Consider the following 285,272-nt stretch of genomic DNA (forward strand, 5'->3'; position numbering starts at 1 on the left):
CTCCAGGCTCCGAGCCATCATCAGCCCAGAGCCCGACTCGGGGCTCGAACTCCCGGACCGCGAGATCGTGACCTGGCTGAAGTCGGACGCTTAACCGACTGTGCCACCCAGGCACCCCTGGAATCTGCATTTTTAACAGGTGCCTCAGATTTTTTTTGTGTGTGTGTGTCTTTTCTGGCCACTCTGGATCCCACCTCTAGGACACAGGCTTTAAAACAGTCTCTCCAGACGGGTAGGGGAAACATCCGTGTGCTTGCTCAGCTGGGCTCGGCGTTTGTGGCCTTGCCGGTCAGTGAAACACCAGAACGCCCCCTCCCCTCCACCACGTCCCTTGGCCACCACACTCCCAACCACATGACGCTGTAAGGGCCAATATTCGGGCCCTATACCCTATGCTTCCATATAGAACTCGAGACCCTTGAGCAACCTACTAATTCCCCGTTCCACTCTGCTCCCCCCTCACTGCACGCCCCTTCTGATCCCGGGGGCCAGGCTCAGACCTTGCTTGTCGCCTGACCACTAGGCTCGAGGTCCCCGCCAGCTTGTGGGATTATTCCAACAGGACTACCACACCCTCCCACGGGGACCAGGGCCGTGTGGTGCTCCTGTTCCTAAAATGCCTGGAGGCTCACTGCAGGCACCGTTTATATCCACCATTATTGCATTCTGCACACCCCCCCCCCTTTATTTTTTATTTCTTTATTTTTTAAGTTTGCTTATTCATTTCGGAAGAGAGAGAGAGAGAGATTGAGCATCAGCAGGGGAGGGGCAGACAGCAAGGGAGGGAGAGAGAGAATCCCAAGCAGTCTCCGCACCCCGTGCTTAGCCTGAGGCCAGACTCGATCTCAAGAACCGTGACAGCATGACCTGAGCTGAAATCGAGAGTCAGTCGCTTAGCCGACTGAGCCACCCAGGGGCCCCCCTCCCCACCCCCGACTTTAAAACAAGGAAAACTGTAAACACAGTCCGGAGATCTTAGGGTTATCATGAGGTCCTCGCACTGCGCACGGGGCACCTGCGGGAGGGCATGGCCGCGGGACAACCACACGGGAGCCCCGTTCTGCCTCACCGTCTTCCCACAGAGGGTTTCAGCCTTGGGCTTGTGCCTTCCTCTTCGGGCTCAGATCAACCCACCTGCAAGCGGTGGGGCCCGCGGCTCCTCGAACGGACAGGAATCTCTAGACCACGCTGTAGCAGGCCAGCCAGTGGCCGGGCCCGCGTCCCTGCAGCAGCCGTGAGCGTGCATCGTCACACGGCACAGGGGACTCTGCAGACGTCACTTAGCTATGCACCTGAAAATAGGCAGGTAATCCTAGATTAACCTGCTCAGACCGTTCTAATCCCGCGAGCCCTCAAAAGCAGACAACCTTGTCCAGCTGGAGGCACAGAGATACGGCAGAGGGCAAGGGGCACGCATTGCAAGAAGAGGGGTCTGGGGGACACCCGCCGGGGCCAGAGAGGGGCCTCCAGGAGCCCAGGGTTGCCCCCTGCCGACGGCCCCCGAGAGCTCGTGCTCATCCTTGTCCGGGGGATGCCCGCAGGGACCCAGTGGGTGGACGCCCCAGTTTGGACCCCGGGAGACCTTGAGTGGAACCAGTGTCTCGTTTCGAGCAGTTGCATTTGGGGTGATTTATTGCAAGTGTGATAAAAACCAGACTGAAGAAGCATCTGTGTCTTCCAGATCAGGAAGGTGACTTGGGGGGGGTGGTCCCCTAAAAGCACTGCAGGAAGCATCTGGGACAAGGTCTCAGCTATCAGGATCCCCTTCCCCAGCTCACGGCTGCAGAAACCTCACGATATGGCACTTAGGGGAGACTGGACAAGAGTAGAGGAGGGGACCACATGCCTGTCCTGGCTGCTTTTGCACAAACGCTGAGAAATCCCGCGGCTCACTGGTGAACCCCGGGTTCCACACCCTCGTTTTCACGCTGTGAGCCACAAACGGCCCACCCCACACGGCAGGGGCTGCTGTGGGGAACAGGGCACAGGTGACAGGTACGGTGACTCTCCCCGATGGTCTATGCTGGGTGCACCTGGCCGAGCAGGGCAGGCCCATGTACTCTGGTCCCACAGGGCATCCTGGGAAGGCTTCTTGGCCTCAGTTTCCTGATCTGCAGCACAGAAGGTTGCAAAGGCCAAAAGAAACCTTCCGAACCTGGCTGGGGGTTGCAGGAAGCAGCTGTGTGTGCCTGGCATCTTAGATTCGCATGGGAAGCCAGTCCAGGTGGCCAGGAGTGAAAGGGTGCAGCCTGCAGTCAGGCCTGGGGGGGGCGGGGTTCACCTCCTAGGGGAGGGAGTCCTGGGAGATCCCGGGTCCTGGTGGGGGTCTGGGATCCGGGGGGTTATGGACAGGTGTGGGATCCGGTGGTCTCTCCTAGTGTGTGTGTGTGTGTGTAAGAGATTCTAATCTGCATTCAGGTGGCTGTTGGCATTAAGGGCAATATGAGTGGGGGTCTTGGGTTCTGGTAGGTATTGAGGTCCTTGTGGGGTAGCCAGGTTTAGGTGTCCATCGTGGTGGGGGGGTTCTGGGTAGGGGGTCTGTGGGGGAGACTCAGTGAAACTCCAGTGATCCCAACAGGGGTCGGGGGGGTGGTGCTCAGGGGGGTCCAGGCAGGACTGTGACCAGAAGCAGCATAGGGAGTCCCCAGCCACGATGTGTGGGGATGTGTGATTCCAGTGGGGTCTGCTGGGGGTCCCTGCGGGAGTCTGGGTGGGGGCCTGCGGGGGTCCTCATAGGACTTTTGTGGTCTGGTAGGGGTCTGGGTGAGGGTCCCTGACTTGAGTGGGGGTCTGGATGGGGGAGTGCGAGGTCTGGGCAGGGATTCATTCATGTGGATGTCCATGTAGAGTTTTGCACTGTGCAGGAGTGTTGGGTGCGGGCAGGGTCCTGGGGTCTGGAAGGGGTGCCTGGGCAGGACTTCCAGGTTCTGGGAGAGGTCTCTGGTCTGGGCAGGGGCCCAGGCTGGGGTAGGGTGGGTGGTGCTGTCTGGGTGGGGTCTCTAATCCTACCTCTGGGCAGGGTCCCTAGGTGGGTGACCCGGGTCCAGGCGGGATCTGGAAGGAAGTCCCGGGCAGGGGTCCTAATCCCGGATCTGGGTTTCAGGCGGGGGCCCTGTGCAAGGCTCCACCCAGGGTTCCTGGGCCAGGGTCTGGTGTGTGGGGAACCTGGTCCGGGAGAGGTCCATGGGTGCGGTCCCCTCGTGGGGTTCTGGCATCTGGGTGGGGTTCGGGTCGGGGGTCTTGGGCCTGCTAGGCAGTCACTGGGTAGGGGTTGGGGGTCCGGATGGGGATCTCTGGTCCAGCATCCGGGTTGGGTCCCTAGCAAGTGACAGACGCAGGGCCCCTGGGCAGAGTCGGGCAAGGCCAGGAAGGGGTCCCCGGCTGGGGTCCGGGATCTGGTCGGGGTCGCAGGATCAAGGGAGGGGTCGGGGTAGCGGTGGAGTTTCCGGGGAAGGGGTCCAGGGTCCGGGCAGCGTCAGGCAGGGTGTTTGGGGAGGGGGTCCGGAGGCGGAGGCGGGGAGGCACCGGGCGGGGATCCAGGGTGTGGTCCGGGTGAGGGAGGAGTCTCGGAAGGGGGGCAAGAGTCTGGGGAGGGGTCCAGGATTGGGGCGGAGTCCGGGCAGGGGTCCAGGGTCCGGATCTGGTTCCGGGCAGGGGTCCATGGTCAGGCAGGACTCTCGGGCCGGGGTCCAGGGTTGGGTTGGGGTCAGGGAGGGGTTCCCAGGCGGGGGTCTGGGGTGTGGGCAGGTCCCCAGGCGGGGTTCCGGGGTCATGGCGGGGTCCCCGGGGCGGGGTGCCGGGGGGGTGTTCGGACGGGGGTCCAGGGTCGGGCAGGGTCCGTGGGCGGGGGTCTGGGGTCGATGTGGGGGTCCGGGGTCAGGGCCTCTGGCCGGGGCCCCGGGCGGGATTCGGGGTTCGTGGGTGGGGGCCCCAGGCGGGGGATGCGCGGCGGGGGCCCGGGGTGGGGGCCCCGGGCGGGGGTCCGGAATCGGGGGTCGGGTCGGGGTCAGGGAGGGGGCCCGGGGTCGGGTCGGGGTCAGGGAGGGGGCCCGGGGTCGGGGCGGGGTCAGGGCGGGGGCCCCGGGGGGGTCGGGGGTCAGGTCCGGGTCAGGGCGGGGGTTGGGGGTCGGGTCGGGGTCAGGGCGGGGGTGCCTCGGCGGGGGTCGGGGGTTGGGGTGGGGTCCCTGGCGGGGTTAGGGGTTCGCGTTGGGGTCAGGGCAGGGGTCGGGGGTAGGGTCGGGGTCATGGCAGGGGCCCGGGGCCGGGGCGGGGGCCCCGAGAGGGGTTTGGGGGTCAGGTCGGGTGCCCGGGGTCGGGCGGGGGCCCCTGGAGGGGGTCGGGGGGGTTGGGGAGGGGTCCCGGGCGGGGTTCGGGGGTCGCGTCGGGGTCAGGGAGGGGGTCAGGGAGGGGGGTCGGGGCGGGGGCCCCTAGCGAGGGTCGGAGGTCTGGGGTCTGGGGTCGGGTCGGGGTCAAGGCGGGGTTCCGGGGTGGGGGTTCGGGGGTCGGGTCGGGGTCATGGCGGGGATCGGGGGTAAGGTCGGGGTCATGGCAGGGCTCGGGGCCGGGGCGGGGGCTTCGAACGAGGGTCGGGGTCTGGGGTCTGGGGTCTGGGGTCGGGGGTCGGGTCAGGGCAGGGTCCCGGGCGGGGTTCGGGGGTCGGGTCCGGGTCAGGGCAGGGGCCCTGGGTCGGGTGGGAGCCCCGGGAGGGGTGCGGGGGTGTTGGGGCGGGGTCCCGGGCGGGGTTCGGGGGTCGCGTCGGGGTCAGGGAGGGGGGTCGGGTCGAGGGCCCCGGGCGGGGTTCGGGGGGCGGGGGGGTTGGGGCGGGGTCCCGGGCGGGGTTCGGGGGTCGCGTCGGGGTCAGGGAGGGGGGTCAGGGAGGGGGGTCGGGGCGGGGGCCCCTAGCGAGGGTCGGAGGTCTGGGGTCTGGGGTCTGGGGTCGGGTCGGGGTCAGGGCGGGGTTCCGGGGTGGGGGTTCGGGGGTCGGGTCGGGGTCAGGGCGGGGATCGGGGGTAAGGTCGGGGTCATGGCGGGGCTCAGGGCCGGGGCCGGGGCGGGGGCTTCGAACGAGGGTCGGGGGTCTGGGGTCTGGGGTCTGGGTTCGGGGGTCGGGTCAGGGCAGGGTCCCGGGCGGGGTTCGGGGGTCGGGTCCGGGTCAGGGCAGGGGCCCGGGGTCGGGTGGGGGCCCCGGGAGGGGTGCGGGGGTGTTGGGGCGGGGTCCCGGGCGGGGTTCGGGGGTCGCGTCGGGGTCAGGGAGGGGGGTCGGGGCGGGGGCCCCGGGCGGGGTTCGGGGGGCGGGGGGGTTGGGGCGGGGTCCCGGGCGGGGTTCGGGGGTCGCGTCGGGGTCAGGGAGGGGGCTCGGGCGGGGGCCTCGGGCGGGGGTCGGGGGGGGGGGGGGGAGGTCGGGGCGGGGTCCCGGCTCCCGGGCCGGGGCGGGCTTGGAGGGCGGGCCGCGCGGGCGCGTTTCCGCCGGCCGGTGTCGCGCCGGGTCCCGGGGGCGGGCGGCGGCGGCGGGCGGCGCGGAAGCGGCGGCCGGGCAGCCATGTCGCCTTTGTCTGCGGCGCGGGCGGCCCTGCGGGTCTACGCGGTAGGCGCGGCGGTGGTGTTGGCGCAGCTGCTGCGGCGCTGCCTCGGGGGCTTCGCGGAGCCAGGTCAGCGGGGCTGGGGGGGAGGGGGCGGCGCGCTCGTCGCTCAGCGGGGCTGGGGGGGGCGGGGGGGGAGGCGCGGGCGGGCCGGCTGCAGGGGGGAGGCGCGCGCGGCGGGCCGGGGCGGGGCGGGGGTCGAGGGAGCCCCGAAGCTCCTCGCTGCCGCCGGGCCGGGGCCGGGGTCTCCCGGAAGCCCCCCCCCTCCCGCTCCCCGGCCCTGGGGCTGCCGTGCGCGCCGCCGGGGGTCCCCGCGGGGACGGCGCGCGCGGGGCCGCCCCGGAGGTGCCCCCTTCCCCTCCCCCAGCCCCGGGCGCGGCGGCGGCGGCCTCTTCCCGGAAGGCCTGGCCGGGGCCCGCTCGGTGCCCGCGCCCGGAACAGCGCCCCGCTGCGCCCGGAGCTCCGGGTCGGGACCCGCCGGCGCGCAGGGCAGCGTTGGGGACCCGCCGCGTGGCCGCGGACCCCGCCGCCGGGAGGCCCCGGTGCGCGCGCGGCCTCACGGGGACCCGGGCCCCCCCCCCCCCCCCCCCCCTCCAGCGGGTGCGCAGGGGCCGCGGGTTATTTTTAGGCCACAGAGGAGTCCTTTCCCAAACACGGCACTCGCCGGGAGCTGGGCTAGTGCGCTACCTTGCAGTCCATACCCCCGGCTCTGCTGCCGCCTGCGGACGGGGTCCCAGGGAGCTGTGCCAGTCCCTGGAGCACCCCGCAGGACCCCCAGCCCCCCGCCCCACACCCCGAGACGCGCCACACGGAGAGCATGTGTTGTCGCCAAAATACAGCTGAGCCTTGAACGACTCCGGCCTCAAGCGTGCAGTTTCACCCACATGCGAGTTTTCTGGGTTTTTGTGTTTGTGTTTGTGTTTGTGTTTGTTTTGCACAATGACACCACACCACTCCGAGTGCGTTTTCTCTCCCTTCCCATTTTCTTAATCACCTTTCCTTTTCTGTAGCTTCCTTCATCTTCTACTTGATACACAAAGTAGGGGCCAGCGCGCCGTGCCTGGGACCCGTGAGGCTCTGGGTCCACACTCACGAACTGTGTGCGAAGCCGCAAGTTCAAGCCGGCTTTCCAGGCTGGGGGCACTTGGTCCCCGCTCACCCCCACGTTGTTCAAGATCCAACTGTACTTTTCAGTTCCGCCCTCTAGCCGCTAACGGAGGGGGGTGGGGGGGTGGGGCTCTGGGTCAGACCCTGAGAGCCTCAGCTGTGAGTAGGAAGAAGAGATTATTGTTTTTGGGGAGCCCCACCCTCCCCAACCTCCACTCAGGGAAGTGAATCTTTGATTTTTACCTGAGTTTTGCGTCGTCTGATACACTGGAGTTTGGTATTTTCTAACACATTTATAGGCAGTAGAAGCCAAGGCAGCGGAGGTGGGGGGTGACGAGCCAGCCAGTACTGGGAAGTCAACTGGTGCCTTTTAAATCAGCTTGGGCACAGTGACGAGCTATGGGCAAGGCGCCCCAAGTTGTAGGACGTGGTGGCTTCTGTGTTTCCATGTGATTTCGCTTTTAGACGGGCCCCTTAGATGGGCTCTGTCGCCTGTGTAGGAGCCCGTCCATGGGGTTCCCAGAAAAGACAGGTTCAATCTGGCAACGGGATTTGAACTTGCGTGTTTCAAGAACTTGTTTCTGTGTGTCAGAGCTGACGGCTTGGTCTGGTCTTTCCACTTGTTGATTAAAAAAAAAACAAACAAACCAAAAAAAAAAAACAAAAAAAACAAAAAAAACGGTGAAAATACAAGCCAGTCCTGAAGTCACGTGTCCGCCAGAGGAGTCCTTATCTGTGCCCCAGAACTGGATCGTTACATATAAAGATGAACTTTTTCCTGGCTGGCCCCAGGCGAACCCCCCGCCTGTCTGTCGCGTTAGAGACAATTTTAGATACTGTGGGAAGAGGGGGTCTCCTCTGAGGTCTGCTGGTTGCCGGTTGCCCACGCCTTGCTGTGCCTTTTAAACCTTTTGTGATCTTCTCCTCCCCAGACCGCACCTTTGAAGGAGAGCCATTGAACTTTGTCCTGGGGGCCTCGAGCTAAACAGTAAAAAGCTGAGTGTTTTTGTGTGAACTCAGACCAGGAGATGGCTCTTGTACCTTTTGTTTATTTGTTTTATTTTTTAATGCTTATTTATTTATTTGTTATTTTTGGGGACAGACAGAAAGAGCACGAGCAGGGAAACGGCAGAGAGAGAGAGAGAGTATTATAGAATCGGAAGCAGGCTCCAGGCTCTGAGCTGTCAGCACAGAGCCCAACGTGGGGCTCGAACCCACGAACCGTGAGATCATGCCCTGAGCCGAAGTCGGACGCTTAAGCGATGGAGCCAGCCAGGTGCTTGTCTCTTGCACGTTTTATAAAAGGGGTTACACGTGGCAGGCATGATGTCTGATGTCATTCAGACTGTATGCAGGTAAGAAATAAAGAGCTAAGAGGTGAGCGGTCCTGCCTGCTAAAATTTCTCAATTTCTTAAAATTGATCCACAAACAAGATCGTTACAGACTCAGGAATGAATGTTGGTCATGTCTTTTTAGAGACGGCATATCAGCAAACCGAGTTCCGATGAGATAGTCTCATTTCCAGATTTTTTGTGTGGGCAACCCTGGCCAGATGGCCCATCACACGCTGAGGTGTATCTATCCGTCAGATCTTAAAAATACACGATTATTATTATTATTATTATTATTATCTTACCGCATTTAATATCCCAATGTCATCCCAACGCCCAAGCACTGGCCTCAAACCTTCCGGAAATTGCCGTGTTGTCTGGGGACACCTGCTCACGCTGGCACCATCAACGGAGGGTTTGTCTGTTGGAAATTACACGTCTCAATGCATCAGTGAGTTTTGAAAAGGAGAGAAAATCGACTTGATGTGTTTCAGGGCGCCGTTCTGATATTGCAGAAAATTCTTAAAAATTCTGTTTGGGGGGCATCTGTGTGGTTCAGTCGGTTGAGCGTCTGATTTCAGCTCAGGGCATGATCTCACAGTCTGTGGGTTTGAGCCCTGCGTTGGGCCGGATTCTGTGTCTCCCTCTCTGTCTGTCCCTCCACCACTCATGCTCTGTCTTTCTGTCTCTCTCTCAAAAGTAAATAAACGTTAAAAAATGCATACATAAAATAACAGAAGCCAATGATCTGTTATTAGCAGTGACACAGTTTTTTCAGTTGAAAAAAAATAAGGACATTTTTCCAGGAGGCAAAGTAGGCTAGCGACTGTCGTGGCCCTGTTTTTGGTGTTCGCCATTCACTGGTCTCTTGAGTGCCGGGACTTCTGGAAGGTGGTAGGCTCCGTGTCCACTGCCCTCCCCCCCCCACCTCGGGATGCGCTGTTTGGGAAGGATACCGACCGCTCTCTGAAAAAGGCAAGAGTGGGGTGCCTGGGTGGCTCAGTCGGTTAAGCGGCCGACTTCAGCTCAGGTCACGATCTCGCGGTCCGTGAGTTCTAGCCCCGCATCAGGCTCTGTGCTGACAGCTCGGAGCCTGGAGCCTGTTTCGGATTCTGTGTCTCCCTCTCTCTGACCTTCCCCCGTTCATGCTCTGTCTCTCTCTGTCTCAAAAATAAATAAACGTTAAAAAAAAAAATTGAAAAAGGCAAGAGCTTGCAGTCCCCCCGGGGGGGGGGTTCTTGGGGACGGTCCCCCAGAGGCCCTTGGAGCACCCGCCAGTATGAGCTGTGAAAGGTGGCCTTGAAGAAACCTTTAGAGGTGGCCGTGTCGGCACGGACCTGATAGACCGCGGAAGGCAGCCCTGCCCGGTGGCCTTCCAGGGGCTCACGGGAAACCGTCACCTGCTGTCCTGAGCCGTGGGCGGGGGGGAGGGGGAGGGAGGCTGAGTTTCTGACTTAACTCTGTGCACCAAGGGGAAGAAAGCAACTAGAAGACCCGCCCGCCCACAGGCCCTGCTTGGGATGCCGCCGGGGGTCGGGGTCTCCTGACCTCATTCCGCTAAATTAAAGACACGTATTCTAATGATGATGACGTGGTAGGGAGACTGGACACCTGGGACACCCACATGGTGTTCCTCGGGTCCGACGTTCCCCTTCCGGAACCAGGGTGCCGCACTGTTCGCGGATCCTTGACTGTCCACCTGACCTGGAGACTCCGCGCCCCGTATCTTAGCTCCTTACCTGGAGCGGGTCACAGCTGTGGTGCCCTCTGTGCCGCCCGGGGACCATAATGCCCCGTCAGGGGTATTGTGACATCTTCCTGAAAAACCTCAGGCAGGCCAGCGTGGAGGGGCGTGCCTGCCTGTGAGGATGCGGGGGCCTTTGCGGCATGGTGTTGACACTCAGTATCTTTTAAAGTTTCACCTTTGTCCTAGGACTGCTCTGGGTCACCCTTACCTAAGTGCCACTGAGATCCAGGCAGGACAGGGACCCTGAGATCCAGGGGGGGCAGGACCACTGAGATCCAGGCCAGTCTGAGCCCACTCCCTCCAGAGGCTCCAGGGGAGGGTCCTTCCTGCCTCTTCCACTTCTGGGGGCTCCTGGCGTCCCTGGACTTGAGGCTGTGTCCCTCCCACGACCTCTTCTTGACATCCTTCACCTAATCACAGTGGGGTCCTATTTCAAATGTGGTTCCATTTCCAGGTTCTGGGAGTACCTGCATTTCAGTGGGAGGTCTAGTCTTCGGTTTCCTGTGCACCCTGAGATTTTGTTCTGACCACGTCTCCAATACTCAGAAAATGCCTGGTTGGTGTAGTTTGCCTTGTGACGCCCTGAGCACTTTATGGCGGGTTAAAACGTTGCAGACCTAACAGAGACCTTTCGACAGAACCCAGCTGCCCTTTTGGGCATCTGCGCCCTGACTGGCGGCTCCAAGAGGCCAGACTCTGGGGCTTCAGGGACGGTGGGCACCCTGGGGCCTGTCTCCTAGGCCATGAAAACCTCCCCCCCAAGAGCCTGGCGTTGCTGGACCCGTGCACAGCAAATGCATATTTCTGCGCACAGGGGGGCATTTTGAGAAGCTCCCGGAATCACGATGTCCGTTCCTGCCCCCACGACGTTCCCGATCACGGACGTGCCCAAGCTCAAAAGGGAGCGTGCCATGTTCCCAAAGGCGTCGCTTTAAACTGTCAAATTTGGAGGACAAAAAAACAAAAAAAAATTGCTATGCCTGTTAGGCAACGTAAAGGCTCTCCTGTCGAAAGTGAAATCCTGTGTTTGCTTCCTGGACGCCGTGCACCTCTCGTCCTCGGTCCCAAAACGAGGCTTGAGCAGGCGGCGGTGGTGGGTCCTCCGGGGTCCTTGGGGACGTGGGCTTCCGCACGCAGCGAGCAGTGTCCCCGAGAGTGACCCCTCCCGGCAGGTGCCCGGTTGGCGGATGCGGTAGCACAGGAAACCATAAACAGCCAACGTGAGGAAGGAGCTATGAGGACAGAGAAACCCACAGACGTGCATGTTCTCAGACGCACGGAGGCGTCCCCGCACGTGGGACTGAGCTGCAGGAAGAGAGCACTCAGCCCAGCTGCGCGAGCGAGCCCCCTCCGCTTTGCCAAAGCCACGCACGCCCCGGTCGGGTCCCCGTGCCCCGCGGCCTGCAGACCGCGTGCTCGCTCCCTCTTCGCCCGTGCCTGGGTCCCTTCTCACGCTGTGTTTGTCTTCCCGGCTCCCAGCAGGTGCGCAGGAATGAGTGGAGGCCCCACAGGCGGGCCGCGGCACAGAAGCCATGGAGGCGAAGGGCCTGGACCCGTCCCAGACGGACCTCAAGTTAGTGGCCCACCCGCGCGCCAAAAGCAAAGTGTGGAAGTACTTCGGCTTTGACACGAACGCCGAGGGATGCATCCTGCAGTGGAAAAAGATATACTGTCGCATCTGCATGGCTCAGATTGCCTACTCTGGGAACACCTCCAACCTGTCCTACCACCTGGAGAAGAACCACCCCGACGAGTTCTGCGAGTTCGTCAAGAGCAACACGGAGCAGATGCGCGAGGCCTTCGCCACCGCCTTCTCCAAGCTGAAGCCTGAGGCCTCCCAGCTGGCCCCGCCGGACACACTGGCCGCCAAGGCCGGCCACGGCCACGAGAGCAAGCGGCAGCAGGAGCTCACGGCCGCCGTGCTCGGCCTCATCTGCGAGGGCCTGTACCCCGCCTCCATCGTGGACGAGCCCACCTTCAAGGTGCTGCTGAAGACGGCCGACCCCAGGTACGAGCTGCCCAGCAGGAAGTTCGTGTGCAGCAAGGCCATCCCCGAGAAGTACGGCGCCGTGCGCGAGGCTGTCCTCAAGGAGCTGGGCGACGCCTCCTGGTGCGGCATTTCCACCGACATGTGGAGGAGTGAGAACCAGAACCGGGCGTACGTGACGCTGGCCGCCCACTTCCTGGGCGGTGGGGCCCCCGGCTGCCTGTCCGTGGGCTCCCGCTGCCTGAAGACGTTCGAGGTCCCCGAGGACAACGCGGCCGAGTGCATCACCCGGGTCCTGTATGAGGCCTTCATCGAGTGGGGCATCAGCAGCAAGGTGTTCGGGGCTACCACGGACGGCGGCAAGGACATCGCCAAGGCGTGCTCCCTGCTGGACATCTCGGTCCAGATGCCCTGCCTGGGCCACACGTTCAACGCGGGCATCCAGCGCGCCCTGCAGCTGCCCAAGCTGGCCGGGCTGCTCGGCCGCTGCTGCAAGCTGGTCGAGTACTTCCAGCAGTCCGCGGTGGCCATGTACATGCTCTACGAGAAGCAGAAGCAGCAGAACGTGGCTCCCTGCATGCTGGTCAGCAACCGCGTGTCCTGGTGGGGCAGCACGCTGGCCATGCTCCAGCGCCTGAGGGAGCAGCAGTTCGTCATCGCCGGCGTGCTGGTGGAGGACAGCAACAACCACCACCTGATGCTGGAGGCGGCCGAGTGGGCCACCATCGAGGGCCTGGTGGACCTGCTGCAGCCCTTCAAGCAGGTGGCCGAGATGCTGTCCGCCTCCAAGTACCCCACCATCAGCATGGTGAAGCCCCTGCTGCACATGCTGCTGAACACCACCCTCAACATCAAGGAGACCGACTGCAAGGAGGTCAGCATGGCCAAGGAGGTGATCGCCAAGGAGCTGTCCAAGACCTACCAGGAGACGCCGGAGATCGACATGTTCCTCAACGTGGCCACCTTCCTGGACCCCCGCTACAAGCGTCTGCCCTTCCTGTCTGCCTTCGAGAGGCAGCAGGTGGAGAACAGGGTGGTGGAGGAGGCCAAGGGGCTACTGGACAAGGTCAAGGAGGGCGGCTACCAGCCGGCAGAGGACAAGATGTTTGCGCTGCCTGAGGAGCCCCCGGTCAAGAAGCTGGTGCTGGCGTCCACGCCGCCGCCCACGAGCGTCATCAACAGCATGCTGGCCGAGATCTTCTGCCAGACGGGGGGCGCGGAGGACCAGGAAGAGTGGCATGCGCAGGTGGTCGAGGAGCTGAGCAACTTCAAGTCGCAGAAGGTGCTGGGTCTCAACGAGGACCCGCTCAAGTGGTGGTCCGACCGCCTGGCCCTGTTCCCCGTGCTGCCCAAGGTGCTGCAGAAATATTGGTGCGTGGCGGCTACCCGCGTCTTCCCAGAGCGGCTCTTCGGCTCGTCTGCCAACGTGGTCAGCGCCAAGAGGAACCGCCTGGCCCCCGCACACGTGGACGAGCAGGTCTTCCTGTACGAGAATGCGCGCAGCGGCGCAGAGGCCGAGCCCGAGGACGAGGACGAGGGCGAGTGGGGCCTGAACCATGAGCACATGTTCCCCTTGGGCGACGCCGTGCACGCCGGCTTCTTTGGCATCAGGGACAGCGGCTTTGTGTAGATGCCGCGGTGGGGGCGGGGGGGGGGGGGGCGTCACCACGAAGCTGACCCTTGATGTGTGGTCCGCTGTAAATACCCACGGTGCGCACCTGCGCGCATGCGCGTGCGCAGCCGGTGCCGTCACCAACGCAGGCGCAGGACGCAAACGCGCGGCTGTGCGCATCCAGGAGCAGCCACTCCGCGCGTTTCCTGGGAGAGCCTCCATGCGCCCCAGCGGAAGGGCACAAATCAACTAGGAAACTTCTGGAAGCCCCTTTACTCACCCGCTGGCTGGATGCTGATTGCAACTGTAAAGCCCCAGAGATCCCCAGCCAGGAGGGGAAGGGGGGAGGCTCCTTTCTCTTGCCACCCCCCAAGGACGGAGTACTCCCGACCCAGAGGGGTTGGGATAATCCCCAGGCATGGGGAAAAAGAAAAAAAGAAAGAAAAAAATCAAAGCTCCCATGTCCTTCCGTCGCCAGACGCCGTCATACAAGGACTTTACGCATCTGGGGCACTGATGCACTCACGTTTACTCTCGAATTGACCTTGGCACCTTGCGTGTGGGCTGGAAGGATGCGCGCGCTCCTTCAGCCCAAGCGCCTCTTGTTTGCAAGACAGACCGGCTCTAGGTTTCGTGCGATGCGTTCCAAAGGCGCGTGGGCGGCAGCCGCGTCCCCAACAGCAGGGAGAGAGGTGTTTTGTGCCTTTCCCACGGGCGTCTCTGCCCCCTTGTGCCCCCATGCGCTTTGTGGGCGTGGTTCTTTCTGAGCCCTGCACCGCCGGCAGCTTTAGCCCTGCGGGTGGCTGTTTGTGTGTGTGTCTGAGCGATGCTTCCAAGGGCTGGTTTCTCCACCGTGTTTCTCAGGATGCGAATAAGGCCCCCGCACCCTTCCAAGCCCTGCTTGTACAGAATACCAGGGGCCTGCATGTACCCAGAGTGATTTAATGGGAATCCGGGGCAAGGAACCCTTACGTTCTGTCTTTTAAACTCGGCACCGTGAGCCCCCCCCCCCCCCCCCATTTAAAAACAAAACAAAACAAAACAAAACAAAACAAAACAAAAAAACTACCACTGGGTACTTATGGGTCGCTGTGGCTCAACAGGCAAGCTGCTGGCGACATTGTGCAGGGCCCCGGCTTCTGAGAGCGTCACGGTCGATCACCAACCGGGATTGGTCCGTGTCCTCTGGGAGGTGACTTCCCCCCCCCCCCCCCCCCAGTGTCTACAGGCCCAGGCTTGTATCTTGACGCCAACAACTGACTATGAGCCTTCCCCACGGGATTTCTTTCTTTCCTTTCTTTCCTTTTTCTTATTTAACGCTTTGGAATTTGACTCTTGTTGAATAAACCGGAGAAAGAAATGAGCTGCTAATGAACTTGTCTGATGTGTGTTCGTCGCGAAAGAAGCAGTCGAACCACAAGGGAGGCGTTGGTTGGTTTGTTTAAGGGATTTGCTGGCCCTCCAAGAATGAGTTCACTGTGCTTTGTTCTGAGGTCCTTGGAGATGAGAAAAGGTGTGGTCCCCTCTGGATATTTGTGCATCCCAATTATGTGTGTGAATAAAGCCGCCCCTGGTGACGTGATACCAGGAGGAGCAGGCATTTGCCTTTTCCTTCACTGGGTTGGCTTAGGAGGCAAATGGTTTTGTTTATTTATTTTTGAGAGAGAGAGAGACAGACAGAGCATGAGCAGACGAGGGGCAAACAGAGAGGGAGACACAGAGTCCAAAGCAGGCTCCAGTCTCTGAGCTGTCAGCACAGAGCCCGTCCTGGGGCTCGAATTTGTGAACTGTGAGATCATGACCTGAGCCGAAGTTGGTTGCTTGACCAACTGAGCCACCCAAGCGACAGACAACAACAAAAAAATTTTTTTTGCACACACACGTATTGAGTTGAGGCCCCTTTTTAGTCTTGTGAACCTGCCCACTGCATCGTGTTCCCTGGGATGCACATCTGTCTCTGTGTGTCCCCGGTGGGCACTGTGGGGGTCCGTGAGCACTGCTTATGCGCACACAGCCCCCAGCCTATCTGCACTCTCTTGTCTGGGTCTACACAGCACATCTGGGTTTATGCTCGCATCTTCTAAAGCCCTAAGTCTGACCTGGGTTTGTTTTTTTGTTTTTTTTTTTTTTAATCTTTGGTTCTTTTTTTTTTCTTTTTTTTCTTTTTCTTTTTCTTTTTGTTTCTTTTCCTTTCCTTCCCTTCCCTTCCCTTCCCTTTCCTTTCCTTTCTCTTTTCTTTTCTCTTCACTTTTCTCTTTTTCCTTGTTCGTCTTCTGCAGGAGGGCGTCATTTTAACTCTGTTTTATAACAGCCCCAAGAAGGCTGAGAAAAGGAGCCAGAGTGACCCCTGTGCACCTGTGACCCTGTGTGTGCACAGATGGTGTGCGCAAGTCTCCCATCCATTGTGCGTCTCTTGTGTGAAACAGTCTGGCCCTTCTGACTGGGTTAGTACTGCTTGCAAACGTGACAGCCACGTATGAGCACAGACACCATCCTTACTGTGCTCATGCTGGGCAGGGACAGGGGTCTAACAAGGAATGGGCTGCCCACCCTTTGCCCGAGGGCTGTAGTGGGCTCGTCCTCGATGCTGGGCCCCCAGAGCTCACCACCTGTGCGTCCTCTGCTGGGGTCAAGGCACAGGGAAGCTTTTCTTCCCTGTGTGGTGATGATGTGCAAGACTGCTTATCTGTGGTCAGGTCCAAGTGTGTCCATCCATCCATCCACCCATGCAGGCATGTATCCAGCCAGCCAGCCAGCCAGCCATGTATCTATCCATCCATCCATCCATCCATCCATCCACCCACCCATCCACTCACCCATTTATGTATCCATCCATCCATCCATCCATCCATCCATCCATCCATCCATCCATTCGTCTGGGTCTGCAGTGTTTCTGTGTCTTCCTGGCCAGGTCATTCTTGGGTTCCCTCATGCCGTTGCGCACCTGATCCTCAAGGCAGCCCCTCCCGGTGTCTGTGAAGTGAGGCCCTGCAATGTGGCCCAGCTGTTCTTGTGACATTTCAGAGCTCAGGCTGCGGCTTGTGGCCTCACTCAGCTTCGCCAGGGTGGCCCCCTTGGCCACGTTTTTCTGACCATTGGCGGCTTCCTTTCTCTGTCCGTGCAGGTGGAAGGTCACGTTTCCTTGGGCTGCTGCAACAGTCCTGGTGAAGCCTCCTGTCCTCTGCGGGGTCCCGAGGGATGCACACCGGCCCCATGCTCTGAGCACACAGGCACCTCGGCCGTTTGAGACAATCCTGTGCCCAGAACTCGGTTCCCAAGACACAGCCTGCAGCCACCGTGTAGACATTCCCTGCTTGCCAGACACATAGACCCAGGGTCCCTCCTGGACCAGTGACTCCCAGCCTTCCTCGTCCCTGGGTTCTTCGGGTGCTGGTGCATGTCAGGGCCCTGTAGGCTGTTTCTGCAAGGCTGGGGGTCTCCATGCGGCCCCTCTGTTCATGCTGTCCACATTCCTTTCTCTGGGCACATTCTCAGACTCTCCACTCAGCTCTCAGACCTCTGGCCACAGACAAGGTCCGTCCCACCTCCTGCATCCAGTGGCTTCTCCGTTGTCCCAGACATGCTGCATTCTCCCGGTGACAGGAGACAAGGCGTGCATTTCGCAGGGGACCGACAGCAGATGGGGGGGGCACATTCCTCAGGAGCAGCTTGCTTGGGGATGTGGGCCGTCACATTCTCGGTTAGGATGATGGAGCCCTGTGGCCTCTGCACCTGTCTCTGAAGTGCGTTTCATCTCAGAGTTTGGGGTGGGGGGACGTTTTTCCTAAGAAGCTCATGGCTGGGTTTTCCCAGAAAGGACCTGGTGACTGTACAGCAGGCAGGAAGGACGATGTCTCATGCACAATGTTGGGGACATCGGCACTGCTCTTTATGGGCAGATGGCAACCTCACCGTAATTACGTCCATCTTAATTTGTTATGTACATAGTAAGCTTTGTGATTCTGTGTCTGCATGGGATGGATTCTGTGTTTATATATATCCTATTTATATCTGTTTATGTCTATAGTCTATTGCATATTCTACCTGCCTATCAATTCCCTATCTATTATGTATGTATTACTTGTCTCTCAGTGTATCCATCCATCCATCACCCACCCATCCATCCTTCCATTTATCCCTCCCCTGCATCCATTCATCCATCCATCCGTCTATCCATCTATCCATCTATCTGTCCATCCGTCCGTCCATCCATCCCTCCATCCATCCATCCAACCACCCACCCACCCACCCATTCAACCATCCATTCATCCGTCCATCCATGATGCATCCATCCATCCCCTATATTCATCCTTCCATCCATGCATCCCTCCCCTCCATGTATCCACCTATCCATCCATCCAGCCAGCCAGCCAGCCAGCCATCACCCACCCATCCATCCTTCCATTCATCCCTCCCCTGCATCCATTTATACATCCATCCGTCCGTCCGTCCGTCCATCCATCCATCCAGCCAGCCAGCCCTATATTCATCCCTCCCTCCATCCATCCCTCCCCTCCATTCATCCACCCATCCATTCATCCATTAACTGTCCACTTGTCTATCCATCTATCCATCCATCCATCCATCCATCCATCCCCTATATTCATCCCTCCATCCATGCATCCCTCCCCTCCATGTATCCACCTATCCAGCCAGCCAGCCAGCCGTCATCCACCCATCCATCCTTCCATTCATCCCTCCCCTGCATCCATTTATACATCCATCCATCCGTCCGTCCGTCCATCCATCCATCCATCCAGCCAGCCCTATATTCATCCCTCCATCCATCCATCCCTCCCCTCCATTCATCCACCCATCCATTCATCCATTAATTGTCCACTTGTCTATCCATCTATCCATCCATCCATCCATCCCCTATATTCATCCCTGCATCCATGCATCCCTCCCCTCCATGTATCCACCTATCCAGCCAGCCAGCCAGCCAGCCAGCCATCACCCACCCATCCATCCTTCCATTCATCCCTCCCCTGCATCCATTTATCCATCCATCCATCCATCCATCCATCCATCCAGCCAGCCAGCCATGCGTCCATCCATCCAGCCATTCATCCATCCAGCCAGCCCTATATTCATCCCTCCATCCATCCATCCCTTCCCTCCTTCCATCCATCCATCCCTCCATCCATCATTCCCCTATATCCATCCCTCCACCCATCCACCTATCCAGCCAGCCAGCCAGCTATCTATCCATCCATCCACCCACCCATCCATCCTTCCATTCATCCCTCCCCTGCATCCATCTATCTGTCCATCCATCCATCGATCCATCCATCCGTCTATCCATCCTTCCCCTATATTCATCCCTCAGTCCACTCATGCGTCTCCTGCATCCATTCATCCATCCATCCATCCATCCATGTATCTCCTATGTCCTGTATAGAGCTGTCCTGTTGGTTTTGTTGTTCTGGAGAACTCTGACCACCACACAGCCACGCATCTGAATCTGGATCTATTTATTTTTTATGAGGGATTGACACATGCACTTAGGAGACCATGAAGTGTCATGATCTGGCTGCCGTGTGATTCATGGTGAGTCTGAAGGTCTGAGAACCAGGGACACTGATGTCCAAGGGCAGGAGGAGATGGATGAGTCACCTCCAGCAGAGACAGACATTATCGCTCCCTCCACGTGTTTGGTGCTACTCCTGCCGTTCACTGATTAGACCAGGCCCACCCAGAGTGCAGAAAACCCTCGGTTTGACCCAATCCTCCGAATCAAATGTTGATCCCTTCCAGAAACACCCTCACAGACACTCCCAGGAGGAATGAATGGTTCCCCAGCTCTCTGAGCTTCTGTCAACACAGTCAAGTTGGCATGTATGATTCACCATCACACGGGCCGGTTGACGAGAGCACTTGAGTGAATTCAGCTGGGCCAGACGCCCCGACTGTCATGCCCAAGCGACTCTCCCCTTCAACCACATTGCTCAGGGCTTGCTCCCAGCCCATGGGAGGGGAGGAGCTTATATTCACTTGCAAAAGCAGTGCTACTTAGAAATACCCAGCACATGCCCAGGATACGGCCTCTGTGTCTTGCACAGGGAGCATATTTTTTCTACTTATTCTTCCTCCCGGGACAGATATTTCCTTGGCGGTTGGCTCTTCCTGAACACCACATCTAGCATAGCCTTGTATTTCTTTTCCTTTTTCTTTTCTTTTCTTTCCTTTCCTTTTTTTTTTTTTAATTAACAGATTTTATTTTATTTTTTAGAGCAGTTTTAGGTGCACACACAGCAAAGTTGAGGGGAAAATACAGAAATGTCCCCGGTTTCCCTGCATAGTTGGATTTACGTGAGACTTTACGCCTGGCGTTGTACGGACTGTGGATTTGCACACACGTACGGTGATGCGTGTCCATCATTAGAGCGACGTACAGACCCACGGCACGGCCCTAAACATTGTCTGTGCTTGCCCTCCTCGTCCCTCCCTCCCCAGCCCCTGCCGGCAGCCCATCTTTCTTCTGTCCCCATGGCTTTGCCTTTTCCAGAATGTCTTATAGCTGGAATCACACAGGATGAAGCCTTTTCAGACTTTTTGGTTTTTTTCCACTTAGTAATGTGCATTGAAGGTAATTTCATGTCTTGTCATGGCTGGAGAGCTCAGTTCTATTTGACACTGAATAATATTCCCTTGCCTGCGTGGGCCCCGGTGTATGCATCCATCCACCTGCCCAAGGACAGTTTGGTCCCTTGTGAAATAAATCAGGACAGATGGGTTAGGACCACACAAGGATGCAGCTTCCTCTGGTCACAAGATGAGATGTCCTCCGGGCACTTGGGTCATCTGGGTGCCTTATCCACGGCCCCTTGGCCCCGCTGGCCGTCTGCTGCCCAAGTCCCTGTCATGTCTGTTGCTGACTTCTTGTTTCTTCCACCCGTACGTTCACCCTGCTTTTCCAGGGAACCAGCCATATGAAGGGAATGTGTGCAGAGCCCTGTGGGTCTTGGGTTCGTACTGGCATATTTCTTGGGATTGCCCCTCTGATCCCTTGTTGTCCTCACTCAGGGCAGTGGCTTCTCACACGAAGGAGCTCACTCCCTTACCTGGGTCCGATCTTCCAGGCGGTGGCCGGGGGCGCCTGTTGTACGACACGGCGTCTATTTTCTGATGGTCAATTTTATGCGTCCTCTTGGCTGCACCGTGCAGTGCGGGCATGTGGTCAAACACCGGTTTGCACGTTGCTAGGAAGATATTTCTCGAGGAGGTGAACATTGCAATCAGCAGACGACCCTCTATACTGTGGGTGGGCCTCGTCCGATCAGTTGAAGGCCTCACAAGAAAGGACACTGAGCTCCCCAGAGGGAGAAGGAATTCTGTCTCCAGGCAGCCTTTGGACTCTGGCCGCAGCCTTAGCTTGTCCCTGGGTCTCAGCCTCCTGACCGGCCCTGCAGAATGGAGACAGACACCCTCAAATGCATACAATTGGCACGAACCAATTCCTTACGTCAAATCTCTCTCTCTGTCTCTGTCTCTCTCTCCTCGTCTCCACTGGTGTCTGCTGGTCTGTTCTCGGGAGAACCCTGGCGAGTACATACTTCCTGCCTAAGAGACGCGGGGTCCCAGGAATATAAGGGCCAGACTAGTTCCTGAGTGAACTGATTTATTTGGAGAGAGAGAGAAATATTTAGTTAGCTAATTAGTTACTGAACGGATTTATTTGGAGAGAGAGAGAGAGAGGGAGAGAGAGAGGGTGAGCAGGGGAGGAGCACAGACACAGAGAGAGAATCCCAAGCAGACTCTGTGCAGGTACCACGAGGCGCGAACCCACTCCCCGCGAGATCATAACCTGAGCCGAAATCAAATGCCCAAGCGACTGAGCCCCCCCAGGCGCCCCGGTGTTCACGTTCTTTTGCAAGACGTCTTTGCGCACAAAAGCACGTTCCCGTCATTCCCGAGACCCTTCCGGTGCCAGAGTTAAACGGTTTCTGGACGCGGTCGCCGTGACCCTGCTTTTCCCTGCAGGACTTCTGCACACCCGGGTGTGCGCACAGCTATCCTGTGACCCCTTCCCCAGCCGCTGGCGCTCGCCGGCACGAGGTCGACCCCCCGCGTTCAGGTTCCAGACAAAGAAGAGGGCCCCGCGGGACCTGCCTCTCGCGGTGCCTGCGAACGTGACGCCCTCGCCAAGCTCACGGGCGTGGGGGGGATTGGTTACTTTTCTTCTTCTCGTGCGTGTTGTGTGCTTAACCCGGAGCCGCTAAGCCCCGCGGTTTTGGTTTCCGGAGCAAAGCGGCGGGCGTGAGTGCTGCCCCCCGCCGGCGGCCTCAGCCAACCCGGGTACAGCGCAGGCTGCGCCACGCTCCCTCCGCTACCCGCCGGACACGAGCTGCTGTGTGGGGATTCATCCTTTGTGACTTTGCCCCGGCTTTTCAGGGAAGGACCCGAGGCACGTGGGGTCGACCCGGGCACCGTCGGGGAGGAAACGGGGCGGGAAGGGTGCCCGGCTCAGCCCCTCCAGCCAGGCTGCCGCGACCCGGGACGGACGCGTGTCCCGCACGGACCTGTGCACGCGTGCACACCGGTCACGAGGGTTTGAATTGGGCTCCCCCCACACCACCAGAGACACCCTGAGGTCTTAGCCCCCGGTACCTGCCAGGGGGTCGTCTTTGGAAGTGGGGTCTCTGCAGATGGTCAGGTAGGATGCGGTCACTAGGGCTGTGGTCCTTAGGGGAGAGGAGATCAGGACACAGACACGTCGGGAGGGACGACCACCTGGGGACCATCTGTGCACCCAGAGGAGAGGCCTCGGGACAAACCAGCCTCGGTGGGGCCTGGACCTCAGACCCCCAGCCTCCACCCTGCCTGGACCTCAGACCCCCAGCCTCAGCCCTCCTGGACCTCAAACCCCAAGCCTCCACCCTGCCTGGAACTCAGACCTCCAGCCTCAGCCCTGCCTGGACCTCAGACCCCCAGCCTCCGCCCTGCCTGGACCTCAGACCCCCAGCCTCCGCCCTGCCTGGACCTCAGACCCCCAGCCTCAGCCCTCCTGGACCTCAAACCCCAAGCCTCCACCCTGCCTGGACCTCAGACCCCCAGACTCAGCCCTGCCTGGACCTCAGACCCCCAGCCTCCGCGCTGCCTGGACCTCAGACCCCCAGCCTCAGCTCTCCTGGACCTCAAACCCCAAGTTTCCACCCTGCCTGGACCTCAGACCCCCAGCCTCAGCCCCGCCTGGACCTAGGACCCCCAGCCTCAGCCTTCCTGGACCTCAAACCCCAAGCCTCCACCCTGCCTGGACCTCAGACTGCCAGCCTCAGCCCTGCCTGGACCTCAGACCCCCAGCCTCAGCCCTGCCTGGATCTCCAACTCCCAGCCTCAGCCCCTCCTGGACCTCAGACCCCCAGCCTCCACCCTGCCTGTATCTCTGACTCCCAGCCTTGGCCCTGCCTGGACCTCAGACCCCCAGCCTCCACCCTGCCTGGACCTCAGACCCCCAGCCTCACCCCTCCTGGACCTCAGACCCCCAACGTCCACCCTGCCTGGATCTCAGACCCCCAGCCTCGCCCCTGCCTGGACCTCAGACCCCCAGCCTCAGCCCTGCCTGGATCTCAGCCTCCCAGCCTCACCCCTGCCTGGACCTCAGACCCCCAGCCTCCACCCTGCCTGGACCTCAGACCCCCAGCCTCAGCCCTGCCTGGATCTCAGAGTCCCAGCCTCACCCCTCCTGGATCTCAGACTCCAAAACCCAGCCCTGCCTGGACCTCAGACCCCCATACTCAGCCCCGCCTAAATCTCAGACTTCTAGCCTCAGCCCTGCCTGGATCTCAGACTCCCAGCCTCTGGTCCTGCCTGGATCTCAGAGTCCCAGCCTCAGCCCTGCCTGGACCTCAGACCCCCAGACTCAGCCCCACCTGGACCTCAGACTCCCCGCTTCAGTCCTGCCTGGATCTCAGCCTCCCAGCCTCGGCCCTGCCTGGATCTCAGCCTCCCAGGCTTGGCCCCACCTAGATCTCAGACTCCCAGCCTCCAGGACTGGGAGACAACAGATGTGTGTTGTTGAAGCCCCCAGGTCAGTGGGACATCTTTGGGGAGACCTTCTGTTGCCCTAGACGTAGACAGACAGGCATCATCTTGTACAGAATGAAGGTGAGCTTGGGAACGTGGCAGGTGCGTCTGGTGAGGTCTCAGACAGGAACTGGGAACAGGTTCTTGGACACTGTGGAGACGAGGTGGTCCTTGCAATCGAGTGATGGAGGCCTTGGCTGAGTTGTGTGCTAGTGTTGGGCGGAAGGTAGACCTCACCCGTGGGGGACTTGCACGTTTCAGGGAGTAGATTTCTGAGCAAAGTCTGCTTGGTGTGGGCTGGCTGCTTGCTGCTTACAGGAGAATGCGACACCTGAGGCACACTCCCGTAGGCGGTAGTGAAGCTCCGTGGGGCCAGAACTTGAAGGTTGGGGAGAGCTCTGACCTTGTCCACGTTGCCCAAGATGAGACCGTGTGCTCTGGACACAATAGCAAGGATGTGGCTGGACCACCGTCTGCTAAAGAGATATGTGTGCGATGTGTGAATGCAGTTGGCCAGTCCGCAGAATATTGCACGGGATATGCTTATGCTGAAATTGGTCGTGTATCTGAGATTCAATACATATATGTATTTATTTATTTAAAAAAAATTTTGTTAACGTTTATTTATTTTTGAGACAGAGAGAGACAGAGCATGAATGGGGGAGGGTCAGAGAGAGAGAGGGAGACACAGAATCTGAAACAGGCTCCAGCCTCTGAGCTGTCAGCACAGAGCCCAATGGCGGGGCTCGAACTCACGGACCGTGAGATCATGACCTGAGCTGAAGTCAGACGCTCAACCGACTGAGCCACCCAGGCGCCCCTACATATATGTATTTAAACATCCATCCATCTGTTATCTGTGTACCTATGTGTCTACCTAACTACCTATCAATTCTTTCTTTCTATCTATCTATCTATCTATCTATCTATCTATCTATCTATCATCTATCTATATATCCATCAAATCTATCTATCTATCTATCTATCTATCTATCTATCTATCTATCTATCCATTCACCCATCCATTCTATCTATCTATCTATCTATCTATCTATCTATCTATCTATCCATCCATCAAATCTATCTATCTATCTATCTATCTATCATCTATCTATCATCTATCTATATATCCATCAAATCTATCTATCCATCCATCCATCCATCCATCAAATTTATCTATCTATCTATCTATCTATCTATCTATCTATCTATCTATGATCTATCTGTCCATCCAATCTATCATCTATGTATCTATGTATCCATCCATCCATCCATCCATCCATCCATCCATCCATCATATGTGTGTATCTACCTAATGTGTCTGTCTATCTATCTATCTATCTATCTATCTATCTATCTATCTATCCATCCATCATCTGTCTCTCTCTACATATGTATTTCTTATCATCTTAAGGAATTGGCTCATGGAGTGATGGAGGTAGCTAAATCCAAAATCTGCAGGGTGGATCAGTAGGCTGGAAACCCAGGGCAGATTTACAGTTTGAATCTGAAGAGTATCTCCTGGGGGAATGCCGTCTTGCTCAGGGAATGTCAGTCTGTTACATTAATGCCATTAACTGCTTAGAAAAGGCCCACCCACATTAGGGAGGAAAATTTGCTTTTCTCACACTCTACTGATTTCTGTGTTAATGTTATCCAAAACAAACAAATAAACAAACAAACAGACAAGTTCACAGAAACACCCAGAATGCTGTTTGACCCCATATCTGGGCACCGCGGCCCAGCTAAATCAGCTATCCTGAAAGCCATGATGCTCATGCCTGTGATATCGTTGTCCGGGGCTCAGCCAGAGGGATCGGGGGCTCTAAGGTCAGGGCGTGGGGATTTCACAGCCTGACTCCTGGACCATCTCGGGTGTGGTGGTGTTAGCCTCTTGCTCTGGAAGTCCGCTCTCTGGGCACGGCGGCGGTTGGCCCACGGCCAGCATCTGTGCTGGAAACCAGGGCGTTAGGCTCGTCCTTGGCACGGGGGGGACTCGGGGAACTGAGTCCCTTGACCTCAAATCCAGTGCCTTTCTGTGGGCACCTCCTCCCCCCACTTTCCATGGGGCGTGCCTCCTCATTTCCTCCTTTGGGTTGGGCCTCGCTGGCTTGTTCAGACTTTTGCGTGTGTGGGAAACTGCAGGTCGAACCGCCTTGCTCTGATTGTACCAATATCTGCCCCTCGCTTTCCCCTTCACATTCTGGTGACGGTCGGGGGCGGTGGGGGGGCCTCATTTCAACACAATGAGGACCTTTGTTCTTCTAGAAGAAAAAGGCTCCTTGAGCTTGGCTTGGGGTAAAAGATCATCAGCGGACAAACCCTTCCTGGCATCGGCACAAAAACGCGTGAACAGAACGTGTGACACCTGCATTTTGATGCACGGGCGTGTAAGCGTGTATCAGTCAGTGCCTGTAAATCTGAGCAGCTGCTGGCAGGTGGCCAGTCAGCACGGCTGCTGAGGGCGGCTTGGGGGAGGGTGTGTGTGCCCAGGGGTGCAGCCTGTGGAGTCAGTGGGGCCCGTCTCTCCCGCCCGTTGGGCTAAGTGGCCCTCAAATCTGGTTTTCCAAATGCTCCCTCAGAAGTCCCTCCTGCTGGACCTGCTTTGCACTGTCCCTTCTGCCTCAAGGATGCTCGCTGGTCCTTGTCTGCGACATGCAGCTCACACCCCCGCCCCCTGCCCGTGGAAGTGAGCTCAGTCTCCCCGGGACCCCCTCTCAGTCGTGTGTCACAGGGACGCATCAGGGGGCCGCCTCTCAGTGTTGCACTGTCGCCCTCATTCCGTGCAGCCTTCCTGGGGCTCACACACGCACCCCTGGTGCCGCGAGACAAAAATCTTGTCTGTTCCTCTGTTTGAAGACTGTTCCCGTCGCTCCTTCTGTGTCTTCAAAAGATGCCCCCGATGGAAGATGCGAGGAAGCCTTTGATGTGTGGTGCTGATTTAACACCCGTCCATTGAAAAGGTGGCGAGAGAGCCGTCTCTGGCATGTTTGCCCTTTTCTCTTTGGCTGCCAGGAAGCTCGAGGCGGAAATTGCTCTTGGAGCTCCGTGGGAGGGGGGGGGTCTTAGGATCGGCATAGATGCAGATGATTTTTAATCTTCTCAGGTGGTTCAGATCTAGCTCTGGAACTGAGTTTGAGGATTTGATTTACTCCCCCCACCCTCCCCCACACTCGTTATTAACATGCATCGTATAAGCAACTTCCATAAATTATATTTGCACACCTTGAACACGGAGCCTGAAGTTTTTATCGTTTCAAATCGTTTGTGTTCATTTGGCTTAATCCCGGGAAGCTTTACAGCTCAGGATCTGTGTCTTTAACTTTGAAGTTGGGAAAATAGAAGGTGTTATTTTTCCAAAGGGCACATACTACGCACAAAGGGCAGAGGTAGTAACAGACGGAGACTTTTAAACATGTCTTGCAGCGTAACAGCTCCTGGGTGGCTCAGTGGGTTCAGCGTCCGACTTCTGCTCAGGTCACGATCTCCCGGCTCGTGAGTTCGAGCCCCATGTCGGGCTCTGCACCGACAGCCTGCTTGGGATTCTCTCTGTCTCCCCCTCTGTGCCCCTCCCTGGCTCACGCTCTCGTGAAATAAGTAAATAAACTTAAAAAAAAAAAAAGATGTCTTGCAAAATTAAGTTTTGCATCGTAACTTTATATCCGGAAACAACACTCACGACCTTGAGCCACCTGGTACCTTCTATCACGCTTTTGGGGATTCTGGTATCTCGAAAATCACAGTCGGGTGTTAAGTGAAGATTCGTTTGTGTATTTCCGTGGAAGCCTGGAAACTTGTCTCCCAACACAGCAGGGGTGCGTTTTCCCTGTAAACCCGTCTCCTTGAGTCTTTATGAATCAGGGCATTTGTTTCGTTAGTGTTTCTGTGTTGGGCTGGTGATCGCTGTTCTGATGGGATCCTCAACCCAAAGGCCACCCCCGGGGCCATATGTTTGAGACAAAGTCTGGAATGGGAATGGCGTCCATATTGCACAGGGATCCTTCCCACCAGGAGACGGGCGTGGGCAGGACGCGTGTGATTAAGCTACGTTAAGGTTAATGCTGTGCTCGCTCAGGAAATGATTGATTTCAGAACAAAAGGAATTCATGTTCACGTCCATTCCGGAAACACGCAAAGCCACGAGGAAGGAAATTAAGTCAAGGTCGGTATTCTTACGACCTCTCTCCCGTGCGAAATTCTCAGTCACCGTTTCTTTCTTTCTTTTTTTTTTTTAAGTTTATTTTTTTGAGAGCCAGTGGGGGAGGGGCAGAGAGAGAGGGACACAGAGAATCCCAAACAGGCTCGGAATCATTCTTCGTTTCTTAAAATACTTCTCTCTCTTCCTCCGATTCCACTCACATGCCTACTAGACCGTTTCATATTGGCCGTACCCTTGGGAGCTCTGTTTTTGTTTTTATTTTTTTTTCCACTTAAAAAAAATATTCCCTTTGTATTTTAGCTTAAATAATGTTTCTTCATGGTTATTATTTTTTTTAACGTTTATTTATTTTTGAGACAGAGAGAGACAGAGCATGAACGGGGGAGGGGCAGAGAGAGAGGGAGACACAGAATCGGAAACAGGCTCCAGGCTCTGAGCCATCAGCCCAGAGCCCGACGCGGGGCTCGAACTCACGGACCGCGAGATTGTGACCTGAGCTGAAGTTGGACGCTTAACCGACTGCGCCACCCAGGCGCCCCTCTTCATGGTTATTTTTGAAAGAGAGACAGACAGAATGAGAGCAGGGGAGGGGCAGAGGGAGATGGAAACACAGAATCAGGCTCCAGCCTCCGAGATGTCAGCACAGAGCCTGATGCAAGGGTTGAACTCATGAACCGTGAGATCATGACCTGAGCCGCAGTTGGATGCTTAACCAACTGAGCCACCTGGGGGGCCCCGACTTAACATACACATCTCATGTGTGTATATATTATATATGGATATATATCCTGCTTTCTGTTTTTTTCTCCTTAAGCAGCATGGCGTAGCCATTTCTGGGAAGGAAGTGTGTGTAAATTAGGAGGGTCTGGGGGCCTCGCCTGTTATGATTTAAGTGTTAAGCACTGCCCGTCAATCTCGCTTTGGGATGAAAGGTTAGGACTGCTTACAAAGACCTTGCTGTCTGCCTTTTGCTGGTGACCCTGAGCGCCGTGAGAAGTCCTGTCCGGGTAAATACAAGGGTGTGCGTGTCCCCGCGTATGGACACCAGGCTCCCTCCTCTCTTGGACCTTGGGTCCTCACCTCTGTCACCTGCGAAAGGAACGTGAGACTGGACCGTCGCTCATGCTTTTTCCTGCAGAACCACTATGCGATCCTGCTCTGCGATCCTGCTGTCCTCCCATCAGTAGCCCACGAGAACAGCCTGGTTATAAAGAGCGTGCATCCTGCTGGGACCTAAACCCACCTGAGGGGAGGGCTCCCTGGTTGTTGAGTGGAGCCTGGGTGTCTGCAGACTTGCTGTGTAGCCTGAAGGAGTCGCATGGAGTGAGGTCCTTTAGAGAAGTTGCCCCAGCCAGAGACACTCTTCCTGGTGGAGACTGTGTTTTCAAATGTTTCAATGTCCGTAGGGCGGGGAAGATATCCAGATGGCCTGCTCAGGCTTTCCTCTGTAGGCTTAGTTCTTCATTTTAGGGACGAGAATGCCTGACTGTGGCGGCATGTGCCCGTGGAAGGAAAGTGGATTCCTGGAAGGATCTCCTAACACGGGGACCAAAGCTGGTCCTTGCCCAGCAGGTGCAATTCTTCACCTGCACTTGGGCCACGCTCGCAGGGCTGCTGACTGTTTGTTCCCTGCGTGATCGTGCAGACAGAGGGCGAGGAGACCCCATGGTGTGGACGTGGGGCAGGCTGTACATCCCTACGCACAGAGACGCAGGCTGCGGTGACGATCCTTGGTTTCACCTTGGAAGTGTGCGCTGTATCTCCAAGGGAGATTTTTAGAAGTGATTTTGCGGGACTACACGATGAGTGCCTTTCATGTTGCACAATGTATTGGTCAGTGCCCCCACCCACATAGGGACTGTCCCATTTCAAATTCCTACCCACAATGCCAGACACGTGTGCCATCCAAGTGGATGCACTTTTGCTACTCGGATGGTACCTCAGGGGCTTTTCACAAGTATTTTTCTTATTCGGTACAAACCCAAAGGCCGTTATAAAGACCATGCCATATGTTTTCATATACATGGCGATCTTTGCCCCTTTTTCGTTATAGACTGTTTTTCTCCTTGATTTTTAACAACTCTTACAAACAAGGAAATACCTCTTTGCATGTGATAGGAGTTGCAATTTTTTTTTCCAGTTTATCATTTTTTTTTCTAACTTTGCTTTCGGTGTCTTTTTTTTTTCCACCAGTGAAATTTGTTTACTTAATTTTTCTCACGTTTGACTTATAATTAGGGATGGCTTTTTGTACTCTGAGATTAAAGATAAACGTATTCATGCTTTTTTTGTAATATCTTCATTGTGTGACTTCTTCTTCTTGGTTGTTTGATGTGTACTATGAGGTATGGGTCTAATTTTTCTTTTTTTGCCCCAATGTCTATTTAGATGACCCAACACTGTCCCCTCCATGTCTATTTACGTGACTCAACACCGGTCCCCCCAATGTCTATTTAGATGACCCAACACTGACCCCCCCATGTCTATTTAGATGACCCAAAATCATCTCCCCCCATGTCTATTTAGATGAGACAACACTGACCCCTCCCCCAATGTCTATTTAGGTGACCCAACACCATTTATTAAAACGTTCATCTTGGTCACCTTTATCGTACGCTGAAGCTCTCCTCGCTGTCCAGTTCCTGGAGGAGGAGCACCAACCCATCCACAGCCCTCACCCCACTGCCTCCAAGACCCCACTCTGGGCCACGATCCACACTACCCCCCCAGTCACTGCAGGGCCAGGGACCCACAACTAGGACAGCCCCTACCACCTGGAGAGTGCTGAAATCGCCCACACTAGCCCATGCGAAACCAGCTTAGCCTGATTACCTCACCCATTTCTTTGCACGATAAAGGCTCGAGTCCACGTTTCCTTGTCTGTCTGCCTCCTGACCCACCTGCTGCTTCCCCGTGGGGCCCCGCCACGTGGCGTGCCCCCTCCTCTTGGGCACTGTGATCAGGAAACTTCTTTTTCAGTGGCAAGCAGTCACCCCCCAATCTGCTGCCCTCCTCCGTCCTTGGCCAACAGTAAAGCCTACACTTCCGACCCAAATACGCCCTGCCTGGTGTTTGCCCTGGACTCCCGTCTGCGGTTGTGAACACGACACCCGCGTCTGCTCAGGACCTTCCTGCCTGTCGCTGTGCTGCTATTCCAGTCGGTTCCTGCCACAGCCTCCCAGGGGTCGAGGGAGACGTTACAGGTGTCTCTCCCCAGGCTGTAATCGCTCATGACTGCCCCCCCCCCCACAACGGTTCCGAGCCTGCGGGGAACCCACGAGGAACCAAACCACACGCACCGCACCACGCCTCCCCTGGCCCGTCCACGTTCTCCCGTGGCGGGGTTCTGATGCACGCGCACTCTGCCTGTCAGCCTCACGTTGATGTTTTTGTCTCTGGTCTGTTTCTCCTGCAGTTTTTCCCCCACAACCCGACCGTGTGGCCATAGTGACCGGAGGCACGGATGGCATCGGCTATGCCACGGCGAAGCAGCTGGCGAGGCTCGGCATGCACGTGATCATAGGTGACGATTGCATTTTTGGCTAACGCCAGGGAGCCAGTAGCTCGCGCGTGTCTGCATGCAGACAGTCGTTTGCTCGTGGGTGTGACGGTCCTTTGCGCAAAACACCTACGCGTGTCCTCTTTGCATCCCCAGTCCTACTGCATTAGGACCCACCTTAGTGACCTCATGTTACCTTAATCCCCTCTTTAAAGACCCACCCCCAAACACAACCACATTCTGAGGACCTAGGGCTCAGGGCTTCAGCGTATGAACCTGGGGAAGACACAACGTAGTCTGTACCACACTCTCAGCCGGTGTTCACAACGCTGGCTTCCTCTGCTGCCAGATCCTATAGACACTGTATTTTCCCTTCTCCTATTCCAACTCTCTCTGTTCCTTATCCCGGCTTCTAACTCCTCTTTGAAAATGAAGGGATTTTCCTTGCCTGGAAAGAGAGAGAGTTCCAAGGACCCATTTTGCTTTTGTTTAATAGTTCCAGGGAACTGGGGGTAGAATTTGTAATCAGCTGGCAAAAATGCTATGTGCACATCAGCTTTGGGGAAAAAAAAAAACAAGCACCCAATGCTAATTATGTTCTGTCTCTTTTTTTTTTTTTTTTGAGAGAGAACGAGAGTGCCTATGCCAGCAGGGGACGGGCAGAGGGAGAGACAGAGAGAGAGAGAGAATCTTAAGCAGGCACGGACCCTGACTTGGGGCTCGAGGTCACAACCGCGAGATCACGACCTGAGCCACAATCAAGAGTCAGATGTTTAACTGCTGACCCAGGTGTCCCACTAACTACGTCCCCTACTGACATCATCTGCATTTAATTACTACCTTTTATGGTGTCTGTTTATATATAAATCGTATTACACGTCTCGTTTTAGCTGTTAAGGATTGCTTTCCACTTAAGACTTTCTAAATAACATTACGCATGGTCGTTTACTGAGCCATTAGTGATTTATTTCTTCCTTTCTCCCATTTTTTCCTGTATCTTTTGCCCGCTACCATCTATCGAAGGGTGGTTTTGGATCAGAAGCTCTAGTCGAGGCTGGGTATTTCAACATGAATGTGTTTTGTTCCTTCCTGGCTCTTCTGAGCTCAGGACACAGTCACGTTTCCCCTTTCCCAGTCCTTGGACACTGTTGGCATCCAGTTCTGCTTAAATGCATTAATATTAAAAATATGAATCCATTACGAACATCCATTAATCCACTAAAATCCATTAATATTATAAACCAAAGGATACTGAGGTACACATATAAAAATATGTAAGAACACAAACTCCTCACGTAATGGCGTACATTAACTGACCTCCTGGGGGGTTTAGTGACACCTACGATTGGCCCCTGTGAGGATCTTAAGCTTTATTTTGAGCCAGCTTCAACACGTGAACCCTGTTATGAAAGTGTATCTGGTTTCTGGCGGTGGCCAGGTCATAGACCCTGCCCGGACTTCTGTGTCTTGTCCACATTCTTAGGGGTTGGCCACCATGGTATGGGTGATTGCTGATGTTGAAACTCACAGTCCTGAGTTCCATGGAGGATGTCTGGGGTGGGGGGCTCTTGACCCACATGGGGAACCCCAGGTCCAGCCAGCGTGGCCTTCTGTTTTCTTTGGCCCACGTGGGTGTACGCAGTGATTCCTTCCGTCCCATAACCAAATAGACTCACACTCCTCAATGTGAATCTTTTCTTATGCTTTTGCAAAACATGACTCCGCAGTTTAAAATTTTGTGTGTGTGTGTGTCACATGGCCCTTCCCACATTTCACTTTTTGAAAACCTATGGTTTCTTACAGTGATTCCTTCCTCACGGACCCACGTAGGCACCTCCCTGTCATGAACAATCGGGTCTGTTGAACGGAACACATTTCTCAGGCTTTGGGACGGGTGGATGACTTCTTGGTCTACCTCACCGTTTTCTTTCCTCGTCAGAGTGTTGTTTTTCCTTCAGGGATGTGTCCAAGTGCCCGTTGTCTGCATAGATGGGGAAACGTTTGAACAGTTTTTTTTTTTTTAATTTTTTTTTTCAACGTTTATTTATTTTTGGGACAGAGAGAGACAGAGCATGAACGGGGGAGGGGCAGAGAGAGAGGGAGACACAGAATCGGAAACAGGCTCCAGGCTCTGAGCCATCAGCCCAGAGCCTGACGCGGGGCTCGAACTCACGGACCGCGAGATCGTAACCTGGCTGAAGTCGGACGCTTTAACCGACTGCGCCACCCAGGCGCCCCATGTTTGAACAGTTTTTGACAAGTCCTTGCATGGGCTGTCTTTACCAATGTCCGCATCTTCCCTCACAGATGGACAGGGGTTGTTTGCAGATGTGGGGGTCTTACAGGAGAGAGGGCCTGTCTGAGTGTGCATTTCTAGACGTCTTCTTCAGTTTTAGTACCTCTGTGATGTGTTTATGTCTCCCTGGGACCTGAGCAAATCAGGGGACAGGGCATGTGGGCAGACAGACTGGGTCCTCTAGGAGACTCCTGCTGTATCTGGGATTTCTGCCGCCATGTGGAATGACTTGATCAAAGTGACATCAGCTCTTGAACACAAGGAGAAATAGGTGCCCTCTGAGGGCCTGCTGAATTTAGGCTAGTGGCAGAAGGAAGCTGGTGGAGCAGGACAGGGAGGGAACGTCTGGTCTGAGAAAAGACAGAGGCTGTCATCCAGCCCTCGTTATCTCTGCCCCTGTGACTTCTCCAGTGCACTTGTCTGTTTCATCTTCTTAATTCCTTATGAAACTAGGCAATGTTGCAATGCGAAAAGAAATCATTCCATTCCTGTGCTGTTTGCTGCAGTGTGGTGGTTTAGGTCATGATGACATCTAGTTGATTAGGAGATCATGAGGTCTAGTTGGGTTGGGTCATGATAAAGTCTAGTCGGGTTAAGTGATGATGAGGTCTAGTTGACTTATATCATGATGAGGTCTGCTTGGGTTATATCATGATGAGGTCTAGTTGACTTATATCATGATGAAGTCTAGATGGGTTACGTCATGATGAGGTCTAGTTGGGTTAAGTGATGATGAGGTCTAGTTGACTTATATCATGATGAGGTCTGGTTGGGTTATATCATGATGAGGTCTAGTTGACTTATATCATGATGAAGTCTATATGGATTACATCATGATGAGGTCTAGTTGGGTTAAGTGATGATGAGGTCTAGTTGACTTATATCATGATGAGGTCTGGTTGGGTTATATCATGATGAGGTCTAGTTGACTTATATCATGATGAAGTCTATATGGATTACATCATGATGAGGTCTAGTTGGGTTAAGTGATGATGAGGTCTAGTTGACTTATATCATGATGAGGTCTGGTTGGGTTATATCATGATGAGGTCTAGTTGACTTATATCATGATGAAGTCTAGATGGGTTACGTCATGATGAGGTCTAGTTGGGTTGGGTGATGATGAGGTCTAGTTGGGTTAGGTGGTGATGAGGTCTAGTTGACTTATATCATGATGAGGTCTGCTTGGGTTATATCATGATGAGGTCTAGTTGACTTATATAATGATGAAGTCTAGATGGGTTACGTCACGATGAGGTCTAGTTGGGTTAAGTGATGATGAGGTCTAGTTGACTTATATCATGATGAGGTCTGGTTGGGTTATATCATGATGAGGTCTAGTTGACTTATATCATGATGAAGTCTATATGGATTACATCATGATGAGGTCTAGTTGGGTTAAGTGATGATGAGGTCTAGTTGACTTATATCATGATGAGGTCTGGTTGTGTTATATCATGATGAGGTCTAGTTGACTTATATCATGATGAAGTCTATATGGATTACATCATGATGAGGTCTAGTTGGGTTAAGTGATGATGAGGTCTAGTTGACTTATATCATGATGAGGTCTGGTTGGGTTATATCATGATGAGGTCTAGTTGACTTATATCATGATGAAGTCTAGATGGGTTACGTCATGATGAGGTCTAGTTGGGTTGGGTGATGATGAGGTCTAGTTGGGTTAGGTGGTGATGAGGTCTAGTTGACTTATATCATGATGAGGTCTGGTTGGGTTATATCATGATGAGGTCTAGTTGACTTATATCATGATGAGGTCTAGTTGGGTTGGGTGATGATGAGGTCTAGTTGACTTATATCATGATGAGGTCTGCTTGGGTTATATCATGATGAGGTTTAGTTGACTTATATCATGATGAAGTCTAGATGGGTTAAGTCATGATGAGGTCTAGTTGGGTTGGGTGATGATGAGGTCTAGTTGACTTATATCATGATGAGGCTTAGTTGACTTATATCATGATGAAGTCTAGATGGGTTATGTCATGATGAGGTCTAGTTGGTTAGGTGATGATGAGGTCTAGTTGACTTATATCATGATGAGGTCTGGTTGGGTTATATCATGATGAGGTCTAGTTGACTTATATCATGATGAAGTCTAGATGGGTTACGTCATGATGAGGTCTAGTTGGGTTGGGTGATGATGAGGTCTAGTTGGGTTAGGTGGTGATGAGGTCTAGTTGACTTATATCATGATGAGGTTTAGTTGACTTATATCATGATGAAGTCTAGATGGGTTATGTCATGATGAGGTCTAGTTGGTTAGGTGATGATGAGGTCTAGTTGACTTATATCATGATGAAGTCTGTATGGGTTATGTCATGATGAGGTCTAGTTGGGTTGGGTGATGATGAGGTCTCCTTGGGTTATGTCATGATGACCTTCCTTGGGTTGGGTCCTGATGAGGTGGAGTTGGGTTACTTTATGGGGAGGTCACATTGGTGTAGGTCATGCTGAACTCTAGTTGAGTGAGCAGTATGTCGTACAGACACAATGCAGTGACAGCATGTGAGCAAGCATGTGGCACCCATGCATGCAAGGACTGGAAACCTGATTGTTATCACCTCCTCATTTAGGTGATGTTTGCTGAGCACCAGGAACATCCCTGCCGGCAGCAAAGTTCTCATTTTCTTGAGCAAAGCAGAGTAAGCTCCACCTGTGCTCTTTTCCACAGAGCTTCTGATGTCTGCGTTTACACCTTCACCACGGGTCACAGTGTGACCCTCTCCGTCAGTCCCATCGAGTGTGGAATCTTCCCTGCTTCCCGAGTCTTTCAGGGCGTAATTGCCTGCATTCTGAGAGTGGCAATTTGTCATTTTGTGTGACAGTTGGATACAAGGCCACTTAATGAAATACCGTCGTCGGACACTTTAACACAAATGTATTAAGTAAAAAAGAAGACATGTGTATATTCAGAAATTTCAAATTTGCTAATCCTGCGTCTGCTAATGTTTAGAGAATAATCAATTACTTGCTAAAAAACTGAAAACAGAACTTGGGTTTAAGTCAAGCACGTTAATATTGCTGTACATCCATCAATTAGTTTCTTCCCTGCTCACAATATCTTAGTTATTATTGTTTCAGAACACTATTTTGGCGGAAGATGTTTGTTCCTAAGTCTTCATGACCAGCCATCTAAGGCGGAGACCAAGGGCCAGTAAATATTCTTTCTGTGATGGGCCAGATAACAAATATTTCCGTAGGTGTGTTTCTCCCTGATCAGTTCCACCTTCATAGCAACAAAGTGGTCACTGCCAGTATTTAAAGCTACAGGCATAGCTGTTGTTCCACTATTTTTTTTTTTCCTTTTTACAACAAGGGGACCTTCAGATTTGGCCCTAGGCTCATAGTCTGCTGACCTTGGTTTAGGCTCAACATCTTACAAAAACCCCACACAAACAGATGGAAGTTACATTGCGTCTTGTAGACTCTCGAAATCCGGTGGATAGGATGCCGTCCAAAGAGAGGGAAGTGACTCAGTGCCTTGTCGACATTATGGGTAGGACGTCTGTGGGACGCGTGGCACGTGGAAAACTTAGCCCTTCAGAGGAAGGACTTGTAGACGGCAGACCCACAGTGTCTGTGCCCAGTAGCAATCTGGTCGAATTCTATCTGTTTTGCGATGTGTGCTCAGTAAACATAGGAAAGACCTTTACCAAAAACGTGCCTGAGAAAGCGAGGCACGACCAGTCATGACCAGTTACCCCTGCTGGTCGACGGCCCTCGCTTTCTGTGGCCCTTTCTGTCTTTTTCGGGAACGTAGATGTTCTATCCCACTTCCTGCGAGCTTCCACTGGACCACCCCTTGATGCCAAGATGGCAAATGCCAGAAGTTTGGGCCCAGCAGCAGGTGGCTATTTAATATTTAAAAATCGCATGGGATTTCACAAGTGAGCTCCCGCACACATGTGTGCAAACAGCATGCAGAAATGCCTCTGAAAAGGATGGCTTGGTAATCTATTCTCATTGCGATTTTCAAGATGGTTCTAGCCCGGAGCACACCCAGCCGGCAGGGGCAGGCCCCGGGTGAGAAGGTGGTAGGAGCCAGCTCCCTCCCTTGGGACATGCTGGACCCGGGCCACCTGGCCGTGCTCAAGGCTCTAGAAGCTTCACGCCCACACCTGTGTTCCTCAGATGTCAGGTCTAATCCCCTTCTGTGGAAGCGCTCCCATGACTCACCCCTGCAGGGACTTTCTGGGTTAGCTCATCCCTCCAAGGAGCTGAAAATCTGTCTCCGGTCCAGTTGCTTGTGAGCGTTGGTGTGTAGGCAGGCAGGGTCTCCCGAGCGTCTCCCCCACAACAGCAGCCCCATCGGGCACCCCTTAATAGCAGGACTCTGTGCTTAGGGACATTCGGAAAATAGTAGTACCCCAGCCTGCAACTGTCAGTGCACATTTACTTAGGAAGACAGTGAAGAAACCTTATTCACTATTTTAATCCCAAATTTCATAGTCTGTAATTAAAAAAATTGTTTTTTATTTTTATTTTTAATTTATTTTTAGTTTTCTTAATTTATTTATTTTTGAGAGAGAGAGAGAGACAGAGGGTGAGCAGGGGAGAGGCAGAGAGAGAGGGAGACACAGAATCCGAAGCAGGCTCCGGGCTCCGAGCTGTCAGCACAGAGCCCGACGCGGGGCTCGAACTCACGGACTGGGAGATCATGACCTGAGCCAAAGTCGCATGCTCAACCGACTGAGCCACCCAGGCGCCCCTCAGTTATTTTTTAAGTAGGCTCCCCCGGGGACTTGAACTCACAACCCTGAGATTAAGAGTGGCACGGTCCACGGATGAGCTGGCCGTGGCCCCGTGTCGTCCATATTTCAGCCATGACACCCCTCACACACAAAATACGTGCCACAACCCTTCTCCACTCACGTTCGGGAAAACCACACCTGCTGAGTTTTCACGGAGTCACCGATAAGGAAATGGGAAATCCCACGTACGTATCGGGCACATCCCATGATCGGTTTTACAGATCACACCACCAATGAGTGGACGGCCGCTGGGGTGGCTCAGTCGGTTGAGCGTCTGACTCTTGATTTCGGCTCTAGGTCAAGATCTCGCAGTTCATGAGTTCGACCGCCAAGTTGGGCTCTGCACTGACCACGGAGCCTGCTTGGGATTCTCTCTCTCTCTCTCTCTCTCTCTGCTCCTCTCCCTGGCTCTCCCCGCCCACCCCCTGCCCACCCCGGCAAAAAAAAAAAAGTTTCTTAGAAAGTTGTATTTCTGATTTCTGCTCTGTCCTTCCCGTCAACATTTCTATGCCTACGTGATTCTTGGCCTGCCCCCAACCCCTGACGGCATGCGTTGAACCACCAGGCACCCCACGCCCCTGTAATCACCATTAAGGAAGATGTCAAACAAACGCGTGCACCTTGTCCATCCAGGGTGAAGGAGAGGCTTCCTCAGTTGGTAGGTTGACTTGGCGGGAAGGGATCCACAAGCCCATTTGGCACCAGGGCAAGAAGAGAAGCCATAAAGAGCCCACCCCAGGGCTGAGTTTCGCATCTCAAGACAACATTATCTCGTGCTCGGTTGCACCTGGACAGCCTTCCCACTGCTTATATCTTCTCTTTTCCTTTTAGCCGGAAACAATGACAGCAAAGCCCAAGACGTTGTGCGGAGACTAAAGGAGGAGACGTCGAATGACAAAGGTACTTCTTGTAGCCCAGCGGCTCTTTGCCTTGGTCCGAGTTGGTGTTTGTGGCTGAGCTGCAGACCCGGGCATGGGATCGGGGGTGCAGGGGGTGGAGGTGACTCGGGGCTGGGGGATGTCTCTCCCTCCTGCGCGTTTCCTTTGGGGATTTCCGGTCGCCACTGGAGAGTGACGAAGGACAGCAAACGTTTCGCCCGTGGTCGCGTTGCTCTGTGTAGGCAGCTCCTGCGGATGCGTTGGAAGGTGCTGGTCGGTTGCATCCTTGTGACATGGGGACCTTGTTGTCATTCTGCGTCCGTCTTCTCTGCACATGTCTTCACGTGGGAACCGTGGGAGGCACCTGACTCTTGATTTTGGCTCAGGGTCTGATCTCATGGTTCATGAGTTTGAGCCCCACGTTGGGCTCCACATTGAAAGTGCGGAGCCTGCTTGGGATTCTCTCTCTCCCTCTCTCTCTCTGCCCCTCCCTCGCTTGCACATTCTGTCAAAGTAAATAAACTTAAAAATTTTTTTAAAAAGGATAGCTTAATTTGCTGATGTTACAACCTTACCAAGGAAGGAGCAAAGGTTTGTTCATAAAGTTTAAGAGCTTAACTCATTCTAACAAAGCTGGAACCAGTACCCCTGATTTGTCGGAGGAAAGAAGGTTCTAGAAGCCCGTTCTAAAATTACTTGATGGCTCCCGTGCTGTATGTTGAGATTCGGGTGTGGATGTGGAAAGCCAGAGTGTTCGGGGGACGGCACTTGGTCAGCTCCTCTGTGCTGGAAGGGAGGCCGCCCAGGGTGTTGGGATGGGCGAGGCAATGATTCCAAATCACCCAGGATGGTGCGGTCACTTCCAAGAGCAGGCGCAACCCTGCCCTCAAAGCTGATGCGTACTCCAAGTGGGAACTGATTCATAGTGTTTGTGGTCTCCGCGATGACGGAATGTGTCTGTAGGGTGGGCGGTGGAGGAAAGTGGTCTGAGCCAGACACACACACACACTCAGAAACACACACACACACACACACACACACACACACACTTTATGCGTTAATCTTGTTGTGTTGAATCAGATAAGAAAGCAACACCATATGAGTTTTATAACATACGTAGCTGGACCCTTGGAAGGAGTCGGTCAGTGGAGGGCATCCCAACATGTCAGGGGGAGGATGCTGGGGCTTGGCCATGTGGGGGCAGTTGGGTGGTAGTCCTTGAACAGACTTTCACTTTGGCTGGATCTGCATCCAGTCTCAGAGGCCCCCAGAGATGCTGTCCATGCAACCCGGGGCCATTCCCTGCCCTGTAGGTCAGCAGGTACACAAGCAGCTCCCGCCAGTGGCTGGCTAGGGGTAACTGCACTTCCCTATCCCTGGGTGGCCATCCATCCACCATGTACCATCCATCCATCCCCCATCCATCCCCCATCCATCCATGCATCCATGCATCCATGCATCCATGCATCCATCCATCCATCCACCCACCTATCCATCCATCCATCCATCCATCCACCCATTTTCCTTCCTTCCATCCATCCATCCATCCATCCATCCATCTATCTACCCATCCATCCATCCATCCACACATCCATTCACTCATCCATCCACCCATCCATCCATCCATCCCCCTATTCATCCATCCATCCCCCCATCCATCCATCCATCCATCCATCCGTCTTCCTGCAATCACAGAACACTCTGTCTAGCTCAGGATGCTCTCCAGCACTGAGCTCAGATGGAGACACTTCTCTCCAGACCAGCCTGCACCCACTGGAGCCTGCGAAATTCTTGCCCACACACTGCCAGTAACACGAGTTGGCACGAGGCCCATGGGAACCACACTTACTCATGGCTTATGGCTCTTCCTTGACTTCCTGCATTGGGTAATTGTGTCTCTGGCAATTTTTTTTTTTTTTTTTTGAGCAAGCAAGCACACATCTTAACAACATTGCACAGATTACTGTCTAGAGCACAGTGATTTCTCAATACCTAGTTTCTCTCCAGCATACTTCCACCCCTTCTCTGGACTTAATCTAGGAAAAGAAAAATCTAAGTTCTTGGTTGCATGCTTCATCCTCCTTACTCTCCCATACTTTCTGCTTTTGAAGTCAAGGTCAGTTGAGATCCTACTTTGTGTTGATATGGGAGGCTATCCACATCCCAACCTTCAACTAGCTGAGCTCTTGGAAGGATAAGTTAATGACTGTTTTGAGGAACTGAGATAATAGGGCTCATTTCTCCACCAAGAGATTTTCCAGGGACAAGAGTTTCAATACGTGATTATCATGTAGCCATGGTGCCAATATCTTTATTGCTCTTGAGTAATACCCTGCTGACCAAAGCTGTCTCATTTGGAGCAAATACTCTTGCTCTGTGACCAAAAAAAAAGCAAATAAATGGAATAACATCAAATGGCATAAAATGAAATAAGACAAAAAATAAAAATACAAAACCCAACACCACCACACAAGCAAACAACAGGAAGTCATAACAGCATCCCAGTGAATCCAAGTGGGACTAGAGAATTTAAATCCTCTTAAAAAGACTGCAAGAATGTAATTGTGTTTTGGACATTTGCCGTAGGCTCACACAAGCCGCGATGGAATCCTAAACCTTCAGCGTAATCCCACTGGAGATACGGTGTCTGTGATCTTTTCCCTAAAAGGCTTTACTTTGTGTTCTTCAGAAATGTCTTCCTGACCAGTTTCCACCTTTCCTAATGCCATTCTGCCAGCATAAATCTCTCTCTGTCTTTAGTGGGAAGAGGGGCCAGCTGTTGGATTCACGGGATACTTAGGTATTACATCCTGTTTGCTTTCCTTAAGAGAAAACAGCACTCAGTTTTTTTTTTTTTTTTTTTTTATAAGCCTCACCTGTGCCAGGAAAAGTCAGTTGGGTCCGCTTCCCGGCGAGATGGCAATATATCTTTGTGAACGTCTGGGTCATCCAACTCACTATAAAATGCTTAAATTGGTCATGGAAGCAAAAGATACCATGACATCAGTTCGGTATTCGTTACTGCAACAGGAAATGGCGTCTCTGGGTAGGAATCTACTACCCTGTCATCCAAGAGAGATTCATATCTTGAACGTAGACCTATCTTGAGGCGAGTAGACACCTACCGTGTTTCTTCTACTCATAGACTCTCTGATTTTCCGGAAGGATCCTTCTGGAGCTTGGTCCATTGCGAAAAACTTGACTGAGTGTTGATTGCATGGGTTTTGTTTTTCTCCCCACCACGTGTGGGTTTTCTTTATAGCGTAGAGTTCTCGACACCTAATACCTATAGCGTGAAGTGCTTGACGCGCGTTGGCTGGCCGACACTCCGTGTATCGCCAAGAGTAGTTTAAACAATGTTCCGCGTGTATATTTAGGTCTGGTGTACGTTCAAGACCACCTGTCTTCCCTACATACCATGAAATGGCCCTTATTGTCATGAATTTTTCAAACTAGAGTCCTATTTTTTTTTTTTTTACCTTTCAATTTTAATTTAGCGTCCTGAGCTAGTCAAGGAGCACGTATGCTAGCTAGCCAGCAACAGCCAGGCAGACAGACAGACTGCTGGTTTCCTGTGGGTAATTAGAAGGCTTTAGAAGGTCACTGTGTCTTTCCTGAAGGCACAGAAGGAGACGCTCAGCACGTTCTGAAAATTTAATCGGCTATTATAGCTGTCATCTTGTTCCTTACATTAAAGGCTCTTCATTTCCCGGAGTTTGCAACGATCAATTCTAACCTTTTGAACCACTAGCAAGGTGAGTTCTATGAGAGAGGGCGATTGTCTGCCTGATTGCCTTAGCGCCTCTATAAATAACGGCAGGATTTTTTAAAAAATCCCGCAAGGAAGAATTTTCCTCCTCACCTTGCCTGCCACATTCTGTGTCTGCCACCAGTAATTTATGGGATACTTTCACTCCCCACAGTGTCATTGGCCATTTAATTTCCACGTTTGCTTTGGACACATCTTAGATGGTTCCTTTGAACACAGCTCAGGATGCTCCGTGCATCCAAGGTCAGTGATGGGACATCACCCACATGAAACCGTTTCAAAAAAAAAAAATTCTAGAAATGTTACTTCTATGTTTTTCCCTCTGGGGGAAATCAAGTGGATTCTAGGGGATATAGAAAATATAGTCAGAAAGGGCTTTATTTATTTATTTTTTAAAGTGTGCAGTGTTCTCTAAAAAGAACAGCCACATGATTTCCATGATGCGTCAGTAGGCAGAAGCCATTGTGTTAGCGAGGTACAAGTCCATCAGATGCCCTGTAGATGCTGTAACGCCTTACTGCCAGGAGAGTCCCGGGAAGGTGCTGGAGTGCCTTGGAGATAAGTATTTGTATTTCCTCTATTTTCCGGTTTTGTCTTAAAGGCTTTTCTCATGCACCCCCGTGGCGCTGTCTCCAGAGAGACCATTAACCACGTGTTCTGCTCATCACAAACTTCCGTACCTTTCCTGTGTCGGAAAGTCTCGCCACTTGGCCTGCGTGTTTCGAAAGCTATTTTCGGTGGATGCAGAATTCCAGGTTGAAAACATCCTGCGACGCCCCCAGGATGTTAAAGGTGTTCTGACACGGACCTTTGTCACTTGGGATGAGAAGCCAGCTATAATCATTGTCAATATTTCATGAATATAAGTGTCTTGTCCAGTCTTTTCTGTTGTCTTCTTCATTTACTTTCTGTTTTCAGAAGTTTGCGAATATGCCTAGGTGGGTCCCTTTTTCTCTCTGTGTTTAGCCTGTTTGGGGTTAGAAAGCTTTCTCTATCTGTGTAGTTGGCTGTGATAAAATTTAGAGAATTTTCAGCTATTTTTTTTTCCAAAAAAACTTTCTTCTTTCCATCGTGTCCTTATGGGTCTACAATTCCACATACGTTAGGTCGCATCATGCTGTCTGGCCGTTGTATCATTGAGCACAGTTCGTGTTACCCCAGCTTTCAAAAATTTTGCTCTGTGCGTCAGTTTGGATGGTTTCTACGGACCTACCTCAAGTTCACCAAATTGTTTTTTCAGCCGTGTGTGTTATACTGTTACCCCCATGATTGGATTTGTGATTTGAGCCAAACAAACTGTATTTCTCAGCTTTTGGGTTTCCAGTTGGTTGTTTTTAGTCTACGTATTTTTCCTGGTGTTTCTTGTATCTTCATCCTTGATGTCCTTCTGTACTTGTAGGCTCCTTAATACATAGTAGTTAAAGTTCTCTTCTGAGACTTCTAACATCTGTATCATCTCTGGGTCTGTTTCTATTGATTTTCCCCCTCTTGATGGCAGGTTGACTACAAGTTTCTTTGTTTTGTTTTGTTTTTTTAATTTTTTAATGTTTATTTTATTTTTGAGAGAGAGAGAGAAAGAGAGAGACTGAGCAGGGGAGGGGCAGAGAGAGAGGGAGACACAGAATCCGAAGCAGGCTCCAGGCTTTGAGCTGTCAGCATAGAGCCCGATGTGGGGCTCGAACTCACAAACTGGGAGATCATGCCCTGAGCCGAAGTCAGACGCTCAACCGACTGAGCCACCTAGGCGCCCCTCATTTTCTTGTTTCTTTGTACGTGAGTGATTTTTATTGTGTATTAGTCACCGTGAATGATCCCTAGTACGGATTTTGGATTCTGTTATCTTCCTCTGAAGAATGTTGAGATTTGTAGCAAGCAATGATATGATTTGCAGGATACCTAGATCTTGTGGGAGCTCAACTAAAGGTCTCGTTAATCACAAGTCTATTTCAATGTTGCCCTTGGGCCTTGGATGGAGCTCTTAATCTTGAGACACAGCCCTTTCTTCAAAGATCTGGACCATCTCAGGTTTCAGGTGAGAGTCCAATGTGTTCACTAAGTCCTTCCAACTTGGCAGGACTTAAATGTCATCTTGTCTCCCCATCACCAGGCAGCAGCTGAAACTTCTCTCCTCATCTTTCAACCTGCTAGCTGTTGTTTGCTTCCGAGTTCCCTGATGTCTCAAGTTGGAGCCTTTGAACTTAATTGCTCAGCCGAGGGTTCTGCGGGAGTTTCTACCCACATTTTGATTCTCTGCCCACCCCCCCTCCCCCGCCCCGTGGCCTTTCAGTGCCGTCGATTCCAGCTGCGTTAACAGCCCCAAACTCTGCCCTTTGAGTCCTCAGCTCGTCTGTCTACGACTTTCTGAGTAAGCTCCGCACCTGTGCACCTTGCAACCTGAGAAGTATCCCCGGGGTGGGCAGTGGGGGGAGGTGGGAAGGAGAAATGAGAACTGTCTTTGGCATACCAGGACCTGTGGCGATTCTCTACTAAGCTACAGAGGTGAGGAGCCTGAACAAAAGAAAACATTAATCTGCTTTATGTTGGCAATTTCCATAGTGAGGGAAACAGCCAACATCGTGTTGGATACTCGCTGTCTACCGAGTAATGTAAAAAGCTCGTTATATGTATTGACTCACATGTCCTGTCCTTTGAAGTAAGTATGACCACTAGATGCGTTTTCCAAATGAGGAAAGTGGGGCCGTAAAGCGTTTAGGGTAGTGGCTGTCCTTCACGTACTTAGTAAGTGGAGGTGTTGGGATTTGAACTCGACGTCCAGGAATGAACTCAGAAATAAGTGAGATCCTTGGGGGTGGGGAGATGGGGCGGGGTGGAGAGTGGCAGGGAGGAGGAAGAGAAAGAAACAGCTGAAGCATCTTGGCAGATGGGAGTTGCGTTGGGTGCCCACCGGCCGGGGTCTTCTAGGAACGCTGGTTGGTGTACTGTAATCTGTTCTGTCCCCCGGAAGACCTGTTACATACCCACCTGGCTTGTAGGTGAGTGTGTGCTGTGGGTTCACATGTGTGTGAGGACAAAGGTAGCATTCCGTGCTTCCGTCAATGGGACAAAATGATGGCCAGAAAGACACAGTGGCATGACCACCCTTTCCCTCTTCTTGTCCGGAGAAACTCAGCAGGGTAGACCACCCGCCCCCCCCCCCCCCCCAAGAGCCCTGAAAGTGCCCCAAGAGCTGGGGAGGGCTCTAGCGGGTCCGCACAGCTCACGACGAGGGCTCGGATCCTTCAAATCCGGAACGTCACCCCAGGAGGAAGCGTGAGCCAGCTGCCGTTGGGTTCTGTGTATGTGTCATCGACCCGCACGGCGTTGGGTTTTCCCTTATCCCTTCTGCCTAGCGTCTTGCTGTCCCCCGTTTTATCCTGTTGGACGTCTTGCTCTGTTAACAAATAGAAGTGCTTATTTTCGTGGCCATCTACCCTTCCATTGTGGAGACGCACCAAACCCTTTGCCTAATTTCTTATCAACGCATCTTTTTAGAAGTTTTCGTTACCGTTCATGCTTGACGGCCTTGTATCTTTGCACGCTTTTTCACATTCCGTGTGTTTTCCTACGGAACTGCTCATCTGGGTGATGATTGGCCACTCGGCGGAGCCACGTTGGAAGAGGGCGGAATGTGCCCAGTGACATGGGGTCTTTGCAACAGCTTGCTGTGGGAGCCCGAGGTAGGGATGCCTCTGCGCCCGGGTTATTGGGCTGCCCGTCTCCGCGTGCCCTGAGTAGCCTTCTTATGTGGAGCTCACCTACACGGACTGGGCAGCTGGGTCTTGGGGCTGCTTCAGCATTTTTCTGCTTCCCTAACATAGGTGTCATCGCTCCCCAGCCCAGAACCTGCCGATAAGCCCGGGCGTGGACGGGGAAGGTTTCCCCTGGGGTTGAAGTGCTTGGCATACCTGTCCCTCGGTCACTTACCTCATCGCCATCCCAGGCGTGGGCTTTGCCTGTCACACACCTGCCCTGACTCGTCCTTTGAGTGTTCCAAGTATTAACTGATGATGTGTTTTCACCCGTCCATGCTGGAGAGACAATGAAAGGGTTGATGTGGTTGCCCGGGATGGCAAGGATTTCCTAACTGTGCCGTCTTATAGCTGGCTTCCCGTCTCCAGTTTTCCAGGGGTGCACCTGTGTGTAGGAATCTCATGTTACAGACTGACCCTTCCCAGTCAGAGCAAATTCCATACCTAATCTGCTTATAAGATGAAAGATCAGAATGCATTTTAAAAACTTCCTTTTGGGAAACAAGTCACAAAAAGCCCTGTTACCTGAAACGCACCTCGAATCTCTGGTTTTATTATAAAAAAAAATGATCAGACTTTAATTGTGGAGGTTGAAGGTTTATAGAAAATTGAGCACGAAATGCAGAGAATGGCCGTCCACCGGCCGCCATAGTTTGGATGATGATTAACACCTTGCACGTAGAGGGCCCATCTGCTAGAGTCAGTGGGTGAGTACAGACACGGTATTGTTCCTGGAAGTCTGTGGTTTGCATTGAGATCAGTCTTGCTGTTGTGCATTCTGTGGGTTTGGACAAATCTACGGTGGCATGGACCCATTGTTGTGTGTCCTATGGAGTGGATTCACTGCCCTAAAAATCCCGTGCTCCACCCACTCACCCCTCGCCTCCTCCAACCCCCAGTGACCACCGAACTTCTTACTTTCTGCATGCTTTCGCCTTCTCCAGAATGTTCTAGAGCTGGGATCATAGAGGACCCAGCATTTACAGACCAGCTTACTCATGAGCGTTAATGGTTCCTTCATATCCTTTCATGCCTGCAAAGCTCTGTTCTTTCTAGAGCTGCATCAATATTTTTATGAAGGACTATCAGCCCTCCATGCAGGACTCTAAATGCCCACGAAGAAGCACATCCCCGTGCAGAGCTGGGGGTGGGGTGTTTACGCTGAGGATGATGAGTGCCCGTGTGCAATGTCCTCACTTGTTCAAAATCCAGCTCTCATGTCACAAAGGACAGCTGGGATCAGCGTCCGGGTGTGGTTTTAGGGTCAGGGTCAGGGTTAAGTCAAGGTTGGGTCTGTGTTGGGGTTGGGGTCAGTTTTACGGTGAGGGTTATGGTTAGCTTTAGGGTTATGGTTAGGGTTTCATTAAGGTCAAGGTTAGGTGTATGGTCAGTCTTATGAACAGGTGTTTCGGGTTAGGATTATGGTGAAGGGTAGAGTGACTATCACGGTTATGCTCCGAGTAGGGTGTAGGGTTAGGGTCAGGGTTACAGGTTAGGATTAGGGTTAGAGGATAGGGTTATGGTTAGGGTTATGGTGGAGGTCAGGCTTAGTGTCAGGGTTATGCTCAGAGCACGGTTAGGGGTTAGGGTTAGGGTTAGGGCCAGCTTTAAGGGTAGGATGAGGTTTCACATTGGGTTTTGCAGTTAGGGTTATGCTCAGAGCAGAGTATAGGTTTAGGGTGATGGTGAGAGTTTGGTTTATGCTTAGACTTGGAATTGGTTTAGGGTGAGGGTTGAATAATGGATAAGGTCAGGGATTGGTTATGATCAGGGTTCCAGGTAATGTTAGTCCAGGTTGAGGATAATGCTTAGGGCGGGTCTGTGTCGCGCATTGGCATTAAGATGCAGTTTGAGGCCATAGGATCATTTTCAGGTTCATCATTGTGGTCAAAGCTAATGTGAGTCAGAAGTCAGAAGTTGGGCATCAATCTTAGTGTTAATGGCTTTTTTCATGTTCACATCACGGTGTGCATCTAATCAGAGTCCAAATGCAGGTTCGGCTGACATTGGGGGTTCGGGTTCAGGTTCGGGTTAGGTTTTAGGGTTAGGGTTAGGGTTAGGGTTAGGATTAGGGTTAGTGTTAATGTTAGAGTTTTAGGGTGAGTGTTAGGGCTACGTTTAGGCTAAGATTAAGGTTATGGATTATGGTTACGGTTGGGTTTGGGTAGGTTAGTTGTCCTTTAATATCAATTTTTTTTGACTCATAAGGTTAGAGGTTCACAGTTTCTGGTGCTGCACATTGAGTGTGAAAGTCTGATCCCACTGCGGGCTGAATGTCTGCAAGGAGTGTGATCGCATGATGTTTGTTACATCATTTCCGGGTATTAGCCTATCTGTCATTATTGAGCAAACGCTGTTCTCCTTTATTTTATGGGATGCCTTCTTTGCTTGAAGGTGTTTTCTTCTCCATCCATCCTCACCGGGGTCTGGAGTCAGGCCGTGCTGTTCCCTCCAGCCCGTACCCAAGGGTCATGATTAGAAGGGGCTGGTAGTCGATTTCCTGATCTGGTATCATCTTCTGTGCCAATAGTACATGTCAGGAACACCTCTCAATGTCACCGAACGGGATTGTTTTACAAGTTAATTTCCCACAAGGTTATCGCGGGCTTTTCGCGGTGACTATTGTATGAGCTATTTCACAGATAAGAAATAATGAGTGTTGTGGAAACAGTCACAAGGTGCTTTTTCGGCTCAGCTGCTTGAGAGAGCCTTATCCTGGCTGCCTTCTGGCGTGGTGACTGTGACACTGAAGTCACCTTGTGGACTGTGGGGGCCCTCTGATGGCCACACCAAGAACGTCCTGGTGAGGTTAGGGTTAGGGTTGGGTTAGCGTTTGAGTTAGGCTTGGGTTTGCGTCAGGGTTGGAGTTTTAGGTTTAGGTTTAGGGTTAGGGTTAGGTTTAGGGGTTAAGGGTTAGGATTAGGGTTAGGGGCCCCCCACCATCCACAACGTGACTTCTGTGTCACAGACACCACGCTAGAAAGCAGTCAGGATAAGGTTCTCTCAAGCAGCCAAGCTGAAGAAGAAGAAACGTTCGTGACTGTTTCAGCAACACTCATTATGGATGCTTTTTTGGTCTGGTTGATGGCCCCCCAGGAAGACACCATTGATGGAGGATGGAAACAAAGATAGTGTTCCATGCACACGATAGAATATGACTCAGCCTTGAAAAGTAAGGACATGTTGCCCCTGCTACAATGTACATGAACCTGGGGGACATGATTGTCAGTTACTTGAGCCAGACACGGAAAGACAGTCCTGTGTGATCGCACGTATATGGTGTCCCTAGTGGGGACTCACCCATAGGGCTCACTGACCTCTATAGACCACAGACCTATTGCTGTCACAAACCAGGGGCTTCCTCCGCAGTGAGCCAGGCACCTGTGCTCTCTCTGCCCTGGCAGGTAACGAGTTTCAGGTTCTGGGCATCCCTGGGGGGTTCCTTCCCTTCCTTGCAGGGGTGAATGGGGGTCCACAGCAGGCAACCGCTTTCTCTGGATGATTCTTTTCTAGGAATTCATCCTTCCCCCAACTCAATACTGGATGCTTTGCACATCTTTGGTCTGGCTGAGTTCTCAGATTTGGGGGACCCACCTCACCCCCACATATTTACTTTTAATAATTAAAAAATACAAAGTTCCATATACCCAAACACACGTTAATTTTTGCAAGCTGGCCTTGTAAAGCACATACACAGAGAAACTCACAGCCAGTGAGACAATATTGTATAAACAATAAAAATGGAATCTATTGCATTTCTATTCTGTGCCACCCTCTAAGGAATATAGCCAAACATATGAAGATAATTTATACAGCTCTAAGTTGTCGAACTAGAAAGAAATGGTGGCGGGCGGGGGGAGAGGGGGTCAGGCGGGCGGTGAAAATGTGTCTGGGCACCCAGGAACTGAAGTACAAATTAGGGATTAGGGAAATGGAAGTATTTATGTAGAAATAAATCATCAGTGGGAACAGAGAAGCCACAAACAAAGTTAATAATCATTTCCTTAAAAAATGAGAGTAATAATTCACCGACCAATTATGAATCCTCTGCCCTACAAGACAAGCAAGAATAAGTTAAGTAGGGCTTGGAACAAGAAAGAGGAAATAACATCTAATAAAATGTGATTTAAATTTGTGCGAAGAGTAATTTATTCTTGACTCTGGGCTAATATCTTTGATTACCAGTTAGAAAAGGATGTCTCATTCCAAAAAAAAAAAAAAAAAAAAAAAAAAGAAAGAAAAAGAAAAAAATGGAATTTTCCCAAGTTGATGCAGATAGAAATAGAAATCACAAACAGATTAGCAATCTGTTGAAATAGCAAATGTCAGCTCTCCACCAAAAAGCCTCTTGCTTGGGATGGATTTCCTTTGTAGTTTCCCTAAGCCTCCAAGATGGTGTAGACCAAGGACTGCAGGCCACCATCCCGGGCTAAAGCTGGCCCTCCACCTGTTTATACCAATAAAGTTTTATCGACACACGGGCTGCACACGTTCATTCACTGGTTGTCTGTGGCTGTCCGTTCTAGGACCAGAGCTGAAGCGTTCAGCCCACGAAGCCTCGTTACTCCCTGGCCCCTAATGACGAAAGTCTGCCAGCCCTTGGTTTATGCCATTCCAGGGGACCAGACCCACCAGGGTTACTCCAAGTGTTAAATAGAAGAAACTCTGTGTTTTCTTCCCAAAAGGGCAAGGGAACTGCGTTCCCGAAGCCAAGTCACAGAGCAACCCTGCTGACCAACGTAGAGATAGAGTGTGTAGTTTAACGTTAACTACTGAGTAGACTTCCAGGTGGAAGTATGTGCCTTGATGCATTGGTAAAGCACCCTGGATAACCCCGTATCCCTTAGTGAGTAAACCTCTAAAGACATTAATTTGGGCACAGCACCTGGGAGGCAGATGGTGGTTGGTCTACACCTGGAGCGTGGATTGGCTGGATCACAGGTGGATTTCTGGGCAACCCTGTGGCTGGTTGATTGGTTCCGCCTGCTGGAGTAGATGAGAGGAGAGTGATCCAGGAGGAAGGGTGTCTCTGATCCATTTGTCCTCTCTCTCTGCTGCGGTTGCCAGGGAAGGATTTGGGTCACATGCCACATTCTTGCCCTTCTGGGCAATTGTCTCGGAGCCTCGATAAACCGTGGCACCGTGGAGGCATTGCCCGGCAAAGACTGTCTTCGTAGCATCAGATGGTGTTTGGGTTCTTGCCCACGTGGAATTTGCGTTCCAGCCGCAGAGGTGAATTAATGCCGTAATACCTACTTACCTGAGCTAATAGAACTACGATAAACACTCTAACGCTATGTTCTCCAAGCAGCTGTCTTAAAAGATTTGGTTGCATCACCTGCTGCGATGCTGTCGCCTCTGATTTTCCATCTACCACCTGCTTCGCCCGTCCGCAGCCTCTCCTTTCTTGACTGGCCCGTTACGCCTCATCCCTCCGCGCCTGATCCCCGCACCTCCCACGAGAAACACACCTGCCCCTGGCCATCGCGTCCGCGATCATGGTGCCAGCTCTCGGTGACCTGTTTGTCTCCAAAAGCCCTGGCCCCTAGAGCTCTCTGCCGCTGAACTGGACACCTTCCTCCTGCCTGTTTTGGTCCATGTTGCATCACCTTCTGGCTGTCGGCGAGACCCTGGGGTTTCCCTGATGGTCTCGTCCACCTTTCCATCTTCAATCAGTAACTGAACGCTTGGCATCCACCTCGTGAACATCTCTCAAAGACCTCCATCCTTTGTCTTGGTGCCGTGATGCTACCCTGGGTCACACCTGTCCTGGTCCATCACACAGCCTCCTGGCTGGCCTCCCACATCCAGGTTCTCCCCGGTCTGGACTCCAGAGTTGTGCCGCCACCTTACCTGCTTAGATGTAGGCGGACGAGGTTTCCTGCCTCCCTTCTGTCGCTCCACACTTGCCCGTGTTGTTCTCGCTTCTTGCTTGTTTGTCTCCCGCTCGGGACCATCCCCACCCTACCCAGCCTAGAGTTCTCAGCTTCCACACAAGACCTGGGTCCTGCCCTCGGGTGCCTTCCCTCCCTGCTCCTGTAACCCCTCCCTTATGACCGACCTCACCCATTGCGCTGCGTCAGGGAACATCTTGCAGGCGATGATGGTGATGGTATTGATTCTCACTCTCTTATCTACCTCGGTTATTATCACGTACGATCACAGGGTTTGGGACTTCGTGCCCAGAGACTCTATTCTCTTCCTGCTGTGCCACAGGAGAGCGTCATTAATTCTGTGGCTCCACGCTGTGCCCTGTGTTGGGATCACATCTAACTCAAGATGATTGTCAGAACGAATATCGGCAGAAGCTAATGCGTCTTGTCAGTTTGACCTTGGACACTCTGTTTCCTTAATTTCTAAGTCTTTTCCGCTGAGCTGAAAGTTTGCAGCTTTGACTCAAGCCGAGAGCACAGTCTTTCCAAACCCTGACGCTCCCAGAATTGAATTCATTCACGTTCATATTCGTGTTCACCGATACCTTTGTCACTTGTGGTGGAAGTTTCCGGTAAGAAGTTGTGTTTACTCTTGCCTTTATCACTTCATGGCCTCGCTTCTGCGTAGAGCATTCATGAGCCATACTCACGGTCTCCGTGGTAGCTGGATACTCTCTGCATTGATTCAACTACAGTCTCTCCGGGCAACAGAACACGAAAAGCTACTCAATCATTTCCAAGTTTGCACGTTTCTTATGGTAGAACTTCAATGGAACCTTCCTTCTCGGTTCTTGTGGCTGCACCTGGCACCTGACAGAACACTTACTTTTAAAGCCCTTCCTCGGGGAAATGAGTTGGGTCCCATTTCACTCTCGCCTGTGGACACAGGCACGGAGAGAGGCAGCACGCTTCCAAGGAAATGTGAGCAAAGAGAATCGATTTTCTCTTCATTCTGGCCAGGGAAGGACCAGTCAGAAGGTTGTAACGGGATTCAAGGCGGGTGATTGCTTCCTCCCTCCCCGCCCGCCTTTTTTTTTTTTTTTTTGGAGTCCTTTTTTATTGAAATCTGAATGCTTCCTACTACCCGTGGGAAGTGTTTCCTACAGTGTTGAAGCACATTTTCAGTGCGTCTATCTCCCAGCTGATTTTCTGGTTTGGGATGGGGCCACTGTAATGCCACCGAAGGCTAATGATGAACACACTTCCCTGGATAATTGGTGAGGTCCACTCTTGGTTGGAAACATCTCCGCTGTAGGCGAGTGTCTGTACACGGTCCTGTGGCCCAGCCATCTGAGCCCCTGTCACTGCAAAGTTCTCGTCCTGGGGGAGCTGGCCGAGGGTCCCCGCCTCCCCGCCCGCCTTGCACAGCTGACGCCAGCCTTCACACCGAGCGGACTGACACGTGATCCTGCCTCCTCGCTCAGGCAAACAAGGGCTGTGCTGGAGGGGCATCCGAGATCCCTTCTCCGAGGAGGGGAGGTTGTGTTCCTAAACATTTTCCTTAAGCCAGACGCGTCTAGGGCAGCCCATAGGATCTCTCCAAGCATCCGGCCCTCTGCAGGTGCCGGCGATGCTCTCGGCCATCCGAGCCGTGGTTGACACAGAGAGAATGCTTCCCCGTCGAGCTGACTCTTCCCCAGCATCCCAGTGTAGGCAACACAGCTTGTGGAAAGCACCACACTCCAGCCACCTGCCGACATTCCAATTTCCCATGTCCAGAATTAATTCACGCACCTCCCAGGAGAATTCCCATCACGCCAGACATCTTCCTGGCTTGCCTTTGGCTGTGGCTCCTTCCCAGGGACCTGGGAAGATATACCCGTGGACGTCTGCAGATGTCTCCTCCCTCTGTGGCTTCATGCGGACGTACGTGCTTTATTCAATGCTCTGCCCGCCATGGCTTTCTGCGTCTGGGGCGGGCCTGAAGTCTCGGCCAAGGCTGGAGAGCAGCTGCTCGGAACCAAAGGGGCTTCAAGAGGAGACATACATAAAACTGCTTTTCCAGAGCTCACTCTGACCCAGCTGACAAATCATGTTTGTCACGGTCTCCCGTAGGTGACCGACAATGGAGGACACGTGCGTGCAGCATCTCATGGCTGGTATCCAGACATCTGTCTCGTGCTTCCCTTTGTTTCGTGGTTTTCTTAAAAATTTTTTTTGCATTTATTAATTTTTGAGAGAGAGACAGAGACAGAGTGTGAGCGGGGGAGGGGCAGAGAGAGAGGGACACACAGAATCCAAAGCAGGCTCCAGGCTCCAAGCTGTCAGCGCAGAGCCTGATGCAGGGGTTGAACCCACGAACCGTGAGATCGTGACCTGAGCCACAGTGCGACACTCAGCCGACTGAGCCCCGAGGTGCCCCTTGCACTTACGTTTCACTTTGGGTTAATCCTTCTTTGCTCACATCTTTGTGTGTAATAGCTACATGGGAGCCAAAACAAGTAATGCATTTCAAAACAAAACACACCTTGTATATAGTGCGGTGTATAATTCCCCTCTCGTGGAAATCACCAGGTAACTCTCAGAAATGTGTCATCACAGCTCATTCTTACAAGATGCATCAGTGTCCTGGGGCTGTTGGAATGAATCAGTGAAAATTGGGCAGCTTACAACAGAAGGAATTGATCCTTTCCCAGTTCTGGAGGTCAGAGGTCTGATATGCAGGCAGGGCAAGAACACTGAGACCCAGGAGGGGCAGGACCACTGAGACCCAGGAGGCACAGGACCACTGAGACCCAGGAGGCGCAGGACCACTGACCCCAGGAGGCGCAGGACCACTAAGACCCAGGAGGCACAGGACCACTGAGACCCAGGAGGGGCAGGACCACTGAGATCCAAGGTGGGCAGGGTTGCTGAGATCCAGGCAGGGCAGGGTCTCTGAGATCCAGGCAGGGCAGGGCCGATGAGATCCAGGCAGGGCAGGGCCAGTGAGATCCAGGCAGGGCAGGACCCCTGATACCCAGAAGGGGCAGAAACACTGAGATCCAGGCAGGGCAGGACCCCTGAGACCCAGGCAGGGCAGGACCACTGAGATCCAGGCAGGGCCGCTGAGATCCAGGCAGGGCAGGGCTGCTGAGATCCAAGAGGGGCAGGACCCCTGAGATCCAGGAGGGTCAGGACCCCAGAGATCCAGGGAGGGCAGGACCACTGAGATCCAGAGAGGGCAGGGCTGCTGAGGTCCAGGAGGGGCAGGACCTCTGAGATCCAGGAGGGGCAGGGCCACTGAGATCCAGGAGGGGCAGGGCCACTGAGATCCAGGCAGGGCAGGGCCACTGACATCCAGGCAGGGCAAGGCCACTGGGATCCAGGCAGGGCAGGACCCCTGAGATCGAGGAGGGGCAGGGCCGCTGAGATCCAGGCAGGGCAGGACCACTGAGACCCAGGAAGGGCAGGACCACTGAGATCCAGAGAGGGCAGGGCTGCTGAGGTCCAGGTGGGGCAGGACCTCTGAGATCCAGGAGGGGCAGGGCCACTGAGATCCAGGAGGGGCAGGGCCTCTGAGATCCAGGCAGGGCAGGGCCACTGAGATCCAGGCAGGGCAGGGCCGCTGAGATCCAGGCATGGCAGGACCCCTGAGATTCAGGCAGGGCAGGGCTGCTGAGGTCCAGGAGGGGCAGGACCTCTGAGATCCAGGCGGGGCAGGACCACTGAGATCCAGGCAGGGCAGGGCCACTGAGATCCAGGCAGGGCAGGGCCGCTGAGATCCAGGCAGGGCAGGGCCGCTGAGATCCAGGCAGGGCAGGGCCATTGAGATCCAGGCAGGGCAGGGCCACTGAGATCCAGGCAGGGCAGGGCCACTGAGATCCAGGCAGGGCAGGGCCGCTGAGATCCAGGCAGGGCAGGGCCATTGAGATTCAGGCAGAGCAGGGCTGCTGAGGTCCAGGAGGGGCAGGACCTCTGAGATCCAGGAGGGGCAGGGCCACTGAGATCCAGGAGGGGCAGGGCCACTGGGATCCAGGCAGGGCAGGACCACTGAGATCCAGGCAGGGCAGGACCACTGAGATCCAGGCAGGGCAGGGCCGCTGAGATCCAGGCAGGGCAGGGCCATTGAGATTCAGGCAGAGCAGGGCTGCTGAGGTCCAGGAGGGGCAGGACCTCTGAGATCCAGGAGGGGCAGGGCCACTGAGATCCAGGAGGGGCGGGGCCCCTGAGATCCAGGCAGGGCAAGGCCACTGGGATCCAGGCGGGGCAGGACCACTGAGATTGAGGAGGGGCAGGGCCGCTGAGATCCAGGCAGGGCAGGGCCACTGAGATCCAGGCAGGGCAGGGCCACTGAGATCCAGGAGGGCAGGGCCTCTGAGATCCAGGCAGGGCAGGGCCACTGAGATCCAGGCAGGGCAGGACCCCTGAGATCCAGGCGGGGCAGGACCACTGAGATCGAGGAGGGACAGGGCCCCTGAGATCCAGGCAGGGCAGGGCCACTGAGATCCAGGCAGGGCAGGGCCACTGAGATCCAGGAGGGGCAGGGCCTCTGAGATCCAGGTGGGATAGGTCCCCTGAGATCCAGGTAGGATAGGTCCCCTGAGATCCAGGTAGGGCAGGACCCCTGAGATCCAGGCAGGGCAGGGCCACTGAGATCCAGTCAGGGCAGGGCCACTGAGATCCAGGAGGGACAGGGCTGCTGAGACCCAGGAGGGGCAGGACCTCTGAGATCCAGGAGGGGCAAGGCTGTGCTCCCTCCCGAGTCCCCAGGGGAGGGTCCTTCCTGCCTCTTCCCTCTTGTCTCTGTGTCCATCTTCAAGTGGCTTCTCCTCCTTGTCGGTGTCTCCTTTTGTGTCTCTTCTAAGGACACCTGTCATTGAATTTAAGGTCACCACAATCCAGGATGGTCTCATTTCCAGATCCTTCACATATTCACATCTGCAAAGACCGTTTGTTCAGATAAGGCCATATCGTGAGGTCCTGGGTGGGAATGTCTTCTGGTCGGCCACCGTTGCGGCCACCACACAAGAGAAGATGGAAAAGGGATCAGGTGAAGACATGGGAGGTGGGTCCTGCCCGAATTACATAAGCCATTGACTCCTGTGGCTGATTTAGCCTCAACAAAATGTTGAATGAAAGACAGTCAATGTCTCTGTATAAGCAAAGGAAGGAACATTGCTCACATACTTTAATCAAGGAGGGAAAGCATTTCTTGGGTTTACAGGGATTTACTTCTTTGCCACTCCCTGTGTCTACCTCAGGCAATAATCCGACATATTCAGATGATTTCGATCATTTATTTTTAACGGCAGACTTAATTTTCATTCCTTGTGAATGCATTTTGTTTTTAGCTATTTGTTAAGGAGAACCTTGGAAATGTGTGTGTGTGTGGGAGGTGGGAGGGTGCCTGGCTGGCTCAGTCAGAGGCACGTTTGACTCTGGACCTCTGGGTCATGAGTTCAAGCCCCACATTGGGCATAGAGCCTACTTAAAAAAAAAAAAGCCAAAAGTGTGTGTGTCTGAGTATGTGCGCCTTGTGTATGTATGTATCTATCTGTTCATATCTATTTTTTTATATTTATCTCTTGATGGTATAAATAGATACATATTAAATATAAATATATAAACTATATACAAGATTTGCAAAGTAAATAGATTCCTATCTGTTTATTTGTAGACAGATACTAACACATACAGAGACATTTTTGTGTTTATTTAAAAAAATTTTTTAACGTTTATTTTTTATTATTGAGAGACAGAGAGACAGAGCACGAGCAGGGGAGGGGCAGATAGAAAGGGAGACACAGAATTCGAAGCAGGTTCCCGGCTCCGAGCTGTCAGCACAGAGCCCGATGCGGGGCTCGAACTCACAAGTCACAAGATCATGACCTGAGCTGAAGTTGGATGCTCAACTGACTAAGCCACCCAGGTGCCCCATTCTGTTTATTTTTTATTGTAAAACTATATGAAATAATATGTGAAGTAATTCAGAATACTTAGCTTTGCCAGATTTGTCCAGAAAAGTTTAAGGAAGAAGGTCGTGATTTCAATTGGGATTTTCTGAGCCAACATGTAAGGGTGAGAATAGTTCGGGCCCATGTGGGGTTTATTGAATGCAGGGTGCCTTATGGGGTCACTTTATGTTCTCTGTGACTAAAAGTTAGGACTTGGATTGGCATCCTGTGAGTAGAAACCACTTTTCTTTAATAAACTCATTCAAATAGTTTTTCAGTGTTGGGTGAGGTTTGCTGTTTTGATAACTCAAACGAGAGCCGGAATTACCATCGGGACAGTGCAAGCATGAAGACCTTGAATTTGGGTGCATTCTCATAGGAAATCTGGGGCGGGGGTCCTCTCCCTCCCCTCCCCCACACCTGTGAACGTTTAACATCATCACGTCCTGTTTTTACTTCCTTAAATAATCACAAATGAAGCGGTCATTCACCAACTCCTCAGAGTTGGACTGTGTTCTTCAAACCTGGCATGTTTTCTTGCAATGTTTCCACTCACCATTTGGTTCCATGACTTGAAAGATTTAAAATTATTCAGAAAATATGTACAACGTATGCTTCGAGCTCCCTACCTGGCATCTGGGCTTGAAAATAAAAACCAGGATCCCATATCCAGGAATGAATTGGATTCGTTCCTTAGATAGTAGAATGTTTTGTTTTCTGTGTCAACTTCTGACAGTGTGTGATGAAGTCCTGGACGTTTTAAAACCCTTGACATTCTAACAACTGGGGATTCTAGCAACTGGGGATGAATAACTTTTACCTGCGGCGAGTTTTGGTTCTTCACTTTGGAAAGCTGGGTGTTCATCCCTCATTCCCTGTGGTGCACCCATCTGCTTATGTCCCACCTGCTGCTCTGCACAGCCTTGACGTGCATTGATGGGTCTCCAGAACACAACGGTTACCCCTGCGCTGAATTCCCCGCCAGCCTCTCATTGCCACCTCGTAATCTATAGCCACCTCCGTGCGAAGCCACGTGAGGTGATTTCAAGATCAATGTGACTTAGTATTTTGCAAGCTGGGTCATTCACCACTGCAAGACTTCTCTCTGTAGACGTGACTTTGTGAACTGGGCAGTTTGACTGTTCTGTTCATGCCTTCTCACTTCCTTAATCATATAGTTTGTAGACTCTCATTTGGTTAGAAGTTGGGTCAACATGAGTAGATACCTGTTCTGGACTGAATGTTTGCACTCTTCCCCCAAAATTCATTGATGGAAACCCTACCCTACAATGGGTTGTAATCAGGAAGTGGTGCCTTTGGGAAGTAACTAGGGTTGGATCTTTTCCTGAGGTTGGGAACCCTGTGATGGGATTGATGTCCTTGTGACAAGAGGACCCCAGACCTCTCAGCCTTGCAGCCTCCAGCAGTGTGGAGAAATACATATCTGTTGTTTATAAGCCTCCCAGTCTGTGTTAATTTGTTACCACAGCCCAAGCGGCCCAAGACATTTATATCATTCATCACGTGTATTGTTTGATGAAAAAAATAGAAAGACCTGTAAAGACATTTCCAGGTGATACAGCAACATGTAAGACCATTGTATGTATTGAATCGTTGTTAGAAATCACTAATGACAGGTGCTGGGAAATGCCATTGGGTTTTTGCCTTGTGCCTCTGTCCCAGTCCATTCGCACGTGTGCTGTTTGCTTCTCTCTGGCCGTCAGGGGACCCTCTGCTGCTAATTCTGGTCTCTGTGGGTTTACCTGAGTGGGGGAAGACCACCCCAGATAACTCAGAGTCAACTGATTAGGGACTTCAATTGCACCTGGAGACTCCAACTTGTGTTACATTATAACCGCCCGATGGTAGGCGCCTGGACATGGTCCCACCCTCCTTCTGGCATTTGTGCTAAGGCACGGGAAGCTGGGGGAGGGGAGCATCTAGAATCCTGTTCCTACGGAAGGTAAATAGGATGTATCCCCCAACCAGGGAACATAGGCAAGTTGCAGGGTGGAGTATCTTTACCCGTGCTAACATGGCATTTTAAGAATTTCAAGTATAGGGACTCCCGGGCGGCTCAGTCAGTTAAGCATCTGACTCCTGATCTCAGCCCAGGTCATGATCTCGCGACTTGTGAGTTCGAGCCCCATGGCGGGCTCTGTGCTGACAACTCAGAGCCTGCTTGGAATTCTCTCTCTCTTTCTCTCTCTCTCTGTCTCTCTCTGCCCCTCCTTCACTTGCACTCTGTGTCTCTCACAAAATAAATTAACATTGTAAAAATTAAAAAGAATTTCCAGTATACACATCCTGTCATATGGACACCGGTCATGCTCCCTGCATGATCGTCCTATTCCAAGATGACCCCATGTTCCTACTCCCATCAGCACTGACCTTAGTTCCAAGTAAGGCTCCGTTCGGATGTCCTGGGGGGTTTCACACTAGAAGATAATCTATTTGGAGGGAGCGGATGTAGTTCATCCCATCCCAGCCCCTTAGCACTTAGACCTCCTAACACATGATCTATTTCACTCAACTGATGGCTGCTCCTTCTCTGTCCGTTGCCTGCATGAAACGCTTGTGGCCAGGAACACCTGCCATGGTCACTGCTGCATTTGGTGTGTGGTAAATGGGGCCGCCGCTGGAGGGTCCTCAGGCAATATGGACAGACAGAAAGGGGGGATTTTTGCAACGTGCCAACCCTGAGACTGGGTTGTCTCCATCCGAGACTGTATTGTGCTCTCCCCAAAGGTCAGTCCCGTGATGACTTCCCGGGACCTGCCTCACAGGCTGGGCAGGGACTGCATCTTCCTTGAACAGGTCTAGGCAGCAGGGAGGGAGAACAGATGGGCAGAGAGGTTTTCCGGGGTCCGCTCCCAAGTAGAGAGCAAGACCAGAGAGGCGTGTATTTGAAGGACCTTATGTCCCTGCCCCTCCAATGTCTGGAAGAAACAAAAGTCTGCACTTTGCAGAGGCAGCTCTTTGTCGGATGTACGATTTTCGACCCGGGAGGTTGCCTGTGGGATATGCACACAGAATGGAGGAGGGACTTTTCACCGTGAAGGTATTTAGGTTCAGAGAGCACACAGCTGGCCCCGCAAAGACCCCCGAGTCCCTTCATCCCCCAGACTTGCAATCACAGAGTCATTTGAAAATCAAACTCACTTGTTCTGTTGGGTTCTTGCTTGGAAATTCCCAGTTGTGCACAAACACACACACACACACACACACACACACACACTCACATGCACACTGGGGACACGTGACCCAAAGGTCTTATGCTTCACTTGCTTGTTTAAGTCAAAACTGGTACCATCACCGAATTCATTTCCTTACGAGAGGATGTTCTGAAGGACCATCGATAAGCCAACCAGAAGAAGGGACGTCCATTCCTGGGTGATGAATTCCAAGCCATTGGGAATGATGGGGACCCTGTGCATCTCGGACCCAACATGACCCCAGATTTCGCCAAGCTGGTCGGGAAGTCTGCCCCTCAGAGTGCGGTGACTACACCCCAGTCGTGAGTGGGGGGCACTCAGCCAGACATTGTGCAGCCAGACTGACCGCTGGGCTCATGTGACACGATAATTTATTTTGATAATTTATTTTGAGAGAGAGAGAGAGAGTGAGTGAGTGAGCACGGGTAGGGGAGGAGTAGAGAGAGGGGGAGAAGGAGAGCGAGAGAGAATCCCAAGCAGGCTCCACACTGTCAGCACAGAGCCCGACGTGGGGCTCGAACTCACGACCTGTAATATCATGACCTGAGCCGAAATCAAGACTCAGGAGGTCACCTGACTGAGCCACCCAGGCGCCCCTGGACACTCTCTTGAAAGGGACTCTTTGCCACCCGTGTTGTCCTATTTTCTAGGTACTCAGTGCCTATAGGGAGAGCCTCATGGGTGTGGGTTCCGAGTGACTCGATGAGATGTTTTCCATCCGTGGTACCCGAGTCGTGATGTGGAGGGACGGCCAGGGAAATGGCGTTCCACTTTTCTCCATGGGTCTTTCTCCCTGGCTCGGACTGGTCAGAAAACCAGCTACACTTGTTTTTAAAGGCTCTAAGACATTCACAACCACATCATGAAAATGTGTCTTAAGACCTTCCTTCTCTCAACTGTAACAGCATGAAGTGAGTTTCATGAAACCAGGATCAACCCCGAGCACTGTTTCCTTGTTATTTGGTAGATTGAAAGGTATACTCAACATCCTTTTTCATCTGGTCCCCGGGACCGAGTTTTTGTCTTTCCTGACTATAGGTCTTTAAACGACCACATGATTTCAAAGCTAAAAGGAACATGGGAGGCAATTTCATAGCAAATTGAAACGTCCGTAACCAGGCATATTAGTCTTTCTAAGGCTGTTATCACAAATTACTATAAACGGGTTCCTAAGAACAAAACAAGTTTGTTCTCTCTCTGTTCTGGAGACCAGATGTCTGAGATCCAGGTAGGGCAGGACACTGAGATCCAGGGGGGGGGCAGGACCACTGAGATCCAGGCAGGGAAGGACCGCTGAGATCCAGCCAGGGCAGGGCTGCTGAGATCCAAGCAGGGCAGGGCTGCTGAGATCCAGGCAGGGCCGGGCCACTGAGATCCAGGCAGGGCCGGGCCACTGAGATCTACGCAGGGCAGGGCCACTGAGATCCAGGCAGGGCAAGGCCGCTGAGATCCAGGAGGGGCAGGACCCCTGAGATCCAGGAGGGGCAGGGCCACTGAGATGCAAGGATGAGCAGGGCCACTGAGATCCAGGCAGGGCTGTGCTCCCTCCTGAGGCTCCAGGGGAGGGTCCTTCCATCCTCTTCCAGCTTCTGAGGCTCCAGGCGTCCTTGGGCTCGTGGCCGCGTCCCTCCCGTCTCTGCCTCCACCTTCACGTGGCTTCTCCTCTGTGTCTGTGTGTCCCCTTCCGTCTCTTACAAGGACACCTGTGATTGGATTCAGGGCCCCCCTCCTCCAGGATGGGCTCCTCTCAGATCCTTCCCTTACTCCCATCTGCAAAGACGCCGTTTCCCAATAGGGTCAGTTGACAAGTTCTGAGGGTTTGCGTGCGGACGCGTATTTATGGGGACACTTCAACAACTTTACTTTAGTTGTGGGGTCTGGTCACATGGCGGCCACTGGTGGTCTTTCGTGGCGTGGGTTGGGATACGTGGCTCTCCTAATGGATCCAGCGGTCCAGTGGGGAGGGAAGCCGGCACCATGGAGCACGTATCCTCTGTCCGATTGAGAACTTGGGGGTCTTAGAACAAGGGCACCTCGTTGGTGATGAAGGAGGAACGCTTTGCCCGCCCGACAGACGCACAGCTGGGAAGGCCAGTCAGCTGGCTCTGTCGCACCAAGGACACGGGCACACTCTGTTCTCGCCCCCGTCTGAAGGAAGGCTCAGCGTTTTTACAAGCCAGTCACGCATTTCCTGAATGCATTGCATACGAACTTTGGAAAAAGCCCAGGAAACAACCGCCACAAAATGCTTCTTAAAGGGTCTGGAAAAATTTCACTTTGCAAGTAAAGGTAATGATGTTTATTTAAAAAAAAAAAATCCGTAAGTGACGACTGTCCGTGCACGGTGGCCAGATTGCATGTCCTGGAGAACAAAAGTATTTTGGAGGAAATCAAAAACTCACCCTGCTGCCCTTTCTATGTATATTATATGTAGAATATATATAACATACTGTAGAGTATACTATTATATTCCCCCAAGAGCTCATTTCTTTTTCTTTTTATGTTTTATTCATTTTTTTTCTGAGAGAGAGAGACAGACAGTGTGAGTGGGGGAGGGGTAGAGAGAGAGAGAGAGGGAGACACAGAATCCGAGGCAGGTTCCAGGCTCCGAGCCGTCAGCACAGAGCCCGACGCGGGGCTCAAACTCACGAACCGCGAGATCATGACCTGAGCTGAAGTCGGGCTCTCCACCGACTGAGCCACCCAGGAGCCCCTCCCAAGAGCTAATTTCCCCATTTTGAGCTCTTAAAGATGCGTGCGAGAGAAATATTCTACAAAACACCTTTGGCATTGAAAGCAATACACAGGGGACACCGAAGCCTGCCTTATGCCACGAGTAACAAGGTTCAAACACATGTCGAGCCTTCCTTTCAACCCCTTCAGGGTGTTCGATGGCCTCCTGTTCTAAGAAGATGCCCTGGGACACACCGAATGAGGCGTGGGGGTCCAGGGCATGGACCGTCTGGGAGTCATTCTTCCTATAATGGGCTCCTTCGTTAACGATGGGAGCAGACTCCATAATTACTCAGTAAATCTGTGCTCCGTGGCCCCGACTCTTAGCTCTGGGATGTTCATTGCTTGCTACGCAGGGAACCAAAGGTAATAGGGTCTCGGAAAAGCAAGCCATTATAACTGGTGCAAATTCCTTCTTTGCAATTCAACGCCTGTTACTGGCTTGAAGGCTCACCCCGGTGCATTCTTTGTGGCTCACGTGGGTCCCTGCCCCACGAAAGACACGTTGAAGTCCTACTTGTGAATGTGACCTCATTTGCAAAGAAGTCAGGGGGCGTCCATACGTTTAAATGCACCCTGATCCTTGTTTTCCAGAAGATGCTAATGTCTCCTGTATACCCACTCACTCATCATGCACCTGTCCCCTTGATTGGATGCTGAGGCACTGTGCAAGAATGCTCAGTGCCTGGAGGGTGCTTTGGTTCCCGGCTTCACCCTGTCCGTGGCTTGTTCGTGCACCTGCAAGAAACCTTATGAGTGGGGCAGATCTTTCTGGAATGTGAGGCTCCTGATGACAACACAGGCTGCTAAGGTGCTGTGTGAGCCACACGTCCCACAGCCACCTGAGTGGCAGAGGTCAGCAGCCCCGATCTAGAAAATGACGTTCTGGGATGCTTAATTGTGTCTACTTGACTGGGCCACGGGGGTGCTCAGATCTCTGGCCCAAGACGATTCTGGGTGTGTCCGTGAGGGCGTTTCTGGACGAGATTAGCTTTCGATTCAGTGGAGTGAGGCAGTGGAGGGTCGTCCCCAGTGTGGGTGAGCCTGATCTAATCAGTTGAGGGCTAGAATAGAAGAAAAAGGCTGAGTAGGAGAGAAACTCCTGCTTCCTGATGTCCTTCCAGCTGGGACACTGCTTTGCTTTGTTTTGTTTTTTTCTTATCTTCAGACTTGACCTGAAATATCAGCTCCTCCTGGGTCTTGAGCCTTTGGGCTGAAACTTACACCGTCAGCTCTTGGTTCTCTGCCTTCGGACTCAAATTAGAACTCACACCACATGAGCTGTCTTCCATCTGTAGCTTGCCTGCAGATCTTGGAACTTCTCAGTGTTTGTAATTGCATGAACGAGTTCTCTATAATGAATGCCTCCCCATGTGACACACACACACACACACACACACACACACACACACAGCACACACATTGGGTCTGTTTCTCTGCAGAACCCAGACTCATGCATCATCTTATTCTGAGGTGTTCATCATCCTGTTCTGCGATGATCATTGTCTTGTCCTGGGATGGTTGCTGTCCTCTTCTGGGATGCTCATGTTTCTGTCTCTTTTCTCTTTCTCTCAGATCTGGATGGAGGTCCAATCCAAAAATGAACACCACAGCCCTTGACCCTCTAGAACCCATCTGAGAGAGGGAGCCTAAAAGCTCATCCTAACACCTGCTCATGGAGGGTTAAAGAAATGACCCCTACACCCTCAGAGGTGGGCGAGATCCAAGATATGACAAAATCCAGCTCCTTAGTGTCATTGGTTAGGACGAGGGTGCCGGTTTCCACGGCTGCTGTAACAAAATCGCGCCAAACAGCAGGCTTAAGACAATGCAAAGTTACCATTTCCGAGTTCTGGGGACCAGGAGTCTGAAATCAAAATGGCGGCAGGGTTGGCTCCTTACTGAAGGCTCTGGGGAAGGCTGTCATCAATGCTTGGTGTTTCCTGTAGACACATCACTCCAGTCTCTGCTTCTGCGTCCACTTTGCTGTCTCCCCTGTGTTTCTGTGACCCTCTCAGTGAGGGACTCCAGTCATTGGATTTACGACCCACCCCAGTCAGAAAGGACATTGTCATATCTCGGTACGCCTGCAAAGTCCTCATTTCCCAAATGTGTTCTCTTGCATCTGGTCGTGAATGGACACATCTCCCTGGGGGCCAGAGTTCAACGCACTGCACCCAGGTCCTGGGCCAGAATCGGAGAGGACATTAGAGCATCAGGCTGTTGATCTGGAAATGCACACTCAGCCTATTTCCAGGGCTCGTGATGAAGCCATCATCCCATTTAGATAATAACCACCAGCCTTGGGGATGATGCTGGCTTGCTTTGTTCTTCTTTCTGACAATTCTCCTTTGTACTTGGGTTTATGGAAAGACTAGACACACACACACACACACACACACACACACACACACACACACACACACTCTCAACCCTCCTACAGCTTACAATGCCTGAGCTACGTGCTGTGTTCAGCCCCCCGTGGCCCTATAGAACTGGGGGAAGAAAGGAGTCAGATGGTTGATTAATTCCATCCTTCCGTCTGAATTACAGACACCTGTGAGGGAGGACAGGGGGAGCTCTTTCTTCTACAAGAAAACAAGACCCCAGAAAATTCGCCTTCTTATTTGTGGCTTGGTGAAAACACACGGTCATAACAATGGTTGCGATGGGAAGTAAACATCAGGGACAGGTAAATTTTACGTCCCAGGGGGTTGGGAATGGTGCAGATTCTTTTAAAACCCACTGAGCATTGCCCTTCTGGGACTGAGATGAAAATAACTAACCAGAAAGCAAACACACAGGGAAACTAAAATCGTACAAAAGCCAAGGATTGTCCCCGTGGGAGTGGAAACTGGGGGCACACGCAGGCTTTTCCAGCGGGATGCAGACGGCTGGAGGAAGGAAAGGGAGACTGTGGTGGAAATGGCCAGCCTTTTCTGCAGTAGAAATGCGACATCGTTTTGTCAGTTCCGTCCCCGACACACAAAAATGCGTGTCAGACTCACAGCGGGCAGAGTAGCGCTCTATGATTTGGAAGCTCATTCTCTGTGCTGTGCGAATGACTACCTGCTGGACGTCTGAGAGCTGACCCGGTGCCTGGAGACTCATGCTCTGTGCACTCACAGGATCCCCTTTGCAAGCTTGTTCGATATTTTCCATGCCCACGCACCCTCCGTTTTTGGAACACTCTGCTTATTTTTAAGTGAAGCCAGATGTTGATATTTTCGAGCCGATCTAGCAAGAACGCTCCACCTGTCAATATGGTACCTCTGTCCCCCCACCAGACACCTCCTCCGTGAAGTCTCCCAGGGCTCCCAGGTGCAGTGTGGCCCCTGTCTTCCATGTCTGCTCACTTTTCCCATGCACTTCTGCGAATGTGCGTGCCTGGCCCGTGGGCTCTGTAACCACTCACCCCACACACCCCACATCAGGCTCCTGGGAGCCAGCCCCTCGAGGGTCCCATCTCGATGGCCACCTGGGGGCCAAGCCCTGGAGACTTCCCCCTGAGACAAGCAATAGAGCTTGAAGGACTTTGCAAATCATGTATTGAAATGGGGAGAGGAGGAGGAGGAGGGGACTGTCGTCATAAGGAGCGAGCCCCGACCGTGAGATATGCGTGCGAGCGACGGTGTGCAGAAAGGACCTTTCAAGGACTGTGAGCCTAGGGGCACCAGGTATGTGGTGTGGGATGATTGTGTGCTGTGATTGAAATGTCAGGGCGGCAAATCTCCTCCTTGGCAGACAGGTGACTTCGGGGTAGGTTGCTCTGCGTTCGAGTGTCGCTGAGGTTGAGGGCGGCCTGACGTCCAGGGGCTGGTCTGGGAAGGAGGGCAGATGAACCAAAGTCGGATCCGGACAGGTGACAGAGCATCTTGCCCACAGGTATCTGGGGATGCACACAGTTCAGGCAATTCTTCATGAGCCTAGAAATGGGGATGGGAGGGAGGGTCTGTGTCTGGTCTTGTCCAGAGAAACAGGTGAGTCTTATCTAAGGGAGGTGGCCGCGGGGGTTCTTTGGGGGAATATGTCTCCTGCGGCTTTGCAGGTGATTAGGGTTACATGAGGTCATGGAGGTGGGGTCCCCACGATGGGATTAGTGTCCCCATCAGATGCTGAGTCCTAGCTGCCCAGCCAAAGACAGCCGGACTTGGGTACCTTTAACGATGTCAGGACATTATGGTCCCAAGGCTGAGCTGTAAGACATTGTGTTTTGGGCATGGGGAGAAACCCAACATGGACCCGCTGTCTTGTGTCCACGCAGTCCTACCCAGGTGACGCCTGATCATGGAGGTCCACGCTAGCCGCCCTGAACGTCCTGTGGGACACAACGGTATTGCCCTGCTTCTCACGTCTCTCCGGCAGAGACGGTCCTGCGGACAACAAGGAGGTCGAACCCGAAGAATCATCTCCCCAAGATGTGCTTGATGAACACCGTGTTCCTCAGCAACAGAGCTCATTTTCGCCTTTGTTTGCAATCACTAGGGACAGTCACCCTCCCTTTGGCCTCCGGATCCGCTGAAGGCATTCCCGACCCCGACAAAATTCACCGTATCTCCGTATCGGTTTTCTAACGGGGTATAAACGGACAACACGGGCTTGGACAACTTCACCACTGATGCACCTGCTAATAAACTCATTGGAAAGTTCCCACAGTTCCCTGCTCTCCAAGGAGGTGATGGGTTGGCCTCCAGGGAGAGAAATCCGGCGCGGCAAAAACTGGGGAACCCACTTGTGCGTTTGCTTTACGGAGAGGCCAACGTGGCTTCCAGAATATTCTTAAAGAGTCAGTGCGTGTAAGCGTTAGGTGACAACCAACCTTCTTTCCTTGTTTTCTCGCAAAGATCTGACTTTCAATGTGCCTTTAAGTTTTTCCGTTATAAAATACTGCATGCACCTGAAGCCAGAAGAGGGTGATAGGAACACTGTGGACCTGCCTGTGTGTGTGTGAAATGAGTTTCTGACACCATTTTGCCCTTGTATAACCACCCCGCCCCCCAATTATTTTGTTATTCCACGGAAAATTGGCCCCATGCCTTGGGCCACTGTTGTCCTGCATGGTTTACCAGTGGTTCATCTGCTCATGGACAGGATGGGAGGGGAACATGTATTTTCTCCTGTTGTTATTTGCAATTCTCAAGTGATACTTGCCTTTAGAATTAATTATCTGAGGAAATAGCATCTCTGTGGCTCTCTGCTGAAGAATGTTCTTCTGGAAAAGCCCGGACTGTGCTGTTAGCATTTTCTGGTCCTCTCCGGGGTGGGCTTGCTGCAGTATGATGATGGGGCGCCTTGATCCGAGGCCCCGGGTGGCGTCTGGGTGTTTGCGAGATGGCCATTTTCCAACCAGAAATGGGTCACGGACGTCTCCAGCAAACCTACAAGTCAGCTCTCTGGGGGCCAGGTCAGACTCTGCCCTGACCTTCACTTTGCAAACTCATGCACAGGGTGGAAAATCCTGCAAATACCGATGACCCAGGATGTAGGCAGAAGACCCTGTGATCTCTTGATTAAATACTGTATCCTGGTCGTACATTGATAATAATGGTAATCTCCTTATGGGTTATTGAAATGCAACTGGAGGGAATTATCTGTACCATATTTCAAGGACAGGGCGCGAGGCTGACCGCTGTGCATGGGGAACTGGGCTCACCTGCTTCCCACCGAAGCCTGAGCACCTGGAATAGTCCACTCCTCATGATTCCCTGAGCCACCTTGGGTTAAGGATCATGCCTGTCGGCTTTTCTCCATCTCAATCTGGTTTGGGGGCCTCCTAGGTCCATCCGTCATCAGAGCTTGGTGGCTCTGATGGTTGTCTCAAGGATACAAAGACGGAAGGCTGTGTATCTTGGATGTGAGGTGGGGGCAAGGTCTCAAGAAGTCTTTGAACGAGCAAGAAGAAAGCAGGAAAAAAATCACAAGCAGGTGGCACTAAAAACAAAACACAACACCCCCCCCCCCCCGCCTACAAACAATACAAAGTCTCAAGGAGGATCTATTACCTTTTCCAGTTCTCTTTTCCATCCACGAGCAAGCCATCCACTCCAATGACGAACAGACCAATCCATTTTAACTGAACAGAATAAGGAAGTTTTATTGATAACGTGTCCATATTCCATAGTGCGCCTTGGCCATGAGGAAGCAACCACTTGCTGGGTCTGGGCACGCTGTCCAATGTAACCCACAATTATCTGAAGAAGCCATGGAAACACGCCTCTGTTTCCCGCCATGTATCTGTGTGAGGTCGGATGTTGTTCTAGAGAAGCAACATATTGCCACGCACAGCATGCAGACGCCCACGGGAGACTCTGCTGTCTTCCCTTAAGGCGCACGTTTGCACACACAAGAGACGTTCTGAGCGTCTGTCGTTCACGCAGAAGACGGAGGTCACGTCTCAGGAGCCCTCTGGTCTCTGCCATCTACTCCCGCAACCCATCTCTCGCGGTTCGCTGTTCCTGCTGAAATGCGGCCTCAGCCAGCTGCCTGGTTGGAGAGGGAGGCGTACTTTCCTAGCTTTTTCAGACAGTCGTGGGAAACCTTTGACCCTGCTCCAAACCCAGCAGGTGGCGGCTTCGTAAAGGCGGGTGGCCACCTGGAATGTGCAATCTTCAGCTGTGGCAGCTACAGTGCTGTGTCTATGACCTGCCTTTGTTTGTGGTTACGGGGGCAGCCCACCCCATCTTTTCCTCTGGAGCGATTCCCCGTAGCAAAGGAGGATGTTCTAAGCGTCCTTCAGGTGGTAGAGGGTATGCTCTATATACCTATGCTGTGTGCAAGGGAGCAGCCGGCCCCTGGGTCCCTGCTGTCCTGGAGCTCCCGGCCAAGATGATGGACCTGAGGTCCCGTCCTTATGATCTGTGGGCTGTGCAGGAAGAATGCACCTGTGGAGGGGACATGGGCTTGGTGCCTCAATCCTAGCAGACTGGCCTTAGCCTGGACCTTAAATCTGTGCACCTACGCTGCCATATGAGGGATGTGTGTGTGCAGGAGAGTGAGCTCGGTCCCTCTATCCCAGGGAGACCCGTCCTAGAGTGCACCGTATATCTCTACACCCGAGTTATTGCATGAGGGGTGTGTGTGTGTGTGTATGTGTGCAGGAGATGTGGGCTCAGTCCCTCTATCCCAGGTAGACCCGCCTGATGCAGCCTGGACCCTACATCTCTACACTGAGCCCCCCCCCCCCCATCTGCACGATAGTCCCCCTGCCTGCCTTGTGCATTGGAGGGAGTCTCTGTGTTTTGGAGGTGGTGCCAGGCACCTAACACTCAGAGCCGGCAGCCAGGTGCAGTACCAAGGTCACTTCATGAGCCGCCATATTTAGACAGTTTTGGTTTTCCCACATTTGGCTATTTGTATATGGCTTTATGCACAGAAGGACGGGTTCTGTGCTGGTTGAGTTAAGGAAGAGTGGCTCCCTGGAGGGGCTCACAGTGTTCTGGAAGAAGGTGTTCTGGAGAACACCTCTGGAGGGGGGGCCATGGCCAGATAGCAGGGAGCCCCAGCATCTACATGACTGGCCAAGCCTTGCTGACCCCCGTTAAGAAAGATCCATTTAGGTACGTACTATAGTCGTGCAAGCCTGTTTCACTGGACGTTTCTGTTCAGTCGGCCGTGGCTCACAGCAGGGCTTGAGGCTCTGGGGGCTTCACTGCTCCCGGATTTAATAGGACTTTGTCTGGACGGTCAGCGTGGAGATTCATCAGCCATAATGCTCACCCTCCCACAGACTCCAGGTCTCTCCTTTCTTATTGTGAAGAGATTTATATGACAACGTGGTAAGAAGATGTGCTACACATCATCCCATAAAGCAAATGCACACACAAAACACACATATTAACATACATAGCTTTTTTTTTAATAAAAGCAGAAGAATGCACAGAGGAAAGTGGCATTGTTTCCATCTCTTTGCAAATGTCTTACATTTTGCAAACGTGCAGCTTAAGGAAAGACAGCCCAATCCTCCTACCAATGTCCACATGTCACGTGTTGAGGTATGTTGTTTCTGTTCGAGAAGATCCAACGTGACGCGGATATGTAGCTGGAAAAGAAAGGAGTATTTTGGTAGCATTTTCAGATAATTGTGCATCATCTCTGACATCATCACTAGACCCACCAAGTGGCTGTTTCCTGAATGGCCAAGTTGTAACGTGGAGACTAAAATCGTTATCAATGAAATGTTCTTCTTCCGTTCACTTAAAATCGATCGTTCTGTTTATCATTTCGAATGGATCCTCTGCCCGCTGGTCCTTTGGAAAATATTCGTCCGATGACTTACAGAGGGCTTCTAATCAGTGATGCATTTCATTATATGACATCAAAAAAAAAAAAAGTCAACGCTTGTTGGTGTCACTAACCCCTGGTCTTATCAGAAAAGAAAAGTCTAGGGATTGGGCAACAGTTGACCTCCTGGTGCCACATACACGTTTTCCAGAATTCTGAATTTCCCTCAGAAGCTCAAATGTTGTCACTGGCGGTAAACTTGTTTTCCTCCAAGTGACAAGCTCACTCTGTGTTCCAGAGAATGTCTGCCAGCTCTCCGGCTTGGAATAACCACGGTGTGTCTATAGTTTCTCTTCCAAGTAAAACTGGTGTTTCCCAAGGAATGTAGTCAGATCAGCTCCCAACCAAAACAGCCTGCCAGCCACCACACGTCAGTGTGTGGTTAGACGTGCCTTGTGTATACTTCCCATTTTGTCACGTAGGACATTACACACGGATACCGTTGACCCTTGGACAACACGAGGGTTAAGAGCACTGACCTCCCCATGCAGTTGAAAATGCATGTATCACTTTTCACTCCCCCAAAACGTAACTACTAAGCCTACTGTTGACCAGAAGCCTTACCAATCACAATCGATGAACATGTATTTTGTATTTCTGTGTACTATATGCTGTCATTGTACGATAAAGTCAGCTAGAGAAAAGAAAATATTAAGGAAATCATAAGGAAGAGAAAAAACATTGATGGGACTGTACTGTACTGATAAAAAGTCAATCTGTGCATAAGTTGACCTGCGTTGTTCAAACCCGTGTTGCCTAAGGGTCATCTGCACACTCATAAGTCATACGTAATAAAAGTAATACTTCCTACTGCTTTGTCAAGGTTGCTCTTAAGTGAAACCAGGATTGTTTTTGCTCTCAGAATGGCAAGTGCTGGTGGATGCAGCAATGACTAATGCATTTGGAGCTTCTCCCTTGGTTCATGCTAAGGCACCAGAAGTTTACCCAATGTAAACTGCACCATCCATGCAAACATCAGCACAGTGTGAAGGCAGAAGCTACTTAATATTATGATGAATGTGGTCCTGACTGCATGGACTTACCCCCACCTCCCACCCAAGGGCATGTGACCCCACGTTGAGAATGATGATCAGATGAGGAACAGTGAGTTTACTTGAATGTGACCAGTGCTCATCCTGGCGGATTCCTACCCAAAGACTTGTGGCTCCACTTGGAGAACGCTGGTCTGATGATGAACAGTGAGCGTAGTTGAACATGACCCATGCTCATCATGGTGGACAAGCATTGGCACCAGTGTCTGCTCACAGGCACTAGGCTAACATCTTCCCTGGAAGGACACCATCCTGGGGACCCACTATGACAGTTTCTGACTATTGCCTTGTCCTTGGGTTCCGTGAGTGTTGGCCTTCTCCATGGGCTTTAGCGTTGCCATACCGCAGACCAATACCCAACGTTCGTTTTAGCGATGCCGTGCTTCCTGGCTTGAGTCTGATCCTGCCATTCTTGAATTTGTTTCCACCTCCAGGCACTGGTGCTTCCAACAATGACGTTTTGTTTTAGGGGATTTTGCTCCAGGGTCCTCACCTGTAGCAGCGATGGGCTTTTGCCTTCCTTTCCTGAGGTGTGTGACATGTGTCCACAGGTTTGCCTGGGAGCCTCATCCACACCTTCCTCACAGGCGTGGGTTTAGGTCACATGGCAAAACGACCTCGTTTACACTTCATCTTCCCCGATGTCTCCGTCACAGGGAGTCTGCCCCGTCTGGGGATTTGTTGCATTGAGGAGGTCCCATGATGTCTCTCGTCTTGCTGGTCCATGACCACATGTTCATCCTCACCTGTACCGTCGTGCGGGTGCATCATCGAGCTGGTGGGTACTGATTCAGGGTCACATCCAGGGTGAGTGCATTGCTGTTGGGCCATCTGCCTACAGGTTCTGCCCATCTCTTCATTCTTGTCTTCCAACTGGGAAACACACTTACTATTCTTCTCTCCCCTTCCATGTGCATTTTGTGCAACTAAACCCATGTAGGCAGTTGGCTAGGATAAGGTGCTGCTTCTCAATTTGGGTTGGGTATCTAATTCTTGCAAAAAAAAAAAACAACACCAAACACATGCATCCTAAATACTGAGTCTCAGGGGTGCCTGGGTGGCTCAGTCGGTTGAGCATCCCAACTTTGGCTCAGGTCATGATCTCACAGTCCATGAGTTCGAGCCTCGCATCGAGCTCTGTGCTACCAGCTCGGAGCCTGGAGCCCAGAGCCTGCCTCGGATTCTGTGTCTCCCTCTCTCTCTGCCCCTCCTCTGCTCCTGCTCTGTCTCTCTGTCTCTCTGTCTCTCTCTCTCTCTCTCTTAAAAATAAACAAAAACATAAAAAAAATTCCGAGTCTCAGATTAAAAGGCACTTTGCCTGGAGGTTTGGGGCAACGACCAGACATCCATCACCTCCTTTAAAACGTCCCCAGGCAATTTGGGACTCCAGAAGAGCTGTCTGGTTCCCGGCTCCCCAGCTCCCTCTCTGCCTTCGCTCACCCACCCACCCACTGCGCCAGTGTTTTCCGGAGCTTTGCAAATCATGGTCTGCAGTTGCACAGAGAAGTCATTAGTGTTTTAGAATCAGTACTGATCCGATGGGGACCTAGATCGAGAACACACATCAAGTATCAGGAATATTTTGCAGAGCTTAGGCTGTGCCCTTGGACTCAAACTCTGTGTTACCATCACACAGCATTCACAGCCCGCTGCAGGGAGCCGGCCGGGGTGCCCTGGGCATATTCTAGGATGCTGACGGTTGTGGAATTTCTAGAATCGGAATTAGTCATGGCACTCGGTCAACCCTTTCAAGGATGTGCCTGTGAAAAGGTCGCTTTGGTGGCCAACAGACAAGGGCTGTACTTCCTGGCCAGATGTGGACAAATCAGGAAAGGGAGTAACTTGAAGCTGCCTGCAACTTGGAAGATTTGCTCTCTGTGTGTTTTTTGTTTTGTTGTTTTTTAAAAGATCAAGGACATAAGATTAAGGTTGGGGTGTTTGCCATGGGAGTTTGCAGTTGGCGTGCCCCCCCAAAACCCCGTTTACATGTAATTACGTGGGTGGTGTGGATTATAAGGGTAGGCATGTTTACAGATGCAAAAATCAGTTACCTGGTTTTCATGGATGAGCCAACCGAGATTCTGGTTTCTCTACAGCAGGGTTTTCCACCTTGGCTCTGTTGACAGGTCTGGGGAGAGCTGGGAAGGGTAGGAAGGGTGAAAAGCAGGACTTCTGCAGAGACCAGTGTTTCTGCGGGACTGTGTTCAGTCAACTTGGCACCTCAATTGCAAACTAAAAAAGGAAAAAAAAAAGGAAATACATGCACATACATCTCGGCCACGCGTTGCATGACCTTGGAACCTGAGAGCCACACGGACTTTTGCATGATGTGTTCTCTCCTGGAAAGAGAAGGGCCTCCCTTGGCGATGGCCACGACTCTTGGGCATGGGGAAAGTGATCAAGACATTGTCCTCACCAAGCGACTTCCCCCTCAGAACCCGTGCCTCAGCCCTCATTACAAGTCTTTCAGCCAGATTATGCATTTAGGAGACGATCGGTCAGCCTGAGTTTGGGGTGCCATCCGTGGCCTCGAAGAGAGAGGAGAAACAAGCCTCCACATGCACTGTGTCCTGACATGCACTGTGTCCACAGACACCTGTGACCAGTCCAGGGAGGAGGTCTATGAGTGTCCCTTGTACCACATCATCACGCACGGGATGCTGTTTACACGGATTCTCCGTGTCCTCGCCAAGAAGAACCAAGCAATCACGAGGAAGATAGAAAACGTGGTATGTTTCCCACGAATGGTTCCGTAAGTGATGTAGAACCCTTGACAACGGGAAAACACCTTGACGTGTTTTCTGCATCTTGTAGAAAAGTCCCGAGCAATTTGGAAAAATAAAAAGACAAACTTCCCTGCGGACTGGGTGAGATCATGACCTGAGCCAAAGGCTGACGCTTCACCGACCGAGCCACCCCACGTTTCCGCTCTTAAAGCCACTGTCAGGACACTGGTGGGGATGCTCACGTGGATTCATTTTGAGGGAGACTGAAGATCCAAAGCAGGTAAACAGAGTAAAAATCCTGTGTTTGTGGGGTCTGGGCTGCACGTGGCGGGCAAGAGGGATCCCACGGCTCCCCGAGCCACAGGTCTCCACAAGCCAAATGCGGTGGTGAAAGCTCCCGGCTCATCTACATGTTAAACAGGTGAGTGAACATATCAAGATACGAGTTCAGCAGAAGCTCCGTATCTACGCGTGACCGTGTAAGAAGCGGATCCCGTCCTGGAAGCAGCTGTGCAAACGAAAACGTGCACATGCGATTTCGTGGCAGCAAGATGCACGACAGCCAAAGTGCGGAAACCCAAGCGCCCGTCCGCAGAGCAGTGGGTGAGCAGAACGTGGTCCATCCACGCGATGCAATTCTACTCAGACACAAAAAAGGCACGAAGAACCAGCAAACGCTACAATGTGGACAAACCTCGAAAATGTCTTGTGTTCCATACACTTCAGCGCTCAATGTCACCGCTTTGTTAAAATTTAAAATTAGAGGGCACCCGGGTGGCCCAGTTGGTTGTGTGTCTGACTTCGACTCAGGTCATGATTTCACGGTTCATGAGGTCAACCCCTGCATCAGGCTCTGTGCTGACAGCTCAGAGCCTGGAGCCTGCTTCGGATTCTGTGTCTCCCTCTCTCTCTCTGCCCCTCCCCCACTCGTGAGCTCGCTCTCTCTGTCTCAAAAATAAATAAGTGCATTTAAAAAAAAATTTAAATTGGCTATGTGTTAAAATTTTTAAATTTAAATTTAAAAATGGCGATTTTCCTTGTAATAACAGCTTGATCATATATCATAAATTTCATTTATTTTTATTTTTTAACTTTATTTATTTTGAGAGAGAGGGAGAGAGCATGCACATGGGGAAGGGGCAGATAAAGAGAGAAAGAGAGAATCCCAAGCAGGCTCCAACGTGCGGCTCGAACCCACGAACCATGAGATCACGACCTGAGCTGAAATCAAGAGTTGGACACTCAACCAACTGAGCCACCCAGGGACCCCAGTTCAGTTATTTTCAATACGTTCCCTATCACCACTGTCCAATTTCAGGATATACTCATGGCCCTAAAAGAAACCCCATGCCCATCTGAAGTCACTCTCCATTAACCCACTGCCTCCCTAGCACTGGTGACCACTCATCTGCTTTCAGTCTGTCTGCATTTGCCTGTTCTGGACATTTCTTATTAATGCAGTTATACAGTACATTCCCTTTTGTGACTGGCTTTTTTTTCACTGAGCATAATTTTCCAGATTCATCCATGCTGTAGCGTGTGACAAAACATCCTTCCTTTTTATGGCTGTATAATATTCCATTGCAGGGATAAACCACATTTGTTTATCTGTTCATCCATCAATAGACATTTCAATTCTTTCCACCTTAAGGAATTTACTCACAAATGGTATATTCTATGTTATGTGCAATTTAGCACACACACACACACACACACACACACACACACACAAAGTAAGCTAAGTTCTGAGAGCATTCTACATACCCGGCTTTGTTGCTGCTGTTGAATGACGTGAGAAGTTTCACGCCACGTGACTTTCTGAGGCGGACACTTTTATTACCATTATTTCACAGATGAGGCATGAACGTATTGATAAGCTAAGGAGCTCATGATGCTCCGGGTAGTGAGGGCCGGGCTGGGATTAGAACCAGGCACCCTTAGTCTCCCCAGTAAGACATCCTCTACTCCTGCAAACAGGAGGCACCTTATGTATGAACTGCTTCATAACACACTGATGTCACTGTCATCATGACCTCAAGAATGGAGTTTGGTCCCTAGTGGCTGCACCATGAGAGCACAGGCAGCTCACACAGTGGAAATTTCTAGAAGGGGGGATCATGGCTGCCAACTGGCCATACCATGATGGACAGAGAGTTCAGGTGGTGGAATATTCCAGAAGTGGGGGGGAACATGGGTCCCATGTGGACACACCATCAGTCCCAACAGGACAGAGCATGAGTGAACAGGCAGTTCACGTTGTGGAATGTTCCAGATGGGGTGCATGGGTCCCAATTGAGTATGCCATGAATGGACAAGAAGTTCAGGTGGTGGAATGTTCCAGAAGGGGGAAACATGGATTCCATGTAGCCAGACCATGAGTGCCAACAGGACAGAGCATGAGTGAACAAGCAGTTCAGATGGTGGAATGTTCCAGAATGGGGTGCTTGGGTCCCAATTGACTATGCCATGAATGGACAAGCAGTTCAGGTGGTGCAATGTTCCAGAAGGGGGAAACATGGATTCCATGTAGCCAGACCATGAGTGCCAACAGGACAGAGCATGAGTGAACAGGCAGTTCACATTGTGGAATGTTCCAGAATGGGGTGCTTGGGTCCCAACTGACTATGCCATGAATGGACAAGCGGTTCAGGTGGTGGAGTGTTCCAGAAGGGGGAAACATGGATTCCATGTAGCCAGACCATGAGTGCCAACAGGACAGAGCATGAGTGAACAGACAGTTCACATTGTGGAATGTTCCAGAATGGGGTACATGGGTCCCAACTGACTATGCCATAAATGGACAAGCAGTTCAGGTGGTGGAATGTTCCAGAAGGAGAAACATGGATCCCAAAAAGCCAGACCATGAATGAAAAGGTAGTTCAGATGGTGAAATGTTCCAGAAGGGGGAAACATGGGTCCCATCTGGCCACACTGAGTCTCAACAGGCCAGACCATGAGTGGACAGGCAGTTCAGATGGTGGAATATTCTAGAATGAAGGATCAGACAACACCTTCTTGAAGGATGAGGGGTTAGGGGGATATTGTGAGAAGGATCACAGGTAGAATTAGTGTGCATCATGGCAGGTGTTGGTCACTCGTGATGGAGAAGCTTTAAGAAGGTCAAGAGTAACACCTGTGTTCAGTGGGATGTGTTGAGGATGACATCTCTGGTGGAGAAGGGTTTCTCTTCCCTTCCTTCCTCCACTGCTTCCTGGAAGGGATACATGTCACAGAATCCTGGACACCCCCACACTCTCATTTCAGGACATGTCCTCTGGGCTCCTGACACCTTCAGTCTGCTCTGAGTTAGGTGAAGAGAGCCCGATCTGAGCCTTGCTTTTCCGCTCACTCATGGAGGAACCAGGGCAAAGTCACTACCCCACCCCGTGCCTCACTTTCCCCATCTGTGAATCCTCAACGTGGCTTTGAGGATCAGAGGCTAACGTTGACCTGAAAAGTTTTTGTTGCTTTCAAAGTACTTTTTACAGACTAGCTCTCCTCATGATCAGAGTGTATTACATATGCCTACCTTCAGAGGAATCTTCCAGATGGTTAGCACATTCCTATTGCTGCCTGAAAGCTGGATCCCTAGATACGGCAAATCACAGTTTCCTTCGTAAAACATATTCCTGGATTCTCTAATATCCACAGAACGTGTTTGGAAAATATGAGTATTTCATATATGTTAATATTTGTAAACCAGTGTTTCTCAGACTCAGCACTACTGACATTGGTGGCTGGAGGACTCTCTGGGGTGGGGTGTCCTGTGAGCTGTAGGGTGTTGAGCAGTGTCTCTGGTTTCCACCCAGCTCATGCGGGGAGCACTTCCTCCCCCCAGGATGTCAGACACAGAAATGTCTCCAGGTGTTGACAAATGTCCTCAGGAAGGAAGATTGCTCCCACCTGAGAGCCACTGTCAGATAGATGGGCAGATAGATAGATGGATGGATGGATAGATAGAAAGATAGATGATTGATTGATAGATAGATAGATAGATAGATAGATAGATAGATAAGGTAGGTAGATGATTAGATAGATAGATAGATAGATAGATAGATAGATAGATAGATATGGATGGATAGATAGATAGATAGATAGATAGAGTGGATGGATGGATGGATGGATGGATGGATGGATGGATGGATGGATTAGGTAGGTAGGTAGATAGATAGATAGATAGATAGATAGATAGATAGATAGATATGATGGATGGATGGATGGATGGATGGATGGATTGACAAACACAGGATTCATGTATCAATGGATGGATGGATAGATAGATAGATAGATAGGCAGATGAGTATGGGTGGATGGGTGGGTGGGTGGATGATGGATGGACACATGGATGAGTGGGTGGATGGATGGATAGATGGGTGTATAGATAGATAGATAGATAGATAGATAGATAGATAGACAGATGAGTGGATGGATGGATGGATGGATGGATGGATGGATGGATGGATGGACTGACGGGTGGGTGGGTGGATGGATGGACAGGTGGGTGGATAGATGGACAGGTGGATGGGTGGGTGGGTGGATGGATGGGTGGGTGGATGGATGGGTGGGTGGATGGATGGGTGGGTGGATGGATGGATGAAGTGGATAGATAGATAGATAGATAGATAGATAGATAGATAGATATAGATGGATAGATAGATGGACAGACAGACACATAGATACATGATAGATAGATATAGTGGATGGATGGATGGGTGGATGGGTGGATGGGTGGATGGATGAAGTAGATAGATAGATAGATAGATAGATAGATAGATAGATAGATATAGATGGATAGATAGATAGATGATAGATATAGTGGATGGATGGATGGATGGATGATAGGTAGATAGATAAATAGATAGATACATAGATAGGTGTAGGGATAGATGGAAGGAAGGAAAGAAAGAAAGAAAGAAAGAAAAAAGAAAAGAAGGAAGGGAAGGAAGGAAAAGGAAGGAAGGAAGGAAAGAGGAAAGAGAAGGAAAAGAAGGGAGAGAGGGAGGAAGGAAGGAGGGAGGGAGGGAGGGAAGGGAGGGAGGGAGGAAGGAAGGAAGGAAGGAAGGAGGGAGGGAGGAAGGGAGGGAGGGAGGAAGGAAGAGGGAAAGACTACAGCTGACATGTATGCCCCAGCAGGGTTTCTCAGTCTTGGCTTTATTGACATGTGGGGCTGGGTCCATGTGTCACGGGCCATTTGGGGCTGGGTCCATGTGTCACGGGCCATTTGGGGCTGGGTCCATGTGTCACGGGCTGTGTCTGTGTTGAGCAGCCATCCTGGCCCCCACACAATGGGCGTCTGTGAGCACATCTCCTTTTCCCCAGTTGTGACACCAAAAGTGTGTCCAGAGTTGCCAACTGTCTCCTGGGAGAAAGAAGGTAGCAAAACCGGCCCCCCGTGGAGCACCACGGCTACGGAGTCCAGTTGCTCGAAGTGTGGCTACCCCACATCTGCCAATGGCTCAGACCCGAGACCTGAATGCAGTCTGAGGCTCTAGGAAGGGGACCCCCGAGCCCAGTGCCCTGAGGAGACTTTACGCCTGCAGGGATCACGTACCACAATCTACTTCCTGTTAGAGGCAGGATGCGGCTGGGGGAGACCTATCTGGAACTCTCCATCCCACCGCACTATTAGCCTTCACTTTCCCCCCTGTGTTGACGCCCCCTCTGGGTCCCGGGCCCTGGGCCAGCCGCGTGGTGAGGACTATCCCTGCACAGCCCCCGAATACCCCCAAATCTGGGACTCGGATTGGATGAATGAGGACACAGGTGGCTGAGACCCATCTTCCTCTTTGCCCTCCTCCCCTTCTGTGCACATTTGTTCTTGTCCGTAGAGCAGAAATGTTCTTGTCCGTAGAGCAGAAATGTTCTTGTCCGTAGAGCAGAAATGTTCTTGTCCGTAGAGCAGAAATGTTCTTGTCCGTAGAGCAGAAATGTTCTTGTCCATAGAGCAGAAATGTTGTTGTCCATAGAGCAGTGGTAAAAATGGCAGCTGGACATCAACGTGTGAGACTAGAGGCCCTGACATTGTGGCTCCTGTGGTTGGACACGTCTCTGTCGTTGGTGTTGTGTACTCCTCCTATGTGCTGTACGGAGAGCACACACCGGTGGTACCCATGGGTAGGTTCCTCCCTGGGAGCCTTCCATGGATGGGCTGGGGTACTTTCCGTGAGAGCAAGACAACCTGTAGCATCTAAGCCCCTGAACCACACCCTTGAAAGTGAGTGATCCCGAGGATTTCCTGTCCCCACCCACTCCCTTCTCTTCTTTGAACTTGGGGGTGGACTTTGAAATGTCTCCTGACGGCATTAAAACATCAGCGTTTTTATTTTAACCTAGTTGCTAACGGTGTCAAGGATAGACTTACACAGTCCACCGTCGTCACGCGTGTAATCCCATCTTTTTTGAGATGTGGTCCCGCTAAACGTCATTAACTGAAGCACATACGACGGACCCGGCATTTCTCCCAGGGAAGAAAATTAAGCACTAATTGAAGACAGAGTTAGAGGCTCTGAATTCACAGAAATGCAGCCACTCTCTGTAATTAATTTTTGAAGGAAAGAAAATTAAAGGCTTTGCCACCGGGCGAACATCCCCAGCATTTTTATTAGATTTTGCATTTTCCGCCTCTTCCACTGCAAGTGCCTCTCATCAGCACGACATTCAACAGTACTTACGCGGGTCTGCTTTGCCACTGTTGAATCACGCCCCTTTCTTTTTAGGGATGGGCCAGGAAGGGACCAAGACGACTGGATACTGAGTGTCATATGCCCATGAGAGCGCGTCACCCACGGTGAATTGACTCAACGTCCCTTTCCCGTTCACCTCTCTTGGTAGTTGGCCATTTTCTCGTCCCTTGTTATAAATTCCGTCTTCTCTAATTTGATGAGAATTGAAAGGTTTTTTTTTAATGTTTATTTACTTTTGAGACAGAGAGAGACAGAGCATGAACGGGGGAGGGTCAGAGAGAGAGGGAGACACAGAATCTGAAGCAGGCCCCAGGCTCCAAGCTGTCAGTACAGAGCCTGATGTAGGGGTTAAACTCACAAACTGTGAGATCATGACCTGAGCCAAAGTCAGAAGCTCAACTGACTGAGCCACCCAGGTGCCCCTGAAAGGTTTTTTTTTTTTTTAAAGACCTCAATAAACCACAGATGGTTCAGTCAGTTGAGTGTCCAACTCTTGTAATTTAGGCTCAGGTCACGATCTCAAAGTTTGTGGGCTTGCCCATGTCGGGCTATGCGCTAATAGCATGGATCCTTCCGGGATTCTCTCTCTCCCTCTCTCTCTCTGCCCCTCACCCACTTGCACTCTCTCTCTTTCTCAAAAATTAATAAATAAACATTTTTTTTTTTAAAAGTTCTATTAAAATGTGCATGGAAAGGGCTTCCTCTGTACGTCTTCCATTTTCTCTAGGTCGGGCCGGCAAACACTCCATCCAGCATGTGGTAGAAGCTATAGGGAAGGACTGTTGTTGTCTTTCTGACTGTTGTGCCTTTGTGAGGACAGTGGGGACCCATTCCCGCTGTCCACAAATTCCAGCTGCGTCCTTGCCCTGAAGGTGCTGTGAGACCTCATATTCTCTATGAGATATGCCTCTAGATACTCATTTGGTCTTTAGACATCTCAACATTAAATATTTACTTTTGGGAGAGAGGGTGCAGAATATGAAGCTTTCAGCATTCAGACAACAGTAAGGATTTGTCCACACCCGCTAGGGGGTTTTAGAACAATAGCCAAGCAGGATGTTCTGAGCTGACTCAGTGAGAACTGGGCCACCTATAAACCCCTCCCTGGTTTATAAACTCTTAAGTAGGTCTTGAATGGTGATTCCAGGGCCATTAATGTAGCTTCATGGCAGACTCTGTCCTTTATTACTATTAAATTTTCTTTTTTTTTTTGCTTTGAATTTTTTTTTCTGATAATAATATTTTGATTCTGGATTTCTTTTGCTTTATATTTTCGTGTAACTCTTTTTTATGTTCAATGGGAATCACTCTTTTATGTGTTTATTTATTTTTGATGGACTGTGTATTTACTCATTGCTTTCAGCCTGTGGGATAAGGTCAACCTTCCCTTGACTATGCATGTTTATCCCAATCACTTTCTTTTTTTTTTTTTTTTAATTTTTTTTCCAATGTTTTTTATTTATTTTTGGGACAGAGAGAGACAGAGCATGAACGGGGGAGGGGCAGAGAGAGAGGGAGACACAGAATCGGAAACAGGCTCCAGGCTCTGAGCCATCAGCCCAGAGCCCGACGCGGGGCTCGAACCCACGGACCGCGAGATCGTGACCTGGCTGAAGTCGGACGCTTAACCGACTGCACCACCCAGGCGCCCCTATCCCAATAACTTTCAAAAAATATGCATTTGTGGGATGCCTGGGTGGCTCAGTTCGTTGAGCATATGACTCTTGATTTTGGCTCAGGTCATGGTCCCAGAGTCGTGGGATCGAAGTCCCTGTCGGGCTTTGCACTGGGTGTGGATCCAGCTGAATATTCTCTCTCTCTTTCTCTCTCTCTCTCTCTCTCTCTCTCTCTCCTCTCAAAGATAACCATTTAAAAAATAAAACAATAATAATAATTTAAAAGATGCATTTGTGACTGCCCTGTCCCCTTATTTTCTATTTTCTTTTTTTTTTTTTTTTTGTGCTTCTATGTGAGTTTCTCCTTTCCTGAGTTTTGTGGTGTGCTGTGTATTTTGTTCCCATGGAGCCCCCTTGGGCCGTCACCCCAGGAGTCTAGTAAGTTTTGTGCTATTAGTTGAAAATGCCATAACTGCCATCAAAGTCCATCATCTTCAGGGAGGGGTTAAGACATGACTATGGACTCTGCCGTTTGAACACCTAGGAAGTCCCCTAACCACCCAATTTCACCAAACTCGTTTCAGGAACTCGTTTTGAGGAACTTGTCCATGCCTCTGATAGTTCTAACAAATAAACCTCGTTTGGCAATGATGCTCATTTCTCAAGAGGTGTCCTGTTCTCCCCTGTGCTGTCCCCCCCCTCCCGCCCCCATGGGTAGATTTGGCCCACGATTATTGAGTAATCCCTATTTCCATGAATCCCTCATTCTATGCAGACCGCTCGCCTTTGCCCGAGGGGTACGTTCTGGCTTTGAACAGAACTCAGTTCTGGAGGGAGTGTCTGAGCACATTTCCTGGGAAACAGGCAGCAACCTGTTTTCATTTCCTTTGGCCTCGAGTATGTGATGGTATCTCACCTTCCCCCCTGAAAGATTTAGTCTCTTGTGTCTAAAGGATGTGTTCACACGTTTTCTCATTCAAGACTCTGCATGTTTCTCTGATCTTTGGTGAAATTTAACGTTGAGAGAGAGGCATCGCCCCCTTATTAGCTGTTGGTGTTTTCCAGTGTCTTGCCATTTGCCCCCAGATGCCCTTAGGATGGCCCAACCTTGAGTATCAACAGCCTTATAGGATAGGGTTGCATCTGATGCAGGGGTTGAACTCACAGACTGTGAGATCATGACCTCAGCCAAAGTGGGACGCTCAACTGACTGGGTCACCCAGGCACCCCCTCCTCGGTTGTTTTCTTCTAAGACACCGACCACCCCTGTGTGGAGTTGCTGCCGTCTGACGTCTGTCTCCATTGGTTTCTCCCATCACCCTTTTCTGGTGTATTCTCTGTTCTTCCATAAGCCTTCTCTCCACGTCCCGGGACGTGATTCTTGGCAGTGTTGATTCTCATCCTTCTCCCGCCTGGTGCTGTCTCAGGTTCTCCAGAAACACGGTTCCCTAGCCTCTCCTGCTTTCTGCAAACCTCCCCTTGGACTGGTACTCCTCCTCCATGTCTAACACAGTCCTAGTATGTTCGTGGTAGCTCTTGTGATCACACAAGTACATAGTGCGTCCTGTTTCCCCTTTGGGTGTCTGCCCCATTTTTCTCATGGATCCCAAGGTTTTTCCTTCCTGAGTGTGGGTGGTTCTTTTAATGCCTTGTCTTTGTCCCTGAAGGATGTGAGCCGGTTTGGCCATCCCCTGATGGTGCCAGGTCAGAGGGGACGGTGGTCCACTGATGGCACCAGGATAGAGAGCACAGCCATGCGCTGAAGGGGTTGTGCGGAGAAGCCAGGACAGGGGCTCCCGTGAGGACCCCTCCCCTCCTTCCTGCCCCTGCCCGGGTCTCTGTCCCATGTGGACACGTCCGCCTTCCATCTGAGCGACGTGTGTGTACGTATGATGTGGGAGGGGGTCTTGTTTTAAAAGCAATTGATAAACTGGATGCTAATGTCCCCCCGAAATAATGGTGTGTTTATTTTACGACTCCTTCAGGTATGACCCGGGAGACACATGATTTGTTAGGGACTCCTTGGCCTAGGAATGATTTTGCAGGCTTTGTGGATGAGAGGGACTTTGTCTCTCACTAGGTCAATGAGCACGTCTTAAGTCCCCAGGGCTTTACTTGATCTGCACAACTCGGCTTGGGTGTCAACGAAACCAGCATGTGGGTTCTCCGGGCCGCTTACGGACCCTGAAGAGTCTCGTGCGGCTGTTTGTGGACATACCTGTGGCTCTGGGAAACGGAACTTGGACCCTCAACCTTCATCGTCCCGGAGATTTTGCCGGCTCGGGTGGCCAAGTACGTTGTAGGACAGATTGAGGTTCTAGGGCTCCTTGTTGTTGCCTTGTTCTCATTGCCCAGCGTGCTTTTGTGCTGGGGGTGACCCGAGGGCCACCCGCCGGGCTCCGCTGAGTCTCACGGGCGTGCCGAAATACCAGATTCTCACCCCAGAGAGCTTCCCCACGGTGAGTTTCCCACCAGGCAGCCCGGAAACAGCCATCCCGGGCTGTGCCTGCACCTGGCGGGGGGAGGCGAAGCGTGGCATCCTGGGTGGATCCCGCCTCAGGGATTTGACGGATGCTCTTCCAGGGGTAGTGCAGCTGGGGATCGGTGAGTCAGCCCCGAGCTCCGGAATCCGCAGCCCCACAGAGCCTCTCTAGACACCTCCTGTCTTTGCAGACGGTCTTTGTACGAGTTCTATTTGAAGCATAACCTGCTTCTTGCCACCGACGACTGTGTGACTCATTCCCACCATCTCCGCGGAGGAAGCAGACGTTACCCTGTCCCCTCGCTTCCTGGTGCTCGCGAAATGGTGCATGTTCGGGGTGAACGGCTCACGACACCGTCATATCTTCCCGCAGAGTCACGGCAAGGCAGGTGGGACGGGGTCTCCTGATGATCCTTTTAGCTTCCGACTTCTGGGCTCCCACTGGTGCATCCAGGGGACACACGTGCACAGGTATTTGTGTACGAGCAGGTGTCCCATGTGGCTCGGGAGACAGAGTCCTGAGGACAAAGCCGGTGGGCTCCTGGTCTGCTGGCCCCAACCCCATGGGCAGTGCGTCCCAGGACAGGGCTGGTCCCCAAAGTTCATCCAAAGACCGGACGTGCCCCACATGACACATCCCCATATACGCAACCCCAGCCTTCACCTGCATCCTGTGTCTCTTTCCTTCTGTCGCCGTGCATGGTGCACATTGGCCGAGCCCCGGCCTCCCCGAGGTTGCTCGGAAAATGCCAGAGACCCAGTTATCACTGCGTGTCTTACGAGCCGCGATTTACATCCAAATACTTGATATTGAAAGTATTCATATCTGTGCATCAGAGCACATGTGAAAAGTCAGTCGGTCTCGTTCGGAATGAAATTGTGTATCTGGCCATAAAAATGTCTTCCATTTCTTTTTTTTTTTTAATCGTATTTTATAGCAGTAAGGGCACTTTACATAAGATTGACCTTCTTAAAATTTTGTTTTAATGTTTATTCTTGAGGGAGAGGGAGAGACAGAGTGTGAGCAGGGGGGCGGGCAGAGAGAGAGAGGGAGACACAGAACCCAAAGCAGCTCCAGGCTCCGAGCTGTCAGCACAGAGCCCGACGTGGGGCTCGAACCCACGAACTGTGAGATCATGACGTGAGCCGAAGTCGGATGCTCAACCCACTGAGTCACCCCAAGATCAACCCTCTGAACACATGTGTTATGCACGACACCTTTCTTCCCAAAAGAGTCACACTCTGTCCTCACTGACCAACATCTTGGCCCACGTCCCCCTCCCCCCAGCCCCTCCCCCCACCTTTCTACTTTCTATGGCTTTGACTCTTTTACGTAAAACGCACAAGCGGAATCATACATATTTGTGCTTCCGTGATGCTTAGCGTAAACGTGGTCCACATTCACCCGTGTTGCCGACATGATTCGATTTCCTTCCTTTCTTAAGGCTGAGTAATATTCCGCGGTGTGTATACGGCTGCCTTTTCTTTATCCGTTCAACCCCCGATGACCTTTTTGGTTGTTTCCCCCTCTTGGCTGTTGCGAATGACGCTGCGGTGGGGGCGGGGCGTAGACATCTCTTTAAGATCGTCGTTTCCATCCTTTGGGTAAATACCCAGAGGTGGGATCACCGGATGCTTTGGGTGTTCCTCTTGTAAGTTTTTGAGGACCTTTCCTATTATTTTCCATGTTAACACGTTTCTGCAGGCAACAGGTGCTCACGGAACACAGGCCCCACGTCTGCTCGCCTTTGATCTTGCTTCTTTCCATGTGGTCTTATGTGCGGGAGACCCTTCCCACACCTGCCACACCTTTGAGCCACACTTTATTCTTCGAGAGAAAGAGAGTCAATAAAGCCCACATGTCCAGAGAGAATGGAGAGCATCAATGGCACACGAGTAGTCAAAACTCCGCCATTATCGCTCGCGAAGGGAATGGGCAGTGCAGGGTCCCGGGACTCAAGGGACGGAGTTTTGTTGAGGTGACGTCATGGCACCTGGGAACCGGGTAGCACAGGTGGGAAAACCAGGAAGATGCACTGATTTGCACAGAAACAGGGGCCAGGAGAGGAGAGGAGGGAGGAACCCACCCTGGCGGTGCACCTGTGACATCCTGAAGGCCCGTCTTCTCCCTCCGCTGTGTCCTTAACGCCTACTCATCCCAGAGATGAGCACTCGGGCTGCGGGAGGGACGTGTGCAGGGACTTCGACCCACATCACATGTGCCACACTGGGCGTGTGTGTAGATGCTGGGGGAAGACGTGCTTGGTTTTGCGTGTGGACCCAAAACCATCGTCGTAAAGCACATGCAGGGTTGGTAGCGATGCCGTGAGCCCACAGGAGGGCTTTCCTGGCCGACAGTTAATCCTGGGGGTTCCCCTAAGCCTTCCTTGTATCCCACACAACAAGGACGCCGTGTGTATGAAGGTTCTTTGGAAAACTGGCTCATGCAGTCACGGATGATGGCAAGTACCAAACTCTGCTGGGTGGACCTGTCAGAACACCACCTGCTGGCAGAATTCCCCTTTCTTCTGTGGTGCTCAGGCTTTAGGCTCTCTGGACCGTCAACAGATTAGACGAGGCCCACCACATCATGGAAGGCCCTCTGCTCGACTCACCAGCCACCGATTTCACTGTTAACCTCTTCCACAAACACCGTCACAGAACCATCCAGAATAATGTTGGGTCACCTGTGGGGGCCACGTTCACAGATACAACTGACCTTTTACCAGGGACCCAGGATGTGTCCTGGAAAAAGCGTGCCCTCATAGAGCTCAACGTGGGTAGTGTTTTGGGAGGCAGGAGCGGTCACGAAGGCGACCATTAGGGAGGGGACTCGTGTCATCAGATGTGTATGTTAGAAGGACAACTCTGGCAGGAGGATGCCACATGGACAGACAGACCGAAGGTTGTGTTAGTGTCCTGTGTTGGTGCCTTAACCCACAGGAATTCATCCTGTTCCGGCTCTGGAGACCAGAAGTCTGATATCCGGGCAGGGAGGGCTGCTGGGATCCAGGTGCGGGCAGGGCTGCTGAGATCCAGACAGGACAGGGCCACTAAGAATCAGGAGGAACAGGATGGCTGAGATCCAAGCAGGTCCCCTGAGATCCAGGCAGGGCAGGGCTGCTGAGATCCAAGCAGGAATCCAGGCAGGACGGGGCTACTGAGATCCAGGCAGGGAAGGACCACTAAGACCCAGGAGGGGCAGGGCCACTGAGATCCAGGCAGGGCAGGACCACTGAGATCCAGGAGGGGCGGGGCCACTGAGATCCAGGAGGGGCAGGACCACTGAGATCCAGGAGGGCAGGGCCCCTGAGATCCAAGAGGGGCAGGACCTCTGAGATCCAGGAAGGGCAGGGCCGCTGAGATCCAGGCAGGGCAGGGCCGCTGAGATCCAGGCAGGGCAGGGCCGCTGAGATCCAGGCAGGGAAGGGCCGCTGAGATCCAGGCAGGGCAGGGCTGCTGAGATCCAGGCAGGGCAGGACCCCTGAGATCCAGGCAGGGCAGGACCACTGAGATCCAGCCAGGGCAGGGCTGCTGAGAATCAGGAGGGACAGGATGGCTGAGATCCAAGCAGGACCCCTGAGATCCAGGAGGGGCAGGACCACTGAGATCCAGGAGGGGCAGGGCCACTGAGATCCAGGCAGGGCAGGGCCGCTGAGATCCAGGAGGGGCAGGGCCGCTGAGATCCAAGCAGGAATCCAGGCAGGGCAGGGCCACTGAGATCCAGGAGGGGCAGAAACACTGAGACCCAGGCAGGGCAGGGCCACTGAGATCCAGGCAGGGCAGGGCTGCTGAGACCCAGGCAGGGCAGGGCCACTGACATCCAGGCAGGGCAGGGCCGCTGAGATCCAGGGGGGGGGCAGGACCACTGAGATCCAGGAGGGTCAGGGTCGCTGAAACCCAGGCAGGGCAGGGCCGCTGAGATCCAGCAGGGCAGGGTCTCTGAGATCCAGGCAGGGCAGGCCACTGAGATGCAAGAGGGTCAGGGCTGCTGAGATCCAGGCAGGGCCACTGAGATCCAGGCAGGGCAGGACTGCTGAGACCCAGACAGGGCAGGGCCACTGAGATCCAGGCAGGGCAGGGCTGCTGAGACCCAGGAGGGTCAGGACCCCTGAGATCCAGGCAGGACGGGGCTACTGAGATCCAGGCAGGGAAGGACCACTAAGACCCAGGAGGGGCAGGGCCACTGAGATCCAGGCAGGGCAGGACCCCTGAGATCCAGCCAGGGCAGGGCTGCTGAGATCCAAGCAGGGCAGGGCTGCTGAGATCCAGGCAGGGCAGGGCCCCTGAGATCCAGGCAGGGCAGGGCTGCTGAGACCCAGGCAGGGCAGGGCCACTGACATCCAGGCAGGGCAGGGCCGCTGAGATCCAGGGGGGGGCAGGACCACTGAGATCCAGGAGGGTCAGGGTCGCTGAAACCCAGGCAGGGCAGGGCCGCTGAGATCCAGCAGGGCAGGGTCTCTGAGATCCAGGCAGGGCAGGCCACTGAGATGCAAGAGGGTCAGGGCTGCTGAGATCCAGGCAGGGCCACTGAGATCCAGGCAGGGCAGGACTGCTGAGACCCAGACAGGGCAGGGCCACTGAGATCCAGGCAGGGCAGGGCTGCTGAGACCCAGGAGGGGCAGGACCCCTGAGATCCAGGCAGGACGGGGCTACTGAGATCCAGGCAGGGAAGGACCACTAAGACCCAGGAGGGGCAGGGCCACTGAGATCCAGGCAGGGCAGGACCCCTGAGATCCAGCCAGGGCAGGGCTGCTGAGATCCAAGCAGGGCAGGGCTGCTGAGATCCAGGCAGGGCAGGGCCCCTGAGATCCAGACAGGGCAGGGCCGCTGAGATCCAGGCAGGGCAGGGCCACTGAGATCCAGGCAGGGCAGGACCCCTGAGATTCATGCAGGGCAGGGCTGCTGAGATCCATTCAGGGCTGTGCTCCCTCCAGAGGCTCCAGGGGAGGGTCCTTCCTTCCTCTTCCAGCTTCTGAGGCTCCAGGCGTCCCTGGGCTCGTGGCCACGTCCCTCCCGTCTCTTTCTCCGCCTTCATGTGGGTTCTCTTCTGTATCGTGTCCCCCTCCTGGTTCTTCCCTTGCGTGTACAGTCGTGATGATATTTAGGACCCACCTGGATAATCTGGGATGATCTCCTCGTCTCAAGACCTATAACACGGTCACAAAAGTTTTAGCAAAAGCATTCACTACCATAGGAGGCCACATTCACAGATGGAAGGGGCTTCATGGTGGCCGTACGTATGAGAGTCCTTATCAGCTGATCGCAGAGGTCAAGGCAGAAAGTACAGAAAAGATTTAAGAAGGTCAGCATAAAGGTGACGACCAGTGAGCAGATCCGAGCCGAGGCACTGGTGGCCGAGAGAGGGGAGGGTCTCTGGGGCCGTGGCCCGGGGACGTGGACGGTCCAGCAGGTGGTACCTGGGTCGAATTCTGTGATTCTCGCTCCGATCGTGGGATGGCCAGGAGTGCTCTTGTGCGGCTTGAGAGGGACACCCACAGTTGGGATGGAGCCCCGGAATCCAGTGGGCAAGACCCTGAGAGCAGAAGCATGTGTGCAGGGAGGGCAGGGGGCTGCGAAGGGAACAAGGCCAGGGGGCAATCGGTGACAGGTGTCCACATATCAGGGCGGGGGGGGGGGCGATGCCGCTTGACCCAGGACCATTGAAAACCCCCAGTCCCAGCGTCTTTAATCCCAGACGGTGGCAGGACCCATCGTGCTCCGGGGGACAAGGCACAAGAACAGAGCCCCGTCGCTCCACTGGCAATGTGGGGACACGGCCGCGGGGCAGGGCTGGGGGCATACTCCCGTCGTGCCCGGTCTCTGTGCCGTGAGCTTGGCCCTCACGCAAACCGTGAACGAACAGCACCCGGTCTCTGACTTTCCAAGCTGTGCCCAGAGCATCACAGGGGCTGGGGAGCTGGGACCAGCCCGCAGTGCCCGCAGGAGTGAGCTTGCAATGCCCACGCGGGTGTCCCTCAGCGTAAGGCAGATGATGAGCCATATCCTGTGGCTCCCACCAGACGTGGAGCCCGCGCGGAGGGCACAGGGCTCGGGGTGGGCGGGGGGGGGGAGAACCGCAAGGCTTGTCCCGCCCGGGTGCACCTGCTCCCCGAAGGCTCTGAGCTCCTGTGACAGGCGGGGGACACGAGGTCTCCTGTCTCCCGGCTAATCAATAGTGACATAAATACAGCCTTGGAGGCAGAGCTGGGCACACCAGGGCAAAATACTCTGCGTCCAGAGATCTGCTTCTTGCTCGGTTTGCTTCCTACACGGTCAGGGCACCCACGACGACCACATCACGTTAACCCAGAAACGAAAGCGTGAGCCTCTGCTCGAAGTCTGCTGTCGCCGCACAAGGTGTGGCAAACGCGACGAGGTCGTGGGGTCCGCAGCCGTGATGCAGGGCGCTGCGGGCTCCAGGTTGGCCAGCGTGAACGGTCCTGTTGGCCCCCCGGGGCATCGCGGCTTCCCGAGCTGCCTGGCACCCGCCCTGGGAGCGCAAGGCAGGTGCACAGGGGTGGCTCGGAGACCGGGAGCCCCACGGAAATCCGGGTTGGGGTCTAGGCTGCGGATTCCTTGCTCCCATCCAAAAGCTGAGGCACGTGCCGTCCCTGGGACTTGGCTACCCCCCAGGAGGAGCCGTCCCTGCAAGCTCAGCACTGACCCCAGATCTCAAGATGCCAGAATCCAGAACATTTAGAAGCCGCACGTGTCCTTTTAGGAACACAATTCAACCCGTTACCAGGTTAATCAGTCAAAAGCGTGGGGTCGGTGGGGGAGAGGGGACATGGGAGGCTGTACCCATTGGGAGATTTTGCAGAGTGAATGTTCATTCTGGTTTTCATAATGAAAACGGTTTTCAGCCCCGTTTTGCTCCCTTCCCCGTGGACGGATGTACCCACATCCCAGTTTTAAAGGCTCCCCACCGTTCAGTGTTGACTTCCTGGCACCTTCCGGTATTAACTCAGACTGAGTGCATGGGGGGACAGTCTGGGGAACACACACCTCCTCTGTGTTTGCACGGGGTCCCTTCTTTTGCCCAGGACCGCCTCCAGCCTTAGTCCAAACCCACTGGGAGCCTCCCCGAGCCGGTGACCCCTGTGATGTGTCACTTCTTGCTCTGCAAGAAGAAACTGCAGCTTCTTACAAGCATCCCGTCATTCCTGAGCCGAGCTGAGTCACTTCGGATCCCGACGAGAGTCACAAGGAAGGGCACCCAGACTCGCTGCACCCCAGACTCGCGTGGGGCCAGGAACTGCAGACGTGAATCCCCCTGCCTGCACCTGTTCCCGCCCTCCCTCAAGGTGACTCCGGGTACCCCATGGTTTCAAAACCACCAGGCTGCATCGTCCATATGTGTACAGGGAGAACAGAATGTCCAGTGACCGTGCTCAGTATGGGAGCCATATCTGGAACTGTATAAATTAATAAGAAAAAAAAAAAACTGATCTGAACCCAGTCCCCAGACACTGTGACAAAATGGGGACAAGAGAAAACAGAGTCCCCTCCTTACTCGTGCTTTTTGTGTTTTTGTTGTTGTTGTTGTTGTTTGTTGTTTTTTTTTTCTTGTTTGCTGGAAGGCAATTAACCTTGTTGCCTCATAAATGTTACCACACATGTCTGGCATCATCAGGGTGCAGTATCCACAACAAAATGCGCTTTATCAAGAAAATCCCCAGGGGATGTCAGAGCAAGGGGACCGTGGCGAGGACTCGGTGCCTCCAGATGAAACCCTCCGACCAAGCGAGCTTCAGGACAAGCGTCTAAAGCGGCCGAGAAGGCGTCACTTTAAATGAACAAAACAAAACAAGAACTCAGCACAATGTTGAAAACACCGCGGGCCGTGGGACTCAGACCGAGTGCAGGGACTCTCTTTGGTGATGTCACCTGAGGAAACGACAAATGTGAAAATGACAAGAACAGAACATTTAGGTGGCTCTGGGGGTCAGCACAGATGCGACTACAAAATGAAATGCGAATGAGCTGAATTCCATACAAATATGTCGCCGGAGTAAGCGAACGAAGTAACGTCAAAGAAATGAGTTCTTACAAAGAGTCTTCTTAAATCCCAATTTCCGCTGACGGTCCAGGCAGGACAGCTGGGGTCTGGGGTGTGTTTGGGATGATGGGGGCTACACCGGGACAGGCTGTCACCAAGTGGCGGTCGTATCCCACAGACAAACAGACGGTGGGCAAACGCAAATTGCATTCCACACGCACGCGGTCTGGCTGTTTCTTCTCTGAGCACGAGTGAGGCTCCAAGTGTTTGCCATCGTCTGTTGACCCAGAGTTCTGGCTAACACGGGGCGGCTAATTAGCCCAATTTTAAAAGCACTGTGAAAATACCGCTACAGTGCTGTCCTGCCCTTATCTATCTCCCTCCCTCCTGATACATTTCTCCGGACTAATTTTCACGCAGTGCCTTTCCTTTCGTGTGAGCGCCTCGCTCCCTGGGGTGTCATGATGGATGCCTTTGATCGGTCACTCTCTTCTTTTCCTCTCTGCCTGCCTGTCCCGATGTCTGCTTCCTCACCTCCCCTGACCATCCATCCTTCTAACAAAAACAGGAATTTCAGAGTGAAGGAAGGAGTTACGGAGCACACATTATGCTAAGAATTTTGCACGCCTTCCTTCTAGAACATTCCAGTGGTAGGTACTATTCTTGGCTCTGTTTTGGGGGTGAGAAAACCAGATGAAGGGGCCCTGCTTCCACGTGGAGAAGCCTGGCTCCCAATCCATGACTGGACAGCTCCTGAGCCCCCCCCTCCCATCTTCTGACCCCATTGACCCCTCCATCCTCACCTTGGGGTCCCTTTGGCAGAACTTTTCTGCCTCCTCCGTAGATGGCGGACATTTTACAGACATTCAGGATGCCCCATACCTTGTCCTTTCCTCCTCCCTGTCGTTCACACCAACGGTGTTCCTATTTTTCTTTCTCTTTGTTGACTTTCAAGTCCACACGTCCACAATCAAAATGGCGCCCCCTTAGCTCATGGTGTGTGGATCACCTCCTGCCCATGGATCATTCTGCCTTCCGTATCCACTGTGGCTTGATGTGTCATCATTATGAAGGACAATGCTTTCTCTGTGACAGCAGGCACTGAGAGCGGGTGGCCGTGTGGTCCTTAGAGTACCGAGGATGTTTTCTGTCTAAGGTGGCCATGAGGCATGTGCTTGGTGGATGATGTGAAAGGGAGCCCAGGAAAATAAAACAAAATCCCAAAGGCAGCTCCCTTGGGGTCTAGGATTTGAAAGTCATATTAACGTCATTGAAAGGGTTAAGTGCCCAGAATGGGAGCCAGCGTATATAACAACAGAACGATGCTATGACAGGATTGTCTCTTACTTCCTAGGGTTACATTTCAAGTGGTCCCATCAGTAGACGTGGCACTCAAGGTAGGCTGGGCTGATCATAACTGTCAGTAAATTCTCCACCCCCAGTTCATCTTCCAACGGTTGAAAGCGTATACCTGTATCCTCCTGTCCATCCAGGTCATTGTTTGTGGCCAGGGAGAGCTGAGCAAGGAGTTCACAGCCAGATCCCACAACCAGGGCTCATGGTTTCGATCTGAACTAGACTTCCCTGGCTTTGCTGTCCCCACCACTGTCTTCTTGGGGTCCCGTGGCTCTACTGTCCCCACCACCATCTTGTTGACCATCCGTTCAGCTTTGGAAACTCAGACCTGCCTCAGTGCTGCTGGGACAAGAGATCGGAGAAAAACCAATATGGCTCTCGGCCAGGCGACCCGGAGCTTCATGGAAACTGTGACCCGTAGGCATGTCTTCCGAGAAGTGACCTCTGGTTCCTCAACGTGTGAGCCTCACACACTCACCTGGCACAAATGTAGGGTGCCATACACCCCTGTTGCGGGAACACAGGCATCCCTGTTCGGTTTCATTATTAGAGAGTGAGGGACGGGAAGGGGAGAACGTGTCATGCTTGGTATCCCTGAATGGAAGTCCTCCTCCACCTTGCAGATTGCCACCTTTCAGATGACTCACACTCTGCAGTCACCACCCGGAGGTCATGGAAACAGAGCGCTCCTTGGGGACACAGCATCCGTGGGCGGTCCCTCATGACACCATCTAAAGATGGGGAGCCTGAAAATCCATCTCGATATGATTTGTTCACCCATAAACCCATCCAAACGTGGATTCTGGCTGTTGGGTTTTTTTCCTCACATACACCTGAACGTCAACCCCGTGGCTGGATGTGGCGGGCGGTACTTACAGAGTCAGCGTCTGTCACGGTGAGGACCCATCACGGATCATCATTAGCTTTAAATTAGAAACTTGTACAGAAGCAGATGCTAAAGATAAATAGGATGAACGCGAGAAGCAACCCACGGCGAGTCTGCATATGGCGTCCGGCTGGAGAGATCCGTGACCCAGAAAGGCAAGAAGCCGATGGTCAGCACTTTCGAGCGCTTGGTACCCACAGCATTACTTAGCCCTGCAGCTTGGGAGCACAGAGGTTTAAAAACACACTCGATAGCTTCCGTGCTGTGTCAGCTGGACCCGGCGGAGCAGACACGAGACCCGATGTGGACACGACGTGGCCGGAAACTGCACACACCGAAGCCTAGGCTGGTGACCCAGCGGTGGAAATGCTGACGACAGTAGGTACTTGGACTGATTCCAGCACTCCCACGCTGGGATTGCCAAAGGGACTTCCGGGTGATGACAATGAGGTTTCGCGTCGCGGCTCACACTTCGGGGCGCTGAGCTACATTGACGACGCTGCCCTGAGTTCTTGGTCGGCATTCGGTGGTATATTCACAGTGCACGTGAGCCCTAAAAAAAGGAAGGTGTTACTGCGCTCTGCCTGGGAGAGTCAATGTTTGTCCCTCCAAAACTCACATGTGGAAGCCTAACTCCAAATGTGTTGGTGTTAGGAGATGGGCCCTTGGGAAGTAACTAGGGTTTCCCGAGGTCATAAGATGATGGAATCCCCATGATGGGATTGGAGTCTTTATAGGAGAGGACACCAGAGAGCTATTTCTCTCTCTCTCCGCCATTGGAGGACAAAACAAGATGGCGGCCATGGACGAGCCAAGACAACCGCTCTCTCTGGACTCCAGCCACCCACGCAGCCTCATCCTGGGCCTCCAGCCTTCTCATCTGCAAGCCGTGTGCTTTGTGGTACTTTGTCACGGCAGCCCCAACACACGGAGACAACCCCATGGCTCGAAGGGATTGAGGGACCTACTGGGAGTTGCCCAACCAACAAGTGCATGGGACGTGGAATAGGACGGAGGCAGTCACGCTCCCAAGACAGTGAGTGATGGGGCTCTTCTGCCCCCTGGAGACAGAGCGCATCCTTCAGGGGACATGTGTCTGGATGTGCTTATGTGCATTTGGGACCCTCTGTGGCGTCTTCTTGCATCAGGTTGGGGCACAGTCTTCTGATGGCCATTCTACCCTGTTCAAATTTACGTGTCTCCAGTGACTGAGATGAGGAACCTCTTAGGCACGGCTGGGAACGCTTGCAGGACAATGGACGACCTTCTGGAGTCTGAGTGTGGACAAGCTTGAGGATGTGCAGTCCCTGGGACCCAGTCTGGTCCCGGTGGAGGGAGGGGGCTGCCCTGTTCACAAGCCCCATCTGGTTCTCATGGTGAATGTTGGAATTCCTCCCTCTTGCAGTGGGAGGGAGACAGGAACCATTTTGGGGAAACACCCAGAGAATTCCTGCCCCCTCCTGTCCTCTTGGAAAACTGTTACACCCACCAGTGCCCAACTGAACTGTGGGGGGCTAAATTCTCCGTCTGGAATTGGGAAAATACTTTGTGCGGGCGAGGGAGGGCGACCGTGTTTCCTTAGCAGTGCCATCAACGTGTTCACAAAGCCATGTTGGTGGCCTGTGGGGGTCCGGGAAGCACCACCTTTTTGGAGGCCACCGGCTTCCCTAGTCACCCTGCCCACACATGCTCACGCTGCTCAAGGATGACTAACCTTCCACCACAGGGATGGAAGAGCCCAAAGGTGAGGGTCATTCAGCACAGCCAGCCTGGGTCTCACCATGCACAGGGATTCTGGGTCGAACTGTGTCTCCAGAATTCATGGGTAGGACCCCCTAACCTCCAGGATCTCAGAATGGGTCTGCATTGGGATATTGGGGTTTAAAAGCACAAATTAAGGTAAACTGAGGTCACTTAGGTTGGCCCTGATCCCATAGAACTGGGTCCTTATAGGAAGAAGAGATTAGGACACACATAAGCCAGAGAGACGACCACGTGAGGACACAGGAGAACTTGGGGCCTGCACGCGAAGGAGAGAGGCCTCAGGAGGACCCAGCCTCAGCCCTGCCTGCATCTCAGACTCCCTGTCTCAGCCCTGCCTGGATCTCAGACCCCCAGCCTCACCCGTCCTGGAGGTCAGAGGCCCAGCCTCACCCCTCCTGGACCTCAGATTCCCAGCCTCAGCCTTCCTGGAGTTCAGAGTCCAATGCTCAGCCCTGCCGGGACCTCAGACCAGCAGCCTCAGCCATGCCTGGATCTCAGACCCCCAGCCTCGGCCTGCCTGGATCTCATACTCCGAGCCTCTAGCCCTGCCTGGATCTCAGACCCACGATCTCGGCCCTGCCTGGATCTCAGATTCCCAGACTCAACCCTGCCTGGATCTCAGTCTCCCACCCTGGGCCCTGCCTGGATCTCAGACCCCCAGCCTCAGCCCCTCCTGGACCTCAGACCCCCAGCCTCAGCCCCTCCTGGATCTCAGACTCCCAGCCTCAACCCTGCCTGGACCTCAGACCCCAAGACTCAGTCCCTTCTGGACCTCAGACCCGTAGCCTCGGGTCTGCCTGGATCTCAGACCCCCAAGCTCAGCCCGTCCTGGACCTCAGCCTCCCAGCCTCAGCTCTGCCTGGATCTCAGACCCCCAGCCTCGGCCCAGCCTAGACCTCAAACTCCCGGACCAGCCATGGTTCCTGGCTTTGGCCCTGCCTGGATCTCAGAGGCCCTGCCTGGATCTCAGACCACAGGATCAGCCCTGCTTGGATCCAACTCCCAGCCTCTGGCCTGCCTGGACCTCAGACCCCGAGCCTTGGCCCTGCTTGGATATTAGACCCCCACCCTTGGCCTTGCCTGGACCTCAGACTCCCAGCCTCAGCCTGCCTGGATTCCATACTCCGAGCCTCTAGCCCTGCCTGGATCTCAGACTCCCAGCCTCGGCTCTGCCTGGATCTCAGATTCCCAGACTCAGACCTGCCTGGACCTCAGACCCCCAGCCTGGGCCCCTCCTAGACCTCTGACTCCCAGCCTCAGCCCTGCCTGGATCTCAGACTCCCAGGCTCAGACCTGCCTGGATCTCAGACCCCCAGCCTCAGCCCTGCCTGGATCTCAGACCTCCAACCTCAGCCCTGCCTGGATCTCGGACTCCTAGCCTCAGCCTGCCTGGATCTCATACTCCGAGCCTCTAGCCCTGCCTGACTCCAACTCCCAGCTTCGGCCCTGCCTGGACCTCAGACCCCCACCCTCGACCCTGCCTGGATCTCAGACTCCCAGCCTCTGCCCTGCCTGGACCTCAGACCCCGAGCCTTGGCCCTGCCTGGACCTTGGACCCCCACCCTCAGCCCTGCCTGGATCTCAGACCTCCAACCTCAGCCTGCCTGGATCTCATACTCCGAGCCTCTAGCCCTGCCTGGATCTCGGACTCCTAGCCTCAGCCTGCCTGGATTCCATACTCCGAGCCTCTAGCCCTGCCTGGATCTCAGACTCCCAGCCTCAGCCCTCCCTGGATCTCAGACTCCCAGCCTCGGTCCTGCCTGGATCTCAGAACCCCAGCCTCAGCCCCTCCTGGATATCAGACTCCCAACCTCAGCCCCTCCTGGACCTCAGACTCCCTGCCTCAGCCCTGCCTGGATCTTAGACTCCCAGACTCAGCCCTGCCTGGATCTCAGACCCCCAGCCTTGGCCCCTCCTGGATCTCAGACCCCCAGCCTCAGCCCCTCCTGGACCTCAGACCCCCAGCCTCAACCCTGCCTGGACCTCAGACCCCAACCTCAGCCCCTCCTGGATCTCAGACCCCCAGCCTCAGCCCTGCCTGGATCTCAGACCCCAACCTCAGCCCCGCCTGGATCTCAGACTCCCAGCCTCAGCCCTGCCGGCATCTCAGATTCCCAGCCTCCAGAACCAGGAGAAATAAATGTGTCTGATGTAAACCACCCCGTGCACAATGCTGTTACCAGCAACCAAGCAAACTTGTACAACAGGAAATCCAAACAGCATCCTCTTCTGAAGAACGTTATTGCTGAAATCATTACCTTTCGTGTATCTCTAAATTGGTGAGAAAAACGCCATTCAGATAGGCTGGAGGTAGAAAGAAGAAAACAATCTCAGGAACAAAAGAGAACGAAACCGAGTGGAATGGATGGAGTCAAATATTATGACAAACGCAAACATTTTAATTCTGCACCTTAACAACACTGGCAGAGTCTCACGAAATAAGGACTCAGTCGACGTTAATTTCTGAAACGTTCATCGGGAGTCTCTTTCTCTGTTAATGGGTAATATTTTTTAAGGGTAGTGCGCGCAGCTGGCTGTTTGGGTCTGAGACTAAGAAAGGAGACAATGCCCTTCCCCCCTCCGTGTGTGTGCGTCTGTCGCTCTGTGTCCAGCCGTCTGTCCATCTTTCGAAATGTGCGTCATTCCAGGCCGGTGGCTGGAGGTGAGATCGCTTTGCAGGGTTCATTACCCTGGCGTCTCCAACTAACGGTTCATTTGAGGCAGATGGTGGACTTGTTTTAATGCATTGACAGGTTTTGTCGTCTTTTTCTCTGCTATTTGAAATGTTTCTAAAAGCACAAAGATGACCTCCATTTGTATACTATTGACTCTCTATACCTGTGTTATATATAAAAACATGACATAAAATATAATAATATGTAACATATCTTATGCTATGTAATATGCATTATATAATACTATATTATTATACATGTATCGTAGGTATTTATTTTATTTATATACTATTTATTTCATACGTTTATATGATACATAACATATATTATCTATAACATAATAGCATAATGAACATGCTATACAAATACACATAAATATAACATATATAAGTTATGTATAATATGTAATAATATAGACAGCCTTTGGTTTTGCAGATATCTGTGACTCTACATTTAAAAGGGTTCTGGAGCACCTGGGGGGCTCAGTTGGTTAAGCTTCCGACTTGGGCTCAGGTCATGATCTCACGGTTTGTGGGCTTAAGCCCCGCGTCGGGCTCTGTGCTGACAGCTGGGAGCCTGGATCCTCCTTCGGATTCTGTGTCTCCCTCTCTCTCTGCCCTTCCCCTGCTCATGCTCTGTCTCTCTCTCTCTGCAAAAAATAAACATTAAACAAATTTTTAATAAAAAAATAACAATGATGTACACCTGAAACTCACATAATTGTGGGTGTCAGTTATACCTCACTACAAAAATAAAACTGGATTTTACGGGGCTCCTGGGTGGCTCCGTTGGTTAATGGACCAACTTTGGGTCAGGTCATGATCTCGCGGTTCGCGGGTTCGAGCCCCGCGTCGGGCTCTGTGCTGACGGCTCGGAGCCTGTATCCTCATTCGGATTCTGTGTCTCCCTCTCTGTTTGCCCCTAACCCGCTCACATTCTGTCTCTGTCTCTCTCAAAAATAAACAGGGGCGCCTGGGTGGCGCAGTCAGTTAAGCGTCCGACTTCAGCCAGGTCACGATCTTGCAGTCCGGGAGTTGGAGCCCCGCGTCGGGCTCTGGGCTGATGACTCGGAGCCTGGAGCCTGTTTCCGATTCTGTGTCTCCCTCTCTCTCTGCCCCTCCCCCGTTCATGCTCTGTCTCTCTCTGTCCCCAAAATAAATAAACGTTGAAAAAAAATTAAAAAATAAATAAATAAATAAACTTCATGGGACACCTCGGTGGCTTGGTGGGTTCAACATCCGACTTCAGCGCAGGGCACGATCTCCTTGTCCAGACAGCGGTCGGCGGGCATGTCTCCTCCTTCGAGCGATGTGCACGGAATCCGGTTTCTCTTGCTGGTCCCTGCTCTGCGGGAAGGTTGAAGAGCGTTTTTAAACAGGTTCTGTCACATCTCAATGTGTTCTTGACGAGCACGGGAGGCAAATGATGCGGAAAATCGGTGTGGCGCCCAGGAGAATGGCGGTCATTACCTCGCAGATGCTGGCGTCTCATTCCAGATCGGATCGTCAGGCCCCCGGGGGGGCTGGTGACAGATGCCACGGGGAGCGCTGGGCTCAGGATGAGAAGCGCGGTCACTTCCACGAGGGGCAGATGATACAATGGTTCCATCCTCCACTTGACGGGATGGATGCATAGGCGCCCCAGGGACAATGAATCCGCAGGCAGTGCTCACTCAACACAGCCTCGCTCATGAAATATTCATAAAGTCAACACCGAGCACCAGGTGCCTCCGTGGCTGCCTTCTGTGCGTGGCATGTGCAGAGTCGAGCCCAAAGCAAGAAGCAAAATAAGACGAAACAAAAAACTCAGACCTGCTACAGAAAGGATCCTCTGCTTCTGTTTTTGCGAAAGAAGCCTGGCGAATGTCAAAAACTGGAACCATGAGAAACCAGGGTGGTATTTATGGAGGTGGTGAATTCTGGAGTACCCCACGGCACCCAAAGAAGTTGTGCAATCCTGAGTTATTTAGAGCATTTCATGACATCGCCTATGTCTGAAAACTTGGTTAATATGGTAATCAGCTCATTTAGAGATTTTCAGAGTCTGGGTGTTTTGGGGAGCTTGTTTAAGAGAAGGAATGAGGAGAAGAAGGAAGGAAGGAGGGAGGGAGGAAGGAGGGAGGAAGGAAGGAAGGAAGGAAGGAGGGAGGGAGGGAGGAGGAAGGAATGAGGGAGGGAGGAAGGAAGGAGGAAGGAAGGAAGGAAGGAGGGAGGGAGGAAGGAAGGAGGAAGGAAGGAAGGAGGGAGGGAGGAAGGAAGGAGGAAGGAAGGAAGGAGGGAGGAAGGGAGGAAGGAATGAGGGATGGAGGGAGGAGGGAGGGAGGAAGGAAGGAAGGAGGGAGGGAAGGAAGGAAGGAGGGAGGAAGGAAGCAGGGAGGGAGGAAGGAAAGAGGACGTCCGTCCTAGTGCAAGGAACCCCTGCCACGTGCAAGGGCTGAATGTCACAGGCCCTGAAGAAGGCTGGGACAGGATGTGAAGCTGCAGCGGAGACCCCAGCCCCACCCCACCCGGTTTCGGCCTCGCGAGGCCCCGCGCTGAGGGCCCAGCTCGCCTCCACCCAGACGTCCCCTCTGAGGACCTGGGACGCGACGAGCAGCCGTTGTTTCCAGCCGGTGACACAGCAGCCGGCGATCTCGTGCGGACGGCTGCTCGCAGGGTCACCCCGGCCACAGGGAGGAGGGTCCCGGACAGCGATGTGCATGTGTGCTCTCTGGGCTCAAGCCGTTCAGCTCCTGTCTACACCCAGGTAACCGCCCTCCCTCCTCACCGGGCGCCGACCTGAGCTGGTCCAGGGGAAGCCTGAGCGCAATCCCCTTCCCCTCCTGAAAACCTGCCTGCCTACGACTACTCATTCTGGATCCCCTGTGGGTGGCGCTTTCCTGTTTCTACCTGCCCCGTGAGCACCTCCGGCCGACCCGTCACATCGCCACTCTGCGTGCCGGCCCCATGGGCACCCGAGGGCGTTCATCGAGGTCCCGTCTGCCCCCAGTTTCTGGCCAACCAGCAATTCCCTGGAGCTTCTGAAATTGTGTTTACGGCTGAGATGTTGACGGACAGACGCGGGTATTGTGGGCCGCCCAACGGGATTTCCTTTGTGACTGAGGCGTGGAGGGAGGTGCGCGTGCCTTTGAGGTCGTCCGGCGTGATTTTTTGAAAGGCGTCCGGCGTGAGAATTTAACACACGTGCACGTTTTGAAGCGATCGCCACAGTCGATTCGATGCACGTGTCCTTCGTGGCACACGGCTGCCACTCTGTGCAGTGCGCGCCCTGAACATCCCCCCTCGGTCAATTCAAGGGTATCATTCAGCCCTGTCAACTGTAATCACTGAGCCGTACGTTCGAGCCTGGGAATGTCCAGCTGGAACGTCATGTCCTTTGACCAACATCTGCTTCTTCCTCATTCCTACAACCCCTGGCATCTGCCCTTCTGTTTTGGGGGCTGTGACTTCTTTTTTCTTCTCTTGTCTTTTGTTTTTTCTTGTCTTTTGTTTTCTCTTTTCTTTTGTTTTTTCTTTTCCTTTGCTTTTCCTTTCTCTTCTCTCCTCTTCTCCTTTTTCTCCCCTCCCCTCCCCTCTCCTCTCCTGTCATTCCTGACAGACAGAGAGTACAAGTAGGGGAGGAGCAGAGGGAGAGAGAGAGGGAGAGACAGAGAATCCCAAACAGGCTCCCCACTCAGCACGGAAGGAGCCCACTGCGGGGCTTGATCCCACAACCCCGGGATCATGACTTGAGCCGAAGTCAACAGTCGAAAGAAAGCTCAACCAGCTGAGCCACCCAGACGCCCCTCCTTCTTTGGGTTCCACATACAAGTGACATCATGCAGTTTTTGTGTTTCTCTGCCTGGCTTGTCTCCCTGAGCATCATGGTCTGTCCGCGCTGTGACAAATGGCAGGGTCCCCTTCTGTTTTAAGGCTGAGCCGTGCTGCGTCCTGTGGAGGGACCACCTGTCCTGTATCCATTCATCCTGCTCTCACTCCCGTTGGAGGTGTAGCCCGCGGTGGCATTGCTGGATCACAGGGCCCTTCTGCTTTTCACTGTTTGAGGGCCCTCAATACCGTTGTGCTCACTGACTGCAGCAGTCTGCATTCCCAGCAACAGGGCATGAGCGTTCCCCTTTCTGCGCGCACTTTGACAGCAATGCTCACGAGAACTCAGGACTTATGTCCTTGTTGCCTTTCTTACGGGGTGCTGGCTGACTGCAGTTTGTGCCTGAGCGGCTCAGTGTCCAATTTGTAGGGCCTTGCAGTGCTGGCCGGGCGGGCCGGGCGTGTCCAGAGGAAGAAAAGCACAGTATCGCTCAGTTTTGCTCTGCAGGGCGGACTCTCACAGGAGGCCACTGGAGAAGGACCAGCCCAGCTGGTTCTCGGAGGACATTCGACCCGGAAGACGGCTTTGTGGACAGAAAGGGCACCTTGAATAGGAAGGCTGGGCAGTGAACACCAGCATCCCTGAGCCGGGGAGTGAGTCTGGAGAGGCGGCTGAGCCCTGGGCAGGCACGTATGGTCCCAGCTGCCGCCTGAAGAGGCCACGTAGGACCCCATGGCCTCACGGGGTCGAAGCCTTCGGGACGGGCGTCTGAGGCACGGGCCCCATTCCAGACGGACGTCTGAGGCCCAACCAGCCTGCTTTTCGAGGGGGACCCCCCTCCCTGCACCCTGCCTGGAAATAAGGAAATACGGAAATACACATGATCCTGTCTTCACGCACTTTTCTCCCGTGTGCCAGGGAGCTCCTCTCTCTGGCTATCTCTTTCTCTGTCTGTCTCTTTGTCTCTGTTGATCTCTGTGTCTGTCTCTGTCTCTGTCTGTCTCTCCTGATGGTCTCTCTGGTGCTATCTCCCTATGTCCCTGTATCTTTGTCTATCGCTCTCTGCCTCGCTCTGACCGTCTCCCTGTTTTTGTCTGTCTCTGTGTCTGTCTCTCTTTCAGTGCCCCTTTATGTGTGTGTCTCTCCCTGACTGTCTCTCGGTGCTATCTCTCCCTGTCTCTGTGTCTGTCTCTCCCTGTCTCTTGGTGCTATCTCTCCCTGTCTCTGTGTCTGTCTCTCCCTGACTGTCTCTCGGTGCTATCTCTCCCTGTCTCTGGGTCTGTCTCTCCCTATCTCTCGGTTCTATCTCTCCTTGTCTCTGTGTGTATCTCTCCCTGACTGGCTCTCGGTGCTATCTCTCCCTGTCTCTGGGTCCATCTCTCCCTGACTGTCTCTCGGTGCTATCTCTCCCTGTCTCTGTGTCTGTCTCTCCCTATCTCTCGGTTCTATCTCTCCTTGTCTCTGTGTGTATCTCTCCCTGACTGTCTCTCGGTGCTATCTCTCCCTGTCTCTGGGTCTGTCTCTCCCTATCTCTCGGTTCTATCTCTCCTTGTCTCTGTGTGTATCTCTCCCTGACTGTCTCTCGGTGCTATCTCTCCCTGTCTCTGTGTCCATCTCTCCCTGACTGTCTCTCGGTGCTATCTCTCCCTGTCTCTGGGTCTGTCTCTCCCTATCTCTCGGTTCTATCTCTCCTTGTCTCTGTGTGTATCTCTCCCTGACTGTCTCTCGGTGCTATCTCTCCCTGTCTCTGGGTCTGTCTCTCCCTATCTCTCGGTTCTATCTCTCCTTGTCTCTGTGTGTATCTCTCCCTGACTGTCTCTCGGTGCTATCTCTCCCTGTCTCTGTGTCCATCTCTCCCTGACTGTCTCTCAGTGCTATCTCTCCCTGTCTCTGGGTCTGTCTCTCCCTATCTCTCGGTTCTATCTCTCCTTGTCTCTGTGTGTATCTCTCCCTGACTGTCTCTCGGTGCTATCTCTCCCTGTCTCTGTGTCCATCTCTCCCTGACTGTCTCTCAGTGCTACCTCTCCCTGTCTCTGTGTCTGTCTCTCCCTGTCTCTCGGTGCTATCTCTCCCTGTCTCTGTGTCTGTCTCTCCCTGTCTCTCGGTGCTATCTCTCCCTGTCTCTGGGTCTGTCTCTCCCTGACTCTCTCCCGCCCTGCCTCCTGCTCCCCCACCCCCCGGGGTTTCCGGTCCCCGGCCGCCCCGGGCACTGCGTTTGCTGTTGGGACAGGGTCCGAGCTCTCGAGTCTCACTAGTGAAGCCCGTTCCCCGCCACCAATGCCTGTCCGCCTTTTTGGGGGTGTGGTGGTCCTCAAGTCACCCCGATCCGCTCCCGAGGGCTAACAGCCCTGGGGAGGGGGTAGATGGTACCGGTGGGGTCAAGCGCTTTGTGGCTTTTTGTCCCCTCCCCTTCTGGCTCCAACTCTTCAGGTTCCCGAATCGAAACAACGCACACATCATCAAACGAATCCACTGAGCCCTCTGCCCGCGTCCGGAGTCCGTCAGTAAAGGCGTCGTCCTTTGAGGCAGGGAAGAATCTGCCTCGACACCGTCACCAGCCTTCCCCTGTGCCCGACTCGATCTCCTGTAGCGTTTCTGTTGCTCTCATATGGTCGCTCTGATTGCTCCCATCTTCCTTGATTGGATCTTAATAACCAGTATTTTCTGGGAAAAGTGCTCATTTCCCGGAAATTTTCATCTTGTTGTTACCCATTTAACATATTAACAGAGATGAGTACGAACTCCTCATTCTCAAATCGTCCCCATGACGAGAGACTCATCCCTCCTACTAAATCTGCGTTTTTTTAGCCCTGTCAAGTGCGTTATTCAGAGCCTTCTCTGCGTCCTTATTTCCCGTCTTGTCTGTCCATCTGTCAAATACTCAAAGACGGACCCGTAAGCCTCCCGTAACAACTGGGATTCTGGCCGTTTTCCTGGCGCGTATGAGACTTCTTGAGAGATACAGCTCGATGCTGGGCTTTTCTGGAGAAAACGCGGCCACAAATGCCACAGCACTAACGTGGCTTTGCACTGTTTGAGCATGGGGTCCACAGCTAAGGCTGCCCTTAACCCCGTTGATACTTTGGTCTTGAGTTATCCCTACCTTGTAGGGATGGGGCTTGTGTTTGGTTGAGCATGGGGTCCACAGCTAATGCTGCTCTTGGCCCCATTGATACTTTGGTCTTGAGTCAACCCTACCTTGTAGGGATGGGGCTTGTGTTTGATTGAGCATGGGGTCCACAGCTAAGGCTGCCCTTGGCCCCGTTGATACTTTGGTCTTGAGTCAACCCTACCTTGTAGGAATGGGGCTTGTGTTTGATTGTCGGTTTGATAATGTTTGGCCTTTTTATTCCCAATCCTCACTTTTCAAAACCATCATCAGTGTATAGAAGAATTCAAGAATTCACCTCTTTTCTCCACCCCGCCCCCCCCGCCCCGGTGGGAGGCCACCATATTGGTTTTGAATCAGGACCAGCGCCAGCTAAAGGCTCACGCCTCCTTCCAGGGCTTTTCTGGATCTTCCGTTTTGCCGACGTGGACGACTGGTATACCTCGTATTTTCTCGTCATCTGTTTGGGCACACAGGCTACTTCTTGTGCCCGGGGGTACAGTGAAGAGTCTGGAGACGTGGCAACTTCCACGTCTCTCATTACCCAAACAGAAATGGAATGTGTCGGGGGCGCCTGGGTGGCTCAGTTGCTTAAGCATCTGACTCAATTTCAGCTCAGGTCATGATCTCACAGTGGGTGTCATGGAGTCCCACGTCCCTCTCCCTCTCTCTGCCCCTTCCCCACTCACGCTCCCCCTCTCTCTCCCTCAAAATAAATAAATATAAAGAAAGAAATGGAAGGCATCACTGATGGCGTTCCAGGCAAAATGGAAGATGCCACCTGTGTCTCCTTCTCCCATCCCCGAGCCCTGCTGGATCAATGACCCCCGCCCCATCTCCCAGTGCACCTTGCGGAGGGCGGGGGCAGAGGATGCACATTTTAGGTGAACGTACCAGCTCAGCGTCCAGCAATGTGATTCCCCGATCTTGCCCGAGCTCATCCCTGGGGCTTCTCCTCTTCCAGAAGCCCACGCCCTGCAAATTGCCTGGCACGTTGTCACCATCAGGGATCGGCCCTGTGGAGACTTCTGGTCCGCAGGGACTGCCCTGCCCTCTGCAGCTGTGGGGGTTTGATTTGGGGGCTCATGTTCTCTGCACAGTGGCAGTCCCCATGATCCCCCACTCGATCCTTGGGGCACCTCACGAGGCAACGTTCTCGCAGCAGAAAGGGGGCGCTCACGTTTGCCGCTGGTTAGGAACCCTCTTCTCCCGGGAATGGGGAGGAAGCATCTTCCGACTTTGCCAAGATTCGTACCGTTGCTCTGCTTCTGGAAGCTGAGCGTGTCTGTCTACCAACCCTGTTATTGTCGGTTCCCGTTATCGGAAGCAGTAGGGGCTTCCCCCTTTAAAAAAAATATATCCTCGTGAATATGTTAGCGGAAAATTAGAACGGTGTGTCAGGAATGCCTAGCCAGATGGCGCTGTGTTCTAGAACAGCACTTCTGAACCGTCTGTGGCAAAACTCCCTTTTCCCAAAGCTGTCACGGGTTCATAGCGATGTAGATAGGACAGACGTGAATTACTAGAAAGATAAAAGTTAAAACCAGGCAAAATGGTAACTTCCAAGGTTGCCTTTTTAGAAATCATTGGATTCAGCACACGTAAAATGACTCTCAATGATTTAGTTTTCTAAATGCTGTTGTCGGTGTCGCGGTGTGCCTTATGGCTGACCCGGTAACAAACGGTTCCCAGGGTGGCACCCGTGTGTAGACCTCCCCTGGAAGGGCTTTGATCCAGAAGCATGCCCACCCCACCCCTACTCCCATTTGCTAGTGCTTGTAGCTGGCGGGAGCCATGCTTCCCTGTGTTCTGTCTTCTTGCAACCACACGCGTCCGAGCAAGCACGTTCCCAGGAACCGGTCCCGGAGACCCACAGCGATGTCGCCGTCCAAGGACCATCATGCCGCACGATGACCCAACAAAGTGACGTCAGCTCCAAAGGGCTGCGTGCCCCTCTGGAGCTCAGGATGTCCTCTAAGCTCATGGGGTTGTTGGTAGTTCCTTGAGTTTGTAGGTCCAGGGCTCTGGCTTTCCTGCTGGCTGTTGGCCAGAGGCTGCTGTCAGTCCCCGGAAGCTGCCAGAAGCATCTTGCCCCATGGCCCCTCTCAACATGGCGGCTGAGTTCTTCGAGACCAGTGGAAGACTCTCTCCCCTGCTTCCCTAAGGAAATGCCTTATTTTGTTGATTTATAAGCAAGTCACAGGTGCCTCTACACGCAACGATGGGGGATCGTCAAGGGCATGAGGCATGGAGGGTCTTCCTAGGCTATGATCCCTGAATCCCACCTTCGTCTTTAAAACCCAGTGTCCCTCCGCAGGTGGGATGGAATCGAACCTATTTAAAAACCATCTGAGCTCCTGGAGTAGGTCGGAAGATAATCCCCCATCTCTTTCCTTTTGCAGTGGAGTTTTTATGCTGTGATCTGGCTTCCCTGACGTCCATCAGGCAATTCGTCCAGAAGTTCAAGAAGAAGAAAATCCCTCTCCATGTCCTGGTCAATAACGGTGAGTCCTGGTGAAATGCAGATGTTAACTCTGACACAGACGTGCACACTGGCCATCCCGCAAGAGAAGTCCTTTGGGAAGGAAGGACTTGCGTGGAAATTCATGAATATACGTGGTGTTGTCATGACGCTTTGCCTCGTTGACGCATTTGGCTGTCGTCATTGGCATAATCAATTTGCAGTGATGGTAAGCCTGATGATACGGTGTGTGGGGTCGATATTTTGGTTGGCCCACATGGGCTAAGTAAGGTGTGTTATGAACGTGTAAGAGGGGGGCGTGTTCACACGTTCCCTTATTAAATATCGAGCGTGTCCCCAGGGGGCGTCATCAGTATGTAGGCTCCATGCACAGCTGTCTCTTGACTTCTTCCCCGAAGCCAACATTCATCACACAGACACACAGGGTCTGTGTGTCCCCTTACCCTGCCTTCTACCCGCCCACCTGTCCGTCTTCAACACAAACTAGCCTTGACCTGGACCCCTCCTTTCAGCCCCGCTCTTAAGAGCACCGTGGCCACGTCTGGGTTTCTCAGCATGGTGCCTGAGCCATTCCTGTCTTCCCACACTACCCTTGACAGATGTCCTACAGATTCATCCAAACCCTCCACGGTGAGGAGGCAGCGCCATTCACGTGTCCAAACTGAATCCACATAGAGCACCAAAACTATCAGAAACACACACATACCGGAAGAACATCCCAGCTCGCTTTTAGACTTGGAGGCCAACTGGTCGACTGTAGAGGAGATAAATGATAGTATTAACACGGCAAAAACAATGACCGTAAGCCATTGAGCTACAACTACTGTACCTTCTTTCCAAAATGTATAAAACATTTGCTAAACTATTCATCTGCTGTGGGGGTGGGGGAGCCTGGGTGGCTCAGTTGGTCAAGCTGCCAACTCTTTTTTTTAATATAATTTATTGTCAGATTGGCTTCCATACAACACACCCAGTGCTCATCCCAACAGGTGCCATCCTCAGTGCCCATCACCCACTTTCCCCTCTCCCCCACCCTCCATCAACCCTCAGTTTGTTCTCAGTATTTAAGAGTCTCTTATGGTTTGCCTCCTTCCCCCTCTATAACTTTTTTCCCCCTTCTCCCCCCCCATGGTCTTCTGTTAAGTTTCTCAAGATCCACCTATGAGTGAAAACATACGATATCCGTCTTTCTCTGACTGACTTATTTCACGTAGCATAATCTCGTCCAGTTCCATCCACGTTGCTGCAAATGGCAAGATTCCATTCTTTCTCATTGCCAAGTAGCATTCCATTGAATTTATAAACGACAACTTCTTTATCCATGCGTCGCTTGTTGGACATTTAGGCTCTTTCCATAATTGGGCTATTGTGGAAACTGCTGCTACAAGTCTTGATTTCGGCTCACGTCATGAGCTCACGGTTATGAGTTAGGGCCCCTTGCGGGGCTGTGCGTTGACATCAGGGAACCCGCTTGGGGTTCTTTCAGTCCCTCTCTCCCTGCCCGTCCCCTGGACGTGTTCTCCTTCTCAGAGCAATTTTGTTAATTAGAAAAAATTTTTCAAAAACACTAGTCATCTGTTGGATGGCAGGGAGAATGTCACTCTGGGAGTCTTGTGGTTCAAGAGCCCACCTGGATCATCGAGGCGAATTTATCCACCGACAGAGACGTAAGTGACTCTGTTCTCCAAAGTCATTTGGCATGGAAGGGACCGTGGTAAGGAATCACATGGCTGACGATGTGGGCGTCATGTGGACGGAGTGGAGAGGGTAAATCCACGTCCTGAGGCTGTGCCACCCTCACCCATGTGGTAACCCGGCTCCCAGGATGCATCTGCTGTCTGTGTGTTCTTTTTGTCTTACCGCGTTTCACCGTCTTCCATGGTGTGAACGGCATTCGTGGGCAGGACAGGCTACAGAGAGACATTGGGACGCCCGATGCACCTGTTTGATTGGAAACACTCCCTGAAGGGGAAGACGGAGAGCCTGCGACTCAGAAGATCCGACTCCAACCGTCTCTTTAATGCATTCGGTTGTGTGGCCATATGGCGGTGATGTGTGGGTGCCACACGGTTATAGCTAACGCCACATCCGCCTCCTTCCCCCAGGAACAAACCCGCTGTGGGTGTTGTTAGTGCTGCTGGTTCTCTCTGGGAGGCTCAGAACGGTATTGATCTTTCTTTCTTCTCCACGGACCTTTCCCCATACCGTTCAAGGCTTCCCGCACCGGCGCACCTGACGTTTATTGGCAGAAATCAGTCCTTTCCCTGTAAACAGGAAATACGGGCTTTCTGTTTGCCCCGTCCGTCTTCTGTCTGTAGGGAATCCCGTCCATGCGTTGGCTTCACGTCAGCCCAAACTTGTCCTCCGCACATGCCTTCCTCCGTGCCCGGGACCCCCCATCGCTGCAGCACGCCCCAGCCACACACAGGTGCCATGCGCCCAGTGTGCAATCCCTGACCCCACGCCACTGGCCCCAAGGGACAATCCCTCGGTGTTCCTTCCATGCCTTGATTTCTCTTGAACTGATTTGCCTTTTCGAGCTTCTGGAGGCTGGTGGCATTCCTGGGCTCGTGACGCGTCCTCTCATTCTCAAAGCCATTGGGGTGGAGGGTGTAACCCCCGGCCTCCCTCTGTCTCTCCATGATGTTTGCTCTGTGCATACATCACCCTCTCCGACTCTGAGCCTCCTGCCTCCCTCCTGGGAAGACACTTGTGGAGACCTTGCACCACTGGGGCCATACAGGACCACCCCCATCTCAGGGATCTGAACCACCCCCATCTGCAAAGTCCCTTTATCCACGTAAGGGCACATATTCACAGGCTCAGAGAAGTCAGGATATGAATGTCTATAGGGACATCAGTCTGTCCCAAATGTGGGGTCGGGTCAGGGATGTGTCTGGGGACGTGAGTCTGTCCACCACATGGGGATCGGGTCGGGGACGTGTCTGGGGACGTGAGTCTGTCCGCCACGTGGGGATCGGGTCGGGGATGTGTCTGGGGACGTCAGTCTGTCCGCCACGTGGGGATCGGGTTGGGGACATGTTGGGGACGTGAGTCTGTCCGCCATGTGGAGATCATCATGTGAACATCTCTGGGGACGTGAGTGTGTCCGCCACGTGGGGATCCATTCGGGGACGTGTCTGGGGACGTCAGTCTGTCCACCACATGGGAATGGGGTCATGGACATCTCTGGGGACGTCAGTCTGTCCACCACATGGGGATCGGGTCGGGGAGATGTGTCTGGGGATGTGAGTCTGTCCACCACGTAGGGATCGGGTCGTGGAACGTGTCTGGGGACGTGAGTCTGTCCACCATGTGGGGATCGGGTCGGGGACGTGTCTGGGGACGTCAGTCCGTCCACCACATGGGGATCGGGTCGGGGTCGTTTCTGGGGACGTGAGTCTCTCCCCAACATGGGGATCGGGTCGTGGACGTGTCTGGGGACGTCAGTCTGTCCACCACGTGGGGATCGGGTCGGGGACGTGTCTGGGGACGTCAGTCCGTCCGTCACGTGGGGATCGGGTCGGGAATGTTTCTGGGGACGTGAGTCTCTCCCCCACGTGGGGATCGGGTCGTGGACGTGTCTGGGGACGTCAGTCCATCCACCATGTGGAGATCATGATGTGGACGTCTCTGGGGATGTCAGTCCGTCCACCACGTGGGGATCGGGTCAGGGACGTGTCTAGGGACATCAGTACGTCCGCCACGTGGGGATCGGGTCGTGGACGTGTCTGGGGACGTCAGTCTGTCCACCACGTGGGGATCGGGTCAGGGACGTGTCTAGGGACGTCAGTCCGTCCGCCACGTGGGGATCGGGTCGTGGACATCTCTGGGGATGTCAGTCCGTCCGTCACGTGGGGATCGGGTCAGGGACGTGTCTAGGGACGTCAGTCCGTCCGCCACGTGGGGATCGGGTCGTGGACGTGTCTGGGGACGTGAGTCCGTCCGCCACGTGGAGATCATGATGTGGACGTCTCTGGGGACATGAGTCCGTCCGCCACATGGGGATCGGGTTGGGGACGTGTCTGGGGATGTCAGTCCATCCACCACGTGGAGATCATGATGTGGACGTGTCTGGGGACATGAGTCCGTCCGCCAAATGGGGATCGGGTCGGGGATGTGTCTGGGGACGTGAGTCCGTCTGCCATGTGGGGATCGGGTCGGGGACGTGTCTGGGGACGTGAGTCCATCCGCCACATGGGGATTGGGTCGTGGACGTGTCTGGGGACGTGAGTCTGTCCGCCACGTGGGGATCGGGTCGGGGACTGTCTGGGGACGTGAGTCCGTCCGCCATGTGGGGATCGGGTCGTGGACGTGTCTGGGGACGTCAGTCTGTCCGCCACGTGGGGATCGGGTCGTGGACGTGTCTGGGGACGTGGGTCTGTCCACCACATGGGGATCCCATCATGGACGTGTCTGGGCGGGGTCGTCCCTCAGCTCCCCGCAGCCACCTCCCAGGAGCTTGGTGCTTCCCCGGCAGGAAGGGCCGAGTGGTGTGCAAGTCCTGACCTCGTGCAATCCGTTCTCTAGCAGAGGACTCAGTCGCTGGAGAGTCATTATTGTGCCAGACGCGTCACCGTAGGAGACCCCCGTCCTCGATGACAGCACAGTCGTTGCACGACAGGAAAGCCCGCATCCCACCTGTGACCTGTGCAGAACGTCTCTGGCTCCAGGAGCGGCATCCGGGGACCCAGGATGGGGGCTCGGCTCAGACTGGCCTTGACTTGCAGGGAGGGAGGGCGTTTCCCATGGGCCTCGTGCCGTGGTCTGTGGGCACGCGCATTCAGCCGAGCCGGGTGTCATGTGAATTGTGAGGGGGGATTATTTACGAGGGTTTGGGGGGGCCCCGGGGCCAACAGGTGCACACACGTTTTCCAACTCGGGGCTTCTCCCAGCAGGACCCTGGCCATGGCTTCCTTAGGGTCCTAGAGGGTCTGCAGAATATCCCAAAACCTTTCACCCAGGACCCTCCTCTGGGGCAGTGCGTCTTACCCCCGAGCTGTTTCCAAGGATGTGGGCTCAGAGGACCCACGTCCTATTATGCGACCACCTGCCTCCTGGAACCAGCCCCAGCTGTGTTCCATGAAGGGCCCTCCCAGGGGCCGAGGGAAGCTACAATTTCTGCCTTTCTTTTCTTTTAAAAAATTTTTTTTGAAATAGGCTTTATGCCCAGCACGGAGCCCAATGCAGGTCTTGAACTCACAACCTTGAGATCAAGACCTGAGCTGAGATCAAGAATCAGACACTTAACTGACTGTTGTCCAGGCACTCCTCTGTTGTTTTGTTTTGTTTTGTTTTGTTAACTTTATCTTAAATTCTTCCACATCGGAGCGATCGAGATGCTGCAAATGTTAAGTACTTCAGGCGGGAAATTGTGTTTGCGTTTGCTGCCGGGATGAAAATAGACCCAGACTGCCTCTTTCTGGAGGCTCGGGACCCATGCTGACGATTTATCTCACACAAGAAAGATCAATAGTACATCTGCGGAGACGGCTCAGCATTCATAGTTTATTCCCATCAAAATTTTATTTATCCTTTCTCCCATCTCCTCATAGGACTCCTTACCGTATCTCTGATGGATGCATTTCCCAACGTCAACAATTCCTAAAAGGAGGGGCGTCTGGGGGGCTCGGTCGGCTGAACATCCGACTTCGACTCGGGTGGCGATATCGCGGTTTGTGGGTTCGAGCCCCGCGTCGGGCTCTGTGTGGACAGCTCGAGTCTGGAACCTGCTTCGGATTCTGTCTCCCTCTCTCTCTGCTCCTCCCCCACTCAATCTCAAAAACAGACATTAAAAAACATTTCTCCCTGGGCACGTAGGAGACATGCCGTAAGTGTTAGCATCTGAGATGGCCCAAGCTGTGCTGTGGGGAGGTCTCCAGCATATTTTCCATTAGAATATGCATGAAGGAGGAGATTCTCGTTAGGAATGCACAGGGGACCCCACACGGCTTCGCGCACAGCCTCCGGGGTGTAGGCACCCCCCCCGCCACCGCGCTTCTGCGAGCCCCAGGATGGATTGGACATTTCCAGGCGCTGGCCAAATGTGTTCGCGGCCTCGGCGTCCTCGCCTCTCTTGCGAAAGCACGCTTTCCCCAACGAGGCTGTTTACCCCGGGACTCGCTCCGATAACCGGGTAGGATTTCCAGACTAGCCGTGAACTTCTTTGCCCAGAGCATCATTATCGTCCGATCCTCAGAGTCTGGGTCGGTGAGTTTGCGCTGGGATCTGACGGCAGAACTCGAATCGAACAGAGATCCAAGTTGGCATATCCTCGCCCCGGCTCCACAGTTACCCCACATTTCCTTGGGGACGTTATCACCCCATTGCCCACCATGGAAACTCAATGAGTAGGATACGTTCAGCCTTTGGGAGACGAGGCTGTGTTTGTCCTTCAGCACGTGTGCCCGAATAGCGGACCGCATGCGCCCCCGCAAAGGCTGAGACTGATGAGTCCAGCACTGTGGCCCCGGGGTGGGGGGAACCCAAAGTCCGTGCACCTGCCCAGAGTCCCTCCCGGTCGTCTCTGCTACCAACGTCCAGGGTCTCCAAGGCCGTCACGAGGAGGGCCATAACCTCCCTGAGCCGTTTGTCTTATAACAGGTTGTCCTTAACTAAGCAGGTCGTAGCCCTAGGACTTCACCCAGGTCAACACCCCCAAATTCCGAACAATCCCTGTTGAGACCCACATGCCCTGCTGATGCCCGTATCCCTCTATGCGGGGTACTTTCCAATGAATTCAGATACTTGGAAGGCTGTGGTTGGTGTTCTCAGATGTGGGGCTCTCTGATGCGGGATTGATAATGCACGATGCAGGGATTTTCCAGGAACTGACCATTTATGCATACAGTAATGTTCCAGGAAGTGATTGCGGACATGCACCGATGTGCCAAGAATTGATAATTTTGGGATGAAGTGATGTCCCAGGAATTGATCATTTTGGGATGAACTGGTGTCCCAGGAATTGGTAATTTTGGGATGAACTGATGTCCCAGGAATTGATAATTTTGGCATGCAGTGATGTCCCAGGAATTGATCATTTTGGGATTAACTGATGTCCCAGAAATTGATAATTTGGGCATGCAGTGATGTCCCAGAATTGATAATTTTGGGATGAACTGATGTCCCGGGAATTAAAAACTTTGGCATGCAGTGATGTCCCAGAATTGATAATTTTGGCATACACTAATATCCCAGGAATTGATAATTTCGGCATGCAGTGATGTCCCAGGAATTGATCATTTTGGGATGAACTGATGTCCCGGGAATGGATAATTTTGGGATGAACTGGTGTCCCAGGAATTGATCATTTTGGGATTAACCGATGTCGCAGGAATTGATAATTTTGGCATGCAGTGATGTCCCAGAATTGATAATTTGGGGATTAACTGATGTCCCAGGAATTGAAAACTTTGGCATGCAGTGATGTCCCAGGAATTGATAATTTTGTCATGCACTAATATCCCAGGAATTGATAACTTTGGCATGCAGTGATGTCCCAGGAATTGATAATGTTGCCATGAACTGATGTCCCAGGAATTGAAAACTTTGGCCTGCCCTGCGATGCCAGTGGCTACTGCTGTGTTACCAGCCACCCCCATGCTAGAGGCTCCAAAGTCAACATGCGCAGCCTTGCTTCACGGCCGCCTTGACTTCCCTCCCCACCAGCCTCGTGCAAGCCGGGGTGCGTGGCGAGCGAGGCTCCCCCGACCAGGAGTTCATGACCCTCCCAGCCCGGACGGAGGTCTGCTCATCTGACTTCATCACCCTCAACAGAACAGTCAAGACAACGGCACTGCTGGGGAGGCGTTAATGTTTTCCCAAAATGCCAGGCTTTGCATCCGCTTGTAGGAGCAGATGCTCAGTGTCCTTTGCGAACGTTTCCTTTGCTGAGTTTTAGTGCCTGTCGGGATACGCCGTTTGTTGCACGTGTAAGACCCGTGTGTATCCGTGTGTGTGTGTGTGTGACGTGTGCAAGTGTGTGCAAATGCATGCCCATATGCAACTGTGTCTCCAACACCTGGAGAAACACACGCAGAATGGCATGCCCGTAAAACACGCCCGCACACACACGCATCCGGGTCCCTAGCAAGCTGGCCCTCCAGGACCTGGAGCCATGTGGCCCGGGCGTGGTTCCTGCACACCTGGAAGCCGTGGTATCCGTGGAGAAGATTCAGGGACTGGGACTCAGCCGAGCGTTGCCCTGACGGGCGTGCGGGTGTTGGGACCTGGGGGAGAACGCAGGTAGCAAGCAGAGAACTTGCTTTTAGGAATGTGTTTCTTTTTTTTTTTTTAATTTCTTTTTTTAACGTTTCATTTTATTTTTTTTGAGAGAGAGACAGAGCGCGAGCAGGGGAGGGGCAGAGCGAGAGGGAGACACAGAAGCAGATGCAGGCTCCAGGCTCCGAGCTGTCAGCGCAGAGCCTGATGCAGGGGTTGAACTCATGAACCACGAGATCGTGACCTGAGCCGAAGTCGGACGCTTCACCGACTGAGCTCCCGGGCGCCCCAGGAATGTGTTTTGCACAGGGCACCCTGAGGAGCGAGTGGATTTGTGGGTGCCCTGTGCATGGTGGGGGGTGGGGTGGGTGCTGTCGCTGAAGGGGCTCGGGGAGCAGGCTGTGGGCCCTGCCCGCTTCCAGCCTGGCCAGGAAGCTCCTTGGGAAAGGGGGTCCTTGTTTGCGCCGACGGCCCTTGTCTCCGGAAGAATGAACTTCCCGGGCTGGTCGGGAGCACCTGTTGCTGACTCGGCTCATTCTCAGCGTCTTGCGCACGCCTGTCTCTTACGAGTCTTGCCGAGCACGGGCCCGTCTGCCCCTCGTGGCATCGTTCCCACTGCAGGCCCGGGCTTGTGTCCGCGTCCCTGCAGCCCGCGCGTGCCACAGCGCCCCCCGTCCCCCCGTCGTAACCCATCCCGGAACCCCCTTTCTTGCAGCCGGCGTGATGATGGTCCCGCAGAGGAGCACCAGAGACGGATTTGAGGAGCACTTCGGGCTGAACTACCTGGGCCACTTCGTCCTCACCAACCTCCTGCTGGGCTCCCTGAAGGAGGCCGGACGTCCCGGCCGCACCGCCAGGGTGGTGACCGTCTCGTCCGCCACGCATTACGTGGGCGAGCTGCGCATGCGCGACCTGCACGGCAGGTGCGCGCCCGCGGGGGGCCGAGCGGGGGGCTCGAGACCGGCGGTCGGCGCGGGAGGGCGCGGGAGGGCGCGGGGCTCGCGCTCAGCGTCGCGGGAGCCGCTGCACCCCAGCCCCGCGGGCGGCCAGCGCGTCCCAGCGACCCTCACGGTGACCGTCGTGCACGAACCACCTTCCGCTCGGCGGCCACACCAGTAAGCGCGGGCCGCGATGGGCCCATCGGTAGGGCCCAGAAGTGCTTGTCGGGGAACCCACGGGAGGCTCGGGTCACACGTGGGGAAACCAAAACCGAGGCTCGCTTTGTTTTCATCTTCTCTTAATGTTTATTTGGTTTTGAGAGAGACGGAGAGAGACAGAGGTCGAGCAGGGTGGGAGCAGAGACAGAGAGGGAGACACAGAATGTGAAGCAGGCTCTGGGCTCCGAGCTGCCAGCACAGAGCCCGATGCGCGGCCTGAACTCACGGACTGTGAGATCATGAGCTGAGCTAAAGTCACATGCTTAACAGACTGAGCCACCCAGAAGCCCTCCTGTATTTAACTTTGTAAAAAATATTTTTTAATGTTTATTTTTGAGAGAGAGAGAGACAAAGTGCGAGCAGGGGAGGGTCAGAGAGAGAGGGAGACACAGAATCTGAAGCATCTCCAGGCTCCGGGCTGTCAGCACAGAGCCCGATGTGGGGCCTGAACTCACGGACTGTGAGATCATGAGCTGACCTAAAGTCAGATGCTTAACAGACTGAGCCACCCAGAAGTGCTTCTGTATTTAACTTTGTAAAAAATATTTTTTAATGTTTATTTTTGAGGGAGAGAGAGAGAGAGAGAGAGAGAGAGAGAGAGACAAAGTGCGAGCAGGGGAGGGGCAGAGAGAGAGGGAGACACAGAATCTGAGGCATCTCCAGGCTCCGGGCTGTCAGCACAGAGCCCGATGTGGGGCCTGAACTCACGGACTGTGAGATCATGAGCTGACCTAAAGTCAGATGCTTAACAGACTGAGCCACCCAGAAGTGCTTCTGTATTTAACTTTGTAAAAAATATTTTTTAATGTTTATTTTTGAGGGAGAGAGAGAGAGAGAGAGAGAGAGAGAGAGAGAGAGACAAAGTGCGAGCAGGGGAGGGGCAGAGAGAGAGGGAGACACAGAATCTGAGGCATCTCCAGGCTCCGGGCTGTCAGCACAGAGCCCGATGTGGGGCCTGAACTCACGGACTGTGAGATCATGAGCTGACCTAAAGTCAGATGCTTAACAGACTGAGCCACCCAGAAGTGCTTCTGTATTTAACTTTGTAAAAAATATTTTTTAATGTTTATTTTTGAGGGAGAGAGAGAGAGAGAGAGAGAGAGAGAGACAAAGTGCGAGCAGGGGAGGGGCAGAGAGAGAGGGAGACACAGAATCTGAAGCATCTCCAGGCTCTGAGCTGTCAGCACAGAGCCCGATGCAGGGCTCAAACCCATGATCTGTGAATTCATGACCTGAGCCAAAGTCGGACACTTAACCGACTGAGCCATCCGGGCTCAGTCTGTTTTTTCATCATTGAAAATGTTGCTGTTTTTGAGTAGTTGGAGAATAATTTTCAGATCACCACTCTTGTATGTTCATTAGAGTGAAACAGATTCAAAAAAGTGAAGTACTTGTATCAGTCGGCTTTTGCTATTGTATTTATTTACTTAAAAAAAAATTTTAATGTTTATTTTTGAGAGAGAGACACAGAGACACAGAGACAGAGACTGAATGGGGGAGGGGCAGAGAGAGTGGGAGACACAGAATGTGAAGCAGGTTCCAGGCTCTGAGCCGTCAGCACAGAGCCCCACGCGGGGCTCGAACCCACGAGCCGTGAGATCATAACCTCAGCCGAACTCGGAAGCTCAACTGACTCAGCCCCCCAGGCGCCCCTCATTTTTTAAAAAATCTTCTTAATATCACGAGTCAATCACTCATAGACTCAAAACTCCATCCCAGGAAAGAAGACGGCCCAGCGGTACAAACCCAGCAATTTAGGCTTTCCGCTGTGATCGGAATCATTGAATAACTTTATGCAAACATTTTGTCGTGTTCTGTGTTACTACATCCTGAAATGCCTACTTTAGTTGTAGGAATCTTTTTTGCTTTTTTCATTTTTTTAAATTGTTTTTCATGTTTATTCATTTTGGAGAGACGGAGCACGAGCAGGGGAGGGAAAGAGAGAGAGGGAGACACAGAATCCAAAGCAGGCTCCAGGCTCCCAGCTGTCAGCACAGAGCCCGACACAAGCACTCGGTCCCCGGCCTCCACCTGATGTAAACAGCCCTGGGAGGTAGTGATAACCACCAGGATGGATTTTCTGGCAATCCGTGTTCTTACAAAGGCATAAATCAGGATACGGTAAAGTATTCCAAAACCCACATGGGCAGAGTCTGTTAAAAATTGCTGGTAATCAATGGAACTGACTCATGAAGAAACAGATAGCTTTATTTAAAAAAAAAATAGATTTCGTTTTGGGAGGAGGGGATAAAACTATCATTGGTTAAGTTAAAACATATATATATATATATATATATATATATAATATGTTTATATCTGTATATGTTATATATAAATATATATTACATAAGATGGATTATTATATATATATTATGAGACAGAGGTACATCAATTTGGGTTTTTTTTTGTTGCTTTTTAAATTTTTTTTATTAAAAAAAATTTTTAATGTTTATTTATTTTTGAAAGAGAGAGAGACAGAGCGTGAGCAGGGGAGGGGCAGAGAGAGAGGGAGACACAGAATCCGAAGCAGGATCCAGGCTCCGAGCTGTCAGCACAGAGCCCGACGTGGGGCTCGAGCCCACAAACGGTGAAACCGTGACCTGAGCGGAAATCGACACTCACCCGTCCAACCAGCTGAGCCACCCAGGAGCCCCTGGATGGATTTCGTTAACAAATTGGCTCACAGATCAGAGAGACTGACAAATCCCGCCTCTATGGGGTTGACCAGCAGGCTGGTGAAGCAACTAAGAGTCAGAATTGCCATCTGGAGCCTAAAAACTGGTAGTTCAGGGAGTATTTCAAAGCTGCAGTCTCCAGGCCAAATCCCTTCCTCTTTGAAGGGAACGCCATGTTTCCTCTTAAAGCCTTCAACTGATTAGACGAGGCCCACCAGCCCCTTGGAGGGTGACCCACTTTCCTCCAAATCTACCGATTTCAGTGTTATTCCCAGCTAAGAAAACACCTTCCCAGCAACATCTAGACTGCCCTGCACCCCGGCTTGTGTCGCTGTCCAGCCTCCTGGAGCCGTGGACACCTGAGGTCCTCTGTGGGTCTTATCTGCGCTACCCCAGCCTGGGTTCGACACCAAGGGTGACCACTGTTCACCACGATGTGCCGGGCAAAGAAGGGCCTGGGACCATGCTCTCTCCCCTCCGTGGGCCCAAAGCAGACGTGTATCCCCGTCCCGGTTCCCATCCTCAGAACGGACGAGGGTCTCCTCGTCGCAAAGTTTGCCGATCTCCCGGATGAAGAAACGGCTGCCCGTGTACCACTAACACACATGCTCCTCTGGGCAGAGCTGGTGTGTGAATGTCCGTGGATCGCACGACGTCGTCCAGGGGCGTCCGTAACAAGGCACCACAGCCAGCGTGGCTTAGAACCACAGGACCTGAGTCTCTGCCAGCTCTGGAGGCTAGACGTCCAGGCGGTGAGGGGCACGCTCCTTCCCGAGGCTCTTGGGGGCAGAGTCGGTTCCAGACGCCCGTGGCAATGTTTGCCGCTTACAGATGCGCCCACCCAGGTCTGCCTCCGTCCTCCCACAATTATTTATCACCTCTGGCAGCCCAAACACCCTTTTCTTTGTCTACTCACTCCTCCACCATTTCCCAACCTTGGTTAAATGGTATATAAACCCGAGCCTAATGGTCTTTTATGAAGATCCCCCTACAGATGTAAAGTTAAGAATAACATTGATGTGACTTTCCCCTGTTGATCTAGCAGTTCTCAATTTAATTTGCAGACCTTATGGACAGCACTCAAAAGTCTAGGAGGAACGTTTTTCTGCCCCCCCCCCACCCAACGTACCACATTACCACCTGTAACTTTTGTTTCAGATTAGCCTTCGAATTATTCTTTAAGTAATTACCCAAATATGTTCGTATTTACAGAAAACAAGCATGTATTCTCACGGTTTGCATTCTGGTTTTTGACACCACGTATTAAGAAAGCAAGCAGTTAACCGTTCCGTGTAGAACCTAGCCATGCACACGTTTCCTGAATTCGTTTATCCCGATGCAGTGAGAACCGTTCTTGGATGCTGTCTCCCTGCTCCCTTTCATCTGTTAACATTCAGCCTCTTCCTTGTTCGCCGCACCGGCTGCCTTTCCAAGTCCTTGGGGTTCTATTTACAAACCTCAGTGGGGAGTCACGTCCTTCTGTTTATTTGCTTTGATTCTTTTCCATTTCCGCCTCGGACGACTCTTTCTCCGTAAGTCCGCCGGGGGACGTCTCATGAAATTACTTGTCCTCTTAGACTTTCTTCCTCTGTCCTCTGGAAAAATGTATTGACTCCCCCCCGTCCCGGCCCTGCAAAGTATTTTTAAAGATTTTTAGTGCTTTCTTCTCCCTTCTGCCGTATAAAACCATAACCACATAACACATCAATTTTTCCTTGGGAAACGTGCATACTTAAGTATCACAGCCTTGAAAGGCCCCGACCTTCACCCCGACCCGGGCAATCTTGGGAATTCCGTGCAATGCTTGCATGCACACGGCCCGTCGTCAGTGGCCAGAAGCCAAGAGGAAAGTCGGCATCGATCTGCCTGCAGTAAATTACCGCCTGTTTCCTGCGGCCTTGTCCTCTCCCCTGCGGGAAGCAGAGAGGAGAAATCGGCCCCAAAAAGAGAAAACTCCCAGTATGTTGATGATAATTGAGGGTTTGGGGCTTGTGTTGGATCAGGGAGGGAATCTGTGCTCTGAACCGCCCTGTATTTTTCTCTTACTCCCTCCCTCCCTAACAGCCCCGGTTTCCATTCTTTTGGCAAACGGTCTGTGGCAACTTTGTGCGGTGTTACCCTCGCTGACCTGCCCCCCGCACTCGTCCGTTAAGACACAGGAGCCGGGGGTTCATTCTCCAGCAGAAAGGGGACGGACCCCGGGCCAGACCCCTGGACCGGAAAACGTGCCCCCTCGGAAACCTAGGTGTCCTTCAGCAGTGAAACAAGCCAATATGACTCCAGCGGTAGAACATTCTGGAAAAGGGAAAACTATGCAGACAGTAGAAAGATCGGTGGTGGCCTGGGGTTGGGGAGGAGGCAGGGCTGGAGAGGAGGGGCACACGGGGCTTTTTGGGCCATGAATCTATTGTGTTTGGTACCATAATGGTGCTTAAAGGTCACTGTACCTTTGCCCAAACCCGTAGGATGTGCACCACCGAGAATAAAGCCCCACGTATATTAAACTCTGGGCTCTGGGTGGTCCGTCCACGTTCATCACTTGTACCAAAGCACCGTCCGGTGGGGATGCCGATCATGGGGGAGGCTGTGCATGAGCAGGGACAGGCAGGGGGTGTGTGGGAACCTCTACAGCACCCCTTAGTCGCCGTGAACCCACAACTGCTCACAAAACAATGGGGCGCCTGGGTGGCTCAGTCGGTTGGGCATCCAACGTCAGCTTGGGTCAGGATCTCACGGTCCGTGAGTTCAGGCCCCACGTCGGGCTCTGTGCTGACAGCTCAGAGCCTGGAGCCTGCTTCACATTCTGTGTCTCCCTCTCTCTCTGACCCTCCCTTGCTCATGCTCTGTTTCTGTCTCAAAAATAAATAAAAACATTAAAAAACAAAAACAAAAGAAAACCAAACAAAAGAAAAAAAACCAAAAAGGAACAAAGAAAACACTGGCTTCAAAATGTTGTAATCATGTTCCAAGCACATTATGAGACGACAGACATCACAACTTTGACAAAACTCAAACGTGCGTTTCTGTAAATGGACTATGAAACGTAACTACGTACTTCACGGCTGAAAAATGATTTGAAAGATAAAAACAGGCCGGTCCCATACATCCCGGGCTCTGGGCTCTGTTTTCATCTCGTGTTAGAGGCGTGGTTCAGTCCGCTGAGCGTCGGACTCTCAATTTCGGCTCAGGTCCTGAGCTCACGGTTCCTGAGTCCGAGCCCCTGCATCAGGCTCTGCGCTGACAGTGTGGAGCCTGCTCGGGAGTCTCCCCCGGTCTTTCTCCCTGCACCTCCCTGCTGCTCGTGCTCTCTCTCAAAATAAATAAATGTGGTTTTTTTTAATGAAATAAAAAATAAAGGCAGACAGGGAGAATTGACGCATCCTTACAAACGCTGAAATGTATGGCTTTCTGCTCAGTTCTCGAGCATAACGCCAGGTACCTGCATGACCCCTGAGCGCTGAGGCCGCGTGGAGGTCCTACAAACGGGAAAAACCCCATGTGCAGGGGAGTGGAAACCCGGGTAGGATACTCCAGGGGCAGAGGGCAGGTGGTAGGCCCTTGGGTGCAGGCAGGTAAGGGACTCCCAACAGGTGAGGGACACAGGCAGGTGAGGGATGGGACAGGTGAGGGACCGGACAGGTGAGAGACAGGGCAGGTGAGGGATGCGGACAGGTGAGGGACCTGGGCAGGTGAGGGACGCGGACAGGCGAGGGAACTGAGCGGGTGAGGGACGTGGACAGGTGAGGGGCCCAGGCAGGTGAGGAACCCAGGCAGATGAGGGACATGGACAGGTGAGGGACCGGACAGATGAGGGACCGGACAGATGAGGAAGGGGGCAGGTGAGGGACTCAGACAGGTGAGGGACCCAGGCAGGTGCGGGATGGGACAGGTAAGGGACCGGACAGGTGCAGGATGGGACAGGTGAGGGACGCGGACAGATGAGGGATGGGGCAGGTGAGGGACCCATACAGGTGACGGACCCAGCCACGTGAGGGACGGGACAGGTGAGGGACCCAGACATGTGTGGGACCTAGATAGGTGAGGGACCCGGACAGGTGAGGGACCCAGACAGGTGAGGGACAGGGCAGGTGAGGGACACGGACAGGTGAGGGACGCAGACAGGTGAGGGACCCAGGCAGGTGAGGGACCCGGACAGGTGTGGGACCCAGATAGGTGAGGGACCCAGATAGGTGAGGGAGAGGGCAAGTGAAGGACCCGGACAGGTGAGGGACCCAGACAGGTGAGGGACACGGACAGGTGAGGGACGCAGACAGGTGAGGGACCCAGGCAGGTGAGGGACACGGACAGGTGAGGGACCCATACAGGTGAGGGACGGGGCAGGTGAGGGACCCAGATAGGTGAGGGACCCGGATAGGTGAGGGACAGGGCAAGTGAGGGATCCAGACAGGTGAGGGATGGGGCAGGTGAGGGACACGGACAGGTGAGGAATGGGACAGGTGAGGGACGTGGACAGGTGAGGGACCCAGGCACATGAGGGACACGGACAGGTGAGGGACCCAGACAGGTGAGGGACCGGACAGGTGAGAGACCAGACAGGTGCAGGATGGGACAGATGCAGGACCCGGACAGGTTAGAGACCGGACAGGTGAGGGACCGGACAGGTGAGGGACGGGGACAAGTGAAGGACCGGACAGGTGAGAGACAGGGCAGGTGAGGGACCCAGACAGGTGCGGGACCCAGACAGGTGAGAGACCGGAGAGGTGAGGGACCCGGACAGGTGAGGGACCGGACAGGTGAGGGACCCGGACAGGTGAGGGACCGGACAGGTGCAGGATGGGACAGGTGCGGGACCCGGACAGCTGACAGACCGGACAGGTGAGGGACCGGACAGGTGAGAGACAGGACAGGTGAGGGACAGGACAGGTGAGAGACCAGACAGGTGCAGGATGGGACAGGTGCAGGACCCGGACAGGTGAGAGACCGGACAGGTGAGAGACCGGACAGGTGAGGGACCGGACAGGTGAGGGACAGGGCAGGTGAGGGATGCGGACAGGTGAGGGACCAGACATGTGAGGGACTGGACAGGTGAGGGACCCGGACAGGTGAGGGACCGGACAGGTGAGGGACAGGGCAGGTGAGGGCCCGGACAGGCGACAGGTGCGTCACTGTCTGATGCATGTCCCGCTTTGCCCCTGCAGCCGCTGCTACTCCCCCCACGGCGCCTACGCCCAAAGCAAGCTGGCGCTCGTCCTGTTCACCTACCACCTGCAGAGACTGCTGGCCGCCCAGGGGAGCCCCGTGACCGCCAACGTGGCCGACCCGGGGGTGGTCGACACGGACCTGTACAGACACGTCTTCTGGGGCACGCGCCTCATCCAGAAGATGCTCGGCTGGTGGGCGTTCAAGGTAAGCCTGCGACGCTCGCCTGGCGGTTCTCGTCCCTGCCGTCCGTGGCCCCGAGGGCGGCCACCTCAGGGCCACTTACGCGCGGCCGGGTGCCCCCGTCGGGTCAACAGCAGTCAGCGGTGGGAGCCGCCCGCGTGTGCAGTCAAACCGCCGCCGGTGTTTGTCTACAGCAGACGACAGGATTCGCGCACACGTTTCTGAGTCAAAGTCTGGTTGATTTCAGAACGTCGTTTCCTTGTCTGGCCGCTGCTTCCGGCGTCCCTGGCGACCCTTGCGCCCCGGAAGGGCGTCGGAAGGGCGCGGTCTTGGCCCCAGCTTCCCAGAGTGGCTGCGGGTGTGTTTCGGGGCCGCCTTCCCCCCTGCTTCCAGGATGTGGGGGTGCTCTCCACACCGGAGTCCCTGGGGAGCTTTGTCACTCTGCGTCCCTCAGTGTCCTTACCAGGAGCGCGCAGGCTGCCTCCGCTTTGCCACCGCGAAGTCGCACAGGTTGCGCCTGAGCCCGAATCCCACCCGTGGGACACACCAGCGCCTCCGTTTGGATGTTCGTCCCTCCCACCCACCCCCCCCCCCCGTTGCCTTTTGTCTTGTTGGGACGAGTTCCTCCATCAGTCTGGAAGGCGTTTGAAGGGAGTCACTCGTACTGATCACGGTCCCCGCCCCCACCCCGTGGGTCCCAACGCCCACCCTTCTCCGCTGATCCTGGAGGGGAAGGCTCAGGTTTCCTATACACCTGCCCACACCCCTGTGTCTGATCCGAATTCACTCTCCTGCTCTGTCCCTTCCCTCCCTGTGTATTTCTTTCCACATCAGCGTTTAGGTTACCTGTGATTGAAGAAAACACAAGGGACGGTGAGGACATATCTGTTTACTTACCCAGTGGTCCCGTCTTTCTAGGTTTGGGCTGTTGGCAGATTTTTACGGTAGACTAGAGCCGAGGAGAACCGGGATGCAATAAGGTCGCATAAAATAGGATAAGACAAGAGGAGACTAAGATAGGACAGGATAGGATACGATGGCCGTCAGAGCAAGCTAATCGGGAGGGATGTGTGACTTGATTTGCGGGGGGAGATGTTGAGATTTCTCACTGTGACCTTTGTTGTCCCAAGAGTAAGTTGTCTTTCCTTTCCCGGATGTCTTTCCCGATGCTGGTGACTTTGTGATTTATAATAAAAATCTCTGGTCTCCCGCCTGGGTCTGGCCAGGAGCTCCTAAAACCCTTGGAATTTCCAGCCTGGAGAGCCAGAGGGGTGTCTTTTGTTATGCGAATGAGGGGACCTTTGGGAAGCCCCAGTCTTTGGGGGCTGGTTACCAAGGGAACCAACCGCGAGAAGACAGGCTTGGCGCTTTCTGCCCCGCCCCCCCCCCACCCCCCCGACCTCCGGCGGGGAGGGGAGGGTGGCTGCAGTTAGAGTCAGTCTGACCTATGCCTCTTATGACCACCCAGTGAGCTAGGCAGTGAGATGTTTCCCCCTGCGCCCCTGCGAGCCCCTCTGGCGGGTTGAGGGAACCGAGGAGGCTTTGGAGGAACCTCCAGTCCACGCACAGGTCACTCCACTGCAGGGATGACCACCTGAATTTGCGATTGGCAGCTGAAGGTGGGGGGTCGGGGACAGTCCTACCCTGTGGCATCTGAGGCCACATCCAGGTGCCTCAGAGTGGACGTGTCAGAGCCGAGGGGTTGGTGTCTGAGAATCGCTTGCTGCTCCCGGGGAAGCCCCGCATCTTGGACGTGCCGAGACCAGGATCCTAACGCCTTGCACGGGTGTTTCGTTAATTCTCGGTAAATACCCATACTTGTCTTGTGATGTCTTCACGTTTCGGGGGTGAAGAGATGTCACTAGAAATACTGCCAACAGGCGGCACCTGGGGGGCTCATTCGGTTGAGCCTCCGACTGGGCTCAGGTCATGATCTCACAGTCTGTGAGTTCAACCCCTGCATCAGGCTCTGCGCTGACAGCTCGGAGCCTGGAGCCTGCTTCAGATTCTGTGTCTCCCTCTCTCTCTGCCCCTCCCCTGCTTATGCTCTGTCTCTCTCTCTCTCTCTCTCTCTCTCTCTCTCTCTCTCTCTCTGTCTCTCTGTCTCTCTCTCTCTCTGTCAAAAATAAATAAACATTAAAAAAAAAGTGCCCAGGGTTTCCCCAAAATGCACCTGCAAAATCTAACCCCCGTCCTACACAGGGCATTGACTTTGTCTTGTTATCAGCCTCTCACACACGTGTGTCTCTGAAATTTAACTTTGCTTTCTTTGATCCCTAGGGAAGTAGAATAATATGTGATTTTTTTTTTCTCAGTACATCAGTTTCCTGGGGGAGCGAAAGCAAATGACCACAGACGGGATGGCAAGAACCACAGAAATTTATCCTGTCCCAGCTCTGGAGGCCAGAAGTCTGATACCCAGTGGGGACAGGACCGCTGAGATCCAGGCGGGACCAGTGAGATGCAGGCAACACGAGTGAGATCTAGGCAGAACACGGCCACTGAGATCCAGGCAGGGCAGGACCACTGAGATCCAGGCAGGGCAGGGCCACTGAGATCCAGGCAGGGCGGGACCACTGAGATTCAGGAGGGGCGGGGCCACTGAGATCCAGGCAGGGCAGGGCTGCTGAGATCCAGGAGGGGCAGGACCCCTGAGATCCAGGTGGGGCAGGACCACTGAGATCCAGGAGGGGCAGGACCCCTGAGATCCAGGTGGGGCAGGACCACTGAGATCCAGGAGGGTCAGGGCCGCTGAGATCTAGGGGGGGCAGGGCCCCTCAGATCCAGGAGGGGCAGGTCCACTGAGATCCAGGAGGGGCAGGACCACTGAGATCCAGGCAGGGCGGGACCACTGAGATCCAGGAGGGGCGGGGCCACTGAGATCCAGACAGGGCGGGGCCACTGAGATCCAGGCAGGGCGGGGCCACTGAGATTCAGGAGGGGCAGGACCACTGAGATCCAGGCAGGGCGGGGCCGCTGAGATCCAGGCAGGGCAGGGCCACTGAGATCCAGGAGGGGCAGGACCACTGAGATCCAGGAGGGGCAGGGCCGCTGAGATCCAGGCAGGGCAGGGCCGCTGAGATCCAGGCAGGGCAGGGCCGCTGAGATCCAGAGAGGGCAGGGCCACTGAGATCCAGGCAGGGAAGGGCTGCTGAGATCCAGGCAGGGGAGGGCCACTGAGATCCAGGCAGGGCAGGACCACAGACCCAGGCAGGGCAGGACCACTGAGACCCAGGAGGGGCAGGGCTGCTGAGATCCAGGAGGGGCAGGGCCACTGAGACCTAAGATGGGCAGGACCATTGGATCCAGGCAGGGCAGGGCCACTGAGATCCAGGAGGGGCGGGGCCACTGAGATCCAGGCAGGGCAGGACCACTGAGATCCAGGCAGGGCAGGGCCGCTGAGATCCAGGAGGGGCAGGGCTGCTGAGATCCAGGCAGGGCTGTGTTCCCTCCAGAGGCTCCAGGGGAGGGTCCTTCCTGCCTCTTCCAGCTTCTGGGGCTCCAGGCATCCCTGGGCTCATGGCCACGTCCCTCCCGTGTCTGTCTCTGTCTTCACTGGGGCTTCTCCTCTGTGTCTGTGTCTCTCCTCTTGCCTCTCCTATGAGGACACCTGTCATCAGATTCAGGGCCACCCTGATCTAGGATGGGCTCATGTCAGACCCTTCCCTTCGTCACATTGGCAACGACTCTGTTTTCAAGTAACGTGGCCTTCACCCTACTGGGAGCTAGGACCTCCAAATGTGTTTTGGGGGCCAGGACCCAACTTAACCCACAGTTAATAAGTCCATATTAAGTGTTTGAAATCTTAGATCTGTCCTCTTGGTCAGGAACATCTGGGTCGTTTCTCGTTCTTTGCAGTTTCCAATGACGTTCCCGTAGAGCATCAACCGTGCATCTCCAGTGCTGTTTCTGTCCCAGTCTCTCTAGGGAACACCGTGGGCTCTGGCCTGAGAGGGTTCCAGAAGGTTCTCCCGTCTGCATGTTCCGGAGAATTCCATGGGCTTTCAAGGACAGTTTTACACAAACGTGGTTCAAGGGCTGAGAATGCCTCCGGCCTTTGCACCTTTGTTGATTCTGTGGCTGACGTCTTCTTCTTAATGGATTTTCAGTCTTCCCTTTGTGAAGCCAGATGAGGACTGAAGGTGCGAATATAATCCCATCCCCGCCCCTTCTTTGTGTCTCTCTTGAAAATGCTCTTACCTACTCTCTACGCAATTAGCTAATAGGTGATATTGCCGGGTCATGTCTCGTTTGCTATTTTCAGTGGCCACGTGGTTTTGCCAGTAAAGTTTTATTCACACACACATACTTGTTCATTTACGTGTTTTTTGTGTTTCAACAGCAGAGCTGAGTAGTTATAGCAGAGACCAGATGGCCCATGAAGCCAGCAATATTTAATATCTGGCACTTTCCAGAAAACTGGGAATCTAGTTGACTAGGATCTAGGGAGATGAATGTGTCTTTGCTTTTGTTTCCCTCAAGGCCCTTATTGGGATCACGTGGATCCTAGAGTGGAGGGTCCCCGGTTTCTAGAATGATTCTGCCCGTCGTTGACCATTCATGTCCCCCACACCAGAGGATCCCGTTCCCCAGGCAGTTCGCTGGGGACTTCTGTACTGATATTTACCCCAGAACCACAAATCCTCCTCTGTGCTCTCTCTGTCAAGTTGAGATACTAACGTCCTGATGAAAATATTGGCCTTTGCAAGCTCTGTGGGTTTGCAGATTTTCACACGGATGGTTCCAACTCGGCTCTCAACGTTCTCTTTAACGCGGATCGCTTTCTTGAGGATTCCTCCCTCGCCCTGAGTCAGCGTTGACAGCTTGGTCCCTTCGAGGATTGTGGGTTTCGACAAGTGTTGGAATTAATGAGGACGGCCAGGGGAGCTCTTCTCGAGGCCTGCCCGCCACACGTGCCCCTGGTCTCATCCGAGCGCCTCTCGTGAACCAGCTGCACCCCACGGCTCCCTTCAGGGCTTCATTACCGCCCTTCCTTTTCCATCTGCCTTCCTACTGACTCATCATCGGGTGTCTACTTCCCCCGGCAAAGGGATTTGGAAATATTGTCTCACGCCAAGAGAGCAGCCTCATTTGGCCTGCCCCAGACCCGGCTGGGAGCGCCCCGGGGACGCGTGGCACAGTTCCTTGAGAAGAAGCAGGAGGCTGGCACGAGTCTGTCGGTCTCTACTTTCCCAGGCTCCGCATGAGTGTAGATGAAGCTTTTCAGCGGTCGTGAGACCCAGGGGTGCCAGTGCCGATGCAGAAAACGCATCTGTCAGGTGTGGGGACCGTGGCGTTAGGACAGCAACCCCATGCACCTACCTCACTGCCTCAGGATCAGTGGGGACCATGAGGAAGCACTGTCCTCGGTGCCGGGTGCCTCTGGACCCCTGTGTGGGGCTTGTTTCAAACAATCCCAGGTCTGATTGTGGGTCTCCCCACAATAGGTGGGTCTCCTATTCAAATGAAACAAATTGACAGTGTAGGATGTGGCCACGTCACCGTAGCATGTATGACTGGTGACGGCTGGTTCTCTTTAATATGCATTTGGATCAGCTGGTCATTGGGTCACTTGATTGCTTTTTGATGGATGTGTCGGGAGGATGGCAGGTTGCATTAATCAACTCAAGGGCACACGTCCAGCCATCCTTCCCCCCTCGTTCAACAAGATTCAAGCACACTGTGATCACGACCTTCAGCTGACCTTCTGTCGTGCTGTAGGGACCTACCGCCATTCCTCTTCCCTCGTGGAATCAACCTGTGGTAGGATATCTCAGACGATCCAGGAGAGCCCAGCACCATCACAGTGGTCCTCATAAGGGAGAGGAGGGTGGGTCAGACTTGGAGAAACAAGTGACAAGGAGGCAGACTCTCCCCCGGAACATCCAGGAGGAAGGCAGCCCCTGCCAACCCTCGGATTTTGGCCCACTGAGATACGCTTTACACTTGTAACCTTGTAGAATTTTGAGAGAATAGATCTGTGCTGTACTAAGCCACCAACTTAGTGATAAATTCCTGGAAGTTTCACCTCCCTTGGGTCTCAGCTCTGAAGACCGTTTTCTTGTGTCTTTGCCAAGTGTGTTGGCTTCAGCTCCTTCCTCTGTAGAGCAGGTGGACAAGACCCGCCTCTCAGGTATATCCTGATTACATCAAACCAGATGGGATCCCCCAGGAGGTGTGGAGCTGGGAGTCAGTGCAGGATGTCCATTGAGACAGACTGAGGACATCTCAGGCAACCTTCCAGGCACGGAGTGATCACGTTGCACCACAGTGACGGGAACTCAACTAGCTATCCCTTGGTTTGACTCCAAGCATTCTCATGAGAGCCAAAAGGAGAAATCTGGTGGCAGTGGTCTACCCTAGTGTTGGGGGTAGCAGGCGAAAGCTTGACTGGGCTTGGAGCCTTGGAAGGTGGGTTGAAGACTGGGCCAGGGTCCAAGGAGGATGAACAATGCTGGAGCTATGTGTGATGCAGAAAGTGGGTCAAGATGGCGGGTGGTCAAACGGACACCACGCCTGTCCTCCACTGTGTCCGCCATCTGAACTCAAGACCGAGAAAGGAACTGAGCTGCCCTTTGTCTCAGTTCTCCCAAGAGCAGCCGTTCCCAGCCCCATCCCAAAGCTTGTCCGGGAGACAAGCTTACCATGTGCTACAAGCCAATGGGCACCTTAGGATGTTAGCTCTGGATGCCAGTTGGGGAACGTCAGTGATGAGGTGAGATCAGAGCCATCCACTTAGAGGCCATTGCATTGGTGCAGGGGGCACTGGATGTGCTCGAGAGGGAGAGAGGAAGGTCAAGACATCTTGACTGGTTGACTCTGGCATATGAAAGAGGAAAGACTCAATGATAATTCCAGGGTTGCTGACTTAGGAAAGTGAGAGTAATGGTGATTCCAGTCCAAGACATGGGGCGATGAGAAATGCCCAGGTGCGGATCTGGGAATGCTTGACCTTGAGGGGGTTAAGTAGGGTCTCTGGTTCCCCATGTACCAACTGGGCTGCCATGAGTGTGCGTCTCTGGCTCAGAGGAGAGTCAGGTTTTCATTCCACAGACGAAGACATGAAAGGAGGTGAGAAATGAACCGTAGGCATGGGGGACGGGGAGGCAGATTCAGGACCAAGAGGGAGAGGGTTGGGGTCTATGGAAAAACCAAGACGTGGGCATTCAGCACGGCCCCACCCTGCCCCTCCCCCGCCCCCACCACCCACAATGCCCCTCGCTTGGGTAATCTGTTAATTCTGGATAATAACATCTGAAAAGATTGTTGTGAAAATCGCTAACCGAATATGTGTGAAAGCATTTCCCAAACTGTAAAGACTTATTTTTTCAGGCATCTGTGCCCAACTGTCGACCCCACAGCCCCGGCCTCTTGTAAGCTACAGGGTGGTGGGGGTTGTTTTCAAAATAGCTTTTCTCTGCCCCGAGAGCCAACAAAATATTGGTGAGCATTTAACAGACATTTGCTGTACTGAATCGCACTGAAACAGTCTGTAGCTTCCAGTTCCATCCGTGGCTTCACGCAGAGAAAACCTTTAACTATAAATACACAGAGCCCTCTTCCCTGGTCTCCCAGCGGGCGTCTGGTTCCCCAGCGACCCCCCTGCCCCTGATAAAAGCAACACATTTCACTCTTGGGTTTGGTTTCACATTTTAGACATCTTCCAAGTCTTTAAGGATTATCTTCTTTTTTTTTTTTTTTACAAGCTGTAGATAAAATGGGGTATGTTATTTATGCCAGAGGAAGCATTGTTTAGAGCACCTTCTTATCTATGCAGAAGGTGACTGATTTTTTCAGCACAGACTGCCCAGGAAACAACACACTTCATCATTCTGGGAGTGAGCCAGAAAGCAGCCCATCTCCACTACAACTGCATGAAGGCAGGTAATCAGATTTTGCTGGGGGATTTGATGGTGGTCATCTGTCCTTGGTGTTGCTTGAGGCCAGACACAGAATGCAGGTGATGTGGGGCTTTCCGCATATTCGTCTTAATTAGGTCCTTCCCGATCTGCCTCCATGATGTGTATGATCACGGACCTGAGTCACCAGTCAGTTTGAACACAGTTGCGTACCTGGATCCCATCCTATCGATGGTTCTTTGGCGAATTAAGCTAAGGAGGGTCTGCCTCATTTACCCGTCCTGGTTGGGGCTGAACTTCTCTAGGACGTGAGTTCCATGACTGAATGAGCCAAAGAGTGATCCCGGGGAAGAAGAAGAAAGGATTAACAACGCTGGTCCCTGGGGATGAACATCCCCAAGCTTGAGCTTATGGGTCATGGAATATCACCTACATCTTTACACTCCAGGTACGGGTCGTAGAGGTCATAGGAGAGGAAGTCTTTTGACCTTGCCTTCTTCCCAACATGGCGCCCACCACAGGAAAAGTTGAGTTAGCGAGGGAGGATCCCAGTGCAAGAGATCGCCAAGAGCGGGAGGGCTTTATTCTGCTGGCCCCATTAACAGTCGACCCACGTGGGCTTTCCTTGTCAAGGTTCAGACATGGTGGCTCCCTGGGGCATCCAGCCTACAGCCTGGGGCCCAGCCAATGGCGGATCGCTCCACCGTGAGCCACAGGCACAGGACGTCAGGAAATAAGAGCGCAAACCAGAGGGAAGCAAAGGGGAGACGTGAGAGCGGAGAGGAGGTGACACCACCTGTGCCTACCCTTGCCGCTGGGGTGTGCAGGGTTCTAGCTCAAAGAGATTCAGGACAAACCTTCCTTCGTCTTCGTGGTCTTCTCATCACCTAGACCACGGCATCTTTCAAACGTAGAGCTTGGGGTTGGGGCATGTGTGCGTTCGCTCAGGTGGCAAAGTCCTCTTCCGGGAAGAGCACTGATCCCACCACGACCTCACTGCACCCTGATCACTTGCGAAAGACTCCACCTGCTAATACCGTCCCATTGAGGGTTGGGGCTTTCCCGTACGGGTCTGGGGGGACGTGTGCATTCGGTCCAAACGGGGACGCCATCGCTCGCGGGACACATGGCTGAGAAGTTTCTGCCGATACTAGTCTTCCTTCCTACTCTGAGGTCCGTGGGGCCGAATCTGACCATGTCCTGCCCCGGACTCATCATGTAGCAGATGAGTAAAGGTATAACCACCTGTTCCTTGGAAAAGGTGGGTGCACACAGCTCCTTCCTGAGATAGGAGACACCTGCCAGGCCAGCTGTTCCTAGAGCCTTCCGCAGGGAACGTTCCCAGGCGGAGAGGAAAACTCATCTACTGAGTTGAATTAGGGTTCCCCAGGCTGCCACAACTAAGCACCACGGACTGGGTGTCCTAAACAACACACATTTATTGTCTCCCTCCGAGATCCAGGCAGGGCCGAGCATGGGGGTCTGAGATCCAGGGAGGGCTGAGGATGGGAGTCTCAGATCCAGGTAGGACCGAAGGAAAGTCTGAGGTCCAGGCAGGGCTGAGGCTACGGGTCTGAGACCAAGGCAGGGCCGAGGCTGGGGGTCTGAGATCCAGGCAGGGCTGAGGCTGGGGGTCTGAGATCCAGGCAGGTCTGAGCCTGGGGGTCTGAGATCCAGGTGGGGCTGAGGCTGGGGGTCTGAGAACCAGGCAGGGCTGAGGTCGGGAGTCTCATTTCCAAGCAGGGCCGAGGCTGGGAGTCTGAGATCCAAGGAGGGCTGAGGCTGGGAGTCTGAGGTCCAGGCAGGGCTGGGGCTGGGAGAATGAGGTCCAGGCAGGGCTGTGGCTGGGAGTCTGAGATCCATGCGGGGCCGAGGTTGGTGGTCTGAGATCCAGGCAGGGCTGAGGCTGAAAGTCAGAGATCCATGGAAGGGTGAGGCTGGGAGTCTGCGGTCCAGGCAGGGATGAGGCTGGGGGTCTGAAATCCCGGCAGGGCTGAGGCCTGTGGTCTGAGATCCAGGCGGGCTGAGTTTGGGGGCTGAGATCCCGGCAGGGCTGAGTTTGGGGGTCTGAGAGCCAGGCAGGGCCGAGGCTGAAAGTCAGAGATCCATGGAAGGCTGAGGCTGGGAGTCTGAAATCCGGGCAGGGCTGAGGCCTGTGGTCTGAGATCCAGGCGGGGCTGAGTTTGAGGGCTAGATCCCGGCAGGTCTGAGTTTGGGGTTGAGATTCAGGCAGGGGGGGGGGCTGGGGTCTGAGGTCCAGGCAGGGCTGAGGCGGTGTGTGAGTTCCAGGAAGGGGCAGAGGCTTGTTCCTCCTCTATCCTGTCTGTCTGTTTGCTCATCCTCTCTTCTTAGAAGGACCCCATCCCCTTGGGATCAGGCCCATCCTAACGACTCATTTACCATAATCCCCCGTTTAAAGACCCACCTCCAAATCAAACGCATTTTGGGGGCCCGAGGGCGAGGGCTTCACCGTATGAGTTTTGGGGGCGCAGATCAGCTGGCCTGAGGCTTGTGGCTTTCGTTCAGCCCCGTCCAGCTCAGCAGGAAGGCTGCTGCACAGACAGAGGCTGGAGCTGGGCCCAGGGGACGTTCCCCCTGGTTACTTGTGTGGAAAAGCTAGTTGTATAATTTCCGTTTTCCAGGTGAGGAAAGGGTCCTGGGAGGGTGGTTGGTTTGGCAAAGGTCTCACAGGGAACAGGTGGTGAGGCAGGAATTTGAACCCAGGTCCTGAGGCTCTTGGGTGTGTTCTCATCCTCCAGGGGGTGCAGGTAAATCCCCAAAGGTTAAAATCAGGTGTGTGACGGCATGCGAGCTTGTGGGTGAGCACGTGTGTGTGCGTGTGAGCTAGTGTGTGTGCATGTGCCTGAATACGTGTGTGCTCACGTGAGCACGTGTGTATACGTGTGTGTGCATGCGTGAGTGTGTGAACATGTGTGTGCACAAGTGAATGTGTGCATGTATGTGTGTACATGTGTGAGCACGTGTGTGCATGTGAGCATGTGTGTGCACATGTGTGTGCATGTGTATGTGTGTGTGCCTGTGGCCATGTGTGAGCACGTGTGTGCATGTGGGCATGTGTGCACACAAGTGAGTGTGCATGTGAGCAAGTGTGCACAAGCGAGTGTATGCATGTATGAGTATATGTGTGTGCATGTGACCATGTGTGAGCACGTGTGTGCATGTGGGCATGTGTGCGCACAGGTGAGTGTGCATGTGAGCAAGTCTGTGCACAAGTGAGTGTATGCATGTATGAGCATATGTGTGTGCATGCGACCATGTATGAGCACGTGTGTGCATGTGAGCATGTGTGTGCACATGTGAGTATGTGTATGTGTGTGTGCCTGTGGCCATGTGTGAGCACGTGTGTGCATGTGGGCATGTGTGCGCACAGGTGAGCGTGCATGTGAGCAAGTGTGTGCACAAGCGAGTGTATGCATGTATGAGTATATGTGTGTGCATGTGACCATGTGTGAGCACATGTGTGTGTGCATGGGTGAGTGTGTGAGCACATGTGCGTGCACATGGATGAGTACGTGCAGGTGAGTGTGTGTGCATGTGAGCATGTGTGTGCCTGTAAGCACGTGTGTGTACGTGTGTGTGCGTACTTGTACACACACGTGCGTCTCCACACTTATCATGACACCCTCCGTCTCACGCGGACATGACCTATAATTGCTCTGATGGGTGATGATTCGGATGTGATATGAGATATAATGAGGAATAAATGAATCAAACCATCTATTTCACGAGCTGTCAAAACGTTTAGGAATTAAAGAATACAAATGAAATCTCATTTCCGTCTTCATTATGAGCCCAAGGCTTTAAAATGTTCTACAAATGATCAGCGGTTGCTTTTTTAAGCCTGGCATCTATCATGTAGTTAAGCCATGATAGTTGGGTAAGTGGATGTGATTAATTCTTCACAAGATGCATTCTAGCCAAGAGACTGCTCTATTTCCTTGCCCCTTCGTGTGTCAGCAGAGCCGGCTGCCCGGGGATGGCTTGGGTGACTGTGTGCATGTGCATGGGAGTGTATGTGTGTATAAATGTGTGCGCGGGTGTGTAAATATGAGCTTATGTGTCTGTATCGGAGTATGTGTGTGTGTGCGTGGGAGTGGATGTGTGCGTGTGGGTACATGACTGTCCACATGAGCATAGGTGTGTGCATGAGAATGTACGTGTGACTGTGTGTGTGAAGGTATGTGTGGGAGTGGGAGTGCCTGTGTGTACATGTGAAAATACATATGAATACATGTGTGTGAGAACATATGTGTGTGCAGGTAAATATGTCTGTACATGACTTGCGTGCCTGCGAATGTATGTGCATATAAATGTGTGTACATGCGTGTGAGTATGAGTGTGCATAGAGTTGTGTGTGTGCATGGGAGTGTGTGTGTGTGTATGGTTGTGTGTGCCTCTGGGAGTGTGTGTGTCTATGGGAGTGTGTGTGTGTGCGCGCGCGTGCATGTGAGGGTGCATGCATGGGAGTGTGTGTGTTCGTGGGAGTGTGTGCATGGTAGTGTGTGTATCCATGGGAGTGTGTGCACGTGCATGCGAGTGTGTGTGTCCGTGGGGGTGTGCACATGTGGGAGTGTGTGTGTATCTATGGGGGTGTTTGCACCGATGGGAGTGTGGGCGTGTCCGTGGGGGTGTGTGTGCGCGCATGGGAGTGTGTGTGCGTGTCCGTGGGAGTGTGTGTGTGTCCGTGGGGGGGGGGTGTGCGCATGGGGGAGTGCGTGCGTGGGAGTGTGTGCATGGGAGTGTGTGCGTGTGTCTATGGGAGTGTGTGCCTATGGGAGTGTGTGCATGTCCGTGGGGGTGTGTGCGCACGTGAGTGTGTGCGTGGGAGTGTGTGTGTCCGTGGGGGTATGTGTGCACGTGGGAGTGTGTGCGTGTGCATGGGAGTGTGTGCGTGTCTGTGGTGGGGTGTGCGCACGTGGGAGTGTGTGTGTCTGTGGGAGTGTGTGCGCGTGCGTGGGAGTGTGTGCGTGTCTGTGGGGGGGTGTGCGCACGTGGGAGTGTGTGCGCGTACATGGGAGTGTGTGTGTCCATGGGAGTGTGTGCGTGTCAGTGGTAGGGTGTGCGCACGTGGGAGTGTGTGCGTGTGCGTGGGAGTGTGTCCGTGTGCATGGGACTGTGTATGTGTCTGTGGTGGGGTGTGCGCACGTGGGAGTGTGTGCGTGGGAGTGTGTGTCCATGGGAGTGTGTGCGCGTGCGTGGGAGTGTGTGTGTGTCCGTGGGAGTGTGTGCGCACGTGGGAGTGTGTGCGTGTCCATGGGACTGTGTGCGTGTCTGTGGTGGGGTGTGCGCACGTGGGAGTGTGTGCGTGTCCGTGGGAGTGTGTGCGCATGCGTGGGAGTGTGTGCGTGTCAGTGGTAGGGTGTGCGCACGTGGGAGTGTGTGCGTGTGCGTGGGAGTGTGTCCGTGTGCATGGGAGTGTGTATGTGTCTGTGGTGGGGTGTGTGCACGTGGGAGTGTGTGCGTGGGAGTGTGTGTCCATGGGAGTGTGTGCGTGTGCATGGGAGTGTGTGCGTGTCTGTGGTGGGGTGTGCGCACGTGGGAGTGTGTGCGTGTCCGTGGGGGGGGTGTGCACGTGGGAGCGTGTGCGTGTGCGTGGGAGTGTGTGCGTGTGCATGGGAGTGTGTGCGTGTCTGTGGTGGGGTGTGCGCACGTGGGAGTGTGTGCGCGTGCGTGGGAGTGTGTGCGCGTGCGTGGGAGTGTGTGCGTGTCCGTGGGGGGGGTGTGCACGTGGGAGTGTGTGCGCGTCCGTGGGAGTGTGTGCGTGTCCGTGGGGGGGGGTGTGCACGTGGGAGTGTGTGCGCGTGCGTGGTAGTGTGTGCATGGGAGTGTGTGTGTGTCTATGGGAGTGTGTGCATATCTGTGGGGGGGGTGTGCACGTGGGAGTGTGTGCGCGTGCGTGGGAGTGTGCGTGTCCTTGTGGGTGTTTGCACAGATGGGAGTGTGTGCGTGTCCGTGGGGGTGTATGTGCACGTGGGAGTGTGTGCGCGTCCATGGGAGTGTGTGCGTGTCCGTGGGGGGGTGTGCACGTGAGAGTGTGTGCATGGGAATGTGTGTGCGTGTCTATGGGAGTGTGTGCGTATCTGTGGGGGGTGTGCACATGGGAGTGTGTGTATGGGAGTGTGTGTGTGTGTGTCTGTGGGAGTGTGTGCATGTCCGTGGGGGTGTGTGTGCACGTGGGAGTGTGTGCGTGTGCGTGGGAGTGTGTGCATGGGAGTGTGTGCGCGTCCGTGGGAGTGTGTGTGTGTGTCTGTCTATGGGAGTGTGTGCGTGTCCGTGGGGGGGGGGGTGTGTGCGCACGTGGGAGTGTGTGCGCGTCCGTGGGAGTTTGTGCGTGTCCGTGGGGGGGGTGTGTGCACGTGGGAGTGTGTGCGCATGCGTGGGAAGGCCCACCCCCGTGCAGATGAAGAGGCACGTCCACCTTGTGAGGCCTGGAGGCCTCCCTTGGACGAGCAGGCTCGCAGGTCCCGTAAACAGGTTGACCGCGTTGGGTACGTTGTGTGTGCTTTGCGCTGTGTTCTCACGACTGGGGAGGCCAGAGAAGGAGAATGCGGTCCAGAGACTCATTAGGCAGAGAAAACGCATTTCCAAGACTGTGTGGCATTTCCCGAAAAGCATCCGCCTCGCAGTGGACGCGTGTTGTTCCGGGGTCGGCTGTATAGACCGACGGGGCCCGTGAGAAGGGTTGAGGGGCTGGGGCGGGCAGATTTCCGCAAGTTTATTAAGCAACATAAGCACCCCCGCGAAGCGTTCAGCCTGCTGTAAGCAGCTCAGGGGACATTCTGCTGGCTTCTGGGCGCGGAATCACAGCCCCGAGGGTCCTGGGGTCACCACCATTTGCAGTGTCCTGAGGTTCTCTTGGGTCCCCCGCCCCGCGGACCGTGCCCACGTTGTGACGTTGCCGCGGTGCGCCAGACGCAGGGCTCAGCCCTCACGTGTCTTGTCTGCGTTCCCAGCTTCTCTTTGCACTTTGCTGTCCCCCTACGCGGTGGCCGTTGCCCAGGAATGCTGCCACCCCACCCCCACCCCCGCTGGAAACTCGCATCGGTGGGGGCCCCGAGAATCCCGTGCGCTGTGCTCCCAAAGCTGATGCGTCCTGGCCTTCTTCCCTCGCCCCGCAGACCCCAGATGAGGGAGCCTGGACCTCCGTCTATGCAGCGGTCACCCCGGACCTGGAGGGAATCGGCGGCCGCTACCTTTACAACGAGAAAGAGACCAAGTCTCTGACGGTCACGTACGACCGAGATCTCCAGAGACAACTGTGGGCCACAAGTTGCCAAATGACCAGCATCCCTGACGTGACCCAAGACACCCTCTTGGGGTAACGGCCACATTGGGAAGACCTCGCCTCGGGCCGGCAAACGCAGGTCTGTGACAGATCCCCGTGTCTGCCTTTTCCACAGCTGCTGCCTTCAGGGCTCTGTCCCCAACGGTCTCCCGTCTGCTGTCCTGCCTTTGCGGGAAATCGGGGAACAAAAGAAATATTGAGTGTGGCCTCCAAGTGGCCGAGAGCCATAAATTGTGTGCCAAGTTTCTCCCAAGTGCCAGGAACCATTAAATGCTGCCTAAGCCAAGTGTTCCATGTTTCTTGAGTAACACACGGCAGGGAGTAGGTTTGAGGAGACACGTTCCAAGTGACACAGGCACTTTGACACGAGCATGAAGCGTTGGGTCTCCAGAGGTTTCTGGGTCCCGTGAGTCCTTTGTTCTCCCACGCATCCACTATTCTGGACACTCAGCTTGGACTCCTGGGTCCCCAAGACAGAGAGACATGAGCCTTCCTCAGTCTGTTGGGTCCAGGTTGAGGTGGAAACCCATGGTCTACTCCACACTTTGACAGTGACCCAGCCCCGGGTGCCACCTTCCGCCCGTAGGTCTGCTGACATGAGCTCAAGCCCATCGTCATGTGGATGTGACCAATGCCAGTCAGGGATTCCGTAGAACAGGTGGGCGGACAGGGTCCTGGACGGCACTCCCCATAGAGATCTGTAGGATGGGGAGGAAGAGAGGGGTCTGGACAGCTCTTGCCATGGGTTGTGTCCCCATGGGTTGTGTCCCTAACAGAATATCTGTTAACGTTTCCATTGGCACCCTTCCTAGAGACATCTGCAGGACCCGGTTTATGCTTAGTCCAGGAAACTAGAGGAGTCATAAAAATATGTGATGCCCAGTCATGGGTGGTGACCACAGTTCATCAGAGCCCAGCTGAGCCAGACGTTTCCTTCTGGTTCCTTGCGTATCCGTAGGCACAGGCAGCTTGTCCACCAGGGACGTGAGGGGTGGCACACGCAGTGGAAGTCAGGCAGACCTGGAAGGTCGTTGGGGTTGTGTCCAGTCGGTCTCTCTAGGAGGTGAAGTACGATCCGGTTCAAAAGATACCTGCACGTGCTACCCTCCCAGAACCTGTGAATGTGATGCTACTTGGAAAGATAATCTTTGGGAGGGAATTAGGACAAGCAGATCATCTTGGCTTCTCGAGGCAGACCCAACGTGATCCCAAGTTTCCTCTTCTGAAATAAGTACAGACAGATTTCATGACAAACGAGGAAGAGGTCATGTGACGATGGGGGCAGAGATTGGAGAGACGCAGCCACACACAGGGACTCCTGGAGCCCCCAGAAGGTGGAAGAGGCCAGAAGGATCTTCCCCGGGAGCCTCTGGAGGGAACGTGACCCTACCCGCCTGGCTCTCAAGAGCCCTGCCCCGCCTGGATGTCAAGAGCCCCGCCCCGCCTGGGTCTCCAGAGCTGGGGGAAGGTGAACTCCTATGCTTCTAAGCCACCAACCAATTGATAGGAATTTGGAACCTGATAGAATCTGATGGAAATTGATAGGACCTCATACAGTTCCCGCCGCTTCCGAATATCTCACGCACTCTACTGGGCAGGATCCTTGACTTTAGGGCTCACCCTCACCCCCAGTCGGGCAAGGATGGCTCAGTCCTCCGTCTGAAGATGTCCTCAAATTCTAACAACGACAAACTAGCCGTTGGAAATGCAATAGAAAGGACACTGTGTGTGTGCCTCTGGACTGCAGGTGGCATTTCCAGACCAGTGACCGCAGGCTGGTCATCTCACTCTCCATTCCCTCAGTTGACAGAATCTCATCAAAGACTCAAACCCGATGTCAACTCCGGGCACATGCATTCTTTGGAACGACAGCCCGCAGCTCTTCCAGTGTGGAGTTCACACTGGACACGGGGACAGGTGCTTTATAGTTCGCTGCTTGGATGTTCAGGGGGGATGGACTGGCGCCATGAGGTGTTCTTCGGGAATGGAGCGTCCCTTAACGGGAACTTAATAAAATGCAAAGGAATGTCTTTGCTCTGGTTTGGGAGACGTGACAATGCCCGGGGTGAGTTCTCTGTGTTTTCGTGGCCAACGTGGTAAACCCTACAGAGACCTCCTTCTCAACAAAGATGCTGAAGATGTTTCTGAAGGTCTACTAAGGCTCGTGGGTTTTGGTTGCCCACTGGGGGAGCCTCTGAAAAGGATTGCTGATCATCTCCAATTTCAACAGAATTCCAGAAGCAATTCCTCTGGATAAATCAGCATTTCTGTAGAGCTTCTGAAGGCATCTTCTTGATCTGCCAAGTTCAAGGACCGCCCCCCCACCTCCCCTGAGCCAGGCATATTTGAATTACAGCTTCCAGCCCTGGGTATCGGCACGCCCTCAGACTGCTCAGATAGCCTACCAAAGCCCTAGACTCCGGACTAATGTCTTTTAGAACTAGAATCCCTTCCTTGATTAAACCAAGAGCGAGCTGTGGCTCATCTAGTATTCTGAACAGCCGGGAATTTGCACCACAAAACAGAATCTTGAGTTCTGGAAGGTGCCAACGTTGGAGCATTTATATGTTGTCAGAGAACCTATTACAGCTTGAGGCCATTGTACACGAATGCCAGCGACCGTGTCCATGATCACAAAGGTACTTTCCGAGTCAAGGCTCAGGATGGCTCCTGGCCAAGCCGACATCTTCCACCACTGAGATAACACACACGCCGGGATTTGACAGATGCCACAGTCCCCAAGCTGAGAAGACGCGCTTCACAAACAATTTGAACGTTGTAGGACCCTGGCCTCAGATTCCTCCTCCTTGTTACGTGACAGCCCTTATGTTTCTTTTCCTCCCTGGGAGAGAGAGGGAAGAAAACAACAACATAGTTCTGGAGAAGGTAGCTTGTTCCCTCGACACCGGATCATAAAATTCCTCGGAGACATTTCCCAGAAGCTGGAGAAATCGTGCGGATTTATGGGTGAGTAAAGCGGAATCCATGGCTTGGCAGGCACTGGAGGTCCTGGGTTTGAGCCTGTGGCTCACGTTAGGGGAGTAGACAGGGTCTCCGTGCACACTCCAGGGTGACGACTTTCCATCCGCGGGCAAGACTCGATTCGGTAGTTGGGCTCATGATGTGTGTTTGTCTTCTCGTTAAAGAGGTTCTTTTCTTCCCTCGGTGTAGCAACAATGAGCTCTGTTTGGGTTCGGCAGCGGGAGGGACCCCATCGTTCATTCATCTGTTCAGTCACTTAGTCAGTCAGTCAGTCAGTCAGTCATTGCTACAAGCCAGGTTCTGAGGAAACACAAGCTCACTCAAGTGACCCAAGGCTGGTCCATGTAGTACAAAGTCTCTGTCTAGATGCCAACTGGATATTGAGGATGTCTGTACCATGAACAGGTGGCATGGGCACCTCTCGTCTTGGCTATTAGGAAACACAACCAGAGAAGGTGCACTGGGCTCCCTCCAAGGAAGGACAGGTTGGGAGGTGGGATTGGGGAAGCTTCTTGGATTGGCCTATGGGTCAGGGAGGGCATTCCATGCTCATTTCCATTGGATCAGAGCTTTGGGAGGCGTGAAGTCTTGCATTAGGTGCCATCATTAAGCCTTTGGGTCTCTGTGATGTATCGTCTACTGAATGATGATGCCGACACCCACCCTGTCTGCACCCAGCTTTGCTGAGAGGACAACAAGACCCATGTATGCAGTCTGCTTAAGGGAAGTTCAGGAATAAATGTATGCCACCCGTGTCTTTGCATCCAAAGTCCGGATTTGATTTGCCATTCAAGTGGAGAAATCACACTTGACCCTTGAACCACAAGGGGTTAGGGCTGCCCAGCCTCTATGCACTCAAAAATCCACATGTAACTCTTAACCCCCCAACAACTTAACTGCTAAGAGCCTACTGTGGACCGGAAGTCTGACAGATAACATAAATAGTCAACTAACACACATTTTGAATGCTCTGGGTATTATATACCGTGTTCTTACAATGAGATCAGCTACAGAAAATAAGGTGCGATTAAGAAAATCATAGGAAGAGGGGTGCCTGGGTGGCTCAGTCGGTTAAGCGTTCGACTTCAGCTCAGGTCATGATCTCATGGTCCGTGAGTTCGAGCCCCGTGTCGGGCTCTGTGCTGACCGCTCAGAGCCTGGAGCCTGCTTCGGATTCTGTGTCTCCCTCTCTCTCTGACCCTCCCCCGTTCATGCTGTCTCTCTCTGTCTCAAAAATAAACAAACATTAAAAAAAAATTTAAAAAGAAAAGAAAAGAAAATCATAGGAAGAGAAAATACATTTACAGGACTGTGCTGTTTTTATTGAAAAAAATCCGCATCTCAGTGGACCCGCACAGTTCACACCGTGTTGTTCAAGGAATTGTAGTGGCAGCTGTATTTTTTGTCATCTGGGTACCGGTATCCTAGGCATTGGGTGTACATTTTTTGCTTGTTTACCAAAAGCTTTAAAAGCACAAACACAAACCCAGACTTAAGTCCCTTCTGGTTTCCAGCATGTGCCCTGAAGGGACAGTGCATGAATGTGTGCGTGTAGTAATCTCTGGCTCTGAGATTCTTAACCAATGAAGTCCGTTCTCCTGTTCAGGAATAGAGCTCTACCAGTGTGTACGTTTAGTTGCTAATCTATCATTTTTGGTTACGCCAGGTGTCTAATTTCTTCCTTTGCTTCTGTTTACAATTCTTTGCCTTCTTTCTGGGATGTATCGTCCGACTTCCTGATTTGACGAATGCCATTTATTTTTGGGTTTCTGGACGTCTAGCCTTCTGTGTCCCTCATTTCTCCCTGTGACTTGGTTTATGTCTCACAGATACAGTCTGCCATTCCTGTCTCCTTGTTTTCCTCTTTAGCCCGTGGGTTACTCAAGCGTGTGTTTAAATTTTCCCAGACGTGTAGATTTAAAAATAATTTTACTGTCATGGGTCCAGCAGTGCCTTAAAAACTTTGTTTGCTCTAAGTCACCTGAGACCCACTTACATTGTCCCTCAAAGAAGACCGTGGGGTACAACTGGTCTACCACGGTGCTAAGTGTGGCCAACTGGGTTTTCATGGAAAATATCCTAGAGAAAATCAGAGCATGGTAACTACGAGGGCCTTTTTTTTTAATTTTTTTTTCAACGTTTTTTATTTATTTTTGGGACAGAGAGAGACAGAGCATGAACGGGGGAGGGGCAGAGAGAGAGGGAGACACAGAATCAGAAACAGGCTCCAGGCTCCGAGCCATCAGCCCAGAGCCTGACGCGGGGCTCGAGCTCATGGACCGCGGGATCGTGACCTGGCTGAAGTCGGCCGCTTAACCGACTGCGCCACCCAGGCGCCCCACGAGGGCCTTTTTTTTTTAGGGAGGGTATTCATTTTATTCTTCTGACTTTATTAAGGTATACCTTAAGTATATACTTAATGTGTAGGGCACGGTGCTTTGATCGACGCTTAAACTGGGAGATGTCTATTTACTATGACTTGGGCAAAGAGTGTCCTGTTTTGTTCAATGAGTCTTTTTATGGTCATTGCCCTCGCAAGAGGTTGCCTGTACACGGGGATTCAGGCTGCAGAAGTGAGTAATACTGTGTGAGTAATACCACTGTCGTGAGTTGGGTCCAAGTCACCTACACCTGATGAGTTGTTGGCTTCCCTTCCCCGTGGCCCGGTGGTTTTCCATTCTGGCTGTTCTCCACACGGTTCATGGAAACACAGAGGAGAGCACACTGAAGAAACACCCACATGCCTTCTCAACGTCTGGCCCAGATGCAGGTGAACATTCTGTGTAACTAACCCGAGTCTAGAACCAAATGCTCTGTTGACACATAAATGCTGTCGTTGCATTTTCCAGCCAAGCAACCACCGCATTAATCTAAGATTGCCCGTGGTTGCATCGTTCAACTTGTGCAGAAATTCAGGTTGCAGCTGCTGGCATTTGAGTGAGAACACAGCATGCCTGGGGCAGCCTCTGTTTTGAGGCCGACACCTTCACTGGGGGTCCCACACGCAAGCATCTTCCTGCTTCATCGTCTCCAAGCACTGACATGTTCCAACGCCTATCACTTTATCATAAATTGTATTATGTGGACACGGCGTGGCTATCATTCAATTTGACTATGGGGGTAAGTATCTATGATTTCATTTTAGGGTAGTGCGGCCGCATTAAAAATGCATTCCTGGGGCACCTGCGGGGCTCAGTCGGTTAAGCCTCCAGCTCTCGACTTTGGCTCAGGTCATGATCTCATGGTTCGTGAGTTTGAGTCCTGCATCGGGCTCTGTGCTGACAGCTCAGAGGTTGCTTGAGATTCTCTCTTTGTCCCTCTCTCTGCTCCTCCCCTGTTCATGCTCTATTTCTCTCTCAAAACAAGTACATTCTTTCTCATTGACAAGTAGTATTCCATTGTATCTATAAACCACGTCTTCTTTATCCATTCGTCAGTTGATGGACATTTAGGCTCTTTCCATAGTTTGCCTATTGTTGAAAGTAGTCCTATAAACATTGGGGTACAAGTGCCCCTATGCATCGGCACTCCTGTATCCCTTGGGTCAATTCCTAGCAGTGCTATTGCTGGGTCATAGGGTAGACCTGTTTTCAATTTTCTGAGGAACCTCCGCACTGTTTTCCAGAGGGGCTGCACCAGTTTGCATTCCCACCAACAGTGCAAGAGGGTTCCTGTTTCTCCGCATCCTCTCCGGCATCTGTAGTCTCCTGGTTTATTCATTTTAGCCCCTCTGACTGGCATGAGGTGATATCTCAGTGTGGTTTTGCTTTGTATTTCCCTGATGAGGACTGACATTGAGCATCTTTTCATAAAATATGGCCATTTGTAGCAACGTGGATGGAACTGGAGAGTGTGATGCTAAGTGAAATAAGTCCTACAGAGAAAGACAGATACTGTATGTTTTCACTCTTATGTGGATCCTGAGACACTTAACAGAAGACCATGGGGAAGGGGAAAAAAAGAAAAGTTAGAGAGGGAGGGAGCCAAAACATAAGAGACTTAAAAGCTGACTATAAACTGAGGGTTGATGGGGGGTGGGAGGGAGGGCAGGGGAGGGTGGGTGATAGGCATTGAGGAGGGCACCTGTTGGGGGAACACTGGGTGTTGTATGGAAACCAATTTGACAATAAATTTCATATTAAAAAAATAAGTATACTTTTAAAAAATAAATAAATAATAAAAAAAAGCATTAGTGGGTGCCTGGCTGGCTCTGTGGGCGGAGCATGAGACTCTTGACCTCAGGGGCGTGAGATCAAGCCCCACGTTGAGCCTGAATGGTAGTTAAAAAAGAAAAATGCATTAGCATACATCCCTACACTGGAATATTATTTGACCATGAGAAAGGAAATACTAATACACACACCAAGAACCAGCCTCAAAAACGCCTTAACATACTTAAATCCATAGACACAGAAAGATTAGTGGTTATAGGGGCCGGGGGAGGGAGTAAAGCATGGGGTCTCCTTTCGGGGGAATGAGAATGTTCTGGAACCAGATGGGCGCAATGGCTGCACAATGTGGCGAACGTGCTAAATGCCTCTGAATTGTGTCCTTGTATTAACGTGCATCGAAACAGAGGGCAAAGGTGTTCCGCAGGGTCCCCCTTGGTCTCCGTCCACCTGACCATACAAGCACTGTTTCCAGACTGGATGCTTTGAACACAGCTCCCGACACACCCTGGACGGCTACCTGTCTTGCTCTTCAAACACAAAGTCCTGCAATATGTCAAATGCTCCAGCATGTAGCATCGAGGCCCCAGGGGGAAGAAAAACACACCTCCTCTCTTCAAAGACCTGTCTGCCTTACACTGAGGCTGCCTGTTGAGAAAGTGCGAATATCTGGGCAGTCTAGTCTCAGAAAGGGCCCTGGTTAAAGCAGACCGTCCGTATTCAAACCCTGGCTTGGCCTCTCCTCCCTGGGGCCGTAGATCTGAATCCAAGTGGCTTGGCTTTTTTGTCTCCGACCTTCCCTCCGGCATCCTTGGCAAAGGCGAGCCATTTTAATGCTGCCTTCTAGCAAAAGTCCTGCCTCTGTATCTCTGAAGGAAAGGGGATCACATGAGCAAAGCCTTCAAAACGGGAACAAAGAGGTTTCATCATTTTTGCACGTCTTCGAAATCCTGTCCGTGGCACTTTTTATAAACACCGACACGGAGAGAAATACAGCAGTCACTTGCCTAAGAACCCAGGAAGCCCAGACGCTCCGCGCAAATGGGTGGCGGCCGCAGGGGGTTAGAAAAACGGTCCTGGGTGATGAACACAACTCAGGAAGCTGTCAGAAGGCACAGGATTTGCTTTCAGTATGGGCCTCGGGTATTAGGAAAAATGGCTCGTGGTGAGGTTATACATGCAAAATAACTCCCCGACGGCAACGACCAAAAGCACCGTCAGCCGGAACAAATAGCAGCCCTCGTGCAGAACAGCTGGTGGATGTGTTTCAGCAGGGACCGGACGACATCAGGACTTTATGAATCCGAGCCGGAGATCCGCGGGACAGAGCCAGGAAGTGCAGCCACGTGGGCAGACCTTGGATTCTTCAGACATCTGTTTCACAGATAGACACATGTATATGCATATGTTCATATGCATATGTAGATATATGTATATGTGTGTATGTATCCCTGAAACAAATTTGTGAATCACACACACACACACACACACACACACACACTCATACATGCATAATTTCTATGGGATGATATTATTGCATATGCTCAGGTGTCTCAGATATCCTCCATCCAGGCAAGCTTGGTAGTTTGGGTTGGTTTATCCTGTGGGGCAGCACATCCTGGGCACTGTAGGTATTGGTTTCCACGCGGCAGATCCTAGTGGCAAGCCCCCAGTTGTGACAGTCAAAACTGTCCCTAGGGGCACCTGGGTGGCTCAGTCGGTTGAGTGTCCAACTCTTGATTTCAGCTCGGGTCATGATTTTCTCTTTCAGTTCATGGGATCAAGCTGTGCTTGGGGTTCTGGGCCGACAGCAAGCAGCCTGCTTGGGATTCTCTCTGCCCCTCCCCTACACATGCACGTTCTCTCAAAATAAGTAAACATCTTTTTAAAATGCCGCTAGATATCAGCAAGTGTCCCCTGGGGAGTAAAAAGATGTCTCTGGTTGCAAAGCACTGCCATACCTCATGGATGAATAGATAGATAGACACATGATAGATAGATGGATGGATAGGTAGGTAGGTAGGTAGATAGGTCATAATAGATGCATGGATGGGTAGGTGGGTGGTAGGATAGATGGATGGATGGATGGGTAAGTGGATAGATGGATGGATAGATAGATAGATACATAGATACATAGATACATAATAGATATGATGGATAGATAGGTAGGTAGATATGATGGATAGACAGACAGATAGATATGATGGATAGATAGATAGATATGGATAGATAGATATGATGGATGATAGATAGATAGATAGATAGATAGATAGATAGATAGATATGATGGATGGATAGACAGATATAGGGATAGATAGATAGAGGGATAGATAGATATTGGGATGGATAGACAGATACAGGGATAGATAGATAGATAGATAGATAGATATAGGGATGAATAGATAGAGGGATAGATAGATAGATAGATAGATAGATAGATAGATAGATACAGGGATGGATGGATAGATAGATATAAGCATGGATAGACAGATATAGGGATAGATAGATGGATGGATAGATAGATAGATATGATGGATAGATAGATAGATAGATAGATAGATAGATAGATAGATAGATATGGATGGATAGATAGATAGATATGGATGGATGGATGTATAGATAGATAAATAGATAGATAATGATGTATGGGTGGACGGATGGATGGATCAATAGATGATAGATAGATAGATAGATAGATAGAAGATAGATAATGTGATGGATGGATAAGTGGATGGATAGATAGATATTGATGAGGGAGTATAACCAAGCTGACAGGTTGCAAACACCCCCATCCCACCCCCAGGTGTAATGTGTGATATTCCTCAGGCACTCATGGCTGTCCAAGAACAAAGGAAAGGGGGAAAACAAATGGTTAACTAATAGAGAACATAGTCCTGCAGGACCTGTGTCTCCACCCATTTACAAATGTCTTAGTAAATTATAAGAAAATGGCAATCTTATCAATAGACTAATCTCCAGAAGCCTATAGACTCGATTTCCTGGACCGCAACATCACCCTCCCTTCCACAGTGATGTGGGGAACAAAGGCGGAAGGAAATGGCAGATAAAACTCAATTTCCTTCTAACCTGCAGCCCTTTGGCAAATCCTTGAGGCAGGCAGAGTAAAATGTTTGTCCAGAAACTACCTACTCTCTTAATGCTAATGCTTTGCTACAGGGAAAAACCACCTTAGCCTGACAATGGCCAAGCCTCCAGTATCCTGGGAGACTTCTTTGGCACATGAAAATGTCACTGGAAACTTCCCCTGGACTTTACCTCCCGCAGCCCCATAGTATATAACTAAGTCTCTCCTCAAGGTCCCAGGGCAGCTCTTCCTGTCCACAGGTCCTGCCCCCAAGCTTCAATAAAATCACCTTTTTTTGCACCAAAGACGTCTTCAAGAATTCTTTCTTGGCTGTTGGGTCCAGACCCCACAAACTCCACTGTCACCCCAAAAACCTCATCAGATATGATGGATGGATGCATAGATAGATAGATGGATGGATAGATAGATAGATAGATAGATAGATAGTTGTGATGGATGGATGGGTAGATGGATGGATGGGTAGATAGATGATAGATAGATAGATAGATAGATGACAGACAGATAGATAGATAATAGATGGACAGATAGATATAAGGAGGGATAGATGACAGATAGATAGATAACAGATGGATAGATAGATATAGGGATAGATAGATATAAGGATGTATAGATGGATAGATGGCAGATACATAGGTAGATAGGTAGATAGATAGATAGATAGATAGATAATACATAGTAGATAGATACAGGGGTAGATAGATGGATAGATAGATATAGGGATAGATAGGTAGATACAAGGGTGTATAGATAGATGGATAGATGACAGATACATAGATAGATAGATAGATAGATAGATAATAGATGGATAGATAGACATAAGGATAAATGATAGATACATACATACATACACAGCTAGACAAACAGACGGCAGACAGACATACAGAATCTGTTATGCTGACATCTGGGGCTGGGTGACTGTGATGTGGGGCGTTCTGGGCACCATAGGGTGTTGAACAGCATCTCTGGTCTCCATCCATCACATGGCATAGCAGCCCCCTCCTTTTGACACCCCCCAAGTGTCCCTGGGGGTTGAATTGCTCCCTTTAGGGAACCACGAGCACCCCCCCCCAAATACTATGCTGTTGCAAACATTTAAAGCTATGTGCACTAGATTTTACATTAGCAGAGCTGAAGCCTCCATTAATATTCCAAGTGAGTTACGACTTCATTCCAGACCGAAAACGAAGAAATAAATTTTTAAAACAGTCCCTGAGACCCACAGGAGCTCAGGACCACTGCTGCTTGCTTTTTGGAGGAGAGGTGTCCCGGGTTAAATTCTCAGAGCTGTGGGGGTCTGGGATGCTGGGGGGACCCCCACCTGAGAGCATGCACACTCCAGCCAGGTGCCCCCCTCTGAGGCTGCCTCCACACCTGTGCAAAGACAACGCCCTCTTACCCCTGACATGGGGCTCAACCTCACAAACCATGAGCCGAAAGCAAGAGTCCCTGAATTCACCTCCTTCCTGACTGTGCGTTGACCGACCCCTCCAGCCTCCGTAGAACGTCCCGTCGACATCGTAATGCTTGCCAAGCTCCCTCACGTAAAAACAGACAGACAAACAAAAAACCTTAATGCAGGCTCACGGTATCTCTGTAGGAGAATCATGCGTGCAAGTTGCTGAAAATCACAGGTTAGAGACATAACCTGTACAAGGAGGCGGGAAGGTCAGATAGAACGCAACGTGATGTCAAACACGGAGGTTTAGCAAGGCTAACCTGATGGTTTCGCACGAAGGAACCAGGAAAACAGGAACACACAAAACGCGCCTCTAGAACCTTCACAAAGGCAGGGAAACGGATCCTCCCCTGAGCCTCTGGAATGACCCAGCCCCGCAGGAGGCTTGATTTTAGCCCCACGAGAGCCGTTGTCCCCACCTGCTGCCTCCAGAATGGCAGGACCACACATGCATGTTGTTTTGAGCCCCTGAGTGTGGGGTCGTGTGTGACAGGAGACTGATCCGGCCTCCAGGGACACGCGCACACAGAGAATGCCGATTCTCCTGATGGTGGCCACGCCTTACCATCCCCTGAGGATCATCCCTCCCGGACCCTCCTTTCTCAAAGCGCGGGAGCAGAGACGTCCTGCATTCTGACGCTGTCTGCAACATGAATTTTTCAATAGCGGATTTCTATAAAAGGTCCAGGTCCTGCAAGAAGGGTTACTGGACAAGATGCCACAACGGGGCCACGCTTGCCTGGGAACAGCACCTTCCCCGAGGCCAGACTCACTGTGAGGTCGTGGAGATTCTAACCACAGCTTTTCAGACCCAAGGGCTGATTCAGAGACTACTCTGCACCAGAGTGCACACTTCGGGGAGGGGGCCAGGGGGGTGGGTATGTTCCCACTCTGCTGATTTTGCAGAAAAGATTCAGTCTCTTAAGATGCCTTCATCTGCCAGACCAGACCATCTTCCCCTGGGGACTCCTGACATCTGGAAGGGGGTGAGTTTGATGTGGGGTGTCCTGGGCACTGAAGGTTGTTGAGCACCATCTCTGGTTTCCACCCACCACACGGCAGCACCATTTCCCTGTTCCCATGTGACAACCAACAATGTTATTTGAGGGCACAGTCGCCCCCAGTTTTTAACCACTATCACAGATAGATGATAGATAGATAGATAGATAGATAGATAGATAGATAGATATGATGTGTGGGTGGATGGATAGATAGATAGATAGATAGATAGATAGATAGATAGATAGACAAGATATATGGGTAGGTGCATGGGTGGATGGATAGATAGATAGATAGATAGATAGATAGATAGATAGATAGATAGACAAGATATATGGGTAGGTGCATGGGTGGATGGATAGATAGATAGATAGATAGATAGATAGATAGATAGATAGATAGACAAGATATATGGATAGGTGCATGGGTGGATGGATAGATAGATAGATAGATAGATAGATAGATAGATAGATAGATAAGTATGTGGGTAAATAGGCATGATGAATGGACAGATGATAGATAGATAGATAGATAGATAGATAGATAGATATGATGGATGGGTGGATGGATGGATAGATATAGATAGATAGATAGATAGATAGATAGATAGATAGATAGACAGACAAGATATATGGGTAGGTGCGTGGGGGGATGGATGGATGGATGGGTGGATAGATAGATAGATAGATAGATAGATAGATAGATAGATAGACAGATAGATAGACAGATAGACAAGATATATGGATAGATGCATGGGTGGATGGATGGGTGGATAGATAGATAGATAGATAGATAGATAGATAGATAGATAGATAGATAGATGTAAATACATACAAATATAGGTCTGGATTTGAAATACACATGAACACAGAGAATGATGAACACCAAGGTAGAAATATGAAGTCAGGCAAGGGACAGAAGTAGGTAGAGAAAGTTCATACAGGGTCAGAGAAGGGATGATATCTAATCTGAGCAAGACCTCCCTGGTGAGAGGGAGTGGGTCATACATATATCTGGGATGGCAGAGTGATCCATCAGGATGTGCAAAGGTCCTGAGGCAGGGATCGGTTTTGTGATTCCAGAAGCAAAGGAGACTCATGTTACTGGAGAGTTGTGAGGCCAAGTCCAAGAGACGGTTGTGTCCGCATGCAGTGTAAAGGGTGGGGCTGCCCAGCTGCACACCCACAACCCCAGGAGAGATGTGCAGCCACACTTTGCCTCGGTGTCTCCTTCTGCGAAGCCCCAGAGCAATGAGAATCACGGGAGCAGGTGCTTGACATGGTGATGACACTGTCACATTGTTGTCGAGCCTCTTCTCCTTGGTGGTTCTGGAGAGACAAGCAGGAGGGAGGACTTACACACCAGAGAGCCGGTCGTAGGCCGCGGTCTCCCGCAGAGCAGGGGGTAGGGCAGCGCATCCCAGGGCTCCTTGTGAAGTTGACCGAAGGCTCTTTGCCTCACAAGTGCCCTAAGAAGACGGAGGTAACTTACGCCTGACAGCAGACCTGGGAGGGGAGGATCGGCTTGCAAACAGGAAGATGGGTTTTGTAGCAGATTCACTGCATTGGGAGGGACCATCCAAACGTAAACAGCTCAACGTTGTTTCATGTACACTGTCAACATCGCAGATGCCTCAGGGTTCACACGGGAGCGTGCAGGAGTGTGTGCACGCGTGTGTATGTGCACATGTGTGCAGGAGTGTGTGTGCAGAAGTGTGTATGTGCACGTGCATGCAGGAATGTGCACGCACATGTGTGCACATGTGTGTAGGATGTGTGTGCACGTGCATGCAGGAGTATATGCACATGTGCGTGTGTGTGCACTTGCATGCATGAATGTGTGTGTGTGCGTGTGTGCACATGCTTGCAGGAATGTGTGCATATGTGCGTGTGCGCATAGGAAAGTGTGTGCACGTGTGTGTACGAACGAGTGTGCATGCTTAAATGTGTGTGAGAGAATGTGTGTGCACATATACATTAAAAGTTTTTTAGTTTATTTTGAGAGAGAGAGAGAGCATGAGTGGGAGAGGGACAGAGAGAAGGAGAGAGAGAATCCCAAGCAGGCTCTGCACTGTCAGCACAGAGAGAACAGCAACCGTGAGAACATGACCTGAGCCAATATCAAGAGTCTGACGCTTAACCGACTGGACCACCCAGGCGCTCCTGCACACAGATATTTATATGCATATATGTGCATGCATGTATATATATATATATATATATATATATATATATATATATGAGTGTGCACAAGACTGTGCATGGTTAAATGTATGTGTGAGAGATACATATGCATGCATTTACATGCACATGTGTGCATGCATGAATGTTTCTGTGTGCACGTGTGTGCGTCCATGAATGTTTACACATGCACGTGTGTGCACAATGCATGAATGTTTCCATATGCACATGTGTGCATGAATGTTTACATATGCGCGTGTGTCCACGCATGAATGTTTACATACACACGCGTGTACATGCATGAATGCTTACGTATGCACATCTGTGCACACATGCATGTTTATACACGCACGTGTGTGCATGCATTAATGTTTACATATGCATGTGTGTGCACGTACGTACCGCACTGTGTGCACGCATGCATGTTTACATGTGCACATGTGTGTGCACATGCATGCATGCTTACAGATGCAGGTGTGTGCACGCATGCATGAATGTTTACATTTGCACATGTGTGCATGCATGCATGCACGCTTACAGATGCACATGTGTGCATGCATGCATGCATGCTTACAGATGCAGGTGTGTGCACGCATGCATGAATGTTTACATATGCACATGTGTGCATGCATGTATGCATGCTTACAGATGCAGGTGTGTGCACACATGCATGAATGTTTACAGATGCACGTGTGTGCACGCGTGCATGTTTATACATGCACGTGTGTGCATGCATTAATGTTTACATATGCATGTGTGTGCATGCATGCATGTTTACATATTCACGTGTGCACACATGCATGTTTACATATTCACGTGTGTGCACGCATGCATGTTTACATATGCACTGTGTGTGCATGCATGCATGTTTACATTTGCACTGTGTGTGCGTGCATGCATGTTTACATATGCACGTGTTGCACGCATGCATGCATGTTTACAGAGGCACATGTGTGCATGCATGCATGCATGTTTACAGATGCACGTGTGTGCACGCATGCATGTATGTTTACAGATGCACCGTGTGCGCACATGCATGCATGTTTACAGATGCACGTGTGTGCACGCATGCATGTTTACACGAGCAAATGTATGTGTGCAGGTGCGCACTTCATGTGTGGTTTTATGTTCACGTGTGTGTGTGAATGGTGCACCCACGTGTGCGTGGGTATGGGGAGCATAGAGTTGCAGGGAATCACAGGGAGCCCCTGTGAAGGCACATTTGCACAGCACGTAGACATCCAGAAAGGACCCTCTTTCCAGCTTTCTAAAATACAGCCCGTCCGTCAGCCCGGAAATGAAGAGGCCCCAGGTTCATTCCAGCTGGGTGGTGATGAACCAAGACTGCTGTCAGGGCTGAGTGTCCTCGTTGACATTTCTCTGTTTGGCTCTTGCATCCGTCTGCTGCGTGGGCTCCAGCCCTGCTCTGGCAGCGAGAGCTCCAACATGTGGGATAAAACACACGTGCCTGTTTCCCATAGGGTTACGGGTAGGGCTAGGGGTTAGGGCTACAGGTAGGGGTTAGCGTTAGGGTTAGGGTTAGGTGATGGCACCAGGTTCCGAGCCCCAGTATCATCACTTTCCCACCATTTGATGACTTCCATCGCGACTCAGCGCTGAGCATATAATGAAGTTCAACTTTTAAGCAGTTTCCCCCAAAAACAACCACAAAAAATTATGCCTGACTGTTTTGGATGCCTTCGTTCATCATTTAAAATGTTTCTTTTTTCTTGTTTAATCTTTGAAAACCCCACAGAGCATGCATGAGGTATTATGAACCTATCGGTTTGCATTTACCTTAAAGATAACTTTGGAAGGATTTTATTATTTTATTTCACTCTATTTTTATTTTTGTTATGTTTTTCGTGTTTATTCATTTTTGAGAGAGGGAGGGGGAAAGAGTGTGAATGGCAGACCGAGAGCGGTAGACACAGAATCTGAAGCAGGCTGCAAGCTCTGAGCTATCCGCACAGAGCCCGAGGAGGTGTTCGAACTCGTGAATCGTGAAATTATGACCTGAGCCCAAGTTGCATGCTTAACCGATTGAGCCAGTGAGGCGGCACTATTTTATTTTTTATTTTATTTTATTTTATTTTATTTATTATTATTATTATTATTATTATTATTATTATTTTGGATACTGAACTTCACAGGCTGGATAGCTCTCTGTGTAAAGGACCAGAGAGTAGCTATTTTAGATTTTTGGTGCAACTCACGTATGCTGCTTTTTCAGAGAAGGTAGTCCCGGACCATGTGTAAAGGCGTGCACCTGACTCTGCGCCAATAAAACTTTCTTGGCAAAAGCCCCAGCGCCATCGTTTGGTGGGTGTGGCTTGGCATCCCGTGGTTCCCACCCACTTCCTGTAGGGCAGAAATGCTTACCTGCAACCCGCTAGGATCGCTGAGCTTTGCAGACTCAGAGCTGAACGTTCCCTGCGCATAAGGGACCTGCCTCCAGCGAGCTGCCACCCACTCCCGTAGGGTGGGGGCATCCCGCGTCCCCTAGCTGGCGCCACCCCCGGCTCCCTGTTCTCCGCTCAGCAGCCCTGCCGCCGCGCCTCCTACCACCAGGATGCACAGACCTTCCAGTCTCCAAGCGGACAGAAGTCCCATCACACACAAAAATGCATTTGCCTTTGGATGTTACTGACTTACTTTTTTCTTTTTTTTGCTCATTCCAGACCTCAAGATGGGGACTTGGTAGTTTTTATTTTTCCGTTTATTAGCGGGGTTGAAGTTACAAAGCGATAATGCATTTTCCCTGGAAGCTTGGAGGCCCATGAGAGGCTGGCAGTGATCGATGTGGGGGCAACGGGCCAGGCCAGTGCTGCTCCCCGGGGCCCTGAGCTCATTTGGGGTCAGTGACGATGGATTCTGCTCCAGCAGCTCTGGTCCCAGGGCACATCCAGCCGCTGGTGGTGACCTCCTCATACTAATCTATTAGCTGAGTCCCTGCTCCCAGGTCTGCTTCCCAGTAGAGCTCACCGCCTGCTGCCCCTTACCCACTCTGCCCCCCAAGCAGGGGAGGGAAGAAAGGCTCTGCCACTGACCCGGGAGGAGGTTGCCCTGCTGCAAAGTGGAAAACACCTGTTCCTCAGGGTCCCGACAGGGCTGAAGGACGCAATAATTCACTTGGTGGACCACACTGGGTTCGACGTAGACAGGAGGTCAGACTGGATACTGGACCAGGAAATTGAAATCATCCTGCAGACCATGGAGAGGAACCGATGTGGGTTTCTTTTTCTATTTTATTATTTTTATGTATTTATTGTACTGAAGGATGAGGAACCAACCTGTTTTCAAATAAGGGAGTAACGGGATGAGATTGATGTTTCCGAAAACTGACCTTGCTTTTTCCTCCTGGTTCCCCATTTCGTTGCATCTGAGAGCGAAGGAAAGGTCCTCGATGTCAACAGGAGACGGTCACCGGTTTTCTAAATGGGCACATTCCCTTTGGCACACACTCATCAATTCCAATATTTTCAGGTGTGGGGACTCAAAAATGCTATGTCCACGGAGCTACTGACGAATGACCCAAGCTACCCTGTTCAGTAAAATGTCTAACGTAGCGATCTCTCTATTCACTTGGGAGGAATTTGCACACACTTGCGGAACGGTATACGTGTGCTTGATCATTTCACACATTTCAGACGAGAACTCTGTGCCTCCAGCCACAGGCTGGGACCATTCGGTTACCCTTTATTTGTGCTTCGTATCCACTGTTCTCTGAGATTGCACTTGACCGCAACATAGAGCAACGTCCTGTTAATAAGCCTTTTCTGCTTTCCGCTCCCAGGACTGAACGATGTTCTCCAGCCAGACACCAGACGTATCTAATATCCCTGGGGACTTGGGTTTTGCGTGACTGGGTATTTTGTTTGCTTTTACAAAAACAACTCTGTCTTCTCACTGTTGTGATCACAAGGAGAATTTCTGAAGCAATTCTCGTCTCCACATCAAGGCGGGCTTACCGTTCGTTCCCCAGGAGTTTCGTCGTTACCCAATATTACGGATTTTCAAGAAAATCGTGTGACGTTCTGTCTCAAGAAGGGCAGCGTCTAAATTTCGCCAGGAGGCTTTTAGAAACTTCTGGAGATGCATCGAACAAAACCGCTTCTGGGGAAAACAGCAGAGATGCTTTATACGTGCTGACAGCTCCAGGCGCCTCTGGGGAGTCTTCTGCCCGTCTGACTGTTTCCAAGGAGAGGGGTTTCATTTCTGTGATGAAACCAAATAACGAGATCCCTCCAAACAGAAATATAGTCTCCTTCTCTCTCTTCACGGAGGCCTAAAATCCACCGAAATTGTTTACCGTCCCCCGCCCTTGGTTTCCTTAGATAAATAAATTTCTTATTCTTGTGGGGAGACGGTAATTTTATTTGAAACACCATAAATAATGGCTCATACGTTTACATTTCACACACGAAAGGAACAGCATCTTAGATGTTTGCCCACTTACTTAGTTCAGTGTCCTTTAACCCTGTGTCCGGGCTTCAGAGGGGAAATTTGTTCATAGGGCGAACACTTTCTGAGAATGCTGTTTGGTCCAAACCCTGAACCTTCATGGCGGCATACAGGGCAGAGCTAATTTAGAACCGAGTCCATTTGAGCTAGAATACGGTGGAAGAAATTTACTATAGGACATATATTTTTATTGTGATTATCCATTAGCATGTGAACTAGCATAATATTTTTCAATTAGTATAATGTCCAATTAGCATAATTTTTAAGCTGTGATTTTTAAGCAATGTCTACACCCAACTTGGGTCTCAAACTCCCAACTCCAAGATGAACAGTCATGTGCCCTACCGGCGGGGCTGACCAGGGGCCCCACCAATTAGCACAGCACTTTTTTTTTAGTTTTTTTTAATGCTTATTTTTTTCAACGTTTATTTATTTTTGGGACAGAGAGAGACAGAGCATGAACGGGCGAGGGGCAGAGAGAGAGGGAGACACAGAATCGGAAACAGGTTCCAGTCTCTGAGCCATCAGCCCAGAGCCTGACGCGGGGCTCGAACTCCCGGACCACGAGATCGTGACCTGGCTGAAGTCGGACGCTTAACCAACTGCGCCACCCAGGCGCCCCAATGCTTATTTTTGAGAGAGACAGAGACAGAGACAGAGCATGACAGACAAGGGGGAGAGAGAGAGGGAGACACAGAGTCCGAAGCAGGCTCCAGACTCTGAGCTGTCAGCACAGAGCCCGAACTCACAGACCACGAGATCATGACGTGAGCTGAAGTTGGACGTTCAACCGACTGAGCCCCCCAGGCGCCCCAGCGTGGCACTTTTAAAATTCACCCACACGATAGCACATATCTGTGTTCTGTTCCCTTCTTATGGCTGAATAATATTCCGTTGTGTGAGTATAGCATATTTGTTTATCTGTGCATCCATTGGTGGACATTTGGGTCTTGTCTACTTTTTGGTTAGCGTCAGTAATCCTGCTGTAAATATCTGTGTACAGGTGTTTTTTGCAATATCGCTCAGCAGTGGAATTGCTAAGTCATATGATAATAATGCGTTCAACACATGTGGTTATATGTCTTTTTATTTTTATTTATTTTATTTTTAATATGAAATTTATTGTCAGATTGGTTTCCATACCCCACCCGGTGTTCATCTCAAAAGGTGCCCTCCTCACTACCCATCACCCACCCTCCCCTCCCTCCCACCCCCCCATCAACCCTCAGTTTGTTCCCAATTTTTTTTTAATGTTTATTTATTTTTGAGACAGAGAGAGACACAGCATGAACAGGGGAGGGGCAGAGAGAGAGGGAGACACAGAATCGGAAACAGGCTCCAGGCTCTGAGCAGTCAGCCCAGAGCCCGACGAGGGGCTCGAACTCACGGACCGCGAGATCGTGACCTGAGCCGAAGTCGGCCGCTTAACCGACTGAGCCACCCAGGCGCCCCTGTTCCCAATTTTTAAGAATCTCTTATGCTTTGGCTCTCTCCCACTCTCTTTTTTTTTTAAATCATAACCATGCTGCTATGTGTGTGTGAAGCAGTGTCTCATTGTGGGTTTTATTTATGTTTTCCTGATGAGTAGAGATACTGACATCTTTTCAAATGCTTATTGGCTTTTTTCTTGGCCTGGAAAATGGAACACCTCCATGGTTGCGGTAGAGACATGGTTTCCACTGTGTCCAAATCTCATGGAACCACATCTGATTAGCTGCCCTAAGGCACCATTGAAACTCACTCCTGTTTCAAGAGTCTAGGGAATGCTGGGGCACCTGGGTGGCTCCATCGGTTAAGCATCTGACTTCAGCTCAGGTCATGATCTCATGGTTCGTGGGTTTGAGCCCCACGTCGGGCTCTGTGCTGACAGCTCAGAGCCTGGAACCTGCTTTGAATTCTGTGTCTCCCCCTCTCTCTCTTTCTCTGCCCCTCCCCCCACTCACAGTCTGTGTCTATCTCAAAAATTAATAAACGTTAAAAAAAATTTTTTAAAGTCTAGAGAATGCCGTGTAGTGGTGGGGCTTCTGGTATGTAGGTAACTCTAAAATCTGTGTGGAAAGTGCATTAATCCCCAAACCGTAATAACCACTGATTTCTTACTCAGTAAGCTTCAGAGAAAGATGTGGTCAAGAGCTCACAGATAATGGAGGGCTTGGGTTCCACGTCTTACATTCTCTTTCACTATTGCCACTTCTTTATTGTTTTATTTGCTTCTCTGTTCAGTGGGAGCTGTAACATTACCACCTTATGGGAGTTTGCTGAGCACCTATTATGTGCTACTTGGGAATAAAACAACCAAAGGGCCTCACTGTCATTCTGCTTATATCCCTGCTTGGGATAGTGACCAGTAAGCATGAAATAAAGGATGCCGAACTTTGCTCTGTGAGAACCAGACATGGAGTAACGGATCCAAATTTGTTGGTAGCCATCATCCTCACCATCACCATCATCATCATCACCATCATCATCACCATAGTCAACAGCTTCATCAAGATCACCACCACCACCACCACCACCGTCTACACCATCACAATCTCCACCATGCGAGCCAGCAGATGGAGAGTCTTAAGTTACCCATGACCAGCTCAGATATGCAGCATCATGGAGGATAAACCCAAGAAAAAATCCCGGTAGAAACAGCTACCATACCTCATGAGCTGGAAAGCATCAGGTAAAACTATTTTATCCTGTTCTATATTCAAAAATCATGTGGCTGGCAGTGCTGCCTTTAATCTGAGGCAGCAGCCAAAGACACAGAATGTGTCCAGAAATTCTGTGCACACAGCAGCACATTAGGGGTATGGCGGCTTGATCCGCTGCCTGGGGCTTGTGCTGTCTGAGCTCTAACACCTGCATTCATTAAGAATGGATCGGGACAGCAAGGCAGACTCTGCCCAAAGGGACCCTGACCTCCCACAGCTCCCTCTGTCCTTAACAAGTGCATCAAACGCTCATTTCCTAAAGCCACCAAGCAGCCCTCAGGTGACAGACACTTTGAGGAAAGCAGCAGAGGACATGTACCCTTCATTCATTGTTTAGACTCACAGTCCAATTTAATTCTCCCTGTAGCCCAGCCACAGAGCTCTGCTGAGCAATTGAACAACATTCCTGAGTTTGAATAAGAGGTCAGCCACATGTAAAATGCAGGTGATAATGCCTGCTTCATCCTGCCACAGTGAAGGTCCGAGAGAAAAAGGCACGCCACACTCAGCAAAACATTTATACGCAGGGATACTTTGGAAAACACCATTTATTTTTGTAAAGTGAAGACAACCTTCAACACATTCCATATGCATGAGCTCTGCCTTACCACCCAGAAAACACAAGCTGGACGAGTTATTGTCTCAGTACTCTAACAGCTTCATCATTTGCTGGGTGTGATACCTCCCTGGAAGGTCACACTGCAATATGGCGCCCAATGGAAACCAAGTATTGTAAGTTTGCATAGCATAGACCTTTGCTCGACACGGGATTATATATGCATCAATGGTTTGTCTTAGCTTTGTGAAGTCTGGGCACATACTCAGTGGATTCAAGAAACAATACCAGCTCTGAGGGGAAAGCAGGTACTTCTGTAGACAGCCTTGGAGACACCTTCAATGCCTTTCTGTGGCCATTGTGATTTGGAACCTTTCGATGACTTTTTTTTTAATGTTTATTCATTTTTCAGAGAGAGAGAGAGGGGCAGAGTGCAAGCAGGGGAGGGGCAGAGAGACAGGGAGACACAGAATCCAAAGTAGGCTCCAGGCTCTGAGCCATCAGCACAGAGCCCGGTGCAGGGCTCAAACCCATGATCATGACCTGAGCCGAAGTCGGACGCTGAATCGACTGAGCCACCCAGGTGCCCCGGATGACTTTTTCCAAATGGTTCTTTTTATTGTTTTTGTAAATTGTTGCAAAATAACATAACACAAAATTTTCCACCCGAACCAATTTTAAGTGTACATTTCCGTGGCATTAAGTACGTTCGCATGCTTCTGTAGCCATCCGTGCCATCCGTCTCCAAAACTCTTTTCATCTTGCAAAACTGGAACTCAGGACCCATTACACAGCCACTCCCATTGCCCCGTGTCCCCAGCATGCCAGTGGCTGTTGCCTTTTATGTTTGAGTGATCTGTGGGAGCCTGGCCTGGAGCCAAAGGGAGGCCCCCTTCTGTTGCCACTTTGCTCTGAGCGGGAGACCCACCCGGGTCCATCTGCTTCCCCAACCCAGGCTGGAGCCCAGAGGTCTCTCCCAGGGTTACGGCCACCTGGGGGCCAAACAAACAACAGGAAAAAGGAGAAGAGACCGGGCCCATCGTGGTGCCATGCAGGCAATGAACGTAGAGTTCTTCATCTTTCCCATTACAACCAACTGTGGGCTCCTTCTCAGGATGGGTCCGTAGAGCCCACAAAGGAACAAATAAGGAAGGGAGGGCTTAAGGTTTGCACACTATGGAAATTTCTAATCATGATGCAAATGACATTTCCTCTGCCTGGACACCCATCTAGCACCCTCCCCCTCCTCCACTTGCCTTCTGAATTAGTCTGCTCGAGCTGCCACGACAAATTACCGCAGATGGGCAGCTTAAACAGGAGACGTTTATTTCTCACGGTCCTAGAGCCTGGGAGTCTGAGATCCAGGCGGGGCCGAGGCTGGGTTTTCGTGAGACCTCTCTGCTTGGTATGTAGAGCCTGTCTTCTGCCTGTGTCGTCACGTGGTCGTCCCTGCATGTGTGTCTCTGTCCTGATCTGCTCTTCTTATAGGGACAGTTCTATTGGGTTCGGGCCCACCCATATGACCTCATGTTACATTGATCCCCTTTTTCTTTTAAGTTTATTTATTTATCTTGAGAGGAACAGAGACAACATGAGGGGGGGAGGGGCAGAGAAAGAGGGAGACACAGAGGATCCCAAGCAGGCTCCACGATGTCAGCACAGAGCCCAATGTGGGGCTCGAACCCATGACACCACGAGACCATGACTCGAGCCGAAACCAAGAGTCAAAGGCTCAACTGACTGAGCCACCCGGGAGCCCCTATCCTGATCGCCTCTTTAAAGACCCCACCTCTTGGGGCGCCTGGGTGGCTCAGTCGGTTAAGCGTCCGACTTCAACTCAGGTCACGATCTCGCGGTCCGTGAGTTCGAGCCCTGCGACGGGGCTCTGGGCTGATGGCTCAGAGCCTGGAGCCTGCTTCCAATTCTGTGTCTCCCTCTCTCTCTGCCCCTCCCCCGTTCATGCTGTGTCTCTCTCTGTCTCAAAAATAAATAAATGTTAAAAAAATTTTTTTTAAAAAGCTGTATTAAATAAATAAATAAATAAATAAATAAAGACCCCACCTCTAAATACAAAGAGATAGCCGATTACTGACATTCTGAACCACTGGGGATTAGGGCTTCAACCTAGGAATTTTAGGAGACGTAATTCAGCCCATAATACTTGGTGAGTCTCTCCAAGGAAACCAGGTTCCTCAGGGCATATCTTATTTCTTTCACTTTGCCCTCGGCGTCCTGCATTTAATCAGCGTCTCCTAATTGTACTCAGTGAGGCATTTCAACACCTGTCTAAGAATTATAGCTGTTGAGGTATTTCACCACCCTCCTGAGTACAAGGCATGAGGGAGGGACCACAGCCCCAAACCAACGCCTTGGCCAGGTGGTAATTACCAGTACGGGAAGGTACTCATTTGCTCTTTGTCTGGACGGTCCCCTGCAATCACAGAGGGCAAATTTCCAGACCAGCCCTCCATGGAAAGGTTTCCTGTATATTCCAGTCCCAACCCTCAGCGTGGAGGCCGTCAGATTTTTTAAAACCTGTGTGTGGTGTAGCAAGTAACATTCCTAGCATAGGTTAAGGAGGTGGTGGTGACGGGACAATATGCAGAGGCAAGGTCTTCAGTGGGAGAGGTAAGGTCTATGGCGGGGAGAAGTGAACAGGGTAGAGGCGAATGAATCACTACAAGAGACTGTAGCACCATAAGCTGCCCATAAACGGAAAACACTTATCAATAGTATGTGCCAACTATAAACGCATCATCAATATTTTCCAGATAAAAACACAAATACATCGCAAATGACAACAAAATGGATAGTAGGTTTTTGGGCACGTGGTACATCCTCATTGTTAGAAGGCTGTGGTATATTGCAAACACGCGGGGATATGTGAACTTTCTGATGAAAGCCAAAAAGAGTTCTGTGGCTCCATGTGGTTGACAAGGAGTGACGTCTGCTGCTGTTTGGAGCACACGGGCCCCCGAGATGACTCTTGATGGCAGATGACAGGAGAACAACATCTACTTCAGCCACAACCTCGCAATACTTTGGGCAAAAATTTCAGGGCAAGGAACCATTTTGAGACACGGGGTTTCCTATCGTTCAGGTGTAGGACGGCCACCAGATCTGAAAGGGCCACGGAGAAGGTAGTTGGTGGGTGGCATTTACAGCAAAGTGACTGTATTGTATGGTTGAACTTCCCTGTGACGCCAGATCTCCACAAACAAACATGGAAATCTGTGTACCTCTGCAGGATGATGGATATATGTTCACCGGCTTGCGTGTGGCCATTCACAATGGGTACGTCTATCAAAACACCAAGCCATACACTTTAAATATGTACAAGTTTTATTCGTCGATTGTATCTCAATAAAGATGGGGGAAAGAGACAGCTGGTTACTCACAGTTCCCAAGGAACTGGTCAGCTCTTGGAGGGGCCGTCCCTCTAAGGTCAGCTAGGCACCAGGATGTCAAAGCATCGGAAATACAGAAGCCAGGAAATAGGTTATTATGGGAACCTTGCCATGTTAAAGGACACTTACACAATCCCTAAATTCTTTCAAGGAGATGTTAAGGGGGAGGGGGAGGGGCTCTACAAATACCACGGTGTGGAACATGCTGTCTTCCATGGACTTCATGGACTTGAGCTTTGAAAAAGAAGCTCTATGGGCACCTGGGTGGCTCAGTCGGTTGAGCGTCTGACTTCAGCTCAGGTCATGATCTCGCTGTCCATGAGTTTGAGCCCCACATTGGGCTCTGTGCTGCCAGCTCGGAGCCTGGAGCCTGTTTCAGATTCTGTGTCTCCTTCTCTCCCTCCGCCACTGCCACTCATGCTCTCTCTCTCTCTCTCTCTCTCTCTCTCTCTCTCAAAAATAAATAAACATTAAAAAAAATTTTTTTAAAGAAAGAGAAGCTCTATTCCCTCACCCATCCTTTTGGGAAACAGCCCAGCACACACATATGGCTTTACTCGTGCACAAGAAGCACCTGTTTCTAATTACTGGAAAGCACAAAATGGCATGTGTTGACAGTTGCCTGCGTCACTCACGGATTGCGACCAGATACATTTCCATTCTTCCTGACCCTTTTGACAATACTTCCAAAATCCCAAATTACACCGTCAGGTTCATTACCAAGTCCTTGCTGCTCTCTGCGGGGGAAGAAAGGGCATCTTTCCTAATTTGGTTCTCACCTTTTAAATTAGTCTTTTGGAAACCTTTACCTTCTGTAAATCTTGGCATGAACTACAACCCTGCGTGCCTTGCTTTCCGGCTATCTGGAAAGACGACTAGAACCACAAAATGGGCAAAACCATGGAAATTCCCCTTCTGCTGGTTTTATGCCCAGAAATGCCTGTTTTCCACTGAGAAGTCTTAAGGGAACAGACCTCCAGTGAGCCTTTCCTGGTTGTTAAGGATATGAGGCGCTTTATCTAGCATGTGAGTCTGTGCAACAGAGGAAACAGAGCTCAGATTCCTGAGCCGGCCCAGTGGTGCCTGGCAGGAATGAGTGGCCCAGCCCCAAGGAGACCTTCTCTACCAGGTGTGGTGGGCTGAATATCAGTCCCCCAACATATCAGGTCCAAACCCTTAAAACATGTGAGTAAGTGACCCTAAATGAGAACAAGGACTTTCCACATGGAATTAAGTGAAGGATGTGAGATGGGCTCATCCTGGGTCAGGGTGGCCCTGAATCCAATGACAGGTGTCCTTATAAGGGACAGAAGAGGAGACAGACACAGAGGAGAAGCCACATAAAGACAGAGGCAGAGACGGGAAGGACGTGGCCATGAGCCCAGGGATGCCTGGAGCCCCGGAAGCTGGGAGAGGCAGGGAGGTCCCTCCCCTGGAGCCTCTACAGGCAATGCAGCCCCACTGTTTAGAAATTACCTCTGAACTATAAATAAATAAATAAATAAATAAATAAATAAATAAATAAATTATATGTATCCAGCTATCAAGTGAGCTATAAACTCTTTGCCAGCAACATGGCTCAGGTACTGTTTATTCTCAGTTGATGACCTCAGAAAGGCTCTTACGCTACTCATGAGGCATCTTGCCTAATGACGCACCAGCCACCTCAATGGGCAGGGTTTGGGGGTTTCGTGGTGATGTCACACCCACCCAGCGGTTTCGTGGCCATAACCGTGGTTGACTTGCACCAGGACGTAAAGTTAAGAGCCAGTCCAATAACTAAGGGAACAGGATGGACTTCATGCTCTAGGTGCTGGTTGAACACATAGGAAGGTGATATCATCAGTTTAACTGTAGGAACCCAATATAGGGACCAAGATGTGTCTGGGTCTTGTGTCTGCTGTCTTGTGCACCATCCTGTAGATGCACCAGGGCGAGGGAGTGAAGCCAACAGGCAAACTGAGACAGAAATATCCACAACTCACAGAGAAAGAGATAGGCGCAAGAGCATCCTGCATTGCTATGTGCTTCCCCGCCCAGAACAGCTCATTCTTGGGGACAAAGCCAACGGAGAGAGTAGGATTGCATAATGTGGGGTATTTGGACTTGGGGAGTCAGAAATTCCACCGGGTGATGGAAGCAATTCATCACCTCCAAGCTTGGCATCGCTGAGCTCCCACTTCTCCGCACCCAGGGTGGCTGCCAAGTCCTGTTCAAGGACACCTCTGTCATATTCCCCCGCCCGGAACTCTTCAACAGAAGTTTCATTGTGCAGATGAGCGTCATTTCCTGAAAGTCAAGCTAGCTTCGTGACAGGCATCTACGTGTGCAGCGAATGGGGGTCCACTCCATCACGGTTAGATTCCTGTCCGGGCATGGGATGAATGGTTTCACCTCTACCTATTCAGAGCTGAGAAGAAAAAAAGAATCCGTGTCAGGCCACTTCGTCAGACACTCAAGAAGCTCTGAACCAGGGTGGAAAAGGTGGATTAAGCATCCTTTCTTACTGAGGCTGTTGTTAGGACTCATTTAATGAGGAGAAAAAAGTAGAAGAAGAGAACGGGAAGGACCCATTCGATAAGGAGAGAAGTAAATGAGACACACACACACACACACACACACACACACACACCACCGTCAAGAGTCCAAAAACATGTCAACTCTTCGCTGAACCTCTTAGTTGGACCTCCCAGTGATCTGTCCTGAGCATTTCCCAGGTAGCCTTTTCTCCCATAGTTCGAAAAAAAGAGTCACATTCTTGAAGTTGCTAATGAATCATTGCACATGGGGATACTATCAACACTAATTGATCCAGGTTTTCAAAGTTTGGTCCTACTCCAATGACGAACATACTCAAAAGTCTTGGACATACTTCAAGTCATAAGAGTCTATGACTTGTTGACATAGACAAGAGCTTCTGCATAGCTCATGGATGGCTGGGATGCCATGGGGCACTCCTTCCTGGGGAGATGAGAAGGTTCATGAGTTTACGGATCTCCATGCTGTTTTCTCTTTCTTCTGTATCACCACACTGCTCAAGGTATGTAGTGGGTTCAATTGCCGTCCCCCCAAAGATGTGTCCTATATCCTAACCCCTGGTACCTGAGGATTGTGACCTTAATTCACAAAAGGGTCTTTGCAGCAGATGCTATTAAGGTAAGAATCCCAAGACGTAGGGTAGACTCAAAGCCAATGACTCATGTCCTTATGGCAGATGGGAGAGAAATGTAGACAACAAGACCAGCTGAAGACAGAGGCGGGAGTTGGAATAATGCATCTACAAGCCCAGAAATGCCAAGGATGGCTGCCACCAAAGCTGGGAGAGACTTTCCCTCACAACCCTCAGAAGGAACCAATGCAGCCGACATCTTGATTTTGGACTTCTGTCCTCCACACAGAATACATTTTTGTTGTGTACCCAGTTTGCGGAAATTTGTGCTACCAGCTGCAGGAAACTTAAACAAACTTGAACACGATTGTTTCCCCCATTTAAGGGCTCTCCTGAGCACTACTCCCCAAGAACCACCCCGCCATTTGAAACACCACCCCCCCCCCTTATACTTCTGTGGTAGACATCATACACATGTTCTGTTTCCACAGATACTTTATTATTCATTCACACATGTGGATGCCTTGGGAAGGAGGATGAGGTCTTAAGACTTCTCACATCACCTTCCTTGCACGTTGAAAGTGATAAATAAGCCCACGTGCATGGAGGGAATGAATTTGTTTCACAGAGCATGATGTGTCCTCCCTGATAATGATCTGCTCGTGGTGGCAGTGTAGCGGTCAGAAGCAATGAATTCTTTCTGTGCATGGTCCAAGGTTAATTTTCAACCTCCTCCGTGGTCTCCTGGCAGATTGGGTACGTCTGCCTCCTTCACCTCCCACCCTGGTTCCTTGATAGGACTTGGCTGTGTGAAGCCTGGCATCCTTAGTCCCTTCAACCACAGCCAGCAGCTGAACTCTGGCTGATGGCTATTGATAACCTTTTCATGGGGTTATCAGATGATGCTGAGTGAGTCTGATGTTTTCTGGTTGCCGTGGGAAGGCTTCATTTCATCCAGCTACGAAGGCTTTCCTCTGCCACCCAGTGATGGGGAGAGGAGAGACACCTAAACACACAAATAAAAAAGAATTTGAGAAATGAGTCACCAAACTTTCCCATTTATATTTAGATGGAAACTTATAGGACTCTCTCAGATGGCTCAGGTTGGGATGCCCATTTAGAACATTGTAGAACACTCTAAACTCTCTGTTTCTTGAGAAATACCTTGGGTGTTGGAAAAGAGGGGGCAACCATATGTCCACAGAAATGTTCTGTAGTTTTCCTGTTTTCAGGATGCTGGAAAATAGACTATGAACTATCCTCACGCATAGATACTTACTTGTTTTGCTGGATTTTGAATGAGTCATCAAAATCCGTCTATCATAATCAATGGAGAGACTGCCCAGGCTGGCTTTGGGAGATTAGTGGCTTACACCAGGGGATTAGTCTGTCTCCAAGTGACTAGTGACCCCAGCAGGTGTAGCATCATCTAATTCTGTCATGACAAAAATGGGTCAAGATGGACTGATATACACCTTTAGTATTGTGCCCATGAGATTCAGAGTTTAGAAGTGGAAAGGGGGAGGATAGACATTTTCACGGGGCTGCAAGACTTGGGGAAAATGGCTAGAATGTGCTCAGGAAAAGAAATGTCTATATAACAGGGCACCCTGAGAGGGTAGACAGCTGTGTGATTCTATGGGATGAGGAAGAAAAAAAAATTGTCATAGAAGTGTGTCTCCGTAAGTCTTATGGGCCATGTATCAGTTTCGGAAATAGACGATGGAGTTTCAGGTGTTTTTCCAAAATGATTAAAAGGGTATCACTGAAGGCATGGCTGGCATAAAATATGCATTTCTAGCTGGGACATGAGCTCATGAAACGTCTACCTTCAAGGTTGTCATTTGAGTGTTTGCATCTAGATCTTGAAAAAAAAAATCTCAAACCAGGACCAAAACCGGAAAGGTTCAGTGCTTATACATGTTCACCTCGCCAATTCCATTTCATGCTGGATGGACTCCACAACGCTGAGAAATAAACTACAAGAGAAAAAAGAACAAATATCTCACATCCAGTCGCATACAACCGTCCGTTGCTGGAATCGGGCAAGTCCATGGGTATATAGTGTTGGTGCAACACAATTCCTAATGCTCAAGGAGGACCCTCCAATTCTGCGCGCGACACAGTTTACAAACCTAATTCTTTCTGCAGTTTCTAAGACCAAGAGTGTCCTGCATGCTCTTCACTGTGAAGGGTCCCGGTAGCTTAGCTCCTTTGGTATTTTGTAAAGTAATTTAGAAGGCGTACTAAACCAGCCTCATTCCCCTGCACAGCCTTCCATTGAACGATGGGGCTCTATTTCTCCTACAGCAGCCCACTGCAGGCGTTTATTTTGGGATAAGTAGATTTTCCCAAAAGCTAAAATAAGCCTTTGCAAAGCACCAAGAAACCCATGACAAGTAATTGACAGTGGGCTGTTTGTTAGATTTTTGGCAGCTCACAGCAATCCCACCTGCCACCCATTTTTTTCTTTTTTTGGGCAAGAAGCTCGTGTGCGTGGGCTCTTGTGGTAAAGTCCGAGGCTCCGTTCATAGGATTGAACTCAAGATACAGCTGGAAGAAAGGGTCTAACTCTTTCAAAACAACACAACACCCAGAAAATTAAGACGTCCCTTGGAAATCCATGCCGTGACCTCGTCATTCTAACGAGACAATTTCTTCTTTTTTTTTAGATTTTTTTTCTTTTTTTTTTTTTAAAGTTTGTTTGTTTGTTTGTTTTCAACGTTTATTTATTTTTGGGACAGAGAGAGACAGAGCATGAACGGGGGAGGGGCAGAGAGAGAGGGAGACACAGAATCGGAAACAGGCTCCAGGCTCCGAGCCATCAGCCCAGAGCCTGACGCGGGGCTCGAACTCACGGACCGCGAGATTGTGACCTGGCTGAAGTCGGACGCTTAACCGACTGCGCCACCCAGGCGCCCCGAGACAATTTCTTCTTAATCTCTAAACCAAAACCACAGGTCCAGTTGCGAGACGCGGTCCGCTGAAAATGGTACCCTTTTCTTTGCCAGCCCCATGGCTGCCACCCCAACCTCAACTCAGTTTCTTGCAACTTGCCCTGGATGGCTTCTACTCACAAGCTTGCAAGTGCAAATGCTCGTATGATGTGCTTCCTGCTGGTATCGGCTACATCTCTTTTGCACATGGTGTCCATTCGCTTCCCTGTCCTCTGTCAGCTCCCAGTCTGGGCAGCCATGACCGGTTCATCATCGGGACCACCTTTTTCTCTGCCTCATGTTCTCTTGGTATCTCCCTCCTGTTCTTTCTCTTGTCTTTCCCCAAGGGCCAGGATTCCTCCAGACTTGAGTTCTTCCCCTTCTTCTCAGCCACGTGAATAGTGTGGACTATGCACTTGATACCCTTGTGTTCATATCCTGGGATTGTTGGGATTTGTGTTCAGATCTCCCCAGACCGTCTTTGTGACCTCCGGCATGTTTTTATACCCTTGGCTTCATGTATATATCTATAGATTGGGGTCCTCACAGCACCCAACTCATAGGATTTTTGTGAAGACTAAGTGAATGAACACATGTGACTCATGGCCAAGTCGGACCCTTGCTAAGGTCGCAGGAGTTATCAACTCCAACATGATGGAAATTTTCGTCTTGTAGAACGGATTTGGTTACAGAGTCTTTATTCTCTAATTCCACCATGCACATGACTCAAACTTGTACTTCTAGCCTCAGACTCTTCTTAAGACCTTCCTATATATTTTTTTTTATAAATTCCAACTTGGTTTGAAATTGTCACCTCAAAGTCAATATGAAGTGGTATATGCTCATTTATCAGCATCACCACCACTACCATCATCACCATCATCACCATCACCATCATCACCACCGCAGCCCAAGGAGCAATCCAATATCATGACATCTGTGGTGTTTCCCAGCCAAGAAACCCACATAAGGTGACATTTACCTGAGTGAACTCATCAGAAACCAGCATCTGGCCCTCAGTTTTGTGAGGCTCAGGCTGGGGTTGGTAGGACTACTCTGGGACTCAGTTCATGGCATCTCAGCTTACGATGGATCACCTCCTAAACCATGTGTTACTCTTCAATTTGGTGTAAAAGATATGCTTCTGATCAGGCTAGGGTGGCATCCCTCTGTGCAGATAGCGGGATCTGCATGGGGAGCTAAGGTAGGACCAGAAGAGAAGTTGGTGTCTGTAGAAGCTGAGTAGACTGAGTATCATAACTAACACAGGGTCAGAAAGTTCTATTCCTGCTATGGGGTCATACTTACCACCAAGCAAGGATAGATACTTGGACTTGTTAATGATAAATATGGCTGTGAATGTAGAAAACCCACAATAATGGTGGCTTTCACAAGATAATACTCTTCTTCCCTTTCCCGAAATTTGGGGCCAGTGTGTTACTTCTTCAGTCAGGGTCCCAAGGCCCTTTTTGTTATTCTGCTTGTGATATGTGGCTTCCAATCAAGGCTTACCTCATGGGTCAAGATGGCTGCTCTGAGCTCTTATCGTCCTGTTTCTGTTCCATCCAATAGGATTGTATGAACAGGAGGAAGAACAAGGCAAACACCATCATGTGGGCTGGACCCATGTCCTGGCCACACACATTTCAAGAGGGAGCAAACAGTGAGCCAAGTTGTAGGTAACCAGGGGATGCCTTCACCTCCCATCCCCATGGGGGGAACAGAAAGGGGACTGGGCTGGGTAACAGGACAGGCTCTGTCACAAGATTGGGCATCTTTTGGCCCACGTGTGTACCCTACAGTCAGGGACAGATGGGCGCGGCCAAGGGACAGTCACCTTTCTGTGTTCTATGCCAGAGTGTCCCAAACTACATCCCCCAGAACACTGAATCAGAAAGGTGGCCGGCAGATATCAGAAGACTCCATGTACAAATAGCAAAGAGACATTTCTTGTTGGACCTCCTTTCCTTAGAAGCTCACGGTGGGCATTAGTCTTTTAGAGCTATGAGATGCTACTCAGCATAGACACTTGTTGACCGTTTGACCCCACATGTTAATACGCTCAGCCTACTCAGCTCTAGAAATACATCCTACGCACACATACAGATATATACGACACACGGATATATTTATCTACATGATTCATACACTAGTATGTTTTCTTATAATAATGCATTTTATACTATATACATAAAAACTTGAAACTGTGAGGCTATGCAGTTATATATACAGCTTATTAACATCCATCATGTGAAGATTTCATTGTTCCACTGAACATTCTGGGCAATCGTGATGGAGGCTGATTGTTTCTCTTCTAATTAACACAGCCATTCTGTATACCCAGAATAGCGTCATTAACTGGATTCCCATGTATTACATCCCAGCCACATTTCTGCCTGCCTCCGGGAGATCAGAGCCAGGTCGTCTTAATTGGAATGTTGGGTGTCCCCCAAGTCTTCAATTAAACAGTTATAGACAGGCTCTCAGATGGCATTCAACAGATGGTTGGTCGCATCCATTCGGTGAGATGTGAGTGTGGATTCTTGCTGTTATTTCTTTTCTCAAGTTTATTTATTTTGACAGAGTGTGCAGGAGAGGGGCAGAGAGAGAGGGAGAGAGAATCCCAAGCAGGCTCTGTGCTGTCAGCATAGAATCCACTGTGGGGCTTGAATTCACATGAGATCATGACCTGAGCTGAAACCAAGAGTGGGACCCTTAACTGAGTCAGCCACCCAGGCGCCCCTCTCAGTTTTAAATCTCAGGCAGACTTATTTCTTGGACTATCAAGTTCTTGGTGGGAGGATGCCACGTGGATGCCCCCATCTGAAACACGATCCTGAACAGACTGAAGGAGCGGTTTCTCTCTTTTTCTCAGCCCATGCAGACTGTTGAAGTCTATAGAAACCTACTCAGCTTTCTCATTCCTTTCCACATAACCACGTACGGGCAAAGAAAGCCCAGGTGCCCCAAGTCAGCTTTCTGAGTCTAACGGTACCTATGTTTCTGCTGAAGTCCCTGGCTTCCTCTGCTGATTGGATTTGCCTCATGCTTTTGGACATTGTATTAGATACTTTTTATTTATTATTTATTGATTATTTATTTTCTTTTATTTTTGAGACAGAGAGAGACACAGAGAGAGACAGAGAGAGAGAGAGAGACAGAGAGAGAGAGAGAGCATGAGCAGGGGAGGGGCAGAGAGAGAGGGAGACACAGAATCCAAAGCAGGCTCTGAGCTATCAGCACAGAGCCCAACGCGGGGCTCGAACCCATGAACCGTGAGATCATGACCTGAGCCAAAGTCGGACACTGAACCAAGTGAGCCACCCAGGCGCCCCAAGAGAAACTTTAAAAGAAATTATTTTTGCTTTGTAACTAAATTAAAACTAAGCTGGTCAAAAATAGTTGACTGCTTTCTGCAGCCCAACCGCAAGGGTTTTATCAGTCTGTGAAGCTGCATTGTGAAGGGGTCACTTTCCTTTAAAAGTCTGAATTTCCCGCAAACATATCTTCACAGATGCCTCATTTTGTCAGTAAAACTTCCCTCTCTTGTTCACACAACACTTTTAATTATACCATTGACACGCCCCCCCTGTTGCTCTCTTGCACCTTTCTTTCTCTGTCGTCATCCTCCTACTGTGAGCAGTTCTTTCCAAATCTCAATTACAATGCTGCCCTAACTGGTCTCCCGGCTTCCGTGCTCTTCTCCGCTGGAATCCCAGTGATGCAGAAGAGTGACCTTCTACTTCCCATGCTTGCACCGCTGTCTCAGTGCCAACAATACAAAGTCCGAGGTCACCTGTCCACCTCCTCCTATATTCAAGTTGCCCCAGACCATCTATCCTCCATGACCGCCATGTTTCTTGCAGCTGCCCTAGATTCTATGTCGTCCTGCAAACAAAACCCTCATGAATAACTGTTGCCCCACGTTTATGGAATTTCCCCCACCTTGAATATTCTTTTGTGCCCTTCACCAGTGAACATTCTACCTCTGTTCCAGCCTCCACTCCAGATGCTTCTCCCCTCTGTACCTTCTCTTTATTTTTTTTTGTGAGTTTTTTTTTGGTTTTTTTTTTTGTTTTTTTTTTTTTTGTTTGTTTGTTTTTTTCAACGTTTATTTATTTTTGGGACAGAGAGAGACAGAGCATGAACAGGGGAGGGGCAGAGAGAGAGGGAGACACAGAATCGGAAACAGGCTCCAGGCTCCGAGCCATCAGCCCAGAGCCCGACGCGGGGCTCGAACTCGCAGACCGCGAGATCGTGACCTGGCTGAAGTCGGACGCTTAACCGACTGCGCCACCCAGGCGCCCCTGTACCTTCTCTTTAACTTCTGCTCATGGATTTTATTTTCCTCATTCCTGCCCTTGGCTTCATCCAGAGAGTCCTTCACTGCCCTCTTCCAGCATCTCCACTAAGAGGCTTATTTCCATGTCAGTTCCTAGATCAATCTGGACTTGAGCAAAGGAGCTTTAAACCTGACCACGGAGAAACCCCTTCTGGCAGCACCACCTTTGTGGACAGAGTAGAATTATGTTCCTTCTGTCACTAGGCTACCCGATTAGGGAGCACCTTGGTGCTGATTACTGGATGTTGACGTGGGCCCTACATCATAATCCATGGTGCCCTTTGTGGTCAATTATTCTTGTAAAGTAAGGGAGTGCTGCATCTGAATTCCTGAGCCCAAGATTCTCTCCCTTCCCACTGTGTCCAAGTTCTTTCTTCCTGGAGCCCCAATCATGATTGTGAGCCCAGAGTTCTGTTAACTGGACCATGTCTTTATGCCTTGTGTCCTCAAGGCTGAGAATTTCTTCACATATCATGCATGCATGTTAAACAGATGGATGAAAGGATGCATGCCATGCAAGCATGAGGGAATGGTGATGGGTGATGGATGGATGGATGGGTAGATGGATGGATGGATGGATGGATGGATGGTTGGATGCTAGCTGGCTAGATGAATGGGAGGATGTGTAAATGGGTTGATAGTTGGATAGGTGGATGGTTGGATAGATATTTGGATGGATGACTGAGTAGGTGGATGGATGACTGGGTGGATGGATGGATGGATGGATGGATGGAAGCAGAGATGATTGAATGGATGGATGGATGGATGGATGGATGGATGGTTGGATGCTAGATGGCTAGATGAATGGGAGGATGTATAAATGGGTTGATAGTTGGATAGGTGGATGCTTGGATAGATAGGTGGATGGATGACTAAGTAGGTGGATGGATGAGTGGGTGGATGCATAGATGGATGGATGGGTGGATGGAAGCAGAGATGACTGGAATGGATAGATGGATGGATGGATGGATGGATGGATGGATGGATGGCTTATCCAATAACAAAGTCTCCCTACCTCAATTTCCAAGGTTTCCCGGCGTGGCTTTCCCTCACCAGGCTCCATCCACCTGAACACTTTGCCACTTCATCTTGGAAGCCTGATGACATTGACCTCCTTGAACATTATTTGAACCTGTGGGGTCATAGGCAGGCCTGGTTGAGTCACAGCAGTTAGGTAGGCTGTCCTCCCAGATTCACTAAGGTTTGGATCTCAAGCTCTAACTTTTGCTGAGAACACACAACCAGGTCTCACAAAATGGGGCCAAAATGCAACCATCAGCCACAAATGGTCAGAAGTAAATGTCTAATTTGGCACCCTTGATTTTCTGTGGTTCCCCCGTGGGACTCAGGTGTGGCATAAGCTGTGCCATAAGGCTTGTGCCTTCAGTCCAGTCGGATACAACCGTGTCTGATCTAAGTAAATAGCATTGTTTTTCATTTTATCCTCCAACTCTTCCCCAGTGTATTTTCCAAGCATAGGTTTTTTGGATCCCTTCTTGATTTATATCTAAGTTCACTCTCACAGATGCACACCACGCATCTAAAGCCACTGTTTCAAAATTAGTTGATGGAGCCAAGCGAGTATTTTAGTATCCAGATGGCCATAACCAGAGATGGCTCATCCTCACTCCTGCTAGTTCTCCCCGAAGGGCGAGGTAGCAAAGTGAAGATTTTTGCCTACACTTGTTCAGGACACTAAGTTCCCGCAGAGAAAAACCAATACTTGTTGAAGGGAAGTTAAAGGAGAGAAAAAAGACAACATTCAGTTCAGTTTTCATTAATTTATTCCCAAGGAACTGAAACTGCACTGAAAATCAGTTAGGATGCTCAGACCAGACCAATTTGTCAACAGGCCACTTAGACGCTGTCTCACAAGGAGGTTCTATCATCGCTTTTCATTGTTGCCAGGCCACCAAGGATGCTCCACAGCCCAAAGGGGAACATCGGTCAGACCACTGTCTTCCTGGGATAAAGTAGAGAGGGAGAAGTTCTTTGGGGGCCGGAATGTTCCGAATAAACACAGTTTAAGGCAGATATCAGAATGCTTCTCCCAGAGCCTCTGCTCTGGATTTTGTAACGAGTGGAATTGTGATTCAACTGCTAACTTTTTTTGAGCACCACTGGGCATCCACTAAGGACCACAGGCCAATGGCAGGAGGTGAGAGAGAAAGATATTACCTGCCTTTCTGGTCTTCTTGGCTGACATGGTGTCAGTATCCAGTAAATATTGGTTGAATATACAAGGTAGTGGTGACTTAACTATTATTGTCCAAAGAAGTGAAAGCATTTCAAATTCAGGAGTCCTCCTGTTTTATGTATGATTCCATCAGTTCATATTCTTCCCCAATGATTTAACCAGAAAGGTATTCATTTACATGAAACAGGACGATGTGAATTCATGTGAAAATCACCATGGGAAAGATACTATTTCTCAGATACTGCTGAGAAATGCTTTGTTCAGCAGAAGTTCTCGATTGTCCTTTAAAATTAAATTTCCAAAGAAGGAAGTTGAACATTTCTTATCTTTTCAGAGACGATTATCTTGGGTGATTGAAAGTGATTCAAGGAATGTGCATAATTGCTCCCATAAGTTTCCCCTTGTTAAATGCTGACACTCAAGACTTGAACTTGGTTCCGCGTGTCTGAGCACCTGCTATTGTGACATGAGGGTTCTTGTGTTCCCTGCTCAGATGGCCATGGGAGTTGCATACAGTTGGTGTTATGAAGTGAGGTTGGACAGATATTCAGACTGTATCTCCCAAGTTAAAAAAAAAAAAGCATAATGTAGATTTTTTTAAAAAGTAATTGAGTTATAAGCATGTCATATATAAGGGTGGATCTGTTATATTGTTCTCTCGTCGCTATTAATTCTTTTAATAAACTAACCAGTGAGTGAGCCAACAGAGGTAGGACTCAGAATAGAACATTTCATCCCAAGAAGAAGGACTTAAGGAAAGAAGCTGCCATGTAGAATTGTCTGATGTGACAGGTAGGATCCTATCATTCATTTCCAAAGTCCCATTCTTTGCAACCAAAATGTCCCCTTAATCATATACAGTGACGTGTCCATCTGGTGACTTTCCGCATTGATTGGTAACCTGCTGTCAATCTGAAAGCAAATAAAATATGCTGGGTTTAACAAGTCAATCTCTAGGTCAACGAAAAGTTGACTCTGCCTGAGTCTCTGTCTCTGTCTCTGTCTCGTCTGTGTGTGTGTGTGTATGTGTGTGTGTGTGTGTGTGTGTGTGTGTATGCCAGGTACAGCAGAATGACTGGTGACCAAGGTGTCCTGTCCATTCAAGGTTCTGAGGGATGGCCCCTTAGTGCATGGCTCATGATGGCATTTCTATTTCAGTGTAGATGATATCGATTAAATAGACGCCCTCCACATTTCAATCCACAAGTATCCCAGCAGACTCTGCACCAAGTTGGGGCTATGCAGGCATAAAAGATCACATTTTATGTGACCCCTCAGGTAGGATATATCAATTTTATCAACACTTAACGCATGAGATAATATGAAGCATGACATCCCTTGTATAAAGTTTGCACACGCCAAAAATCACTTTCAGTCTTTTTCCGTAGAACGTTTTCTTTGGTTAGTGCTAATTTCAGACCATTTTATCACCCAGTGTTCTGCCCCCACAAGACATGAGTATTACTGTGTTATGCATTCACTGTTTATATAGGTTTGCTTATATGTTTGCCATTTTCTGATTTCCTCACTTCTTATATTTCTGCAGCTTCCAACTCGGGTTAATTATGGTTTTCTTAATGCATATTCTTTGTGTTTTCTTTCTGTGATGGTCCACCCATGAAAATGTTCTTAGGGATGATGAGCCACTCATGCAAATGTTCTTAGGGATGATGGTCTGCTCCTGAAAATGTTCTTAGGGATGATGGTCTACTCATGCAAAAGTTCTTGGGGATGATGGTCTGCTCATGAAAATGTTCTTAGGGATGATGAGCCACTCATGCAAATGTTCTTAGGGATGATGGTCTGCTCATGAAAATGTTCTTAGGGATGATGGTCTACTCATGCAAAAGTTCTTGGGGATGATGGTCTACTCATGAAAATGTTCTTAGGGTTGATGGGCCGCTCATGAAAATGTTCTTAAGGATGATGGTCCACCCATGAAAATGTTCTTAGGGATGATGGTCTATTCATGCAAAAGTTCTTGGGGATGATGGTCTACTCATGAAAATGTTCTTAGGGTATTGTTTTTGCAACTGTATTGATTTCCACCTCCACGTTGGGAATCTATTTTCTCTGAGGTCTGTTTCTTTTCATTATATCAATTCTTTTATTTTCGTTTTTATATTTCTGGCTTCCACTGCTTAATAAAGGTCTGTTGTAAGCCTTAACCATCAAGTCTTTGAAAGTAAATTTCTTTTATTCTCTGGCTGCTTTTAAGATAGATTTTTTTTTGGTCTTTGTTGTCCTGAAATTTCATATGACGTGTGTGTGTGTGTGTGTGTGTGTGTGTGTGTGTGTATTTGTGTTCTTCTTGGGACTGATGTTATTTCCTGTACATGTGGGTTGCTGCCCTTGGGATTCTGGTTTCTGGATGGTTGATTCTCAGCCATCAACTCTTCAAGTCTCTTGATGTTTCCTCTCTCCTGTCTTTCCAGAATTTCTCATCTCTTTTTGTACCTTCCACACTTCTTCATATCTCTTTCCCCTGTTTCATTTCTACGTCCCTCCTTGCTGGCTTCTGGATAGTGGAGCGCTCCAATTCACTAATTCTCTCTTCAGTTATGTCTTATCCACTTTTAACCCCACCCACTGAGGTTCAAATATCACTGTTTGTATTTTTTTCATTTCTAGGAGCTCGATTTGGTCTTTTTCCAATCAAGCTTGCTTTTCTTTCTTTGGGTTGGTGACACTGCCATCTGTATCTGGTCATTCAGACCTCTGAGGTCTTTCTTCCTGTGTTTGTTCCATGTCCCAGTGACATAAGTGCTTATGGATTTAGTCATCTTTACATTTGAATCACTCACGCTCCTCGTGCCTAGGAAGAAAGAATATTCCTCCAGAGAAGATATTTTATTTGCTTCAACCCCATAGAGATTGAAGCTCAGGCTGAATGTATGATATAATGATGTCATTCATTCTGAATGATTAGGGCCCTTTCCTATGGAAGTTATTGTGTATTTGATATTTCAAATTTCGTCACTGTGCCTAAGGACACTATCAATTCAGGAACATTTTAAACTAAATCCAGAGCATGGGATTTGGGGAGAGGAGTACTGGGTAGGTAGGGTGAATTTCTGCCACTAATCTGCAAGAGGGCAGATGGACAGTTAGAAATTCTCAGGAACCTCCCTTTGCCTCACTAGCTTAGTGTCATGCCTTCTCTTCCACAGACTCCTAGATGTGGAGTTCATGTTTGTCTCTTGTCCACCCTATTTAAAAAAAATTTTTTAATGTTTATTTACTTTTGACACAGAGACAGAACACGAGTGGGGGAGGGAAAGAGAGGGGGAGACACAGACTCTGAAGCCAGCTCCAGGCTTGAGCTGTCAGCACAGAGCCCGACTTGGGCTCGAACTCACAAACCAAGAGATCATGACCTGAGCCGAAGTCGGACGCCCAACCGACTGAGCCACCCAAGCACCCCATCAATGTTTATTCATTTTTGAGAGAGAGAGAGAGAGAGAGAGAGAGAGAGAGAGAGAGACAGCATGAGTGGGGGAGGGACAGAGAGAGAGGGAGACACAGAATCTGAAGCAAGCTCCAGGCTCCAAGCTGCCAGCACAGAGCCCGACTTGGGCTCGAACCCACGAACCATGAGATCATGACCTAAGCTGAAGTCGGACGCTTAACTGACTGAGCCACCCAAGTGCCCCTGATAATTGCTTTAAAACATGTCAGTCAATAGGTATGTAACAATCTTCTCACCTTTTTAAAAAAGATTTTATTTTAAAGTAATCTCCACATCCAACATGGGGCTCAAGCTTACGATCCCGATCTCAAGAGTCGCATGCTCTCCTGACTGAGCCAGCCAGGAGTACCCCAATCTTCTCAGTTTTATTCTCACTATGATTAGTATTAATCACATAGACAAAATTCGGGTTCCCTCAATCATTACTTAGTATGTAAAGGGGTCCTAACACTAAGGGGTTGAAGAGACACTGACCAAGAGGTTGGGGCACCTGGGTGGCTCAGTAGGTTGAGCGTCCGACTTCGGCTCAGGTCACGATCTCACGGTCCGTGAGTTCGAGCCCTGCATCGGACTCTGTGCTGACAGCTCAGAGCCTGGAGCCTGCTTCGCATTCTGGGTCTCCCTCTCTGTCTGCCCCTCCCCCACTCATTCTCTCTCTCTCTCTCTCTCTCTCTCTCTCTCTCTCTGTCAAAGATAAATCAACATTAAAAAAAATTTTTAAATAGCTGCTCATTTAAAAATAAAGAAATAAACATTTAAATTCTTTTTTAAAAAGCAATGATCATAAAGCAGTTACATGTTAACACAAATAATGTGTTCTTACTATATGATGACTCTCTTATATTCTTAGTGTATTAAGAATATTTTAGTCTTATACGATGAATATATTCTATTTGTACATAATATGACATAAATGATTTAAGTATTTCAGTCTCACTCATGTGATACTATTAGTGACAAAGATAGTATTCTTTTACATTTTGGCAAATGTCTTTAATGCCCAGTAGGATATAGCTGCTTTCAATCTGCTGTGCTACCCCCACTATGCTTCTCCAATAACAAAAGTCTGCTTTACGCTCGTAACAGAGCAAAAAGATAAATCACATCTCGATATTATTATGAAAATACTTTTGACTCAAGGACCACTCCCCCGCCCCGCCAAGTTTCTCTTTGAAAACTGCTGATATACACCTTCAGAGTCGCATCTATGTGCTGGAAAGATGTCCCAGGAGTTTCCCCGCCTGGACAAAGACATAAAAACCTTTGTCCTCTCGCCCAGGAAATGTGAGAGGACATTTCAAGAGGAGCATTCATTTTGAATTTTGACCAGTTCGGGCTCTGTGCTGACAGCTTAGAGCCTGGAGCCCGCTTCGGATTCTGTGTCTCCTGCTCTCTCTGCCCTCCCCCCCCCCCCGACCTCTCTCTGAAAAATAAATAAACATTAAAAATTTTTAAAAGCATCACAACACTGATGGGATAGCAAGGAAGCACGCGGGGCTCGAACTCACAAACCACAAATTCGTGACCTGAGCCGAAGTTGGACGCTTAACCGACTGAGCCACCCAGGTGCCCCTGTGGTGCTTTCAATAAAACGTTTTACGGACAGACTCATCTAGCACCTTCAATTTGTTTCAGCTGGCGTGTTGGGTTGAATCACCTAATCTTCCCTGTGGCCAGAAATAGAACCCACATTAAGACACTTACCCATGACAGATTTAAGAAGACAAGGAGAGAATAAGGATATTACGGGTATAAATTATATAGCAGAAGGAAAATCTAATGGCTGCATAATCAAACCCACATCCGTAAAATACACATTAAGGTGTTTTAAGCCCTATGTTAGCTCAAAAGGAAAACAGCATTAACCCAAACAGTGTTTCAGCCATAATGTCATGAAGCTAGAATTTGAACACAAGATATTAACAAACAACTACCAAGGGACTGGAATTTTAAAACTCTCTTTTAAGTGGGTTTGGGGAAGGACGCCTGGGTGGCTCAGCCGGTTCAGTGTCTGACTCTTGCTTTTGGCTCAGGTCACGATGTCACAGCTCATGAGTTCGAGCCCCGCATTGCACTCTGCATTGACAGTGTGGGCCCTTCTTGGGATCCTCTCTCTCTCCTTCTCTCTGTGTCCCTCCCCTACTCACTCTCTCTGTCAGAATAAATAAGTAAACTTAAAAAAATAATAATAATAAAATGAAATAAATGGCTTTGGGTAACGGAAAAAAAGGAAATCAACACAAGACAATAAGTCAATCACCATTTCAAAGCTTTGGGGATATGACAAAAGTTACTCATTGGAAGCAGAGGGGGACTGACCTTTTTGGAATGAATTTAGTTTTTATATAATGAATGAAGCACTAGACTGAGAAATTTATAAAGAGAAACGTAAATCTCAGGAAGCAAGAAAATGTTCCCAGCATTTATATTGTCCTGTGCATTTCAGACACATGGACCCCCTTGCTGTTCAGGGATTGCAATCTCCCTCAGGGCCTTTGCACTGACTGTTCCCTCTGCTGGAACTTATAACGCCCACAAATAAGCTTCACTGACTACTTCTGCTCTCCCTGGTCTATGTTCACATGTCGCTTTGTCCTGGGCTCTTTATCACTTTTAATTCTTCATCCTGTTTGACTTTCATCGCACATGCAGTGACACGTGTATTTCGTACACACGCGCGTGTATGTACTTTCCGTGTCTACCCACCAATACGCCCCACCAGCTGAAAGATCTCACTATGGCGTCCATTGTTTCTGAGTGCACCTGTTACAACGCTGTGTGTGCCACAAGAGGTTCTCAATAAATATTTTTCAGGGGTGTGTGCCACGTAGCAGAGACTTTGTTTTCTGGGGGGAATATTTTGTTTCACATAAACCACTGGAAAGGATAAGAGAAAGAAAGATAAATGTGCACGTACCCAAAAGTGACTTTAAAATGGTTCACTACGGATGAAAACCAGTGGGATTTGCAGTGGTCTAAGCAAACACATCTCAAATTCAGAACGAAAGGGACAATTCCAGGGGGAAAAAAACAAAACAAAGCACGCACTACCAAAATTTAGAAAAACAGCACAAATGTCAGGAAATCAGTTTCCGTGACGAAATTTGGAATGACCCGCCTCTGCATAAAAAATGCTCGAGCACAGAGAATTAATTCTCAAGTAGGTTCTTTGAAGCCTTCTAGGGTCCCTTGAGCTATTGATATGATTCAGAGCTTGGGGCAGGGAGAAATCCACCCACAGAATTTGTGAGCGCCTCAGAAGAATCATTAAAAAATTCTATTTAGAAACCGCAGCAAAAGACTTTCAATTTGCAGGAACATTCCAATAGCGTCGGTCACTACATCACAAAAATAATGCACGTGACGACGTGAGGTTCATTTTAGGAATTTCAGGTGCACGCTGTGGCTCACACCTGCTGTTTCGGTTCCGGGGTGTTTTTGTTTTTGTTTTTGTTTTTGTTTTTGTTTCGTTTTTTGTTTGTTGGTCTTGTTTTTTATCTATTTATTTCTTGGTAGGTTTGGTTGTCATTATGACTGACGGAAGAGGAATTCAAATGTATTTTCTGTGCGCCATCAAGAGAAAATTGGATATTCTGTGACTCATGGTACCAACCCCATACTTTTCACAGCGAACGTGCCTAATTATGGGTTGCGATATCTCTTCGGGTTAATTTATGCACGCCTATTTCTTGTTTCCAAGAAGCAAAAAATAAGGCAAGACACCGGGGCTGCGGAAAACCGGTAATTGTAGCTGTCAGTGTTGCTGGTGCCATATCCGCGTTTACACAAATTTAGAGACTGAAGACAAGGTATTTGGGTCCGACCTCTTTTCTGCACCCCAGTGACTGACACGTGCAAGGGGTGGGTGGTCCAGAACAGAGTGCCCCCCGCCCCCGGATGTGCAGTTTCAAAGCTGCTATAAAAGTCACATCTCCCGGAAAAACTAACCCTTTCCCCTTATCTGTGTTTGTCACTTGGAACGTCGTTTACTGAGTTCGTGTTGTAAAGTCCATGCTTTGCTTCATTTTGTAATTTTTTTAACGTTTATTTATTTTTGAGAGAGAGACAGAGCATGAGCTGGGGAGGAGGAGAGAGAGAGGAAGACACAGAATTGGAAGCAGGCTCCAGGGTCTGAGCCATCAGCACAGAGCCCGATGCAGGGCTCAAACTCATGAACTGTGAGGTCATGACCTGAACTGAAGTCGGATGGTTAACCAGCTGAGCCCCCCAGGTACCCCATCCTTTACTTTACTTTAGTGGCTGTTGCCTACGTGGTGGTTTTTCCCCGAGAAGGATTGAAGGATTGAATTTTCTCAGAGGGGATGTCTCGGGTCTCAGCAAACGTCCACTTCCTCTGTCTCCCACAGTCAGATCTGAAGTCAAGAGCTCACTCTCCCAGGACAGAATGATTCATCCTTTCCTTTCTTCCCCACATCCTTGAGTCAAGCTGGAAATGTCAGCCTCGGGTCGTGACACGTCTCCGGTGAAGGCAACGGAAGGGAAGGCATTTTCCACTTGGCTTGTTTCTGATGGAAATGAACCAACCGTGAAGATAGGGGGTGGGGAGAGCAGGGAGAAGTCCCCGGGTGATGCCTGGTAAACCTTTCTCTTCCGAATTCCCTTTGGGAGGAACAGACATCCACGGTGACGATTCAGGATTGAATAAATGTTCTCCCCAACAGAGACAAACACACAACCTCAGTTTTGAGCTCATGCTATTCTGTCTTCCAGCACAAGCATATTCTTGAGGTACCTGGGGGGCTCAGTCGGTTAAGCATCTGACTTCGGCTCAGGTCATGATCTCACAGTTCATGACTTCAACCCCTGCATCAGGCTCTGCATTGACAGCTCGCAGCCTGGAGCCTGCTTTGGATTCCGTGTCTCCCTCTCTCTCTGCCCCTCCCCTGCTCGTGGTCTGTCTCTCTCAAAAATTAATAAACACTAAAAAAATGTTTTTCAAAGTACAAGTGTATTCTCAGTCCTCTGAGTCTTGGGTGGAAAATATCCGGAACTCCTATGTGATTCATCTCGACATAGGATTTTGCTCCTGATACTACGTTATGCCTTAGGATATGTCCCAAATCACTATACACGCAATGGCCAGGAGAAAGTCACTGATGTCAGTCTCCATTTCTAATTATTTTTGGGCTCCACTGTCAAAAAAAAAAAGTCAAATCACGGGCACGCCTGAGTGACTCAGTTTAAACATCTGACTCTTGGTTTCGGCTCAGGTCACGATCTCATGATTTCGTGAGTTCGAACACTGCATTGGGCTCTGTGCTGACACAATAGACCCTGCTTGGGATCCTCTCTCTCCCTCTCTCTCTGCCCGTCTCCCTTGCTCTCTCCCTGTCTCTCAAAATAAATAAATCAATTTTTAAAAAAAGGTAAGCATTGTTTTGAAAAACTCAAATGCTATAAAGCTATTTCTTTCATACTTGTCTAGTTCAGGGAAATGAGACCACTGTGAATTCACAAGCTGACAAAAACCTTGGAATACGAACACCCAGTGTGAACGAAACATCCAAAATGATTTTGATCCCATTGACTGGAAACTGACAAACGAACTGCATGACCCCCTCCTGGCTGTGAGCTTCTTTAACCAGGCATAGAATTTCTATCTTGTCCATCTCTCCTACTATTTGTCACGTGCCAGGGGATAAACACACATTTGGTCAACAATTCACCGAGGGGAGGGTCTTACGAGTCCCACAGAGCAGGTAGGAAACTGAGGCAGGGTTCTGGAGTCAGGCAGCAAAGACCAGCACAGCTGAGCAGAGACCACGGATGACGACAGGACACATGAAGTGGACGAAAACATGAAGACAGGAAAACCAGAAGAGTCTCTTGGAAGCATTTTGCCCGACACCACATCTTTCCTCTTCGTTCAAATAAGGTCCCGCCATGGACCCCTCCCAGATCCTCTGGGACTCCGTGTGATCCAGGGGATCCCTCCGATGCTAAGGGCCCTCGAGGGTGCTTTGGCAATATGGCCAGAGCCCGTTGTGAGTGCCCAGTGCCCATGTCAAAGAAGTGGCAACACATATTTAGCATTGTAGTGGGTCAAATGGTGGCCCCAAAACACACAGATCCAGATCCTGGCCCTGAGGAACCTGGGAATGGGTCTCACTGGGGAATATGGCGTTTGGAGATGTGAGTGAGTGAAGGATCTGAAATGAGCTCTTCTGGATGAGGGGGACCCTGAATCCAATGACAGGTGTCCTTGTAAGAGACACAAGAGGAGACACAGACACAGCAGAGAAGCCACGTGAAGGTGGAGTCAGAGATGGGAGGGATGCGACCAAAAGTCCAGAGATGCCTGGAGCCCGAGAAGCTGGAAGAGGCAGGAAGGACCCTCCTCTGGAAGCTCTGGAGGGACCACAGCCCTGCCTGGATCTCCGAGGTCCTGCTCCTCCTGGGTCTCAGTGGTCCTTCCCTGCATGGATCTCAGTGGCCCTGCCCCTCCTGGATCTCAGCAATCCTGCCCCGCCTGGATCTCAGTAGTCCTGCCCCTCCTGGATCTCAGTGGCCCTGCCCTGCCTGGATCTCAGTGGCCCTGCCCTGCCTGGATCTGTGTTCATACCCCACCTGGATGTCAGGGGTCCTGCCCTTCCTGGATCTCACTGGCCTTGCCCTGCCTGAAAGTGCAGCACATGTAATTAGGGAGCACCCATTAGTTCCTGTAGAAGCTGATGCTTTGGGGGAGGAAGGACTTTTTGGAGGGGAAAAGAGAAAGCACATATATGAACCCCCCCCAACCCTGCACTCCTTTGAAATAGCAGCAAACACACTCATTCTAAACCTAAAGGCAAAGAAGAACTAGACGTAATAGCAAAACATTTATGGATAATAGGGAAATAAGCTTAAATTCTCCTGAGAGGGAGCAAATCCTGTCCGCATATCCCCCTCTGGTGGCCAGGAGGACTCACTGCGGGCTTTGGGCTGTGGCGCCAAAGCTGGAAAATGTGGAAAATTCATAAACAGGACACCCGCCATTGGATTTAGGGCCACCCTGATCCAGGATGAGCTCATCTCAGATCCTTCACTTATTCCCATCTGCAAAGGCCATGTTCCCAAGTAAGACCCCATTCCCAGGTTCCACAGGGTCAGAATGTGGATGTGTGTTTTTTCGTGGGGCCACCATTCAACCTGACCCGTGAGAGTGGGGGAGGCTCCGGAGACCATTTGTAGACCCTCTGACTTCCGGTCAGAAATGGGACGCTCCGGTCGTGAATGCCTGGCCCTTGACTACTGTACGAATCCCAGGAAGCTATGTCCCTGCACAGCCACCCCTTCTCTGCACGGTCCCCACAATGACCTGCACCCTTTGTGTCTGTCTGCTCTCCCAGGTACAACACACAGTGAGTGACGACCCACATCCGTGAAATGCATTGTCCCTCCCTTTCATAAAAAGCAGACTTTTATTTTTTAAAAAGAGGTCTACTCAATGCTAAACCGGTCAGTTCCCGTAATCTGCATACATGGTAAATCCCAATCTGAGAGTGATGGGTCCTGGCTCGTTAAAAGGTCAGTTACGGGGAGCCTGGGTGGTGCAGTCGGTTAAGCGTCCGACTTCAGCCAGGTCACGATCTCGCGGTCCGTGAGTTCGAGCCCCGCATCAGGCTCTGGGCTGATGGCTTGGAGCCTGGACCCTGTTTCTGATTCTGTGTCTCCCTCTCTCTCTGCCCCTCCCCCGTTCATGCTCTGTCTCTCTCTGTCCCAAAAATAAATTAAAAACGTTGAAAAAAAAAATATTTAAAAAAAAAAAAAAAAAAGGTCAGTTACAACGTGACACACTCATAGGTAAACGTGCCAGTGGATAGGGGTCTCCCGAGGCCACTGTTTCGTGCACAATAATGGAAATTCAGCCATCAGGCGAAAGTCGGGACTTGACTTCTGGTCTACCTGGGACACTCAGATAACATTTTTCATTCTTATTTTTTTAAGTTTTTAATTAAATTTCAGTTAGTTAGCATATACTGTAACATCAGTTTCAGGTGTACAATGTAGTGATTCAACACTCACCCACCCACCCTGCACTGATCACAAGTGCCCTCCTTAATCCCCATCACCTATTTTACCCCTCCCCCCATCCACCTCCCTCTAGTAACCATCAGTTTGTTCTCTGTAGTTAAGAGTCTGTTTCTTGATTTCCTCTGTCTCTTTTTTTCTGTTCATCTGTTTCATTTCTTAAATTCCACATATGACTTACTGATCTATTTCGCTTAGCATAATACCCTCCAGTTCCATCCACGTAGTTGCAAATGGCAAGATTTCCTTCTTTTTCATGGCCGACTAATACTCCATTGTATATATATACCACATCATCTTTATCTATTCATCCATCGATGGACATTTGGGCTCTTTCCATACTTTGGCTATTGTCGATAGTGCTGCTATAAACATGGGGGTGCCTGTGTCCCTTCAAAACAGCACACCTGTATCACATGGATAAATGCCTAGTAGTGCAATTGCTGGATCGTAGGGTAGTTCTATTTTTAGTTTTTTGAGGAACCTCCATATTGTGTTCCAGAGTGGCTGCACCAGCTTGCATTGCCACCAACAATGCAAACGAGATCCTCTCTCTCCGCATCCTCGCCAACATCTGTTGTTGCCTGAGTTGTTAACGTGAGCCATTCTGACAGGTGTGAGGTGGTATCTCATTGTTTGATTTGTATTTCCCTGATGACCAGTATTTTTTTCCCTTTAACTCAGCTGATATGTCAGTAGTTATTCTGAAAGGTCTTGGAGATGTGTTTGTTCATGTGTTGTGTTTTATTACCAGCATTCTTGATGCCTGGACTTAACCTTCATTGTTGGGAAACTTCCATGATAATAGTCAATATTCCTCAGGTGCGTTCTCAGCTACTGAGGACCTGACATGCTGGGGACCAGGAAGCGGAAAGAGGAAAAAGGTCTAGATTGTCACCCGGGAAGGTCTGGAAACACGAAGATGAGCTTTGCCTAGATTTTCTTTTCTCAAGTGCAGGGTATTCAATTTAGGGGCCCCGAACCTGTAAACAATGTGGAGCTGGCAAGACCACACCACGGTTAATAGTCCTGCCGGTTTGAATAACGACTCCAGACTTGCGTTGTGATTCCTAGCAGATGTTCAGAGGCCATTAAGCGAGCTGGCTGAAAACCACAATAAATCCTTGTGAGCCACAGGGCAGAGAGACACCGGGTGTCTCCACGACAGGAGGGACTCTTTATGCGCCAGAAAACAAGAAGCCAGATGGGGTTGTCCTGTCACGGGCCCTACGTTGTCCATCCGGCATAAGCTTCCTCTGGCCTTCATTGCCTCAAGCATCCGATGCGGATCTCTATCTCCTCCCACGGACTGACTTCGTCCACGCCTTTCCTCCACTCGCCACCTGTCCACATTCTTCACATGCGTCCTGCCCTGCCCTGGGATGTCTCTCTTTCCAAAACAGTGTTGAAGGCTTAACCCCCAGGTCCTGTGAATGGGGCCCTATTTAGACACAGGGTGTTTGCCTACAATGGCGTCAGGATGAGATCACTGGGGAGGGCCCAAGTCCAATGTGACTGGTGTCCTTACAAGAAGAGAAGAGACAGAGTTAAAGACCCACAGAGAGGAGACATCCGTGCAAACGCATGGACGTGCTGTGGACGTGCAAACACAGATAAGGTGTTGTGTCCCCAACCGAGGGCCACCAACAATGGCTGCCCAACACACGCGTGTAGCACGCTCCCTCCGAGCCTCCGAGGGGAATCATGTCGTCATCTGTGCTCCCACGACATTCAGACCCTATTTCTCTGGAGCTAAATCACTTGTAGGACCAAGGAAGCCAAACCTCACAGTGGTGGTGCTCACTCCTCAACCCCAGAGAAGCGTTAGCTCTCCGTCACTGGGGCGGATGGCTGCGTCACCCAAATGCACTCTTCCTTAGTGATACACGTGGTCAGGTTCCATCATTTCTAGAATCAAGTCGCCATCACGGAAACAGAAAGAACGCATCGTCTTTTTCACCCTCTGGGGGTGTGGGCGATCCTCCCTTTAAAGCACCGTCTGTGCCTTCCACGGTTACCAATTCTTGTCTACCCCCTCGGGCAATTCCTACTTCTTTCTTTCTACCTAGGTGTGAAATTTGCATCAGGTGCAAAAATTGAAGCCTGTATCTATCACGCATCCCTCTGCAACCCTCCCCCTCCTCCCCTTGGAGATCAGTACTGCCTTGTCCTCTGTGTGCACTTACTTATTCTAGGTATTGTGTAGACATAGGACCATACCATGCACGGTCTTCTGTGTGTCCTGTCTCTCCCTTAATGCCACGTTGAAATGCTTCCAAGGTCTGCCATGTTGTAGCCTGTGCCACAGTGGCATTCCTTTTCCTGTGTGAGTAACATTCCACTGTAGGGATGGACCACATTCTGCTTCTGTGCTCATCCTTCCGAGAACATTTGGGTTGATTCTGCCTTTTGGCTACTGTGAATCATCCGGCTGTGACCAGGGGTGTGCTGGTTTTATTTCAATACCTGTTTCTCAGTTGGGGTGGGGGATGGGGCGTATCCTTAGCAGTGGAAAGGGTAAGTCATAGGGGGACCCTACGTTTTGAACATTTTAGGCACTGGTACGCTCTTTCTTGATCACCGCCTGACATTCTGGACCCCAGCTCCTGGGTCCGATCCTATTGCCATCACCCCCCAAGCCCTATGTACCCACGTTAAGCTCCCAACCCACTGCGTACGAAACCAACTGACCCTTTTGTGTCTTCCCCTGGCCACGGCAGACACATCTCATGCTCCCATTTCCACAGTTCACCTTGAGATGATCGTCTCCTCCAAATCTACATCATTCTCCAAATGTACATTCTGTGCTGTGTTCCTGATCTTGGCCGACGGACCTTCCATCCCCCTGACTGCCTCCAAGTAGGGACCTGCACATATCCCTCGTGTGCATCACTAATTTCTTCTCATGAATGACAGACTCTGCACCCAGGTCAACACATGTGAGGCTACCACCACCTCATCACTACCTCTGTCATCTCTGCCACCAACACCTTGGATCATTCCAGTACTGCCCAAGGTGGTTCCTGTGTCCTCTGTCCTCCATGCCTGCAGAAGAGAAGCCATTCACGGGCATTTTTCTGAAAACACGTTCAAGATGCGTGTTTCCATGTTGGCCTCCCCAACGAGGTGGCTGATATGATCTTTTTCTTAATGTTTATTTATTTTTGAGATGGAGGGAGGGGAAGAGAGAGAGGGAAACACAGTATCCGAAGCAGCTCCAGGCTCTGAGCTGTCAGCACAGAGCCCGATGCGGGGCTCGAACTCATGAACCACGAGATCAAGACTTGAGCTGAAGTCGGATGCCCAACCGACTGAGCCCCCCAGGCATCCCTATTTAATTTTAATTTAATTTAATTTAATTTAATTTAATTTAATTTAATTTAATTTAATAATTTAACTTCATTTAATTTTATTTTACTTCATTTTGTTATTTTGTTATTTTATTTATTTTGTTCTACAGTCTTTAAAAAAAATTTTTTTTCTTTACATTTATTTATTTTTGAGACAGAGAGAGAGAGACAGAGTGTGAGAGAGAGAGAGGTAGACACAGAATCTGAAGCAGCTCCAGGCTCTGAGCTGTCAGCACAGAGCCCAATGCGGGGCTCGAACTCATGAACCACGAGATCAAGACTTGAGCTGAAGTCGGATGCGCAACCGACTGAGCCCCCCAGGCGTCCCTGATATGGTCATCTTTATTCATGCACCTGCCTCTGGACCCTAGAACAACATGTAGTATAGGATGGGCCTTCAATACACATTTATGAGCAGGTGCAGGTATGTATATACATCAAAGGCAAAGCAGCACACAGCATTCTGGGTAGATGCACTCTTCCAGCTTTGGGTGAGTTCACACACACCAACACATAATTCCATTTCATACCAGCTCCCCACCCAGTCAGCTCCTGATTTACTGCTGGCTTCCACATGAACGTTCAAACTGGTGTCTACACGTTTTCTCTTTTCTCTAGTTAGCACGCAGATTTCCGGTCCATATTTCCATCCTGACTTTTTTTTTTTTTTTTGACCCTGGTGCTGTGTTATTCCGCGTTCCATCTATTCAGATTCATTCATTCATTCATTCATTCAGCAAAGTCAAGTTTTACATAGGGATCTTGGATAAGGATAGAACTGCTTTCTTTGTGAAACGTAGCTCTTTTTGCTGTGAAATCTTGCTTTGTCTCATTTGTACGAAGATATATTCCTGTTATTTTCGTCCTTTCTGTTCCCCCAGAGCCCTCCATTGTTTGATGGGAGACAGGGCAGATTATTTGCCCCCAAACACCCACGCGGTGCTTAGGACCTAATGGAGACCACTGAGGTCAGAAAACATGACAGCCGAATGCAGGAAGAGGGCAGAGCTGACACAGCTAGGCTATAATTGTCATGCCACAGGCTTTTGTCATGGTCCCTGCTGTCCTGGTTGTATCCCCGGCCCTCCCCACTCCCGCCGCGGTCCTCACCTCCCCCCGTGATAATGACCCACTTGCATTAGACTCCCACCGTCCTCCCTGGCACATACACACCCTTATCGGAAGCCACCCCCTACCCTTCCTGTCTCAGCAAGACACTGTTTCTCATTTGCCAGGGGACGAGATGTGGCACCATATCAGATTCTGAATTCTGATTTGGGTCCTGGGATTGTTGCTGAGGCCGCTGTGCGTGTGCTGGGGACCAACTGCGTGGCTTTGTGTGTGGTTCGCGTCACGGCTGTGTTCTCTCCACCAGGAGGCCAGCAGACATGGTGGCTGTGTCCATGCTTTCGACCTGCTTCTCCAGAAACTCACGTCCTGACTATAAATCCGTGCATTTTCATATCTTTCTTCACCGTGTCGTTTGCATTTTGCAGGGGAAGCAACAGGCAGTGGGGCCAGAGAGTTGAAAGATAATACAGGATGAGACAGGCTTCCAGAAAGATTTGCTGGAGAATGGCACTTGTGCTCGATTATAGCTCGGACCTCACTCCAGTGGGATCTCAAGGGCTTCTAAGCTCTGGAACATCCACTGAAACCCCCAATCTATACGTACACACAACGCAACATTACTCAGTCATGAAAATGAAGGAAACCCATTTTCATCAACAGGGAAGGACCTGGAGGACCATATGCTAATGAGATAGGTCAGCCAGATCATGACCTGAGCTGAGGTTGGATGCTTAACCGACTGAGCCACCCAGGCGCCCCGCATGTGGAATCTTAAGTCACAGGTTCCACTGTGGACATACATTTTTAGCTCATTTGGGTCAATACCAAGGAATGGGATCCCTCCACCTTGTTGTAAAGGTGTGAGCTTTCACAGACTAAGTCTATTGCCTCACACGGATGCAGAATCATTCAAGGCCGGCTGGTGGCATATTCATCAGTAATGGCGGTCATTGGCTGGGTCTTGATAGGTAAAAACATCCCCCCTAAAAAACAGGGGCAGATGGGTGGCTCAGTCAGTTGCGCATCTGACTCTTGATTTCAGCTCAGGTCATGATCCCAGGGTCATGAGATCGAGCCCCCATCGAGCTCCATCTTGAGCTGGGATCCTGGTTAAGATTCTCTCTCTGTCTCCCTCTACTGCTCACGCTCTCTCTATAAAATAAAAAAAAAATAATAAAATGCTCAAAGTTAAAAAAAAAAAAAAAAAGCTATCCCCCTAAAGCACTGAGCTGGCTGGAAACCAAGAAATAATCTGAAGGTGAAACCAAGAATGGTTATAACAGACCAGTCTCTGGACGTTTCCCTGAGGGTGTTGGAGAACCAGCAAAGGTGAGCGTCTGTTTTCCTTAATCTCGGTGCAAATGTGAGCAGCTCATAGGAAACCCTCCCCAAAATACGCCTGGGACCCCCAAGGGCCAAACCCTCACTTTAAATTTTTTAAATGTTTATTTATATTTGAGAAAGAGAGAGACAGAGACAGAGACAATAGAGCATGAGCAGGGGAGGGGCAGAGAGAGGGAGACACAGAATCCGAAGCGGGCTCCAGGCTCCGAGCTGTCAGCACACAGCCCGACGCGAGGCTTGAACTCACGAAATGGGAGATCGTGACCCGAGCTGAAGGAGTCTTAAGGAACTGAGCCACCCAGGCGCCCCCAAACCCTCACTTTAAAAGGGAACAAGAAACATCACTTCTGTCTGCACCACACTGGCTTTGTCACAGCATGAAGGATTCCCACAGCCACAAGAAGGAAGTCAACCAGCTCGTCTGAAAAAGAAACAAGTACACAGAAAACCAGTCACTGCGGAAGAAGCAGATACCACACTCAACTAAGAAAAAAGCAAAGCAAAACAAAACCCAGGCAACATAAAAAAAAAAAAAACAAACAAACAAAAACCTGCAGTCATTCAGATAAAGCCGTTCTGGACCCAGACTTCAAAACCACAAAGTCTTAGTGTTTCAATCACTTAATTAATTAAATTCAAGCTTACTGTAAAATGCTGGGGATGAGAAAGTACAGAGGACGAGCAGGCAGTAGGACCAAAAAAGGAAAAAGGAAAAAGAAAAAAAAGTGAAAAAAAAGTGTGTTATTTTTACATAACCTTAATCGTTAGAGAAACTGGCTGAGAGGGTCCATGGGACTTCTCAGTTTGATCTTTCCAACTTCCTGAGAATTTGCAATTACTTCAAAATTACAAATTTAAAAAAAGGGGGGGCAGAAATAAGAAATTCAATAATTAACTTTAAGATTTTTTTTTAAGTAGGGTCCACACCCAGCACAGAGCCCAACACGGGGCTCAAACTCACGACTGTGAGTTCAACACCTGAGCTGAGCTGAAGAGTTGGAGTCTCAACCAACTGAGCCACCCAGGAACCCTAAGATTACACATTTTTAAAGACCTTTAAATGAAAGGGGTCAGGGTTTCTTGGAGACAAGGCTGGTGGTTGAGGACCAGAGCAGGAAACCCACAAATCTATAGCAACGTGAACCACACAATAAATCACAGCAGACTGCATAGTAACCCAAAGAACTAGGTAAATATCCACAAAGCCATACAGACATAATTACATGATTAAATAGACACATGGTGGAGAAGACACACATCTTTTTTTTTAACAACTTCAATTAATATATGTAAAAGGAATGTGCACAATAGAAAAACAACACAGTGAAAAAAAAATAGTGCAGCCAAGACCCACAAATGAATGCCAAAATCAGACAGTGGAAGGTTTTTTTAATGTTTATTTATTTATTTTTGAGAAAGAGAGACACAGAGCGTGAGCAGGGGAGGGGAAGAGAGAGAGGGAGACACAGAATCCTGAAGCAGGCTCCACGCTCCAAGCTGTCAGCACAGAGCCTGACACGGGGCTTGAACTCACAAACTGCGAGATCATGACCTGGGCTGAAGTCAGACGCTTAACCGACTGAGCCATCCAGGCAACCCAACGTTTGTTGTTTATTGAAGTCGGACACTTAAGCGACTGAGCCATCCAGGCGAACCAACGTTTGTTTGTTTATTGAAGTCGGACGCTTAAGTGACTGAGCCATTCAGGCGACCCAACATTTGTTTGTTTATTGAAGTCGGACGCTTAAGCGACTGAGCCATCCAGGCAACCCAATGTTTGGTTGTTTATTGAAGTTGGATGCTTAACCGACTGAGCCATCCAGGCGACCCAACGTTTGTTGTTTATTGAAGTCGGACGCTTAACCGACTGAGCCATCCAGGTGACCCAACATTTGTTTGTTTATTGAAGTCGGACGCTTAAGCGACTGAGCCATCCAGGCGACCCAATGTTTGTTGTTTATTGAAGTCCGATGCTTAACCGACTGAGCCATCCAGGCGACCCAACGTTTGTTTGTTTATTGAAGTCGGACGCTTAACCGACTGAGCCATCCAGGCGACCCAACGTTTGTTTGTTTATTGAAGTCGGACGCTTAACCAACTGAGCCATCCAGGCGACCCAACGTTTGTTTGTTTATTGAAGTCAGACGCTTAACCGACTGAGCCATCCAGGCGACCCAATGTTTATTTATTTATATTTTAAAGACAGACAGAGACAGAGACAGAGAGTGAGCAGAGGAGGGGCAGAGAGAGAGAGGGAGACCCAGAATCCGAAGCAGGTCCCAGGCTCTGAGCTGTCAGCACAGAGCCCCCCTCTGTGTCTGTACTCAACATCCACATCTCCTTTAGGAACATTTTCCTCTTGGGGATGGGGCATGGCTGTGTCTCCACCCGGGAGCCTCCCTGGGTGTCATTCATCCGGCCACAGGGCTGTTGTTTCCTAGCTGTGAAATTCTGCAGGGACCAAGGCGTGCCACTCACATGATCCGCGGCCTGTGGCTTGGTGTGCGAGGTCGCAGTGTGGAGTGGGCCCAGGGGCCCCACGGAGTGGCTTCAGAGGGGAAGCTGAGTCACCACGGGGGCCGCCTTGGGGCTTCTCACGTGCAGCGCCTCCCGTCTAGGCTGGGTGCTGCCTCAGAATGGTTCTGCACACAGCCCTGCGGGCCCCCGGCAGACAGGCTGTGTCAGACACAGCCCGCTTTCCACCTCCCATCCATCTGCACAGGTGAGGGGCGGGGGGTCTGGGCGGTGATGAAGGAGTTCAAACGTGCACCTGTGCCTTCCAGGGCCTGGCTCCAGGACACCCTTGCACCCTTGTCTCTGCAGTCCGGCCTGCTTTCCAGGGAGACCCCCTTGCCCCCACCCCACACAGACCTGAGCTCTCAGGACTTACTCCTCAGTGCTCAGCCGCCCTCCCCGCCCCCCACCTCCAGCCTTGGTCACACCTGTTTCCTCTTCAGACCTCAGGTCCCTCCGCCCATGAGTCCAGCCCAGGGCAGCTCCCCATTCGTACCCTTGGTGGCACTCACAGAATTCAGGAATTACTCTTCTGGATAGCGAACACAGGTTTTTCTGGTAGACTTTCAGACTTAACAGAGAACCTGAGCAGACAGTAGAGATAGTTTCCAAATACTCTGCCAACAGTGTCTTCCATGGGGACAAGCAGGTGCACTGGGTGACCTGGGCACAAGGGTGACCCAGGGATGGGCAGGTGTGCTGGCTGACATCACAGATACACCAGGATCCTCACTCCAGACCTCTGTCCTTCCACAGCCAAGCAGATTGTGGAGAGGGGAGACCTAGGAACTTAGAAAATCATTTGGTGCCCTTGTCACAAGTGATAAGCTGATATTGATACATTACGAGGTGCCTGGGGGGTCACTCGGGTAAGCATCCGACTTCGGCTCAGGTCGTGATCTCACAGTTTGTGGGTCCGAGCCCCGTGTTGGGCTCTGTGCTGACAGCTCGGAACCTGGAGCCTGCTTCAGATTCTGTGTCTCCCTCTCTCTCTGCCCCTCCTCCCCGCACCTCAAGAATAACTAAACATTAAAAAAGTTTAAATAAAAGTAAAAAAATAAAATCAAGTATTTGTTTAAAATCCCACCGGGCTGCGCCTGTCCCTCCCCCCAGGTCCCCTGCCCTCAACCCCGGGCAACCTTGGGCGCCTGTCCAAGTGTTTGTAACTGTGCACATTTGATCAATTTGTCTGCCATTAGCAGGGACGCATGGGGGCTCACGGTTTACACGTCTGCATCCGGCCTCCTGACATGGGGATCCCACCCCTCTCGTCTCTACTTGTCACGCCCGAAGTACCACTTAAATGCTGACTCTTTAGCAATCCACACGGGAGGGATGAAGGAAATTATCTGGGCAAACAGTTTTAGAAGCTGAATTAATGAGAGAGAAGTGGTTGTCTTTCAAGATTTTTTTTTTAAATGTCTATTTATTTTTGAGAAACAGAAAGCCTGAGCAGGGGAGGGGCAGAGACAAAGGGAGACACAGAATCCGAAGCAGGGTCCAGGCTCTGAGCCATCAGCACAGAGCCCGACACGGGGCTCGAACCCATGAACTGTGAGATCAGGACCTGAGCCAAAGTCGGATGCTCAGCTCATGATCTCACGGTCCTGGGTTCGAGCCCCATGTCTGGCTCTGTGCGGACGTTCTGAGCCTGCCTGGGATTCTGCCTCCCTCTCTTTCGGCCCATCTGTCTCTCTCAAAAAGAAATAATAACTGAAGATTTGTAAATGTTACATCGAACTAAAAACGTTGCACAGCCAAGGGAATGATCACCGCAGGAAAGACAGGGAACAGGAGGAAATATTTCAGAAGCCCCTTTCTGATCCTACAGGGCACGTACTCGGGGCCTGCTGACTACGTTAAAGAAAAATACAGGCACTGCCCGAAATCGATTGAGTATTTGCTTTAGGATAAAGGTTCTTCATTCTGGTTTATGGGTAAAAGTCAAGCAGTTTGTCTTAAGGATGCAAACACATTCCCTCCGCATTGACCGTGACTGTATGAGTGTGTGGTTTCTGGCTCCCCAAGAGAACGAAAGGGGCTCTCGGGTTGCTCAATCGGTGGGGTCTCGTGGGTTCTCTGCAGGAACCTTCACATCCCTGCTCCCGATGGCTGAGCCCCACTCTCCTTGTCGGCTACATAATGCTCAGCCCTCTTGAGGCAAACCTAGCCTCTCCGAGAGGCTCCCCGAGTCTCGAGCATGAGCTTCTCTGTTTCCAAAGTTTGTGGGCTCTCTGTGCTTGTGTTGCCTTTCGTCGCATGGCCTTGGAAAGTCTGTGAACACGTGGGTCTAACAGCAGCGACTGGGCATTGTGTCCGGGTGATTAAATCTACGCACAAATTTCCCGGGTATGACGGAGGCTCCGTTCGCTTTCCCAACATTAACGAAACGAGCCCGGCGTTGCCTGCCAATGTTGAGAATGTGCAACAGGTGAGATATTGTTTGGGAAACAGGAAGCCATTCTTCCAAAAAACTGAGCTCAAAGATGCGCGATTGTGCATTTGAGGCCAGCCTCAAGATAGGGCCAATGATGAGGAGGGAAGTGTATATAAAAAAAAAATAAGTCACTTGATACATTTTCTTATTTTTAAAAATTTTTTAATGTTTATTTTTGAGAGAGAGCGCGCATGAGTGGGGGAGAGGCAGAGAGAGAGGGAGACACAGAATCCCAAGCAGGCTCCAGGCTCCGAGCTGTCAGCACAGAGCCCGACGCGGGGCTCGAACACACAAACCGTGAGATCATGACCTGAGCCGAAGTCGAACGCTCAACCGACTGAGCCACCCAGGTGCCCCTCAATTTATATACTTTAAAGATACAGGCAAAGGTGGATGAAAGAATCAGTTTGCCACCATTCAAGCTGGCACATTTTATGAAAGATTTGATTTTGACATAACCAGAATTAATTTTGTGAGATCATTCGCAGTTCCTTCCCCGGCGTAGTTTGTAACTCAGTATAAAACCCCACAACATGCCATGCACTGTGCCCTCCTGTGATGACCCTGGGTGCGAGCCCACTGGAGAATGAGTCCATTTACTGAGTCAGATTTACTGTCCTGCCATACGGGTCACGGAAGAAGCCAGTGCAAAAATTGGGTGAGTGTTCTCATTTCGGGTGATCCCATCCTGCCTCCGCAACTACTCTCCACGAACCCTACCCCAACCTAATGTTACCGCCCCTGGCTCTCAAATTCACTGTAATTTGTTCTGCTTTACAAAGAGCATGAAAATAATTAACCTCAGCAAAATCAGGTGGCAGCCAGAGAGGGCATCCAACGCTGGCCTTGTTGGATTTGGGAAAATTTCAGCGTGAACTCACCAGCATTGTTTGCCCACCGCTGGGTCTCATCAGGTGAAGACACCACTTTCGAATCCTCAAAGAGGTCCAAACGCTCGCTATTGTCCCCCTGAACGGGTCAGGGGGGCCCAGATTGTATAGGAACCCCGGGATCTTAGTGTGGATGGCTCAGGTGGCATTTCCCTGCAAGGCATGCTGGGAAGTGTGGGGAGCACGTGGGGCCACCAGGGGGCACTGGCCGTTGCCCCAAACCCTCAGAACTCAGGTCCCCTGGGCACAGCCAGACAACAAAACCAATGCTGATAAATCACACATCCTGTCCTCGTCCTGGGAGCCATCCGGAGGTTCCGCGTGAATTTCAGGCCGACAGGTGTACCCTCAGCAGCAGTAGATGTCAAGTGCATGTGAAGACACAGAAGAATGTGTCACTGCAGATCCTTCATCAGTGCAGATCCGAGGCAGGGGGAAAAAAAGTTTCGATGAGGAATGAAATGGGATTCGGCACACCCATCAGGGTGGCTGACATGCAAACCAACCAAGAAAAGAACGGAAAATAACAAGGGATGTAGACAGATGGGAACCTTTGTCCACCGTGGGACGCAACCCGTGTGTTCATCAACAGATGAGCGGATGAGCGAATGTGGTCCAGGCACACAGCGGAATATGGCTCAGCCCTGAGAAGCATGGACGTCCTGTACCTGCGATCATGCGAATGGACCCTGGGGACATCGTGGTGAGGGACATAAACCAGACACAGAAGGACGAATCCTGCATGATCCCACATCTACGGCGTCCCTACAGGAGTCACATCTATAGACTTGGAAGTATACGCTGCTGGGGACAGGCTTCAGTGTTTCGTGGGGACCTAGCTTCAGTTTCGGGGGATGGAAAGTTCTGGACATGATGTCTTACCTCAGTTGCAAGGAATCAGGGAGGTCCTATAAAACTACAAATCCCTTAGTAATGTAGCCCTTTGTCCCTGGGGGTACAATCCCAATCCCTCCCTAGACAAGGCAGCCCTGAGTGGACCCCGTCTGCTGTCCCAGCCCCTTTGAGCCTGGCCACATGGCTGGAGACAAGGGCACGGGGCTGTCTGATGCTCAGGCACATACAGTGTGCAAAGCTGTGGTGAGGAGATTCAGGCTTCTGATGTGTCCATCACACAAGGGGACTGATTATCACTCTTTTATCTTGGGAGAATTAAGGATAGTGGCATCATTTGGAAGAGAATGTTCTGGGCAAAGGGGCCAGACCAGGCAGGTGGTCAAGCAAGCAGAAAAATGTCTGAGACAGCCCAGACAGGGTCACAGGAGGGAATGTGCTTTCTTAAGCCCCGCACGTATTTGTGGGGTGTTTTAAAGGATATTTTAAGAACACTTCCTCCTTGAAAACAAGGCTTATATGTGCCTCTTAAAAAGCAGAGAGATCCAATTTCAGGAAAATGCAATTGGTTTGTGCAATGCTGCCTGCACCTTGAGCCCATCAACGTCCTTTACAGAGCAGGGAGGGGACCCTTCTCAGTAGATGTGGACACCCCAGGCGTTTGGCGAGGCACCTGCCAGACATCAGGTGAGCTCTCTGGAAGGCACACTGCAACCTCGGAGGCACAGACGGGATGGGAAGGAGCTATGGTACACAGGATTCTGAGGTGGTCTCCAGATTTCCATTCCCTGGTGCACACACCCTGTATAATCCCCTCCCCTGGAGTATGACCTGAACCCGTGAGCATGGTGGATGTCCCTCTTGGGACAATGCTACTAATCAGGTAACTTTGACTGCATCAGAGGGAGATTATCCGGGGTGTGCCTGACGTAATCAGAGGATCCCCTTAGGAGAAGGTGAATTTCACCAACAACAAGAATGAACTGGAAGAGAAATTCAATCTTCAGATGAGAACACAGCCCCGCCCGATTCTTTATTGCAGTTTGTTGAGACCCTAAGAAAAGGACCCAGCTGACTCATTCCTAAAATCCTGACCCACTGCCACTGTGAAATAATACATCTGTATTGTTCTAAGCTGCTAAGTTTGGGAGGACTTTTGTTACACAGAAATAGCTAACTAATACATCCGCTCAGGATTGGCAGAGCTGAGGTGGAGGAGGGTGACCAGACGTCCATTGCATGGGGTCCCCACTGAAGGATGAGGCAGCTGAGCATTTTATACCTGGGCTCTGTACCCTTCTAACTGCCCATTTCCCAGGAACTGCAGCATAGAAACTCACCAGAGCTAATCAGGGTAGAACTTTCCAAGTCAGTGGCCCAGCCGGGAGAAAGGAAACCAGGATGTGTTATTTCTTCCTGACGCCCACACTACAAGTCTGTTTCCACTTTGGCAGGAACCAGAAAGATCCCATATGGAGAGAAAACAGGGAAAGGAGAACATGTTAGCCAAGGGCATGACACCGGGTTGTAGAGTGTCCCCTCAAAATTCACATGCACTCAGAGCCTCGAAAGAGGGTGTTATTTGGAAATAGGATCTTTGTGCACGTAATTAGGTTGATATCCTACAAGGTTGGATCCAATAGGACTAGTGTCCTTATAAGAAGACCATGTGAAGACACAAGGCGGAGGTTGAAGAGATACATCCACAAGCCAAGAGTGGCCAACGATTCCTGGGAAACCACTGAGTCCCGAAACAGATTGTTCTTCAGGGAATCCATATGGAACCCTCCCTGCTGACAGATCGACCTCGGATTTCTAGCCTCCAGAACTGAGAGAATATGTTTCTGCTGCTCAAAGACACCCATCGGTATTTTGTCATGGCAGTTGTCGGGAACAAATCTACGTCTTAACAATGGATTTGGATATCAAACATGATTTCCTCCTCTCAAGGGAATTTTGACCAAATAGCCAGTGAGTGTAACACCCAACATGCAAATTGCTCTGAATCACACAGCATGGACCAGTGTAAATAGTCAAGATGGCAAGACGACAGGTTAGTGCCCACAGATAATTATTTCAACCACCCCTTACCATGAATAAATCTCACAGAGCTGGAGAAAATGATTTAGGGTCCGGCCCCACTGAGATTCTCTATCTCTGTCTTGGGGCAAGAATATTTCAGAGTAGAGGGATAGTGGGAAGATTTCCCAACACCTCCCATCCACAAAGTGGTTTCCTGAGTCCTGAAACAGATTGTTCTTCAGGGAATCCATACGGAACCCTCCCTGCTGACAGCTTGACCTCGGATTTCTAGCCTCCAGAACTGAGAGAATACATTTCTCCTGCTCAAAGAGCCCCATCGGTATTTTGTCATGGCAGTTGTCGGAAACAAATCTATGTCTTAATATATGTCTCCACGTCCCCTCCAGCTGGGGTCTGCTGGTGATGAATCATCCTCCTGTCCATTCACGTCTGTCCTAGGTCTTGTCCTCACCCGAGTCTGGTTATCATACGAGAAGCAAGGACCTTCTGGTTGCCAACACACCAATACAATTATTTTAATAGGTTTAGATGAACTGAATTGGACAAAAGGTGGCCTGAATGCTTGAGGAGCTCACTGTAAGTCCTGCATGACCAATATTATTGATGACAAAGGAAGCTTCTGCAGAAACAAAGAGGAGCTCCTTAAAAGAAAGGCAGAAGTCCATCACGTTTGGTATGTTAGCTCAGGCTGCAGTAACAGCATACCGTAGACGGGGGGTGTGGGGAGGGATGGCTTAAGCACAAATTTATTTTCCTGCTGCTCTGGAGGCTGCAAGGGTGAGACCCCGGTGTCAGCACAGTCAGATTCTGGGGAGGATTGTCTTCCTGGCTTGTGCATTTTCACATGGCAGAAGGAATGAGTTCATCTCTTCTTACAAGGACAGTAAACCCACCCTCGTCTGACCCTAATCACCTCCCAAAGACCCCACCTCTGAACCTCATCCCACTGGGGGAGTAGGGCTTCCCCATGTGAACTCTGGGGGACACAATGCACTCCATGTACTCAGCCTCCCCCGTTGTTATAAACAGCATCATCCAGATGCTCAAACCAGAATCCCGAGCGCATGCCTGACTCTTCCATCCCCTTCTCCCCCACATTCAGAACACTTTCAGGCTTTGTGCATTCTCTCCAAGGCACGTACTTCCAGTCTGCCCCATTTCCTCCATCATGGCGGCCACCAGCCAGGACCCAAACACCACCACCATCTTGGACCATGGTCACACTTGACTACATGCTCTCACTTGCCCTATCCTATCGTTCTCCAAGCGTTGGTGCAGAGGCAGCCGCCATGACACCATCCATCCAGAGCCACTCACATGCCACGGGCTGTCGACGACTGCCTGGCACCCCAGCACCTCCTCCAAGACCACGTGCTCTCATGCCTCAGCCTCTCCATTTCTCCCTCCCATCCCACCTGCCCTCCCCACGTCAGGCACACCAACCTTCCCTCAGGTCTCTGAACCCACTCAGTCCTTCCTGCCCTCCCATAGATGGAGCAGAAGAAGGTGTCACTGAAAACGTAAAACAGACCCGATCCTAGACACGGGCAGATCTGTCAAACCAGATAAAATAAAGAAAACTCTCCAAGGGTTTACGGGGAATGAAACTAACAGAAGGGTCCAGCTGGTCTGGTTTCATTTCATCTTGGACATAAGAAATGGCAGAGTGCTATTGGATTTGCCCGGCAGTAATGGGGGGGAAATCGTTATAAGAATTCCACAGGGGAGCGCCTGGGGGGCTCAGTCAGTTAAGCGTCCAACTTCGGTTCAGGTCATAATCTCACAGTTGGTGGGTTCGAGCCCCACGTCGGGCTCTGTGCTGACAGCTCAGAGCCTGCAACCTGCTTCAGATTCTGGGTCTCCCTCTCTCTCTGTTCCTCCCCCGCTCATGCTCTGTCTCTCTCTCTCCTTCAAAAATAAATAAAAACATTAAAAAAAAAAAAAAAGAATTCCACAGGTTGGGGCACCGACCGGCTCAGTGGTTAAACATCCGACTTCGGCTCAAGTCACGATCTCACGGTTCATGGGTCCCAGCCCCGTGTCGGGCTCTGTGCTGACAGCTCGGAGCCTGGAGCCTGCTTCCCATTCTGTGTCTCCCTCTCTCTCTGCCTCTCCCCTGCTCACACTCTGTCCCTGTCCCTGTCAAAAATAAATAAACATTAACAATAAATTAGAAAAAAGAATTCCATGGGGAAGACCATAGGGGAGTGAGCTCTTTGTCCCCCAAATACCGTGGCAATAATTTCAAATACAGTCCACTCAGACCATGGCTTTTCACTCAGTAATTCTGCAGTGTTCCAGTCATGCTCTGTACAGGGAACCGCTCTAGGGAACCCTGCAGTGAAACCGTCTATCCCCTAAATCAAACAATTTTTGTCACGGTTGACTATTTGCATCAGGAGCACTCAGAACATGGAAAGAGGGTTCCATTCTTAATCCGCACTTCAAAAAAATAAAATAAAATAAAATAAAACCATCAAAAACCTAAGGCAAAACAGATTATGATGTGCAAATGCCTTGCTAAAATCAGGGTGCAGAGAACGTATCCGTGCCCTCACATCTCTCAAGCCAAGGAACAGGAACAAAGTACCCTTAATAGGATTTTTTTGGACTATGACCTCATAATTTGCATTTTCCTCTCCAAGGGACAAAACCAGAATTGGCTGATTTTCATTGGTTCAGTACTTTTCTCTGTAGATTAGTGCCCCTTAAAGAAGGGGGAACATCCTCCCACATCAATATTTAAAATTGAAAACCTTTTTAAGAATTTAAGTATTTTCTACAATCCCCTCAAATGTCATATGCTACCAAAAAAAAAAAAAAACACGTCACATTTGTTTGGGAAAGACACCCGTACCAGGCAGGGTATTTTAAGAACCTGGGCACCCATGACTGTGCTGATATGGGTCTTTTTTATAATTTCAGAAACTCAAGATGGTCCTTTCACTTGAGGGAGGATCCCGTCTAATGCCTTGGACGTGAGTTGGCGCGAACCAAACCTGCACAGAACAATCCCTGTGCCCTCTGTGCTCAAGGAGACCCGGAGAACCTGGTAAGCGTGGGCTGAGTGCAGGTGAGTGTGCCCGCGGCCTCTGTGTGCTCGCCATGCACCATCAATGAATCACAGATCAAATAAAACCTGTGCATCGACTCCCTCCGTCTCCACCAGAGCCCTGGCCAGGAAGATGCTTTTATGGCCATTGTTTTTTTAACGACAACATCGAGGCACATGATAAGTATATTAGCTATTAGATATATTGTATATTTTCATGTATTACGCATGACCTCATGTGCAAGGGCTTGGATACACGTACAGACAGTGGCAGAGGCAGGCAGAAGACAGAACTGGTATTCACAACATGCTCGTGAGCTGTCGGAAAACCCACACGGCTCAGAATTGTGGAATCGGAAGGACCTTCCTTCCAGGCAGGAAACTGCTTTGCCCGGAATTGTTGTTGGCTTCTCCCTGCAAGTGGCCGTGGCTCTCACAGCCCTGGTGTCTGCGTCCCAGATTTCCCCCGAGAACTCAGAGTCTAGGGCTTGGTCATTACAGCACATCACAGCAGAAGTCCCCTAGGGGTCGGCTGTGCTAACGTCACACACTGTGTCCCTGACCAGACCCCCGCAGGGCTGCCCTCAGCCCCCTCGGACACAGCAGGTGGTCACATGGCAGGCTCCTCATTCGAATCTCCGCATCCTCTGTGCATTGACAGGCAGAGGACATATAAAGAATAAAAAGGCACTTCCCAAAAAAAAAAAAAAAAAAAAAGCAAACTGGTGGCATTCTTCTTGTCCTCAAAGGGGTCTCCCACGTGGATGTTTGACCGTGAGGTCCGTGCATGTCCCAGGGGACATGATACAGGAAACAAACAAAAGCACCCTCACAATTAGGGATAAGGTCTGTGTCTACGTGTGCACCTGCTGCAGGAAACTCGCCCAGAGTTTTTGTTCGCTGTGAAAGATCTTTGCACCAACGGTTGTCAGTAACCCTGGAGAACAGAAGGCATGTGGCCGCCCCACGCCCTCTCCAGAGGCAAAGACAGACTCGTTCGAAAGCTCATCTGAAGCACAGTGTCGTCCAGACGGGACCCCCGTGCACCTTCGAGTTTCCCTTCTTCAAACCTGGACGGGCCTGGCGAGCGCGGGGAGGGGGCCCTGGACACGCGTGCAACCTGGGATGAGCGGTGGGGACCGGGCTGCTGCTCACGTCCGACCCCCCTTCGCAGCCGAGCAGGGACCTCTCTGCATCAGGAAGACGTGTGACGCGTGCAGGCAGCTGGTCTGACCCGGGAGGCTCTGCGGGGACCTCGCGCTCAGGCTGAGACGGCGCGGTGACGTGACACACACACACACACACACACACACACACACACACCCCTACGTACTTTACAAACTGCTAAACACACATAACCCACCACAACGTAGTTTGGAATATCTCCCCCGGACAGGTGCCATCAGAAAGTTTGTTCTCTTTTGGTCAAACATAGCGGCAGAGAGGACTTTGTTTTCTTATTATGTCAAATGCTTTCTTATTTACTTATTATATATGTTATTGTATATATCATGATATTTATTATATATTTACTATATATTATACATTATCATATATAATAAATGCATAGTAAAGTAAATATATATCACATATATAATATAGTATATAATTATATATGTACAATTATATGTAATAAATGTGTTATATATAATTATATGTATGATTATGCACATAATAAAAAAATCTTAAATATATATCACCTATATTAATACATAATACATGATAATAAATCCATTTATTTATTATATATAATTATATATAACATTATTACATTTATAATTATATATGATAAATCTATCTATATATAGTGATATATATAATATGTATGTAATTATATATAATTCTATATGTATATATTTTTATATGTATATAAATTATATGTATATATTATATGTAGGATTATGCATATAAAAATTATATATAATTTATTGTATATATAATTATACATACATATAATTATATATATTTTATATATTTTATATATATTTTATATATTATATATTTTATATATATTTTATTTTATATATATTTTAATATTTTTATTATTTATATTTTATTTTTATTTTTTAAATCTTTTTTTTAACGTTTATTTATTTTTGAGACGGAGAGAGACAGAGCATGAACAGGGGAGGGGCAGAGAGAGAGAGACACACACAGAATCCAAAGCAGGCTCCAGGCTCCAAGCTGTCGGCACAGAGCCCGACGCGGGGCTCGAACTCATAGACCGCGAGATTGTGACCTGAGCCGAAGTCAGACGCTTAACCTACCGAGCCACCCAGGCGCCCCTATTTATATTTTATATATGTAAATATTTTATATATCTTATATATAAAATATTTAATTATATATATTTTTATATATTTATATATATACATTATATATAATTATATGTATGATTATATATATTTATATATAAATATAATTATATGTATGATTATGCATATAATAAACAAATCTTAAAATAGATATCATGTATATAATATATAAGTATATAATAGATTTATTATATATAATTATTATATATGACATATTATATAATAAATCTATTATATCCTTCTATAATACTTCTATAATACTTATTTAACATTATATTATAATTATATATAACAAATATATTTATTATATACTTATATAATGTTATATATAATAATTGTATATAATAAATCCATTTATCGTATGTAATTATATGTATGATTATGCATATAATAAATATATACATATATAATATATAAATCCATAATAAATACATTGTATATTATATATATATAATAGTCACTTATGCTTGCAAATCCCCCAAAGAGGTAGATTCTTGCCTTCCGAAGCATTTTGAACGTACCCCTTCTCTTCCTTTACCTCCGGCCACCTGCCCACATCCACCTGAGTTGTGAGAAACATGTTTTATTACAGTTCTATGTATTTTTTCCCTATCTGCGTGGGCTCGTGAATCGCGCCAGGATTTCTTCTGCTCTCATATATGTGTGTCTGTGTGTGTGCTTTAATTTTGGAAAAGAGAATTCCCCACGAATGGATGCTTAAGTTTGCAATCATAGTCAGAATTAAATCCAAGGTGTTTTGAACCCCGTCGAAGGCTCTGACTGGGATCCCGGGGTTGGGAGGTGCTTTCCTGATGGAGACAAGATGGCCAAGCACACGGCTCAGGACGAGCAGAAAGGGTCCAGCCCCCGGGGTGGCGAAGGGAAGCGGAGGGGGCAGGGCGTCCACCCGCAGCCCAGGTCCAGGAAGGTGCACGTGCAGCCCAGGTGACTGTCTGTAGGGACTGACAAAGGCAGAGGCAGGGGAGGGGCACAGGTGGCAGGTGGGAGGCACGGAGCGGGGATTCTCCAGGTAGCTAACTACCCATGGCAAGCACTGATCACACAGAGTCACAGTTGTACAGTTTCTCGGAGACTCCCCGACCTCGAATACCTATCACTCTCTCGGTTGTCCTGAGCCCGACCCTAAGGAGGCTCAGCCTTTGCATTCGTCAGGGCGCTCCAGGGAAACAGAACGGACAGGATGGGTATATGTATACAGAAATGTTAATCTCATCCAAAACCAAACAAAAACAGACAACAACAATGAAAAAAAACAACCTTCGCAGAAACCTCCAGATCATATTTGGCCCACATCTCCGGGCACCAAGTTGACACGTGAAATGGACGATCCCAGAGCGGGAGCAGGCTCCATAAATTCCCAAACAGAAAATGTATGGCTGTGCTTGCACAGAAGCAGGGGCTACGCCCCATTAACCAAATATTACTCGCCAAGCAAAATATGTGAATTCACAAAACTCCCACATCTTCCTGCCTCGTGGGCCTGGCTCAGAGACACAAACTCAAAGGTACAAACTTCAAAGGTACAAACTTCACCGTTCTTTATCCCCATGTACACATCCACAGCCTTCCCCAGAGAGTCTGAAAAATACAATGATGCCTTGGTGTCTTTTGTGGCCAAGAATTTATTTTTTTTCCTCTGTGAATCGCTTTGGCAGAAACAGCAGCATCGCTCACAAGCTCCCAGGTGAGGTCAGTGCTGCAGGTGCGTGGGACACATTCTGGGCATCAGTGGACAGACCTTCACCCTCCAAAGTCCAGGAGGACACAGAACTGGGCTTGAATACATTTCTTGGTGCCTGGTCTCTATGGGGTCTCCTTTCCTGAGTTTCTGTGAGTCCTTCTGTATCATCCAAGCAAGGTGTTGCCCCAAACCTGGGACAGCTGTGTGGCAGGATGCGGCCACCCAGCACGTCTCCTGGGTAGTTGTGTAAAACCAGGCGGGAAGCGTGGCTCATCAACCAAACGGCCCGTGCTGTGCACGTCTGCCTTATATTTCTGCCTGTGAGGAACTATTTCAACACGTTAGTCTGGACGAGGGCGGGAAGACAGAAACTGAGAGTGTGGTTGGTTGCACGGGCCCGTGATCACATTTAAAGAAGGCCAAGTGAGAAAATCGGAACTGGGTGTCCTGTGTGGAAAGGTACCTTGGTTCTACGGACCAGGCTATGGCCAGTCGCCCAGCTCTGAGCCCACATACCTGGTAGCAAGGACCTGAAGATCCCTAAAGTTTGTCCCAATTTCCATGTATGGAGATTGCACATGATAAGTATAATATCATATAATAATGCATATGATAGGTATATTAGCTATTATTTAGATATATTGTATATTTTCATATATTACGCATGACATAAGATATAGAATATGCATATTATATATAGAATATATAATGTAAACTTTATAAATTTATATATGCATTGTCTAACATATACGTTACATCTCTATACTATATATAACATGTAGTATCATATGCACAATTATATACAAATACATATATACAATATAGATACATAAATATACATATATACACATACATATATGTACAAAATATGATTATAATTATAAATTATTAATATGTAATTATAAATATATAAATGATTATAATTATATATATAATTATGATTATATATAATTATATATAATTATAAATATATAAATTATATATAAATAGATATAATTACAATTATAAACATACAAATAATTATATATAATTATAAATATATTTAATTATAAATATATTTATAATTATATAATTATAATTATAAATTATATATAATTATGATTATAAATTATATATAATTTATAATTATATATAAATTATAAACATAATTATAAATATAAAAATAATTATAAATTATAGATAAATTATAATATAATATAATTATGTAATTATATATAAATATATAATTTGTACATATATTTAAATATAAATTTATATATAAATATATAATTTATATATTTAAATATAAATATATAATTATATAATTTTATATTTATATTTAAATATATAATTATATAATATTATATAAATATAATATAATGATAAATATGTAAATAAATATATATAATTATATATGCTACATAATATATTTGCATATATACACATTTATATGTACATACAAATATACATAGTTACGTACATATCATAGAATATATACAGGGATAAACATACATACAAATGTATAATTAGATGTTATATAATATAAATATACATATACATATATGTACATATATACATATGTATGTTATATACATATAAATATATAATCATATATACATTATATATAATCATATATACATTATATGTAATACATGCATTGTATACATTATACATTATATATAATACATACATATTAATATATAATTGTATGTGCATTGTATATATCATATAGTATATACGTTATATATTAAATATACACATATACATTATATATTATATAAATTTGTTATATATTATATAAATACAAATGTATGTGAAAGTATATATTACATTACATAAGTATATAATCTATACCATAATGCACACATTTATACATAAGTGTATGTACATCCATCCATCCGTCTGTATACATCCTGTCTTCAAAGATGGAAATATCAAGTAAAGAGTGGCATAGCTGAGGGGCGCCTGGGTGGCTCAGTCGGTTGAGCGTCTGACTTCAGCTCAGGTCATGATCTCGTGAGATCTCGCGTGATCTCGCGTGAGTTCGAGCCCTGCATCGGGCTCTGTGCTGATGGCTCAGAGCCTGGAGCCTGCTTCCGATTCTGTGTCTCCCTCTGTCTCTGCCCCTCCCCCACATGCACTCTCTCCAAATAAAGAAATAAATACATAAATGAGCATAAAAAAAAAAAAAATACTGGCCAGAGCATGTCTGTGTGCACTGAGGGCCGCCTCTGCGGGAGGCAGGGGAGGATGGGCCTATCAGGGCAAGCTTGCTTTGGAAGCATTTCTGGCTGGTTTGAAGCAGCTAATGGCAAGCACCCCAGGACCTCCCCACAGCAGGCGGGAGATTTCACCGGGACTTCTGGGGTCTCCAGAGCCGCCTGACTTTTTAGCTGTTAACTGCTAGGAAGCTGGGGAAAGGGACAGGCTCAGGCTGGTGCCAGCCGGGCCAATACCCACACCGGCTGTGCACTGTTCACGCTGAAAGCAGACGGAAGGGCCCTCCTCTCCTGCTTGCTGTGTGTGTGTGTGTCCCCTGGTTGGTGTCCACTCCGTGCTCCTTTAAAATTTTTTTTAACGTTTATTTATTTTTGAGACAGAGAGAGACAGAGCATGAACGGGGGAGGGTCAGAGAGAGAGGGAGACACAGAATCCAAAGCAGGCTCCAGGCTCCGAGCCGTCAGCCCAGAGCCCGACGCGGGGCTCGAACTCACGGACTGTGAGATCATAACGTGAGCCGAAGTCAGACGCTTAACCGACTGAGCCACCCAGGCACAGGCAAGATTATAGAAACATGACGGTAAGTAGGGAATCAGGTCGAGGCCCCTGGGCGGGTTGCAGATACGGCTTCTCCTACCAGAAGGAGGCCACAGTCACCTTATGCATTCACCTGGCGACAGGGGTCCGAGAATGAAGGGTCTGAGCCCATCTGCCTGGACATCAAAGAGGGCACACGGCAGAATCCACTCCGTGACTCCTGAGGACCCCCACACCTTCTCTTCTCCCCTTCCTTCGTTCCGCCTCTTTGTGAGTTAACTCAGCAAGCGTTGACCAGTCGGGTGCTTTAAGGGGCCGGGCACCATTCTGGTTCTAACCCACAAGCCAGGGGAGGTTCTGGCTCAGTGTCCAACCCAGCAGGACATGCCCATCCCAGTGTCCATCTGGACGAGCGGACAAAAATGAACGAATAAAGATGCTAATAACTCAGTACAACACACTGTGTGTTTTACAACGTGGTCGTGAGTGCCTCGAGGAAGAGACCTCGCCCTGGTTCCTTAATCTGTCTGGGTTTGAGTCTCCTCGCCTGTGCAATGGGACATATACCGTCCTATCTTCCGACGTAAGCCCATCATGGCCGTCACTAATATGGCAACCATCACCATCAAGATTAGCATCATCGTCATTGCCGTGTTGCAAGCCAGGAAACTGAGCCTCGCGGAAGTCCGGCATCACCCAGGGTCACAGAACTAATCATTAATGCCACCATCATTCATGCCCAGTACATCCCAATACAAAGCTGTTCTCCTCTTGCCTATGGTCGTACAACATGTCACAAGCCTTCCTTCAAAGACATGCACAGCTGGCCCTTTCTTCCCTGTCCTCCTTCCCTTCCTCCCATCTGCATCCTGGAATCGGGGAGCATCGTCCTGGACCATGAGGACGGGGACCATCACCAGGCGTGGGGAAGCAGGAGAATGTGAAAAGCCTAGTTTGCGAGGAATCCGTCGCATAGCCAGCTTACCAGCCCCGGACCATGTGCCTCGGGGTCACCTTTACTGGAGAGAGAATCAAACTTAGGTCACTGTTTTTAATATGAAATTTATGGTCAAATTGGTTTCCATACAACAGCCAGTGCTCATCCCAACAGGTGCCCTCCTCAATGCCCATCTCCCACCCTCCCCTCCCTCCCACCCCCCATCAGCCCTCAGTTTGTTCTCAGTTTTTAAGAGTCTCTTATGATTGCCTCCCTCCCTCTCTAACCTTTTTTTTCTTCCCCTCCCCTATGGACTTCTGTTAAGTTTCTAACGATCCACATATGAGTGGAAGCATATGTATCTGTCTTTCTCTGCCTGACTTATTTCACTCAGTATCACACTCTCCAGTTCCATCCACGTTGCTACAAAGGGCCATATTTCATTCTTTCTCATTGCCACGTACTATTCCATTGTGTATATAAACCATAATTTCTTTATCCATTCATCAGTTGATGGACACTTAGGCTCTTTCCATAATTTGGCTGTTGTTGAAAGTGCTGCTGTAAATATTGGGGTACAAGTGCCTCTATGCATCAGCACTCCTGTGTCCCTTGGGTAAATTCCTAGCAGTGCTATTGCTGGGTCATAGGGTAGATCTATTTTTAATTTTTTGAGGAACCTCCACACTGTTTTCCAGAGCGGCTGCACCAATTTGCATTCCCACCATTTTTAAGCAGTGCTGTTTTAGGGTTTCCGTGCCTGGCAAAGCTAATTCTGGTGTCGCCATTGAAGCTCTACATTCCCTGCAGACCACCCCTCATCCCCCCATCCCTGCACACATGTTAAACCCTCCATCCAAACGACTCCGAAGGCAGCTCGACCATTTCCATAATCTGATTTGCTTTTCCTCCACATTGGAGGGGATAAACGCAGTGACCTTCAAGGACACATCTGAATGAAGACGTATTGCATTCGATGAGCATCGCTGCTAAATGAGTTATAAAGGCATTCAGACCATCACCCTGCAAAGCTCTGTGGTAAAGGGATGTCAACCCACCATCCCAGCCCTCCTGGTGAAGGAGCGGTCAGCTCAGAGCCCAGAGGGACATTTTGGCATCTCAGCCTTGCCCTGGTGCCATTGCGTGGTGATTGCATGGGGCACAACCCATCCTAGGAAGGAGATCAATGTCTCAGGGTGTTTTTCTGACCCAACAAAATACCAATGGCCGCAGGCAGTGAGGTTCGGGGCTTGAGGGAGGGGTTCTTGACTGCCAGTAAGCTGTTGTGCCCACTACTGAGGGCTCAGAATAAATCCCAGGAGTTCTGGGAAAGGACGGGGCTGATCCTGGGTAACTGAGACCCTCAGCAGTACGAGGTTTCTACACAAGCCATCTGGGAAATATGCGGGGCGAGCCAATGGGCCAGGACATACATCTTCGAAAAGCACTAAGGCCTGGCCGTGACCTGGTTTCTAACACTGCCGTGAACAAAACGGGCTCAGCATTCACCAGGAAACATCTGGTTTTTTCATGGCCAACATTTACATTATTCTTGCAAAGAGCAAGGATTTAATCCAGTTCAAAGAAAATGGGAACTGGGGGAAGTATTTCATAAGAGGACACTGAAAAATTCCAGAAGGCCGGGGGCCCCCCGGGGGGCTCAGTCGGTTGAGCATCCGACTTCGCTCAGGTCATGATCTCGCGGTCCGTGGGTTCGAGCCCCACGTCAGGCTGTGTGCTGACCGCTCGGAGCCTGGAGCCTGTTTCCGATTCTGTGTCTCCCTCTCTCTCTCTGCCCCTCCCCTGCTCATGCTCTGTCTCTCTGCCCTGAGTCCAAGAAAATGTATGCAACTCATGAAATATCACTTTCAATATAATCTCACTATTTAACATCACCGCTCTATCACCAGTCAGTGGCCCTTGGTCTGTCAGCACCTCCAGGCTTGCAAAACCGCACAGAACGTAAAGACGTGCGTATCCGTCAGTGTGGCTGCTGTGACAACACACTCCCGCTCAAACAGCAGGAATTAACTTATCGCGGTCCTGGAGCCTGAAAATCTGAGATCAAGCACTTGGCACCTTTGGTTTCCTTCCGGGCTTGCGGATGGCCGCGTCCTTGCCACGTGGTAGATTTGTGTCATTTCTGGCCACGAGGCTGGTGGTAAATTGTGAATTGAACCCATTGTGAATTTTCAACCCATTGAAAATTCATAGGGAGCCCCAGGGTGCTGAGGAGGGGGGTTGGCTGGCACCCTAACTGAAATGACCCCTTCTGGAGATTTGATGAACAGGACAGATTAGGAGAGGAAGCTTTAGGGGGAACCTATGTAGTTTTTTGATATTTTAATTTGCATGACTCCTCTGGGTGCACCTGCACAGGAAACTGTCAGCTCCCTGAAGGCAGGACTCAAGTCTATTTGTGCACCTTCTTACGTCCACCTCTTGGCCCCCCACCCCTCCCTCCGGCGTGATCAGGTGCTCTGTGAAACTCTGCTGGTGGGAGGTGGAAACGTGAGGTCAGCTGGGAATCCGTGCCTGTGTCACGTTCCCCTCCCATTGCCAGCAGCACGGCGTCCCAGGATGCACGGACCCTGATGCATGCTGGTCCCATTTCCAGGGACATGAAAAGCCGCCTACGTATCGATGATCGTCTAACACGGTTGGATCCACAGCCCCTTTGTGCCCATAACGCAGGTGTGTGAGCCTAAACACTCAGAGTGTGGTTTAACTTCATTTCCGCGGGTGATATACCAGGTACAGCTCCTTCATCCTGAGTTCAGCAGCTTCCCGAACTGCCTCTTCTGGTCACCTTTGGCTCTCCTTCATCTAGCCAGCCAAACACTCGATAAATAATTGCTGGATAGATGAGGCAATGCATGCCAAAGTAGTGCTGTGTGAATTCCAAGGCAGCCAAGACTGCATTCATGATGAGCCCAGGCAATGCTTTAAAAAAAAAAAAAAAATCCCAGCTGAACATCTATATCCTTGCAGAGTTTCTAGAATATGAATGCAATTTCCACATCTGACATTCAAATCTCTGCGGTCACGGGAGAAGTAGCTCAGCCGGGAGCCTGGCCAGCCCAAGAGAAACACCACTGACCTTGGAGCTGGTCAGTGCTGCTTCTGGGCACCACTGTGTGCCCACCATGTGCAAGTGATGCGTCTCCTACGAAACTTTGATGTTCCTTTTTTTCTCTTGAAGATGTGCCAGGAGCTGAACTGTGTACTCCCCAAAATTCATGTGTTGAAATCCTTTCTCCCAGGACCGCAGAAGGGGACTGTATTTGGACGTGGGGTCTTCAAAGACGGGATTAAGATACGATGAGGTCAGTAGGGTGGGCCCTGATCGCATACGACTGGGGTCCTTATAAGAACAGGATATCAGGACACAGACACGCACAGAGGTACGGCCAGGTGAGGACACAGGGAGAGCACGGCCTCTACATGCCAAGGAGAGAGGCAGCGGGAGGAACAAGCCTTGGCCACACGTGGATCTCAGACTCCCAGACTCCAGGACCAGGAGACAATAAATGTCTGTTGTTTGAACCAACCCATATGTGGTGTTTTCTGACTATAGTAGGTTATAGCTATCCTATGTATGTATACCCAAATATATGTGTGTGTGTATAGATATATATATAGATATATAGATATAAAGTGTATACCCAATTTTATTTATTTATGTATTTATTTTTTATGTATTTGGGATCGTTGTGTATACACACACACACACAACTATCTCAACTATATTTATATAAAATATATACTCAAGTATGGGTATGTATAGATACATAGATAAATACAACATAATAGACAGATAGATAGATAGATAAGAAGAATACATAGATACAATAATAGGGTAGGTAGATAGATGAATAGGTTAGATAGATACATAGATAGATAGATAGATATGATGGATAGATACATAGATACATAGATATGATGGATGGATGGAAGGATGGATGGATACATACATACATACATACATACATATAATGGATGGATAGATAGATAGAATGGATAGATAGATGATAGATAGATAGACAGATAGATAGATAGAGAGATATAGATACATACATACATACATACATTCATATGATAGATGGGTGGATAGATAGATAGATAGATAGATAGAGATAGATACATACATACATACGTACATAGCTGATGGATAGACAGCTGATGGATAAATGGATGGATGGATGGACAGATAGATACATGGATATAAATGATAGATATAGATGATACATACATACATAGCTGATGGATAGAGAGATAGCTGATGGATAGATGGATGGATAGATGGATGGATAGATCAATGATACATACATACATACATACATATGGATGGATGGATGGATGGATGGATGGATGGATGGATAGATGGATCGATGGATGGATGGATGGATGGATATGTGGATGGATGGATGGATGGATGGATGGATAGATGGATCGATGGATAGATACATACACACATAGATACATTAGATAGATAGATACGTGACTATACTATGTGTACGAAGTGGCCAAGTGTGGAGGAATAAAATCAGCAACAAAGGGACACAAGGGATGGAAATGTAACTCAGCTATGGTGCTGGTCATCCATGTGTCCACACTTGTCAACTCTCACCCACCTGTAGCCCTGATAGTGTGGCTTCCTTGCACCTGAGACTCACCATGGCGGCCTGGATGGTGTCCCCTGGTGCCCCGGAAATAGGGCTCCTCGTCGAGATTGCTTCAAAGGCACCTGCAGGGGGTGGCTGGAGAAGCACACTGAAAAGTGCGGTCACGTTACATCAGCTTTAAACCCAGCACAGGCAGACGCGGGGAAGCATAAGCACAGCCCTGTTCTAAAGGCGAAAACCCAAAGGACATAACGCCCTCCAGAGTCACATACATCTCTCTGGTTCCTGGTTCACAGTCCAGCCCCAGCAACACGCAGCTGGTTGTCGAGAACTGCCGTGAACTCTCTTGCCTGATGGTACTTACACAAGGTTCACGGCTGCCTCTGGAAGGCTCACAGATACCCCGTGGGACATTCACACAGAGGAAAACAGCCCCAGGGGAAAGATGCTGACAGGTGGTCCCACTTTGCCCGGGCGAACGTCCCGTCGGGGTCCAGTCTCTGTCCCGAATGCCCAGGCCCCATAGACACACTCCACTCCTGCCCAGTTCCCTGGGTTACCTGCCTTCCGAACGTGGTTGGGGGTCCACAGGACTTGAGAGGCCACTGAGAAGTTCACACATCTGTATTTCTTTCCCTGATGCAAAAAAAAAAAAAAAGTTCCTTAAGAACAACAAAAAAATAATCTAGCATTTTTTCAACTTTATTTATTTTGACAGAGAGGGAGGCAGAGAATCTGAGCTGTCAGCACAGAGCCCGACACAGGGCTCGAACTCACGAACCATGAGATCATAACCCGAGTCCACATCAAGACTCAGAAGCTGAACCTAACTTTTTTAAGTTTTTAATTCAGGCGTCCCTAATCTACCTTTTTAATTTTTTTCCTACGTTTTATTTTTTTCTAATGTTTATTTATTTGAGAGAGAGAGAGAGAGAGAGAGAGCAGGGGAAGGGCAGAGGGAGGGAGACACAGAATCCGAACCAGGCTCCAGGCTGCGAGCTGTCGGCACAGAGCCCCACGCGGGGCTTGAACCCACGAACCGCGGGATCATGACCTGAGCTGAAACCAAGAGTCAGATGTTTAACCAACTGAGTCACCCAGTGTCCCTAATCTAACGTTTTAAAGGGAGCAAAGCACATGAATAGGTATTTTTGCAAAGAATTAAAAAAAAAAATGGAGATGTACAGATTCCAAACCAGAATGGCAGAAAACCAGAATAAAGACGTCAATTAGTCGGACATGAATTAAAAGAAGAAATTATAACAAAGACTGAAACCTATAGAAAAAAAAAGTACCAGTGTATCAGACCTAATAGAAATTCAGTTAAACCACTTAACTAAGGGAAAACCCTCAAATTAAATATGATTGTGACTACACTGGTACTTTTTTTTTTTCTATAGGTTTCAGTCTTTGTTATAATTTCTTCTTTTAATTCATGTCGACTAATTGACGTCTTTATACATATATATATGTGTGTGTGTATATATATATATATATATATATATTAATCTGACTATATTTTATTTAGGTAATACCGAATTACACAAAGTGATTAAAAACAAAAGGCTAGACATATACAAACATCAGGCCAGGACGAATCAAAATCCCGCTGGGGAGGCACCATTAATTTATGGCACAGTTGATCCGGAGAGCAGGTTTAAATTGAGAAAAGTAAACCTCAGAAGGGAGAGAGAAGACATTCACGCATGGATGCAGCAGCTGCATGAAATCGAAACATGAGAAAGAACAACAGAAGAGCAAAACGCAACAGGGCGACATTTATCCACACGCTTCAGTGACGAGTGTTTTGTGGAGTGAAAACGTCGGGGTGTGGGCACGTCATTCCGTACGAACTTGATGTACGAACTCCACAAAAGCACGTTGTCATGAGTAGTCATGAAATACTTTATTTTATTTTTATTGTTTTAATGTTTATTTATTCTTGAGAGAAAGACAGAGAGTGAGAAGGGGAGGGACAGAGAGAGGGAGACACAGAATCTGGAGCAGGATCCAGGCTCTGAGCGGCCAGCACAGCCTCAGCCCTGCCTGGGTCTCAGACTCTCAGCCTCAGCCCTGTGTGGATCTCAGACCCCCAGCCTCAGCCCTGCCTGGAATTCAGACCCCCAGCCACAGCCCTGCCTGGATCTCGCACTCCTAGCCTCCAGATGCACCTGGACCTCAGACCCCTAGCCTCAGCCCAACCTGGATCTCAGAGTCCCTGCTTCAGCCCTGCCTGGATCTCAGACTCCCAGCCTCAGTCCTGCCTGGATCTCAGGTTCTAGGCCTCAGCCCCGCCTGGAGCTCAGACCCACAGCCTCAGGCCTGCCTGGATCGCACCCCCCAAGCCTCAGCCCTGTCTGGATGTCAGACGCCCAGCCTCCGCCCTGCCTGGATCTCAGACCCCCAACCTCAGCCCTGCCTGGATCTCAGACTCCTAACCTCACCCCTGCATGGATCTCAGACTCCCAGCCTCGGCCCTGCCTGGATCTTAGATTCCCAGCCTCGGCCCTGCCTGGATCTCAGACCACAGCCTTCAGAGCCACAAGACCATAAGTATCTGTTGTTTCGGCCACCTAGTCTTGGTGCTGTATCATGGCCGCCCAAGCCAACTAATCCATTACAGTGTTACAAGGAAACAGGTTCACAAATTATAACAATCACTAAGCCAGCAGGGCCCGAATAGCCATGTGTGTGACTTACCAGTAAATCTCAGTGTATGGCCAATAGACATCAAAACGATAGTTAAGTTTTGAAAAATTGAATTTGTGTGATGAAAAGTTGAATGCAGCATAGCATCAGATACACCATAATGCATTTGGACAAGTATACCCCCTGCAAGGAAATCCTACGGGAAGGTCACATGTTTGTGAGATGTATTCGAGTTGAAAAGCATTTATATCCTTTGACCCAAAAATGCCAATACCAATATGCACAAGTTTGAACACAGCTGACCAGATGCCACATAGCAAAGTAAATGCCTAATGGTGAAGTGAAGCCAGCTGCTGGTCTATAGCCAAAAGGTGAGATTAACCACAGCAGCATTGGTAACCGACTGGACACAGGACCCAAGGGGCCCTGGTGACAAAGCCACCTTCCCCAAATTGTGCAAATTCCAGTCACCCGCTTGTCTGTACGCGTGGCCAGAGGTCAGGAGTATCGCCAGCTCCCGCTTTGCTGCCCAAGTTGTAAGAAAAAGGTTGAATCCGAATCTTTAGTAAAAGTCGGGGCGCCTGGGTGGTTCCGTTGGTAAAGCATCCAAGTGCATCTCAGCCCAAGTCTTGATCTCACTGTTGTGAGTTCAAGCCTCATGTTGCGTTCCATCCTTGACATGAAGCCTGCTTAAAAAAAAAAAAAAAAGAGGGGTGCCTGGGTGGCTCAGTTGGTTAAGCATCCAACTTTTCATGTCCGCCCAAGTCTTGACTTCATGAGTTCAAGTCCCATGTTGGGCTCCGTCCTGGCTGTGAAGCCTATTTAAAAAAAAAAAAAAACAGAATCTTGAGAAAAACTGTAGGAATATGTTCATTGAGGTTTTGTGTGCCCTATTTTCATTGCAGACTAGTGGTGCACAGCCCAGACGTCCATCAGTATCATGATGACGAGTTTTTTCTTCCCCTTTCCTTCTCACCAGTTACATTGGTTATAAAACGAGATGTAAAAGGCGGTCAAGCCTCACGAAGCCCTGTGTGCCATGGTTTAGCTCCCTTACCCCGTACCACACGCTTCCTTCTCTGCAAGGCCAACCTGCCGAGGAAAAGGATATCGAGGACCGAAGAGACCTGAACACAGAGGAGGGGGCAGCTAATCCGGACCTTGAGAGTTGCACCCAACACAGCACAAATGCAAATGGGAACCAGGGAATCCGAGACCCTGCCAGCGGGGAAGAATGTCGCTGAGCTAAGAAGCCAAGGGCGGATCCAGGGGCTAAAGTGGCAAGAGGAATGGCATGGAGACTCCAGGTTAGTATTGGTGAAAGAGGAAAAACAAGATGGCGGGCGGGCTTGGGGAGCTCAGCGGCAGGAAACCATCTCTCCAGAGACGCCTCTGGAGTATGAGGGCATTCTCTCTCTCTCTGCCCCCTGCCCCCCTCTTGTGCTCTCTCTCTCTCTCTCCAAATAAATAAGTAAACTTAAGAAATAATAAAATAACATAAAGTAAACTAAACTAAACTAAAATGCAATAAAATAAAAAGAATTTAAGTCACAGAGGAGAAAGGGAGTCTGTGCCTTCCACCCTCGTTACCTGGGCAATCAACCAGAATGTTTTTCCAAGGGGGAAGCCAGGAAGGGCGGGGGGGGGGGGGGACCCATTGGTCTAAAAATGTGTAACACACAGAAATTATGGTGTGTACACACAGAGAACGATGAATTCCAACTACTCTGTTGGGAATATACACTCCTTTTTTTTAAGATAATTTATCCCCTGGGTACGTGGGTGGCTCATCTCAGTCCATTTGTCGGTTTTGGCGTGGGTCATGATCCCAGGGTCGTGGGATTGAGCCCCACATGGGCCTCTGTGTTGGGTGTGGGGCCTGTTTAATTCTCTCTCTTGTCTCTCCCTGTGGCCCTCTACCCTGCTGTCTCTGTCTCCCTAAAAATAAAAACAATAATAATAAAATGAATTCCAAAACAAGAGAATTGGGCCAGTGACTGAGCTAAAAAGTCATGGATTTCCCTGTCATCTAGAGGTTGGAAGACATATGATTCCAGTAATGAGACCCTCTGCCTTAATCTCTAGACAATACATGGCACGAATTCCCCACATTGGTTGGACGATTACTGTGCAATCGATTAGGAATCCAGCCTATTTATTCCTTGTAACCAAGTCCGTGAGTGACAGCAGCCTGGACGTGGATACAAGGATGGGGCAGGGTGGGTCCAGGAGTGCCCGATTTCCACCTTCTGTCTAGCTGGGCGCCATATGCAATTTAGGCAAGAATCAGTGACCCTATTTGAACTGCACAACACGAATGCATCCTTTTCCTCCAAGAGGCTGAGAGGCGTGGAATGTGGGCGTGGAAGAACTCGACGGAAAATCCCGGCTGAGCATCCAAATCCCAACACATGCTTTGCATAGCGTCCCATTGATGACCCACGAGCTCGCACAACGGCGTGATGAAAACTCGTCATCCTGCGGTCTGTCGTCCAGCCAGGTGGGCTCACGGTATGCGAACCCATGTGCATGCATCATCGTGGGGGGACTCAGCCCATGTGGGCAGCACCAAGATGGACTCTGGGCCTCACGGCTCATGCAACTAGTCTGTGTGCAGTGACGTCTCAACAGGGGCCATCACATATCACACGCCCGTGTCTGGGAGACCCTGGCAGTGACTCCCCTGCAGAGAACACAGGCACCCCAATTCCTCTGGCTGCCCTCCGGCTGGACATGGCCCCACAGTGCTGGCGAGGCGTCCGCGAGGCCATAAAGTCATGGAGCTCAGTGTCCGGAGGGATCCGAGGCCATTCCATGGCACCTCTTGTTGGATATTTCTTTGTGAATCGGGCTGCTCTGATCACAGACGAGGCCAGGCTGTGCTGGGTGATGGTAACACCTCAGTGCATTGCACCTGTTCGGGTGCCTGGGGCGGCCACAGCAAATGACGAGGTGCTGGGGGGCTCAGGACGACAGAAGTGTGTTCTCTCCCAGCTCCAGAGGCTTCCGGACACCCTTGGTGCCCCCCTGGCTTCTAGACACAGCGCCCGTGTCTCCCTCCAACCCCCCACCAAGCTTCTCCTCTCTGTCATTACGCTTGGAGCCCAGAGACCTCAAAACCACATCCTGCTTTGCAACAAAACCCCTGGGCTCTGGCTTCTGGGTTATTTCACAGACCCTACTTTGTGCGGAAAAGCCTTCCTGCGGTTCCGAATTCAGGTTCCGAGGCCCCGCGCCTGCCCCGGACATCCCTATCGGTCAGCCCGTCGCAACCAGGATCGCTTTGCAGGGGTGTGGCCGCCCCTCCAGCCCCAACAGGTGTGTGCACAGGGGAGTCTGCCCATCGGGGAAGAAATAGGGCCTCGCAGCGTGGGCATCAAAGAGGGAGCCCGGAGCACCGCGTCGGGGGCATGTGAGTCCTGTGCTCAAGGCTCAACTCAGCCCTAAGGTACTTTAATGGTTTCTGGGGCCATGCGTTGATGGCGGCCGGTTCCGATTTCCTCTCTTTTGCATGCATTGTGTGATCTGATTCTCAGTGCTGGACACAGAAAGTGATGTCTGTTGCAACACTGACCACCCCCAGGAAGATACTACGGGTGTAATGAATCGGCCAAATGCACTGATCGCTTTATGCCGTTCGTAAAATCTCCTAATTGCATCCCTGGGCTCGTCGTAAAGGAGAGGGCTCATGCCCCCGATCGATAATTTTCTATTAGAATCTAGGCGGATGGGAGGTGCTGTGGGGTGAGCACGACCCTGTATTTGAAGGAAAACATTCGGAACAAACTGAATGCACTCACAGCACAAGCAGTCGTCACCGGGCAGGGACTCTGCCTGACAAGCCGATCACCCTCCAGACAAACTGAAGGCCACGTGTTTTCCTGTTGGTTTATGTGTTCTAACAACACGATGAATTTTCAAGGACAGTTGGATAATACAGTTCAGATGTGGGGGGCGGGGAGCCACTGTTCTGTGCACACGCTCTGTCGGACATGTGTGAGGCCGACATTACTCATGGGCAAAGCCCATCAGGCAGCCGACATTTGCTGTTGACAGAGTTGTGCACTGCTGAGCAGGGTATTGACTGACCTTGTGACCAGTCAAGACGTGTAGGGATGGGGCGCAGCAGGAGCTAGAAGACAGTGGATTGTAGTTTTTAAATCCTTGGGACTTTTTAAATCCCTGGTATCATCCTTGCAGATTTTTTCTCCATGGCGACTACCAATGACAGCTCCTGTGTTTCCAGAATCTGCCCACAGTGACAACATTGTGAAGTTTTGGTTTGCTTTGGGCAGAAAAGCTGTGTTGGTTTGTGTGTCTTAAATGTCAGTTATTGGAAGGAAGGAAAGAGGGAGGAAGGGAGGAAAGAAGAAAGGAAGGAAGGAAGGAAGGAAGGAAGGAAAAGAGAGGAAGGAAGGAAGAAAGGAAGGAAGGAAGGAAGGAAGGAAAAGAGAGGAAGGAAGGAAGGAAGGAAGGAAGGAAGGAAGGAAGGAAAGAAGGAAGGAAGGAAAGAAAGAAGGAAGGAAGGAAGGAAGGAAAGAAGGAAGGAAGGAAGGAAGGAAAGAAGGAAGGAAGGAAGAAGGAGGGAGAGAGGGAGGGAAGGAAGGAAGGAAGGAAAGAAGGAAGGAAGGGAGGGAGGGAGGGAGGGAGGGAGGGAAGGAAGGAAGGAGCCTGCTTGGGATTCTCTCTCTCTCTCTCTCTCTCTCTTTGCCCCTTCCCTACTCACCCATGAACTTTCTCTCTCTCTCTCTCAAAATAACTAAATAAGCCTTAAAAAAATAATTAAAAAAAAAAGAAAGCTTTCTGCTTACAAAGGGTGGGAGAGGAAGTCAAACCTTAAGTATGACCTGTGGACACCACGGTAGCTTTAAAACACAAGCATCGATGCCCCCTCTTTGGAGACAGTACTTATTCATGCATAAAGCAAATACTGACACCGTAATAATGCCCCATGGGGAAGCTGTTTTCCCCTTACCCATCCGCCACAAAACACAGACGTCTGGATATACTAAACTGTTTCCAAATGCCCATCTAATTGGATCCTTTCGAGGCATTTAGGTATGAATCTGATTTACAAAAGCATTTCTTCAGAGCCTAATTACGACAGGATTTACACTTGAAGCGCCTCATATTTCTCTTCCCCACCCCCCAGCCCGTCCAGATATCCAGCCAGTGGTATCAACACAGCGTCTAAATCAAGCCGCTTGTTTGGTTTTAATTAGTGCAAGTTTGGCTTTCGTAGGAAAAACATCATTTTGGAAAAAGAAGTTAGTTCTAGGGTTGGAAAATTGTCATCCATTGTGCAGAAATAACTGCCTCCAAATTTGCCACATGAAAATGGATGTTATGGTAAATTTAGTCTACGTTTTCTTTCAGCAGATAAAAACGTAATTTATCAAGTAAGCATTTTAGAGAGTGTGGGGATCGCAGGGAGAGTTTCACGGAAGGCAAGAATTATTATTTGTGACAAGTCGATAGATACAAAAACGGGTTGCCGTATGGGTGGATTCCCTGTGAAATGTATTTTAGATTGTGTTTATAGGTACACACATACATGTATACACAAATAGCTCATGTGTGAATGAGAAGGGATGCACCCCAACTTTACAGTAATGATGTCTGGTGACAAGTCGGGTAAGAGTGGTTCAGGGCTCTAAATACACATGCCCCCATCCCCATCCCATCCATCAAAATATCTTTCATCACAGAATGTTAAAATTTAATTATCCACGGGGCCCCTGGGGGGGGCTCAGTTGGCTGAGCGTCCGACTTCGGCTCAGCTCATGATTTCACAGTTCGTGGGTTCGAGCCCGCGTCAGGCTCTGTGCGGACAGCTTGGAGCCTGGAGCCTGCTTCAGATTCTGTGTCTCCCTCTCTCTCTGACCCTCCCCCTGCCTGTCTCTCTCTGTCACATAAACATCAAAAAAAATTTTTTAAATTTAATTATCCAGGAGGCACCATGATACAGTAGGTTAGAAATTTCGGGGTGACATAATATATCACCATTTGCAAATTTACAAAGACAATTAAAAGATAGCAACCAGTTCCCTGATTTTTCCCACACACTCCCTGCCACACATATCCCTTTTTGAAAACACAAAAAAATCTACACAAAGTTTTGGAACTTTCTTGAGCCATACAGATTGTGCTGAGAACCTTCCGGCACACTAGAAGATGCTTGTTTTCTGCATCAGTCAGCTATAAATCAGGCTGTGTAACAAACAATTCTCAGTCTCAGTTCCCTGCAATAATTAATGCGAATTTTTCACACCTGTGGGTCTGTGGGTGTGTTGGGCTGATGTAGGCTGGGCCCTGCAGGCTAAGCTTGACCCAGTGTCTCAGCTTAGATCCACATGATTGCATGCTCCTTGTGATTGCTCCTTGTGATTGCATGATTTGCGTGTGCTGAGTTTTGTTTTCACGAGTGCATTTCTGAGATCTTCTCCATCCTGTGCAGCCTCTCACAGAAATGGTTGTAATTGGGGAAAAAAAAAGAAAAGAAAATCCATATGTGAAGGCAGTTCATTCCTGACTTTGAAAGCGTCGGCAAAGTTTGAAGAGTCCGTCATTTGGTGAATTTCTTTGCCTGTCACCTCCGTTTGTACCGCATGAGGAAAACGGCACATTCCCAGCAAGTTTTCAAGGTACAAGATGAATCGCATCACATATTAGCACCTAAGTGATGCAGGCAGGTGGTTCCTTCCCCATCCCACCTCGCCCTGCCTGGATCTCAGTATGCCAGCCTCAGCCCTGCCTGGATCTGAGACTCCAAGCCTCGACCCTGCCTGGATCTCAGACTTTCATCCTCAGCCCTGCCTGGATCTCAGACCCCCAGCCTCAGCCCTACCTGGATCTCAGACTCCAAGCCTCCACCCTGCCTGGATCTCAGACTTTCATCCTCAGCCCTGCCTGGATCTCAGCCCACCAGTGATACTGGAATTAAACTGGGAGACACGGGTACCAACACCTGTGGGATCTCTTGCCTCAGGAGGATCATGCCCATGACCATTCGAGCTTCACCGTCCAGCTCACTTATCCAGCTCCGGATGTTTCCAGGATCCTGAGTCTGCCTGTCTGTCTGTCTGTCTCTCTCTCTCTCAAGCCCTGAATCCCAAAAGGAAGGAACTAAAAGTAACACTGTAGGGCACCTGGGTGGCTCAGTCGGTTGAGCATCCAACTTCGGCTCGGGTCATGATCTCATGGTCTCTATCACCCCAGCTTTGTGACACTGAACGTCAAGGCGTCTTCTGACGATGAGACTTCCCGTTTGTGTTAAAGTCACCCAGAAATATGATGTTCAGATACTGGCAGAGGGGTCCGATGGTGTCCCTTGCACGCGGAAGTGATCCAAACAATAAGGATGGGACCTGATTTGCAAACAGGGTCTTTGCAGAGGACATTAATTCATTAGTTAAGATGAGGTCATATTGCATTAGGCTGGGTCCTAAATCACCAGACAGGTGTCCTTCCAAGAAGAGGGAAATTGAGGTACAGAGACATGGGGACAAGACCACATGATGAGAGGCAGAGAAAGGGTGGTGTCTCTACAAGGCAGGTGGCCCCAAGGATCGCCAGCGGCCCCGGAAGCTGGGAGAATAAATCTGTGGGGGTTGCAGCCACATGGTTTGTGGCTTTGGGTTACAACGGCCCCCAGAAACTTGTGCTGAACCGAGCACGTATTTACACAACAGAGGCTCGATTTTCCTGGCATTTTCCTCGGCTGCTGGAGATGACCCCTGCTTGGCGTTACCGTATTTCTTTCCCGGGTTTTTCCATTTCCGTGCCCAGCCGGCGTCCTAATCTCGCTAGAAAATACATCGGGGCCAGGCTGCCTCATCCACACGGTCCCTCCCTCTGTTCCCCGCGTAGAAACCTCTCTGATACTTGATGGAGAAAATCCTCCCGGGAGTCGTTCACACTTTGTGTTGATGGCCACACGTCCCTGTGCGTTCGGAGAGTCACTGGTGGGGGCCAGAGTCCCCCACCAATCGTGTGCCCGCGTCCCACCCCCCGCGCCCAGCGCAGCTTGATGCAGAGCCCCCAGATCTGGGTGGTATTTTTTTTTTTAACTTACATCCAAGTTAGTTAGCATCTAGTGCAACAAAGATTTCAGCAGTAGATTCTTTCGTGCCCCTTACCCGTTTAGCCCATCCCCCCTCCCACAGCCTCTCCAGTAACACTCGGGGCAACAGAGCCTCGTACTTCTGGGGGTTCCTGGAGGCAGCCCCGAGCTCCTGCACAGACAAGGCCGAGAACCCGCGACGGGTAAGCCCCGAGGGAAAGGAGGTAATGCGCACAATCCAGCCCTTTGCAAAGGCACTCATACGAACACCTGCGGACGCCAGCTCCTGGAGGGACGTGGGAAATGTGGAGACTTCTGGAAAGGACCCAGATCCACTTGACAAAGAGCAATCACACCTCCGCCCGCCGTGAGCCTGGCTCGTTTCATCCGAGATGTGCGGGGAGCCCCCCAGAATGTGCCATGCAGCTCCCGCCTGCCTCCTGTGGACGGCCGGCTTTGGCGTGGACCTCAGCGTGGCCGTATGTCACGATACGGCAAAGATCCACCCATGTGTCCAGGCGAATAAATAAGCTCACTGTGTTCAGTGCAGCACAGCATCTAAATGTCATTAGGTTCCCCCAGCTCTGGGGCCCAGGGAGCACGGCCTGGGGTCTTTTAATTAGAGGTTTATCCAGCTTTGAGATACACGCCGGGCTGGAAAGGTGAGGCCACAGCTCCCTCGGCACCTGCTGGGTCGGTGAGTGCGGATTTGACAGGAAGCCCATAGCAGGTGGCCAACGTGTGCTGTGCTCCAAGATGGAGCAGACCCCAAAAGGGAGGGGAGAGAAGAGTCCCCGTCAACTGCTTTCCGGAGCTCCCTGTGTTAAGGCTGCTGAAACAAAACACCCGAGACCTGGTGGCTTCAACAACAGACGTTTCTTATCTCCCTCCTGGAGGCCGGGAGTCAGAAAACAAGAAGCCGCCGAAGCTGGGAGTCTGAGATCCAGGCAGGGCTGAGGACAAAAGTCGGAGATCCAGGCAGGGCTTGAGTTTAGGAGTCTGAGGTCCAGGCAGGGCTGAGGCTGGGGTTCTGAGATTCAGGCAGGGCTGAGGCTGGGAGGCTGAGATTCAGGCAGGGCTGACGCTGGGGTTCTGAGATCCAGGCAGAGCTGAGGTTGGGAGTCTGAGATCCAGGCAGGGCTGTGTCTGGGGGTCTGAGGACCAGGCAGGGTGGAGGCTGGAGGCTAAGAACCAGGCGGGGCCGAGGCTGGGAGTCTGAATTCCAAGCAGGGCTGAAGCTGGGAGTCTGAGATCCAGTAGAGGCTGAGGCCCGTTTTTCCTGAGGTCTCTGTCCTTTGCCTGTGGAGACCGTCCTCTTCCCGTGTCCAGTCATGGCTGTCTCTCTGGGAGGGTCTCTGTTTTCCTCCCGTCTTCTTACAGAGAAACCTCAGGGCAGCCCAGGGCCTCTGTCTCTTAAATGGAACCCCGACCCCCCCCCCCCCCCGGTTAACTCAGTGCACGCACTGAAACTTGTGGACAGACCCACCGCACTGCCCAAAACGCCTCAAAATAGCACAGATCCACGGCGGCCACTCACAGGGCTGAGGGTGTTTTATAAGGTTTTGGTTTTTGGTTTTTGGTTTTTGGTTTTTTTTTTTTTCCAACCCATCCATTTAATAACCACAGATTCTCGCACCCGCTCGACAAGGAGCCAACCCCGGGCCTGTTGATGTCATTACACTTGTGGATAATGAGGGTTTACAGGTATTTTAAGAGGTTATGTGTAAGACCCTAAGCAACTCAATCTGCGGAGGAATTAGAGGATGCCCACACGGAAGATAATTCTAGAAAAGTATTGACAGTATACGGGTGACTGTCCCCAACCTTTGGATAAAACGGACTATTTCAACGTTGTGAGATTAATCTTTCGGAGATCGCCCAATCCCGATCACATATTTTACCCACAGGGCTTTCTGGCAGAAATCTTTCTCAAATAGCTAACACCTTCGGCTTCCTGTAACCGTTTTAAGTTTATGTAGTTGTTTTGAGGGAGACAGAAAGTGCGGGTCAGAGAGAAAGGGAGAGAGAGAGTGAGAATCTGTCAGTGCAGAGCCTGACGCGGGGCTTGAACTCACACACCGTGAGCTGAGATTAAGAGTTGGATGTTTAAGCGACTGAGCCACGCAGGCTCCCTGGCTTACTAGAATTTTTAATGATTCAAGGTAGTCGACATCGGTCCCTGGTTCAAAAACAAACAAACGAAACAGTGATCACGACGGCATTGATCGCAGCTATTATAAATAGTTCCCGTGGGGCAGGCACAGATACAGTTTTCATCTCATCTTGTTGGTGTAATGGCACTTGGGGAAGACACATGCTGTCCCTTCGTCTGGGCACGCGGAAAGATTGTCCGCCCCCACCCATCGGACAGAGTCATGGCACACATCCTCAACGGGTTACGAGCACAAATGACGAGTCACTTTTGAGCTGATTCTGTCTGTAACGTAGGCAAATAACTGGCTGTTGCCCTGGGTCCGGTAAGTCACAAGAAAGGGGTTCTAGATGCCTTGGGACTGTTAGCGGCCACTTTTAGCCTTAAAAATATTGAATTTTGCTTCCTTTCCCTTTGCCCGAGCTTTCGGGTGTGTTTTCCATTGTATGGATTTCATTTCTCCATTAAAATGTTTCTCCCTCCGTACGCTGTTCGTGGGAGATCCCCATGAAGATCTCTGATTCAACCCTCAGTTTAGCAACCGCTTTTGAATGCAGGGGCGCTTGGGTGGCTCAGTCGGTTCAGCGTCCCACTTCGGTTCCAGTCACGATCTCACGGTTTGTGACTTGAACCCCTGCATCAGGCTCTGCACTGACAGCTCAGAGCCCGGAGCCTGCTTCCGATTCTGTGTCTCCCTTTCTCTCTGCCCCTCCCCTGCTCACGTGCTCTCTCTCTCTCTCAAAAATAAATAAGTAAACATTAAAAACAATTAAATGCAATATCCCAGGGGCTGACCCAGCAGACCGTCCAGTCTGGATGTCTCTTAAACATCTCAGACTTCACCCATCAAAAACAGAAGTGTCTGCACAGACTTCTCCGTCCGTTACCTCCCCTGGCTTCCATGAACATTGGCACCCGTGCTCTTTTCCAAGCTGTCGGCTTTCCAGGTGAGAATCCACAGTGGGCGCGAGTCTGGGAGAACGTGGAGCATTCTGTGCCACGGCAACAAGGAGCCACCAGGATGAGCTGACAGATTCCTGTGTGATGAATCAGCGAGAAAGTGTCTCGGCAAACATACCAGCTGCCAGCTGACCAGCCCTCACGTCTGAAGGCCATTCGATCGAGAATAGCGGACAGTGTGTTCAGGCCGCAAGTGACGGATGCACCGTCGCTCGTATGGTTTCCAGTTTCCGCGTCATCCACAGCCCCCCAAATCCCAGGCATCTGCCTGCTGTCCAGAATGGTCTCCGAGAAAGGCGCCCTCCTGCAGTTCACACAGCTCGCCGCTCCCGGAATCACATCCTCCTCGTCTGTGATTGGGGGCCGCTGGCATGTTGGTGCAGGAGACACAAAATTCAGACCCAGTATCACGCACTTCCTGACATCTGGTAATGTCGGGAGGTCCCCACTGCCTCAAACCTGTCTACACGGCTCCTGCAGATAAAGTCCCATAAGTGAATAACCTCCTTATCATGGGGACCGGGCATAGAGCCTGCTTATGCCCACCACCCCATGGAAGTTTTATTTAGATGGCCAAGCACATCCTCCCAGGGACCATTCACATTGTGGGGTGGCCATCCCCACCATCACCTGTAGAACTTTCCATCTTCTGAAAGCTGTGTCCCCGTGAAACACCGACTCGCTGTCCCCATCTCCAACCTGTGGCTCCACCATCTACTCTCTGTCCAAATGGATGTGACTCCTTTAGGGACCCCACATACATGGAGTCACACAGGATCCGTCCTTCTGTGGCTGGTTTATGCCACTGAGCATCACGTCCTCAAAGTCCATTCACATCATAGCAGGTGCAGAACGTCCTTCCTTTTCAAGGCTGAGCCATATTATACTGTGTGCATGGACCACATGCTATTTAGCTATTCATTCATCCATCCATCCATCCACTCACCCACCCAGCTGTGCAACCATCCACCCACCCATTCAACCATCCATCCATCCATCCATCCATCCATCCATCCATTTCTTTCATCTACACATTCATGTATCCATCCATCTGTCCAACAGCCTACACATTTATACACCCACCCACTCACCCATCCATCCATCCACCCATCCACCTATGCATCCATCCATCCATCCATCCATCCACCCACCCACCTGTCCATCCATCCATCCACCCATCTATCATTTCTTTCATCTACAGATTCAGGTATCCATCCATCTGTCCAGCAGCCCACCCATTTATCCATCCAACCATCCATCCATCCATCCATCCACCTACCTATCCAATTATCCATCCATCTTTCCATCTATATCTTCCATCGACCTATCCATGCACCCACCCATCCATCCATCTATTCATCCATCCATCCATCCATCCATCAGTCCACCTACCTATCCAATTATCTATTCATCCTTCCATCTATACCTTCCATCAACCCATCCATCCATCCTTCCACCCATCAATCCATTTATCCATCCATCCATCCATCCATCCATCGATCCATCCACCTACCTATTCAATTATCCATCCGTCTTTCCATCTATATCTTCCATCGACTCATCCATGCACCCACCCATCCATCAGTCCATCCATCCATCCATCCATCCATCCATCCATTCATCCATTCATCCATCTGTCCATCCATCCATCCACCCACCCACCTGTCCCTTCATCCATCCATCCATCCATCCATCCATCCATTCATCATTTCTTTAATTCTACACATTCATGTATCCATCCATCTGTCCAGCAGCCCACCCATTTATACATCCATCCATCCATCCATCCATCCATCCATCCATCCAACTGTTCTCCCATCCATCCATCCACCTGTCCACCTGTCCATCCATCAATCCATCCATCCATCCACCCACCCACCCACCCATCCTTCCATCTACCCAGCCACCCACCCACTCACCCATCCATCCATCTAACCACCCATCCATGCACCCACCCACCCACTCATCCATCCATCCACCCATCCATCCACCCATCCATCCACCCATCCATCCATCCATCCATCCATCCATCCATCCATCACATCTGTCACTTCTTGTCTCCATTCATCCATCCATCCATCCATCCACCCATCCAACCATCCACCTATCCATTCACCCATGCACTTCTCTGCCCATACACCCATCCATCCATTATCCATCCACTTATCCACCCACCCACTCACCCATCCATCCATCCAACCACCCACCCACGCACCCATCCACCCATGCATCCATCCACCCATGCATCCATCCATCCGTCCATCATTTCTTTCATCTACACATTCATGTATCCATCCATCTGTCCAGCAGCCCACCCATTTATACATCCATCCATCCATCCATCCATCCATCCACCTACCTATCCAATTATCCATCCATCTTTCCATCTATATCTTCCACCGACCCATCCATCCACCCATCCATCCATCTGTCCATCCGTCCATCCACAGACACTCAGGAATGCAAGTATCTGTTCAAGTCCCAGCTTTCAATTATTTCCATCTTACTTTTTTTTTAACCTGTGTTCATCAATATGGGGCCATCCACGAGGGCTGTTTCATCACCCAAAGTCAGGACGAACTTCCCTAATTTAATTTTCCAGCAATGCCATCTGATATGCAAATCAGCCATTTCGGCCAAGCCCGGGACAGACAAGTGACATTGTCTTTCCCTGGCACACCGCAGCCCGATGAGAAATGTATTAATTGTACAATCCATCCAAGCATTATGATTCCTGCCAGGCCTGGCTCTGCCTGAGTCTCGGATTGTTAATTATTTAAATCCCTTTGGGTTTCCCTGATGGGTTTCCCCATAATTGAAAAAATGCAAATGAGCCTGACAGCAAATGCCAGGCTCAGGGGCTCACCACTGTTGCTCAGAAAGAGTGCTGTCTCTCACTCACTCTCTCTTGCTCTCTCTCTCTCTCTCTCTCTCTCTCTCTGTCATCTGTGCAGCCTCCATTCACCTGCCCCCTTGGCTTGTTGGAACGGGACCATTCGGAGGTGGTGCTGGCTGGAGCTCTATGGGAAGTGATCAGTTTCAAGGGGCTCAGAGGCATGTGGCTCTGGGAGGGGGGCGGCCAGCCCCAAGGATTCCCGGGTCCCCGTGGGTCTGCCCAGCCTCCCTCACGGTGCACCCCAGGAAGACTCCCACCGTGAAATCCCAGACCTCTCCTCCCCAGGATGCCCACGGCACTCACATACTGCCGATTTGCAGCGTTTCCATCTGGACCCCAAATCTTAAATCGGTTCCCACTGCCTGGCCAGCCTGGTCCACGAAGGAAATACACCTGCATCCACAAGTGGGGGAGAGTTTAAAGCCGCATCTGGGCTCCAGAGGAGGGCAGTTCTGTGATTGATTAGTAATGTCTGCACAGGGTGAGAAAGGGGTGGTCAGGCTGCATGCTGAAAGCTGGCCTCCTTGGACCCCACAATCTGCTCCTGTGGCATTTTCACTGCACTCTGTTTGGTTTTTTTTAATGTTTATTTTGCAAGAGAGAGAGAGAGAGAGCGAAGCGGAGGGGCAGACAGAGACACAGAGAATCCCAAGTAGGTTCCAGGCCGTCAGTGCAGATCCTGATGTGGAGCTCAAACCCACGAACCGTGAGATCATGAGGTGAGCCGAAATCGGTCGCTTAACCGACAGAGCCACCAGCACCAGCACCAGCACCGGGATGGGTCCCAAGATCTTGGGGCACAGTTCTCAGACGGGGACGATTCTGTCCTCATGTAAATCAGATGCCCGGTCAACCACAACTTTCAGTTCATGTGGGGTCCCAACCAGGCCCAGCAGGCCCATCACAAACGAGGGTGGAAAATACATCACAGCTGTCCACACGCCCTGTCGTGAAACAAACAGCAGAGTCCAAATCCTGCTGTCCTCAAACCCTGCACCAACGTAAAGTCAGGTGCCAGGTGAACCCATAAGGCTGCCTCACGTTGTTTTAAATTTCCAAGACAGGGGCGCCTGGGTAGCTCAGTCGGTTAAGCGTCTGACTTCAGCTCAGGTCATGATCTCACAGTTTGTGAGTCTGAGCCCCGCGTCGGGCTCTGTGCTGACAGCTCGGAGCCTGGAGCCTGCTTCCGATTCTGTGTCTCCCTCTCTCGCTGTCCCTCCCCTGCTCTCTCTCTGTCTCTCAAAAATAAGTAAGAGTTAAAAAAATTAATTAACAAAAATAAAAATGAAAAAGTTTTCATTTCCAAGACAAACAGACCAAAATCTGTCAAGCACTCGTATGCCGTGTGGGCCCTTTGAAACTCATCCACAGAAATTGGGGTGTTTCTCTTGGGCTCTGGAGGCCATGAAAGAATGACCAAGGCAGAAAGGGTACCGTGAACCAAGGACTTCGGGAACCTCTGCCCTAATGTGCACACAAGACCTCCTGACTGAGATGTGGTCACGAACGCTAAGAGCCCATCATAACCCAGCGAGCGACGTCTACAGAGAAACAAAAATGTGTCAAAACCTCCGAGGGGCTCCCTTAAACCTGGAAACATCTCTAGGTTTAAATGTATCAGCTGTAAAACAATCAAACAAAGCCTTTTCCAAGCCCTGCGGGTGAAGTTACTGGGTGTAATGAAACAATGTAACCTTACTCGGGAATATTCTAAGGCGGTGGCTCATACATGGGAGCTGCACCAGATTTCCAGGCAAGAGAGGGTTACTGCCTGGGCCCCGAGGCATCTGCTCTGTTTGATTCAGACAATCTGGTCTGAGTGTCGTAGCAGGCAGCTGGCTCCGGGGCCTTGCTACAGACCAGAACGTCTCGACGTTGGAGATTTTATTCCCTAAAGGACATTTGGTGATACTTGGAGACATTGATACAACTGGGAACCAGGGTAAGGCAGGCTTCTGGCCTCTGGTGGGTGGAGACCAGAGACGCTGATCATCACCCTACAGTGCACAGCACGCCCCAATCCCAGACGCCCATGGTCCTGAGGCTGAGAAACCCTGATACAGAAAACGTTTCGCTTTAAAACTGAGCAGCAAGCTATGCATCAGACCCCCCCCCACCCAGCCTTTCCCTCCTCTCTCTCTGCCCCTCCCCTGCTTGTGCAGTAGACCAGGGAAGTGACCGTGGCCTGAGGGATAAGAAATTCTTCCTCGAGGTTCAGGGAGCGGCAGGGAGGATGGGGAAGATGATGGTTGGCGACCCTGAGAGATGGACCCACCCCAGCAGACGCCCGAAGCTGAGATTCATTCCCACTGCTGATTCCGCTCAGGGAAGGGCTTGGGGCTTGTATCAGTGTCCTGGAACAGCCATAGCAGTGACCGGGAATCGATGGCTTAGGCCAAAGGAGATTATTCTCTCCCGGCTCTGGGGACCAGAAGTGTGAGGTCCAGGAGGGGCGTGTGTTATATTCTGCTGCTGCTGCTGTAGCAAATGACCGTCACTGTATATAACATATACATGTAACAATAGAGCACTATATATAACGTATTTTTAACTACAACTGTATATAACCATATACAACATATGTAACTATGTGTAGAACTATATATAACCATACAGAACTATATGTAGCTATATATATTGCTTTGTATATACCTAAGTATGTAACTATATATATAACTATATAACCCTATATAACTATATATAAATACAGGGGCGCCTGGGTGGCTCAGTCGGCCGAGAGCCCAACTTTGGCCCAGGTCATGATCTCACGGTTCGTGGGTTCAAGCCCCGCATGGGGCTCTGTGCCAACAGCTCAGAGCCTGGAGCCTGCTTCCGATTCTGTGTCTCCCTCTCTGTCTGCCCCTCCCCGACTCATGCTCTGTCTCTCTCTCAAAAATAAATAAGCATTTAAAAAAATTAAAAAAAAACTATATATAAATGCATAACTATATATAACCATCTAAGTATATACAGGTATATGTATATAGCCATATAACATATATATATAACTATGTAACTATATATAAATACATAATTATATATAACTATATAACATATATTTAACTGTAACTATATATAACCATATGTAACATATATAACTAGATGTATCAACACAACTATATATACAACTATATGTTGTATATGTGCCTATAAAACTATGAAACTATATATACATAACTATATGTAGTATTTGTGTGTATATAACTATATATACTATATGTATTATATATGTATATATAACTATATATATACTATATATATATAACTATATATATATACACATATATATACACTACATATATATATATAGTATATAACTATGTATATATATAACTCCATAGAGAATATGTATAGGTTCTCTTTCTTTGGTAGACCCCAGACTGATACAAATCCCAAAAAGAAAAATCCCCACAAGGCCTGTGGACGGCCTGAGTAAACCGTGCACAGCCTCACTCAGTTTCTGGTCCCCCACACAAGTGACATTTGGGACTGCCTCATTCTGTGCTCTACGGGGCCATCTTGAACACTGTTTCCCACGGCGACTGACCCCCCAACAAAGGGCTGTGCCTCGCGGCCAGCCCAGTCCTCACGAGGCAGTTGGGGAATATCACTAGATAAGTTTGGTGTAAAAATCATGGGAAATGCCTTTATCTTCCAAGAGGATGGAAGAAATGTCACACTTTCCTCTCTCGGTTTAAACCTCTGGATGTCCTAAATGTCCTAAATGTCTGGACCTCCTAAATGTCCCTGGAATCTGGGGCAGGGGGAAAGGGGCATGGGGAGGTCTTCTGTTAAGTTTCTCAGGATCCACGTAAGAGTGAAAACATACGGTATCTGTCTTTCTCTCTAGGACTTATTTCACTTAGCATAACACTCTCCAGTTCCGTCCACGTTGCTACAAAAGGCCATATTTCATTCTTTCTCATTGCTGAGCAGTGTTCCATTGTGTATATAAACCACAATTTCTTTATCCATTCATCAGTTGATGGACATTTAGGCTCTTTGCATAATTTGGCTATTGTTGAGAGTGCTGCTATAAACATTGGGGTACAAGTGCCCCTATGCATCAGCACTCCTGTATCCCTTGGGTGAATTCCTAGCAGTGCTACTGCTGGGTCATAGGGTAGGTCTATTTTTAATTTTTTGAGGAACCTCCACACTGCTTTCCAGGGTGGCTGCATAGTTTTTATCAATCTAGGCATAGAGAAAACTCGTTCGACCTCACAGAGAGCATCTGCAAAAACGGTCAGCTGTAATACTTAACGGGGAAAGACTGGGCATGTTCCTCGCAGCGTCAGGATCCAGGAAAGAAAGCCCAGACTTTCATGCCCATTTCTGCAACATGGGACAGGGCCGCCCAGCCACATGCTTAGCAGAGAAAATGGAAAAAAAATATGTTTATATATATATATTTTTTTTTTCACAGAGGGGAAACAGTCTGTATTTCTTTGTGTTTCTTTTTTTAATGTTTATTAATTGTTGAGAGAGAGAAGGAGTGTGAATGGGGGAGGGGCAGAGAGAGAGGGGAGACAGGAAAATTCCGAGCCATCAGCACAGAGCCCAATGCAGGGCTAGAGCCCACAAGCCATGAGATCATGACCCGAGCCGAAACCAAGAGTCAGATGCTTAACCGACTGAGCCCCCCAGGCGCACAGCTGTAGACATCTGTGGTCCAAAGGCCCACAAGCATGTCCCTAAAAAGGGCACTTTGCTAACCTTCCATTAGCCCAGCTTAAGAAAAAGTAGAAACCCAGAGACGACCCAGAAAAGGGGACGTTTTCAACACACAGACATTTTTGGGGAATTGGGCGGCCGGCCGGCTGCAGGACGACCTGGTCGTGGCCACAGGAGGAGCAGGTGTCTTGAACTCCCCGGGGCTTTTCCGAAGACAGAGTCCCAACGCGTCGCAAACCAAATGCGCCAGGTGGCTCCATGATCACCCCCAAACTACGGTTAAAAGGGTCGAAATGTGTCCGTGACCAACGTCTCTGAGAGCATGCAGGGGAAAGGGAAGTGCCTGTTGCATCTGTGGATGAAAAGGTTTCCGGAACCAGCTTTGCAATGACGCTCGGCGAGAAGAGTCATGCCTCCAAGCCAGAACCTTCCATACCTGGGAAAGAACGGGAATCATGCCCCCATGTGAATGAGTCAGGTGTTTACGACCGTGAAAGGGCTTTCACCCTACGTTTCTGTTTCTCGCCCAGGTAAACGTTGTAGCTGCAACATCTGGGCCACTGGTGATGCTGTGGGCGAGCCCCTCCGCGGGGAGTGTGTCTGTGGATCACATATATTTAGAATTCTGAATCGACGTACGTGTTTTTTATATTACATGTATCCTTAAAATTCTGAACCCCCGTATGCATTGACATATTATATATATTTACAATTCTGAATCTTCATACGTATTTTTATATTATATGTATATTTAAAATTCTGAACCCTTATATGCATTTGTATATCATATATATTTACAATTCTGAATCTATGTATTTTTATATTATATGTATACTTGAAAATCTGAAACCCCATATGCATTTGTATATTATATGTATATTTAAAATTCTGAATCTTTGTAGGTGTTTTTATATTATATGTATATTTAAAGTTCTGAACCCCCATATGCATTTATATATCATACATATTTACAATTCTGAATCTACATATGTATTTTTATATTATATGTATACTTGAAAATCTGAAACCCCATATGCATTTGTATATTATATGTATATTTAAAATTCTGACTCTACGTACATATTTTTATATTATATGTATACTTAAAATTCTGAACCCCTATATACAGTTGTATATTATATGTATATTTAAAATTCTGAATCTATGTACATATTTTTATATTATATGTATACTTAAAATTCTGAACCCCCGTATGCATTTATATATCATATATGTTTACAATTCTGAATCTACGTGCGTATTTTTATATAATAATTGTATACTTGAAATTCTGAACCCCCATATGCATTTTTATATTATATGTGTATTTAAAATTCTGAATCTACGTACGTATTTTTATATATGTATACCTGAAATTCTGAACTCCCATATGCATTTGTATACTATATGTATATTTAAAATTCTGAATCTACATTTGTATTTTTATATTATATGTATATTTAAAATTCTGAACCCTTGTATGCATTTATATTATAAATATTTAAAATTCTGGGGGCACCTGGGTGGCTCAGTCAGTTGGATGGCTGACTACAGCTCAGGTCATGATCCCGTGATCTGTGAGTTCGAGCCCTGCATTGGGCTCTGTGCTGACAGCTCAGAGCCTGGAGTTGCTTCTGATTCTGTGTCTCTGTGTTTCTCTGCCCCTTCCCTGTTTGCTCTCTGTCTCTCTCTCTCTCTCTCAAAAATAATAAAACATTAAAAAATTTTTTTTTAATTCTGAACACCTGTATGTATTTATATATTATATATACTTAAAATTCTGAACCCCTATATGCATTTATATATTATATATATATATCTAAAATTCTGAATCTCTATATGTATTGTATATTATTTACGTATTTAAAATTCTGAACCCATATATATTTATCTGCATAATATATATAACATACATATATAGTGTTGTACTGTTTTCTTTTTTTTACTTCTGCTTTTTATTTCTGTTGTTTTAAGTATGTTTCTTTATTTTGAAGGAGGCAGAGAGAGACAGCACAAGCAGGGGAGGGGCAGAGAGAAGGAGAGACAGAATCCCAAGCAGGCTGAACACCATCAGCATAGAGCCCGATGCGGGGCTTGAACTCACGAACTGTGAGATTGTGACCTGAGCTGGGATCAAGAGTCAGATGCCCAACCCAGATATGTTTCAAGAAAGGAAAAGGCAGGCAGGAGAGGGGCACGGCTGAGTACCTATGTTCTATATGGACACATTACCTATTGTATCCACACCGATGTTTTCTATTGCAAAGTCAGGAGGCCCGGCTTCCAGCGGGGACGATGTAGTCACAGCCCACACTGGGTACAAGCCCAGTACACATAAGTTCCCAGGATTCCCAGACGTTGGAGACATTATCACTGTTTATGGGTATCCGTGCAAACGAGGAGATGCAGTCCTGTGGCTGCATTTTGCACAGTGTCTAAGATACGGTTAGAGTCACAGAGGAAGCCCTTTGTCACTTGGGGACCACTCTGGTTTCGCTTAGAAAAAAGTATCGATGCTGAATAATCAGACTAGAAGCAGAAATTTCCAGTTATTTGCACGCCACTACAGGTGTGTGTATATATAACCCTCCACACACACACGCACACACACACACACACACACACACACCATCCACCGTGAGACCTCACATTCAGTTTAGAACACACATGGGAAGAAAAGCTGTTTGTGCCCCTGAACGCAGACACCGAGAGACTCTTCCAGAAACAGAGTGTGGATGCTGGGGGAGGGAGCCCCAGACTCGGGTCAGGCCCTGGAGATTCAGACCCTCTGAAATGGGCAGCGGACGGGGTCCAGGCGCCCACCAATTCCGTTAGGAAGCCAGGGTTGCCCAGGTCGGCAAAGAAGCAAATCACCGTCCAGTCCTGGGGATGCCAAGGCCCCGGGGCCTCTGGTGCTGCGTGCAATTGAAGGGAATCTCGCCCCAGAAGCGTTCTGTAACAGGGACGAGGTGCCAGCACCTCCCGCGAGATGGTGTCCAGCGACATGGGGCAGTCGGGAAAGGTCACATATTGTGTGACCACGTTTATAGAAAGTTTCCGGAATAAAATCTATAAAAATCTATGAAATCTGATAAAATCTAATAAAATCTATAAACTCTAATAAAATCTATAAAAATCTACAAAATGTGAAATAATGTACAAAATCTATAAAAGTCTATAAAATCTAATGAAATCTATAAAAATCTATACAATCTAATAAAATCTATAAAAAGCTACATAAAATCTAATAAAATGCATAAAAATCTGTAAAATATAATAAAATATAAAAATCTACTAAAATCTCTAAACTCTAATAAAATCTATAAAAGTCTATAAAATCTTAAAAAATCTATAAAAATCTATAGAAAATCTAATAAATAATAAATCTGATAAATGCATAAAAATCTATAAAATATAAAAATATAAAAACCTGATAAAATCTTAAACACTAATAAAATCCATAAAAATCTATAAAATCTAACAAAATCTATAAAAATCTATAAAATCTATAAAAACCTATACAATCTAATGAAATCTAATAAAATCTATAAAAAGCTATATAAAGTCTAATAAAATCTATAAAACCTAATAAAATTATAAAAAATCTATAAATTCTAGTAAAATGTAATCCAATGTATAAACTCTAATAAAATATAAAAATAAAATGTATAAAAATGTGTAAAATCTAATAAAATCTAGAAAAATGTATACAATCTAATAAAATGTATAAAAATCTACGTAACCTAATCGAGTCTATAAAAGTCTATGAAAACCTATAAAATGTAATAAAATCTAATTAAATCTGTAAAAAGCTATATAGAATCTAATAAATCTGTAAAATCATAGAGACAGCACATTAGGGCTGACAGGGGCCGGCAGGGCAGAGAAGTGGAAATGATTGCTTAATGGGCACGGGCTTTCCATGTGGGCTGATGGAAACATTTTGCAAGTAGCTGCTGGTTCCACAGCATTGTGACTGTTCCAAATATCACCGAGTAAATGCTACATTATGTGTATTTTACCATAATTTACAAATAAACCGAGCCCTGACCCCCTGAGTCAACGTGCCTCGGAGCCACCGAGCATCAAACACCGTGCGTCCCATTTAAGAATGCTGCTGCACACGTTGAGCGGGTTTCCAGGAACTTTCCATTCGGGAAATCGTGCTCAGCTCTCAGCCCTAAGTACACCTGTTCCTGGCAGGTGAACCCCAAAGGGCACAGGGCGCCTCCTGGTGCCAGGAGAGCCTAATGGCACGTACATACTTGTGTTCAGATCAGTACTCCGGGAGGACTGTGCACCCAGCACCCAGCCTTGTAAAATTAGGTCTCTGGGAAGAGTGGAACTCCTTGAGCAGTTGAAGACGCAGCAAAGCTTTAAACAGGGGTGCAGTTAGGTGTTTGATGCCCTGGCCACCTGAGACCACGGTTCGGGTTCCACTTTGGAAGCCCCCGGGTCTGCTTCGTCCACTGCAAGTGCAGGAAATAATGACATCAAGTCAGACTGCAGGACGTTCCCGCCAGGAATGAGAGGCCCTCGTTACGCATGCACGCTAGGGATCCAGGCTCTTAATCCCGGGCTATCCTCCGGGAGAAGCAGGAGATAAACTTTGCCTGTTTTCAACCAAACACCAAGGAGGAATGAAGACGTCAGGAATTTCAATAAGAACGGGCTGCCTCGCCAGCTCTATTTAAATGAGGATAATGAAGGGTATGATTGTGTTTCCAGAGCAAGAATAGAGTTCTTATCTTACAAAAACAGGTGTTTTCTGGGGGAGTTTTCGTGTTAGTTTCTTTTTATAATACCTCCCCCGCTTTTCTGTTTTCGGCTCTCAGGAAATAAGCGAGGCACAGAAAACAGAAACACCTTCACAAAAGCTCCATGCAGATGGGCACCTGGGTGGCTGGGTCAGTCGAGCATCAGGCTCTTGATTTCCGCTCATGTCATGATCCCAGGGTCGTGGGATGGAATCCCAGCACGGAGCCTGCTTCCGATTCTCTCTCTCTCTGTCTGCCTCTCTCCCCCCTAATCCCAGGCCCTCTCTGTCCCTCAAAAAAAAAAAAAAAGAGGTCCCTGCATAGATGTAGGAAACTTCTGCACACCCTGCTTCCTCTTTGCCCGCTGCAAACAAACAATTATGACTCATTCGGATAAATGGTGGAGTCCGTTTTCAAGCCTCCTCATTATCTGAGATGGATTATGTAAAAGCCCTCCTCCCCCTCGGAATGGACTGAACCCCTAAGAGAAGGCACTTGAAGGCACTTGGAACCTTGGGAGGCATCGACCCACAAGGTGCGTCCGCGGACGTCCTGACTCATGTTGGTAACAGTGTGTCCAAACTGACGATGATGCTCGGCGGCATAAAGAATGCACAGTTAGCACCCCTTCGGTGCAGGAAGAAGGGATCATTATCTGTTCCCACTGGACAGGTCAGACATGGAGGCTCAGAGAAGGGTAAGCGTTGACCCCAGGCTCTGATTCAACAGCAGGAAAATCAGAAGGCACCACGGTGCACCTGGCTGGGACCGCGCTTTTTCCGTGGTCCCTGAGCGCCGCGCTGCACGTAGCTTCGCCAGGCTCAGAACCAGGACGCCCTGCTGAAGTCCGCCCGCCTGCCGGGTCTCCTGTGTCTCACTTCCTGTTTGGACCGCCCCACCGATGCCGCCCCAAGCAGAGCGCAGGGCAACATCCACACGCACACCACGTCTGTGTCTTGCAAAACTCTCTCTGCTGAAAAGCTCCTGGTGTCTCTGAGGGCCAGCGAAGCTCACAGGTGCTTACGCAGTGACCTTTCCGGGTGTTTACACATCCTTCCCTTCCAGCCGGGCTCTGCGGACCTGGCATTTCACGCGCCACCTTGCAAGAGCGCCAGGAGGGGGCCAGCTTCAGGACACCGTCCGGACACGCTCCCCAGCCCGCAGGTACTCAGATGCCCAGCGCTTCCCTGTGTGTCCTGCCTGAGCGGGAAACGATGCCCCTGGGTGCTCAGACCCATGCTCCCCGTGTAAGCAGTGCCACCTGTGTGAAAGCGTGGGCCCACCGATTCAGCAAGCGCCTCGGCATAAATGCAAAGCGATGCCTGAAGCCTGCGGGTCTTATGCAGGGCACCCAGCGTGGGACATCACGGGTATCAATGGTCCAGGGGGCGCCCGGGTGGCTCAGTCGGTTGAGCGTCCGACTTCGGCTCAGGTCATGATCTCACGGTCCGTGAGTGCGAGCCCCAGGTCGGGCTCTGTGCTGACACCTCGGAGCCTGGAGCTTGCTTCTGATTCTGTGTCTCCCTCTCTCTCTGCCCCTCCCTGCTTGCACTCTGTCTCTGTCTCAAAATTATCAGATAAACATTTTAAAATGTATAATAAAATATTTCGGGGCTCCTGGGTGGCTCACTTGGTTAAGTGACTTCGACTCAGGTCAGGATCTCTGAGTTCGTGACTTCAACCCCTGCATCAGGCTCTGCGCAGACAGCTCAGAGCCTGGAGCCTGCTTCGATTCTGTCTCCCTCTCTCTCTGCCCCTCCCCTGCTTGCACTCTGTCTCTGTCTCAAAGTTATCAGATAAACATTTAAAAATGTATAATGAAATATTTCAGGGCTCCTAGGTGGCTCAGTTGGTTAAGCATCCGACTTCAGCTCAGGTCAGGATCTCTGAGTTCGTGACTTCAACCCCTGCATCAGGCTCTGCGCGGACAGCTCAGAGCCTGGAGCCTGCTTCGATTCTGTGTCTCCCTCTCTCTCTCTGCCCCTCCTCTGCTCACACTCTCTGTCTCTGTCTGTCAAAAATAAACATTACAAAAACTTAAAAAAAAAAAAAGAGTCCAGGATTTCCTCGTCTCCCACAACATTCATGGGTGACTGTGGCTCTTCCTGTGTGGGCAGGTGTCTCAAATGTGCCCATCATGGGGACCTCTTTGCACGTGTTTCCCCATGGCTCCCCCCACAAAGCTGTGCAAAGCACGTGGCTCCCAACAGGACAAAAGAGATTGGCCCACGGCCCTGGGCGCGCTGGATAAAGTTGGAGCTGTGACGTCACAGGACCCAGCTCCCCGTCTGGACCCCACTGCCCAGAACGAGCCTGGGACGCCCTGCGTCTAGGCATGAGCTGCCCTGAGGATTGTCCAGGCCGTGTGGACTGCTGGGCCCTCCGAGGAATGGGCCACAATGAGAACCTCTAAGGGCACAGGTTGGATGTGACGCTGTCGTTCCTGGGGGACACCCCTGAGTGTATGCAAAGTTTCTTCCCATCCCTCGGCGCATCTGCACCTCCCGGAGGCTTCCCCAGCCCAGCTGGCATCACCTCTGTCCTTCCTTCTTCCCGGAGCCAAGGCTCGAAGCCACACTCCATCCCTCAGCGGCCCCTCCCTGCTCTCCCTGCCCCTGTCTTTGGCCTGAAGCCTGGAACCAATCAACAAACCAGCCAGAAGCAGCCTTTTCAAAACACCCATCAGATCACACGCGTCTCACACCCACGTGAGAACCATGGCACGGTTCCTACAAAGTCCTACAGAGCACCCCAGGCCCCCTCCCTGCCGTGACCCCCACCACGGCCCCCTCATTCATGCTGCTGTAGCCCTACGGGTCTCCAAGCCTTTCTTCGTGCAGCCCAGATTCGCTCCTGATCTCTGGCCTGGCTGTGCCTGGTGCGTGCAAATCAGGTCCCCCGGGACACCTGCATGCAATCCACACCTCCCCCCTGTATTCCTTCAGGGTTTAAACGGGGCACTTGGAGCTCACTTGTATTGCAAACCGACTGGGCCAAATAGAAACAAGTAAATAAGGACGCTTGGGAATCTGACACGGGAGCAAATCCTATCCCCCTAGACTGGGTCAAACAGTATCCCCCCACCCCACCCCCAATTCATCTCCGAAATCAGAATGGGATCTTGTTCGGAGACAGGGTCTTTGCAGATGTCATAAGTAAAGAATCTGAGATGAGCTCGTCCTGGATCAGGGGGGCCCTAAATGCAATGGCAGGTGTCCTTGTTAGAGACAGAACGGGGGGGGGGGGGGGGGGACAGACACAGAACACAGAGACACAGATGGAAGGGATGTGGCCACCAGCCCAGGGACGCCCGCAGCCTCCAGAAGCTGGAAGAGGCAGGAAGGATGCTCCCCAGGAGCCTCCATAGGGAGCACACAGCCTGGTGTTTAGAAATCACTCTGCCTGGAGCCTGTTTCCGATTCTGTGTCTCCTTCTCTCTCTGCCCCTCCCCCGTTCATGCTCTGTCTCTCTCTGTCCCAAAAATAAATAAACGTTGAAAAAAAAAAAATTAAAAAAAAAAAAAAAAAAAGAAATCACTCTGAACCACAAATATGTTCCTTTGTCTCAGCCCTTAAAGAATTGCAGCCCTTGATCTTCTGGGGGCACAGAAAGTCATGTCTGCATTCTCGTTTTCTAACCTGCTTCAAGATCACGTTACCGCCCTGTGGGGGGGGGCCCCCAAGACCACCCTCAGGCATGATGGGTCACCGGAAGGACCCCTAAGACCCAGAAGCTGTCGGACATGTGGCTGTGGCTTGTCCCAGAGGTAGGTGTGGGCCAAGGATGCACGAATCACAACCACCCAAGACCTTGGTTTCCGGGATCCGGTCAAGGGCCAGTCGCGAGAACAGACGCTTCTTGGGAACGGGCAGGGTTCACGGAACACAAGCCTGCAGCCGTGACCCCTTCCCGCACGCATTCGATAAAGTATCACCCATGACGCTTCCCAGCAAACTCACTGTTCGCATCCGCTGGCAAAGGCGAGTCAAATATGCTCAGCTTTGCTTTTCCCTTACTTTTGTTATTCTGCAGTAATTTCGCAAACGAGGAAAGCCAAGTCCGCGGATGTTCAATTGCATGAGACCGTTATGATATTGCCGGGGAGATGAGCCGTCTCGGAGCTCGGGGTCAAGCAAGGAGACGGGACATGGATGATATGTGGGAAGCAGGAGGAATTTGTCTTCAGGTCTACAGAGACCGAAATGCCCTGTTTCATCAAATGTCAACTCGGCCATCACCTTCCTCAGACTGGACCGACGGCGGCCGCTGGTGAGTTCTCCTTTGCCCTACGGTTTATCATCCTCTGGATGGTCCTTGATGACTTCAGGGCTGCAAGTCTATTTAGAGACATGCTTGTCCAAGGATGTCCTGAGGCCGATTCCTTGTGTCTCCTGGGTCACCAAACATGCCAGGGTCCCATTTTCTAGAGCACGGGCAGATTCCGTGGCTGTTGCTGATGTAGCAAATGACCACAGACTGGGGGCTCCGAACCACGGGATTCATCCTCCCCCAGCTCTGGAGACCAGAGTCTGAGATCCAGGAGGGGCAGGGCTGCTGAGATCCAGGCAGGGCAGGGCCACTGAGATCCAGGAGGGGCAGGGCTGCAGAGATCCAGGAGGGGCAGGACCACTGAGATCCAGGAGGGGCAGGGCTGCAGAGATCCAGGCAGGGCTCTGCTCCCTCCAGAGGCTCCAGGGGAGGGTCCTTCCTGCCTCTTCCAGCTTCTGAGATTCCAGGCGTCCTTGGGCTTGTGGCCATGTCCCTCCCATCTCTGCCTCTGTCTTCATGTGGTTTCTGCTCTGTGTGTCTCCCCTTCTGTCTCACAAGGACACCTGTCATTGGATTCAGGGTCCCCCTCCTCCTGGATGGGCTCATCTCAGATCCTTCACTTACCCACATCTGCAAAGACCCTATGAGATCCCAGTCAGACATTCCAGGGGTGAGGAGGTGCACATATCTTTGGGGGGGGGGGGACAGCACAGTTTCACCCACTACAATGCCCATCTGTGCTCTAGCTGCACGAAAGTTTGTAAAACTGACCTTTGCCACTTTCTCTCTCCATAGGGGAAGGTTCTCCACCTCGTGGGGAAGGTGTCCCCAAATAGAATGGGGTTCAGATAGATGCCGAGCGAAAATTTGGGTTCCCAAATTTCTGAACTACAGCACAGGTGGGCTCTGTCTCCTCCTTCAACGTCAGACACCCTCGTGTGTTAAGTCTTGCCCTACACGGACTGACACAGAGCCTGTGGGTTCCTCAGGCGGTCGGCAGGAGGGGGCCCAAGGCCAGCAGACAAATCAGGAACCGTCAACAGAACAGGCAGGCGGCCATCTCCAGACATGCAGGGTCCCCTTTCTGCCCACCCTCCTCCTCCCGACAACACCTAAGGTGGGGACGGGGGCCCTCGTGATGGGGCCCATGTTGTAGGGAAGGACCACCCCTCTGTCACGTTTCCTCGTGTGGCCACGGGCACCTCAGGGGTCCAGCTAAGGGAACATTTCATGTCAACTGCGAAAGACGTTCGGAAGCACATCGGTAGATAAAACCAGTGAGAAATGACATATGTCCCTCGAGCATTGGGGACGTGCTTTCTTTCAACAAGTTGAGATTTATTAACCAAAGAGCCGACGGTAAATTCAGTGCATAAAAACAAAAGATGTGGGGACGCCTGGGTGGCTCAGTCGGTTTAGCGTCCGACTTCGGCTCAGGTCCTGATCTTGGGGTTCATGGGTTCGAGCCCCACATTGAGCTCTGTGCTGACAGCTCGGAGCCTGGGATCTGCTTCGGATTCTGTGTCTCCCTCTCTCTCTGCCCCTCCCCTGCTTGCGCTCTGTCTCTCCCAAAAATAAATAAACATTGCTGGGTCGTAGGGGAGATCTATTTTTAATTATTTGAGGAACCTCCACACTATTTTCCAGAGTAGCTGCACCCATTTGCATTCCCACCAACAGTGCAAGAGGGTTCCCGTTTCTCCACATCCTCTCCAGCATCTATAGTCTCCTGATTTGCTCATTTTGGCCACTCTGACCGGCGTGAGGTGATATCTCAGTGTGGTTTTGCTTTGTATTTCCCTGGTGAGGAGCGACGTTGAGCATCTTTTCATAAAATATGGCCATTTGTAGCAACATGGATGGAACTGGAGAGGGTGATGCTAAGTGAAATAAGTCCTACAGAGAAAGACAGATACCGTATGTTTTCACTCTTATGTGGATCCTGAAAAACTTAACAGAAGACCATGGGGGAGGGGAAGGAAAAAAAAAAAGCTAGAGAGGGAGGAAGCCAAACCATAAGAGACTCTTAAAAACTGAGAACAAACTGAGAGTTGATGGGAGGTGGGAAGGAGAGGAGAGTGGGGGATGGGTATAGAGGAGGGCACCTGTTGGGACGAGCACTGGGTGTTATATGGAAACCAATTTGACAATAAATTCCATATTAAAATAAATAAATAAATAAATAAATAATCAATCAACCAATAAACATTAAACAATGTAAAAAAAAAAAAAGAAGAGGCAAATAAGACGACAGAGACGACTCAGAAAGTCCAATGAAACTGCTCTGATATCAATTAGCAAACGGTATTAGAATTTCTCGTGTCGTCCCACAAGGAATAATTCACTCAGGGGAGGGATCCTGTTTCAAACAAGTCATTAGTAGGTCCTTGGATCGTCTGAGAATCTCGTAAATGGAAAATGAGTCGTAGGACTGCACAGGGGAAAGGCTGTCATTTCTCGCCCGTGTCACACAGACCAGCGCCGTCCGTGCAGATAACGTGAGATGTATGAGCTCCTGCCACACGGAGAATGTCGGGAACACGCCTGTTAATGGTGCCGTCAGCCCCAAGTGGATTGCAGTGAGTCAGCGCGTGAAGACCAACACCCGCAAAATACTCCGAAGTCTTGTGGTTCTTGTGTAGAGAAAGAGGACGGAGATTTTCCCAACACTGAAAACAACCCTGGGACAGGTGTGTCACATTACGAAGAAGGCATTAGGACCCTCGAGAAAACACGCCCAAGCCTCAATAAAAAACAAGTGACCACCCGGGAGAGAGGAAAGACGGCATCGCCTTCCTAGCACCTGTGTAGACGAGACCCCTGTATAGATCAGACGCCTGTATAGACGGGACACTTGTGTAGACGAGACCCCTGGGTAGATAAGAAACCTGTATACATGAGACACATAGGACACTCGAGTAGATCAGACGCCCGTGTAGATGAGACCCCTGTATAGATCAGACACCTGTATAGACGGGACACTTGTGTAGACGAGACCCCTGGGTAGATAAGAAACCTGTATACATGAGACACATAAGACACTCGAGTAGATCAGACGCCTGTGTAGATGAGACACTCGTGCAGATGAGACAAATACATGTTCACACAAAGACAAAATCAAAAAGCATAGATCACACAAATTCGCTTTCACGTCAACGTCAGATCCAAGAGCGTGCCGCCAGAAATTGTAGGGAAAATACAACAGCGTCAGGCAGTTAATTAATAACAACGGCATCTTGCTGGATTCTGGGATGCAGGGTGTGTTTGTCAGCTTTTGAAATTTGAACTTGGCCGTGCTTTTATTCTAAAGAGACGAAGACGACTTTCATAAATGTGGATGCATAATTTCCGACTGTTTTTCTAAAAAGGTCCCCGAATGATAGAAGGACCTCACCCCTGAGACTGTTGAACGTGAAAGGTAGGAGATTGTTTTTTCACTTTTCCGGTTGTCGGCTCTGCACCAAGAATCCCCTTTCCCAAGTGACTCAGGTAGAGTTCGGGGTTCGCTCAACTGTTTGTCTAGGACGAGGTGGGACCCCCGCCCCCGACCGTCCAGGTTCCCATTTTTGGGTCTCATAGACGATCAACCGTATTGTGTTAGCTCGATTCTATTTCTGTTACTTGCCACAAAGAACCAGACCATTAATCGCCAGCCTATAAATGCGACCGTGACGTGTTTCCCGTGACCTGCAAATAAATACTTTCTTCAGTCGATTCCCCTGATGCATCTTTGTGTGGGTCCGTGTTGAACTACAGGCTAGGGTCCTACAAAAGGATGTGTGCATGTTGCGTTTCATCGAAACAGCCTGGGCTTGGTCCCTCTCATGGCACTGTCCCCAGAGCCCAGCCCAGGTGCCATCCCGAAACCTGTCACTGACTGTCCCCCGAGTCCACACCCCCATGAGGGGCTCGGGAGGGATACTGAGGCAGGACCAGTACCCTGGGAGCAGTGGGACCCATGACCTTCAGCCCTGGGACTCCCTGGCACGTTGGCCACTTGTTCTCAGGACAGAAAACAGAGCCGACCTCCCTGCCTTGGCTCCAAGCTCACGATTTCTCACCCGGCTTTTTCTCTCTCAGTGAGGCTCCCCGGGGCCAGCGCAGACCCGCATTTCGATGGCACGGCTCCCCCGGGCTCCCCGCTGGCCACTCACTGGCCCCGGAGATGCCCCCTCCCCCAGCACACCTGCGACAACGTTCATCCCAGCTCAGCGCCCTCTTTTAGGGGGGACCCAGACGAACACACTGATTTCTGAAAATGCCCTGGGGCCGATCGGTGCCGTAAACACGAGGTGTGCCAGCGGAACCTGGCCCCAAACCACCACAGTGCGTCCTGGTCCCAGACGCGGCAGCCCCAGCTTCCTCGTCCAGCTCACGCTGCTCCGGGAGCGTCAGGGTCTGCAGGGCGTTGCTGACGGGACCCCCACCGAGGACGTGAGGCCCACGGTGTGCTGGAGACTTCTGTATGTTTTCCAGGCTATTTCCACAAATAAGCGTCTGTGCTTTTAGGGCCGCAGAACTCTTCCTGCAGGTGCGGCCTCTGACAAATGGCGAAGGAGCTCTCCGTGCATCACCACCGACGGGTTACCGTGCGTTCGCACGAAAGGAGACACAATGCCTCCAGCTGTGCCTTCTATATCCGCACCCCCAGAAAGAGGACCTCTGACATCCGTGTTCTCCCGAGAAGAAGGCCCCCATCCCCCACCCTGAGACAGAGCCCCTCGAGAGGACTCAGGGAGAAAACCAGATGAGCTGGTCCCACAGGCGGCAGATAAAAACAACAAAGGACCGAAGTTCATTCTCCGCCCCCCACACCCAACCCAGTCCATTCGTGGTGTCTGCCCTGTGAGATTCTATCTTCTCTCTTACAGTTCGCACAATAGCATGGATCCCCAGGGCAAATACACACACACACACACACACACGCACGCACGCACACATGCACACACGCACGCACCTGGTTCTGGGGGTGGTACATTCTATATTCTTTTTTTAAGGTTTATTTCTAAAAGAGAGAGCATCAGCACGGGAGGGGCAGAGAGAGGGAGAGAGAGAGAATCCCCAGCAGGCCCTGCCCTGTCAGCACGGAGCCCGACGCGGGGCTCAAACTCATGAATCAGATTGTTGTTGTTTTTTTTTTAATTTTTTTTAAGTTTATTTACTTATTTTGAGAGACAGAGACAGCACACGTGCGAGAGGGGCAGAGAGAGAGGAGGAGGGAAACCCAAGCAGGCTCCGTTCGGGCTCGAACTCACCAAACGTGAGATCGTGACCTGAGCTCAAAGCTAGAGTCCAACGCTCAACCGACTGGGCCCCCCCAGGCGCCCCCATTCTGTATTCTCACGTACAGTATGTTGATACAAGTTTGGGGATTGCCCCTCGAGAGACTGGTGCCGGAGAAGTCGCCCTCGGGTACGGATGGAGCGGCTACACTTACACCTGTCACACGCTTGGACGCGTCGCTTCTTGCCCGAAAGTCGTAATTAACCATGATCTAGGAGGAAACTGGAGACGTCCATATGTCGTGACCTGAAAATGTGGCCAAGCCCAAATGCTTCCTTCGCAGCGGAGAATTCACACGCGTCTGAAAGCCGGGTCCGTCCCTGACACGGGCAGGCAGCGCGGGTGCGGAAAATAAGAGGGGGGGCCATTGCGCCAGGGCCTGGCTCTCTGAGGCTTTCGGGAACGGAGGAGAGGACGGGGTTCTGCCGGCAGGACGTGTGATCTGTCAGAGACACGCAGCTTCCCCTGCCAGATGCGCTGAACCTCCCAATCTGACATTTGCAGGAGGCAAATAAACGCTCCCGAGCTGCGTGCGCTCCCCAGAGCAGCTCTGAAGGTCTGCGCTGCCTGCCCCGGAGCTGGTGGCTCAGGGCTCCCTCCCACACAACGCGTTGCAAGGGCTGCAGAGACACAGCTAAGACGCTGACCCTTTAATGGCTGTTAAAGCCTTGGCCACATGCTGCCTTCATTGACCCTGAAGACACGGGATCCGGATGCCCATGAAGCCCGGTTTAGGCTCTTCCTGCGGTCCCCGGGACGGCCCTGTGTTTCCTCTGGAAGGACAGAGCCCCAGGCGGTGACAAGCTCCCAGCCAGACAGACCAAAGGCAATTTGCAGCTGCGTTGTTAAATTCTTCAGGGGCGCACGGCGAGCGATGAGGCTCTCCAGGCCTGTTTGCGCGCTTGCGACTTCGGATCATAACGGGGTTACTGTTATGGGGAGGCTGTAAATTTAAACGAGGCGGTGCACCTAAATTAGACTCTCGGAAAGGCCCCTTGGGCACTGCAAGCGCTCGGTAAATGGCAACCACCGCGTTACTGTTTTAGTTATTTATGAGGACCGGTGCTGCCTCCGGGTCCCCCTGCATCTGAGCTGAACTCACCAGAAAGGCAATTGGCCCCTGACACTGATGCTTCACAGAACCGTGGGGGTGGACACCGTCTGGGACTGTCCTGGCCTCACCCTGGTCTGTATTCCATGGCCTCCCTTTCCTCTGGTTCTAAAAACGTCAGTCCCTACCACCAGACCTGTCGCCATGGCACCCGCCGACGCCTGCCCCCTGGTGGCCGTCGCTGGGAACTTCTCCCATTTGACCGTCCTATCCACTCAGCCTTGCGTCAGAAACTCTCCCCTACAGGGGCGCCTGGGTGGCTCAGTCGGTTACACCTCTGACTTTGGCTCAGCTCATGATCTCGTGGTCTGTGAGTTCGAGCCCTGTGTTGGACTCTTTGGTGAAGCTTGGAGCCTGGAGTCTGCTTTGGATCCTGTCTCCCTCTCTCTCTGCCCCTCCCCTGCTCGCTCTCTCTCTCTCTCAAATATAAATAAACATTAAAAACTTAAGAAACAGAAAGTCTTGCCTACAAACAGCAGGCACAGAAGCATCTTAGAACCAACTGCTTAATCCACTCCCTCCAGAGGAGATGCATTTTAGCTCGTGGGGCAGGACCCTGGCTCCCTTTGCGGCATGTTTTCAAGCTGGAATCACTGGGTGAAGGGGGGGGGGGGGGGGAGACCCTCAAGTCCTGGCGGGTTTTGGCTCTGGTTTCCCTCCCTCTTTGCTACACTTAAATGTGGTCACCTGCCTGCCGCACACCCAGGAAACACATCTTTGAGAACCGTCTCACTGGGCCGTGGGCTTTGTTGCGTCCTTTCTGCTTGTAGACGCCCTGAGCAGAATGCTTGAGAAGCAGAGGGATGGGGAACTGTTGCATCGTTGGGTGAATTCCTCGCACGAATACCCTTGAGGCAAAGCAGCAAATGACTCAGCAAACGGAAGCATCCAAGGACCAACTGTACAAAGAACAATGAACCCTAAGGGTCCATCTCCTGGGCTAGTATTTCTGCACCAAGGGGACGTTTCCATCCTGTAAAGAGACCGCTCAGCAAGGCGACACAGGGCAGTGGGAAAGTGGAACCTTCCCCCGTCAGGACAGCAATACTTGTAAACGATTAAAGAAGGAAAAAGCCGAAAAAGGGGAGGCAACTCCGCTACCCGCTGAATCCTACCGGCAGAAATAGAAGAGGGGAGGGGGGGTTCCTGGGGAGAATCCGGTCATACTAGAAAAATGCCTCCCGAAAATAATGGGCTTTTGATCCACAACTGTCAAGGGCAGCTCTGTGCCAGCAGAGGAGGGTGAAAATTCAATCTCTAGCTTTTATGGGGTTTGGGGGAATAAAAACATTCCAGTCTCCATATGACATAAAATCATAGTCCCAGCAACAAAAACCCCAATAAAAGCTGAACTGAACAGATGTCAACAGTATAAGGAAACACCCTTCCTCAAAATGCCAGGCCATTAAAAATTTTAATGCCCCGTATTTTATTGTTCTTATACCAAAAATGTCAAGGGGACGTGAATTTTTAATTAAAGCAGCCTCATAAAAATGCCTAGCACTTTATGTATCCCCAGTCGTGAAACGGATCCCAGAGCAGACACGTGCGGAAGAATGATGGCCTTCGTTTAAAGGACAGCAGGTTCCCTGCAAATTAGCACAGCCCTTGTCTTCCTTGAAAGAGAAATAGATAAGATTTGGGGTCCTGATTTCCACCTGCACCCCCAAAATCTCCAACTGAGAAGGAGCAAGGGCTGTCAAGGGCTGTATTACTTTAACACATTGGCCATAATAGGGCACCACAGATGGGGCGGTGTAAGCAGACATTTATTCCCTGCTGACCCTGGATGATGGAAGTCTGAGATCCAGGCAGGGCTGAGGCCAGGAGGCTGAGATCCAGGCAGGGCTGAGGCTGGGGGTCTGAGATCCAGGAGGGGCTGAGGCTGGGATGTCTGAGATCCAGGCAGGGCTGAGGCTGAAGACTGAGATCCAGGCAGGGCTGAGGACAGGAGGCTGAGATCCAGGCAGGGCCAAGGCTGGGGGTCTGAGATCCAGGCAGGTCCGAAGTTGGGGTCTGAGATCCAGGCAGGGCCAAGGCTGGGGGTCTGAGGTCCAGACAGGCCTGAGGCTGGGAGGCTGAGTTCCAGGCAGGGCTGAGGCTGGAGGTCTGAAGTCCAGGCAGGGCTGAGGCTGGGGATCTGAGGTTCAGACAGGGCTGAGGCTGGGGGTCTGAGATCCAGGCAGGTCGGTCGCTGGGAGTCTGAGGTCCAGGCAAGGCTAATGCTGAAGGTTGAAATCCAGGCAGGGCCGAGGCCAAGAGTCTGATATCCAGGCAGAGTGTAGGCCAGGAGGCTGAGATCTAGGCAGGGTGGAGGCTGTGTGTCTGAGGTCCAGGCAAGGCTGAGGCTGGGAGTCTGAGATCCAGGCAGGGCTGAGGCTGGGAGTCTGAAATCCAGGCAGGGCTGAGGCTGGGAGTCTGAGATCCAGGCAGGGCTGAGGCTGGAGGTCTGAGATCCAGGCAGGGCTGAGGCTGGGAGTCTGAGATCCAGGCAGGGCTGAGGCTGGGAGTCTGAGATCCAGGCAGGGCTGAGGCTGGGAGTCTGAGGTCCAGGCAGGGCGGGGACTGGGGTCTGAGATCCATGCAGGGCTGAGGCTGGGGGTCTGAGGTCCATGCAGGGCTGAGGCTGGGTTCAGGTCCATGCAGGGCTAAGGCTGGGGGTCTGAGGTCCAGGCAGGGCCAAGGGTGGGACTCTGAGATCTAGGCAGGGCAGGGACTGGGGTCTGAGATCCATGCAGGGCTAAGGCGGGGAGTCTGAGGTCCAGGCAGGCCTGAGGCTGGGGGTCTGAGATCCAGGGAGGCCCGAAGTTGGGGTCTGAGATCCAGGCAGGGCCGAGGCTGGGGGTCTGAGGTTCAGACAGGGCTGAGGCTGGGGGTCTGAGATCCAGGGAAGGCTGAGGCTGGGAGTCTGAGGTTTTCGCGGGGCTGAGGCTGGGGGTCTGAGGTCCAGGCAGGGCCAAGGCTGGGAGTTTCTGATCCAGGCAGGGCTGAGGCTGGGGGTTTGAGATCCATGCAAGGCGGGAGCTAGGACTCTGAGATTCACGCAGGGATACGACTGGGGGTCTGAGGTCCAGGAGGGGCCCAAGGATGGGAGTCTGCGATCCTCGCAGGGCTGAGGCTGGGAGACTGAGATCCAGGCAGGGCTGAGGCTGGGAGTCTGAGGTCCAGGCAGGGCTGAGGCCTAGAACCTGAGATCCAGGCAGGGCTGAGGCTGAGAGGCTGAGATCCAGGCAGGGCCAAGGCTGGGTGTCTGAGGTCCAGGTAGGGTGGAGGCTGGGGGTCTGAGATTCAGGCAGGGCTGAGGCTGGGGGGTCTGAGTTCCAGGCAGGACTCAGGCTGGGAGTCTGAGATCCATGCAGGGCTGAGCCTGGGAGTCTGAGGTCCACACAGGGCTGAGGCCTAGAACCTGAGATCCAGGCAGGGCCGAGGCTGGAAGTCTGAGATCCAGGCAGGGCTGAGGACAGGAGGCTGAGATCCAGGCAGGGCTGAGGCTGGGGGTCTGAGATCCAGGAGGGGCTGAGGCTGGGATGTCTGAGATCCAGGCAGGGCTGAGGCTGAAGACTGAGATCCAGGTAGGGCAGGAGGCAGGAAGTCTGAGATCCAGGCAGGGCTGAGGACAGGAGGCTGAGATCCAGGCAGGGCCAAGGCTGGGGGTCTGAGGTCCAGACAGGCCTGAGGCTGGGAGGCTGAGTTCCAGGCAGGGCTGAGGCTGGAGGTCTGAAGTCCAGGCAGGGCTGAGGCTGGGGAATCTGAGGTTCAGACAGGGCTGAGTCTGGGGGTCTGAGATCCAGGCAGGTCGGTCGCTGGGAGTCTGAGGTCCAGGCAAGGCTAATGCTGGGGGTTGAAATCCAGGCAGGGCCGAGGCCAAGAGTCTGATATCCAGGCAGAGTGTAGGCCAGGAGGCTGAGATCTAGGCAGGGTGGAGGCTGTGTGTCTGAGGTCCAGGCAAGGCTGAGGCTGGGGGTCTGAGATCCAGGCAAGGCTGAGGTTGGGAGTCTGATATCCAGGCAGGGGTGAGGCAGGAGTCTGAGGTCCAGACAAGGCTGAGGCTGGGGGTCTGAGATCCAGGCAGGGCCTAGGCAGGGAGGCTGAGACTCAGGCAGGGCTGAGGCTGGGGGTCTGAGATCCAGGCAGGGCCAAGGTTGGAGGTCTGAAATCCAGGCAGGGCTGAGGCTGGGAGTCTGAGGTCCAGGCAGGACTGAGGCTGGGGGTCTGAGATCCAGGCGGGGCTGAGGCTGGGGGTCTGAGTCCCAGGCAGGGCTGAGGCTTGGAGGCTGAGATCCAGGCAGGGCTGAGGCTGGGAGTCTGAGATCCAGGCAGGGCCAACGCTGGGGGTCTGAGCACCAGGCAGGGCTGAGGCTGGGGGTCTGAGGTCCATGCAGGGCTGAGGCCATGAGACTTAGATATCACCCTGTGTGACTGTGTTATGTCTGTTCCTTGCACGTTTCTGGCTCCACCTGGCTGTGGTCAGTGCCCGTCCCCAGCCCGAGACATTTGGAGAGGTCCCGGGGTCCCCTTTCCGGCCGCCTCGCCCCTGCCAGGTGACCTGTAGTTAAATAGGTTGCTGACATTCACAGATGCCTTGCGTCTGATGCACAGACAGACCATGGTTCTGGGAAACTGTCCCCACGCCCAAGGGGTAGAGTCACTTCGGAGGACAGGGCAGGGAGGTCAGCCGCCGCGGGTGACCCCTGGGCTTCAGACGCCTTGATTCCTCCCGGTCCCCAGATCTCCGGATCCCGCAGCTGGGGCCCCTGTGCTGCCGCTCCCCTCTGTTCCAGCCCCATCGTCACTTTATGCACCTCCTTGGTCTGAAATAGGCTTCGAAATCCCAAACCCCATGCGACGCACTCGGCCTCCCTTCACGTTGGGTCATTTACCCAAATGGGCCCCCACACGTCTTAGGAAACTCTGCCAGACCCCTGAGGCTTTGTAGGGGGGGGGGGTGTGTGCTCGGGATCTCCTAAGAAGCAAAACAAACAGAAGGTTTGCAGGGAAAGAGAGGCATTGTGAGGCATCATCCCATGTGATTATGCAGACTGGAAGGCCCAATATTTGCAGGACAGGCTGGTGGAGGCCCGCGGAAAAGCACATGCTGCCATCTGAGTCCGGACCTTCTGCTGCCAGAATTCCCTCTTCATCCGGTGAGACCAGCCTTTTTCCCGTCTACGACCTTCAACTGATTGGGTGAGGCCCACCCCCATCGATACCTCCTACATATGCAATACATTGTATATATATAGTATATACACATATATACACATATGTATTATATACACATATATGTGTATATATGCTATGTATAACAATGCATAATGATATATAGTATATATAATATATAATATACATATAACTATATATAATTTATAAATATATAATATATGTAAATATATACAATGTATACAATCACATACTGTATATATATATTGTATGTATATTGTACATATATATAATAGCACATAATGATATATATTGTGTGTATATATAATAATAATGATATATAGTATATGTGAAATATAATATATACAAATATATACAGTATATATACAATTATTGTGTGTATACTACATATATAGTATATATAATAACATATATATTGTGTGTATATATAATAATACATAATGATATAGTGTATATATACTATATACTATATACTAAATATATACAGTATATATACTATATATAATAACACATAATGATATATATTGTGTATATATATGATAGTAGATAGTGGTACATATAATATATAATATATATACAATTGCATACTGTATATATATGTATATATACTATATGTAATAACAATGATATATATTGTGTGTATATATAATAATACATAATGATATATAGTATAAATAATAGATAAATATATACAATGTATATACAATTACCCAGTGTATATATGTATATATACTATAGATAATATAATATAATAACATATGATATATATTGTGTGTATATAATATGTGATGATATATAGTATATATAATAGATAAATATATACAATATATACATAATATATATACGATAACAGTGTGTACATATATATTTATATTGCCCATATACCATATATAATAACACATCATGGTATATGTCGTGTGTATATATAATATGTGTATATCTTCACTGAATTCAGGGGGGCGATACAGTTCCAGTACTGTGACTTAAAGATCCTTCCTTCACTGAGCTGGTTCTGAAACAGCCAGCTTTTAGCTGCCGGTTGACCTTGACAACCGTTAATTAGTGGTAACCTTCATCTACGCACAGCAAACCAAATACTGTGGCATAAAATACTGTCCCAATGAGTCATTATCTCGAACAATAAAACTCCCGCCGCGTAAGCCGTGCCTGCAAAGAAACCATCCATCACAGGGATGAAGGGACAGAACCTTCCATGCCCAGCGCTTAGGATTCTAGAAACTGTATAGAGACCTGTTTGAAGGTGTTGTTTCTACACATGGTAAAGCATTCAGATTTGTTTTCTATCGTGTCTCAGCCTCCTTGGGGGCGTGTGTTGTCCTGCTCTGTGAAATGTGAGGGCCCCAAACAGTGGAAAACAGAGACGGCAGACCTGGGTTCGAGGTGCACCTGTCCCTCAATCAACCTTTATCACACAGACCACCCTGGTCACAGGGGGATGGCCCTTGTGGGCAGCACGGGTGCGTGGGGTGCGGACGAAATGACCTGTGAGGTCACCGGGTCATGCACGGACACACGCAGGCTTCCAGACATATAAACGCACACGGATATACCTGCACCTGCTTGGCCACGGAGATACACACAGACTCCCAGAAATATAAACACACACAGAAGCATGGCACGCACACACACACACAAAGATATAAACACATACGGCTGTGTCACAGGAACCCGTCTGTCTTGTTTCCTCGAACCCAGCACGCCGTTGAAGTCCTACCCTGGTACCTGTAAACAGGGCCTTATTTGGAAATAGGGTCTTTGTAGGATGTTGTTAAACCTAAGATGAGCCCATCCAGGAAAGACAGTTAGCTAACAGACATGTGACTCACTTACCAGCCCTACAAAGTAATTTCAGGGGAAAAACAAAAACAAAAACAAAAATATTTCTTCTACCCTCTTATGTTCTGCACCCGAGGTGTGTGAATTAAAGTGAGAAAAAGATTACCCACAGAAAAGCTTCATTTCGAATGCATATGTGGCTTTACAGAAGAGAAGTAAAAGAGTCGAGGAAGTGGTTAAGCCCAGGCGCTCATATATCAGTTAATCAAGTGGTGATACATTCGTGGAGGAGCGATGAGACAAAGGAGAAGGGGTTTAGGGGCTTCTAGGAGCATTCAATTATGGACAGATACGTATTTAGGAGAAAGTCATGACTGATAAGGGTGACTCCAGTAGGAGTTGTTTGTGTAGACCGAGTGCTGTGACAACTTTATGTCTCCCGGTGACAACGAGAGGACAGGACCCCTTCACAAACACAAGTGTAGGTCCTCCGTTCGGGCACGCAGGGGTGGGGGCTGTACAGAGCTCTCTCTGCATCTGGTTTCTGTTCATTGACTTCAGCCCCAACTAATCCTTGTGTCAAAGTGTCCGTGCTCTGACCCCCTTCCCAGTTCCCCCGTGTGCTCCCGGCTGCCAAGCTGGGGACACAGCTCATAGCAGCCGCCGAACGAGAGCCACACACACAGCGTTAACCCTGCCGCGGGGAGCACACACCCTGCCATGTTCTCGGCCAACAGCTCGTCCACCGGCCAAGCCAGCCGACACAGGTGCCCAGTAGGAGTGTCATCCCTTCCTCGTAAGTTCCGCGGCCACCTCCTAAAACGTCACTCGGAAACCTGTCTGCCTCTGGGCACTCCCCTAAACCGAACGTTGTAACCCAGGATGGCTTTCCGGAGGGCTGAGGATGCCTTCATCACGATGAAATACAGTGTGAGTGAATCCTATGTGTCCCTAAACCATACGATATGCAGTGATGAGAGTGTAATAGGAGATACGTGTTTATAATATGGTTATGTGATCATATAATCATTAAAAATGACAACGTATGGGATCGTTTTGGTGATGCTCATAACCGTGACGATATGATACAATGTATTGTTTATGTAACGTAATTATATGATATATATTGTATACATAATATATATACGTTGTATCTAAAATACACAACACGAGGGCGCCTGGGTGGCGCAGTCGGTTAAGCGTCCGAACTCTCGCGGTCCCTGAGTTCGAGCCCCGCGTCGGGCTCTGGGCTGATGGCTCACAGCCTGGAGCCTGTTTCCGATTCTGTGTCTCCCTCTCTCTCTGCCCCTCCCCCGTTCATGCTCTGTCTCTCTCTGTCCCAAAAATAAATAAACGTTGAAAAAAAATTTTTTGTTTAAAAATAAAAACAATAAAATAAAATACACAACACGTAATGTGTATATGATTGATGTGTAATATGATATACTGTGTACCCATAGATTCCTATGAAATTGTGACATATGTTTATATCTTAATTTATATTAATCAATACTATATGGTTATGTAACCACATACGATGTTATATATTATACGTGATACAATCATATGCAAATGTACTATATCTTATAATATGTATTATGTGTCATTATATTACACATTAGTAATGAGAGTATTGCGTACATTTATAATATAGATTATCATATGTAACCTATGTATATTACACATTGCATATATGATATGATATGATATGATATGATATATTATATATTACATGATTCTATATATCGTATGTTATCTGTTATATATCATATTGTATCATAATTATATTATATATGTGGTACAAAATATACCATATTATATATCATATTATGTTGTACAACACAGCACATAATACAACAATACCAGGATACAATGTATATTTTGTATATTTACTTTTATATAAATTACATGCACGTTATATATGACGCTATGCGTTTTATGTATTATGCACTTTATAATTAGCATATCACAAACCATATAAAGCCAGGAGGGGAACCATAATATTATTTGAGGCCTCTGATGCATATTTTAACTACTCTTACGGAGTCTCAGCAAGCCGTGTGATAGGACCCAAAACCCGGGGGCGAGGGAACAGCTGCCAGGTCCCTACAGAGCTTTCTGGTGCCGTGTGTGAAGCCTGCAGGACGAGGGCCGTGTGTCCACGAGCAGCCCCTGGAGGTTGGGGTTGGAAGCCGCACTCGCTTCCTCCTGTGCAGGGATCTGCTCCGTGACCCTCCCTTCCCCCTCCTCCTCCGTCCTGCCCACGCCCTGACCTCGGCCTCCTTCCTTCCTCCTTCCGAGCCCACACCTCCCAGGCCCGAGTTTCCCTTGTCTTCTCATCCAGGAACCAGCTCCACCGAGGACACAGAGCCCTCCACACACACCCCTCTGTGTCTATCCCAGCCGTATTCTCCAGCTGTATCCATAGGATTCCCAGAGAAACAGAACCAGTGGGATATGTGGATGGATAGATACATAGATAGATGATAGATAGATAGATAGATAGATAATACCTATATATATGCACAGATATGATGGATACAGATCTTCAACTGATTAGACAAGACCCACCCACATTGGCAAAGGCCATCTGCTTTACTCAGTGCACTGATTCAAAGGCCAGCCTCATCCTACAAAACCCCCACAAACACACCCAGAAACCGTACTCAACCAGGATATCCAGGCACCACCCCACCCCCACCCCCCCCCCGCCACACACACATACATAAAATTAAGTTTCCGTGGAAAATTAACCATCGCAAGGAGTGAGCGACAGGAACAGCTACATGGGCAGGGAAGCACCGAGTGGACACTCCCGTTGTCTCCCCAGGTGCAGCCCCGCAGGACAGCTTGTGGTCCTGGTGCCTTGGAGGTTGTCCCCCAGGAAGCAGCCGCGTCCACGGAGATGTTCACACGTGCCCGCACGCTCCTGTCTCCGTGGGATGGTGTCTGAAAACAGCCAACGCTGATTCACCACCACGAGAGCCCGGACCCACAGACGTCGCTGCCCTCCCTGTCCCGGCCACCTGTTCCCAATCCTCGCGTGGAAGAAATCGGAAGGACGCACGCCATCACCTCTGAGCCCCTTGGAGAAGGCTGGACATGTCCATGTGCAAAATTCAAAAGGAAACATTCTCGTCTCAATTCCGGACACACAGCCTGTGAAAACCAACACCCATGCGGTCAAACCTGTGACTTACCCGCTGCACAAAAATCCTGCGAAATCGCTATAAGGCAGCCACGTAGGGTCTCCTTTGGCAGGTGAGTTAGGAATATGTTGTTTTTTAACATTTATTTATTTTTGAGAGAGAGAGAGAGAGAGAGAGAGAGAGCAAGGGAGGGGCAGAGAGAGAGGGAGACACAGAGTCCAAAGCAGGCTCCAGGCTCCGAGCTGTGAGCGCAGAGCCTGATGCAGGGGTTGAAGTCATGAACCGTGAGATCATGTCCTGAGTCAAAGTCAGACGCTTAACCGACTGAGCCCCCCAGGCGCCCCCACAGGTGTTTCTAACCTGCATCAAAGACTCAGGGACATCGTATCCCAGGTTTCCCGTCCTACGACCAAGAGACGTGTCTCCTGTTCTGTCTCTTACAAGGACCCCTGTCATTGGATTCAGGGCCACCCCGATCCAGGATGAGCTCACCCTAAGATCCTTCACTTAGATCTGCAAAGACCTTTTTTCCAAATAAAGTCCTGTTCCCGGATCCTGCAGGTTAGGATGTGAACACGTCTTTTTTTGGTCGGGGGCCGGGGGGTGTGGGCAGAGACACCCTTGTACCAAACAAACCCGCGCGTATGGCCACGTTTTAACCACAGAAGCAGCCGGTGAATCACGGGGTCCTTACACTGTGTGCACAGGAGACGGGAACAGTTCCCCCCCCATGAGTCAGAACACAGAAGGATCCGGGCAATGTAAACACGTGGATACATTCCTGGAATTCTCACACTCACGATTTCACCCCACCTGGGTCTGTGCGCATTTCGGAAACCAAAAGCCGGGGACCCCCTCCTGCACCCCTCAGAGCCTCCCTGACCTGGGGCCCGTCGTCTCGACTATCTGTGGTCCCCACGCCCCCCTCTACGCAAAGTGGGAATCGGGTGGGGGGTTTGGATCCCGCATCCCGAGTCCCCAAACCACCCCCAAGTGTGAAATGCATGTTCCCGCACGCCAGCCTTGGGCCAACCTGATCTCACTGTTCCCAAGTTCGAGCCCTGCGCGGGGCTCTGTGCTGACAGCTCGGAGCCCGGAGCCTGTTTCCCTCTCTCTCTGCCCCTCCCCCACTCGTCCTCTGTTTCTCTCTCTGTCTTTCTCTGAGCTTTCTCTGTCTGTGCATTGGACGATTCATCGTTCGAAACTCTGCCAACCAGTTTCCTCTTTTAAAAACACTTTTTTTTAAGTTTATTTATTTATTTTGAGAGAGACCACAACCTGAGCCGAAGGCAGACGCCCAACCCACTGAGCCACCCAGGCGCCCCTAGCCAACCTGTTTTCTGAAGCCGCTCACGTTAACTCTGTTCTGCAGGTGTCTGGTCTCTGTGAGCATGAATTCTTCACCCCCACCGGTCCGCACGTTGATTTTCAGGCACAGAATCAGGGCTCGGAGGCAAGACGGTGTCTGTGGGTTAAACACCTCCCTTGTGCTGCGTCCCCTGGGAAGCCAGTGGCCACATCCATGACTACACTAATTTCCTGGGTGTCCCGTGACAAATGCATGGCACGGGGTGCCTTGGGCAACAGACATTCCTTCTCTTTGTCCTGGAGGCCGTGAGTCTGAGGTCCAGGCAGGGTGGAGGCTGGGGGTCTGATGTCCAGGCAGGGCAGAGGCTAGGGGTCTGAGGTCCAGGAGGGGTGAGGCTGGGAAGCTGAGATCCAGGAGGGGTGAGGCTGGGAGGCTGAGATCCAGGCAGGGCGGAGGCTGGGGGTCTGAGGTCCAGGCAGGGCTGAGGTGGGGAGGCTGAGGAGGGAGCCTGAGATCCAGGCAGGGCGGAGGCTGGGGGTCTGAGATCCAGGAGGGGTGAGGCTGGGGGTCTGAGGTCCAGGCAGGGGAGAGCCTGGGAGTCATGTCCAGGCAGGGTCAAGGATGAGAGTCTGAGATCCAGGCAGGGCTGAGGCTACAGGTCTGAGATCTGGGCGGGGCCAAGGCTGGGAGGCTGAGATCCAGGCAGGGCTGAGGCTGGGGGTCTGAGCTCCAGGCAGGGTGGAGGCTGGGAGTCTGAGATCCAGGCAGGGGCGAGGCTGGAGGTCTGAGATCCAGGCAGGGCGGAGGCTGGGGGCCTGAGGTCCAGGCAGGGTGGAGGCTGGGGGTGTGAGTTCCAGGCAGGGTCGAGGCTGGGTGTCTGAGGTCCAGGCAGGGTTGAGGCAGGGAGGCTGAGGAGGGAGTCTGAGATCCAGGCAGGGCTGAGGCTGGGTGTCTGAGGTCCAGGCAGGGCCGAGGCAGGGGGTCTGAGATCCAGGCAGAGCCGAGGCTGGGAGTCTGAGATCCAGGAGGGGCTGAGGCTGGGGGTCTGAGGTCCAGGCAGGGCCGAGGCTGAGAGGCTGACAGGCTGAGATCCAGGCAGGGTGGAGGCTGGGGGTCTGAGGTTCAGACAGGGCTGAGGTTGGGGGTCTGAGATCCAGGCTGGGCTGAGGCTAGGGGTCTGAGGTCCAGGTAGGGTGGAGGCTGGGGATGTGAGTTCCAGGCAGGGCTGAGGCTGAGAAGCTGAGAGGCTGAGATCCAGGCAGGGCTGAGGCTGGGGGTCTGAGGTCCAGGAGGGGTGAGGCTGGGGGTGTGCGGTTCAGGCAGGGTCTAGGCTGGGGGTCTGAGGTCCAGGCAAGGCTGAGGCTGGGGGTCTGAGGTCCAGGAGGGGTGAGGCTGGGAGGCTGAAATCCAGGCAGGGTGGAGGCTGGGGGTCTGAGGTCCAGGAGGGGTGAGGCTGGGGGTGTGCGGTTCAGGCAGGGTCTAGGCTGGGGGTCTGAGGTCCAGGCAAGGCTGAGGCTGGGGGTCTGAGGTCCAGGAGGGGTGAGGCTGGGAGGCTGAAATCCAGGCAGGGTGGAGGCTGGGGGTCTGAGGTCCAGGAGGGGTGAGGCTGGGGGTCAGAGGTCCAGGCAGGGCTGAGGCGGGGAGGCTGAGGAGGGAGCCTGAGATCCAGGCAGGGCTGAAGCTGGGGTTCTGAGGTCCAGGCAGGGTGGAGGCTGGGGGTGTGAGTTCTAAGCAGGGTTGAGGCTGAGAGGCTGAGAGGCTGAGATCCAGGCAGGGTGGAGGCTAGGGGTCTGAGGTCCAGAAGGGACTGAGTCTTGGGGTCTGAGGTCCATGCAGGGTTGAGGCTGGGAGTCTGAGATCCAGGCAGGGCTGAGGATGGGAGGCTGAGATCCAGGAGGCCTGGGGGCCTGAGATCCAAGCAGGGGTGAGGCTGGGGGTCTGAGATCCACCTGCGGCCGAGGCTGAGGGTCTGAGATCCAGGCCGGGCCGAGGCTGGGAGTATGAGATCCAGGCAGAGCTAGAGGCTGGGAGTCTGAGATCCAGGCTGGGCTGAGGCGGGGAGGCTGAGGAGGGAGCCTGAGATCCAGGCAAGTCTGAGGCTGGGGGTCTGAGATCCAGGAGGGGCTGAGGCTGGGGGTCTGAGATCCAGGCAGGACGGGAGGCTGGGAGGCTGAGATCACGGAGGGGCTGAGGCTGGGAGTCTCAGATCCAGACAGGGCCAAGAACGGGAGGCTGAGATCTAGGCAGTGTGGAGGGCAGGAGGCTGAGATCCAGGCGGGGTCGAAGTTGGAGGTCTGATATACAGGCAGGGCTGAGGATGAGAGTCTGAGATCCAGGCAGGGCCGAGGCTGGGACTGTGAGATCCAGGAAGGGCCGAGGCTGGGGGTCTGAGATCCAGGCAGGGCCGAGGCTGCGAGGCTGAAAACCAGGCACGGCAGAGACTGGGAGTCTGAGGCCCAAGCAGGGCTGAGGCTGGGAGTCTGAGATCCAGGCAGGGCTGAGGCTGGGGGTCTGAGGTCCAGACACGGCTGAGGCTGGGAGTCTGAGATCCAGGCAGGGCCAAGGCTGGGGGTCTGAGGTCCAGGAGGGCTGAGGCTGGGAGTCTGAGGTCCAGGCAGGGTGGAGGTTGGGGGTCTGAGGTTCAGACAGGGCTGAGGCTGGGAGTCTGAGATCCAGGCAGGGCTGAGGCTTGGTATCTGAGGTCCAGGCGGGCTGAGGCTAAGGGTCTGAGATCCAGACACGGCTGAGGCTGGGAGTCTGAGATCCAGGAGGGGTGAGTCTGGGAGGCTGGGAGAGAGCCTGAGATCCAGGCAGGGCTGAGGCTAGGGGTCTGAGATCCAGGCATGGCCAAGGCTGTGGGTCTCAGGTCCAGGAGGGGTGAGGCTGGGGGTCTGAGAATCAGGCAGGGTGGAGGCTGGGGGTCTGAGGTCCAGACAGGGCTGAGGCTGGGGGGTTGAGATCCAGGCAGGGCTGAGGCTGGGGGGCTGAGACCCAGGCAGGGCTGAGGCTCGGTATCTGAGGTCCAGGCGGGCTGAGGCTGGTTCCTCCTGAGGCCTCTCTTTGGGTGTAGGCTCCGTCTTCTCAGTTTGTCCTCACCTGGTCGTCCCTCTGTGTCTGTGTCCCGACCTCGTCTTGTTATCAGGACCCCAGTCCCATGGGATCAGGGCCACCCTCATGACCTCGTGTTACCTTAAGAGACCCCTGCTCCAAATATCGCCCCGCGGCGACATCGTTTCCTTAGGACGTGTGCGTATGATCTTTGGTGGAGACACATCTCAGCCCACGATCTAGTCCCCAACGTCCACAGCCCAAATTCCCGTCAACGTTCCCGCCCTAGACCTTCCCAGTGCTGGGTCTTGGCCGGCCCAGCGACGACGCTCATGTCCCCGGGGGGCTGCCCGTGCACTGTCAGGAAGACCTTGCAAAGGACACGTGTGCACAGGTGGGGACGTGAGGCGGTGAGAGCCTGGGGACCTGACGGGAGCCAAGATGTGGAAGAATCGAGTGTCCACAGATGCATGGCAGGAGGAGCAGACTGTGGTCCATGCACACACTGGACTATTATGCGCCCTGAAAATTAATAAATCAACATTAAAAAAAAAGAAAAGACAACTCTGATTCCGGTCAGTGTTGGGCAAGACGTCTCCAAACCCCTCGACCTCGCACCGTGTCCCAGAGCCCGGAGCCAGCTGGGCACGGAGGAGCCCGGGTGTCCCCCAGATGGTTCCGTAGCTCCCGCCTTCCCTCCCTGGGGATGTTACCCCTGCAAACCCTTCCGGCCGTCCAGCCGCTGTATCGGCCCGGTCAGCCTGATCCTGTGTCTCAACACCAGACCCGAGGGCTCCGGGCACGTCTGTCCCCTGGGCTCACATAGAGCGTAAAGGGAAGAATTTCCCACCCGAGGACAGACGGGAAATTATTGGGTTGTTTTTTTCTTTTATAAAAAGAAATAAAAACAGCGTGGAAGCATAAAAGAGTGATTTAAATACATCAAACGGGCAAATCCAGAGGGGGCACCGCCCCCCGCCATCAATCGCACACCTCACCCGGGCACACTGAGGGTTGAAAAAAAGAAAGAAAGAACGCACCAAAACTGACGCTGCTGATTCAAGTCAGGGAACGGCGTTCTCAACCCAAGCGCGAAGGCAGAAAATGAAAGTGTGATGTCGGGTTTGCTCTGCAGGGAGAAGGGGGCCAGTTGCAAAGCAGATCACGTGCTGTGCCCACCTCGGAACCGGGTTTCCCCGGGTCAAACACACCTTCCCAGACCGTAGAGCAAACGTGCAGAATGGCTGATGGTTTTTCTTATTCTTTACTCGTCTGCATCGATGCGGATGCTGTCCACCGGGAAGGCTGCTGGCTTCTGCCTTGCGGACCCACCTGTGTTGTGTGACCTCCAGAGTTCTTTGCTTTTTTAATTTTTTTAAGTGTATTTATCTATTTGAGACAGACAGAGACACAGCATGAGCAGGGGAGGGGCAGAGAGAGAGGGAGACACAGAATCGGAAGCGGGCTCCAGGCTCTGAGCCATCAGCACAGAGCCCACGCGGGGTTCAAACTCACGCGAGATCACGCGAGATCTCGCGAGATCATGACCTGAGCCGAAGTTGGAGGCTCAACTGACTGAGCCACCCCGGTGCCCCTAAGATTTTTTTTTTTTTTTAATTCTAAAGCTCATTTTTTTTTCAATGTTTATTTATTTTGGGGACAGAGAGAGACAGAGCATGAACGGGGGAGGGGCAGAGAGAGAGGGAGACACAGAATCGGAAGCAGGCTCCAGGCTCTGAGCCATCAGCACAGAGCCCACGCGGGGTTCAAACTCACGCGAGATCACGCGAGATCTCGCGAGATCATGACCTGAGCCGAAGTTGGAGGCTCAACTGACTGAGCCATCCCGGTGCCCCTAAGATTTTTTTTTTTTTTTTTTAATTCTAAAGCTCATTTTTTTTTCAATGTTTATTTATTTTGGGGACAGAGAGAGACAGAGCATGAACCGGGGAGGGGCAGAGAGAGAGGGAGACACAGAATCGGAAGCGGGCTCCAGGCTCTGAGCTGTCAGCACGAGCCCCATGCGGGGCTTGAACTCACGGACCTCGACATCGTGACCTGAGCCGAAGTCGGAGGCTCACCCGACTGAGCCCCCCGGGGCGCCCCAAAACCTACATTGTTCCGGTCCGCCTCGGCCCACATTCTGTTCAGAATTCCTTACCACTGATGGCTCCTGAAACCCGTTTGTTTCTTGTCCCGTCTGTTTTCCACAAACGTATTGTCTCTCCTTCTCCAAGATGTATAAAAATGTATGAAAATTGCCTCCGTCGATCATGTCTTTGGGTCTCGATTTCATTATCGGGCTTCCGTGCACGCGTAATAAAACTTTGCTTTTTCGGTTGTGTTCATCTGACTCGTATTAATTCCTAAACCAGCCCGGAGATCCCAGCATGGAACGGGCAGGGCAGGGCATGGGGGAAGAAAGTCTCTCTCTCTCTCCCTGCAACAAGGGTCCCCGTGGGAGGGGCCACGGAAAGCCCCAGCCCAGACGTGGACATGAGCAAGCCACACACGGGTCACAGAAGAGTCGCAGGAACCAGGCGTGCAAAAGCGTGAGAGGTGAGCGACCGTGCAAATTCTATTATTTGCAACAACACTTTCCAGTCTCCCAAATATATTCGAATGAAGACTCGCCGTCCCTTGGGGACAGAAAAGTGACATCGGCTTTTATTTCCAAAAGCATAAACCAACGTCGAGCAGCAAAAGCCACAAGGCGTTGAACGCTGGGGGCCACGTGGGTCATTCGATGACACAGATTGACCGTGGGAACCCAGAGCCAAGAGCGAGAGCTGGACGCTCGCCCGAAGACACTGATCACGGGACACAAACCACGGAATGGAGGGGTGCAGGTGGACATCAGCGGGTCGTTTACACCAGCAAAGCGTCAGAAACCAGGCGAAGCCCCTACAAACGCAGAAACGACATATCTCTCCGCAGACACGAAACGTCACACGCGTAAGGCAATATTCACACAGCGGCGACAGCCTCATGGGAAACAGCAGGTCAAGCACGGGGGCACGGGCGAGCCCGTCTACACCCGGAATCCCTGGAGAAGCCAGCATGTCCCCAGGTCCTTCCACGACCGTCTTTGTCCCATGACCGTGACAGGCTGACATTTTATTGCACCTGCTGGGGTGCTGGGGACACCCAGGTGACGAATGTCCCCCCTCACGGCTGCAGGTCCCGGATTGCGGTTCCGTCCTGAGTATGGGTTGCTCTGTGGCCCAAACGGCCCTGTCCCCACACCAGCTCTGCCAGCGGGGTCCTGGGTTTCGCGAAGCCCCACCTGCACAGTGAGTCCTGCCTGGCCGTCACCCAGGCCTGGCCTCCTGCCCTGCACACCTCCGTCCAGTGTCATCACCTCTCAGACACCATGATGCTCTGAGGCGCCCCCTCATCGTCACTGAGGGAGCTGCTCACATGTTCCCCCCTCTGGGCCACCTCCTCCGTATGACAGTGATGTCTCCACCTCGAAGCCCCCGCCAGCACGTTGTGAACTCACCCCGCGTCCCCTGGTCACCCCGTGCCGACACCCTGTTGACGGTCACCTCACCCGTCAACAGGCAATGTCGCCTTCTCAGGACCCCACGGGACATTGGGACCTAGACCTCCGGCAAGCTCCCTAAAGTGAGCCAAGGACTCCCATTCCCGTCCTCCATGGGACCTCCCGTGTGGCGGCTCCGTGGGCCGCGACTCCACTCTGCCGCACGGATTTCTCTGGAAACCGTCAGGCTTGGAAATGCAGCACAGATAGGAAGGTCTGTGATAAGGAGACAAAAGGCAGGGAGAGAAATACAGGTGTCCTCTGGGCTAATTCGGGCTGTGAATTCTTAGCACAGACACCCTACAGGGCAGGGGGGTGGGGGGAGGCCGCCACGGAGACAGGTCTCATTAAGGCAACATCTGTTTACAGACAGATAATGTACCGTTGACTCCCCGGGATGAATTTCTACAGAGCCATCTGCTTGACCACCAGATGGAAAGCCAATGAGGCGAGGGCGCCCCCTGCTGTGCACGGTGACACCTGGTCTTTCGCACCTGGTCCCCTGCCATGGACTTGACTTCCTGGAAATGTCCCCCAGCCCCGCCATCCCGCCTGCTGGGGTCTGAGGGGGGTTGGGGACCGGGTATCTGGCAAACGATTTTACTATAAATGACACATTTTTAAAAAGCAATTGGAGGGACGCCTGGGTGGCTGAGTCGGATAAGTATCCAACCTGATCTGGGCTCAGGTCATCATCTCACAGTTCACGGGTTCAAGTCCTGTGTTGGGCTCTGTGCTGACAGCCTGGATCCCAGTTGGGATCCTCTCTCTCTCTGCCCCTCCCCTGCTTGCTCTCTCTCACTCCTGTAAAATAAAATTAAAATCAACTTTAAAAAAATAATAAAAAGCAATTCAAGTTTCTACTTTTCCAAACCTGGCTATTTTTGTAGGCATTTCAACCTACTAACATCTCTTGTTACTAAAAAAAAAAAAAAACAAAACGAAACAAACACACAAAAACCGAAAAACCTACTGTATGACTTCACGTTTGTTAAGCAATCACACCAGGAAATAAAAAAGAAACCACGTGGGGCTGGCTGCGTCTGTGGAGCGTGCCTCTCTTGATCTCTGGGTTGTGAGTTTGAGTGCCACATTGGGTGTACGGACTGCTTAAAACCTCTAAAATTGCATTACATTGCATTACACTAAATTAAATTAAAAATAAAATAAAATACATGACATTAAATTAAACGAAATTACATCGAATTAAAAATAAAATAGGGGCGCCTGGGTGGCGCAGTCGGTTAAGCATCCGACTTCAGCCAGGTCACGATCTCGCGGTCCAGGAGTTCGAGCCCTGCGTCAGGCTCTGGGCTGATGGCTCAGAGCCTGGAACCTGTTTCCGATTCTGTGTCTCCCTCTCTCTCTCTGCCCCTCCCCCGTTCATGCTCTGTCTCTCTCTGTCCCAAAAATAAATAAACGTTGAAAAAAAAAATTTTTTTTTAATTAAAAAAATAAAAAAATAATAAAAAAAATAAAAAAAATAAAAAAAATAAAATAAAAACACAACATTAAATTAAACTAAATTAAATTGAATTAAAAATAAAATAAAAACACGACATTAAATTAAACTAAATTAAATTGAATTAAAAATAAAATAAAAATAAAATGTCTAAAATAAAATGTCTAAAAATTAAAAAAAAAAAAAAAAAAAGAAAGAAAAAGAAACTGCCAAGCTATGGTCCCACTGCTGAAGCCAAGTTGTGCTAAGGAGAAAGTAACACCCGTTTGCACAGCTTTGCACTCAGACACCTACGGGATTCCGTTCCGCGTGGGTCAATGTCTCAGGAATCTCAGATGGGACAGTCCAGCAAGGTGGGTTCTGTGAAAGGGGATCCCCGAGGCAGGGTGATGCACCCCGAGGCCTCACGCAGCGAAGGAGGGAGCAGGTCTAAGAGGGTCCGCTCGGGGACAAGCACCCAGACGCCTGCGGATCCTGACCAGCCAGCAGCAGGGAGCAGACGAGGAAGAAATCCTCCGGCTCCTCTCTCTGGTCCCGCCCCCTTCCCTCCTGCCGCTGCCTCCCATTGGCTGAGCCCACCCGGAAGTCATTGTGATGCCCGCTGTCAATCATCCAGGGCTCAGAGCCGTGCAGCGATGGCTCAGGCAGAATCTGCAAGAAACCTAAGGCGTCTCCCGCACACGCACGACCAGTATGCGCGCGAGATCCAGCGCGGGAAGGCTCTGCAAACACAGCAGTGTTGTCGGCGCCCTCTACCGCTGCTTCCTTCAATAATGTACTTGTTTCTTCGTGGTTTTTCGTGCAGATTGACGGTTTTCCAGGAGGGGGGAGAGAAAAACAAGAAATGCAATTCATAGCAGAAATAAGGGCCAAGACACCCTCGGTATCCTGATGGGAGCTGGGGCTGCACGCAACTGTCCCCTGCACGCGAAAGGGTTCTACTGTGTGCGGGCACGGGGCCCCAAGGAGAGGCTCTCCAAGGAACCTAACCACTTCCTCTGGGAAGTGTTTAGTTCAGCTGACCTTGTCCCAGTGTGGAAGCTTCTACTGTCCCAGAATCACAGGGCGCGGGGTTCCCGTTTTCTGGGGCAACCTTTTGAAACTCAGTGTTTTTCTTTTAACCCCAAAGCGGCCATGCCCAGTTGTGTTTTTGTGTGACCTTTCTTCTGAACAAGTCTGCTCCAAACAGTACAATCGATACTTAAGAAATTAGATTCGGGGCGCCTGGGTGGCGCAGTCGGTTAAGCGTCCGACTTCAGCCAGGTCACAATCTCGCGGTCCGTGAGTTCGAGCCCCGCATCAGGCTCTGGGCTGATGGCTCAGAGCCTGGAGCCTGTTTTCAATTCTGTGTCTCCCTCTCTCTCTCTGCCCCTCCCCCGTTCATGCTCTGTCTCTGTCCCAAAAATAAATAAACGTTGAAAAAAAAAAATTTAAAAAAAAAAAAAAAAAAGAAATTAGATTCAATTATTTGGGGTGCCTGGGTGGCGCAGTTAAGCGTCCGACTTCAGCCAGGTCACGATCTCGCGGTCCGTGAGTTCGAGCCCCGCGTCAGGCTCTGGGCTGATGGCTCGGAGCCTGGAGCCTGTTTCCGATTCTGTGTCTCCCTCTCTCTCTGCCCCTCCCCTGTTCATGTTCTGTCTCTCTCTGTCCCAAAAAAAAAATAAACGTTGAAAAAAAAAAAAAAAAGAAATCTATCCTCCGTGAAGTAGCCTCAGGAATACAACCCATCGGGCATTTTTAACAATGTTTTAATTTTTTTTCTTTTAATGTTTTTTTCAGGGGCGCCTGGGTGGCTCAGTTGGTTGAGCGTCTAACTTTGGCTCAGGTCATGATCTCACAGTTTGTGGGTTCGAACCCCAGGTCGGACTCTGCTGACGGCTTGAAGCCTGGAGCCTGCTTCGGATTCTGTGTCTCCCTCTCTCTCTGCCCCTCCCCTGCTCCACTCTGTGTCTCTCTCTCTCAATTTCAAAACTAAATAACGAAAAAAATGTTTTAATTAAAAAAAGTTTTTTCAGGCGTTTGGCATTACTATCTTTATATATTTTATTTCCGTCATCCTCTCGTCTTAGGTCGGGTTTAAGACATATGGCTTCCGTGGCTAGAATTTGTTTTTTTAAGTTTATTTATTTACTTTGTGAGAGAGAGGATCCCAAGCAGGCTCCAAACTGTCAGCACAGAGCCTGACACGGGGCTCGAACCCACAAACTGGGAGATCGTGACCTCTGCTGAAATCAAGAGGCAGACATTTAACCAACTGAGCCACCGGGGCGCTCCCTTCTCTGACTAGAATTTAAATAAAAATTTGGAAGGGGGGGCGGGGAAAACGACATGGTTTTGCTAAAATCATGATTTCCGGAAACTCCTAGTAAAACCCAAATTGCTTTGAAGGGAATCTGGCTCGCGTTAAACCTGGCGTCCGTGCGAATGAAAAGCAAACGACCTCTCGCAACGTGAGGTCATGTTTGGAAGGAAGGAGGGAAGGAAGGAAGGAAGGAAGGAAGGAAGGAAGGAAGGAAGGAAGGGTAAGACCTGGAAGAAATGATGGAAATATCGTGTGTAATGCTCTGGTTTATTTATTTCTGAGAGAGAGACAGAACGTGAGCAGGGGAGGGTCAGAGAGAGAGAGAGACACAGAATCTGAAACAGGCTCCAGGCTCTGAGCTGTCAGCACAGATCCCGACGTGGGGCTCGAACTCATGAGCCGTGAGATCATGACCTGAGCCGAAGTCAGATGCTCAACCGACTGAGCCCCCCAGGCGCCCTGCATCATTTTTTTATTTCCTTATGAAGTGTCTCTGAGCGTCCAATTGTCTCGCACAAACCGGGGAAGCTCTCAGTTTGCAAGCACAGCATGAAGGGGTTCGGTGTGGCTGACCAGCTTCCCCTGCCACCCGATGTCACGTTGGCTGTGCCTTGTTCTGTGTCTCCAGCTCCCACATCCCAGCATCAGGGACGCTGGTCGGGAACACGTATGTGCGAAAAGAAACACAGTGAGGGGAGCCCGGGTGGCTCAGTCGGTTGAGCGTCCGACTTCGGCTCAGGTCAGGATCTCACAGTCGGTGAGTTCAACCCCTGCATCAGGCTCTGTGCTGATGGCTCAGAGCCTGGAGCCTGCTTCGGATTCTGTGTCTCCCTCTCTCTCTGCCCCTCCCCTGCTCACGCTCTGTCTCTTTATGGGTCAAAAATAAATAAACACTTAAAAACATTAAAAAAAAAATAAAAGAAACACAGTGAGAAAGTCTCGTTCTGCCGTCGCCCCGGTGGCTCTTTGAAACCCAGATGGGGTCCGAGGGGCGCATCCCAGCCTCCGGTCAAGTGTGCTGGGCATGAGGCAGGGAAGCTGGGCTCAGACACAGCACGCACAGGACGCAGAAAAGGAGATGCGACCCCTGAGCCGCGCGCGTCCCCGCGGGGACTGAGCCGGTCGGCAGCCTCTGGGGCTCAGGTCCCCTGACGAGGACCTGGGAGAAAAGTGTAAGGGAGTAAACGGGTCACCGCTGCCTTATTTGGTACCTTTGCAGGATGCGCGAACCGGGCCCATCAGCTGCCCCGCAGCGCCACCTGCTGCCGGACGGGAGGTGGGTCCCGAGAGGTCCGCGCGTCGCCGTGGCAACAGGAGGATGTCCCCCATTCGCGCCCCCTCCCTCCCGCGCAGGCTGTCCTGACATGAAACAGGAAAAAGCCAGGGCAAGTGCTTCCTGGCGCCCTGGAGGGTCCCTCCGGCCAAGCCCACCCCCAACATCCTGCTGGGTCTGCCTGACCCTAAAAGCCAACCTTGTCGCCATAGCCACGAGCACCGGTGAAGCTCCCATGTGGCCCCCTCTTAACCGAGCATCTCGCGGCCTCAGGGCTGTGGACGTGTGGGGCTGGGGCCCTGTGAGCTGGGGTGTCCCAGGCACGGAGCCGGGTCTGTGGTCTCCACCCACCGTCAACCCCATCCTCAGAGTGACAGCCCAAGATGCCATTGCCTTGTGTCCCCCTGGGAGGACACAATCACCCCCGCCGAGAACCACCGCTTTGGGAGCTTTAAGATACTCCGGGCATCACGGGTTGTGCAGCCTCTGTCTTCTGTGTGCAGGGTGGGGTCCATCAAGGCAGCTGTCCTGCCCGAGTGCTGAGTGGCCGCAGATGCTGGGATCGGGGGCCCCAGCGCCAGGCTGTCCCCCCACAGCTCACGTCCCCAGGCATGGCGTCCCCCAGGAACAATGTCGGCTTTAACCAGACCGGCTGGACCAGCCCCCCCAGCATGGTGCACTTTAATGGGCCACCTTGAAGTCACGGGTCCCCAGGCTTAATTCCCTAAGTCCCAGAGCACTTGCCAGTTTGTGGGCCGGGAATTACTTTGTCTGGGCCACTCAACGCGTAGATTCAGGGCAGAAAACCCTGCACCTGGTCCTGAAGAGGTTACGATTTTGGGGAAACACACACAGAGATACATGCCCATTATTAAAGTAGTGAAGTTTAATCTAGATCAGCCAACTTCATAGATACGGAACGTAAGGTGGGGGGTGGGGGGTGGAGGGACCAGGGACTGGGAACGTGGACGGAGAGCTGGTGTTTCACGGGGACAGAGCTTCAACCTGATGATGAGAAAGTTCTGGACACAAACAGTGGGTCTGCCTGCACGACCAGGCGAATGTCCTGAATGCCAGCTCGCCGTGCACCACAGAAGGCTTAAAATGGTGAATTTCGTGCTCTAGCTTGCCACACTGAGAGAAAAGTTAACATAAATTGCCCTGAGGACGCTGAGGGAAGTAAGTCCGACAGAGGAAGGCAAACACCATATGGCCTCACTTCTCGGTGGAATCCAAAAAAAAACCCAGCAACGACCAAGGTCATCGATGCAGAGGACAGAGCTGTGGTGTGCAGGCGTGGGGGTGGGGTGCGGGAAACGGTGGTCAACAGGCCACAAACTTCCAGGCGTGAGTGGACTGAGTCCTGGGGCTTCATGTTCAGCATGGCGATTATGGTGAACTGCACTGTGTCGTATACTTGAAAGTGGCTAAGACATCAGATCTGAAATGTTGCCAACGACACCAACATAATGTAACCGGGGTGAGGCCGGGGCGGGGGAGAGGGGTGTGAATTAGCTCAGTTCTGGTTGTCACTGCACAATGTGTGTGTACATCAAATTACCATGTTGTACAGCTTAAACGTGTATAATTTTGTCAATTATAGTGTCAGAAAGCTGGAAATGAAATAGAATACAATACAATAGAATAGAATAGAGTAGAATAGAAAAGAAGA

The 285,272-nt window shown here is 50.8% G+C and overlaps 3 protein-coding genes across 4 annotated transcripts; 2 read left to right on the top strand and 1 right to left on the bottom strand.

Annotated features, from left to right (window-relative positions):
- Positions 1 to 3,413: 3,413 nt before the first annotated feature.
- On the bottom strand, positions 3,414 to 5,541 carry LOC125159244 (basic proline-rich protein-like). Its single transcript, XM_047847353.1, has 3 exons — positions 4,955 to 5,541; positions 4,426 to 4,681; positions 3,414 to 4,184 (listed from the first exon to the last, which is right to left on the bottom strand). The coding sequence occupies exons 1-3, from the start codon at positions 5,539 to 5,541 to the stop codon at positions 3,414 to 3,416; spliced, it is 1,614 nt and encodes a 537-aa protein (XP_047703309.1).
- Positions 5,511 to 14,724, top strand: ZBED1 (zinc finger BED-type containing 1). Of its 2 annotated transcripts, none has more exons than XM_047847369.1 (2): positions 5,511 to 5,648; positions 11,245 to 14,724. In XM_047847369.1, exon 2 carries the CDS (start codon positions 11,298 to 11,300, stop codon positions 13,380 to 13,382), a length of 2,085 nt encoding a protein of 694 aa, XP_047703325.1. In that variant the 5' UTR covers positions 5,511 to 5,648; positions 11,245 to 11,297; the 3' UTR covers positions 13,383 to 14,724. The 2 variants fall into 2 exon arrangements, with proteins under 2 accessions (XP_047703325.1, XP_047703326.1); XM_047847370.1 differs by having other exon boundaries at positions 5,517 to 5,648; positions 11,248 to 14,724.
- Positions 5,521 to 144,035, top strand: DHRSX (dehydrogenase/reductase X-linked). Its single transcript, XM_047847393.1, has 7 exons — positions 5,521 to 5,648; positions 30,965 to 31,072; positions 38,948 to 39,016; positions 111,110 to 111,211; positions 120,125 to 120,332; positions 128,401 to 128,608; positions 143,583 to 144,035. The coding sequence occupies exons 1-7, from the start codon at positions 5,540 to 5,542 to the stop codon at positions 143,784 to 143,786; spliced, it is 1,008 nt and encodes a 335-aa protein (XP_047703349.1). The 5' UTR covers positions 5,521 to 5,539; the 3' UTR covers positions 143,787 to 144,035.
- Positions 144,036 to 285,272: the final 141,237 nt, after the last annotated feature.

This window comes from Prionailurus viverrinus, unplaced genomic scaffold (assembly GCF_022837055.1).
Source record: "Prionailurus viverrinus isolate Anna unplaced genomic scaffold, UM_Priviv_1.0 scaffold_48, whole genome shotgun sequence".
NCBI classification, from domain to species: Eukaryota; Metazoa; Chordata; class Mammalia; order Carnivora; family Felidae; genus Prionailurus; species Prionailurus viverrinus.

What these genes read in the sequence shown, in the direction of transcription:
- DHRSX (XM_047847393.1), top strand. Translation starts at nt 5,540, where the DNA reads ATGTCGCCTTTGTCTGCGGCGCGGGCGGCCCTGCGGGTCTACGCGGTA. An exon ending in CGGCATGCACGTGATCATAG is followed by an intron (nt 31,073 to 38,947) that starts GTGACGATTGCA and finishes TTTTCCTTTTAG; the next exon opens with CCGGAAACAATGACAGCAAA. An exon ending in ATGCGCGACCTGCACGGCAG is followed by an intron (nt 120,333 to 128,400) that starts GTGCGCGCCCGC and finishes TTGCCCCTGCAG; the next exon opens with CCGCTGCTACTCCCCCCACG.
- LOC125159244 (XM_047847353.1), bottom strand. Translation starts at nt 5,541, where the DNA reads ATGGCTGCCCGGCCGCCGCTTCCGCGCCGCCCGCCGCCGCCGCCCGCC. An exon ending in AACCCCCACCCCGGAACCCC is followed by an intron (nt 4,682 to 4,954) that starts GCCCTGACCCCG and finishes CACCCGACCCAG; the next exon opens with GGCCCCTGCCCTGACCCGGA. An exon ending in ACCTCCGACCCTCGCTAGGG is followed by an intron (nt 4,185 to 4,425) that starts GCCCCCGCCCCG and finishes TAACCCCGCCAG; the next exon opens with GGACCCCACCCCAACCCCCG.
- ZBED1 (XM_047847369.1), top strand. Translation starts at nt 11,298, where the DNA reads ATGGAGGCGAAGGGCCTGGACCCGTCCCAGACGGACCTCAAGTTAGTG.